Source organism: Dromiciops gliroides, chromosome 6, assembly GCF_019393635.1.
Source record: "Dromiciops gliroides isolate mDroGli1 chromosome 6, mDroGli1.pri, whole genome shotgun sequence".
NCBI lineage: Eukaryota > Metazoa > Chordata > Mammalia > Microbiotheria > Microbiotheriidae > Dromiciops > Dromiciops gliroides.
The window spans coordinates 103,385,148-103,673,505 of record NC_057866.1 but is presented as its reverse complement, the minus strand read 5'-3'; the positions used below and the strand labels follow the sequence as shown (position 1 = coordinate 103,673,505).

The window sequence follows — 288,358 nt, the reverse complement described above, 5'->3', positions numbered from 1 at the left end:
AGGGGATTGGACGAGGTTACTTACAGGTCTAATATTCTGTATTGACAGTCCATGAGATTTGGGCTCTATTTGACTCCACCTCAGCTCATTGTCAATTTTAATAAGTAAACAATTTTGTTTTTGTCAATTTCAATGAGAAGTACATAAAATTTTGTTTTATTAATTCCAATAAGTAAATAAACAGTTTTCAAAGTAATATGTTGAATTTATTGTGTACTTTTTTGAAAAAAAACCCAAGTGGTATGAAATGGAGATTGATAGTTTCATATGTAATTTCTTTTTTATTGTGCTGTGTGTTTAGAAATCTTTTGGGAATGTTCAAATTCAGAAAAATTTTTTCAAAAGGAGTGAGCCTTTTGAAAGGCTTTGGGAAAGTTACTTCCCCTTTGGAGGGTCCTGAGTTTCTTCTTCTGTTACATGGTATTGTGCTACACAATCCATAAGGTCCCTTCCAATGCCAACATTTGGTTTTGCTACTTTGGGGGACTTTAGGAGTAGACTGGCTTTAAGCCCTCTTTCATCCACCTCCTTCCCCCAAAGTGAAAATCTATGTATTGCAAAGATCACCATTTAACCCAACTCACCTCCTTGAAGCATCAGACTTTTTGGATGATAATGATAAATTGTTGATCTTATAGCTCAGTTACCAATAATAGTTCATTCAAACAAGAATTTGTCATGTGGCATCCTTCCTCTCCCCAGGAGCAGGCTCACCAGCATTGACTTCAAGGAGCTGTGGAGCATCTGATTTCCAGATGACACCTACTTCCCCAACATCAAGGCCATCTTTTGTGGCACTTGCCCCAGATATAGTTTACAGATCCTTCCTACCTATGCCTCTGTATGATAAGACTTTATTATCAGTTGAATATGAAAGCTGAGGGAAAAGAGATAATAAGTAAAAGATAACAACAAGGTTTTACACATGGACTGCTGAATGAATCATAGTGCTGCAGAAAGGAATGGTGAGGACATAAGAAGCCATAGCACAATGCCATAGAAAGAATGCTGGATAGTGTGATGAAATAATGGAATTCAGCAGATACTCAAAGACCCACCTGAAGATTAATCTAGACTGATTGAATCAAGTGAGAGTGATTGACTGCTGATTAGCCTACTTCAAGTTAACTGGATTGTAATCACACCTGGCTATCCCTTAAGAAGGTATTGTTCTCAGAAGTTAGACTGTGAACTCAACTTGAGAACACCTTCAAAACCAATAGATTTGGATGATGCCAACCAATAAGCTTGAAGCAGTGTGTAAGGACCGCCTCTGTTCCAGACCTATAAAAAGCTTCCACAATCAGCTTGCTAGAGAGTTCCTGATTAAAAGGTTCATGGAGGAGGACTTGAGGAAGAACCCAACTGTAATGGAATTTATTAAATTTGATCACTGACAATACTAATGCCCAAAGACTGGTGCTGAAGCTTCTAATTTAAGGCAATCACACAATATAGATTTTAAACATCACAATATGGAGTCTGAGGACCTGGGTTTAAATCCTAACTCTGACACATATGACCTGTGTGACCTTGGGGAGTCAATATCTCTGGGTTCCAATTTCCTCGCTTGTAAAATGAGGGTTTTGGACGGTATGCTCTCCAAGTACCTACAAGCACCAAAGAAGTAATCTTAGAGAACAGATTTAAGGAAAAATAAACTAAGCTCAGTTTTGGCCATGTTTTGATAGAGATGCCAGTGGCATATTCAGGTAGTGAGATCTCATAAGTTACATTATCACAGAATCTCAGGATTATAAGGGATCTCACTGAACAACTAGTCTAACCTATACCTAAACAAGAATCTCCCTGGCATCCCTCTAGGGTACATGTGACAAGTAATCATCCACCCTTTCCTTGAAGAACTCCAATGAGGGAGAATTCACTGGCTCCTGAGGGCAGACTACTCCAGTTTTGGATCACTCTAGTTATTCCCAAGAAAGTTTAGGGAGATGGGGGTAGGGGAAGGAAAGTAAGTGGAGGGAGATGTGGGTTAAGGAGCTTTCCCAAGAAAAGAAGAGCTCTCCTGCAGCCTCTGGACCACCAAAGGGGATGAAGAATAGTGTATCTCTCTGTTGCATCATACTCTGTGTGTGGGGCAGGGTGGAGGGGCAGGGGGAATAAGAGGAAATGAACTGCAGTGCTATCCTTTAGGAAAAGTGATGGTATAAAGGAAACCTAGAAATCAGAGCCCTTAGAAGACTATCTTTTAGCTCCACTCCCTACATGGGGTCAGCTCATGCGCTATATAATCTTCCTGTCTGCTGGTCTACCTTCTCCAGGATTCAAAGCAACATGACGCCTTCCAAATCTCCTCCTCAAGAGGTGTCAATTTTGAGTCAAGGTAAAATGTCCTATTAACAATGGAAGGGACACCTTGCACAGTCCAGTTATATCACTTGTGTTGGGGTTCACTTTTTGATGCATATTGTAGCTGGAATTGAGTAAGCCAGATCAAGCTATTAATGGCTTCTATTAGAAAAGTTAGAAGGTAGCTGCATATCCATTATCAAGATATTGCCAAGCATGGCTAAGCAGCCAGGCTTCCAACAAGCTTGAAAAGGAGGGGCGGGGAAGTGTAGAGGTTCAAAAAATATCATGATGAAAAACATATATACACATGCATGAATGCACACACAACATACACACACACACATAATTTGCATAGAAGTAGTGCCTAGGCGCAGCTAGGTGGCACAGTTGATAGAGCACCGGCCCTGGAGTCAGGAGTACCTGAGTTCAAATCCAGCCTCAGACACTTAACACTTACTAGCTGTGTGATCCTGGGCAAGTCACTTAACCCCAATTGCCTCACCAAAAAAAAAACCAAACAAAAGAAGTAGTGCCTAAAGGCATGAAAGTAAATAAGTTTGCCTAGAGAGGAAAGAGAGGAGGACCCAGAATAGAGAGTCAGGAAAAAGAATGAGGAGGCAATAAAGATTTGTTAGAGAGATAGATGGGGAATCAGGAGAGATTGCTAACTCTGAAGTGGAAGACATACAAATAATGAAATCAAGCATATAATCAGTTCTTCTAATTCCTCTTTCCCTGTAAAGCATTAGATTTATTTTTCATTGTATCCATAGTATTTAGCACAGTGCCTTGCACATAATAGGTGCCCAGTAAATGCTTGCTACATCCCCAAACCACTAAGCTCCCTAAGCCCAGATCCCTATGGCTACACGGAAGTATCCCTTACTTCACAGATACGTGTACATAAATGACTGAGGTTACTATAGTACATTTCGTGGTTTATCATGTATACTACACATGTGTATATATATAGTGTCCTCTTAAATTTGCTTTAATTCTTTCTGTCAAGTGATATTTTTCCCAACATTCAGCAAACCATTTAATCTGAAGTGCTCATTTATGCTTTAAGAATCTAAGTTGCAGAGAATTATCCTCATCCCAGAATTCCCTATACCAATAAAATCATGGATCCAGTTCCTCTCCCTAGCCCCACCCCACTCCCTATCCCAATATTTTTCTAAATTCTTCATATCTATCATTGCTTATGATGCCACAATGTTTCATTACATTCATATACCATAATTTGTATAGTTGCCCAATTGTTGGGAATCTATTTTTTACTATCTTTGTCTTCTCGCAAAGAACTAAGAAAATACTCGTGCCATTTTTTCTTGCTGCCAGTAGCTCTCTTAGAATATAATCTTAGGAATAAGATCTCTAAAGCAATGAATATGAATGATTAATTAACTTTCCCTTTTTTGCTTTTTTGAAGCATTCATAGTTCTCATAACCTCAGTCCTGGACTATTACAACAGACTTCTGAAACAGGAAGAGACTTGATGCCAGGAACCCAACCCCTGCTTCATAGCTCTTCCTACTTTAATCTTCCAATCAGCTACCCGAAGTCATTTTCCTTAAGCACAGGTCTGACCATGTCACCTGACACCCCAACTCAAACTCCAGTGCTTACCTATCACCTCTAGGATCAAATATAAAATCCTCTGTTTGGTCTTTAAAGCCCTTCACGACCCTGACCTTTTTGTTTTTCCAGTTTTCTTATACTTTACTCCCCTCTACATATTCAATAATCTAGCAACACCAACCTTCTTGCTGTTCCTCAAAAATAACACTCCATCCCTTGACCCTTGACTACATGGCCAATTGGCATATGATGTCCCATGCCTGGAATATTCTCCCTCATCACCTCCACCTTCCAGCTTTCCTGGCTTCAAGACTCAGATCAAGTCTCAAATTCTGCAGGAGGCCTTTTCTATCCACTTGTCCTTTTCTACCCCTTCAAACTGCTAGTGCCTTCTCTCTGGGACTACATCATATTTATACTATATATACACCTAGTATGTGTATGGTAGTTTACATATTGCCTCCCCATTAGAATATGAGCTCCTAGAATAAAAGAGCTTTTAGCTTTTAGCTTTCTTTTTATCCCAAGAGCTTAGCATAGTAACTGATACATAGTAATTACTTAATAAGTCTCTCACTGTTGGCTTCAATATCATCTTTTCCAGTCTCCTTTTTCCTTCATTTCTGAATGAATCTCCTTTTACTACATTAGGTTTTTTTCCTACTCCAAGATAACCAATAATTCCTGGAATTTTAGATGATTTCCCTGCCAAAAAAAAAATAAAAGAGTATTGATTTACTTGAAATCTTGAGATCTTTCTTTCAAAAAAGTCAATTACAAAAGAGCTGCTCAGGATCAACTATAACCAAAAGCCTATAAGTTGGAAAATCCGTAAGAAGAGAAAGGGGGGAAGTTGTGTTTTTTTCCCCACTGTGGGGGACAATTTGGTGTTTGAAGAACTTTCTTTCCTTGCTTTATATCTTGAAAAAAGATCCCAAACCTGCAGATGTTGTAGAGGACTTGGTAAAATCCCTTCTCTCACTCAAGGTGATATTGGTTATCACTGCCATAATCTGAATGTGGTTTTATTAATGGAAATCACACTAAACCAAATGTATTACCATTTATTTTGCCACTCTACCCTGAAAGCAACTTGCATTAGAAATCTCGTATACATGTTGTCCACCCTTTTGCCCATTAGATTTTGAGTTCTTTGGGATCAAGGACTCTGCTACTTTTCTATTTGTAGTCCAAGCATTTAGCACAATGTTTTGTACACAAGTGCTTAATAAGGTTTTTTTTTTGTTATTCATCAGGCAGGTTTCCATCTTCTGGACCTGCTTCATCTGTTCAATATCCTTTGATAGTATGACTTCAATACTTCAGATGTAGGTTGACCATAGCAGAGTACAGTGGACCTACAGGTAGGCCAAAAGTCACAAAGGGGTCTGATGTTTTAATAACTTTTTGAAAATTACTTTTTCTTTATTTCACATATATATTTCCTATGTATATGGTATAGGATGCTATGGTGTTATATATTAAAAAAATAAAGGAGTTATTAAATACTGAAACCCCTTCATGTCTTTTGGCCCACCCTATATTACCTCCCTTTACTATAGATTCTACGCATCTCAATTCATTCTAAGACTATAGAGGGTTTTGCTTTGGCTGCCATGTCACACTGTTAACTCATAGTACACTAGAGCCCCTAGATGATTTCCAGACAAACTGTTGTATAGGCATTCCTCCTCTATCCTTTACTTGTGAAGCTGATTTTTGTGTCTGTGAAGTTGATTTTTGAGCCCCAGTGAAATATTTTACATTCATCCCTATTGAATTTCATCTTCTTAAATTTAGTCCATAATTCTCCAATGTCTGTATCTTTTTTGATCCTTCCTCTGCCATCATGTGTTCCCTCTCCTACCCTCGCCATACTTGTCACTCATAAATGTCTGTCTATACCAATGACATTAATAAGAATTTTGAAGAGCAGAAAGCAAAGAATAGTTGAAGTTCTATATTAAATGCATCCCTCAAAGTTGGCTTCCATTTTATGACTCATCGTTGGGCCCATTACTCAACTAGCCCTGAATCCATCTAACTGTTCTAATGTCCATCCTTCCTGTCTCCATCTTGTCGGCAAGAAGAGCACGACAAACACTGCTGAGTTCTTTTATGAACTCAAAATGAACTCTAATGAACTTCCCTTCCAGTTGAAAAATTAATTGTAATTAGTCTGCCATGAACTATTCTTCAGGAAGCCATGCTGGCTTTTAGTAATTCCCACTTCTTTTTCTAAAATGATCATAGTCATTATTTCAATTTCTCTCCTCTCCAATTCAGCCAGTCATTCAGGCCTCAAACATTTATTGAGCACTTGCTCTGTGATGGGCAAGGTGCTAAGCACTGAAGATAAAGGGGGCAGATCATCCCCTGCTCTCAAGGATCTCACATTTTAACTGGGGAGACAACACACATAAATGTATACACAAAATAGGTTATAAATCTGTATAGGGATATGTTTGCATGTGTGTATACATATATGGATACATACATATATATTTATCCATACATTGTTTGCATATATACACATACATACATATATAAAATATGAGCTGAGTCTTGACAGAAGCCACAAAAACTAAGAGGTAGAGGTGAGGAAGGTGAGTCTTCCAGTCATAGGTTTTGATCATTGCAAGAGAACAAGTATAGGAGAGGGAACAGCATGTCAAGGAATTGCCAGTAGGCAACATTTATGAATCATAGAGTGCCCTGAATGGAATAAAGAGATAGAAGACTGGAAAGTAGGAAGGGACCCAGTTATGGAGAGCTTTAATTACAAATGCTTCCAACTAATACTCATTCAAACAAACACCATTATCAATCCAATTCCTCCTTTCTCAGACAAAGTAATCTTTTCCTTCACCAACACCAACTGCTCCCCTTTTGCCCTTGATCTCCTCCTCTCCCATCTCTTCTTGAAAATTCACCCTCCTGTTATTTTATTTCTCTCCCAAGTTTTCAACCTCTCCTTATCTACTGGTTCTTTTCCTTCTGGCTACAAACAGATTTCTTCTATCATTAAAAAACTTTCATCTGACCCCATAATTACTTTGTGCTAACAACCCATACATCTCTTCCCTTTCACGGACAGACTCCTGGAATTAAGAGCCCAGCTCTAGTAAGTCGTCTCTTCCACCCTCTGCATAACTATTTCACCCATAAATTTCATAAGTATATATTAAACATCTTTATCCTACTCCTTGATAACAAATTTTACATGATACAAAGTGAAGTTCCCTACTAGAGGCCTTTCCCCATATTGACATACAATTTATGAGTGATCTTTGGGCCTAACCACAACTGGTTCTGAATCTACCCAACAAAAAGTTCAACGAGACTTTACATATCCATCAAGCTGTTTATCTTTGTTGCCTCCACTTTTCAGTCTCCTTTACAGATATGCATTCATGTCCCACTTTGATGCTATACCTATACCATGACACAGGTGAATGGGCATACCTCAGATCTGTATTCTTGACTTTCTCTTGGTGATCTCTGTTCTTATGGATTCACCTATAATTTCTATGCAGATGACTCACAGTTACATATCCAGCCCTTCTTTCTTGAGCAGCTATCTCCGAGCACCTGTAAGACAATTCAGTCTGAACATACCATATTTCATGACCAGATCAACATGTGACAAAATGAACTCATACTCCCCCCACTGGAAAAAATTCATTTCTTTTTATAACTTCCCTCTTTTGCCATCATTCTTTCAGTCACTCGGGTTCACAAACTTAGTAAGCATTGCCACCTCCCTCACTTGCCCCCTGGGAAATCAACTGGGAAATCTCACCAATTCTGCCTCTTTAGCATCTCTCATATTTGTCCTCTTATCTCTAGTCACATCACAACTATTCTAGTTCATACTTTTAACACCTTTCACTTGGACTATTGCAATTCTTTTTGGAGGGCAGAGGGGTAGGGCAATGAGGCTTAAGTGACTCACCCAGGGCCACACAGCTAGTACAGGTCAAGTGTCTGAGGCTGGATTTGAACTCAGGTCCTCCTGAATCCAGGGCCAGTGCTTTATCCACTGTGTCACCTAGCTGCCCTGCAATTCTTTTCTCATTAGTTGCCCAACAACATCTGTCCCCTCTCCAATTCATCCTCCATACAACTCCCAAATTTTTATTCCTAAAATATAGGGCGCTCCCTGTCAAGATGTTTCAATGGCTCCCTATCGCTGCTAGGATAAAATTGAAACTCCTCTTTGGCATTTAAAGTGTTTCACAATCTGCCTCCTGCCTATCTTCTCAGACTAATTAGACATTAGACTCCTTCATTAAATACCCCAGCTAAAATGGACTACTTGTTATTTCCTGCACACAGCATTCTATCTTCTGCCTCAATACTTTTGTAGAGGCTTGTCTCCCATGCTTGTAGTGCTCTCCATCCTTATATCCACTTTGGGGAACCCCAAGATCCCATCACAACTCACCTTAGGTGACACTTGCTTCAAAAGGCAGCTGTTAGTGCCCTCTGTTTCCTTCACAAAAATCACTTTGTCCTTATCTCTAAACATCCCAACAAGAATGTAAGTTCATTGAGGGCAGAGATTGTGTCCATTTGTGGCTCTCCAGTGCCTGGCACAATTCTAGGCACACAGTGGGTGACTAACAACTTCTTACTGATTCAGGACTTACTGCATTATATTCTGGGAGTAAGAATATTAGTAAAGAACTGAACTACAGGGTCATAGGATTATAGACTCAAAGATGGATAGACATGTTTTGACTCTTTAGTAAGTAAAGAAAATTGAACTTTGTCTTCTCTGTATATATTAGTAGTTCATGGGCCAAGAGGAAATGATGAAAGACAAGGTAGTCATATTATGAGAGAACCATTAATAATCAGTTCTCTGAGGGGGAGAATCTTTGAGGTTTCTCCAGCCACCTACTTGACTCCTCAGGCATGCAGCAACAGCTGGGGCTCTGCCCATATGGATGATCTGTGACCCCCTTGAAGCTTGCTTTGACCTCTGCACTTCCATCCCAACAAGCAGAAGAGTAAACACATGGTGCTTTTTATTCCAAACCCTCCCACAGGGTTTGTGTTTACTAAAGCTTTCATTAGTAGCAAATGTTAATTGAAGCAGTGAATTATTAAAGATTCTTATATGAGAAGCTTTCAAGTGGCTCATCTAAAGTCAATGAAATTTGGATGGAGAGAACATCACACAACTGCTGACCTTACTTGGAAATGCTACTGTGTGGTGGAATGGAATGCCTATATTTTCTCTAAGAGAATGCCCAGGAAGCATGGAACAGGAGCATTATCCTTTTGTCTCTCCTAAAGAAGACCTCCTTAGAAAAATGACCTCCTGATGCATGGATTTGGGAACACTCTTTATACTGCGTTAGAAAATCTCAAATATGTTAATGGTATAAAATTTGATTTATAGGTGGTTACTTGTTAACCTAATGAGAAATGGTATGCTATAGTGCTTAGAAAGCTGGACCTAGAGTCAGGGTTGAAGTCTCTTCCCAGAGAATCAATCCTATATCTTCAAATGCCTAAAGGCTATCTCTACCAGGATTTACTAAGCATTTATTATGTTCCAGGCAGTGTGCTTAATTCTGGGGATTCAAATACAGGCAAGCAAAATAGTCCCTACCCTTAAGGAGCTATCTAAAAGTGGGATCAGCTTCCTGGAAAGGTGGTAGATTTCCCATCCTTTGAGGTTTTCAAGCAAAGGTTGGATAACCACTTGTCGATTATGTTATAGTGTGAATTTCTCGTATGTATGGGTTGAACTAAATCAGTGTGTCAAACAAATATAAACAAGGACCACTAAACCATAGAGAAGATTGCATGTTGATTTAGAAAACTACATATTGGGGCAGCTAGGTGGCACAGTGGATAGAGCGCCGGTCCTGGATTCAGGAGGACCTGAGTACAAATTTGACCTCAGCCATTTGATACCTACTGACTGTGTGACCCTGGGCAAATCACTTAACCCCAATTGCCTCAAGAAAAAGAAAGAAAGAAAGAAAGAAAGAAAGAAAGAAAGAAAGAAAGAAAGAAAGAAAGAAAGAAAGAAAGAAAGAAAGAAAGAAAGAAAGAAAGAAAGAAAGAAAGAAAGAAAGAAAGAAAGAAAGAAAGAAAGAAAGAAAGAAAGAAAGAAAGAAAGAAAGAAAGAAAGAAAGAAAGAAAGAAAGAAAGAAAGAGAAAAAGAAAGAGAAAAAGAAAGAGGGAAAGAGGGAAAGAGGGAAGGAAGGAAGGAAGGAAGGAAGGAAGGAAGGAAGGAAGGAAGGAAGGAAGGAAGGAAGGAAGGAAGGAAGGAAGGAAGGAAAGCTTCATATTAACATCATCTATATTCTATTGTATTTTCATTTATTTGTTGAATATTTTGCAATTGCATTTTAATCAGGTTTGGGCTGCACTCGGGAGTTTTGCAGGCTACATATACCATAGAAGGCATCCTTGGTACCTCTGAATTAGATGACTACTGGGGTCTCTTGAAACTCTCAAGTTCTGTGATTCTGAATTCTCCCTACTGTTCCACTGTGATCATGTCACTCCATCATTTAACATCAATGGCTTTCTGTTGCCTTCCAAATTATGCATGAACTTTAGCATTCAAGACTCTCTAAAATCTGGCTCTAATGTACCTGCTTATCTTTATCTCATACTGTTTCCCTGCATATATTCTATATTCCAGCCAAATTATGCTACCTGACATCACACATTGTTATATTGCCCTCCTCCTTCTCTGGGCCCTTCTTCATGTTGTCTCCTGTGCTTGGGATGGGCTTTTGTTCTTCTGCTCCAAATCTGCCTATGGAAGCTCCAATTTCCTTAAAAGCTGAACTCAGATGTTTTCTATTTCACTAAGATTTACCTAACCCACCCCCAGGTGCAGATGATTTCTCTCTCCTCACATTGCCCACAGCACTTGGCCTTAGCCTCTCTTTTGTATCCATTTCACTCTGACTTGAACTGTAGCTATATGAGCTCTTCTCCTCTACCCCTTGATCATGGGAGCAGAGCATCACAGGCAGAGCTGAAAGGCCCCAGTCCAAAGATATCTAGTCTAAGACTACTGTTTTACAGGTAATTTGTGCATTGGATTGTAAGCACTTTGAAAGAAGGGTCTGTATTCTATCTATTCTTGACCCTCCAGCACCTACCTATAACAGTCTTGTACATAGGAGGTGTTTAATAAATTTAGTTGAGTTGTTTTGAAATTTGATTTTCTTATTCCTTCTTGTCTCAGGAACCTTGCCTCCTGGGCACTGAGGAAGCTGTAAAGTTCCAGAAGAACACAATAACCTTAAATAGACTCAAGATACTTAAACAGAGTGGGGCAGCTAGGTGGCAAAATGGATAGAGCACTGGCACTGAATTGGGGAGGAACCGAGTTCAAATCTCACTTCACACACTTATTAGCTGTGTGACCCTGGGGAAGTCACTTAACCCCAATTACCTAAAACATCTGGGGCCATCTCCAGTCCTCCTGGAGATGGCTCTTAAGGAGAGAACGAGGCTGATGACCTTGCACAGCCCTCCCTCCCTTAAATCCAATTTACTACAAGTCATGACATTACCCCAATGTCATGGTCCTTGTTGAGAACAAAGGACTAACAACAAACAGCAGCTAAATTCCACACTATGAATATAATAATAATGATAATGATAACTACCATTAACATAGAACCTACTATGTGCCAGGCACTTTACAAATATCTAAAACTGATACAACAATCCTGGGAGGGAGATGCTACTATTATCTCCATTTTAAAGTTGGTGAAACTGAGGGAGAAAGAAGTTATGTGACTTTCCCAAGGTCACACAGCTAGTAAGTCTGAGATTGAATTTTAATTTAGGTTTTCTTGACTATGGGCTCTGCACTCCATCCACTGTGCCAACTAGTTGTCTAAATAAAGACTATATTTACTATATCATTAATAACATTGAAGAAAGACTGTTCAGAGGCCTCAGCCAGGTATCTGTCACCATAAGAATGAGACCTGAAGCCAGAGGGAAAAACCTAGGGGTCTGGCAGAGAGTGGAATTTGAAGATTTGGTGAAGGTTACAGTGAACTTTTGGTGCATCCAAAAGACAACAGAATCACCCGTTTAACAGTTTCATACTGTCATAGGATATAGTAGGTAGTGTTTCACAGGTAATTATAGAATCATAGGAGTAGATCTGGAAGAGCCCTTAGAAGTAATTTATTCCAACCTCCTCATTTTTCCAAATGAGGTTAAGCCCAGAGAGGTTATCTGACTTTACCAAGGTCACAAAGCTTGTAGATGGCAGAGCTAGAATATAAAAAGTGCATACAATAAGAGAGAGTGCTCTTGCATAAGAGGGGAGAAGCAGAGATGGCTAGCCTATTTTTGAAAAACTGGACCTATTTTATTATCATACTCAGTAACATAAGTGGAATTTCATGTTGTTTTTCACAATGAAGTTCAGTATCTAAGAACTGGATGATAGTACGCAGATAGATTGCTGGGCTTCAATCTCATGGAGTAGAATGATGAAGGGAGGATGTGTATAAATCCACTTTTTTTCCTCTGACAATCAACTATAAGAAGAGTGGAGAGCATTCTTTGTCCACGTTGCAGCATGGTTGTGGAAAAAGCCCTCAATGTAGATTCAAATCCCAGTTCTCATGAATCAGTTACTGCACATCTCTGACCCTCAGTTTCCTCATCTATAAAATTCAGATGTAGAGGCACTCTTGTGTAGTGGAAGAGCTGGGTTCAAATCCTGCCTCTGACATATACTGCTTCTATTTCAGTCATTTTTCCAGTTGTGTTTGACTCTTCATGACCCTATTTGGGGTTTTCTTGACAAAAAGATAGGAGTGGTTTGCCTTTTTTACCTCCAGCTCATTTTACTGAGGAGACTGAGGCAAACAGGGTTAAATGACTTGCCTAGAGTCTAGCATAATCTAGTAAGAGTTTGAAGCCAGATTTTAACTCAAGACGAATCTTCTTGACTCCAGGCCTATCTACTTCACCACCAAGCTACCCTATGCTACTTATATATTCCTGAGCAAATTATGTAACCCCTGAGCATTCCAGCCAGCTCCTATACTATAAATGGTAGAGAAGGTAGCTACTTGCACTGGTGAAGGTGTTTCTCCACCCAGGAATTCCCTATACAAATGAAATCCTAAGTCTAGTCCCCATCCCTATCCTAAAATGGGGATAATAACACTTGCCCCACCAACATCACAAGAATGTGGGTTTTTTTCGAAAAGTGCTTTGTAAACCATAAAGTTCTGTCTATACATGTGAATTCTTATTAAATCGGGTTGCAGGGCAACAACTTGCCAGCCCTCTTGTATTAATCATTAAAGGAGGTTTTCTTTTTCCCTTCTCACCAGAGCCTTCTTTTACATAGGCTTGTGACTAATTCTGTATATTGACAACAGCTTAACATGTTTTTCAAGGTCATAGTATCTATTGAATTCAAAAAATCACTTTTCATCCTGGGCAGTGTGGTAGAGCAGAAAGAAGCCAAACATCGCTATCCAAGGGTCTGGGTCCAACCCCGAGTTATGTTACTTACTCTTTACATCATGTTGGTAAAGCCACCTTCTCACATCATGTGTTTCTGCTGGACTGGATGGCTCCTGAGGTCCTTCCAGCTCTAGACCAGGACTAGAGAACTTCTTGCTTCCCTTCCAGTTCTAAGTGCAAGAATTATAGAGGAGAATTTCAGGTTGTTCCCTTCACAGTAGTTGCCTATAACTACTTAATTACAGAGTGAAACCTCACAGGATGGGCCCATGAGCATGAAATCTGGCTGCTTGTTAATTCACTAAGGAAAGCAGCCTGGGGGGAGGAGAGGAGGGGCATCATTGTCTTTTACCTTGCCTGGCTAGCCTGCCTCCCTCCCACCCACTGAGGTGCAGTGAGGATCAAATGAGATAATGGATATGAAAAAAAATTCTGTAAACTCTTAAGCAGCATATAAATGCAAGGGATCATTATTATTCCACTTTTTCTAATTGTTTTCTGCCCTTTGGCTCAAATGGACTCAATTGATCTTATGGTTGCCACAACCCAGGGCCTTTTAGCCTCTCCTGCAGGGAATCAAAGAGGCTTCCCTTGTTTACCCATTAACAGCCAACTGCTGCAGCCAATTTCATATACTGGAGATAAAGACATAAGACACAAATGAAATCACACATTCAGGGGCTGGTAATAGGATGGGAGGGGGAGGGTCAATTCTCCCCAGGGGATGCAGAATTGAAATTTGGCCCATTGCTGCCAGGGCTCACATTCTCTAATTACAGTATCTAATTACTGTAACTTGTAATTACAGAGCATTGTCATTTCACCCACTTCAGATTTATGGCACATAACGTCAGCTGGGCAAGTCCACTCTGTCTGATGCTACCCATCAGCAATTTCTCCTTCTACAGCCCTTCTAATCTAGATCTGACAACTTCCTGATTCATTTCAGTTGTGGCCATTTTAACCTTTTTCATCTCTCCTTTCACTGCATTATCATAGCTACACTCACGACAGATGCCTTAGCCTCCGATGTCACTATGTCACTGATGACATCGAGGTCATTTAGCATAGCATTTAGCATAAGCTCCACCCCCTCCTCTATTCCTCAAAATTTCTTCTTCTTCTTTCTCCTTCTTCTCTCTCTCTCTCTCTGTCTCTCTCTGTCTCTCTCTCTCTCTCCTCTATCTGTCTGTCTGTCTGTCATTCCTTTATTCACAGGAGACTAGAAAGGCAGACCTTGCATTCAGGGTGATACCATTACCTGCACTCTGCATCCCATTCTCTGCCACCTTCTCTAGAATGGCAGTCCAGCTGTTACCCTCATTCAGTAGTGTGATTTCATCCTCCTCCACATGTGTCCATCTGACTACAAATTCCAGCTTTCCAAAATCCTAAAACAATCTTCCTTGATCCTTCTACCCCATCTAGTCAAAATCCAATCTTTCTATTCCGTCACTGCTAAATTTCTTGAAAACATTAAGTATACCCTATGACTTCAATCCTCACCATGTTTTTTTCTTATAAAATACTTCGAATTCTGATATCTATACACAGAAATCCAAGGAAACTGTTTTCCCAAGGATTGCCAATGATCCACTAACCTCAAAATTCAGTGATTTTCTCTTTCAATGCTCATTCTCCTTGAGCTCTCTACATCATTTGACACCAATGATCACATTCTCCTACTGAGTGTCCATTGGCTTCAGAGGTAACCATACACTGGCTTTCTTATTACTTCTCTCTAAAGTATAAGCTAGGAAACTTGACTGCTTTCCCAAAAACTTCTGTAATATCTTATTAAAGGGAAGGTTTATGAGCATCTAGAAAGGAAAGCAGTGATCATTAAAAGCCAGCATGACTTCATCAAGAACAAGTCATAGAATACTAACTTTATTTCCCTTTTCAACAGGTTTACCACACTGGTAGATCAAGGGAATGCTAGCAACTTGGCAACTGATTGCTAAGTGTGGAAGTAAAGTCCAAACAATAAAGGTTGAGTCTGGGATTGTAAACTTGAGTAGTTATAATATCCAGTGTTCAAGTATTATAAATCTTCAAAAAATTACTCATACCACTTTATCAGATTTCATGTTATCCTCCCCAAAATAAGTTATCCTGGTCCAATAGAGACCTACCTGCTATGTAGTCTTCTGAGGAATTCTACATTTTATAGTGGTTTACCAATACAAAATATAGAATTTTAGTATACTACATTCAATATACGCCAGAGCAAAGGCATGAAATACCAACACTCCCAAATGCTGCCAAGCCAGAATAAAATATAATTGAGAAATAGTTGACAAAAATCAATAAAAATACAATAAAACATAGATAATGCTGATGTGTGTTTTTCTAAGTCAGTTTGCAGTCTTCAGGATTCCTTATGGATAATTTAGTTGCTCTGTTTATTCTATTTGAGTTTATCACCACTGCCCTTTAAATATCTATATGGCCACAACATGGCCCTTTTTTAATCCCATTCTTTGACTTTCTTGTTTGCATGCAAAAGGTGCTAACTGGCTGGTTCTACCACTTTCTTTCCTATCAACTATAAGGTGTGAGGACAGTTCTCTGAGTTCTGAAGGACTATGGGGAAGAGAGTTCTCCCTTTACCATACTGGTCCATGAGTACATGGTTTTCTATGTAAATTGTCTGGGATGTGACACATCTTTTTTTCTTTTCTTTTCCTTTGACCCAAGGCCTTATGAGACTTTGAAGGGTCAGAGGTCCAGTGATCAGAGTCCGTGGCAGAAATTTCTATAATTTCCACAACCAAAGCTGCTATAATCCTACCGTGGTCTGGCAGCAAATCAACCTAACAACCCAGATGTCCTGTCCTTTCCTGCAAGTAAAAAGGAGCAACTCTGTCAACTGATGATGTCACATTTGGAAATGAATTTGGTGGGGTGAATGTTCTGTAGCAACCACTTTTATGTTTGAGTCTCTTCTTCCCAGGGACTGAGGTAGAAAAGAGAAGAGTGTGCCCTTGCTTCAGAATGGTGGGTTTGTACTTCTGTTCTTGCTATACCTTCTCAGTAAATGACATTTTATCAAAATTAATAATAATAATTTCACATCGTGCTTTAAGATGTATGAAGCAATTTACAAATATCATCCAATTTGATTCTCAGAACAATCCTGGGAGACAGGTGCTATTATTATCCACATTTTATAAATGAGGAAACCAAAGCAGACTCACCCAGGGTCATATAACTAGTTGAGAGTCTGAGACTAGATGTGAACTCAGGTCTTCTTGACTTTGTCTCTGGAGCTCTAGCCATTGTACCACCTAGCGCCTCTTAAAGTTTATTCAATATTAATTGCTTACCAATGATTTCAAGAAGGCATTAACTGTATAAATTATATTGAGTTGATAATCATAACTGACTGTTATTAGGAAGAACACACTGCACTAGAATGGGAACATTAGCTGATGTAGCATTGAAAAGATACCTCACCCTCTCAGGGGAACCCCTAGAATACCAAGGGAGAGAAGCAGCCTCTATAAGCTTTGAGGACTTGACCTCCCAGTAGAATTGGGGTTAGGATGAAGGATTTATCAATAGCTAGGTGGTGCAGTGGATAGAGCACCAGCTCTGGAGTCAGAGGTACCTGAGTTCAAATCTGGCCTCAGACACTTACCAGCTGTGATGCTGGGCAAGTCACTTGACCCTGTTTGCCTCAGCTCCTCTTCTGTAAAATGAACTGGGGAAGGAAATGGTAAACCACCCCACTATCTTTGCCAAGAAAACCTCAAATGGGGCCAGGGAGACTTGGACAGGACTGAAACAATACAACGACAACAAATAAAGGATTTACAAAATTTACTCAATAAGTAAATATCAAACAGTCACAGAATCCCTGTACGTGCTCTGAAGTGGTGAACTGGGCCCTTCCATTACAGGCCATCATGGATTTCCAGAAACAGGTTCCTTTAGGCTTGATGTAGGTTGGCAGCAGATCAAGACCCTTATGTATACTCTAAGAGTTCGGCCCTCATTAGCCAGACCCTTCCTTTATATTGTGTATTGATTCTTATGGAACAGTCATACACTATTATATTCAGGTATCATAATTTATTTAGTCAGCAGAGAATATTTAAGGATAATGTCTAATGGAATTAAACATCTATATGAGCTTCCCACCTAGCTAAAATATATTTGATCTGGGGCAGCTAGGTGGCACAGTGGATAGAGCACAGGCCCTGGAGTCAGGAGGACCTGAGTTCAAATCCAGCCTCCGACACTTGACGCGTACTAGCTGTGTGATCCTGGGCAAGTCACTTAACCCCAATTGCCTCACCAAAAATACAATAAAGAAATAAATAAAATACATTTGATCAACAAGCCTGGATTTTTGTTTTGTTTTGGTTTTGGGTTTTTTGGTGAGGCAATTGGGGTTAAGTGACTTGCCCAGGGTCACACAGCTAGTAAGTGTTAGATGTCTGAGGCCAGATTTGAACTCAGGTCCTCCTGAATCCAGGGCCGGTGTTCTATCCACTGCACCACCTAACTGCCCCAAGCCTGGATTTTTAACAACAGAATTCCTCAGAATATCAATTTATATAATAAAAAATTATAAATGGGGGATAATTGTAAATTCAGTATAGTGGAAAGAAGTCTTGATTTAAAATCAGAAGGCCTGGGCTTAAATCCTGGCTCTGTTACTTACTACCTCTTTGACATTGACCAAGTCATTTAACATGTATAGGTCTCAGATTGATTATCCATAAAAGGAGTAGCATGAACTGAAGCATGGTAGAATTAAAAGAGCTTGGACCTCAGATTCAGGAAAACCTTGTTTCAAATCCTACCTCAGACATTTACTAGCTTTGTGACTTTAAGTCAGTCATTTAATCTTTTTGAGCCTCAGTTTCCTCATAGGTAAAATGAGGGGGGTGGACTTGGCCTCTACTGATCTGTACATTTCTAAATCTCTAATCTTATCATTGTTTTTTTTTTTGTTTTTGTTTTTGTTTGTTGTAGTGAGGCAATTGGGGTTAAGTGACTTGCCCAGGGTCACACAGCTAGTAAGTGTTAAGTGTCTGAGGCCAGATTTGAACTCAGGTACTCCTGAATCCAGGGCCGGTGCTCTATCCACTGCACCACCTAGCTGCCCCCTAATCTTATCATTGTTGATGTACTTTTCAACTCTAAAGTCCTATGATTTGGTTTGTGGTAAAAAGTCCAGGATTGTATCTCAACATGGCTAAGAATAAGAGATGACAGACCTCTAGGAAATAGACATATTCACATGTTGAATGATTCTATGTAATATTTCCCTGTCAATTGAACATAGAAAGTAATAGATACACTCCAAAGCATGCTGCCTTTGTTGTCTACTAATCCTCTAGTGGGTTACTGAAGGGGTCTGCCTTTGATCTTGTACTATGTAACAGTTTTATCAATGGTTTTAATGAAGGCACAGGTGACTTGCTCTCCAATTTTGCTGATAACAAAGATTGCATGACAAATTGTCATCTGAAATGAGTTAAAATTACAGGCAAGAGCTTCTAAGGTTAGGTTTAAAAGAAAGCAAAATACAGTACTATGTGTGGGTTCATAAAAACAATCGCACATGCAGAGAATGGGGAGACATGGCTAGATAATAATTCTTGTGAGAAGGGCTTGGAGATTTTAGTGGACAGCCAGACCTGCCATTGTTGGCTAAAGGGATGGGGGATATTTAACCTGCAGACCAGAAATTTGGGCCAAATGAATGATGCTTAATCACTGTCTTCAAATATTAAAAGAGATACAGGGGAGGGGGGGCAGCTAGGTGGCACAGTGGGTAAAGCACTGGCCCTGGATTCAGGAGGATCTGATTTCAAATCTGGCCTCAGACACTTGACACTTACTAGCTGTGTGACCCTGGGCAAGTCACTTAACCCTCATTGCCCCACTCAAAAAAAAAAAAAGAGAGAGAGAGAGAAATACGGGATTAGATTAATTGTTCTTATTGCTAGAGGATGAAACTAGAGGAACATTGGATTTGAAGTCAGGGGACTCAGGTCTATTTCCAGCCCTACCATTTACTCCTTGGATAATTCATCTAATTTGTCTGAGTCTTATTTATTTATCAATATTATTTATATTTATTTATCTATATCATGAGGAACCTGGACTAGAAGATAATATAAGGCCACTTCCCAATCCAAATCTATAATCCTATGAGGAGTTAGATTTTGACTCTATGTATAAAGAAATACCTCCTGTAGTAACCATCAGAGCTGTCCAAGAGTGAAAAGATCTGGCTCTGGAGATAATAGACATCCCCACCACCACCCTCCAAAAGTCTTCAGACAGAAAACAGTGGTTCTCTTGTCAGAAATGCTATAGGATGGATTCCTGCTTGGGTCTGAGCTAAACTAGATTGCCCTTCCAGGTCCAAGCCTAGTTTTCTCATCATCTAAGAAGGATCACAAAATGGGAAGGAACTCAAAGACTTTCAGGATCTAGCCTAATGACTCGGCAGGCACAGCTAGGCTTAGATCGCAAGGGTTGGCAACTTTCATCTGTCCCTGTCCGTTACGTGCCTTCACATCACACTTTTCCCAGGCTGGGCTCCTAATCCTTCAATTCTACCTTCCACCTTAGATTCCTGAAGAACAATTCTCTTTGTTCCCCAGTGGGGGAGAAGAAAGCTAAAAAGGTTCCCGGAATACAAACATTAATCAGCTATGGAGTAGGCAAATTTATTTCCACATAAAAAGGGAAATGCACGGCAATCAAGAATTATGGAATGATTGCAGTCATTTGAGAGGCTAACATCCAAGCCTCACTGGGATGTTTTCAATGGGCTTGTTCATTAGCTATTTTACATTTCCCCTTTGCTGAGTATAGCCCACTTAACACCACCTGTGCTCTCCTCTTCCCAATGGTTTCTCTCTGTGTGTGGACAGCTCTTTCTCTCTGGATCAGGCTGCTGCTGCTGCTGCTGCTGCTGCTGTTGTCCTTGTCGTCTCTACACCTCCTCCAGTAGCTAATAGCTTTGCTCAGGTGCCCAGGAAGGGAGGAAGATGCCAGATGCCTTTTGATATATCACTATATCAAAGGAAAGAAGAAGAGGGCTCCATCCAAAATGCAGGCCATGAACCAAACAGGGTGGCCCAGTGGGGAGTAAAGGCATCCCCTACTTACCCCATTCCTCTGGTGCTCAGAGAGTCAAACTTATACCTTGAGGCCAACAGTAAGGAAAGGCCTAGATACTGCCCCTTTGATAAAACCACTTAGTTCCAGCTCAGCAGCTGATTAAAAGTATATCTCCCTGGCAGACAGAAAGCAGAGAGCATCTGTGCCTACTCTTTTTTTGGGTTGTTTTTTTTTTTTTTTTTTAGTGAGGCAATTGGGGTTAAGTGACTTGCCCAGGGTCACACAGCTAGTAAGTGTTAAGTGTCTGAGGCTGGATTTGAACTCAGGTTCTCCTAACTCCAGGGCCGGTGCTCTATCCACTGTGCCACCTAGCTGTCCCACCCCACTCTTTAATGTAGGGGGAGAGGAAGAGACTTCCCATCACCTATCCCAAGGAGACACTACTATAGGATCATAGAATCACTGGTTTGAAGCTAGAAGGACCCTTAAAGGTCCTCATAACCCTAACCAGTTTGAACCTTCAGTGGAATCATTAGAAGCTGCTAAGGATCCAAGGCTGCTTGCAAATGAAGTTCCCTCATCCCTTTTAGTCTTTGCTTAAGATTTTTATTGGCTCATTTGCTGCTCTTTGACTTTAGTATGGTGAGACTGCAGTTGGTATTTTATTTAAGATAATTCAAAGTCATTGCTTTGGGTTGTTCCAGCTGGTTTTTAGCATTCTAAGAATCAAAGTTGGCTTTTAGCCCACCTTCCCTGGGTCTCTTTTTTCCTTCCTCTGCTCACAGAAGCTCACAGTCATTCCATCTAGTTTTCAGCCCCCTTGTTGCTTTTATTTGCTTTAAGCATTTAGGGTTTTTTAATTTATTCATCATCTTATGATTTGGGGTTTTTTTCTATTGCTTTCTTATTTCTAATGTATGGACACTTTGAAATAACAATATCTTCTTAGAAAATAAGAAGAAAAATAATACCTACTTTGTTTTTTTTATAAGTTGATTTCTATAAATCAAAAGCTAAGTATCTAAAAAGTCTTTCTATCTACACTGCTCCCAAATCTCCACCCTTATCAGTATGTCCTGATTATATGTGTGTGTGTATGCATGCGTGTGCATTTATCTGATCACACCATCAGCGGGACAGAAAAACATGAATAAGAATCCACAAGACCAGTGGTCATTCCCTAATCTTAAACAAACCGAAAGGCTTATATTTCATAGCTCTAAGTCCATTAATCCTCTCCCTAATAGCAAAAAGACTGTCAAAAAGACTGACTGCCTTAATGCAAAAGATAGTAATCCTCAGGGAAATAAAGTCTGATGCTCCATCCAGTACAAATGACTCCCTCAGAGGTCCTGAAGCTAATGCTGATGAACTAGTTTTTGTCCTGGACCCTGGGAAAAGGTGGACCAAACAGGCTCCCTTATGGCAAAGGATATCCCAACAACATAGGGCATGTTAAATACCATTAGCTAAAGATTCAATCACCCTCCTACCTATCAAACATTACCCTAAATAAAGGTTCTTTGACAGGGATAAGAAAAGCTATAAGGGAGTACCTGCTAGCAGTTATATAATATTTTAGGGACCTATCTTATGAAAGAAGGGGTGGATTTTTTCTGTTGAATTTCAGAATGAAAGTAGAAGATGAAAAGAAATAAGGTTAAGCTTAGTGTAAGAAAAACAACTTGATTTCGAGTTATCCAAAAATGGAAGGGGATGCCTAAGGAACTAGTGGGTTCACCTTCATTGAAGGTCTCTAAACAGAAAGGAGATGACCACTTGTCAGGAATGTCACATAGGGTCTCCTACTCAGTGATGGTTTGGTCTCTTTAGTGACTTACAAGTTTACTTCAGGCTCTGAGATTCTGTGACTCAGCTAAAACCAAAGACTAAGCACTATGTATATTGTTGAACTATAGCTCAGGGCAGGTGAACTTTAAAACAAAAGCAATTTAAAATTTTCCATAGTCAGAGATATTTGCTGACCTTTGCAAAAAAAAACCCTTCCCTTTTCACTATCATGTAGGAAAGGTTCCTATTGAAGAAGGTAACAGCAGTTACCCAAAAAAAGGTTAAAAGTGAGATGAGTTCTTCAATCAAGATTATGCCATAGGCAAAAATCAAGTCTTGACCCAGATACTGAGAAGGACAGAGGACTTAGTCTCTGACCTTATTTATTGGGAAAACGCCGAGGCTGAGCAAAAGGAAAAAAATCCACAGGAAGTATTTGAAGATTCTCTTGGGAACCTAATTAACTACATTATGTCTCTTACCACCTTAGAATGACTCACCAGGGACTTGGCATCTATCTAATCCAATCATAAGTGAAAGGAATCCCCACTTTTAACACCTGACAAGGTCATCCAGCCTATGCTTGAACATTCCCAAGGAGGGAGACTCCAGTACTACTTGAGGCAGTGTAATCCACTTTAGGATAGCCCTAATTTTCAGGAAGTTTTTCATTATTTGTGTGTGTGTGTGTGTGTGTGGCAATTAAGGTTAAGTGACTTGCTCAGGGTCACACAGCTAGTAAGTGTCAAGTGTCTGAAGCCCAATTTGAACTCAGGTCCTCTTGAATCTACGGCCAGTGCTTTATCCACTATGCCATCTAGCTGCCCCTTTCGTTATTTTTCTAGCCTAAATTTGCCTCCTTGTGGTTTCCACCGGGGGCAGAAACATGGCACAGTGGATAGATAACTACATCTGAAGTCAGGAAGATCTTCAAATTTGGCCTCAAAGATTTATGAGTTTTATGACCCTGAGAAAGTCACTTAACCCTGTTTGTTTCAATTTCCTCATCTGTAAAATGAGCTGGAGAAGGAAATGACAAACCACTCCAATATCTTTGCCAAGAAAATCCCAATGAGGTCACAAAGTGTAAAACAGGACTGAAACAACTGAACAACAAACACAACAAACACATTTCCACTCACTGCTCCTGTTTCTGTCCTCTGTGGCCAAATGGAACAAATTCCACCTTTCCTGCACATTGCACCCTTTTAAATACTTTAATATATCTATCATGGTGCCATCCTATTCTTTTCTATAAGTCAAACATGTCCAGATCCTTCAATAGATCCCTATACTAGGCAGTGCAGTGGATAGAGCACTGGTCCTAAAGTTGGGAGGACGTGAGTTCAAATCTCACCTCAGATACTAACTAGCTGTGTGACTTTGGGCAAGTCTGTTAATCCCAATTGTTTTAAACATCCAGGATCATCTCCAGTCATCCTAATATATATCTCACCACTAGACCCAGATGGCTCTGGAGAAGAGAGTGAAGCTAATGACCTTGCACAGCCTTCCCTCACTTAAATCCAATTCATTGAGGAAACAACAATAACATATCATGAAGTCAATACCCTTCACCAACATCAGTATACATGTGCTAAACAAAAGGTCAATGAAATGCACTTCTAATTCAATTGAATTCAACCAACATTTAGGAAACAAGTACCCTTTGCAAGATCCTGCCTTGACGATACAAAGATTAAAAATAGCATGGTCCTTTCCAACAGTCCAATTAATAGGGATAAAATATGTACACTAGTAAATGTACAATTGTTGAATTGAAAAGAAGGTAGAATATATTGAGAATAAAATAGAGATAAAAGCAAGTGTTATAAAAAAAATTAGAAGAGTGGGAGATCCTATTCAGCTGAAGGGATCAGGAAAAGTTTAGAAATGAAAGAGGATTACAGCAAGATGATATTGGGATAAGGGTGGAGAGTTGTGATAGGTAATGATATTGAGAATAGCCTGAATGAATTTATAAAAGCAAAAGGCAAGACAAGACAAATAACTGCTAATCATGTCATCCAACTGAAACATAGAGTCATGAGAAGGGTTAAAGTGAAGTAAGACTTGAAAAGTAGGCTGCAAAGAATTAGAAATCGAGGGGATGTGCATCAATTGGGGAATGGCTGAACAAGTTGTGGTATATGAATGTCATGGAATACTATTGTGATGTAAGAAATAATGAGCAAGCAGAGTTCAGAAAAACCTGGAAAGACTTAAATAAACTGATGATGAGTGAAGTAAGCAGAACCAGGAGAACATTGTACACAGTAAAATCAAGATTCTATGATGATCAACTGAGACAGGCTTAGCTCTTCTCAGCAATAAAAGAAAATTTCAAAAGACTCATGAGGGAAAATGCTCTCCACATCGCTGAAAAAAAGAACTATGGAGTCTGGATGCAGATAAAAGCCTACTATTTTCACTTTTTGTTGTTTTTTGTTTCTTCTTTCTTGTGGTTTCCCCTTTTGATCTGATTCTTCTCTCACAACATGACTAATGTGGAAATATGTTTAACATGATTGAATGTATAATATATATTGGATTGCTTGATGGCTTCAGGAGGAAGGAGGGAATGGTGGGAGGAAAAGAGTCTGCCAAGCTATGTGACTATCAGTCCTAGCAGGAATCATCCCATGTAATGATTAAATCAGCAATCAAACATCCCCCTATTTCAGAATATGTCATCATCTCAGTGGAAGTGCCATGTAGACATTCGTTTGTCCATGATAAAAAGAAAGATTTTGTGAGAGATTGCACATGACATACCATAGATCCTATTTAACAGCTATCATAGATCATTAGGCTAGAAGGGATCTTTAAAGATCATCTCCTGTAATCCAACCTCTTCCTATTACAAATTAGGAAATTAGGGGCAGCTAGGTGGCACAGTGGATAAAAGCACTGAGCCTGGATTCAAGGAGGACCTGAGTTCAAATCTGGACTCAGACACTTGACACTTCACTAGCTGTGTGACCCTGGGCAAGTTACTTAACCCTCATTGCCCTGAAAAAAAAAAGAGAAAAAAAAACAAATTGGGAAATTGAGGCACAAAGTAGTCAGGTGACTTGCACAATGTTACACAACTGGTAAGGAGAAGTTGAACAAACAAGAAATTGTTCAGGCTGGAGAAAAATGCCCTAGCAAGAGGAATTCAATAGTTCTCTTTAAATATTTGAAAGTTGCTTTTTGTCCACTAAAATTTGGAGGATTTTTTTCAAATCTAGTGAGAAAACCAGAAATCCCACCCAAATTTGCTGACTTCCCGCATTACTTTTTCCACCACACTTGTATTGCTTCTTCACCGGTAGATAGACTTCATTTCTCTAGATCAAAAATGACAGTTGTCTGCCTTAATTATCTCTCCTCATTCTCTTGCTGGATCTTCATACAAGTCATACCTGCTAGCCATGTGTATCTCCCAAGGCCCTGTCCTGGGTCTTCTTCTCTTCTCCCTCTACATTTTCTCACTTGGTGTTCTCATTACCTTTCATCAGTTCAAGTATCAGGTATATGGAAATGATTCTAAGATCTAACTTTGCTCCTGACCTCTTGTCTCATCTCCAACTCCATATTGGACATGTCAAACTAAAAGGCTCTTAGACATCTTAAATGCAATATTCTAAAACTGAACTCATTATCATTCCCCCCCTAAAAAAACCTACCCTCGACTAAACTTCTTTGTTATGGTGGAGGTTACCTGTATGTTCTCTGTTACTCAGGCTTACAACCTTAATGTCATCCTCAACTCCTCATTATCACCTCCCATACTGAATTTATTGCCAAGTCCTACTGATTCTACCTTTGAAATATCTGTTGTATAAAGTCCCTTTGTGTCCTCTAACACTTCCACTATCCTGATACAGGACCTCATGACCTCATGCATGGATTATTTTAATAAGATTTTAGTCAGGTTCCCTGCCACAAGTCTCTCCTCACTCTAACCCATCCTCTATTCAGCTTACAGAATGATCTTCTTATAGATCTGAATTATAACAAAACTACTTAATCAGCTCCAGTGACTATTACCTCCAAGATGAAATAAAAATTTGTCCATTTTGCTTTTTATACCCTCCATAACTTAGCCTTTTTCCAGCATCTTTCTAGTCTTACATATTACTCCTTCCATGTACTCTAACAGCTGGCTATTACTCGAACAAGGCATTACATATTCTCCAGCATTTTCATTCATCGTTCCCTATGCCTGGAATTCTCTCCCTCATTTACCTGACTTCCTTCAAGTATCAGTTAGAAATCCCACCTTCCAACAGGCTTTCAATGCTAGTGCTTTCACTCTTGAGACTCCCTCTAATTTGACATAGTCTATATGTGTGTATGCATATACATACATGCATATACACATGCATATATATGCATATAGTATATGCACATAATTGTTTGCATGTTGTCTGCCCCATTAGACTCAAGGCCCAGGATGATTTGGGGACTTATTTTTAATCCCCAGAATGCAATACAATACCCAACAGTAAGCACTTAATAAATGCTTATTGATTTGACTTGTTGACATGATCTCATGGAATCTGAAGAGAGAAATACTGATTTCTAACTTTTTTTTGAAAGAATGTGGCTTTCTGCGTTTGCTAGAAACTAGGTCTGTAGTAATAAACACTTATACAATTTAAGAATATTGTTATGGGGGAAACCTAGGCAATGTAAAAACAAAAGATATCAATTATATATATATATATATATATATATAAAGAGAAAGTGCCAGTTGCTTATTTTCAATTCTGCATACAAAACCTCTATGAATAGAGACAGGGTTAGTTACTTTTGGATGTAGAAAACTTTAATGAAACACTGAAAACTCATTCACACAGATCTCAGAAATTTATTCGGTCTCCTATGATTGAAAGATCAGGCAAATAATTGCATCTGTACTTATATTTATAATTGAATTAGTATCTTCAAAAGTTTAATCCCTGGGGATATTGGGGACAATTTCTCTTTCACTTTAGAAAACCTTGAAAACAAGATTCCCAAAATCATTCTGCATTTATATAACATTTTAATGCACTGACTGATCTCATGGAAAATCTAAAAAGTGTAACACTAGACTTAAATGTTTCTGGGGATAATGGATCCCAGCATGACCGAACAAATATGGTCTGTGATTCTTCAAACTTCTATCCCTGAATCCACTTCTCTGTTTTCAAGGAAGACGCCATTGTCTCCGTAATCATCAGTGTCACCTGACCATAGAATTCAGCAATTTTTCTTCCTTAATGCCAGTCAATAATTGCTTTGTAGTCAACAACCAAAGGGAAAACTTTTGTCCATTAATCATAACACTAAGAAACACTGATGATCTTCCACCCTGCCACCAAAGGGAGAAAATTTATTTGCGGAAACCCATCTCAGTGACAAGGGACACTGGTAGTCTTTCATTGCCAGAATTTCAAGTAATAGTACCTTCTCCTCAGTCTGCCCAGAATTGAGCAACACATTTTAGAAAAAAATGATCAGCCCATTGTCTAGTACCTCTGACCACTGTCACTTTCTGCTAAGCCACAAAATGTACAGTGCCTTTTTTTTTTTTGGTGAGGCAATTGGGGTTAAATGACTTGCCCAGGGTCACACAGCTAGTAAGTGTCAGGTCCTCCTGACTCCAGGGCCAGTGCTCTATCCACTGCACCATCTAGCTGCCCCTACAGTACCTTTTTTTGAGGCATCTTGATGAAGAATGTAGATGAACAGCTATACTAATTGTGGTATATGACTGTAATGGACTATTATTGCACTTGAAAAAATGATGTATATGGAGAATTCAGAGAAACTAAAGAATACTTGTTTTAAATTGTATAGAATAAAGGAAATAGAACAAAGAAAGTAATAAACGCAATGCCCATGACAATCTAAAGGAAAACAACACTTTTAAAATAAAACAATTTAGATCAATACAATAATCAATCTAAACTCCAGAGGACTCAGGAGTTACAGGAGAGAGATAATACTCTATAGATATGAAAAGACGCATACATTGTCATGAATGGATAACAAGCTCTATTTCTTTGTCCTTGTGAGGGTGGTACTTATCAGGGAAAATATCAATAACACTTTTTAAAAAGTGTGTGTATATGACAGGTGATACTGAAGATACACAATAATGGGGAAGAAAACTACATTTAGCCACTATTGTCATTATATTAAGCAATCATAGTGCAGTGTAATGAGCACTGGAACTAGGGTCATAATATGTGCATTCAAATTTTGGCCATGTGACCTTAGGAAATTCATTTGGCCTGTTTTTTCAATTTCTTCATCTGGAAAATGGGGACAATAATACCTACACTATCTTGTGGAATGCTATGAGGATGAAATGTGATAGTATATGGAAAGTGTTTTTAGAAATACAAATAAATGAGGGGCAGCTAGGTGGCGCAGTGGATAGAGCACTGGCCCTGGAGTCAGGAGTACCTGGGTTCAAATCCGGCCTCAGACACTTAACACTTACTAGCTGTGTGACCCTGGGCAAGTCACTTAACCCCAATTGCCTCATTAAAAAAAAAAAAAAAAAGAGAAATACAAATAAATGTTAGCTATCACTTTCATTCAGAATGCACCTCTAAAATGGAAAAGGGAGGGTTTTTTCCCCAAAAAATAACAGTAGCAATAATTAACAGGGATTGAAAGAGAGTTTTATTCTGGAATCTTGTATCAAGTAACAAAGGTACACATATGTTTGACACATACCTACTAGAAAAGGTCTAGAACATTCATAGCTCTAATAACTCTGGGAGTTCTTTTTAAGATTACAAAGTGTCCTGATAGAAGTAAATATCTACCTTAATGTGTGATAATTGAAGGAATGAAAGAATAAAGCTATCTCACTATATCCCAGTTGCCACAGGTGAGATTAAAAGTCTTATTGTATCTCTTTCCCCAGACAAGGCATGTAGAGACAATACATAGCCTCCCAAAATATTTAAACAAATGAGATTGAAAGGGTTCTAAAAGAGAACGTACTCATTTTTATCAGCTCATCAAAGAAATTAGAATGGTTGTATACCCAGTATTGTTTTCTCAGGACTTTGAAAAGAGTGATTAATGGGCCCCCTCTTAAAAAAAACTCACAAAAATCTTAGTGACCCCAGAGTTAACTATTCCAAAGGTAAACATACACTTACCAAGCACCTACTGTGTATCAACCATATCTAAATAGAATGCTCTCTCCAGTGTTGTCATCCAGATGCTGAATGAAAAACTATAGGAAAAACAAAAGATCTAGAACATCAAGGGAAATGATGAAAAGCAATTCCAGACTAAAAACTATAGTATAAAGCGGCCATTATCAAAACTATCTGGTATTTGTTTAAAACATAGATATACCAATGGCACAGATTAGACAAGGGAGAGTCAGAAACAAGAGAACTCCATAACCCATTGTATGATAAAATGAAATATGTAAGTTACCTAGGGGAAAATACTTCCCATTCAATAAAAACTGCTAGGAAAACTAGATAAAAGGTCAAAATATATGAACAAACAATAATAAAAAAGAAGAACTTCCAGGTATTTCCAAATACACACAACAAAATGCTCCAAATAACAAATAGTAAGAGAAAGGCAAATCAAAACAGTTATAAAATTTCACCTCAAAAATTGACCAAAATGGCAACAGCCTATGTTGGAAGGCATGTGAGAAGGTGGCACACTAATACTTTGCTGCTGAAGTTGCTAAATGGTACCACTATTTTGGAAGGCAATACAGAATTATGCAAAAAAGTTACTAAAATGTCTATGTCCTTTGAATCAATAACTCTTCTCAAGGAAGGTTTTGATTAGAAGAGAGTCTCCATATACTACAAAATATTTATAGAGCACTTTTTGTGACAGTTAAGAATTGGAAACAAAGTAGATGCTCATCAACTAGAGAATGACTAAACAAATTATGGCATATGAATGTAGTGAAATAACTATTGTGGGGTAAGAAAGAGTGTGTGTAGCTGTGGCATATGATTGTAGTGAAATATTATTGTGCTATAAGAAATGACAAGAAGGATGATTTCAGAAAAACCTGGAAAGACTTACATGAATTGATGTATAGTAAAGTGAACAGAACCAGGAGAACATTGTACACAGTAACAGCAATATCATTCGATGAACTGTGAATGACTTAGCTATTCTCAGCAATACAATGATCCAAGACAATGCCAAAGGACTAATGATGAAACATACTATCCACCTCCAGAAAAAGAACTGATATTTATTGAATAAAGACTGAAGCATGCTATTTCTCACTTTCTTTCTCTTACTTTTTTCTTTTCTTTGAGTCTTCTTATACAAAATGACCAATATGGTAATGTTTTACATAATTGCCCACATATAACTTATATCTGATGGCTTACCATGTCAGGAAGAGAGAAAGGAGGATATGACAGGATTTGGAACTCAAAACTAAATTAAAATATTTATTAAGAAAAAAATGGTGTATGTAAAGAATACAGAGAAGCATGGAAATATCTATATGTACAGATGCACGGTGATCCATATGTATCTTTATATATTCATAGAAAGGAATCAAATTTTTCTGATTGGTCTCAGAGGGAAGGCTATATCTACAGATATAGATAATTAATTTTCAATTATAAATGTGTATATAGTATTTAATTATGTTGAGCTTGAAATTCACCAAAACCCCCAGATCTTTTTCACATGAACTGTCTAGCCATCAGCTTCTCCTCATCCCATTCTTATTCAGTTGCTATTGTAAATCAAAGTGTAGAATATGACATTCATTTCTATTACATTACATTTTTGTTATCTTTGATTTAAAGTTGGGAAGGGTCTTAGATACCATGTAGTTCAAGGACCTCATTTGGCAGAAGTATAACCCAAAGCTAAGAGGGGATAAGTGATTTTCCTAACATCAGAAAAGTAAAAGAACAAGGTAGAGTCAGGAATCAAACTCAGGGCTTATAACTTTAAAATTCAATGTTATTTACATTCCACTACATTATCTTCTGATTAGAATTAATGCCATCATTTTATTTTGATCCAATCTTTTTTAGACTCAGCCAATATATCAGCAATTATTTTGTTTTATGTCCTCTAGAAAATTGATGTCTTCATTCAAGTCATTAAAAGAATAGCGATAGGGGAAGCTAGGTGGCGCAGTGGATGGAGCACCGGCCCTGGATTCAGGAATACCTGAGTTCAAATCCGGCCTCAGACACTTGGCACTTACTAGCTATGTGACCCTGGGCAAGTCACTTAACCCCCATTGCCTTGCAAAACAAAAAACAAACAACAAACAATAACAACAAAAAAGAATAGCGATAGGGGCAGCTAGGTGGTACAGTGGCTAAAGCACCGGCCCTGGATTCAGGAGGACCTGAGTTCAAATCCGGCCTCAGACACTTGACACTTACTAGCTGTGTGACCCTGGGCAAGTTACTTAACCCTCATTGCCCTGCCCCCCCTCCCCCCCCCCCCCGCCAAAAGAAAATGGGCTAATACGTAAAGAAGTTAAGTGACTTGCCCAGAGTCACTCAGGCAATATGTGTCACAGTCAGGATTTGGACCCAGGTCTTCCTGACAATGAGGCCAGCTTTGTATGAACTATGATAAGTAGCTAATATGAATGTCAAATAGCACCGAGCCAAGGACACTCCACTAAGGAGCTCTTTCCAAGTTGACATTAATCCATCAATGACTATTCTTTGAGTGGAATAAATTGAACTCTTCTGCATCTTCCTATTCGTATTGAGCAAACACCACCCATCTTCTCCTTAAGAATATTATGAGGACCTCTAAAAAATGCTTTACTGAAATCCCATGATACGATGACTATATCGTTCCTCTAGTCAGTATGATAACCATGTACAAAAAGAAAATAAGATTAGTTTGTCATAACCTGTCTTTGGTGAAGGCATGCCAACCATAAGCCTCACAGGCTTGGAACTGTTGCCCTATGCAAGTATTTGGAGGAATGTCAGATGAAAATGAATCAGACTTATTCTGATAGGTCCCACAGGGCAGATGTAGTAGCAGTCAGTGAAAGTTGCAGAGAGAAAGACTTTGGTTCCTAATTAGGAAAAATTTTCTTGTGAGCAAAACTAATCCAAAGTACAATAGGCTGATTTCATAGGTAATGAGTTCCCCATCATTGTAGAGCTCCAAGTAAATTGGACAACCCCTTGTACTACATGTTTTAGAGGGATTGTTGTTCACATATGAGTTGTATTTGAATTCAATTTGAATTCTTAACCTATAGCCCATGGACTTTAAAAAATATTTTACTAATGACATTTCAATGTAATTGGGTTCCTTTGGAATTTTATATATTTTATTCATACATTTTTAAAAAAATATATTTAAAGAAGAGGTCCATAACCTTTGCTAGACTGACAAAGGGATCCATAACACAAAATAGGTTAAGAACCCCTGCATTGCGTAATTTCTTTTTGTTTTGTTTTTTTTTGTTTTTGGCAGGGCAATGGGGGTTAAGTGACTTGCCCAGGGTCACACAGCTAGTAATTGTCAAGTGTCTGAGGCCGGATTTGAATTCAGGTACTCCTGAATCCAGGGCCGGTGCTTATCCACTGCGCCACCTAGCCGCCCCCCATTGCGTAATTTCTAATTCAAAGATCTCTAATTTCATCCCCAGGTGACTTTGGCTTTCTATTCATTGATGAAATTGCTGTTCTCTATTACCAATTAATAGATTAAATCATGGCTACAATTGATTTTTCATTAATTGGAATTCATTTTTGTTTCTTGCTCCTTTATTACACATTCCAGACTCATAATTTTTAGGATATAAATATTAACAATTGGAAGTATTTTTAATTATACCTTGTTTGAAAAGGACAAAGAAAATGGGGTGGGGGGCAGCCGGGATGGGGGTGTTTGCAATATAATTGCTATTGTTTTTTTTGCCATTAGCTCAATATTGACTTTTCTGTCCACATATAAAGGTATTTACTTATGGTCATTATTGCAAACAGAGCAACAAAATATTAATTTTCTGTAGCAACAGACATCTATAGTATATTTTAAAATCTACATATCTCCTGGTAAGATTTCAAGTGTCCTATGTAAAGAATTTGAAATTTGTACAATCGACTTTCAACCCCTCAAATCTAACAAGTATGTTTAGCCTGGAGGAGGTGAAAGATAAATATTCCAATATATTGGTACACAGGAAGGCTACAGCATGTGGAGGAAACTGAATTTTGCCTCCAGGAAAACACAATATGTTTATTACCATCTGCCTTGACAAGAGAAATATATAAATCCAATGTCTAAGGAGGAAATAATGTAAACCAAATATTTTCCTATATTTTTTAGGTTTTCACTTTCTTGGTGATGAATACAACTGACTTAAATATTTAGTAACACCTCCTGACTAAATCCAAAAGGCCCGCAGTTGTATAATTCAATCTAAGTACATTCTAACTTAAAAAGGACTCACCAGGTCCAAATAAGTTTAATTCAACAAACACTTATTAAGTAGTAACTATGAATAAGGAAAAATTATTAAGTATTTACTAAGTTAGGAATTAGGGATGGATATATGACAATGAAAGTCAGTTTTAAAAGAACTTGCATTCTAATGGGCAAATGTACCAGGTACATAGGTAAATAATTATGAGTTTATTCAAGGAATATGAAAACACTAACTACTAAGGGAATCAGAAAAGATTTCGTATAGGAGTTGACACCTGAACCTTGAGGGTAACTTGGAATTCATAGAGGTGGATTGAATAAAGTATATTATAGTGACTAGGAATTGCCTGTGCTGAGGGACAAAGACAGTGGATGGAAAGTTGAGTTTGAAGTATATATTGTTTGTCATTTTAGCCAATTGTTCTGAATGCACTGATTCAGACAGAATGTTGAAATCATGAAAGAAGGTATATAATGGGAAATAATTCTAGAAAGGGAGTGGGGGGGCACCTAAGTGGCACAGTGGATAAAGCACTAGCCCTGGATTCAGGAGGACCTAAGTTCAAATCCAGCCTCAGGCACTTGACACAATAGCTGTGTGACCCTGGGCAAGTCACTCAACCCTCATTGCCCCACAAAAAAAAAAAAAAAGAAAGGAAAGAAGGAAGAGAGAGAGAGAAAGAGAGAGAGAGAGAGAGAGAGAGAGAGAGAGAGAGAGAGAGAGAGAGAGAGAGAGAGAGAAGTGAGAGCCAGATTGTAGAGGACTTTGAATTTCAGGCTGAGGATTTTCTATTTTTTACTAGTATAACCCATATAGTGATCACGTTTGGATTCACATGGACTGGAGTTCAACAAGTAGATTATTTTGGATAATCATTCATTTTACGTTATTTATTGGCTACCACTAAGTTTCATGGGAACTTCTAATGTAAATTAAATTCAATTGGTGGGGGGTGGGGGGGTGCAGCTAGGTGGCACAGTGGAAAAAACAACAGACCTGGATTCAGGAGAACCTGAGTTCAAATTGGCCTCAAACGCTTGACACTTACTAGCTGTGTGACCCTGGGCAAGTCACTTAACTCTCATTGCCCCACCAAAATAAAAACAAAAACAAAAATTCAATTTGGCTCCCAATGACAAACAAGTCAAAAATTATATCCTGAAATATTATTTCAAAGCAAAGCAAAAGGGAAAAAATCTTAGAACCCATTCCTGAATGAGTATAACCTGATCCCTGATTCCTATCAGATTAGCTTAGGAAAACAGCTTCCCTATGACTTGTGCCTTCAAAATGGGGAAAACATAGTTAAACCTTTGTTGTTGGCCCAACCAAATATTGTCCTAGTCTACCTGACCCAGTACCTACATCTCTGTTCAAATCATCACCTGGTCCTTGCATTTCTACCATAGCTCTGATATTTTCTCTCCTAGCTCTGTGCAGCCTCAGGAATATTATAGGACTTTTGTTTTCCTGAATTATTTCTGTTTTAATTTCTTAAATTTATTTCCTGAATTATTTCATTGAAGTTTTAGTCAACCCCAGGGACTCTAGTAGCCCCAGATAAATATCTCTTTTCATAGAATTCTTTCAACAATCTTAGTTGTTTCAACAATCATAGTTCATGCCTGATAGCTCCCTTGTGAAAGCAGTTTTACTTTCTTGTAATTGAGCTCATCCCTTTGGGACCTAGGGCCTCATAGGGAATGTAGTCCTGGTCCTTCCCCACAGTTATGGTTCATACTTCTTGCCCCATCCATGTACACAGAGGAAAGACAAGATAGGAAAGTTTCCTAACTTATCTACCACACTGAGTGTAACAAGAAACCAGCCAAGAGTTTTGAGCACAGAAGCAATGTGGTCAGATCTATGCCTCGGGAAAATGTCTTGGCATTTGTGGAGAGAATGGATTGGAGGAGAGAGAAGCTACAAGCGGAAAGATGAAATAGAAGGCTACTTCTATAATACTGGGAAAAGGTGACAAAATAAAGTAGTGGTCATATGAGTGGAGACTAAAAAAAAACAGTTCCAAGGAATGCAGAAGTATTGAAAATACTTGGTAAGTTATTGCAGAGAGATGTGGTGAGGGAAGAGTAAAATATGAAATAAGTTTTTCCTTGCAAAAATCTGCCTCTTTTCAACTCTCATCCATGACTCCTAGTTCTGTTCTTTGGGAAAAAGTATCACAAATCTAATACCTATTGCAAATATCAACCTGTCAAATATATGAAGACAACTGAAACTCGCTGGATTTTTATTTCCTCATCTGTAAGATTAGGGAGTAAATTAAATAACCTCCAAGATTCTATCCACTTCTATAACCTGGAAGCCCTTCACCATCTTGAGTACCGTTCTATGTATACTTTTTATTTGCATCTCTAGCAAAATCCCACAGTGCTTGGCACAAAGTTGGTAAACAAAAACCTTGATTGATTATGTATTTCCTACAATGTGGTGACCCCAAACAAAGCAAAATGCTCAAAAATTAACTAGGAAAAATTTTAAATCTATCACAATGACCCTCTTAGTAATAAACCCTATGCTTCATCATGTAGTATAAAATCTCATTAGATTATTTTACTGTTAAGTTATAGTGTTAATTAATTCTGTAATTTTAGCCCATGTCTTTTTTCCAGTTGAACTGATATCCAGCTATGTTTTACCCATCTTGTACTTCTGAACTTGATTTTTGAACCTGTTTAGGAATTTATATTTATCCTTATTAAATTTCTTCTTGATATATTTAGCCCAATGTCCTATTATAATGAGATCTTTTGGAACCTTATCTCTATAAACCAATGTGATAGTTTTCCCTTTCCATCTCCAAATTTGATGTCTGCCCTCAGAGCCTTTATCTAAGCAATGATAAAAATGCTGACTAGCTCATGACCAAGGATAGCTCCCTAAACCACTCCACTAAAGACTAGACTAAATTGAGGTCAAGTCATTCTTTTTTTTTTTAATAGAATTTTATTTTTCAAAATATATGTAAAAACAAATTTTAACATCAATTAAAAAAAATTGTTCCAACTTCTCTTCCTCCTCCATTCCCACCCCCCACCCACTAGAACTCAAGCATTTCAAAATAAGTTATACATGAATAGTCATGGAAAACATTCCCATATTAGCTAGGTTGTGAGAGAAAACCGTCAAGTCGTTCTTAATCTATCTATATATTTTTTCCAATTAGTTCACAAAGATAACACAACAGACTTTTTCAAATAATTTTATGAAATCTAAGTAAACCATGTCTACAACATTCTCCAGATTGTCAAGTAACCTAGTTCACTTTCTCAGAGACTATCAACAACTTTATTGGCATTTCAACCCACAGAGATAGAATTGATTAGCATTACTTGGTTAAAATGAGGGCAGAAATAAAGAGGGAGGAAGGAAGGAAGGAAGGAAGGAAGGAAGGAAGGAAGGAAGGAAGGAAGGAAGGAAGGAAGGAAGGAAGGAAGGAAGGAAGGAAGGAAGGAAGGAAGGAAGGAAGGAAGGAAGGAAGGGAGGGAGGGAGGGAGGGAGGGAGGGAGGGAGGGAGAAAGCAAGGAAGGAAAAGCAAATTAAAAGAATTCTAACAATATGCTCTGCAGCAAATAGTATATAGTTTTTTCTTTTCATACCATAGACATTATCTGAAGGAAGGATAAAATTGCATTTAAAATTTCATTTGAAGATAGATTTATCTAGCTAGAAGTCATAACAAGAAGCAAACAATCCAACTGGAAAAATAATCAAAACTCTTAGCTAAAGACTATTTCTCTTTGTCCTTCCTTTGACAGGCAGTTGAATTCATGCTACCCCATACCAATAAGAACCTGAATTCAAAAGGGCAAAACTCTTAGGAAAAGTTGATTGTGAGCTCACCACATCCTGGAGTAAACACAGAATTACTAAACAAATGCCAAAATAGCTCTCTTCATTTCCACCCATGTTTGTTATATAAGAGAAAGATTGAGCACTCAGAGATGTGATCTCCCACTTATTTAGGAATTTAACATATTTTTACATAGTTTCCTCTTATGTGCTTTAAATATGTGATTTATAAAAAATATTATGTATTTTAAAGTATAGTTTTACTAAATAATAATTCACTTTACAAACAACTTCTCTAGATTCCTTTAAGGATATATATGTATATGTATGTCTATATAGGCATATAGACATACATATACATATATCTGTATCATATGCGAACCTAAAAATTCAGCATGGCTTATAAAGAACCACAAATCAGTTAATCAATCAGCAAAGCATTTATTAAGCACTTACTGTTTTCCAGACTCTATGCTAAGTACAAAGAAACAAAGACATCATTGATAGAAGTGGGAGAAGATGTGAGGTGGGGCAGGGTGTGGCATAGTGATTAGCATAGTACACAACTGTCATAATTTAAGTGTATACATTTGCTAAGAGCAAGTGTGCAATAGCACACTTGATTTATCACAAGTAAGAACTGGGTCCATTTACAAGGCACCTTTTTTTGGTTTTTATGTGAAGACACTATAAAAGGCTCAGAAATTTGACATTCACATTCTTCTCAGAACATGAAGGGAGGTGCAGGGTGGGATTTATTTCATGGTGATGAAATTTAGAGGGTGCTGATAATACTAGTCAGTCAACAAGCATTCATTAAGCCCCTCATATACACCAGACATTATGTGGGAATACAAAGAAGGCAAAAACAGTACTTATCTCAAGGGGTTCATGTTCTAAGAGAGACAACATGCCAAAAAACTAATACAAGATCAGATAGATACATAGAAATTCACATAGATATAGATGATATAGCTATATAGATATAAATATGAACATAGATATAAGTTTAGATATATTGAGAGGGAGAGCATTCCAAACATGGGAGAGCTAGTCAGGAGAGGATAAGTCTTTTGTGAGGACCAGGAATCTTTTTCAAAAGAAAATTGTTCTAATCACATCTAGCCACCATTTGGTTTGGCAAAAAATAAGAAAACATAAAGTGCCCTATAAACTATAAAGCACTATATGAATGTTAGTTATTGTTAATAACTATTGTGTCCTTTCCAACCTATACTTATGAAATTGAATTTTTTTATTCCAAGTGTAAAATTATATATTTTTTAAATTGATAAGTCTTGAGAGAATTATCAAGATCTTCTTGGATTCTATTCCTCTTTTCTAGTGCGTTAGCTATCCCTTCCAGCTATTGGTCATCTGAAAAATCTTAAAAGTATGCCTTCTAAGCATTTATCTAAGTTGTTGATACAAAATTTTAAACAACACATGGCCAACCAAAGGTTCCTCGGGAATTCTACTAAAGAGTGCCTTCTAGTTTGACATCCAATTATTAATGGATATTCTTTGTGTATAAGCAACTCAACCAGTTCCTAATCTACCCCACTGTAAGATGATATAGACCATGTCAGTCCATCATATCCACAAACATAAAATGACATTTTGTCAAAATATTTTCTAAAATTAAAATAAACTGAAACAGTTTGGTACATTGAAAGAATACTTCATTTAGAATTGATGAAGTTAAGGGTTTGTTTTTTTCTTTTTTGGAGGCAATCGGGGTTAAGTGACTTGCCCAGGATCCCACAGCTAGTAAGTGTCTGAGATTTGCATTCAGGTCATCCTGACTCCAGGAGAGTACTCTATCCACTGTACCACCTAGATGCCCTGCAGAATTTAACTTTCAATTCCAACTCTACCACATTTCTATCTTTATGGCCTTAGGCACATTACTTAATCTCTATGTGCTTCAGTTTCCTCATCTGTAAAATGAGATGACTACAATAAAAACCTGCAAGGTCCCAGTGTAGCACTATTCCTTTTTTTGCCCAAGAATCTAGAAAGCAACTGAGCTGGAACTCTGCAGGACAAGATAGAAATGTTCAGTGTATTCTGGTCCAAGGATCATGGGGAGTTGCAACTGAGTAGAGAATAAACAGTATCTCCTCTGAAAGGTAGTAAGAAAAGAAATCTTGTGAGAAGCAATAAGTGAGTACTATACTGAGGGTGGGATAAGAGTTCTCCCCTACAGAGACAGAAATGAGAGGAATACCCAGGAGAACAGAATTTCAGCTGCTATTGCTACTGCCATGATGAGTAGATTGAACTATGGGAAACCACACAGAATACAGACTACTGTGACATAGAAATACAGTAATACAGAAAACATAAGAACTGTCTCAGTATGCAGAGAACAATTATGGTCATACTTTGCCTCTCTCCTCCCTTTCTCCTCTCCATCTCTTTCATCCATTTTCCAGAGACCAGTGAGTGTCTGTTCCAAAAATTACCCCTTTAGTTTATATTGTGATTTATCTAGCCTTTCTCTATGTGGATAATAAGATCAAAAACTTCAGGTAGTTCAAACGCATTATAATTCTGTGTGTATTTCATTCATGCAAGGGTTGTGTGAAGGAGTCCATTTAGCTGCACCAAACTCATGAAGAAAGCTTTTATTGTACAGATTACTGGGTGATATAGTATATAGTACACTGGTTCTGGAGACAGGAAGAACTGAGTTCATATCCTGTCTTAGTATTTTTATCATGTCATACTTGATTATATGACCCTGGGAGAGTCATTTAACACATCTCTGCCACAGTTTCCTCATATGTAAAATGGTAGAATTAATAATAATTATATCTACCTCACTGAGTTGTGGGGATCAAATCAGATAGCATATATAAAGCATTATGTAAAATTTAAGGTGCTATATAAATGTTGTCATCATTACTTGTTATTAAATTAAAAGAAGGAATCCTCAGCTAGGGGCTTGAAACAAATCAGAGATGTTATCAGTGGTTATAGTGTTCCCCTAAAGTAAAGAAGCCCAAGTAAATCCAGACCTAAGCATGGAATGAGCTAAGTGGAGATGTTCTAAGGAAAAGTCATACCCATGGGAATGCCTGAAGGGTAAAGTTGGAAGAATGTGAACCTGAGAAGGGGAGCAGATCATTTTCTTGGTAAACCAAACTTCAACCCCCAATCACTGTTAGACTATGTTCATCCATCTACAGCATTTCCCTGATCTATGGTCTGGTACCTTATTAAAGAAGGAAAAGAAGTTTGTCTGTTCTGACCTTCTCTTGGAGAAGCCAAGCTAGCTCTCTAGTATCACCAGTTTGTTTTTGTTTTTGTAGATGCTCACGTACTAACTAGTCCCTTTATAATATAGTGTAGAATGTCACCAAGAATCAAAGCCGTCATTGTAGTTTATGGGTATGGTGGAGTGACATATTCAGACCTCTGCTTTAGGAAGAACACTTTGATATCTGAGTCTATCAAGTGGGCCTGCAGTGGGGAGACATTGGGGGCAAGAAGGCTATTGCACTAGGCCAGACAAGAGTTGAAGATGATCTGCATCACAGGTTTAGTAGTGTCAGAAGAGAAAAGTGGACATAGATGAGATGTTAGAAAGGTAAAATCAACAGTACTTGGTAATTGATTGAATATGGGTGAGAGTGAAATGATAATTATGAGCCAAGACTGACACCTACATTATTAGCCCAAGAAGGAGGTTACTGCCCTTAATAACAATGGAAAAGTTAGGAAGGGGTGTGAGGTTTATGGGAAAAGATAAAAAATTCAGTTTTAGAAATGCTAAATTTAAAATATCTTGGGAGGGGGCAGCTAGGTGGCACAGTAGATAAAGCACTGACCCTGGATTCAGGAGAACCTGAGTTCAAATCCGGCCTCAAACACTTGACACTTATTAGCTATGTGACCCTGAGCAAGTCACTTAAACCTCATTGACCTGGAAAAAAATTTTAAATTAAAAAAAAAAGAAATATCTTTGGAACATCTAGTTCAAGATGCAAGAGTAGAGATCAGGAGAAAGGTTAGAGCTGAATAAGTGTGTGAAAATGATTATTAATAACCAATAATTTTTGGAGGGGGAGATTCAGAGTTCTCAGCTTCTTCCAAAGTCCTGACTTAGTCCAGTTTTGGATTGTTGATTTTTTTTTAACCTCAATCACTGATAATGACATTGAATTGACATCATGCAAGGAATTAATCTAGGGGAAGCTCATTGTGTTCTCAAACTTGTATGGAGACAGATCCTTTTGTCTATATAGTCAAAGACTTTTGGTGTGGAGGAGGTCACTGCCCTCCCCCACTGAAAAGGGAATACATTCTTTGCATTGATGGCTCAAGGCTGGGGGTTATCTGAGTGGAGATAATCTCTGTGCAGGAATCAACTCTCATTGACCACCTACTGTTTCAAGGATATAAAAATTATGAGTCCTGCTGTAATGATTGTCTTTGGTCTGAGAGAAACATCCAAATGACCATCCTTTCATTAATAACCTGCTAGCTTTATAAATAAAATTATTAAATTACCCAAAAACTATGTCTTTCCACTTTTTAATCATCGCAAGTATACACTGAGAATCATCAGCAAAGAGATGATAATTGAATCCATGGAAGCTGATGAGATCACTAAGAGATATAATATAGAAGGAGAAGAGAAAGAGTACCCAGGATAGAACTTTTGGGGATATCTCAAGTAAGCAGGCAAGACCTAGACAGTGATCCATCAAGAAGCATGTACCATTAGCCTCATTGTAGAACATTCTATGGATCAAGGAGTCTATACCCAAACATGACCCTGGGATCTATTGTGCAAATTAAGCAAATCAAAGACAGACAAACAAACTCCCAACTACCCATGCAAGCTGGATATAGTTGCTGAGCTGGAAAATGTTTAGTTGTACAAAACAGAGAGAACAATATAGCTTACTATGGAAATATGTTTTACATAATATCACATTTATAACTGATGGCATATTGTTTTCTTTCTCAGTGGGTGGGGGAGAGGTAAGAGGGAGGGAGAGAATCTGGGACTCGGAATTTTAAAAGAAATATTTTTTATTAATTAATTAATTGGAAAATAAAAGGAAACAAAAAGAGAGTTCTTTCGTTGTTTCTCTCCTGTTGTTTTACTTTACATTAAAAAAAAAAACTACCCTGTATCTTTCTACTCCTGTGGGAGTAAGACAGACAATAAGACAGACAGTGATTGTCTGAGGAAAAAATTTCTGGATAATTCTTTTTTAAAAAAAAATAGTTTCTATTCAGCTGGGAGAGGGGCAGCCCAATTGTCTTTTCTGGAGTTCCTAAGAAAAGGACTTTGAACCAATCATTTTCCCATGATTTTGAAGTAAATATAATTTCACTTAATTTTATCATGGCACCAATTGAGCTACAGAACTCAGGTCAATTACCTATACCTAGTCTGTTTTTTACTGGATATAGTACATGTTTAGAGTAGTTTACATGCTGTCAGTGATGGCCAACTCTTGGGTCTAGCCCCATTAACTCCAATTACGTTGCAATACTCTGTATTGATGTATTATCCCAAATCAGAGTGGGGAAATGTAGACATACAAGGGATGGCCCAAAGAGGAATCTAATTAATTGGTAATGGCAAACATTTATATAGTGCTTTAAGAATTACAAAATATTTTACATATGTCATCTCATTTAATCTTCACAAGAACCCTGTGAAGCAGGTAATATCATTAACTCCCTCTTAAAGATGAGGAAACTGATCCTGAGGGAGGTTGAATGCCTTGCCAAGGGTTACACAATGAGTAAAAGTCTAAGGAAAGATTCAAACTCAAATCTTCCTGGCTCTAATTTCAATATTCTATCTATTAGGTCAAACTCCCTCCCAATTGCCAAATGAAGAGGGCAGACACTATATATTGTAAAGATTCAAAGAAGTGAAAGATTATTTTAGATTGGGAATATTAGACTGGTAATAAAAGAAAAGTGATGACAGTCAACTATGTTGGGTAGGATATTTCAATCCAATGGTGAGAAAGCCAACAAAGGTCTTGTTTGAGTTAGTGAACTGAGACCCATAATTGCTGTGGGAAACTCTAAGAAAAGAACACAGAGGAAATAGCATTTCAACACTGATATGAGTCATAGCCAAGGTAGCAAAGGTACCCTGAGATATTTCCAGGGATACCTGGGCCACATATTGAAACAACATCTGTGCCCATGATACTGGCATGACTACATATCAGGTAAATTGGATTGAGAAGGTAAGAGTTGTGGGGACCAATTTTTAATTGGGGAGTGTTAGCTAAGTGGCTTGTGGCAATAATGGGGCAAGGAAGGAGACCTGCAGCCTCCCTCAAAACAGAACAGGATTTATTTTAACAAGAACAAACTTTAAAAAAAAAAAAACCACACAAACAGGATCAGTAGAATCAAGGGAAAGGAAATAAAATGGGGAAAGGGAAATTATACAACCTGAAAAATACCACCACCCAGGAATCAGCTGAGAATACAAGCAGAGCTCCTGTCACCTTCCAGCTTCCAGCCAGAATGCTGGAAAGAAAAAACTTCTTTCCTCCCCACACACTCCACATAGCCCCCAGTCAATTGGATGACCACTCTGACAGTCACATGACTGCCCTCACTAGGCTTCCAATCATTATAATTTTGCCAGGCCCATGTAGGCGTCAGCGAGTGGTGATGACGTGAGGTGCCAGCGCCATGGCAACAGCTACAACCAGTAGGTGGAGCACCGTGTGGTTTGCGGAGCCCCAGGCCAGTGCGCGCTGAGGCATAAAAACCCCAAATAACAATTAATTCTTTACAGAGTAGAGGAAGAATAAGGAAAAAATGAAGGTCATGTCTGGGTTTAGGAGAATTAGAAGCACAGAAAGCTTTTGAGAATAAGCAGCAGCTGGAGCATGTTTGGCTTTTAGTTGGTGAAGTAAACATGTTACCAACAGACAAGCTATCCTCACTGTGGAAAAACCAGCACAATGACTATGTGCCAGGAGCTTTTGGGAGATGCTGGTGACTAAGAAGAAAATGATCAGCTAAACAAATAGTCAGACCTTTGTCACCGTAAAATCAAGCAGATCTCCCTACCAGTGTATAGTCTGGCTGCTGAAAATGTGTTTATCCTCTTCCACCTTCCTGAAGCTGTGATTTTTGGTGGAACTTGCTTCTCAAACTTCTTTTGAGGGCAAGAGGTGGATGAGAAAGTACTCATCCAGACATATGCACCAATGTTGTTTTCCTTTTCTTTGATAATTAATTTTTATCCTGATGAAATGCACCATTCTTTGGATCTATTACTATGGTGAGCCCCTCAATATCTAGAGCTGAGCTGACTTAGAATGTCCTAGTTTCTCCCTGAGTGGGGCAAACTGAGCTGGATGAGGCTAATTGGCTTAAAGTCTCTATTATTTGAACATATCTAAAAGCATCAGGAGTGGGTAGGATCTATAGACTATACTTCAATACTTCTATGGCTCTATGACCACTGATATGTGTACATGCTCCTTACAATGATTCACAAAGCAACCCATTCATTCTTTCTAATCCTTTACCACTTTTGTCATCCCCTGAATTTTTCAGGAGGCCACCCAACATGCGGATAACTTCTTGATCGCATGAAATTACTTCAATGGCAACGTAGCAGAAATAATGTCAGTGGGCAATTCTTCATTTTCATTAAATGTTTGACCTTCCTCCTTCTTTGATATTCTCTTTTATGCTACTTCTAGCATAGCATTCCATGAACGTAGCCTATTTATTCCTACCACGTGTTTTTTCATTGCCCTTGGGATGATCCTCATTTTCCATTCTTCAGAGATTGTGGTATTCCATGATTATAATTTTCTGTCATATAACATCACAGAAAAAAGTTGATGCTTTAAGTTCAGGAAGAAACTTGAGGTCATTGAAAGCACTGTGTAATTTCCCAAACTCAATCCAGCACATTCCTTTCCCCTGTTTAACTCTGAGCACAATTTATGATCCAGCTAAAGCATTTATTCAAGACATACATTTGGCTGTATGGGCAATCCATCCAACTATGTATCTAAGCCTGGACAACAGGTAGGCTTCACCCTCTTGACTTTTCCTGTATAGATAGTTGAACTGTATTCTTTTAAGTGATTATATTATAAAGCTCTATAAGGGGGCAGCTAGGTGGTGCAGTGGATAAAGCACCAGCCCTGGATTCAGGAGTACCTGAGTTCAAATCCGGCCTCAGACACTTGACACTTATTAGCTTTGTGACCCTGGGCAAGTCACTTACCCCCATTGCCTAACAACAAAAAAAAAGGAAGCTCTATAACTACATTATGGAACTTGAATCATTTAGTACAATGTCATCTACAAACAGTGGTACCTCACGTTCTCTCCACTTTTCAATTTGTCTTCTTCACTAGATATTCTCCACAACAGTGGCAAGAACCTTAACTGAATGTTCATTTCCCTGCTTTATGTTTTGCTCGATATTAATGGCTAGGGTATGGACAACTAAGTAATCTCTGATCCTTTATCTATAAAGTAATCTTGTATAATCTTCAAATTTGCTTAGGAGATACTTTATGAGAGGATAGTCTTTAAGCTTGCATTGTGCTTCCCTAAATCAAATGTGTGTGCATTTATAGTGAGCAAATAAGCACAATGGGATCCTATATTTTGTGCACTTTCTTGTTAATTTTGTGTCTGTAAGAATGTGGTCTGCTGGTGAATATTGTTTATGAAAACCTGCCTATTCTTCTCTTATATTTGTACCAAATATGTCATCGATGTGTGTGCATGAGTATATAAATTCTTCTCATAAAAATGTCATAGAGATGATAATATAGCCATATGGATCAATAGTTAATGATTTTTGTTACTTTTTCCCAATAGCAATAATATCCTTGATGCTTCCAATTGTCTAGTATCCTCTCAGACATTGTAAAAATTGATCCCTCAACACCCTCAAAATTGTGTAGCCTCCAGATCAGACTTCCTCTGTGTATACTTGGTCTAATCCAGCTGCTCCTCCTTTCTTTGTTTGCTTCAAAGTCATTGCTACTTCTTCATGTAGCATGTTGGGGATTATAATGTAAGGATCCAAATGTGGCAGCTCCCTCATTATTGATGGAAAGAATAGTTTATTGTAAAAATCTTGACAGATTTTTCCCCATATTGTGACTATTTGTTGTCTTTCTTCAGGTTTCATCTTTAAATGATCTGGCTTAATTGGATCTCATGGCAAGCTTTCTCTAAACTAGTTTTCCCATCTACTACTTTTCAGTTTAATGAGGTGCTACTATAGATAATATTCCCCGACCCTCCTCTGTAAGATTTTGGAGATGAGTTTATATAACCCAAAGTAGTTTTTCCCATGGCAGCCATAGCTCTCCACTCAGCAAGGAGATGTACTGACTAATTGAAGCAGTCCTAGTCTCTTTTGCTCTCATTATTACAGCAAAATTGAGGGGGAAATAACATAAACAAAAATAACCCAGACAAAATTAAAGATCCAGACTGCTCTAGTAGAAAGAATATTGGTCTTGAGTATCCTAGCTATAACAGTAGTCATGTGGCTTTGTACAAAAAATTAGTTATTATCTAGAAAAATTAGTCTGAAAATTTTTATATAATTGTACTTATGAAAAATTATAACTATGTATGAAAAATTATAAGTTTGGGGAAATTATAAGTGGACCGTAAGTCCTGCTGTGGTTGCCATTCAAATATAAAAATATTTTTGATAACTAGGGCTAATTTTGGGGGGACTGATCTATGGAAGGCTAATCTGGGGACTCTTGACTAACTGGCTATCTGACTGCTATTAACTTAGCATAGGTTGTTTATAAAGTTCCACCACACTGCTCCACTCCCAAATTGATAAGCAAAATATTAAGAAGCCTCTTAACTAAATAATCAAAGCAGAGTTTATTTATGAGATGCTATTTAAAATTAAGAATACAGGGAAATAAAATGTACAACCTGACTGCATTGCGGTGAGTCTCTTTCCACTGCATCTCTTTCCCACCTGCACTTCGAACTTTTTTAAATACAATAAGGGCCTTAGCCCCTCTTGCCTCAGGGCACATTATACTTTCCCTGCTCAGCTATTTTCTTCTAACTCCTCTTAATCTTCACTTTCTCCAACCTGTACCCTGTGCTGACTGCTTCTGTGCTCTCCGCTGCCTCCTGTTCAGTCTGTCTTCTGCTGCCTTTGCTCCTAGTCCTGCGTTGCTGTTCATCTCGTCTCCCCGTCTCTCCTTTCTAATCTCATCAGCCGCCCTCTTGACCTCTTCTCAGCCCCCTGTCTCCTTGTCCGAACCTCTTCTCAGCCTCTCTGGTCCATCCTTGTCCAACCAAACTCCCTTGCTGTCTCACTCCCAGGTCTATATATACCTGTTCTTCTCTCTACTCAAATCTCGGGGCTTCCTGCGCCCCCACAGACCAAGCTAATCTGCCAGTCAGGGCTGCAGCTGGGGCTGGGGCTGGGGGGGGGGGCAGGGGATGCCTCAGCATCACGTGCCTCAGCAGAGCCCAGCCTAGACAAGCCCGGCATCTCTCAGATCCCTCCACTCAGGTCAGAGGGAGCTGGGGCTTTTTCCCCCCAGCTGTCTGACCTGGCGTCTTGTACAGCCCACGGGGCTTTTTGGCTCAGCTGAAGCTGAGGAGGAGGGGGAGAGACCCTGAGGGCCTAAGGCTTTCTAATCTCAGCCTAAAGGTAGGGTCCCCAAATCAAAATAAATTTCCACAGCTTTGAGAAATTTCTTCACTGACCTTCACTTTTCATATTTGAAAATGGTTGTGGTGATTCTTCACCACCTACCATCACATAACATCAGTTGCCTCAAATATCCAGAGCCATCTCCAGTTGTGCTAATGTATATCTTTTAGTTGTTGTTGTTCTTAAAAACATTTTATTTTCCAAAATACCTGTAAAAACAAATTTTGCCATCAATTTTTTAAAACTTTGTGTTCCAACTTCTCTTCCTCCCTCCCTTCCCACTCCCCAACCACAAAAACTCAAGCAATTCAAAATAAGTTATACCTGAGTAGTCATGGAAAACATTCCCATATTAGCTAGGTTGTGAGAGAAAACAGTTAATAACAAAACTTCCAATTAAGAAATTGCCAAAGAAAAAAAATTTTAATGTGTTTCCATCTGTTTTCAGATACCATCAGTTCTTTCTCTGTAGATGGGTTGCAATTTTCATAAGTCCTTCAGAGTTATATTGGATCATTGCCTTGCTGAAAATACCCACATGCTTCCCAGCAGATCATCTTACATTATTGTTGTTATTTTGTATACAGTACATTTCAATCTGCTTCAGTTCATGTAGGTCTTTCCAGATTTTTTTATAGTATCCTGTTCATCATAAGCTGTGTATGGTACCTTAAACTTGACAAAGAATTTTCTTCATAATATCCCAGCAAAGAAGGTACCATGCATTTTGCCATTATAATCAATTATCATAACTATTTCCCTCCATGCTATACCCTTCCCATGATATTTTCTCTATTTTCTATCTTCTTTTACCCTATTCCTCCTCAAAAGTGTTTTACTTCTGTCTGTCCCCTCCCCTGCTCTGCACTCCCTTTATTCACCCTTCCCTCCTTATCCTCTTCCACTCCTACTTCCCTGTAGGGTTAAATAGATTACTCCTCCCAATTGGATGTGAATGTTATTACCTCCTTGAGCCCACTCTGATGACATTAAGGTCTTTGAGCTAATTCTGTGTTCTAAATTTTTCTTCTTCCCTCCCTCCTCAACCCTCCCTATGAAATCAAACAATTCAATATGTCATACTTGTGCAGTTATGCAGAACATCATCACCTTCCTCGAAAGTGTTTTGCTTTTTACTGCTCCCTCCTTCAATCTGCCCTTCCCTCCTTCCCTTCTTCTCCCCTCTCCCCTCCTTATCTCCTTCCCCTCCCACTTTCTCTCAGGGCAATAATATATTACCGTACCCACTTAAGTATGTATGTTATTCCCTCTTTGAGCCAATTCTGATGATAGTAAGGTTCACTCACTCCCCCACTCCTTCCCCCTCTTCCCCTCCCCTCCATAAGCTTTTTTCTTATTTCCTTCATGTGAACTACCACTCCCCAGACCATTTCTCCCCTTCCCCTTCCCGCAGTCTACCCCTCCTACTCCTCAACCCTATTTTAAAGATGTGATCATCGGTTAGTTAGGTGGCACAGTGGACAAGGCACCATCCCTGCACCCAGGAGGACCCAAGCCCAAATCTGGCTCCAGACATAAGACACCCCACCCTGTTTGCCCCACAAAGAACAAAACATAAATGCTTTGCAGATATCATCCCTTCATATTCAGTTCACACCTGTGTCTTCTCTGAATTCCTTACTGATAAAGTTCTAATGAGTTCAAAGTATTATCTTCCCATGCAGGAATGTAAACAGTTTGATCTTTTAATATCCCTCATGAAGTATTTTTCCTCTTTACCTTTTTATGCTTCTCCAGGGTCTTGTATTTGAAAGTCAAATTTTCTATTCAGTTCAGGTCTTTTCCTCACAAATGCCTGAAAGTCCTCTTTTTCATTGAAGTCTCATTTTTCCTCTGAAAGATTATACTCAGTTTTGCTGAGTATGTGATTCTTGGCTGTAGTCCCAGTTCCTTTGCCCTCTGGAATATCATATTTCATGCCTTCTGGTACTTTAATGTACATGTTGCTAGATCTTGTTTTATCCTTATTGGGGCCCCACAGTATTTGAATTCCTTTTGTCTATCTGCTTGCAATATTTTCTCCTTGACCTAGGAAATCTGGAATTTGGCTATAATATTCCTGGAGGTTTTCCTTTTGGGATCTCTTTCAGTAGGTGATTGGTAGATTCTTTCAATTTCTATTTTGCCTTCTACTTCTAGAATATCAGGGCAATTTTCCCTGACAATCTCTTGGAAGATGCTGTCTAAGTTCTTATTTTGGTCATGGTTTTCAGGTAGTCCAATGATTTTCAAATTATTTCTCCTGGATCTATTTTCTAGGTCAGTTGTTTTTCCAAGGAGATATTTCATCTTGCGCTCTATTATTTTATTCATTTGGATTTGCTTTACTGTATCTCAGTTTCTCATAAAGCCATTGGCTTCCATTTGTTCAATCCTAGTTCTTATGCAATAATTTTCATCGGACAACCTTTTTATCTCCTTTTCCATTTGACTTTTCAAGCCGTTGACTTTTTTCTCATAGCTCTCCTGCATTACTATCATTTCTTTTTCCATTCTTTCCTCAACCTCTCTAAATCTTCCTTCTATCTCTCCTACTTTCTCTTCAAAGTCCTTTTTACATGCTTCCATGGCCTGAGCCCAATTTATATTTTTCTTGGAAGCTTTGGATGTAGTGGCCCTGAGGTTGTTATCCTCTTCTAAGAGTGCACCTTGATCTTCCTTGTTGCTAAAGAAACTTTCTATTATTCTCAACTTTCTTTGCTTGCTCCTCTTGCTGTTTTTTATTTGACTTTTAGCTCCCTCTTACAGTGGGGCCCTACTTGTAAGCTACACTATGTCAAGCTTTAGAGGGTCCCAGGTGTTTCAGTTTGAGGGAGAGCAGGTTTTTCTCTCACCTGGCCTGTTCTCTGGTCTGAAGGTAACTTCAAGCCAACTTGCTAGTTAACCAGTCAGCAGAGTGCTATGGTGGTTTTTAGCTTTGATGAACCTGTGCCTCTCCCCAACCTGGGCCTCCCACCACTCAAGGTTTCTCTTCCTGGTTCTTTTTTTTTTTTTTAGTGAGGCAATTGGGGTTAAGTGACTTACCCAGGGTCACACAGCTAGTAAGTATTAAGTGTCTGAGGCCGGATTTGAACTCAGGTACTCCTGACTCCAGGGCCGGTGCTCTATCCACTGTGCCACCTAGCTGCCACCCTCTTCCTGGTTCCATGCTGGGGTGGGATATCCAAACTCCTCCTCAGGTCCCTCAGACACCCTTGTGTTTTTTACACACACACACACACACACACACACACACACACACACACACACACACACACACACACACACACACACACACACACCAGGGCCAGCCATTCAGCCCTCTCTCCTGATGGTAAGCTTAGTTCCAGAAGATGCTTGTGCTGCAGCTGATTCAGAGGCTGGGGGTACATTCCCCTTGCACAGCATGTTTGGGGTCTATGTTGGCATGATGGGGGTGGGGGAGTGGATTCTGCTCACACCCCAGTATGGCCCCCTTTAATCTGGAAAATAATCTCAGCATCTTTTTGTGAGTTTTGCCACTTCGGGGTTTGTTTTATTGCTGTTTTGAGGGTAATTGTGTCAGGAGCTCTGTATGTTTAATGTCTTTCCTCCACCATCTTGGCTCTGCCCCCTAATGTATATCTTGCCACTGGACCTAGATGGCTCTGGAGGAGAGAGTGTGGTTGGTGACTGTGCACTGCCCTCCCTCACTTCAATCCAATTCACTGCAAGTCATGAGATCACCTCCCAGTGTCATGATCCTCTTCAAGAATGAAGGACAAACAACAACAACAAACTAATTCCAGAACCTTCTTAGTTCAGGATGGATTTGGGTATGAAATGAGGGACTCATAAATCCTTGGACATTTTAAACAATTTGTACATTACACATTTACCCTTTGCCCTAACACAGAAAGGATATGTAACATATATACAATTCTCAGTTTTTCCAGACAAGACTCATCTCCAAGAATGTAAATTTTGCAACAGATCATTGTCAGTCTCTCTGTGCTTCCTGCTACCTTGATATCCCAAAAGTCTGAATTGCTAGTCTGAGGTAAAAGCCAATTGATAGTTGGCTTCTGCCTAACAAGAATTTTTTAAAGCCCTAAGATTTAGTAAAAATAGCCTTACTTTTCAAAGACTTTCTTACTGCTGAAATTTCACAATTGTTTTCCTCTTTATCTGTCTTACCCCTACAAGTTTTTGCAGATTGCCTAGCTCTCAGTCACTTTCATTAAGATCAGAGGGCCCAGCCTTATTCTGTAATGTATCTGTGCTGAATTTCTTGCTCTTGTTCACCTGTACAGAACTTAACCAGACCTATAATCTGCTCACTCACCAACGCATAGGGTGGCCCTTGCTATTATTTATCTATATACCATCTCTATCTACAAATACAGAGATCTTTACAAACCATTTGTACTCTGCTTTCATGCCTGGTGTTGTGTAATTCCAGAAACAAAACTGGCAAGTGCCAACAACTGGTGAAGGCCTTGGCTACAGATAGAAGATTAAATACTCAAAAGAGCAGGGCAGTCAAACCTCCAGCAGGGGAAAGCATATGTAATCTAAAGGTTGGGGTCAGGGATACAAGCAACTGCTGGACATTGATTGATTAATTCCAAGGGATTAAGTCTGGTGGGTGAGTCAGTTGCCATTTAAAGAATTCAAAGCAGAGAATTTGCCAAAGATTAGGAAATCAAGGTATAAAGGGTTCAAAGGTAGGATTCTGCCTAAACTCAAGCTGTTTCCTAGGACCCTGCGGCTTTCAGTCTGAAATTATGCATACCCAGCCCTGGCTGTTACTGTCATTCTGCATGGTCCCGGATAGAGCTATAGACTTCTGTTGACTCAGGAAACTCCTCCTTGCCCCCATTAATATTTGTAAATTTGCTTGTGACTTTTAATTAAACCTAGAAAATTCAGTCCTCAGCTATAATTAGGGAAAACAAGGGAGAGGAGTGGCTAGAATGGAAATGGGCTCTGAAAAAACCCATGTATTGTAGAAGCAGCCCAAAAAGGGGGACACAAGTAATTAGGGTTAGGGAGTGACCAATTTTGGAATATAAGCCAGATCAAGAGCCAAACTCAGAGATCAGGTAGATCCATGAGGTTCTGGGTCTCAGTCAGGGTTTTAGCGATCACATAAGTTTTTAAAGGAGTAAATGATAGAGCTCCCTGGACTGGCTCTAAGCAGAGAAGTTGGCCCAAGTTGAGCAGCTACTTGGCTCCTCCTTTGCAGACTGCCCTAGACTCTACTTCTTTTGCTTGGATTCCAAGGTCAACTATTCCTCTTCACCTTCACCTTCAATTGGAATACATATTCATTAACTAAGTGCTATATACAGCTCACTGTGCTGAAAAGATACATAAGGCACACTCCTTGCCCTCCCTCATGGAGCTAATAATGCAATAGAAGATGTAATACTCCTTTGCAAACCTCCCCAGTTCTGCTTACCTACTTGGAAAAACAGTGAAAGTGAGGGAGGAAAATTTCCCAAAGAGAAGGTAACAAACTAATGGGTAGAAGAAAATGAATGGAGATGCAAAGGAGGAGAAAAACAAAGTTGCAAACATGACGAAGAAGGGAAAGAATAAGAAGTTCCTCAAAGAAAAATTGTAAATACCTAGAATTTTAGATTTGGAAGAAACCTTTGAGATCATCTATTTAAAGCCCTTTGCTTAACCACAATGTAGAAAGTGAACAAAATAAGAAAGTACAGAATAAGTTGTCTAGGGGTACCAGAAGAGTTCTCTGTGGTCTTAAGGAGGCATAAGCATTGCTTATCTTTTCATTTACTTCCCCTTTTCAAATTTACTCCCCTAATTTCAAATTGTCAGAGTGGCAGCTCACCTTGATGCCATTTTCATCTTTGTTGAAGGCAACTAACAAAATAGTGAAGAACACCATACTAAAAAGTCTAGGAGCAAACACATAGCCCTGACTCACTCTGTTGGTCACTGGCTAAGTGTGAGAGCACTGTCCTTTATCCAGAACCCATATGAGCATGCCATCAGAAAATTGGCATGCAATACTGATAAATTTCTCTAGGCAACCAAATTTCACCATGATTTTCCACAAGCCCTCACCACTGACAGTATCAAAGTCCTTGGTCAGGTTGATGAATATTATATAGAGATCTCTGTTCTGCTCCTGGCATGTCTCCTGAAGTCGTTGGGCAGAAAACACCATGTCAATAATTCCTTGGACCTTTCTGAAGCCATACTGGCTCTCAGGCGAATGACCATCTTCCAGGCAAAGGATCAGCCCACTAAGAAGGACTCTGGCAAGAATCATGCCAGCAATGACTAAGAGAGAGACCCCACCCTATCCCCATGATTTTCACATGTAACCTGCTTCCTTTTCCTTTGTAGAGATGGATAATGGATGCATCCTTGATCTCCTGAAAGATAACCTCTTCTTGCCATATAACCTGGGAGATTTCAATCAGTTTCTGTATTAGCAGTGGAACCCCTGACTTGTATATCTCTACTGGGATGGAATCCATGCTAGCATATTGCCCCCATGAGGGGAGTATTCAATATTTCTTCAGCCAGAAGTTCAGCTAGAGAGGGATTGACTTCAAACTAAGGTATATGGTCAATGGTTTGAAAAGGCTATAATCCAAGACCAAAATAGAGCAAGAGTTGGTATATAACTTTTTGTTCAAAGATGACTGTGCATTCAGTGTAGCTTCTGAGGCTAAGATACAACATAGTATGGATAGATTGTCTGCTATTTGTTCTCATTTTGGCCTGACAATCAACACCAAGAAAACATAGGTTCTCCATCAGTCAGCACTGTACCATCCATATGTGGAAGCATTGGTTGCAAAAAACAGAAATTTTGGATGCTGTGGATAAGTTGACTTATCTTGACAGTGTACTTTCCAGAGATGTCCACATAAATGGTGAGGTTGACACATGCATTTCCAGAGCTAGCTCTGAAAGAAAGTGTGGGAGAAAAGATCTGAAGATCTACAGAGTCATTGTGCTAAGTTCATTGCTGTATTGCCTGTAAACCCTAGGCAGTCTACCAGTGCCATGCCAGAGAATTGAATCACTTACATTGGAATTATCTTAGGAAGACTCTGAAGATCACCTGACAGGATAAGGTACTAGATACTGTGGTTCTCTCTCAAGCTGAACTGCAAACATTCAAATTCTATTATAGAGAGAACTCTGATGGACTGGCCACGTAGTCCAAATGCCGAATGGAGAACTCAAACAAAACAAGTGCTCACACTGAGGTCAGAAGAAAAGGACCCTCTCAAGGTCTTCCTGAAGAACTTTGATGTCAGTTGTGACATAGGGAAGATGCTGGAATAAGACTGCCTAGCATGGCATGCCCACATCAAAGGTGCTGTGCTCTACAAGAAAAGTAGAATTAAAGTAATACAAAGGAAATGTGAGATGCACAAGTCTAGTCTGGTCCCAAATGTTCAAATGGACCATCTGTATCTTGATCCTAACATCATGATATCACTGGTTCTCTTTGAGTATGAAGGACAAACAATAGCATTTGCTTCCCTGTGTCATACAGGAAAGTCAAAAGTCAATGAAACGTGAACCATGAAAGAATAAATTTACTATTACCAATGCAATATCTAACAGAGATGTTACATTAAAATCTTTTTTATGCAGTAGACATTCAATAAATGTTCATCAATTAATAGCTTGATTGTCTTAATGCTACTAAGTACCAAAGTACTCAGAAGTGAAGTCCAGTTCATCAGCTAGACAACATCCTGACAGAGCAAAGGGGAGTAGGTGTTAGAGGGACATATTTTTAAAAGACTATGAGATCAAGACTAGAGACGTTTTTAAAATTATGCTATGTTTGCCTTTTTCAGGGTCACGTTGACTCTGGGTTTATGCAGGTTCAGACTTTGGGATGCATCTGACTAACCTATTGACCAGAGTGAGGAAACATAATAAAAATGAAAATAAGCAAAGAACAGAAGGAGAGCATTGTAACATGAGCAGGCTGCAGAATTTCTGTTGTGAAATCACTCTGGGGAAGGTCCTTGTTTTGATCATGGAAGCCAGATACAGATCTCACTCTGAAATATTTTCTCTCTCAGCCTTTCAATTTCATTCTGTGAGCACTGTGGCTTTCTATTGCATTTCTTGGGCTTTCTAGGGATTTATTTGAAGAATATGAAAAATGTCTTGTGTCCCTTGTAGAAGGCACTCCTCAGATACCCAAAGCTCTGGGTTTGGCTCATGGCCAGTGAATGGAACTCAAAATCCCTGTATATCTGAGTAGGAAGGGGCCCAGATGGCCACCTAGTGAAACCTATACTGAAACAGAGATCCCTTCTACAACAGATTTAGTGAATGCTCATCCAAGTCTTTCTTTGAAGTTCTCTAGTGAGAGAAGACTAGCCCCCCGAGGTAGTCCATTCTGCTTTGAGGCAACTTTAATTGTTAGGAAGGTATTTTTTCTTATATTGAGAAGAAATCTGCTTTTCTGAAGGTGTCATATAAATACGGCATAACTTAGAGGTACCATGCTATCTAGTAGCTGTTTCTTTATTAGCTTATTCTTACCCAACTCAGCCTTCACTGACTTTGATCCTAGTGTACTATCCCCACCTTATAATTGTATACAGTATCAGGAAGTTGTTTGAGGATCATTCCTTATAATAGGAAATCTTAATATTCTGAATTAGATCTCTAATTAACGAACAAAACCTAGGAAACAGCTAAAAGGCCAGAAAAGTGTGACCAAGAGTAGTAAAGAGAGATAACGGAAAGTTGGAAAAGATTACTATAATTGGGATAGAGAAATGTTTAATGAAGGCTTTGCATCTTTGTATCTTCGCTAGCATCCACCACAGTGAGCTGTATATAGCACATAACTAATGAATGTGTATATTCAATCTGATGTAGGTTTTCAGGAAGTAGATGCAAAGCAATGACTCTTCATATCTGGGAGAACTCAACATTCAAGATTCCATTGAAGAAAAATTCCCCATGGGTAGTAAAGTCCTATAGAAGTCCCTGCTTGATGATGACTTTGTGCTGATTGAATCAAGATCCAAAATATTGCAGAAGCTCCTGGAAAAGAGATACAATCACCCAAAGGAATTTGACCTATTCATCCACACCAGAAAGATGGGGTGGATAAAGAAAGTCAGTTTCCCAGATCTCAACATTCATTCAGATACCATGTAATGGTTGCTCAAAAAGTAACCTAGGAACACCAGCCCTGGATTCAGGAGGACCTGAGTTCAAATCCAGCCTCAGACACTTAACACTTACTATCTGTGTGACCTTGGGCAAGTCACTTAACCCCAATTGCCTCACCAAAAAAAAGTAACCTAGGACTGATGGCCTAGAAAGACCAAACAAAGATTTGGACCCAAAGTTGAACTGGAGAAGAATGGTCTGGATTCCTTTTGGAAAATTGAAGTGCTCTTTTGCTGAGACCAAGGCTTCTCTTGAATGTTAAGGCCCATCTTTTCAATGCCAACATCTTATTGGTATTGTTATATGGCAATACCACCTCTGAAAAAACTAAATCTGAGTATCATACAGAGGACAATATAGAGATGGCCAATAAATATGAGCAGGCTGCAATAGATCACCATCAAGGGACTCCAATGAAGAAGAGTAAATGGTGTCATGAAGGAATTATGTGATAGAAATAGATGGTAGGCTGGTTAAGTGACAAAAGCGAGCAATGACAGTAGACAGCAAGAGTAGTACACTGGCTCTCTCTCTCTCTCTCTCTCTCTCTCTCTCTCTCTTTCCCTCTCTCTCTCTCTCTCAATGTTGGGAAAAGACGAGGAAGGCCACCAGTATGTTAGGTAGATTCCCGGCATCAAACTTTTGGGAAGACATGAACAAGAATTACAAAAGATGGGAAGAGTTGGATGGGCAGTGACCTGCAGTGTTGGAGAGAGCCAAGTGATGAAATGACATTGATCCAATTAATGAGATCACAGATCTATTTGAATATTTAAGTTCTAGAAGCATGGTTTTTCAAACCAAAGGCTCATAATTAGACTTGTGCTTACCTAGTGTAACCCCATATACAGAAATTCCCCTACCCACAAATAGCTCTCTACCATTTGAATGATGGTTGGAATTTACCATTAGGCATGTGTTCTCTTGTCTTTAAATATTGTAAAAATGCACATGCCCTTTAGAAATGGTTATATTTTGTCATAAGCAATTTACACCTTATTGTAAACAGATTCATCAGATTCTTTGCCAGGCTCAGATATAATTAAGGTACAATAAGTAGGTGGAAATAAGTAAGTGAATGCATATTGGGGCATTACAAAGTGGAGATAAAGCCAAGTAAAATAAACTTACCCTTCTTTAGTAGCTGTTGTTTTATAGCCATAAAGCTGGTGCTATAACTTCTGAGAGGATATGGGGGGAAAGGAAAGGGAGAGTTGAAGGGTGAATACTGAGGTTGCAGAGTCCAGAATAATTATCTGTTAGTGGATTCTATGGATGGCTGGACCTGTTGCCTCCAGTGCCCTAAGACGTGCTGCCCTCCCTAATATGACTGCACCCTGGAAAACCTCTGAACAGTTGTTCGATTGAAGAAACCCCTTGAAGACTCTAAAGTTTGCTTTCCTTTTCAATGGGCATGGTGGAAGGCATAGAAACTTTTTGGAGGTGTGATGTTTAAAATCTAACTGTGATGACTAAAATCTAATGTGTGGTCACCTTAAATTAGAAGCTTATAGCACCAGTCTTTGGGCATTGTAAACAGTGTATCCAATGGGGAAAAGTAAAACAGGAAAATGTCCATTTAAGTCTTTGGGATGTCCTCTGGATGTAGTTGTGTAATGAAAGTCTTTCAGGTGTGGATGCTGATGATCAAGACTAACAAGTGTCAACTATGGAGTTTCCAGTGTGATTGTAAAGTCCCTCAGGTGTTTCAGGTACTGTTAATCAGCTGGGAAAGTTTCCTACAAAATTGAGCTTAACACAACTTTAAATAGCTTTGCCAATAATCAAATCAAACAATGTGTGAGTTCTCTAAGGAAATTCAGAATCTTTTAGAGATTTTACAATTATTGTCCAGTTGTTACACATGAAACATATAATAAAAACAAAAATTGAAACATTCTCTAAAACTTAATATTACTACAGGGGGTCCGGGATAATAATTAAATGAAACCATTGGCCAACATAATTTCTGTCACCTTTGAAGAGATATGGGTACACTGCTCAGGCACAAGATTGCCTAAAAAGAATTCATTACCTTTTCTCCTAACCCACTTCCTGATGTTCACTTCCTTATTTCCTATCAAGGGCACCACCATTTTTCTACTGACCTGGGTCTGCAATGTAGGAATTGTGCTTGACTCCTCTCTCTCCCTCATTCCACATACAGTCGGTTGTCCCATTTCCTCCATTCTACCCCCACATCATCTTTCACATCTGTTTACTTCTGTTTCCTCACATGACCACTTGCCTAGACTACTGCAACAGCCTCCTTATTGGCTTCCTTGTTTTCTCTTTCCCCTCTCTAATCCATTCTCCACACATATTCTCCTATTATATGCGTAAATTATAGGATGGACCATGTCATTTCCCTGATCAAGGAATTCCAGGGTCTCCTATTGTTTCTAGAATAAAATATAAACTATCAGGACAGGTAGGTGGTACAGTGGCTGAAGTACCAGCCCTGGGTTCAGGAGGACCTGAGTTCAAATCCAGCCTCAGACACTTGACATTTACTAGCTGTGTGATCCTGGGCAAGTCACTTGACCCTCACTGCCCTGCAAAAAAAATAGATGATGATATAGATATAGATATAGATATAGATATAGATATAGATATAGATATAGATATAGATATAGATATCGATATCTATATCTATATCTATATCCCTATCTATATCCCTATCTATATCCCTATCTATATCCCTATATCGATATAGATATCGATATAGATATCGATATCGATATAGATATAGATATAGATATAGATATAGATATATACTCTCCATTTGGGTGTTATAGCATATGCAGACAAGTCCTGATTAGTGCAACCAAGGAATCCCATGAAATAGTCATATGAATTTAAATCTACACTATTCAAAGTTAAAATTCGCTCAAGTCCAGTGAAAATATGCAGCACAAATTTGAATAAGACTACCACTTCATTGGACTCATTATTCATTATTCACCAATCAAGACCTAGCTGTACAAAAAAAAAAAGGTACCAAAAAAATGCATGTACCAATCTGCTTCATCCTCTTCCCATTTTTAAGCCATTTACTCTGATCTCAAAGGCAAAGCACTATGTGTGTGGTGGCTCCAAGAAAACTAGCCAAGCCTAGACCTACATTAGAATGGTCACAGTGGTGAGGAACAGCACTGTGGTATACTCAGTAGGGAAAATAAACTGACCTCGAGCCTTTTTCAAAGCACTAATCTAAGAGAGCAGAGTTCGAGTGCTTTTTAAATACAATGGTCATAAGTAAATTAGATATGGCTGCACAAAGGGATTTTTAGAGCTCCTTTGATGTCAGCAGCTGACATCCACTCCTGGATTCATCGGTTGTTCAAGCTTTTTCTGTCTACTAGTCTCCTCTCCTTCCTCTGGGGTAAATAGCTGTCTGGCTATGAATTACTAAAAAAGAGGTAGTATGGTTTGGGGGCAGCTGGGTGGTGCAGTAGATGGAGCACAAGGCCTAGAGTCAGGAAGACTTATCTTTCTTTCAAATCTGGCCTCAAACACTTGATATCTGTGTGACCCTGGGCAAGCCACTTAACCTTATTTGCCTCAGTTTCCTCATCTGTAAAATGACCTGAAGAAGGACATCACAAACCATTCCAGTATTTTTGCCAAGAAAACCCCAAATGGGGTCACAAAGAGTCAGATATGACTGAAAAATGACTGAACATCATGAATAAGTGCAGTTCAGGGAAAATAAGACTGGCTTTGGTTGAGAGGACCCAGGTTCAAATCCTACCTCTCAGAACTCAACTCTATTGTCCTTGTGCAAATCACTTAACTTTCCTGAATTAAAAAAATGAAGGGATAAGACTGAGTTGGCCTAAGAGGTCCATTCCAGCTCTGGAGCTCTGATCCTATAAACAATGTCTTAAAGTGTTAAAATTTTCAACAATTCATGTGTTATCCTTCTCAGACTGTAAATTCCTTAAGAGAATCTTAGACACATTTCTATCCCTACTACTAACTACCAAAACTTGCCCATGGTATGTACTCAATAAATATTTATGAATGATGTTCAACCCAGCTTGATTACCCTTTTTTGTTTGTTTTAAGGAGATGACTTCTCTGCCATTAGGCAGTGTAGGGAAGTGAAGAGATTACTGGACTTCCTCACTAAACTTGAAGTCCTGGAACCAAAGTTGGAATTCAGACTCTGCCACTCAATACTTGTGTAACTGTGGGTGAGCCATTTAACCTCTCTAGGCCTCCGTTTACTCGTCTGTAAAATGAAGAGATTGGACAAGATGACCTCTTCCTCCCAGCTCTAGAACTAAGGTTCTCTTTCCTTGGACAGCACTAGTGGCATTCTGACGAATTTTCACATTCTAACTCCTGTTTCATATTTCTCATTAGTCACCTAAAGTTTCGGTTATTACAACATGGCCTCCTAAAAACGTTACAATTCCACAGATGACAATTTCTTTTATATTAGACTTGAGGGTGGCTGCTTCCAGGCATAATGCCTTGAAATGGGGAAAGGAGAGAAAGGAGAAGAGGGAAGCATTTCTGGGAAAGACTGCAGGAAGCTAATCTCAGCCATCTGACAGGGTTCCTTGAACAGGGTCCCTATACTCTAGGTTAGAGCTCACTTTTGGAAGCCTGGGTAGTCCTCTACAAACTGACAATTTTCCAGGCACTGAATCCGGTATTCCTTGCTCCATCCTGTTCCATCTGTCTTCTTTAGGTCATTCATCCGTGTAAAGGCCACACTGTGGGAACTGGGGAGGGAATCTGAGTCCGGGCCCGGGTGGAAGCAGGCAAGGGGGCTGCGTTTGGAGCGAGCCCTCAGAACCTGGAGAATCTCGTGAGCAGCGGTCTAAGTCTCTGCCCTGGGAAACATGCTGAGGTGGAGGGGGCCAGGTCCTGAACCCTGAGATGGGGCGAAGGGAGGGGCAGGTCTGATCCCTCCAGACCCTCGGGCAAGATCTCCCCACCTCGCTGAGCCCCGCCCCTTGCTCTTCAGCCGCCGGCACTGAGGGCTCCGGCCGCCAGGGAGAGCTGCGCCCTAGCTGCGCTGAGGCAGAGCCAGCGAGAGGAGAGAAAGAGCGAGAGAGCGCTCACCAGCCGCCGGTCCGCCCGCAGGCTCCGGCTGCGCCTCTCCTCGGTACGGAGAGGGAGAACTGCATGCAACCGGTGGGACCCAACGCCCGAGACCAAGCTCTGGTCGTCCTACCATCCAGCAGCCACCCTCTGGACCCAAGAGAGCGGGAGTGAAGCCTCGCGGACAGACGGTCGGGTCCCCAGTGTGGCTGCGCGCCCCTGCCCTAGTCAGCTGGGGGCGGCCGGTGGCTGCAGGCGGCCGGGGAAGCAGCGGCGGCCGCACAGGCAAAGGCGTGTCTAAGCGGGCGGAGGGCTCTCCGGCGACCTGTCCCGAGGATGCTGGGGGGCGATGCCCGGGGCCAGGGACGAGATCTGTCAGAAGGCACTGCAGCTGCTGGCCGAGCTGTGCTCCAGCGGGGCGGTAGAGCACGACAGCTGCCACGATTTTATCCATTACCTGCGGGACCGCGCCAGACCCCGGCTCACCGACTCAGGTGGGCGCTGCTGGACGGGGTAGCGGGAGGAGGGAGGGAGGAGGATGGGGGAGGACCAGAACAAGGGATCTACTAAGGCCTGAAGTCTCCTTCTGAATGGGAGGGGGCGGCCACACCCGGAGACCATACTGGGCGCTAGGCGCATGGCCCGGAGCTGTTTCCCCCAGCCCTCCGCTCCTCAGAGCTGGTGCCCCGCGCCCGGCTATCCCCATTGCCCACCGTCCACACACAGATCTCGCGTGGCCCCGCCGCCTGGCCAGGGGCTGGGACAACCTCATTAGGGAGCCCAGGGTTTCCACTCGGGGCCGCGAAAGGGCCTGAGCCCCTATGAAACTCTGGGAAGTTGGGTTGGCTCTTCCTGAGCTCTGGACCGGCAGTGAGAGGTGGCCCTGGGGGCTGTCCGGACCCGTCCAAACGACGCTAGGTTTCTGCGGACGTGGCACGGGGCACCAGAGTGACCAGAAATGGTTCAGGTTTGCCTTTTTTTTTTTTTTTGACATCGAGATTGGGAAAGCGTTGTCCAGGGTCTGACGGGAGAAGAGAGACAGGGACTCGCCTCCACCTGAAACATGAGAACCCTTAAGGCCCGGCTTGGCCGGACCACCTTTGGGGCTGGGCTGTGCCGGGTTGGCCCGAGCTGGCACAGCTTCTAGGCTGACCTCTCTGGCTTTGGCTGTCAGATTTCCGTGCTCTGACGCTGTGAAATAGCGGGTCACTGTGCCTTTAGCAGGCTGGGCGGCGTGCGGGAGCCAGGCGCTCGCCTGGTTTCAGGAAGGCAGCCGCTTTCGTATATATTAGAGAGACTCGAAAAGCTTTCATTGTGGACCACTCTGGCTTAAGTCTTTCTACTTCATATTCTTTGGAACACCACAAAAAAGAGCCCCGTTACTGTAAAGGTAGTACATAGTAGGAATCGGGTCTTGGGGTGGTGGAGGCAGCTACACCCGAAGACTAGGCAGCTGTTTCGCTCTTCTCCAGGCCTGCCATTCACACTTTTCAGTAAGGGGGAAAGTTGCAAAAGTATCAGCTTTTAAAAGTCAACAAATCACTTGATGTTGTTTCCCCAAAATACACTTTAGCGAAAAATAAGGGGAAAGGGTCTGTTCGAAGAAAAAGAGCCCTGTTCAAAAGAATAGAAATTACTTTACAATAGGTATTGGTTCCCCAGTCTCTTCAGGAAGTGAGAATAGAAAATGACCAATGAATTTTCCCGTCTAAAATTTAAACTCAGGGACTAAAGGAGCTTTGTTCTCAAACTTGCTCATTAGACAAGAAGTAGCTCTTAGCCCAAGTCTGGTGCAGGCTTGCCTCTTTTCATGTAATACCACTATATGAACATCCAAATTTATTCTAAGATAATAGGGAATTATTTGATTGACAAAGAACTTCACAATAGGGGTCTTTTCAATAAAAAGTTCTCATTTGTGCATTTAAAAATTTTTATTGATAATGTGGGGGGGGCAGGGCAATGGGGGTTAAGTGACTTGCCCAGGGTCACACAGCCAGTAAGCGTCAAGTGTCTGAGGCCAGATTTGAACTCAGGTACTCCTGAATCCAGGGCTGGTGCTTTATCCCACTGCGCCACCTAGCTGCCCCCTTATTGATAATTTTATAACCATTATTTTCTAATATATATCCTCCCAGTTATAAAACCTTCCCTATAACAAAGCAAATTAGTTAAACAAAACCACAGCACCTGGAAGTGTATGTAACATTAATACCCATAGCACCATACATACACCCTCAAATTATCTACTGAAATAAGAAAGTTTGATCATCTTTGGGTCACAGATTGGTTTTTCCAAGTATTCTGTGTCTAGCTGCCTTTTAAGTATTTTTGTTCATGTTAATTTAGTCATTGTGTATGCATTGCTCTTCTGATTCTGATAACTTCCCTTTGTATCACTTTATGCTCATCTTCCCACCCACCAGGTTCTTAAAATGATTTATTTTATATAAAATTTCAGAAACCAGGTATAGATATACAAAATAGAGCACTAGAGCTCTGATACTTACAATTCTGTCCATTGCAAAAGGAACAACCCTTAGACCTGTTGCCTGCAGTTATATTAATCAGGGTTCTCAGATGAACAAAGGCACAGTACTAGGCTTAGAAACAGGAATATTTGGTTTTAAGATCCCAATATTGATATTATTAGTGTAACCTTAAGCAAGGACCTTAACCTCTAAATGCCCACTAGGCTTTAGGTACTTAGTTACAGCCATTTGAGATCAAGATTAATATAAGAATTCCCACATAACAAATTCCCTGTATCAGGTGAGCTCTATTGTAGTAACTTTAAAATGACAATTTTTCTTTTTAAAATGATGCCTACATACCTTGGATATCCCAACATGTTTTGGGCAATGTGCCTTTTATCAATCAAAAGTTACAGAATGAATGGTGTTCTCTTGGGCTGAGAAAGACCTCACCACATTTTCATGAAAACTGAGTACCATAGTGGTGCTCTACATTAATCTTTCCTTAGAGCAGCTTGAACTATTTGAACTACAGAAAAAGCCAGATCTTTAATCTCAGATCATGAGGAATTAGAAGAGACAGAAAGCAGCTGTTACTATGTGAACCTGTTTCCCTTTTTTGGACAAATTTCAAACCCTAAGTTCAGTAACACTCAACAAAAAACTCAAATAAGTGATCTACAAAATAATGTGCAAAGCCATGGATTTGAAATTATTTAAAATTTGCTTTTAAAATGACTATAGCAAATTGAACAAAATAATAACAAAATAAATCTTGGGTTTTTTTTCTGCGTCCTCTGGCCAATTGGGGTAGGCATATATAGCTATCTTCATGTTTTTGAAAATCTGTCATGTGAAAAATGGGATTAGGCTTATACTTCACTCCAGAAGGCAGAATTTGACCCCAAAAGCAGTAAGTAGAAGTTAGAAAGAAAGAAATATGAATTCAACGTAAGGGAAGACTTACTACCAATTAGAGACATCCATCTAAAAGTGGAAAGAGCTGCCTCTGGAACTAGTGTGTTATCTCTCTCTTTGAGTCTTTAAGCAGCTGAATGACATTCAACAGGTACATTGTATACAAGATGTTATTGTTGTTCCAGGAATGGATAGAATTATGTGACCTCTGAGGTCCCTTCTAACTCAGAAATTCTGATTATAATCTTGCTTTCTTTTATGGTGTTTTAACAATTCTTATTGCTTTAAAAAACATAGTCACAGTTTTGTGTATGTATGTCCTTCCTTCACGCTTCATTACTTCATATGTCTTCCCATGTTTCTTTGTATTCTTCATATTTGTCGATTGCACATTGAACTGATCATTTCTAATAGCAAATAATGTATTTCTGTTGATATAATTTATTCAGCCAGTCTCCAATCATTGAACATACAGGTTATTTCTCATCATGAGAACCCAATGTCATAATGAATAACATTTAAGTGAAATAATTTGTTTCATTATTTTATAATTCTAGATTTATCAAATACCAGAGGCAAAGTGAGGTAGTGGATAGTGAACTAGCCTTAGAGCCAAGAAGATTTGGATTCAAGTTAAACCTCTGCTGTATACTATCTATGTGACCTTGAGCAAGCCCTTAACTTTTCAGTGCCCACAGACAAATTTTTAGACTACCTTTACAGAAGAGTTGCCAATCTGCATTCGTGGAGGGAGTTTCCATATTATGAGGTCCTCATTCCAATAAAGTAAAGACTCCAGATAATCCATCCCCCAGTCATCCATCCCTAATCAAACATCAGTACACTTTTCATTTTAACCATAGATTATTTATTCTGTTTCATTGACCTACTTTTTTATTTTTATCTAATACCAATGTAATCCCCCCATTCTCAATTTTTGTTTTCATAATCTCCTATATTTTGTTGTCCCATATAAATTTTGTCATATTAATTCTTCAGTGAGATAGCTCATTAGTATTTTGTTTTCTATCAAATTAAATATAAAATGCACATATTTTCATTTTCACTATATTGGCTCAACCTAGCCATGAACATTGAATATCCCTCCAATCATTTAATTCTCAATTTGTATCTGTTAATATTGTTTAATGGTGGTCATTTTATAAGGCTTGGTGGGGGGGTGGGGCTTATCTTCACAAGATAATAGCCAAATATTCAATATATTTATTTTCATTTCTCCTGGATTTTTCCCCAGATATGTAGATGTTAGTTATGGTTTCTGCAATTATCTTATATCATACTATCTTACTAAAATAATTTTTGTTGTGCCTTTTAGATTTTCTAAAAATATTATATTGGTTATAAATAGAAATATTTTAACACCTTATTTTCTTGTTTCCCAAATTTATTTTTCTTCATCATTTTTATAGTTTTTCTTTGTAAAATGATGCCGACTGTGCTTTCAGTGGATAGCCCCATGTTCTTTTTTTTTTTTTTTTTGCGGGGCAATGAGGGTTAAGTTACCTGCCCAGGGTCACACAGCTAATAAGTGTCAAGTGTCTGAGGCTGGATTTGAACTCAGGTCCTCCTGAATCCAAGGCCAGTGCTTTATCCACTGCACCACCTACCTGCCCCTAGTCCCATGTTCTTAGTGGCATGTTTCTCCATTTTTAGAATGCTTGTTTTTAGTTTCAAATAAATCCTTTATCATGTTAAGGTCAGTATTCTGCTATTTTAATTGTATTTAACATAAATGGATGTTGCATTTTACCGAAAGCCTTTTTATATGTTGCTATAATTATTAGTTTGTGAGTTTCCTTATTAACACAATTTATTAGACTGATTGTTTTTCTCATATAATAACCATTCCCACATTCTCAATATAAACAAAAATGTATTTTGCATGAGTATTCAAGATTGATGTTATTATGTACTGTCTTTCTACTTTGGGGCAGGGGGCAGATTTGCCTAACATAAACATATCTACTTTGTGGAAAGAATTTGATAGAATGCCATTCTTTCCATTTTTGAAAGTAATTTATATAGTAACTTAGAGGATTTTTTTGTTCTTTGAAGTCTTAATAGAATTCACTTCTGGATCTGTTTTATCAAGATGCCTTTTTACATGACATCTCATTGATATCTTGTTTAATTTTACCTTCTAAATATTTTTGTTTATTTTGTTTCAGCATTTTAATTTTTAAATATTTTCCCAGGTGTTTCATATTCTCTGATAACTTTATCTTCCTTTTATCATTTTTAATTTTAATAATTTTGATTTCTTTTTACCTCATTTTCAATGCCAAATTGTTCATTGTTTTTCAACTTAATTGAGCTAAAACATTTTATCAATTTAATTATTTTTTATATTATTTCTCAATAATCTTTCATTTTAACAAGTTCATTCTTTGTACTTTTAGTCTATTAATTTGTTTATTATTTATTTATGCCTTAAAACAATCAATTTTGAAAGTTTTCCATGTGTATTTGGAAAAAAAAGTCACACTCACTAAAGTTTCCATTCAGTTCCCTTCATGTCTGTCAAATTCAATTTCTTCAACAACATAGGTTAGTTCCTGCTTACCCTTTTTATTTGATTTTAAATTTTCTGTTAGTGTAGTATTGAAATCTGCCATTATCATTGATTTTCTATCTAATCTTTTTTGAAAATTCAGTTAAGTTTTGCTTTACAAATTTATCTGGTAATAATTTCCATTTTATAAGGATTTAAATTTTATGTTTTTCCTCAAATAATGATATATTTGAACATTGTATAATTTTCCCTTTTTACTTCTCTTAATACTTTATAATTTGATTTTTAAATGGTTGGATATTTTTACTATAAACTCTAGATTTTCTTGAATTATCAATAGCATTACAAATTTTAGTTCACTATATTGTGGGGGGGTTTTTTACCACTATATATATTGGCATTTGATGTGTTTCTTTTAGGCATTGTGTTTTTTAAGTCATCTATGAGTCTTTTATTCTGTAGGAAAATTCAGTCCCTTTACATTGTAAGTTATAATTAAGTTTGACTTGTCCTCTACTATTCTTTTTCAGTTATTAACTTTGTCAAAAAAGGAATACAGTTTTCCTTATTTCACTAGTGATTTCCAAAATTTAAACAAAATAATACTGAATAAAATTTGTATGTTTTAAATTAAGTCTATAAGTTTTGCAAAAATTAGTTTAAAGTAAAGTTTCTTTCTGGAATTGTTTTCACTGGCCTTCAACTTCATTCCCTTTCCTTTGTCTGTTTCTTTACTATGCTCCCTTTTAATTATTTTCTTGTTTAATTTCTTTGCCCTTCTCCCCTTTATTTACTCAAATAGACTGTCCTTTATTAAATAGCCAAAAGAACCTTACTGCTGCTTTTTATCACCCAGTGGCAATTCCATTGAAACAATAACTAGTCAATCACAGTTGTAAAGTGTCCATTGATTTAAACCACTTAGTAAAATGACATATTCTCTTCCAGAGGCTCTTGGCTTTATTCTCTCCAGTTTGAAAGCCATTCATAGATCTTATTTATGCTTACTGCTTTTCCAAGACAAAAGTGCTGCTTTGAGGATGGATATCTTTATGTTCTTAATGGCTCTTACTATGCAGGGTACATAGGGGCTGTCAATATTTGTAGTTTGAATGAGCTCTTTTGTTTGCTAAGTTGAGTGCCCAGATTTCTGTGATCACACCTTTGAGAAAATCATCTCATAACTGTCCACAGGAAGTACATCTGTCCCTTGCTATCTACAGAGAAGCATATCTGCTTTTAGCTTAGATTTCATAAAATTTCATATTTATATAGTGCTTCATTTACAGAGTACTTTTATCATAACTCTGTGAGGTAGAAAATGCAAATGTTATTATTCATATTTTCTAGTTGTAAAAACTGAAGCTCAAAGAGATGGCACAATTTGCTCAGCCTCTCATTAACTAATATGTGATGAATTTTTAAGGTATGTGTATCAAAGATGAAAGTAAAGGCATATAACTAAAGGTAAACAAAAGTTTATAAATACTCTGAGAATATTTTGGGACTGATAGAGTTAGAATGAGCTGGTAAATATGACTCCTGAATTGCTAGCAGATATCTTTGGAAAATTGTGGAGAATAGTAGAAATGCCAAAAACCTGGAAAAGAACAAGTTTGGTCCCTATATTCAAAAAAGAGAAGATGATAGTAAAGCCTTTAAATTGTGACTTTGACTTCAATTCCTGTCAAAATGTTAGAATGGATTTCTAAGGAATTAATTTCAATTAGAGAGGAAGTTATGATCTTGAAGAACATGGTTCCATTACCAAATAATCATGCCAGATTAACCTCATTTCCTGTTATACAGTGTCGCTAGACTAGGCAGATCAGAGGAATATGTTAAACCTAGTTCATCTGTAATTGAGCAAAATAATTGACAAAGTTATTTATATTATCTTTTTGGACAGGATAGAGAGTTTCAGGCATTGTTATTGTTCAGTCACTTCAGTTGTTTCCAATTCTTTGTAACCCCATTTCAAGTTTTCTTGGCAAAGATACTGGAGTGGTTTTCCATTTCCTTCTCCTGATCATTTTACAGATGAGGAACATAGGCAAACAGGGCTAAATGACTTCCTCAGGGTCACACAGCTAATACATGTCTGAGGCCTGATTTGAAGTCAGGAAGATGAGTCATCCTGAATTCAGGCCCACCACTTGATCCATTGTGCCACAGGTAATATCATAGTTAGTTTTATTTAAATCTGGTTGACTGGACCTAAATATTAGGCATTAATAAATGGATTTATATGATACTGAGAGGTAGTCTTTAGTGAAGTGCTCTAGAGATTTCTTATTGACCATTTCCTTTCAGTTTTTTTAACTAGAGGCTCTTTAATGAAGACATAAATGGCATAATTATAAAATTCATAAATAACACAAAATAGAAGGAAGAGCTAATAGTTGATATGAAAAAATAAGGATATCCAAAGATCTCAGACTAGAATGATGTGCCAAATAGAAGAGAATTGCATTTAACAGGGTTAAATTAAAGCCTTAAATAACAAGAACTCCCATCTTTTAAACATCAGTATTCTACTGATGATTCTATATATTTGTAAAATTGGGTCCTATAATTTCCAAAGACTTAGAGCTGCAGATGATCCAAAAATCAATAGAGATACTCAAGATGGCAGCATATTTTTACCAATGGACCTATGTCCAGGGTTGAAATAAATGTTTAGCACTTGACTCTCTGGAGGGAAATGAATGCATGACACAAATTTAAGTTTAATCTCAATTATTAACATTTTACTCATAATTTCCTTAAGTCCAGGCAGTGAACAAAACAATAAATCAAACCCTGATCTGTATTGTTTACAATTTCTAAGGTATAAATACTCATGCTGAAATTTTAATAATTTGCTTTTATGAACTGGTAAAAGCTGGCTTCAGTATACAGGAATTAATGAAGTATTTATTAAGTAATTATTATGTGCAAAGGAAGTAGTCTAAAGAATATATCATCCTAGAAATGGAGGATCATAGAAAGATCTCCATCTTTTAGGAAGAAGAAAACATAGAAACCCAAATGCTACAACAGTAACCATGAGTTGTAGAAAGCACCTGAAAGAGGCCTCCAACTTATTGAGGAGGCTATCTATGGAAAAGTAATGGTAGAATATGATCAAGAGGGGCAGCTAGATGGTGCAGTGGTTAAAGCACCAGCCGTGGATTCAGGAGTACCTGAGTTCAAATCCAGCCTCAGACACTTTATACTTATTAGCTGCGTGACCCTGGGCAAGTCACTTCACCCCCATTGCCTGCAAACAAACAAAAAAAAAAGAATATGCTCAAGAATCATGCAGAATGACTTAGGCTATTATCTGAAATCCATTAAAGTATATTCATTAATAAAGTATCCCTCCTACATATCGTAGGCCCTTCTTTGTTCGGGGGGGGGGGGGGCATGTTAAGACTGGGTCTCTCTAGCTTGTCTAGACTGGAAGTACAATGGCCACTGATACTGGATACTGATTGGCACAGTCTGGATACTGATTGGCACAGAAGTTTTAAATTGTTCTGTTTTCCTTATCTGGGACAGTTCGATCTTCTTCAAGCAGCTTGGTGACCCTCTGTTCCTGGAGCTTAGTATTTTGGTACCAGACTTAGAATGGTCAGCCAATTGGATTTCTCCTTGCAGTAGCTCAGAACTCTCAAACTCAAGGGATTTATAAGCCTCAGCCACCCCAGCAGCAGGGACTATAGACCTATGCCAAACACAGTACATTCTTATAAAGATTTTTTAAAGATGAAAATGTAGGTATTTGGGTCAATCTTTGCTGATGTCTTCTCAGAGTCTTTTTTAAAATAATACATTCCATGTTCTTTTCTATCATTTTGGATTCTTTCTTCCTCTTTGAGATATTTTGAAAATCAATCCTCAAGCCCTTTTAAATAGTGTGCTGCCTCTGACCTAGCTTTCTTCTTCATGTCTTTGTTCAGGTTCAGCTGTTCTTCATGACTTCATCTTCCCAAGGGCCATTTTCTACCTCCTAACACACTACATGGGGTACTGACATGGACTAGAGTCCAAATGTGCATAAAAATAGACCAACATAAAAACACCAGAATACTTGTTCCATTTCATATCTTCTTATTAACCTTCTTTGGATCTCAGTTACAAATACTCTTGGATAATATGGCCTAGCTTTATCCCACCACCACATGTTCTCTATGGTTTCATGACCTCTTCACCTGTTTTTCCTGCTTTATCCAACAAAACTGTCCCTAACTTTCCATCCTCCTCTTTCTCCTTGAATAAACAGATAACAAAGAAAATATGACAGATCTCAGGGGAAGTTGGGTAGAAATGCAATAAAGTGACATTTTAATCATGCTGCTTTCTGTAAATATTATTTATATGTAATATTACCATCTTTTTAGGATGCATATGGGATATTTCTATCAGTATATTGCTTCATATATAGTACTCATATTTTCATACAAGCTTGGTTAAGAAGCAAGACGGCTAAAGAAGCTCGGTGCAAATACACACAATAAAAGATCTAGATGATGGTTAGTAAAGTTTTAAGATGGTTAATAGACTTTTTCCTTTCTTTTAGTAATCAGAAACTATTGTGACTATCAAAGGTGGACAAGAAAACAAATTGGGAAATTCTCATATAGATAGTGAGTCATGAAAAAGCTAGAATATTAACTCTGCTAAATTCTCATTAAAGCCATACTATGTAGAATGACAGCAGAGTTATTGAATGGAACATGTTCATTTAAAATTATAGTCAAGGGTAATTTTTCTTCAACATCTCTGAAGCAGTCAGTGAGATTGTGTATTGGTCAGGGTTTAATATTTGAAGACACTCAGTGAGACAATTTAAATTCAATCAATCTTTATTCAAAACCCTTCATGTAACAATTCTTCGTGTTAGTTGCTGAAGGAGATATGAAGATGAAAATGACACATTTCCTACTTTCAAGAAGCTTATAGTCTAGGAGAGGAGATAGCATTCAAATAGTAAATAAACAGCATAATATAATAAGCATAGATGGAAGGAACAAAGTTCCACAGGAATTCAGAAATATCACTTCTAGCTTGAATGAACGAAGGCTTTTATGGAGAAAATGGACATCCGCTTGCTGAGAATGTGATAGAAAGGAATCTTACTCAGGTACAGATTGTTCAAGATAACCTCTGAAATAACTTCCAGATCTGTGGTTCTATGAAAAGTAGCCCTAGGAGGAGCAGAAGCCAATCTGGAGAGGACATACAGAAGGGTAGGGAGCTTTAGAGCACCACAAAAACTTATAAGAACTGACAATGGATTTGGCTGTCAGAAAATCATTTTTTTTTTACTTTGGAGAGGGCAGTTTTAGTAGAATCAAGAGGGTGAAAACCAGGTCAAGGTGAGGAAGAAGAAAAACAACAATAGAATGCTTTTTAGAAATTTTGCAATAAATGGATGAAAAGAGATGGGATAATAAATTGAGAAACAATCAAGGTCAAATAAAGGTTTTTCAAGACTAAGGCAGACCTGAGTATTTGGTAAGCAGAGAGATGGGAACCAGCGGAGATGACAAGATAGAAAACTCAGAAGAATATAAGCTCCTTGAAGACAGAGGCTGCTTTTTAATTTTGTCTCTGTGTCTTCAGACCCTAGCATATTGCTTTATACATAGTAGAGACTAATATATCCTTGCTGAAATAAATGGAGAGTGGGGATGACCAATTAAGAAATGACCTAGAAGTGGCAGCTAGGTGGCACAGTGGATAAAGCAACGGCCCTGGATTCAGGAGTACCTGAGTTCAAATCCGGCCTCAGACACTTGACACCTATTAGCTGTATGACCCTGGGCAAGTCACTTAACTCTCATTGCCCCACAAAAAAACAAACAAACAACAAAAAAAAAGAAATGACCCAGAGGGGCAGCTAGATGGCACAGTGGATAAAGCTCCATCACTAGTTTCAGGAGGACCTAAGTTCAAATCTGAGCTCAGACACTTGACACTTACTAGCTGTGTGACCCTGGGCAAGTCACCTAACCTCAATTGCCTCACCAAAAAAAGAAAAATAAATTACCTAGAAACAATTAAGGTTTGGATCAAGAATGAGAATATTGGGATTAATTAATTTCAGTGATCCAAAGGGACACCACACCATCTGATATTTAAGGCAAGGAGTAGAGAAGGTGCATGAAGGTATACAAAGGTTTTCAGAATCACAGAATCACAGAAGCATCCTCAGAGGACATCTAGTCTGACCCCATACCTAAATAGGAACCCCCACTATCATACAGCAAACAAGTGCTCTTCTAGCTTCCACTTGGAGAACTCATTATCTCCAAAAGCAGTTCATTGATACTTTTGTTGCTGTTGTTCAATTGTTTCAGTCATGTATGACTGTGACCCCATTTGGGGTTTTCTTGGCAAAGATACTAGAGTGGTTTGTCATTTCCTTCTCCGGCTTATTTTAAAGATGAGTAAACTGAGGCAAACTGGTTTAAGTTATTTACCCAGGGTCACAAAGCTAGTAAGTTATCTGGTGTCAGATTCAAACTCACTCCAGGTCTGGCACTTTATCCACTGCACCACCTAACTGCCCATAGCTCTAATTGTTAGAATGGTTTTCCTCATACTAAACTAAGTCTGCATCTCTTCATCTTCTATTCATTGCCCTTAGTCCTGGCCCTTTTGGGTAAAGTAGCATAATTTTAATCCCTCTCCCACATGCTAGGCCATCAAATACTTAGTTTTAGAGTATAGACTCATAGATTCATGGAATGTTAAATATATGGGACCTTAGAGATCATCTGGTCCAAGCCCCTCATTTTACAGGTCAAATAACACTGGAGTTGACTAAATCATCCCAATCTAATGGGTTCCTTTTTAAAAATACTCAACAGTTCGAGGAAGAGAAGAGAAGGTTGATGATGAGAGTTACCTAGGTTGTGATAAATAATCTTAAGCATCATGGCTTTAGGAATACATATCTAGTATAATTATGTGCTATAAGGATTTTTTTTCCATTTACCCCTACTCTCCCTACCCACCTACCTCCCTCCATTCTAGTTCATGGGAATTCACTATATTGATACCAGACTAAGTATGTACACCTATGGATACTGACTGCTACAGCTCAGAACTCCTAAGCTCAAGAAATCTACTATCCTTAGCCCTTTTGGTAGCAGGGATTAGATCCATTAACCACTACATATTTGCCACTGTGCCTGGAATAATTTTTCATTAAATTTAATTTAAATCATGCAAAAGATCATTTCTATGCTAAAAGTAGATGAAGTATTGAAGGAATAATAAAATTTACTTTTATTTCATTCTATTAACAAGCATTTGTTTGAAAATATTTTAAATTAATCAAATGTGCCATTATTTTATGTGATTTCTCCAACATGAGTCTATGACTGCTTTAGAAGGTTCTTTTGTTACTTTGGCAGATTCATGATTTTACTAATATGAGATCTTCCCCAGTGACACATGTAATTCTACTCCATGTTTCCCAGTGTCTTTCCTAGAAAATCTAAGTAAAATACCAGAAGCTCTTCTCTTGTTGTTTTAGCATCTCAGAGTTACTAACATAGTACTTCAACTGCCTATTTCTTACTAAAGAAACTAAGTGATCCAGCAAATAGGGTGTTGGGCCTAGAATCAGGAAGACTGAATCCTGCCTCAGTCACTGACTAGCTGTGTGACCCTGGGTAAGTCACTTAACTTCTCAACCTCAGCGTTAACATCCATAAAATGGAGATAAGAGTACCTACCTCATAGGGTTGTTCTGAGGATCAAATGAAATAATATATGTAAAGCAGGTTGCAAACCTTAAAATATTATCTAAATGCTAACTATTACTATTTCTTATCCTATGCGATTGACATCTTTTCCAATCTTTCATAATTTGGGTAGTCTTTTGAGTGACTTATTAAATAGTCATTGTCAGAATCATATACTTTGACACTCATTAATTTCAGTGTGTGAAAGTGGCCACAGGGAAGATAGCAAAAATTATGTTTTAAAATATGGTCAAGAAATGGAAAACATCAAAGACTTATGGACTTTTGAATGCCTCCCTCCTTCCTATCATCAATACTTTTTTTGGAGACTAGATCTCCCTATATTTCCCAGGATGGAAATGCAGCAGGCACTCAGGCCCAACCCCGCTTCTTATTAGCACAGAAGCCAGATGCCCTGCACCCCTCCCCTCAATTCCTGGTCACTAACCATTTTGGTGGCAGAATTAGTGTGGATTCCTTTTTTTTAGACCTACACATAACTCCTAAAGTCAAATGACCCTCCCAGACTGTATCCACAGTAGAGTGGATAAGAGACATGCACCTCCATGCCTGGCCATGAACACTTTTTAGAAGACAATCAAAAAGCACTGGATATGGTCAACACGGAATAATATCATAAACAATGAAATTTACCTTGTATGGTAAGCTACTGATTTCAAGCAGCAATCATTTCAGAATAAAGTTTTCAATACATGGGCAGATTTGGGGTTTTTTCTGATTATAGATAATAGTCACAATCAACAGAAGCACAAAATGCAAAGGACAGAAATATGAGAGGCAAAGAATGCAGCTTTAGGAGGTTGAACTTGACCTATTTAAATAAGCTGTCATTGATACAAAAATGCTAACTAGAAGGAAGTAAAGGCATGGATTCTGATCATTACCATTTCTTAGAAATGCTCAGAGTTTAATCAAATTAAATCATTCCCACAATAAGGACACACCACAGAGAAGGATGTCATAAGGTAGTGAATAGTATTTCATAACAAAACAACAGAGGACAAAACAAGAAACCCACAGAGAGCTTAGTATAAGACATAGATGAACCAAATCATCACATAGGCATTTGTAGAGAAAACAAGAATAAGAACAACAAATAGACTTAAATAGGACACACCTAACACTTTTTATAACAATCTTTTCTCATTTGCAGTAATCATTGTCTTGCCATATTTGATTCTACCACCTTTGTACCTGATGTGAAGAAGTGATGATGATATTTAAGAAGATTAAGTCACAGTTATAGAGTTCTTTAAGAATAGCTTACAAAGATTCCAATGTTATGATAGATATGTTCAAGAACTTGAAGGGCTGTCATGTGGAAGAGAGTGGGAAGGGAAGGGAAAGGGAATAAGTGTTTATATTGTACCTACTATGTATGAGGCACTGTGCTAAGCACTTAATAAATATTATCTGATTTGATCCTCATAATAACCCTGGAAAGTAGGTGCCATTACTATCCCCATTTTGTAGTTCAGCAAACTGAGGCAGACAAGAGTTAAATGACTTTCTCCAACATCACACAGCTAGTAAGTGGCTGAGACTGGATTTGAACTCAGGTCTTCTTAACTTCAGGCCCAGGGCTCTATCCATGGTGCCACCCAGCTATCATCTTGACTAAAGAGAATGCTTAACTTAGAGTCAGGATTATCTGGGATCAGAGTTTTCTTCTCACATTGATTGCATCACGTCAGCTTCTTCATCTGTAAAATGAGGATCATATGGATGATTAGAATGTAGGTCCAATTTCACTGGGTTGTTATGAGAGTCAGGTAGATCATTTATACAAAGTGGTTTTTTTTTTTACTTTAAAGTGTTGAGTATTGTATATTATTTTTATAGTCATTATTGTTAATCTGCTTTGCCCCAGAGGTCAGAACTATAAACAAATGACAGAAGTTACAGAGAGAGAAACATTGGTTTGAAGATAAGAAAAACTTCCTGACAATTAGAGGTATCTAAAAATAGAATGGGCTGCCTTGGGATACAGTAAGCTCCCCTTTGTTGGAGGTCTTTAAGTAAAATCTGGATGGCCTCTTGTAAAGTATGCTATAAAGGACATTTTTTTGTTAAGTTGTGGGTTGGACTTTATGGTCTCTGAAGTTTCTTCTAAATTCAAAATTTTATGAAATACAAAATAAATCTGCATTAGAGGTAATACATACATGCACGCATACATACATTCATGTTTTAAACATACAAAAATTTTATTTTTAAGGTAAGTCCAAAATTCAAAAGAATGGAAAAGATCCTAGACAATATGGTATAAGTGATATCTTAACCCATACCACCTGAAAATTAAGCTTTTATTTTTCTTAAAATATTGAAACCATTCTTAAGATTGAACCTACTCAGACAACTTAAGATTTAGTTGTTGGTGTCCCTTTGTGGTCACCTAAATACAAAACATCCACAAGGAACTCTGGGCACTCTCATATGCTTGCTAGTGAACAACTTTGAGAGAAATAATCATTACTTAATCGAATCTATTTGCAGTGTCCTCAGTGGCTGTCCTTATAGAATAACTTCTCCTCTTCTTCTACTGTTGAATGACCTATATATGTCTCATTGCATTTAATGTCAGACTTAAACTATCAGGGGACTGATCTGATTCAGACCCCGCCCAGAAGTTATTTTACCCTCAAAAATAAGTGATTGCAATGACATTTAGCAGCTACTCATCTATGGTCCTCTTTCTAATGTCTATAATATCTATTTATGATACTTTCCTCATCTTTTTGAATCTTTCTGAGAATGGTCTATCTATCCATGGAGAGTATCCTCGAAAAAATGAAAATGGGACATTTTTATACAGTGCATCATATGATCATAGGACTTAAAGCTGGAAAGGATCTTTAATGATCAGATATACTTCCATTATTTAGAAGAAGAAACTGAGTCTCAGAAAAGTCAAGGTTCTTGCCCATACCCACATAGGCAGTGAGTAGCAAATAATGACTTAAGTCAAGGTCTCCCTAGTCCAAATCCAGATATCTTTCCACTACACCATGTTAACCACTTCTTTGTAGTCATATAACTAAGAGATGTGAAATAGAAGATTCTGCAGTATCTCTTATTTGTTGATTTTCAGCTAATAGGAAAAACAACATTGTGGTAAAGCCAGTGGAAACTACCAATTTCATTCCCAAGCTTTCTACTACAACTTCTACCATTAAATGTAAAGTAAGCTAAGACAGTTTAGAAGCAATGTCACCTTAAACAGTCCCATTTTGCACTTGGTATTAATGTGTCTAGCTTTTGAATGGAACCACTACATGGTAGCTGTAGAGAATTTCTCAATACAGTATTTTGTTCTCTTCATCCATCAACAATAAAATAAACTCCAAGAACCATTTTTATTGTTTCTTTGGTCACTCTTCTTTTAGGTAGAGCATATCTTTCCTTCCTACACATGACCCCTTCTGATTCTTTCTTTTTTCTTCACTCAGCCCCCATTTCTTTCTTTCCTTGTTTCTCCCTTCCTTTTTTGCTTCCTTCCATCTCTATCTTCCCCTTTATTTTCCTCTCCATTACTGTCCCCCTTTCTTCCTCCCCTCTTCTAATAATTTGCTTACAAGCTATAATGATGAGGTTTTATACCCCCAAGACCAATGAACATAAGCTGGTACAGCTGGATTGAATCATTCAGTTGATTAAGGTGACAGACTAGATAGAAATGATTCCATCATTAAATGAAGACAAATGATGCAACACAGGAAATTTCTTTTGATTGACTGAATCAGACATACTTCTGGGCCTATGTAGAACACAGCAAGCCTGTTTGGAATAATACATTCCAGTAGTAGGCTGAATCTAGTGGTGAAGTACTTTGAGAATAATTGCTCTCGGGGACAGAGAATCAAATTTCAATCCTCCACCCCATGCCAACATTGATCTTGTGAACTTTAAAATTTGGAAAAATTTTATATATCACTCAGTGTCCATAAGTTGTCCCTGTAGCATCGGTGGTTGAAGGCACCATCTCCATTAGAAGCTGAGAGGCAGTAGGGGCAGCTAGGTAGCACAGTGGATAGAGCATTGGCCCTGGAGTCAGGAGGACCTGAGTTCAAATCTGACCTCAGGACACTTAATTACTAGCTGTGTGACCCTAGGCAAGTCACTTAACCCCAATTGCTTCACACACAAAAAAAGAAACAAAGGGAAAAAAAGAAGCTGAGAGGCAATCCAAGGACAAACTAAAGATATTAAGGAAAAGCAGCTTCAGTACTTTAACAAAGCTTCAGTATTCCCAAAGACCCCAGATTCTGGGATAGGAATTCAGTATTTGACAAAAATTGCTGGGAAAACTGGAAGATAGTATGGCAGAAATTAGGCATAGACCAACATCTGACACCCTATACTAAAATAAGGTCAAAATGGGTATATGATTTAGACATAAGAGATGATACCATAGGTAAATTAGGAGAAAAGGGAATAGTCTACCTTTCAGATCTTTGGAAAGGAGAGCAGTTTATGACCAAACAAGAGACAGAGAATATTATGAAATGCAAAATGGATGACTTTGATTACATTAAATTAAAAAGGTTTTGTACAAACAGAAGCAATGCATCCAAATTAGAAGGGATGCAGAATGCTGGGAAACAATTTTTATGGCTAGTCCTCTGATAAAGGCCTCATTTCTAAAATATATAGGAAACTAAATCAAATTTATATGAATCCAAGTCATTCCCCAGTTGAGAAATGGTCAAAGGATATGAACAGGCAGTTTTCTGATGAAGAAATCAAAGCTATCTATTGCCATATGAAAAAATGCTCTAAATCACTATTGAATGGAGAAATGCAAATTAACACAACTCTGAAGGACCACCTCATACCTATCAGATTGGTTAACATGACAAAAAAGGAAAATAATAAATGTTGGAGAAGCTGTGGAAAAATTGGAACACTGATGCATTGTTGGTGGAGCTGTGAACTGATCCAACCATTCTGGAGAGCAATTTGGAATTATGCCAAAGGGCTATAAAGCTGTGCATACCCTTTGACCCAGAAATACCACTCTTGGGTTGTTTTCCCAAAGAGATCATAAAAAAGGGAAAAGGACCCACATGTGCAAAATATTTATAGCTTCTCTTATTGTGTTGGCAAGGAATTGGAAATTGAGGGGTTGCCCATCAATTGGGGAATGGCTGAACAAGTTGTGGTATATGAATGTAATGGGATACTATTTTACTTTAAGAAACAATGAGCAGGTGGAGTTCAGAGAAACCTGGAAGGACTTGCATGAACTGATGATGAGTGAGATGAGCAGAACCAGAAGAACATTATACACAGTATCATCAACATTATGTATTGATCGACTGTGATAGACTAGATTCCTTTCACCAATCCAACAGAACAAGAAAGTTCCAAAGGACTCATGATAGAAAAGGCTCTCCAAATCCAGGGGAAAAAAGGAACTGTGAAATATGGATGCTGAGTGGACCATACTATTTCTTTTGTCTTTGGTGCTGTTGGTTTTCTGATTTGAGGTTTTTCCTTTGTGTTCTGATCCTTCTCGTATAACATGACTGATGTAGAAATATGTTTAATGTTATTACATATAAATAACCTATATCAGATTGCCTGCTGTCTAGGGGAGGGGAGGAGGGAAGGGAGGGAGGGAGAAAATTTTGAAATTGGAAATCTTATACAAACAAATGTTGAAAATTTTTAAAAAGCAAAAAAAAAAAAAAAACCCCAACAACAAAGCTTCAGTATTCACCTCAAAGTCCTACAAAGGTCTACAATTAAGGGAAACTTTATAAACTCCATGAAGGGAGAAAGATATTTCCAATAGAGCTATGAGTTTATTCTTTGACCATATGTACTCTTTAAGTTTGAACCCACTCTCCCTAGGAACCTTGTGTTTGCAAAGGGAGAGTGTGCCCCACAATGTGGGATGATGTTTCTGTAACAGCTTTCCTTGGTACATCAGCTTAGTAAAATCCCCTTTCTAAAAGCTAATTAAGTCTGGTTTATAATTCACAAGCATACCCATGGAATCATGAGCAACCACTGTAGAAACCTCAACCCCTCAGAGTTACCCCCTAAGAACCCTGAGAAGAGAAGTAGTCAGCTGCCCTCTGGGGCTTCTACCATATGAGTGGAAATTGGAAAATTGGTGAAATTCTTCAGCAGATTGCTGATTGTGTTATGGAAGGAAAACGGTAAATTTCACATGTGAACTTCTGAGTATTGGGAGAGGGCAGAGGGAGGGAGAGAGGGGTGGGAAGGAGGGAGAGGGAAAGAGAAGCTGCATGTGTGTCTTCCTCCATAACAAAACAATTAAAAAAATACCTAGCACATTTTGGAATAAGAGTACTGTAGTAATCAGCAAATATTTCTTGAATGCCTTATTGTTTGCAAGACCTTATGTCTGGGACTTGGAATGGGGACAGGTGCTATACAAAGCTATGGGATAGTGTCTGCCTTGAACCTGGGTAAAATTTGGACATGATAAAAACTAAGGAAGGCATTCCAGTTGGAAGGATGGTATAAACAAAGGCTCTGAGATATATGTGTACTGGGGATAGTTAGTGGGAGCTGTTGCTACAGTAGGGTTCGTGAAATGGAATTACCACCTGGAATCATGAAGACCTGGATCAAATTCTACCTCTAATACATATAATCTGTGTGACCCTGGGCAAGTCATTTAAGCTCTGAGCTTCAGCATCCCCATCAGCAATATGATGATAATAATACCTCTAGTACCTACCTCATTGATTTTTATGTGGCTCAAATGAAAATAATATAAGCCAAGAATTCTGAAACCTTTAAAGTATGTTATAAATGTCAGTTGGTATGATTAGGATATTTGGTGAAAGGGAGCAGGGTTTTTGTAGATAATTATTATGGAGTTTAGGGTACTAGAATTTTAGTGAGAATAAGCTGCATAACTAGACAACAAAGCTTTACCTACCCCTGATTTGGACTTTTGACAACTGTAATTGACATAGGTTAAGTTCTTTTAAAGTGATTGTTTTTCTTAAGGTTTCAGGGTAGTGGGACAGCTAGGTGGTGCAGTGGATAGAGCACCAGCCCTGGATTCAGGAGGACCCGAGTTCAAATCCGACTTCAGACACTTGACACTAACTAGCTATATAGCCCCTAGGCAAGTCACTTAACCCATCCCTCACTGCCCTGAAAAAAAAGGTTTCAGGGTGGTGCCTTCTGAATGTGTACCATGAAGTACAACAGTCACAAGATCTTTCTGTCTGTGACTTTATAAAACACTTTCCTCTAATTCCAAAGGCATTTACCCTTTTTTGCCTTGTATACCTTGGGCAGTCTTGTGAAGCCTATGGATCCCTTCTCAGAATAATACTTTTAAATTCATACAATTAAATATATAGGATTATAAAGTAAACTAATGGTGTTTAAAATAGAGTTCTCAAAATTAAAAAGAAAAAAAACATGTTCATGGACCCTGAGTTTAAGAACCTCTTCCCGAGGTGAAAGCATTTGAGTGAGGATTAAAGGAGAAAGAAGAAAGAATATTGTTGTAAAACTAAACTACAGATCACCCAACCAGATAGAGGATATCAGTCATGCTTGGTTTTATGCAAATGACAAAACTGGAACAGAGACAAGATAAAATAGTGATGAGGTATTTCAACAACTTAAATATTTCCAATGACCTCATTTCTCTCTCCAAGAAGATTGCCTTCCTGATAGCTTTATTGATGAAATAATGCCCTTTCTCTGCTGACAGAAAATACAGTGGAAGGAAGGACAGGGCTGGACTGAGAAAGCTACAAGTAAATTTTCAAAATGGTTTTGCGGCACTAAAAATGATCTCTCTCTTCCCCAGTTTTTAGTAGGTGAAAAGATTCTTGACAGTCTCCTGTCTAGACATATAAAATACTCTTGCCCATTGCCTGCCCCAGTCCCTCCCCCTCGAGTCTCTTCATAACTGATTTTTCTAAGTGACATAGCTGCCAAAATGACAGAACAGCCAAGTTTTTGATGAAGATTCATTAATTATTACAGAGAGGATGAGAAAGCTCTGAAATCACACCTTGTTTTCATGTGTCCCATTGTGACCGCTTCACAAGGTCTGACATCATCATCTCATCCTGCATTGCTGTAGCATCTATACTTGGGGGCCTTTAAAGCACATGTCCAGCTTTAATTTTGTAGGAGCCCAAATCTTCCATCTGTTATACAGGCCTTTCACAAAGAGAACCAGAAAATGCCACAATCAGGTTTTGGCCTCATGCACAATAAGGACAGCGTATGTTGATTTTTCTAGAAAGCTAGAATCTCAGGGCTGAGAGGGACAGAAGAGATAGGATCATCCAACCCCCAAAACTGGATGGATAAGGCATAAAGGCCCAGTGAGGTAAAATGCTGAATTGGGGGCAAAGCTGGCATTTGAACTCATGTCTCCTAAGCCCTTCCCCAACACCCATTCTCATACAACACACAAATTATCATGTAAGAGTTTATAAGTGAAATGGTGATGGTAGCACATGCTTATAAACCCAGATACCAGGGAGAGTGTGACAGACAGACCTCTTGAGTTCCCAAGTTTTGATTTCCAGTGCAATATGCTGATACAGTATCTGCACCAAGCTCAGCATCAATATGGAAAGCCCCAGGGGAGGGACAAAAGAGCCCATGCTGTAAACAGCATGTTAAAATGCCCTGCTAAACAATAGTGGGTTTGGGCCCATGAATAACTCCTATACTTTAAGCCTGGCAATGTGGAAGAGCCAATCTTTTTTTAAAGAGTTTATAAGTGATTCTCTAGAGTTTTAATACTTCTACCCCAGGTCTCTTTTGATTCCAAAAGAGCACCCTTTTCCATGATATCCCACTGCCTCGGCTTTGTGTCTAGGTTACTGAGACCTCTCACAGGGAACCTAATAATGGGTTCAAGTCTTGCCTTTGTCACTTACCACCTGCAGGACATTGAGCAAGCTGCTAAACCCCTCTGGGCTGCAATTCTCTCATCTATAAAATGAAGGGATTGAACTCAATGGCCTCTAAAGTCCTTTCTAGGTCTAAACTGATGAGCCTCTTAACCATGACCTGTATTTTAGATGGATAGAGAAGCACTGCTACTCCTTTCTCTTTTGATGATATTTGTCTTGAAAATGTTGTTTTTGTTGTTGAGTCGTTCTAGTCATGTCCAAATCTTCATGACCCCATTCGGGGTTTTCCTGGCAAATATACTGGAGTAGTTTGCCATTTCGTTCTCTAGCTCATTTTATAGGAGAGGAACTGAGGCAAACAGAGTGAAGTGATTGCCTGGGGTCACACAGCTAGTAAGTGTTTGAAATCAGATTTGAACTCAGGTCAGAAAAACTCATCTTTATGAGTTCAAATCGGGCTGCAAACACCTAACTAGCTGTGTGACCCTGGCAAGTCACTTCACCCTGCTTGCCTCAGTTTCCTCATCTGTAAAGTGAGTTGCAGAAGGAAATGGCAAACCGCTCCAGTATTTCTGCCAGGAAAACCTGGAAATGGGGTTACATAGAGGCAGATATGACTGAAACAATTGAACAACTTCCTGACTCTAGGTCCAATGCTGTATCCACATTATCACCTATTTACTTTCTTGAAAGTTTAACTTAACCTGATTAGCAGATCATCAGACTTTTCATCTGAGACTCCAGGATTCAAATTCTTGTTCAGGCAGAAAATACTTGCATTATCAAGGCAGCAGCATGGTATAGTAGATTGAGAGCTGGCCTTGGTGTTGAAATATGCTGGCTATGTAACCCCAGGGCAAATCACTTACTTCTCAGTACTCTGAAAGACAACTTTCTATGTTCCATAAAAGATGTAGATTTGCATAAGTGGAGAGAGTTCCTTACACTTTTTAATAAATAGGTCTAGTTCCTAACACCACCTCTCATGGCCAAAAACAGCATGGCACAGTAGACAGAGGAATAGTTATAGAGTCAGGAAGACCTGGGTTCAAGTCTTGCTTCTGAGATATGATACTAATAGGTAATAATGACAACAACTAGTACTTATTTAATACTTTTAGGTTTACAAAGTGCTTTATGAATATAATCTCATTTTATCTTTAAAATAATCCTAAGAGGTAAGCTATTATTATCTCCACCTTATAACTAGGGAAACTGAGGCAGACAGAGGTTAAGTGACTTGCCCATGGTCACAAGCTAATAAGTGCCTGAGGCTATTCAGGTCTTTCTGACTCTAGGTCCACTTGCTCTGTCCACTGTACTAACTTTGTGATGGGGAAGTAGGAATTGGAAGTAGGGAGTCTCTTAACCTCCCACAGCTCCCAGGCAACTCCCCAAGAATTAGTTACACAGTTACACAGACAAATTACCCATCACTGAAAGGAGTTTCCCCTTTGGTAAAATCACAAATCTGGACCAAAAAAAAGCAAAAAAACCAAAAAACAAAACAAAACAAAACAAAACAAAGCCTAATATTCATTTCAAGTCTGTGTAGACCTGACATGAGAATAAAAATGTTTCTTATCACTTTCCCACAAATATGTTCCTAGTTCTTTTCATAAACTAGATATTTTTAAATTGGAGCAATGATTTCACAAAGAAGGAAAGAGACTCCACTTGTCCTTATAAGGTATAATTCTGGGGCCAGAAAACTTATTCCATAGAGGCTGAGCCAATGAATAGGCTAGATCCCAGGAAATTCATGGAGAGTGAGTTGTAAATATTATCCTCATTAATAATGCATCTTAGGACTTAGAGAAATGTCAGAGGAGGATTAGAGATGGCTCTATAGAGCTTTCTTTGGTTTAATATTCAGTAGACTGTTTCTTAAAACAGATGGAAATATCAGGTGCAGAAAAAAATCTATCTAAGGATTTTAATCAATAAACTGTTTTCTTCCTCTCCCAAAAAACCTTTTTGCTTCTAATGTATATTAAGCCATATTTCTTACAAGGAATAAACTCATTTTCATAGAAGTTAGTTAAAGATGAGTGGCAAAAAATAATAGGACAGTTTTGAATGAGTAGTGTGAAAAACAGCAGGAAATACATGAAAGAACTTTAATAATATGACAGTTTCTTTTCTTATCTGTGTGTAACTAGTAGGCTCAAATCTTGAAAGAAACCTGGAGGTCAGCAATCCAAACATGAATCCCCCCAGTAAAGCTTTTGGCAGGTTAGTCATATTGACTACAAATGAAGGCCTGATTTCTTGCTCACTGATTCCCAAAGTAAACTGTTCCATTTTGGATGCTTGTAATGTTAGGAAGTTTCTCCTTATAATGAGCTATAATCTGCCTTCCTATAACTGTTGTTATTCATTGGTCCTAATTCTGTACTCTGGAGGGAAGAAGCAGGGAAAATGATCTTAGATGCTGAATGCAACTTAGAAGTCATCAAGTCCAACTCTTTGATTTTATAGTTAAGGAGACTGAGGTCCAGAGAGATTGTTTTTTATTCATAGTCAAACAGCTAATGTGTCCACTGTAGGATTTGAGTCAGTGCTTCCTGACTCTTTTCATTATGGCTCTGTTTCTTCCATGTACCAACCTTCAGATACTTGAAGACAGCATTTAGGATTTTGTGGCATATTGGACAGAATGCTGGTCTTGGAGTGAGAAAGCCTTGTATTAAACAGTAATATGACCCTGGGCAAATCATTTAACCTTTCTTATCCTTGATGTCCTTTATGTATAAAATGAGGTTGATAATAGCACCTATCTCACAGGGTTGTTTTGAGGACCAAATGAAATGTCTGTAAAATTCTTTGAAAAATGTTAAAGCTATGCAAGTATCAGCTATTTATTATTAAATCAACTTTCTTCAACTGATTCTCTTATGTCATGGTTTTGAATTGTCTCACTCCATTGTGCCACCTTAATTGCAATGCCAAGAACTTAATTTAGTACCATCAATAGAGGTAAATTCAGATGGTCTATCATCTCCTTCCTTCTAGACATGACATCTATTAATACAATTTAAGGTTTCATTAGCATTTTTGTTTGTTTAGCCATTATCGCATTGTTAAATATGCTGGACTTGTAGATAAATAAAATCCACATAAAATAACCATTACTCCCCCTCCCCCACCATCCTGTATATTTTTTGCAATTTTTAAACTCAATTGTTAGACTTTGCAGTAACTTTGATTCCCTGGCAATCAGTGATTTCCTTTTTTGGGTGGTCACCCATCCCAGCCTTGACTTGACCTCTCTTGATCAGGAATCCCTTCCACTATCAAACAGCCCTTTCCACTTTTGGACAGTTCTCACTGGTAGGAAACCTAATTTGCCTCTTGGCAACTTCTACCTACTGCTCTTAGTTCTCCTTCTGGAGCCAAACAAAACAAGTTTAATGTTTCCACATTACAAGTGTTTGAAGAGAGTTTTGATTTGCCTGTGGGGCCCATTCTTCTTCAGGGTAAGCATCTCTAATTCCTTCAACTGATCCTCCTATGGAATAAAATCAAGGCCTTCACTACCTGTTGCATTTTCCTGAACGCTCTCCAGCTTATTAATATTATTATCCTCCTTTTACAGTGAGGAAACTAAGGCAGACCAAGCTTAAGTGACTTACCCAAGATCACACCTATTTGAACTCAGGTTTTCCAGATTCCAAGCTAGTGTTCTATCCACTGTGCCACCTCACTGACATAGCTTGACCTTGGGGTAAAGAACTGTTTGTTTATCTTTTTGTCTCAGAGTCTCTACTGGCTAGCACACTCCCTTGTACACATTAAGTACTAAATAAAATATTTCTTGGGTTGGCTTATTTTATGATATTATTTCATACTAATTTTTCTTAGTTCCTTCTAACTCGCTTCTTGAAGACAGTCTCCATGACATGATATGGAGAATCTACATAGCCCATAAGACTTTGCCTTTTCATATTTGGAGCCTAAGCAATGCTAGTTTTCATCTTCCTCCCTGGTGCCCACTTTCTTGTTAAAGTCACCTTGTATCAAGGTCAGTGTACTCTTAGTTTGGAAGATCTTGCCAAGTTTTTAATAGAATTTCTCTACTTCTTCATCCTCAGCAACAAATGCAGGCACACAAGCTGCAATTATCTTCACAGTAGTCTGTTTATTCATGCTCATCATGAGTCCTGCAAGGTGAGATGAGCATGTGCCCTACAAACAATGGATTTTGGTGTATTTTGGTCAACAGGGGAACCAGTTGCACCATGTGTTTGACTGAGCAAATCCTTAGAGCCATCCTTCCCCTTATTAGTTCAGAGTTCATTTTAGAGCTAGAAGAGATCTTAGAGGTCATCATCTAAGAGGTAAAACTTCCTCATACATACAGATGAAGAAACTCTGAGTCTTATGATCAACTGAATAATTGATAGCTTAAGGTCACATATGTACCAAGTTACTGAGCAGAGATTCAAACTCAAATCATCTGATTCCAGATTCAGTGCTCTTTCCACTTAGAGTAGGAATGTCAATAGAGAATTGATTGTATTCCCTCAGCAGTGTGTCAGCTTGTGGGTTGTTGGGAAAAGATTGACTTTTAAATGTGCCAATGTTAAATTATTATTTCCATGCTGTATAGTTATTATCATTTATCTTCCAAACTAGTAGCACTAACTTTCTAATGCCTACTTAGACAGTAGGAGTTTTCCACAGAACAGTTTGCAATTTCATACTTTCCATCATTCATAAAAAGGCATCAATTAAGCACCTACTATTACATGGTACTCTGCTAAGTGCTGGGGATCCAAAATGAAAAAGTGGCACAATCCTTGGCATCAAGGAGCTTGTTGCCTTTAAAGAAATTTGGGATTCTCATTGAGTATCTTATTTTCCCTTGTTCCTCAAAAACAAACAAAGTGTTGCTATTTAGGCATCCACATTGGTATACTCTGGGATTAATTTAAACTGTTGAGCATTGGAGTTCCATTGAACCCACAGAGATAGATGACTTTAAAGCTCTGCTTCCCACCCTGTCTAGAACCATCTGCTTTCAAATTGATCAGAAAAGTAATAGTCCTAACAGGCCAATTTAATAGCTCATAAAGAAGTGAATTAAGGATAAAAGGAACTGAAAGCCATTTTTAGGAATCATAATTTTCTTATTTCAATACTTCAAATATCTATAATTTCATTGACATGTATTCTCCTACTATTATGCAAATTATAAGCCAATTAACTCATTGAATTATAGAATATAGTAGATAGCAGGCCTGGAAGCCAAGATCTGGGTTCAAGTCCTACCCCTGACACATACTAGCTAGCTGACCTTGGACAAGTACTGTTAGTTTTCTTGATTACCTCTATAAGTGGTAGAGAAAGTGCTGACCTACATTGGTAGACCTACATCTGGGTTTGCCCTATATAAATGACATTAGAGGTCCATTGTCTATCCCTTAGGTCATTGGCTAACAATAATTACATCACCTGATGACTAGTTTCTAACAAAGAACCTCTCCCACCTCTGTTTTGTTGGTTCTCAGACTGAAGACACTGGTTATTACAAAGCCTATTCCTGAAACTCTTTTAGTTTGGTGAAAACTGGCAGAGTTTATGCTCCCTGTCATGCCTCAAAAACCCTATCCTTGACACTATGCTTCAATGAAGGAGTAGGTACTAATTGATTCACACAATGATTACTGAATTAAGTCTCATTTCAGAATACTTGCACTTGAACAAGAGGACATTATAGAAGCAATATCCTGCCTAATGTCATTAATTGAATTTGCAAAAGGCTGCTGAGTGAAATGACATTATGGTGGCTTTCCATAGGAGCAATTTTATAACTAGGCAGTGAGCCAAGGAATATCTCTGAATACTTTTCTTTCTTTTTAGTAGGATTTGGTCATACATAATGATTTTGCTTAGGCAAGTAGAATGTGAAGTAGAATTGTACTGAGATCAGGGCTACAAGAAATGAGTATATAGCTGGGGAGGTAGAATTGGACCCAATTAATTTTATTTTAAAATATTATTCACAGCAGCTGGAAATTTCAATTATATTTTGACTCAGCAAGTCTGTTGTTTTGAAGTTGGTTTAGATCACTTGGTGACACCATGTGGATTGATATTGGCATCAGTTAATTACTTTTTCTTCTGAAAAGATTCCATGGATGCTTTGAAATTTACAGCAACAAAAGGCTGGTGATTTTCTTTTGAAATGCCACTAAACACAGTCATGAAAACTATTTGGTACTGGCTAACAAATAGAGTGGTGGATCAATAGAGTAAGTTAGGCACAGGAGATACAGTAATAAATGACTATAGTAATGTACTGTTTGACAAACTCAAAGACTCCAGCTTCTGGGATAGGAACTCAGTATTGACAAAAAGTTCTGGGAAAACTAGAAGATAGGGTGGCAGAAACTAGGCATAGACCAACATCTTACACCTTATACTAAAATAAGGTCAAAATGCGTACATGGTTTAGACATAAAAGGTGATACCATAGGTAAATTAGGAGAAAAAGTAATAGTTTACCTCTCAGATTTATGGAAAGAAGAACAGTTTATGATCAAACAAGAGACAGAGAATATTATGAAATGCAAAATGGATGATTTTGATTACATTAAATTAAAAAGGGTTTGTACAAACAGAAGCAATACATCCAAAATTAGACGGGAGGCAGAAAGCTGGGAAACAATTTTTGTAGCCAGTATTTTTGACAAAGGCTTCATTTCTAAAATATATCAGGAAATAAATCAAATTTATAAGAATACAAGTCATTTCCCAATTGAGAAATGGTCAAAGGATATGAACAGGCAGTTTTCTGATGAAGAAATCAAAGCTATCTATTGCCATATGAAAAAATTCTCTAAATCACTATTGCTTAGAGAAATGCAAATTAAAACAACTCTGAAGGGCCACCTCACACCTATCAGATTGGTTAATATGACAAAAACGGAAAATAATAAATGTTGGAGAAGCTGTGGAAAAATTGGGACACTAATATATTGTTGGTGGAGCTATGAACTGATCCAACCATTCTGGAAAGCAATTTGGAACTATGCCCAAAGGACTATAAAACTGTGCATAACCTCTGACCCAGCAATACCATTATTAGGTCTTTATCCCAAAGAGATCATAAAAAAGGAAAAGGATTCATATATATTAAAAATATTTATAGCTGCTCTTTTTGTGGTGGCAAGGAATTGGAAATTGAGGGGATGCCCATCAACTGGGGAATGGCTGAACAAGTTGTGGTATATAAATGTAATGGAATACTATTTTGCTGTAAGAAATGATGAGCAGAATGATTTCAGAGAAACCTGGAGGACTTACATGAACTGATGCTGAGTGAGATGAGCAGAACCAGGACAACATTGTACACAGTATCAACAACATTGTGTTTGATCAACTGGGATTGATTTGACTCTCCTCAGCAATACAATGGTCCAAGATAATTCAAAGGACTCATGATGTAAAATGCTCTCCAAATCCAGAAAAAAGAACTGTGGAACCTAGATGCAGATTGAACCATATTATTTCTACTTTTTTTCTTTTTTCTTTTGTTCTGATTCTTCTTTCACAACATGACTAATGCAGAAATATGTTTAATGTGATTGTACATATATAACCTATATCAGATTGCTTGCTGCCTTGGGGAGGGGGGGAAGAAGAGGAGGGAGGGAGAAAATTTGAAACTAGAAATCTTATAAAAACAAATTTTGAAAACTATCTCTATATGTAACTATAAAATAATGAAATAGTTTTTATGATAAAAAAACAACAACAAAAAGAAGTGCCACTAACATGAAAAATATCTAGTGGTAAGGGAGACAGTGTGCAGTGGGGATAGGATGTTGGACTTAGAGTAAGGAAGACCTCAGAGAGTTACTATTCTACCTCTAATACTTACCATCTGTGTGACCCTAAATAAGTCACTTAACCAATCTAAGCCTCAATTTTCTAATCTGTAAAAGAAAGTTAGACTAGATAGTATCTAAGGTCCTTCCATCTTTAAGTCTGTGATTGTAATATGTACTTTCAACTGATTCAGGTATTGGGGCCACTACTAATTTACTCTGATCCTGCATAAGTTACATCAACCAATAAGTATTTATTAAACAATATGTTTCAATGCATTGGGCTAAATGCTGGGATTCAAAGGTGGGGGGAAAGGCAAAAATAGTCCCTGTCTTCAAGGAGTTTACATTCTCAACTTCCTAAGCCTCACTTTGCTTACTTGTAAAATGAAAGGTTTTAACTAGGTGATTTATAAGAATAATTCCCGGGGCAGCTAGATGGTGCAGTGGATAAAGCACCGGCCCTGGAGTCAGGAGGACCTGAGTTCAAATCCGGCCTCAGACACTTAACACTTACTAGCTGTGTGACCCTGGGCAAGTCACTTAACCCCAATTGCCTCACTAAAAAAAAAAAAAAAAGAATAATCCCCATTTGGGTTCTATGACTGTGAATTTGGTAGAAGACTACTAACTGAATTCATGGATCTGAACTTAAACTTGCCTGATAGCATCATATTATAACCTGTAACAGTGGCTATGAGATCAATAAAACAGCTGCTTCTAGACTTAAATAAGGATGATGGATTCAAAACCATGGCTAGTGCAGTATAAGTGACATCTGGTGGGTCGAGGGAGTCACTTTTACCCCCAAAACAACTAGATCCCCACCCTTTGTTACCCTCTGCTAGTTTATGCCATAGCTTACAACCATACAAAGTTATTGCTCCCCAGTATCCTATCACTGCATCATCACTTTCAGGGACCCACCTTTCCCACAGCCTTTGTGGAAGCATGGGCTGGAATCTCAAGAAGACATACTACTCCCTTTCCCAATACTACTTCACCTGTGGTCAGATTGTCCTCTGTACCACTGTCTCCCTTTCTCTTTAACTAAATTTTCTCTGAGTAAAAGTATTCTACTTAAAGTTCTAAGTCAGTTAAAATAGCTGTGGGTACTTGCCAGTGCCCAAGAGGTGCCCTGGTGACCCAAGTCTATGGGATTTGGTCTAGAGGAGCCCCTTCCCACTTGCATTCCCTGAGGATACAACAACAAACATTCTGAGCATTCTCCACAAGCCCTTAGAAGAAAATGCATGCAACTAGAAATCAGGATTAGGGCTGTGCCAGCCTCCATGCCTAGCTACTTCCCACCAATATATTTTGGGTAAGTCCTTCTTTTGACATGGAATGAGATCCTTTTGTGTTGAATCACAGTCTGATTTCTGCAAAACTGCTTTTCGGATCTCAACAAACTGCAGTCAAAAATTCCTACTGAATCACAGTTATGTGATGACATTATAGCTTCTCACTTGTCTGCTTTCCTTCTCGTGTGACTGTTATATAAATATGCAGTCAGTTCGTAAGTCAAATCTTATAGCAACATGTCTGTGGCATAAGAGAAGGTGTCAGCATATACTGTGGTCCATATTTGAAAACTTGCAGAAAGCAAAATAGAAATGTCACAGCTATGGTTTTGTTTTTTTATGGTTTGTAGGAACAGAAGGAGGCAGACCTATATTTTCATTGGTATGGGGAACTCTTGGTGATAAAAACTCCCTCCATGAATACAAATTGACAACTTATCTATAACTAGTCTTAGAGAGTTGCCTGGGGGCACTGAGGATTTAAGTCACTTTCCACTGGTCTCTTGGCTGGTATATGTCAGAAGCAGGATTGAAACCCATGTCTTTCTGACTCGAAGGTCAGCATTTTTCACTACACAACACTGTCTCTATTGGAGTTCTCTAGTTAACCTATTTCCTGCCAGAAGCCAAAAGCTATTTATTATTACCAAAGTTATTATGATCTGAAATTGATTCTGTTAGCAAGTTCTTATTAAAAAGAAAAGTATTTTGTTATTTAAGAATTCTAAATGATAATCCAAGTTGCAAGTAATACATTGGATGATATTCTAAGTTTCATAAAGAATTTTAAATTCTGGTTTAATGTTCTGTTAGCACTTCTCTTATCAATACTAATTTCTATTTTAAAATAAAATATTCCAGACAGCCTTAAAACCTCTAGCTCCCACAAATAAAAAGTGTCTTTGAATTTTCACAGTTGTGTTTGAATTGCAAGCAGCAAACATTATTGCTCAACCTATATTCAACTCTATCGATGTCTGTAGTCAAGGCAAAGGCTTTTACTTCACATTGACAAATTATTCATTTGTTCAACTATTTCCCAATCATTAGAAATGATTGTTGAATGACTGATGTGGTTTGCCTCCAGTTTATCATCCTTCCCAATAAAGCAACTCTAAATAGTAGCTTTCTTTAAACAAAGCTCTTAATTAGTTAAGCTAGTCAGCATGGGAGCTGGATTGCTGGGCTTGGAATCTAGCAGAGCTGGGTTAGATCTCACTTCTGATTTTTATTATGTGACCTTACTCAAGTCTCTTAATGTCACTTTGCCTCAGTTTCTCAATTGTACAATGAGGGGATTTGACTATATGCCCTTAATATTCCCTGTAAATCTCATAGGGTTGTTGTGAGGCTCCTGTGAAAAATGAGAACTGAGACTAATGTCCAAACTATGTGACCCTGGGCAATTCACTTAACCCCCCATGTCTTCCTCAATTCCCTAGGATTTATCTACTAAATCACAGAACTAGATTCCCTAAGACAATGGCACCAGCAGTTGAAATACTTTGTGCCAGGATATTTTTGTTATATTTTTTGTTATATTTGTTATATTTTATATTTTTGTTACCCTTACTACCCATTACCAGATTGTCCTCCCAAAAGCCCTCATCAGGTTACTGTCTCACCTTATAACACAGTGCTTGTTCCTTTTCTAAAATCACTACCAATTATTTTTCAGGAATGTTTTGAACTAGATGTCTCTGTGGCCCCTGGAAACTCTGACATTATATTAAGCTAAGCTCTCATAGTCTTTGATTAGCTCTCCTTTAGGAAATGTATATCACTCCTAAGATTTCTACCCATTCCTTATAGATTCTGGATATTGTATTTTCAAATATGTATTTATCATAAATATTTTCTCCTACCTATTTTCTTCTTTTTTTGTTTCAGTAATATTGCTTTTTGACTGATAAAACTTTTCTATTTGTTCATGAAATCAAATCTATCAATTTTGTGCACAATAACTTTTCCATTTCTTTATTATATGAAGTTCCCCCCTCTCCATGGCTGAGATAAATAGTTCTGCAGAATATTTTTCTTTCCAGTTTTTAATTTTTTTAAAAAAATATTTAGATTATTTATTGAAGTAGAGTTTACTGTATAGTGTGGGATAATATATCTAAATCTATTTTTCTTCATACCTCTATCCAATTTCCCCAACATTTTATTCAGTAACAATTCTATCACCCTCCCTATCCTGGCTGCAATGTTTTATGATTATGGGTTTATCAAATTTTGATCTTTTACAGGCATTTGGATATATTTCTGTTTCTCTACTGTTTCATTGATCTATTTATTTTAATCTAGTACCACACTTTTTTATAATTACTACTTGAAGTATATTTTGAAATCTGGTGAGTCCTTATTCTACCTCCCTCCCCAATCCTGCTTGCCTCAATCATAATCCTACCCTGACAGCTTATCATGTTGTGGAAATCACACTTCATTCTAGAAAAAGATACCAGTTGAACACAAACTTTATCAGGGTCCACAAGATTAAAAGGCTTGAGTCTGGTTCCCAAAACAAACACTATCTGCTATAATAGAACCATCCCAGCTAAGTATGGAAAGGTACATCACCAATAGTTTAGCCAAAAAGTCATGGGATCTTGATTATGGTGAGGTTTGAGCTATGAAGTTTTTCTTTTGTTTTGTTTTATTTGATGGCCTTCATGTTGTTGTCTTCTGTTTCTATAGGAGCATAGTAGAAATCAGGGTAGAAAATACTACGAAACACATAGATTTATAAACTATCCACAAACATTAATTTTTCTGTTGATACTCTATATGGGATCTTGTCCAGCTACCTATAAGCTGATATCCAGGTTGTTCCAAGAGTCTTATTGCAATTTTAAGCTTTAAAAGCATAATAACTTAGTCTAAAACTACATGTAAGACTTTTAGACACTATGTACCACTCAAAGAACTGAACCCACAACTATCATGTAGAAAGGTAGCAGCAAATGGAAGGGCAGTTTCCCAGGTTGGCACATAAATTAGTTGACTAGATAGGTTTTATCATGTGCCCAAAGGAAATGAGAGGCATTTATGAAACATTTTAATATCCTCACCTCATGATGAGCATAAGCAAAAAGACCACTGAATATTTACTCAAATTTATGTGCTAATATTTTAGGACTATACAATCATATAATGTGGATTTAGAGAGGGAAGAGATAAACAATTAGAAAATGAAAAAATAGAGAAATTCCATGAGAAATTTTAAAAGATTTTCCAAAACAAGTAAACATATACATTGATATTGAGTTATTTCAATGACCCAGATGAATACAATTAAAAGATAAGAACTAAAGTTCAGGATTAAGCAATGAAGATTACAATCTTATAGATTACTAAAAATCCTTGTGCCAATATATCACGGATATTTTATTTAATAAGAGAGTCAGAAGATTTGGCAAATACCAACCAACATCACCAAAAAAATGAAATCGACTGTCTTAACTAATAAAAATTACTGTTTACTGGTTGGAATCATTCCACAAATCAGCCATCTGTGTGCATCCATAACATCAACTGCTTAGAGCAAAGATAAAAATTAACACTAACTTAGAAGAAAAGATAAACATAACAAAGATGGTATGCATGTCTGTGTAATTATAAAAGTCATGTAGCATGGTTCTGTGGAAAGAGCAAACAATTTGAAGCTGTAGGATCTGGGATAATCCTGTTTGTAGGTGACATTGTGCTCATTCAATTGAGCCCCAGAAGACAACAAAATGAAATTCATGGTCACTCAAAAGATAATAGATTAAGTATCTACAAACATCCAAGTGGATGAAAAGTTCACATTGCCAAAATGATTGACTGCAATTGCATGGGCAGTATAATGAGTTAGTTGATTGATATATCTATCTTGGGCAACAGTTGAACAGATGGATGAGCTGGACTGTCTAGCTTTTCTATTCATATCCATTGTTTGGCAGTGCTTTGCTGTTCATCTAAAATTGAATAATAAGAGATGAGCTAAGTTTAGGAAATATTGCAGTTATTTCTACTGCTCTTTGCTACAGAAGCCCATCTTCATAATACCAATGTCCTGTAACACTATAATTTCATCATTGATGATCATAAAAACACATCAACAGCATTGAGTATGACCAGACAAAAAGGAAGGCCAAGCATATATTGAGCATAAAGAATTAACAAGTTGTCCATGAATACCAATACCAGTATCCATAAAATATTGAAAGAACTATAGGAAGGCCTTCAGCATGTTGGGCAAATCTTCTGTGAAAGAGTTAAGAAATGACATCAATTATAATGGAGGAGAATATGAAGACATAAATGCTCCAGTGGAGAAAATACCCACATTGATGAGCTCCTTAATCTATTGAAGAAAAGAAAAAAGTTCCTTTTGATATTGTTTGCCTATTTGTTTCACACACATATGGCTTTATCTCACTTGGTCATCCATTAGCATTTTCATTGATCGCATATTGAATCTATGAATTAATTTGGGAGATAGCATCAATTTTGCTTAAAATATTCCTTCCAACCATGTGTAAGGAGAGATGATCCCTATTCATCTGATCAATATTTCCTTGATTTCTGTTTTTTAAAACATGCAGTTTGAAAGGTCATTTGCATGTGTTTTAAGTACCTCTATTTGTCTTTAATGCTATTCATTTTTGGTTTGATAGTATATATATAGATATTTTTTTGCCTTTATCTTATACTTCCTAAAGGCATGTATTATCTTAATATTGTTGTTACTGGATCTCTTGGAATTCCTAGATACAAATTCATGTTGTTGCCAGTGCTTAATACTTCCTTTTTTCATGTAAATATTTTATTATTTTCCAGTTATAAAAGAAATGTTGAAAACTATCTCGAAATGTAAGATTTCTAGTTTCAAATTTTTTCCCTCCCTCCTCTCCCTCTCCCCTCCCCAAGACAGTAAGAAATCTGATATAGGTTATATATGTACAATCACATTAAACATATTTCTGTATTAGTCATGTTATGAGAGAAGAATCAGAGCAAAAAGGAAAAACCTCAAAAAAGAAAACAAAAAAAAACAATAGAAATAGGATGGTTTGGTCTGCATCTAGATTCCACAGGTTGTTTTATTTCTGGATTTGAAGAGCATTTTCCATCATGAATCCTTTGGAACTATCCTGGACCATTGTATTGCTGAGAAGAATCAAGTCTATCACAGTTGAACACATAATGTTGATACTGTTTACAATGTTCTCCTGGTTCTGCTCATCTCACTAATCATCAGTTTATGCAAGCCCTTCCAGGTTTCTCTGAAATCTGCCTGCTCGTCATTTCTTTTTTTTTTTTTTTTTTTTTTTTTTGCTCGTCATTTCTTAAAGCACAATAGTATTCCATTACATTCATATACCACAACTTGTTCAGCCATTCTCCAATTGATGGGCCTAATACTTTCTTTTCATGCCTTCTCAGGATTACTAACATTTCAAAGACTAAGTAAAACAGAAGTCAAGACAGCTATTGACCTACTTAATATGTGCTTTTGAGGAGAATTCTTCTAATATTTTTTCCATTATATATACTGATAGTAATTGTTTCCAAAGAAATGCTTTCAAAGTCCCTTCTACTCCATACTTCGTAATGTTTCTTAAACATGCATTAATGTTGTATTTAACAGACAAATGTCTTCTGCATCTATTTATTTAATCACATAGGTTTTATTATTTTCTTGGGGAAGATATGTTACATTGATTATTTTCATTTGATTTGGACTTGAGAATAAACTAGGGATGAGAGCTATAATTTTATTAGTATAGAGAACTCCCTTCTTTGAAACTTTCAGTCTTAGTGAATTGCCAGTGCTGAAACAATAAATGATTTGCCCATGGTCACATAGCCAATGAATGTCAAAACTGGATTTGAAGCCAGCTCTTACTGTATTCAAGATGGGCCTTTATTATTATACCTTCTTCCTCCAGTGTTATAGGATGGATGGATAATTGTTGATGCATTGGTATTGTGATATATCTGCTAAGAGTTATTTTTTTCTTGCCAGTATCCATTAATGATATTGCCATGTAACTTCTTTTTCAGCCATACCTTTTACAAGCTTGGAGATCAAAACAATATTTGACTCATGAAAAGAATTAAATGGAATATCATCTTTCTCTATACTTAGAAATATTCATTGGAAATACTTAAAAGATTTGGGGGAACTATCATTCATAAATCCCAATAGTCCTGGGGCATTTAGGGAAGGAAGAAAGAAGGCAATATGCTGCCGACTGCCTAATTTCTCCTTCTAAGAGAGAATTGGTACATTTAAATTGTCCCATGTCCAGTTTAATGCGTTTCATGGTACATATTCATCTATTTCTTATAAGTTCTCAATTTTAATGGCATAAAGCTTTGTTGTTTTTCATGAGTACTTTGGCCTTAATCATGATCTCTTCTTTTTGTTTCCACTTTTGGTTATGTTTCTTTCGCTAATCTTTTGGCTCAGTAGCTCATTGTTTAGCAGTTTTATTGTTTAAAACAAACATAATTTAATTAATAATTAATTAGAATTGCAATTGTTATTTTATTTTTATGTGATTATTCCTTGACTTGATGGTAATAATTTCTCTTTTCCTCTATTTTATCATTCTGTTCCTTTTCTAAGTTCAATAAATATAGACTGAGCCCACTGATATTTTTCTCTTTTATTAATTTAATCACCCAGCCCTAGGAATTTGCCTCTAAATACTGCTTTAGCTGCACTCGATATTTTCCAATATGAAAATAGCAAATAATACCTAACATTCATATAGCACTTACTTTGTACCAGGCTCTGTGCTAGATACTTTTCAATAATTATCTCATTAGGTATTCACAACAAACCTGGGAGGCAGATACTATTATTATTCCCACTTTACAGAAGAAGAAATTGAGGCAAACAATGCTTAAATTACTTGCCCAGAATTACATAGCTAAGTATTTGAGGCTAGGATTAAACTCATATTTTCCTAACTCCAAGCCCAGCATTCTATCCACTGCACCACCTAGCTGCATTTAGTATCTGTGCTGTAATTATCATGAATGAAATCTATTCTTGGTTTTATGGTGTCTTTATTCTAGACATTTTTTGCTTGCGTTATCATTATGAACTTCTAGTTTTATTGATTATAGTTTTTAAATGTCACATATAAAATTTCTGTCTTTCAAATTTATGTTTGGGTTCTCTGTGAATAAAAATTGAGTAATTATGTACATTACATATTTAATTGGGAAGAAATTATGTGTTCCTTGTTTAAGCAACTAGGTAGAATTATAGGTAGAATGCTGGACTCAGGAGGCCTGAGCTTGAATCCTGTCTCAGATACTTAAAAACTTTGTAGCCTGGGCAAGTCATTTCAACTTTCTGAAACTCTCTTCATAAATAAAATGAATGATGATGATGGTGTGATGATATTGACCTCCCAGGATCTTTGTGAAGATAACATGAGATAAAATATGTAAAACATGTTACAAAACCTTAAAGCACTTTGTATACATATATGCATGTGTTGTTATTATTAAGTCTATCAAAGACAATTTGTCCAATAGCGTTCCAAGATTATGACTTCTTATTTTTATGTGTTATTTCTTATCCTGAAATATGGAAAGTTCTTATTATTCTTCATTATCAGTTATTTTTCTTCTGCAAAGACTGAGCTTTTCCTTTATAAGTTTGACTGCTATATAATTTATTACATGCATATTTTAAATTGATAGGCTTCACTTTGAATGATGCCTTAAGCATATTATAACTGCGCTGTTTATCATAAATGCTTTCAGGAATAAATTAAATTTTCTCAGAAATTATCACTGTTACTAACAATGTTCTTGAGGTAGATACAGGATGATGCCTTTTGGTCCAATCTTTCCATTTATATTTTTTTTGTTTTTTTTTTTTTTTGACAGGGCAATGGGGGTTAAGTGACTTGCCCAGGGTCACACAGCTAGTAATTGTCAAGTGTCTGAGGCCGGATTTGAACTCAGGTACTCCTGAATCCCAGGGCCGGTGCTTATCCACTGCGCTACCTAGCCGCCACCCATTTATATTTTGATAGATCTTTTTCTATGAAATGTTTTTTATACAAAATATGCTGTCTAATTCTATTTTTTTAATTCATTGCTACCCTTTTTCTTTTTTTGTATGGTTTGATCTGTTTATATTTTTCATTAAGATAATTATATTTGACTTACCATTCTTTGATAGTTTTTTCTCTCTGCATAAGAGAATATAAACTTTATTGTTTACCATTTCCATTATTAAACCAACTTAACAAAAGAACAGAGCTATATTTATATTTTGCATTCAATTCGGTAAATTTCTAAATCTGGATCTTACTCTGGGACCCCAGGTGTCCCATCCCAGACAATAAAGAATTTTTCTCAGGGCTCGTGGTATCAGTCTTTCCCTATTCATGTTATTTTGTTTTATTTATCTGAATAACTTATGTTACTTTAAGTAATTTAATTAATACAATATTATGAAGGCCTTTTACACTTATATCTTCAAAAGAGCTGTGATTTCTTCAGTGTGGGTAAATCTTGAAATATACTTCTCCCATCACTTCTTCATCTTAAAATATTATTTCACAAGTCGTTCTGACTGACATTTTTAATCACACGATGGCCAAATTTTTGTTATGAGTTTTCCTCAACTTAGATGAGCTAATCCATAGCTGGACACCTTTCTAACATAGTTAGACCCACTGAGGTTTCAGTCTGCTTACAGAAATATTCAGAATCTAAGGGACACCTCCACAAGAACATGAGGCATGTATAAGAACTTTAATGAATGACAAAAGATACCAACCTCAATGTTTAATAGTAATAATAATAATAATAATAATAATAATAATGGATTTATGTTAACACTTTAAGGTATACAAGGCATTGTAAACAAATTATTTCTTCACAACAGTCCCAGGAGATAGGTACTGTTAATGTCTCTACTTATACAGATGTAGAAGCTGAGGCTGAAACTAAGTGACTTGCCCAGGTTTTCACAGCTAATAATTATAGGGGGCAGCACCTGAACTCAGATTTTCTCAATTCTTTTTTTTTTTTTTAGTGAGGCAACTGGGGTTAAGTGACTTGCCCAGGGTCACACAGCTAGTAAGTGTTGAGTGTCTGAGGCCGGATTTGAACTCAAGTACTCCTGGACTCCAGGGCCTGTGCTCTATCCACTGTGCCACCTAGCTGCCCCAGATTTTCTCAATGCTTATTCAACATGCTTATCCACTGCACCCACCTAGGTGCTTGTATTATACTAAATGCTTATTGCTTCAGTTCAAAAAGTTCTTACTCTCTTTTGAAATTTTATTTTTTCCTCTGAATCCTTTGAAATCTTTAGATTCTTAATTATATGTATTAGAAAACATCACCTCCCAATGTCATGGTCCTCTTTAAGAACAAAGGAATAACAACAATAACCTATATGAGCTCAGACAATTTACTTAACCTCCTTTGTCTTCTGTTTCCTGAATTGTAAAATGAGGTTGTTGACTTCTGTTTTCCCTTCCAATTCAAGATCTATGAACTTTTCTGATCATTCTTGGTTTTGTATGAATCTTTAATAAGGCTACAATATCTTCTAATGGAGTAAAGTTCTGGGTGATAGAGTCAGGGACCTGGACTGAGTCCAGGCTTATGTGACAATGAGCAAATCACTTATTTTCTGTAACTTACAGTTTCTCCACATATTAAATTGGAAATCATAATCATTGCATTACCCCATCATTCTGTATGGTGCTTTTAACAATGTCACTTTGCGGGGCAGCTAGATGGCGCAGTGGATAGAGCACCGGCCCTGGAGTCAGGAGTACCTGAGTTCAAATCCGGCCTCAGACACTTAACACTTACTAGCTGTGTGACCCTGGGCCAGTCACTTAATCCCAATTGCCTCACTAAAAACAAAACAAAACAAAACAAAAAAACAATGTCACTTTGCTTCTTGCATGTTTCTCTGAGATATAATAATCATACTTTTGTCTTCCGTGGTATTTTCCTAAAGCCCAGTCATTCAGAGGTCACCTCTTTCTGATCTGTTGCACAAATCTATCACTTTCAAAAGCATTGTTTCCAAACATCTTCCCAGTTAGGATACCATGTGTATGCAGCAAGAAGTAACATGGTTAGCAAAGGATTAGACATTGAGAGCTATAAATAAATCACAGATCTTTCAGCAGCCAGTGCACATCCTCAAGCAAATCACTTTTCTCAGCTGTTTGTATCCACTGGGCAGGTGGGTAACTATTGTCACAATATGGTTTATAGAATCCCTTTCCTAAAAAGATGTTGTTTTAGGCACTCTCAAATGCTGATTTTAAGCCAAGTAAATAACAGCTAGACTTAGATTCCTATGACTACTCTGGGCAACATACTGGCAAAAGGATCTGTGGGCTGCCTTCCTTTATTCCTTTAAAAAAAGCAATCAATACTCATCATCAGATTCTGCAGCCACAAGACCATGGCCTTGTGAGTGGTATTAGGAAACAGATATTTAGACCAAGCCCAGCAGAGTGCTGTGTTTACATCAGTATTAAAGCATTGAGTCAGGTAAACACTGTAGGTTCATAGTAATGCAAGATAATCCTTGGTACTTAAATGCCTTTTAATTCTAATAAAACCTGATGATTATTTCAGTAGTTCCCTCATGGGTTGTTGTGAAGGGACAAAGAAATGATCTATGTAAAGGCACAATATCTCTGTGAAGCTGTATATAAATATGACGTGTTATTAGGATTATTCAAATCAGGAGATCCAATGCTTAGAGGTCAATAGGAGCCATCTATTGCCATGCCAACAGGAACCTGTCTCTGATGACTAATGGAAATTCATAGCTGGCCATCAGATGGTCCCTTACTTGACAGTCCCATCTTCTGCCCTCTGTGCTTTTGCATGGTGTCCCCACCACCCACTTCATGCCTGAAATACATTTCCTTCTCATTTCCACCCTTCTTCCTAGAAAGCATAGTTGAGGTGCCACCTCCTACGGGAGGCCCTTCCTGATTTCCCTATACACATATATTGCAGTTTGATGGTACACTCTTCCTCCTATGAGTTGTTCCCTTTTCGTTTCTTAACAAACCTTGTGTCTATTTAGTTTTATTGTATTTCCACCCTAATCCCTACAAATATTTGTTCCTTGAAGGCAGGGATATTTGCTTTTGTTTTTCCTTGGTATCCTTGCTACTGTGAACATGACGGGTCATTAGAGTTTGTCAAAATGTAATAATTGATCTCATTTCCAATCCTACTTACATATAACTCTAACTCCTCTCTTAGCTATAGCTATAGATGTAGATGGTAGATATAGATGTATGTAGTATACACACACATAAAGTGTACATGTACATATATTATAACCACATATGTATATAGTGTGTATAAATAATATGTAATTTAATTACATATATGTAATTTAATATATCATTAATTTATCATTGCATATAAAATTAGGATATAATAGGATACTTTCATTAAATTATATGTATAATTATATGAATATCATGTATTATGTATATAATTATATATATTAATATTTTATACTCTTATATAGTAATTTAATTTTATATAGGGGCATGTTGGTATATATGTGTGTGTATACACACACACACACACACACTTTTAGGTGTGGCATTACACACATATATCTCAAGGGTCATCTGGCAAGTTGAGAAGAAATCATTGAAACTTAGGTTTTGAGAGCATGGTGAGGTGCTTCCTTTTCGCCCAAAGTTCATTGTTCTCACCAAAGATTCAGGCCTAAACTACTCACCTTTTCCCCCTAGATCTGAGAAATAAGAAGAAAATGAGAGCAAGATCAGGAGACTCTTGCCTCTAATGCACTTTTGGGAGAAGAGAGTGGTGATTAGTTCCTAGATGTTCCTTCCCAATATCTGTAAATCTCATGACATTTGGAGCAGCCCTGTCTAGCAATACTCAGAAACCTAGCTTGTATCCACTGAACCAAGAGACTATTTCTAAGCAATTTGGAGTCCAAGTAGCTACGTGGCTGCTAAATACAGTAAACCTCATCCATATGGTACCAATAGGGATAGGTTGGTTCACATAAAGGAATTTTCCAGGTAATTAGAGCTTACCTTTTTATTAGTAACTTTTTAAAATTGGGCTATTTTTGATAAATATCTTTCTAAAAACAGATCTCCTAATCCTTAACTTGTTAAACAAAATCTAATGATAGTGATTCTGTATCCTTATTATGAGCATCAGTTACAGTACAGGAATGCCCATGAATATATGAGGTATTAGCCCTACACAAAAATAATGCTAGATGACTGCATTTTTGTGTCATTTCTATGTTTCCCCCTAACATCCTTCCTGCTGTTTATCAGCTTTTACTTCTTGTAGTTGGTGTCTCTGCTAAGTGATTCTCTCACTTCCATCCTTATTTCTAACTTAGTGCTTTGTATAAGCTATGGACAGGGAAATCAATAAACCCATCCTATTAGAATTGTTTTGTAAACTAAGGGGCCAACTGGCATTAAGATCTAAAGGACTCTCATAGTTAAAGTGCATGGGTTTTGTTTGCATGATTTTAAGATATCTATTGTGGCTGCTCGGGTATTTTCTTTGGTTCCTATGTGGTTTTGAGGAGCTCAGATTGATGGATAAGAAAACTCTCAGTGAATGAGGGGTTGAGGTGCACATGCGTATGCACTCATGCAAACACACACACACACACACAACACACACATACACACACCATAGCAATTTAGAGAAATAAGTTAAGGATTACAAGAGAGAAGATGGAGACAAGTATCTTCCCAGTTTGGTTGGCCATAACTTCTCTACACTGTCCTTAGGCTAAGCTTCCTGAGAAAGTTAATTAGGAAATACAGGCTGAGAACCTTCTAGCTTCCAGTGATTAGACAGTAAATTGGACACTTCCTGAATAGAAGGAGCAGGACCTCTAATCCAGGGTCCTCCTGGTGTAATTCACAAAGGGCTGGCAGCAGCCCCCCTCTGCTTTGTGCCTCTGTAGAAAAGACAAAAGCGTGAGGTAAAGTAAGGACATGATTAGTGCTGAACCACCTGAGCTGTGAATCCAAAGTCCCAGCTACGTTGCTGGATTCATACAAGGCCTAGGATGAACTGAGCCTGCAGGGCCCAGCTGGATGCAAGCAAAGGATAAGACCTGTCATCCTATACATGGGTTTCCCAGGCATGGAATTTCAATCACTCGCTCTTGCTCTTTGTCTCTCTGTTTCTGTCTCTCTGTCTCTCTCTCTCTCTCTGTGGTCTCTGTCTCTGTCTCTCTTCTCTCTCCTTTTCTCCCTCCCCCTCTCTTTTCACATGCCAGCATCAGGTTAGAGGGAACTATCAAGAAAAGATTTTTCTCAGCTGTGGTGACCAGTAATGATTATTCTGGAAGGCTTTTTGAAGAGGGAAGTGGGTGAAGAGAAGAGTATATCTTCAGATTCATCAGAGGTTTGGAGAGGAGGATGGAATCCGCCTGAAGAGAAGGACCTAAAATAGGGAAGCTGGAGGGGAGAACAATGGCTGGTTATGAAGGAATAAGGAATCAAAAACATGTGCTTACTACTGGTCAGTCCTGGAATTTAAGAACAGCTTAAAGAAATGAGGTTAGACAAACAAAGCAAGCAGAGCTATAAGTGAGACAATTATATTGCTGAGATCACAGATTTAGACCTGAATGGGACCCTAAGGTAACCTTATCTAACCACTGCATTTTACAAATGAAGCACAGAGCAGTTAAACCACTTAGCTAAGATCACACAGCTAGTAAAAGAATAATTCTGGTTCTCAAACTCAGGTCATCAGATCTCAGATCCAGTGTACATTCCACCAGCCCATGTGTCTAGTAGGCACATTGCCAATAAATTACATACAAACTAGTCCCTTTATCAGCCAGCTCCCTTCTCAGGATGCCATAGAAACAGAGTTTGGAAAGGACTTGGAATTATATAGCCAAACTGAATGGAACATTTAAGAAATAAACCCACACATATAAGCTGAATTTCACAAGGTTTTTAGCCAGAGATCTAAAGCAAGATCCTCTTATAGGACCAGGTTAGATGAGAAAGAAAAAAATAATAATAATGGAAAGGAGAACATGCTTTGATCCCTATGAGTAGGTGAAGGGAAAGGAACTAGGAGTATCCCCAGGGCAGTCTATATCCAAAAACTAGACACACTACTTCTTCAGCCTACCCAGGTCTGCTGTGAACACTGATGACTTAACCATTGTAGGTCTCATTCAGGCCACAGACATCCTAGAGATTTGAACTTAATTCTCTGCTCTTATAAGCAGAGGAAAGACAAGGAAATTACCCCAGGCTCTGTTGCCTTTTTCCCTAATTCCTCCCTAAGCATAGCTTCACCATATCATGCAAAGGGCAGCAGGGGTGACAAAACTAGTTAGATAAATTGATCTGAGCAAAAAGATTGACTCATTGTTTTTCAGTGGGATCAATTCATCTTTTCATCTTAGAGGCAGTGGTGATCAGAAATGTTAGCTTCTGAATTAAGTGAATCAGGAAAATCTGCCAACCTTCTCTAGTACAATAGACCAGTACTATGCCACATTCCTCCCATAAGCCTTCACTCTACTAAGCCAATGGTTTCATTGCTGCCTACAATGAAGGAAACAAAGAGGAAAGTGGCCCAGACCTCTAGATCCAGCCACCAGCTGAGAGAAGAAAAAGGCCCTACATCTTGTTGTGCCTATATCTCCTGCAGTGTGAGTCTCAAATCCTCATGTGTTTTCCCATCTTCCAGAAATGAGGGAAATTGAATGTGGGACATAATATCTTGTAATTGGGTAACACATGCCACCATGGATTTCCCTGATTCTTCTATTGAGGGTCTTCTGGGAACAATAGTTATAAGTCTTCAACAACATCTTTCATTGAATACCTTATCTACAGAATAAACTCAAATCAATGTCACTTCCTTTAAAAGACCCCCCCAATTTGCTAGTCTGCACCCCCACTCCCCAAGAAATTACTCTGCATTTCTTTGTATATATTTTGTTTACTTATATAGGTAGATTTCATTTCTCCAAAATAATGTAAGTTTCTTGAGGACAAGGCTTATTTTGTTGTTTCATTGTTGTTTTTATCTCTATCCTCAGCCACTAGTCGAGAGGCTGGGACATAGTTGGTACATAGGAAATGCTTATTGAAACAACAAACGCATGAAGTAGATATGCCATTAATGCTGGTCTTGCGGTTTTCCTCCTTTAAGACATCTCAGTGAGTTTGCTGTCTCTAGTTGTCACAGCCTGCGGGTTGGCCCTCTTCAGTGTATCTCTATTTGTGTCCTGGAAGCTGTGCTGGATCCCTTGGAGAGAACGAGGCTGTTCTCAGGAAGCAAAGACAACCAGGAGCCACCTGAATTACACAGAAACAGTAGAACCAATGACCCAGAGTTCAGGAGGACTACCAGGATGCAGCCCTCGCCCCTATCCAGATGCCGCCATGAAGATCAGCCACACCTCTCCTGACATCCCCTTAGCTTCTCAAGCAGAAGAACAAGGAGAATTGTGTGCATGGGGCCCGCATGCCAACGGCAAGTGACGGAGCCTACACCATCTGCCCGGTCAGTAGTGCTGTCTGTTTGTCTTCCTAAGGGGGTCACAGGGATCCTCTGGGGAGGAATGGATGTGAGATCTCAGAAAGGGTGATCCAAGGGAACAGGAGAGGCAATGATGCAGTGGAAAGAGCATTCAGTTTGTAGTCGGAGGGGCTATTTAGCCCTGAGGAATGCTTTCCTTAGAAATCATAACATTCAGAATCAAAATCTTCACTTTTTGTCCCATTTCATTTTTTTTCCCAATTGACGCTTCCTTTAAATCGATTTCCCTAGAGCAACTGAAATCATATGCAGTGTCTTCTTTATCTTTTCTTCTAATTGGATATTTATAGTGACCTTTGCTTTCTCTACTTGGGATATGATTGCATATACCTAATTTTGAAAGGGCCATATAACTCTAACTAGTCATCCCTTGTCCTAAGAAATAGAAAATTCATTTCATTGGGGTCCAATGCTTTTTACATTCAGTTTTCTGACTTTTATGGAAGAATGTGTTTGTGATGTACAAGTTTAAGATATTAGAGCTTTGGCTTGTTTCTTATTTCCCAACATTGTTCTCACTATATTCTCCTGTGCCCCAGTTTGTATAGTGAAGTAATTAAATAACAAATCATATGTTAACTTTGGTTTGGAGAATTTTGTCAAGGTCTTAGAATCTCTCTTTTTTTTTGGTGAAGCAATTGGGGTTAAGTGACTTGCCCAGGGTCACACAGCTAGTAAGTGTCAAATGTCTGAAGCTGGAATTTGAACTCAAGTCCTCCTGATCAAGGGCCGGTGCTCTATCTGCTCTGCCACCTAGCTGCCCAGAATCTGTCTTTATCCTTAAAAAATGTATTGTTGGTATATAAGATGTAATTATCATCATGGATATACATATTATGAGCACCACAAGGAACCGTGGCAAGGGTCTTCTGAAGGACTATGTCTGTATTTGGGTCATGAGGGCTACAGTGTGCTAAACGATATACACATACTTATGATGAGGTCCACCAAGGTCAGCTACCTAGGGCATTTCTGAATGCATCCTGATGATAGAGAATGAGAAGCAGAAAAAGAACAAAATGATCCCAGCTGTATAAAAAACTCAAAGCACGGGATGGGAGCCATTTGTTTTCCCAAGGACTACCCTTTCTTTGTCCAGAAAGGGAGATTTTGGTTAAGATTCTGCTACATCATCACAAGATGTCAGCTCCAGGTAATATAATGGAGATCACATGATTTATTGACCTTGACTATTAAAAAAAATCAGCTCTGAGCCCAGAAATGCTGTATTCTCACTTGTGATTCTGCACGGCATTCAGAAGCCTTTGGATCCCAAGAACTCTCAAAAAAGGACTCCAAAGATTTTCTAAGCAATAAGTTTCTAACTTAACCATTTTCACTAAAACATTGGCATCCTAGCTATGAGAGAGCATGTGAAGGAATATATCTGCCTGTTATGGTCGAATGTCTAGAAGAGGTGTGACAGCATAAGTTAACACCTACGTAATTATGCTTTGTTGTGCAGCTGAAACAAACTGTTAGTGATCAGCAGGGAGAATGGTTTAAAAAAAATAGTCACCATTTTACTACCAAAAAAATATGCAATTAAAAGCTTCAGTAATGGCTCAAACATTTTTCCTGCTTTACAAATACAGGCCATTTCTCCTTACTGTCTTTAGATTCCCCCCCCCAAAAAAAAAAGTGATTTAAGAATAGGAAAATCTTATCCTATTAGAGGGGTGCCTGGAATTAATCCTATAGCTATAGGTAGGTTACAGTCCCCAAGGGCAGTATCCCTAACTCCTCCCTACAGACCAGATGTGTCAATCTTGGAAACAAAAGGGCATAGTTCAACAAATCTAGCCCTCCACATACCTGACCTTCTACAGCCTGGGCCTCACCTCACACTAAACCTTTCCAAATGCATTGGTTTCCTGGCCAGATTTGCTGTTTCTTATACATACGTTGCATTTCTCATTTAGGTGACTGTTTTGGGGCTTCACCTATACATGAAAAATGTTGCTCCTCACCCAAATCCTCCCCATCTTATTTTTCACTATTAACTATTTATTCATCTTCAAGACTCAGGTTAAGTGCTAAGTCTTCCAGGAAGGTTTCTCTCATTTCTCCAAGTGTAGAAATACTCTTTTCTTTCTCCTACAGACATCACATGGTACTTGTTACCTCTCATATGTTCTTATATTCTCTTCAATACAACAGTTGTAGCATGATAGGATATGTATTAGAATATTAGCTTATATTGCTGTATTGCATTTCCTCCACTGTTTTAAGGTAAAAATAATAATAGCTAGAATGTACATAGTGCTTTAAGTTTTGCAAAGCACTTTGTAAACAATACCTAATTTTATCTTCACAACAACCCCAGGAGTTAGGTGCTATTGTTTTTTTTTTAGTTAGGTGCTATATTAACCTCATTTGGACAGATGAAGAAATTGAGGCAGACAGAGGTTAAGTGACTTGCCCAGAGTCACACAGCTATGAAGGGTCTACAGATGGATTTGAAATAAGGTCTTTCTCTCTCCCAAGTCCAGCACTCATAGCTGCCTATTGTCTATAAGGTCATGGACTATGTTTGAATTTTCTTTGCATTTTCCCCTACCAGAGTATTTTGCATAGAGTTGATATTTAATATATGGTTGTTCAACATTGAACACATTAAAATTTTCATAGCTCCATTCTTGACATTTAAATACTTCTCTATTCTCATCAATGTGGGGCTCCTTCCACTGGTACACATTGCAATGCCTTCATGCCCTTCTCATCACCACATAGATTCTTATCTAAAACTACACATATATTTTCCAAAGAGGATTCACCCACCATATTGGAAGCCTTCTCCTTGTTGTTTCATTTTTGAAAACAGTTTTATTGATATGTTTTATTTTTCCATTGCATATATTTACTGATTGCCCCCCCACTTCATGAGATATCTCTTATAACAAAATAAAACAGTTAAGTAAAAACTGATCATACAACAATTTGATCTGCAGCACATAAAACATTTCACATTTCTATCACCACCATCACCTCTCTGTTTTGTTACATGCTGTGATGTTTTGTCCTTTGGGAATCTCTCCCTCTCTGGAATATCTTGAAAATCAACTCTCAAGTAACTTTAAAACTGTCGCTTGAAACAGACATTTTCTCTGTTTGTATTTTGTCAGGTCAGGTCTACCTCCCTGAAATCATCTTCTTACATACCATTACCAGTTCCTCAAATACTATATCAGCTACTGAGGTAATGGAATTAAAATGTGGAAGTGCCATTATTTTACTGCCAGTGGACTATAGATCACTTTAGAAATGTCAACCAATCTATTCCTTTTTTCCATTTATTTATAGTACTTCTTTATGGTTAATGTGTGTGTGTGTGTGTGTGAAAGAAACAGACACACAGAGAGGTAGAGATCATTAAACTAGTCACCATTTCAGTGTAAATGAGCACATATAGCCACTTCCCTGAATTTGGGTTTATCTCTGTACAAGTACTTAACAACTAGTACTCTGCACTTAACAAAAACTTTTCATAATTTGAAAAACCAATGTCCTTATTGCTGACAATAAAAGTTATAAGATGTCATAGAACCTGTATCTAAGAACTACATATTCTGTCTTTACAATTCGTTGGTATTTAACTTTGGTATATCCTGTACATATTAACAACTGTAATACAGCATAATTTCCCTTGATTTTCCCCTTTTTATTTTGTTCTTTATATAGTGGTAAGAAAGGGCTTGTAATCAGACCCTGTGAGTCATTTGGCCTTTCCCTGCCATTACTTATAACAAAAGAGAGCATTTTATTGACTTGTACCTTAACTTTGAGCTATGAGGGTTTTCCCCCATGACAGAAAGATCTCATGCCAAGCTCTCTGTAGACTCATTTTCCCCCTCCCCTTCTCTGAGTTATTTTGTGAGATGGAAACTACTTGTAATCTTTCATCATTCTCCTCAATAATGTTTTGCATATGAGAATGATGTACTCTAAAACAGTATTTTTCCTTGATCATGGCATCTTTATGCTTGACAAAGAAATAGAGGCTCTGCAAGTTGTGGTGGTTTATGAACCCTTTCTGCCTTCTTGGTCAACTTTGCATCAGTTCAACTTCTCTAAGAAATTGCAATGGAGTCTAATGTCTTGCTTTTATTCATACCTCCCCCTTTTCTTTGGTTGGCAGTTGCTTAAACAAGTTCAATTGATTCTGCTGTAATCACACATGTTTATGTGTGTGTGTGTTCTCAATTTTTCCTCTCTTCTAATTTGTTATTGATTACCTTTGCTCTAACCAGTCAATGATATGACTGCTCAAAATCAGTTGATTCTGAAGTGATGTACAAAGAAATAAAATTTCTTTTCCTTTCTATTAAGATAAGGGTTAGTTTTCATATCTGATGTGTATCCCATGCTCCGCCACATCCAGCACTATACAACTCTCATTTAAAACAGTATTCCAGATGCAAAGGCTTGAGGGCTCTAAGTATCCCATGTACCCTCTGGCCTTTTTCACTTCTTGTTCCTCTAGTTTTCCTCATTCTACCCACATCTACTTTCATATGTACTTTACTGAGCATAAGGGTGTAGTTTGCCCTAGCTTTGAGCGACTCTTGAAGTATTTTTTTATGTAATGAGGCTTTGCTATGTGCATGTCCAGATCACCTAATGTGGAGGCACCATGTAGGAGATGCCAAGAACCTGTTTCTGAGACAAGATATTCTCTGTTCCCTTCTCCATGGGTGGGATTGCTCTCTACTATGGCCTGCAGCCAGAACACACTGTAGCCTAAAAAACTACCAGATTAGGACATTTTCTCTCACTCTTTCTGATGTCATGATGGGAGGGGGCGGTGAGTAGGGAGTGTGGTTGGTTGTCCTTTTCATTTTTTTTTTTTTTTTTGCTGGGCAATTGGGGTTAAGTGACTTGCCCTGGGTCACACAGCTAGTAAATGTTAAGTGTCTGAGGCCACATTTAAACTCAGGTACTCCTGACTCCAGGGCCAGTGCTCTATCCACTGTGCCACCTAGCTGCCCCTTGTCCTTTTCATTTTGAGGCCCGGGCAATAGAGTCTCTGGCAGACCGGAGCCATGGCAAACTTGGAGGCAGGAATCTAAGTTGAATACAGCAAGCAGGGGACAGCTAGGTGGCTCAGAGGATAAAGCACTAGCCCTGGACTCAGGAGGACAAACAAAACAAACTCCAAGCCTGCTTCACGGGACCTAAAAGGAGATTCCATCCTCTACCCAACTCAATTAATGGTGCCTGTGCTGTGGGTAAATTGGACCTTCAACCCCCTGATGTCATCAGAAAGTGTGAGACTGTCCCAGTCGGAGTTTGAAAATGCAGCCTATTCCAACTATTCTGCCAAGGGAAAGAGGCAGTGTTTTCCTCCCAGAATCAGGTCCCTGTCATGTCCCACTTGGGTGCCTCCATGCTAGCTCATTTGGGCATATGCAGAGCAAGCCCTGTTGCATTTAGAATTCCAATACTTCTTCTCTAGTGATAAATTTCACAAGAGTTTCAATTATTTTTCAAGTGGTCTATTTTATTATGCTCATTTTTAGAGCTATAAGGTGACTTTTTTTAGCAACCCGTACAAGGCTCAGAGCTCAAAAAAATAAAATGTGTTTTGTTTTCCCTGAGGGGAATATGAGGATAAAGCCTTTTTGCTGCCTAAGTCTCAGTGATAACTTCTTGGTAAGAGAGGAGAACCATGGGATATGAAGCAGCCTGGACCAGAAATTGCAGGAAAATATCAAAATCAAAAGTCCAAGCTAAGAAGCCAAAGAATAGAGTTCATTAGCAAATATTTAATTTGTAAATATCACTAAACAGTCTGTCTACCTAAATCCCTAGATGCATTCCAATAGCTCACCTTCCTGGCTAATGTCCTTTCTGTTTATCTCAGAAAGGGAATGAAAGCACTTAGGCTGATTTTCTGAGGTAGTGACTCGAAGTAGGTCAGTAACAATTCACTTTCTCAACCATGGGACTTAGAGAACATTTCCTATGATTCAGCATGAGCAGATGCCTTACATGGGATAACTTCAGCAGGCAGAATGAGACCTAGGCTGATGATTAGCAGCAATATAGTATGTTCAGATATGGACCTGGCCAGGAGTCAGGAGTTAAGTTTTGTTTGTTTGTTTTTTTCCCCCAATTTTTTTTTTGGTGAGGCAATTGGGGTTAAGTGACTTGCCCAGGGTCACACAGCTAGTAAGTGTTAAGTGTTTGAGGCCAAATTTGAACTCAGGTCCTCTTGAATTCAGGGCCGGTAATCTAACCACTGTGCCACCTAGCTGCCCCTGGAGTTAAGTTTTAATCCTCATTCTGGGTGGAAACATATTATATATACCTCCCTTTGGGTTTCTCTAGAAATATTCATTTCTAATCTTAAATACATATTTCTAAAAACCATTTCCTAGGTTTGTTCCCTTTGGAAAATGGGATAGTTTTGAGGATGAAAGACTGCTTCTTAAGGTCTACAAGGATTAAGGGTAGTGAAAAAAATTAGCACAAAAGAGTAGCACCTCCAGGTTGAGGTGTGTGGAGTTAAAATGACTTGCCCAGGGTCACATAGCTAGTATGTGTCTGAGGCTGGATTTGAACTCAGGTCCTCCTGACTCCAGGGCTGGTACTCTATCTACTGTGCACTTGCTACCCCCTTCCCCCTTGTCTGTATAAGATCCTTGACTTACTCACCCCTTGAAGTGACTGGGCTATTGGCTTATCTAAAAGTACTTTCCTTCTTTCCCATTCCCAGAAGCCATTTAGTGGGACCCATCCTTCTCCATTAAGAAAGGACTGAAATATTGATGAGAAGACCCTTGCAATTCTCTGAAGGAAGTGGTCAAGGAAGGAAATGAGTGATAGACTATTGTTCTGGAATATTAACTCCAAGCATATGTTTAACATTTCCTTCCTCAAGATTCCTAAAAATGTTTATGTCAAATTATCTTGGATAGAGATATGTTGAGGCATTGGAGGGGGATGGCTGGAGAGCAAGGTCAGCACTGTGATAGCTCTCTTTCTCCTCTCCCCTACTCTCAGAAATGTATGACTATTAGAAGAATGTTAAGTAAAATTGGTCTTGGCCAGATTTGCGCCTAAAATGAAGAGCATACAATTAATATTTTTCCCTTTGGCAGGTACTACTTATTGCTCTGTGACTTTACACATTTCATTTCCCTTCTGAGCCTTCAGTGTAATTCAATTCAACAAGAAGCAATAATATGAGGGGATCAAACCAGAGTCTCTACAAAATTTAGTTCATATATTTCACCACAATCCTAAAGGAGACTGGGTTAGGATTAGAGGCACAAGAAATTAGGGTTGTTGGTTTTGGGGGGAGTTAACTATTTAAAAGCTTTTAATATAATATCATACTGTTGTCTTCTTTTCTCCCTTCTCCCCATATCCTAGAAATAGCTTTCTCATATTGCAGAATATATTTGTCCTTGGTAGGTTTAGGTCAAGAAAATCCAGCTGCTCCCAGTCCTTGGCAGAATATGCCATGGCAAGAGACCAACACCTCGATGTATGTTTGCAAAGAGACTTTCCCTAACCAGGTCATAATTTTGTTCTCTCTTGCTTTTCACTTAAGGCATAATTCAATCCGAAGGCACTCAACCTCTCAAACCCAGACTTCAATGTCCAGCAGCTTCAGAAGCAGGAACAGCTGACAGGGATTGGACGCATTAAACCTGAGTTATATAAGCAGAGGTCTGTGGACACTGATGACGGAAGAAAGAGCAACAGCAAAGCCTGTGGGAAACTGAACTTCATTGTGAAATAGACTGTGACTTAGAGCAGCTGATCGTGAAGATCCATAAAGCTGTCAACCTGCCAGCAAAAGACTTTTCTGGGACATCAGACCCTTATGTCAAGATCTACTTGCTCCTGATCGGAAAACTAAACACCAAGACTAAAGTTCACAGAAAACGCTAAAACCCAGTCTTTGATGAGGTTTTTTTATTCCCAGTTCCCTACAATGACCTTGCCATGAGGAAGCTTCACTTCTCTGTCTATGACTTTGACCGCTTCTCCCGCCATGATTTAATTGGTCAAGTGGTTGTGGATCACTTCTTAGATTTGGCAGACTTCCCTCGAGAGTGTATCCTTTGGAAGGATATCGAATATGTCACCAATGTGAGTCCAAAATTTCTTCACTTGGGGGTTGGGGGAAGGACTTCTTGGTCATTGCTGAAACTGGATTGGTGCTTTGCACAAGCCATCATTGGTCACATGCAACAGTCTCCTTCTCCCATGATGTGTCTCTCCATTGCCTTTTGGGTTAAGTGTTCTACAATGTTCTATAAAAGTTTAAGCTGTTACTATCTACTCCCTAGCAGTTGTTTTGTTTTTTGTTTTTTGTTTTTGATGGGAGGGGATCACAAGAAGGTATATGTCAAAGGTGAGTCCTGAGCCCATGTTCCTGACTCTGAGTCTAATTCATGGCTATTTGATCTTCTGCCTAGAAGGTGCTTAATAAATGTTTGTTGAATTTTCAGGGAGAGGGAAATGAGAAACTAGACTGGTAACAAAGCTCTAGACATACCCATACCTGTTCACATTGGATTCAACAAGTACTTACTAAACAACTGTTATGCGCCAAGCATCTGTATTAGTGAATAAAGTTTTCTACAACAAAGGTTCCTTAGACAGATGAAATCATAAGTACAAGCTCCCTTCCCTAAAAGCAGGGGGAAGAGGTGGAAGGGGGAGAAAGCTCTGTGGTACATGCTTGTGATATAGAGACAAAAATGAAGTAGTTTCTCCTACCCACAAGGTTGTTGAGTTCTACGTGGACATTATTTCTGAATCTTCCTTTGATTTTTCCTGAGGTGGGAATTTTAAATCTATTCCAAAAAGTGAATTATTAGCAGTTATTTGGAGATGTATGGATACTATCTAAGATAACCTATCTTCTCCCTATCTGATCCACATTACCTACAACCTTTGCAGATAGAGAGTAGGTTTTTTGCCTTTCCTACTTCCTGCCACTGTTCTGTAGCTGTCATTTTTGCTAAATGGATCCTGGCACTACCTATGAGAGACCCTTGAATGGCTCTCATTCCAGGAGCAATGAAATCCCTGAGGCTGTTCTCATAGTCAGGTCAGCAGCCATATTCAGATTTATACCCTTAGGTACATAGGTGGGAGTAGTTAAACCCTTAGCTGGTAGGAATAATGAAGAGCTAGAGCTTTAGAAACAAAAGCTACAAGGCAAGCAATCTTTATAAAGATATCATTGGAGGCAGCTAGGTGGCGCAGTGGATAAAGCACTGGCCCTGGATTCAGGAGGACCTGAGTTCAAATCCATCCTCAGACACTTGACACTTACTAACTGTGTGACCCTGGGCAAGTCACTTAGCCCTCATTGCCCCACAAAAACCAAAAAACCAAAACAAAACAAAAAAGATATCATTGGTACTAGAGAAATTTATTTATGAAAAGCAGTTTCAAGATGTGACTAAAGAAACAAATAAAATGTTCTGTACAAATGGGCGTATTTCCAAATACTGCTTAACCTGGGAACAGGAGGGAAGTACTGCAAGCAGACACTAAAATGCAAAAACTGGTGAAGAGCAACCAGTGAGATCCCTCCTTCCCTCCTTTTCCCTCTTCTCAAGGGACACAAAAATTATGAAAGGGTCAATACTGAGGACCAAGGTCAAGTACCAGTTAACAACTACAGAAGATAATATCAATGATTGATATATATGTGTGTGTATCTTTCTATAGGCAGTGAGGTAGACTAGTGGATAGAGTGCCAACCCTGGAATCAAGAGGACCTGAGTTCTAATCAGGCTTGTATTTATTAGCTTGTGACCCTGGGCAAGTCATTTGACCCTTTTGCCTCAGTTCCTCATCTGTAAAATGGGCTGGAGAAGGAAATGGCAACTCACTTCAGTATCTTTGCCAAGAGAACCCCAAATGGGGTCATGGAGAGTGTAGACATGACTGAAATGAATCAACAACAACAATCTATATCTGTATATATGCACATATGCGTGTATGTATATGTGTGTGTGTTCTGGTTCTCCTATCTTTCTTACCAGTTTTCCTCAGTCTCCTTTACTGTTCATTTCTATTGTACCCACTAACCATGGGTGTCCCTCCACCCCCAAAATCCCCTATCCTGAGCACTTTTTTCTAACCATTCTATCTGATTTGGTGATCTCATTAGTTCCCCTGGATTCAATCATCATCTCTCTGTTAATAATTTCTAGTCCTGTATATCCAGGCCTAGTCTCTCTGCTGAGCTATTCCCCTCCAGCTAACTCCATAAGCCAGCTGCTCAGCAGCCTCTTCTTATCCCAGTTTTGTCCAATCTGTCATTTCTCCCACTACAACATCTCTACTATATCTTCATTTCTCTCTACTCACACAGCCACCACCCTGGTTTAAATATTCATCACCTATCATTCTGGACGATTATCATAGCCTCCTAATTGATCTCTCTCTCTTCCTCAAGTATTTCTCCACATCAATCCAAATTCCACACAGCTACCAAAGTGATTTTCCTAAAGCCCGGATTGGACCACATCCCAGAACTAGTATATGAGGGAGTTCTTGAAGCCGATATTAAATAAACTCCAGTGGCTCTCTCTTAAGGTTTGCAAAGAAGTTTACATCCAGTATCTCATTTGTGCCCACAACAGACCAGTGAGATAGATATATGGCTATAATTTACCTCTTTTTACTTCAGAGAGGTTAAATGAGTTGCGCATGGTTATAAAACATATAAATTAAACCTAAGTCTTCCTGACTCCAGTACTAACACTCAACTCATTTTGCCACATTGCTTCTCGAGCTGATATTGGGCAGGGGGGTTCTGAGATGGAGTTAAGGGGAGAGCAGGCTGGGTTAGCAGAGATTCAATTCAATTAAAGGAACATTTATTAAATAACTATATAAAGTATAAGTAAAATGTGGTCATGATTACCTTCATAGAGTTCACAGTCTGGTAAAGAATATCATATATACACAAATAGTAGTGGTGGGGGCAGAAGCCAAGGTGGTGGTGCTGGTGGTAGTGGTGGTTCTGGTGGCAGGAGCAATGACAGTGGTGGTAGTGATGCTAGTATTAACAAATTTTGTACTAGAGAGATGCAAGAAAAGTTTTGTTTAGGAGTCCACAGGGGGAAAGGGATCAAAGAAGACTTCACGGAGGAGTCAGCATTTACATTGGACTTTAAGAGACACTTGGGAATCCAAGAAGCCAAGTTGAGGGAATGAGAATGGAGAAGAATAATGCAAGTACCCAAAATTGCATTGTTTCCGGACTTAGACTAGTCCTCAGATAACTGACAGTTTTCTTTCCAGATCTATTCTTGAAATCTTTCCACCTTGGTAAGATTAGTCAATCAATCAGTGAATAAACATTCATTTATTAAATATTAGCTATGAGCCAGGTACTATACTAGATACTCTTGATAAAAAGTTAAAAATGAGGTAATCCCTTCCTTCAAAAGACATATATTCTAGGGCAGCTAGGTGGTGCAGTGGATAGAGCACCGGCCCTGGAGTCAGGAGGACCTGAGTTCAAATCCGCCTCAGACACTTGACACCTTACTGGCTGTGTGACCCTGGGCAAGTCACTTAACCCCAATTGCCTCAAAAAATAAAAAAATTTAAAAAAAACAAAAGACATATATTCTAATATGGGGATGCAACACATATAGGAAAATGATGGCCAGAGAATTTGGTCCAGGCAATCACAATCACAAGGTTTATTAGTGGAGACATAGAACAATAGTCTGTTAAGAGATAAGAAAGGTCCAAAAATGTGTCTGGGTATCAGGAAATAATTCAATCTGAATGATAATGGGGAAACTATGAAATAAGCCTGGAAAGATAGGGTTGTGTCACATTGTCGAAGGCGTGAATGCCAAGGAAAGAATTTAAACTTTTTTAGGAAATACATGACCTTTGATGTTTAGGAGATGAGGTGGAGAGGAGGATCATAAATAAGATGTCAAAATGATGGTGAATGTTGGGAGGGTGACCTGGAGATTAATAAATGATACTGAAAAAGATAAAGAGTAGATGTTGACAAGGAAAAGAGAGGTTCACATAATCTTCAAAAGAGTAAAAATTATGGAGGGATGTAGATAAAAGATTGTTTAGGAAGTAGCAATGGGGCAAAAAAAGGTATCCAGGGGCAGCTAGGTGGTGCAGTGGATAGAGCACCAGCTCTGCATTCAGAAGGACCTGAGTTCAAATCCGACCTCAGACACTTAACACTTACTAGCTGTGTGACCCTGGGCAAGTCACTTAACCCCAATTGCCTCACAAAAAAGAAGAGGTATAATAGATTCCTGGGCCCTTAGAATTGGGGGAAATGTAAATCTCCAATGGAGATCATTGCAAGAAATGTGGTGTCTTTGGTAAAAAGCCAAACTTCAGTTGAAGCAAAGAGAGGGAAGGAATTATGGCTGAAAAATTGAGAGGCCAACGTTTTTAAGGATGTGGCAAGATTTCCAAAGGACACATTAGAATAGGCTAGAAAATGGGGTGAACCAGTCTAGGTAAGCCTGGGGAAGTGCAAGACTGGTCAGAAACAGGGTTGATGGACATGTAGCTTACATACAAAATAGCAACAATTAATGCCCAAGATCAAGAATTCAATATAGAAAGAGGATTGGAATTGTATGTGAGACTATAGGAAGCAAATGGTTCAGTGGGGCAGAATTTAAAACAATAGAGGAACTTGAAGATGGGGCCAACTTCAAGTTCTAAATGGAATGTGGGGGGGGCAGCTAGGTGGTACAGTGGATAGAGCACTGGCCCTAGATTCAGGAGGACCTGAGTTCAAATCCAGCCTTAGACACTTGACACTTACTAGCTGTGTGGCCCTGGACAAGTCACTTAACCCTCATTGCCCTCCCCCAAAAAACTAATAAAACAAAATAAAAATTAATTAATTAATTAATTAATGGATAGATAGATAGATAGATAGATAGATAGATAGATGAATGAATGAATGAATGAATGAATGAATGAATGAATGAATGAATGAATGGAACGTGGAATGCCAGTGTCCTGAACATTCATGCCTGCCTGGATAGAAAGTTAAAATCACTTATAGTGTTACCGTTTCCTACTTTGATAATGGCTATGGGGCTTCTGGTCCACAAGAGTCGATGACAAAGTTTGCATGAGATCTCTGCTGTTTCTGACAGTGGCTGTGGGACTTCTCCAAATTCCCCAAGAGAAACAGCTGCCCTGAGGTTTGAATGAAATCTTATCCCCCAGTGTTTTCTGCTCCTGTTGATAACCAAGTACTCACACATATAAAGGAGAAAGTCTGAGATAATTCAGGAATCAACAGTTAGCTTTGTTTGTTTTAGGGAGAAGGAAATAAAAATTAGAATCTGGAATAACCAGATATTCTCTCAAAGACAAGTCAAATCCTATATATAGGTATGACGGGATTTAGGACAACACGGACAGGACAGTCCACAGTATTATTTTGCCAAGAGTGCCCCCTTTGAAACCTTAGTCAGTAATCAATAAACATTTATTAAGCACCAAAGTATGCAAAGTATCCTGCTGAGCACTGAGGATACAAATAAGAAAAAGAAAGTCCCTCCCCTCAAGAAGCTTACAGTCAAATAGGGATAAAACTATATACAAGAGGAAGTGTGGGAAGGAGGGGTGGGGGTTGCTCCTGTGGAGTGCTCCAGCACAGAAGAAGAGGTTTTTGAAGTCAAAACCAAGTAGAGCAACTGGTGAAAAAAGGAAGAGCTGGCTGGGCGGGTGAAGCATGAAAAAATGAAGGATTGGCCAAATGGTGCTTACCAACCAAGATTTTAAAGGCCCTTCATTTGGGTATCTATGTGAAAGCTGATGAAGAGTATAGCATCTCTATATTTTAGAAGTGATTTTTTTACCATTTTTACCAGTTCTCACCAAGCAAATACACAGTTACCCTGTGGAATATAAAATAAAGTGTCCTTTTTTAGCCAGATTCTTTCTAGCCTGAAATCCTTCATTTTTTAGCTGCTTATCTCTATTTAAAAGGACAAATTCAGAATCAGATTCACCAGATTTTAGCATTAGAAGGGAGCTAAGGGGGGGCGGCTAGGTGGCGCAGTGGATAAGCACCCAGCCCTGGATTCAGGAGTTCCTGAGTTCAAATCCGGCCTCAGACACTTGACACTTACTAGCTGTGTGACCTTGGGCAAGTCACTAACCCCCACTGCCCTGAAAAAAAAAAAAAAAAAAAAAGAAGGGAGCTAAGAAGTCATCATAGTTCACCTTCACCAAGAATCACCTCTGGCATTATTCATGTTATTATTCAGGCTGTAAAAGAGCATTAGGTCCACTAGCTCTGGATTCAGTGTATCTGGGTTCAAATCCCACCTCTGACATTGACTATATGACTTTGAGAAAGTTGTTTAGCCTTGCTGGACTTCAGTTACATTATCTTTGGAATGATTTGGACTAGACAATCCCTAAAATTGCTTCCAGTTTTAGATCCATGATCTTGTGACCTACAGGAGGAAGCCATAAGCTCCCAAGTCATCTCTTTCCCACTTTGGAATTGTCATAAAGTCCTTCCTTACATCAAGCCTAGAACAAACTAGAAAATTATCTTTGCTTACTAGCCACTCCAAACCACAGATTTCCTCTTTGCTCTCTCTTTTTCTACATATGTTTGCTGACCTAAAGTAGTTAAAAATTTTGTTATAAAGCACAAAGTTGGGGGCAGCTAGGTGGCACAATGGATAAAGCACCAGCCCTGGATTCAGGAGGACCTGAGTTCAAATCTGGCCTCAGACACTTGACACTTACTAACTGTGTGACCCTGGGCAAGTCACTTAACCCTCATTGCCCTACAAAAAGACAAAAACACAAAGTTGATGCATGTAAAACAATTAAAGGACAATTAAACTGCTATACTATGTGGTGCTAAGTATAATTGAATTCCAAGAAGGAGGAGATCTCTTTAGGCAAGAGTAGTAAGGATAGACCCCATGGGGGAAAAAACAGCCTTAAAAAAAATGGTTACATTTCAGGGAAGGAGAAGTATAGGGGAAAGAAATGACCTTCCAGACGAAGGCTACAAATTTTTAAAAATCACAAAATCACAGATGATAGGAATTAGCATACTTTTTTTGAGGGACTAAAGAAAGTTGCCTGACTAGAGCAATCAATAACAAACATTTGTTAAGCACCTCCCTGCATGCCAGACACTGTGCTAAGCTTCCTCCTGAAGGTCATAGGATCATGGATCTAAAGCTAGAAGCAATTTCCAATATTGTCTAATCCAACCATTCCAAAGCCAAAAATAAAACAGGCCCCTACCCTCGAGGAACTTATATTTTATCAGAGCAGAAACTATTGGGTAGTAATAAGATATATTTGTCTACAAACCATAGAGAGGAGAGGGCAGCTAGGTGGCATAGTGGATAGAGCACTGGCCTTGGATTCATGAGAACCTGAGTTCAAATCCAGCCTTAGACACTTGACACTTACTAGCTGTGTGACCCTGGGCAAGTCACTTAACCCACATTGCCCTGCAAAAACAACAACAACAATAACACAAAAACAAACCATAGAGAGCATACAGTCCCACTCGGTTTTCATTTCACTTCTGTCCCCTTTGCCAAAAAAGAATGATATTTGGCCCAGAAATAAAAGAACCAAAGTGGAACCTAATATAAATTGAAATTGAAACCTAATATAAGGAGAAAGATAATAAGAAGGTATCAATTTTCCCTTGTGTTTAAGTCACCAGGCCCAAACCAACTGCATCTCAGGCTTCTGAAAGAGATGGTAAGTGCGTTTGTCGACCACTGTCAGTGACCTTTGGAAGATCATGAAGAATAGAGAGCGGGACCAAATAATAATACTACTAATAATAACCGTAATGATGAGAAGAAGGATCATAGCTAACATTTATATAGCACTTACTATGTGCCAGGTACTATATTAAGTGATTTACAAAAATTATATCATTTGATTCTCACAACAACCCTGAGAAGTAAGTGCTATTATTATCCTCATTTTATAGATGAAGAAAACTGAGGCAAATGTATGTTAAATGACCTGCCTAGGATCATGTTCCTAGAACAGGAGAAGGGAAAATGTCTCCCAATTTCCAAAAGAAAGAATGGAATCTGCAACTATATCCAAATGAACTTGATTTTAATTCCTAGCAAAATTTTAAAGTATCTTATTAAAGAGATAGTACCAAAAAAAAAAAGAAAGAAAGAAAAGAAAAGAAACCATTGTCTCTCATAAAAATCTTACATTCCAACAAAGGTTCACATGTATGTGTGCATGCACATATGTATGTATGTAATATATATATACACACAGAAACATATACATGTGTGTATGTGTGCATATGCATATGCAGAATAAATATAAAGACAGTAAATACAAAGTAATTAAATACTTGTTTGGGAAAGAGGACAGTAGCAGATGGGGATATAAGAAAAAGCTTCATGTAGAGAGTTGTGCATAAATTGCATCTTGGAGAGACGGGTTTCATAAGGCAGAAGTACAGAGGGTATGTATCGTAACTATGGGCAATACCCAATGTAAAGGCCAGGAGACAGGAACTGGAATGTCACAGCTTATCATGCCACAAAAGTGAAAAGACTGAATTGTACACACCTTTTGACCCAGAGATCTCACTTTTAGGCAAACAATCCAGGGTGGGTAGAGGTAAAAGAAAAGTTCCATATCTAGCCAAATATTTATAGCAGCACTTTTTGCCGTAGGGGGAAAAAATGAAAACAAAGTACATTTTCATCAATTAAGGAATAACTAAACAGATTGCCATATATTTTAAAGATGAGGACAGTGAGGACCAGTGAGGGAAAGTTAGTCATCCAAGGTCACACAGCTGGTTAGTAATAGAGCTAGGACTAAAAAATCATGTTTCTCTGATTTCTAGTTTGGTGTTCTTATTCCCCTTTACTGAAATGTGTTTAGTTCATTCTAATGATTGATAATAACAGGTAATGAGAAAAATGGTGGGTAAAGATGACTAATGCCCTCCAGAGGAAGAAAAATCCTGTTTGTTCTTTATGCCCTTGAAACAAATTGGTTTGCCTTTTCTGACACCATCACCCTAAATCCCTGCCAAATTTGGAGTCTATTTTGGGCAACATGAAATGATGCGGTCCGATTTTTGGTAAAACAGCTTTTTGGGTTTTTAATGTTCAGTGCCTATTCTTTCCCAGCTCACCTCTCCAAATTCTCCCTTCTCCAGGGACCTTCTTTAGGGCATCTATTCTCAGCCCAGGGTTCACTGAGTTACTATAAGTAGGCATGAGATGACTTGTAATACCAGAGAGAATGAATTTCGTAAGGGGTTATCCAGAATTCACTTTACTTAAAAAAATGCCAGGTTTAAATTCCTTGTAAATCTTCATACAACCCATTCCATTACACAAATTGTCATATAACATTATGCCTGGCACATAGTAGGCAATTTGTAGTCATAGTAGGCAATATACATACATGTGAATTGACTTGAATCATCATAGATTTAAAGTTTGAAGAGGCCTTTGGAGCCATACGATCTTTGGAGTATAGGTTAGATCTGGAAGGTTCAGTGAGCAAGCACGAGACCTTCTCCAGCCAGGTGAGCTTCAGGATGTTGGCCTGATGGTCATTCAGCTTGAAGGGGACAATTTTAGAGTTTCTAGCAGAGCACCTGAACCAAGTCGTGCCTTAATGTCCACCTGGGCTAAAAATCCAAAGCTTGAGAATTCCATTTATTTTTTCCTTTGACTACTTCCCATATCTTATCACCAAGTATTTCTTGTAGCTAGTGCAGATCTCTTCCAAAGTGATACCAATGGAATGTATGGTCAGTGTATTGCCATTAAAACCATATCATAGGGAAAAGAATATTGTGACCCCAGAGAAGAACCTTGCTTTTAGAGCATGGACCTTCCATACAAGTCAAGTGACTGAGCTCTTGTGAGCCTAGGTAGAGGAACATGGGGAATACTCCACATTAAATGTCACATGATCCCCTATGTTTACAGCAGTCCTTGAGACTACATGATTAGTTTAATACAACCCAGGAATGTCTTGGGATGCCAGGACCTTTAGATTCTGTTCTGTCTACTGCCAACAGAATTGTATAGAAGGTGGTAGAGTGCATGTCGAGCTGCAAATCTGCAACCAGAGATAGTACTACTACCCCAGAACTAGAAGTCTCAGTAGTACTCCCCCAGTGGTGCTTGCGGTGAGCACAGAATGGAGCTAGAGTGAAATCCCTAATTTGCATGAATGGGGATGTCCAAAGGGGAGGAGTAGATAGCATTGTTACTGCAGAACTCAACAGTGAGGAGAAGGGCTAATTGAGTGGCTTGACTGTAGGAGGCATTCTAATGGCCAATTGGTCATCTCCAGCTAGCCACTGGATTAGGAATAACAAGCAGTGGAGAAAATTAACCTGAAACCTAAGAGGCAGTGAAAGAGATTGACTGGGGGCAGCTAGGTGGTGCAGTGGATAGAGCACCGGCCCTGGAGTCAGGAGGACCTGAGTTCAAATCCGGCCTCAGACACTTAACACTTACTAGCTGTGTGACCCTGGGCAAGTCACTTAATCCCAATTGCCTATCTAAAAAAAAAAAAAACAAAAAACAAACAAACAACAAACAAAGAGATGGACTGAAGCCATAACACAAATTGGGGGCTCAATCTTATGTGAGGTGAAACAGAAGATCACAGAAGTGGAAGATTTCATTAAGCAATAACAGCATTTTGGGTGCAATGCAGGATCTAGTATAAGAGATAAAGTGATTAATTGTCATGACAGTATTGATCCCCACCAATGTGAAGTTATTCCTATCCTGCAAGAAAAGCAATTTGATGATGAAGTCTCATCTCTGCTATACAGGGGTTCTTCCAAGGGCAGCCAAGGAAGTTGACAACAATTAGGTGGATACCATAAATACAAGGAATGGGGAGCCTTTGACCAAGAGAGGACCTTGGGGAGGTTATGGAGATGAAAAAAGGATATCTGTGAATTCCATAAAGTATGATAAGGGGAATATGAGGATGAGTGGCAACAAGAGTCCTACCACTGAAATGAGTGGTGATGAACATGTTTCATATATTCTGTGAAGGCTAGGAGATCAGCAAAGGCACAAGAAGTGCACTCATTGAGAGGGTTTGGGTGAATTAGGAGGGGAAGTGATAGGTACATTTGAGCACAGTTTAGTGGAATGGATTACTTCTTTGCATTTGTCCAGATTCATATTTCATCACTATATTTGCAGATAAATACTGGATACATACAAATAAAAAATCTCTTGAGTAACCATAGCAGTCAATGAGAATCCCTTATCATGTTCCAGACCTCAATACAGACAACACCTTGCCATCCACAATCAGGAGCATCGGGAGGAGCTCACTAATCTCTGGGGAATCTCTCTTCCATTGAATTTTGGAGAGGACATCTCCCATACCTTTGGGGGACATATGCATTAATGTTTTATGCCTTCCTTGTTGTTGGGACTCAGAGGATTGGTGACCAAGTTATCTCTATGACTGCATCTATCAAAGAGACAGCATAGTACAGTGAAAATAACAGTCCATGTTTGCAATAGACTCCTTGCGAGTAGAGGTTGTTTCAGGCATTGTATTTGTATCTGTAGTACCTAGGGATACTTAATAAATGCTTATTGATTGAGTGCTTTAAGGTTGTGAGATTCTTTACATACATATCTCCTTTGATTCTTTTTTTTACTATTTTATTTTTTCCCCAATTACATGATAAAACTACTTTTAATACTAGAGGTGTTTTTTTATTTGAGGTTCTAAATTCTTCCTCCCCTAGATGGTAAGCAATCCAATACCAACCCTGAGCTATTATTATCCCATTTTAACAGCTGAAGAAACTGAGACCTAAAGAGGTTAAGTGATTTGCCCCGGGTCACTCAGCTAATAATTGAAAAGAGGGATTAGACTTGAGGTCATGTCAGAAGACATGATTTCAAACCCCATCTTTGTCACTTACTTATTAGCTATGTGACCTTGGGGAGGACATTTAATATTCCCCACTGGTAAAATTAAAGTTGTACCAAAATATTGCTCAGATGCCTTCCAGCTCCAAAATCCTATGATTTTGAGGAATTTTGCATGATCTTAACATATACATGGCAAACACTTTGTTGGCAAATTGTTTGTTCTTACTAGTTAAATTTTTGGTTTTTTAATAAATAATAAACCTAGCAGGATTTGCATTCTCTGACCTTCTCTGGCAATGGTTGAATTCTAAGGATGGGATCTGGTATAGAAAATTGCCTGCAAAATCTTGCCTGTTCCCTGTTTCGGTTCATTAATTTTTATTTAGATTTCTGATATTGAAAGTAATGAGCAGACTCGCCTTTGAATCCCCAAAACATTTATTAGGGAACCCAAAAGAACTATGTATCTATAGGCTTACAGGAATGTGAATACACTGGCCCAGTAGTTTTGAGGATTTAATAGATGAGTATTATAAAGAGTATCATGACTGAAACAAGTACAAAGCCTTTGAGAGGCTGGTGATGTTGAGAAGCTGTTGTCAAGGCCAAAAAGTGGGTCACAGTAAAACAATTCATGGCCTAAGTAGTATTAGAAGACCACTCAGCATTATAAAGTGAGGAGGATGTTCTCCCATCCAGGGTTCAGATCTCTCACTCTCTCTCAGCAGATCCTCAGCTGAAGAATTCCTTCACGGCCATCTCAAGCTCTATCTTGCCTGTCTCTAGAGATGCATTCAGATTTGGCTCTGTTGAACTTCAAGAGCAGGCATTGTATGGGTCACTGATCACAGGCTTAATAGCTGTACCAAGCTGTTCCAGTACTGAGTTTTAGTTTTCCCCAGAACTTTTAGTGTTTTCCCCAAACACTAGTTTACCCTTTTGTTGCTACAATTTAATCTCCCCATGTAGATTATCATTATTAGGGCAATGTCAATCAATGAGCTGACTGAACTACCATAGATAGTCAGATAGGCCCTGAGGAAAGGCAGTAAGCCAAAGGTAGGCCCTGACCAATCAAGGGTAAAGATAGAGGGGAGGGCAGAGGCTAGGTTAGAATTCTTCCAGTGGCCAAATTGAAGAGCTCAATGTTATAAGTGCATCAAAAATGGAATAGATGTGAAAGCATTAAATATACCTCATATCTAATTAGTTTCATACTCGATACATATTCTCATGTTATGATCAAAGGTACCTTTGATGTATGCATAAGCACTTCTCATAAAGATTTTATAGATCCAATAAATAGGCTTAGGTGGTAGTAATTGTGGATGTTAGTAATTGTTGTGTCTTCTCACACACACACTCTCTCTCTCTCTCTCTCTCTGTGTATGTGTGTGTGTGTGTGTGTGTGTGTAATAGTGTGTGAGTTGTCATAATACCAACAGTGATATTTTCCATTGTTTTTGAATCCATATCTCTAGGTGATAGCTTTAAAGCTAATCCTTTAAAACTGTGTTTGACTTCAATAAGGATTTCTGTTTTGTATTTGCTAAGATTGTCATTCATTCTGACTATTTTCTTAAGAAGCACTTCTTGTCACATTGCCTCTCAGGTCCTTAGTTGTTAGATTCCTAGTATTATGGTTCCACCATCACTGATGATAACAACAGATCACTATAGAAACACTGACAAATCTGTTACATTTCATGTATACTTGTTGTCCTGTTCCCAATTTGATCTATAATAGCCCTCACACCAAGGTTTTGCTAGGTGACTTTTCCCTTTCGTTGCTTTTTAATGTTTTGTTAGGTGGTAGGGGATAAATGGTGGCAGCTGGATAGCAAAGTAGATAGAGTACCAGACCTGGAGTCAGGGAGACTCCTTTTCCTGAGTTCAAATTTGGCCTCAGACACAACTAGCTGTGTGACCCCTGGGCAAGTCACTTAACCCTGTTTGCTTCAGTTTCCTCATCTGTAAAATGAGCAGGAGAAGGAATGGCAATGCACTCCAATATCTTGCCAAGAAAACCCCAAATGAGGTCACAAAAAGACATGACTAAGTGACTGAAGAGCAAAAGGGGATAGATATTAGACCTTTGATTTCATAGATGAGGGAGCTTCTTCTACCAATACAAGTTGGCACTCCTCTGGGATTTATAGCCTTAGCAAGTGGTTGTCTGGAACACTTAGCACTTAAGTGACTTGTCTCGGATCACTTAGTCTTTATGTGCTAGAGGCAGGACTTGAATTCATCATCCTGCCTTTAAGGCTGACTATTTGTCCATCAACCCAAGCCACTTCTCTGATGAGGTGATATTTCTGGAAATCATCTTTGATCATCATCTGTTATATATTGTGAATGAACTTTTATTCTAAACTTTTCTGTTTATAACAACTATTTAAAAAAAAGAACTACTATTGCCCTTTGCCATGATATTCTGCTATTTGGCAAGGAAATCAGGCAAGTGGCTGCTGCCTGAAGGGGTCACTTACCTCCTCATGTTGGTGAATGTTTTATAGGTTCAAATTCACTCAGAAATGGTGATGATCTGAATCAACATGATTATTTTCATCAGTTTACCATCTTTCAAAGACAATAGCCTGATTAAATAGGTTCTGTTGGTGCTACTGCATTTGCATGTTGGGTTTTCTTATTTTTATTCTAATTTGGTCTTAATTTTAATCTTTGTTCTTTTCAGCCAAGGATGAATCTCCACAGTTATAGTGCTTTCAGTGATCCCAAGATAATCCCTGCTTCAAAAACTCAACTTTTTAAACTCTTGTCTTTTTTAACTCTTTTTTAAACTCAACTTTTTAAACTCTTTTTAAACTCAATAATCTCTCAGAGGTACTATATGACTACAAATGTGGCACATCCCAATCTCTGAAGAATCAAAATTGTACCTGACCCAACAGGCAATTGAAATTAACAATTGAATTAACAAATTAACTTAAATATGAATGAGTTGGGTACATTATCCATATGACTGTGCTTTTTTGCATCCTTATGCCTCCTGAATTTTGGTGTTTCTTCCCTCATTATCAGTTTAGTAGCTTTTACTTTTTGCTTATTTCAGTGTGTTTGCCTCATATAACTCTTCATCCACACTTTAATTTGCTGCAATGCTCTGCTGTTGAGTGAGAAACCAGATAACAAAGTCAGTTATAATTTTGTCTAAAATAAGAGTAAATAGGTTCTGAGGAAGATAATTCTCCTCCTACTTCAAACTATTCTGAATGGTCAGGGTCATGAGGCAGGGAGCATAGAAAGGCTATATCAAGGACCTTGTGATGTTCACAAGAATATTCAAGGTTCAGTGAATTTGGCCATGTACAGGCAACAAATTTGGTTGTATAAAACAGATTAAGCCACATTCAAGTCTTTCCAAAGGTGCATTCAGGATGACAACAATGGTCAAGATTCAATGTAATCATGACACAAGACAGAAATGTTAGAAATAAACCCAAGATCTGACATCAGAAATGGTGATATTGCAGGTCAAAACCCTGGACAGCTCTGCAGAAGTCACATTTATATTTCCTATTTTGATACTTTGATCAGTGATTTATACCTGTATTTTCACTTCTGTCTAAGCCACATCTGGAGCTATAATTCTCTGGCATTTAACAGGCCTTGGTTTACAAGGGGATCATTTTCTTCCTCTGCCCAAGACCCTTTGGTATCTGCATCAAATGGTAAGATCATATCTTCTGATCTGTCAAGGAGGTTGTCAGAAGTCAGTTTCCTGGGCCTGCTGGAAAATCAGATGAAGAGAGGTGGTACAAATTTCAAGAGGGAGTATCTTATCTCCCCTTAAAGTTCTCTTCCTCTACCAAGATTGAGAGTTAGGGATAGAGACTATATTTGTGATTTCACTTGTATAAAGAAATCCATGGTGAAGAAACTCTTTAATAATGCAAGTCTACACATTCTCTACAACTCATAGTCTTCATTGTGTTGTGACTTGACTAGGGTCATATAGCCTAATTGGAAAAGAAATGGGACTTAAACACCTTTCTTCATCTGGACTTTTAAAAAGGAGCCCAACATCTCCCTTCTCTCTGACTCCATTCTCATTATTGACTTGCTATTTGTCAAAAGAATGATCATTACTGTGTCATCCTCAAAAAATAGGTAAAACTGCTGAATACTATGGTGTGTAAAAGACTATGGGGCATCAGAGAGAACTAGCACCCCTGGCATGAGGACTTGTTGAGCCCTTTTCAGGGCTGCTCATCTACCTTTGGTGTCCACCTTCACCCAACTCTCCCCTGTGTCTCCAAGAAGCACTCTCTCCAATGGTCACATACCAATAAATTATCTTGGCAGATTGGCTAAACTAAGTTGAGGGTAACCTATTGATGAGTTAGGGGGATGTCTACCACAAATATGTGAAGATTTTCTTCAGTAGAATGGGCAAACGAGGGGGCAGGTAGGTGGTGCAGTGGATAAAGCACCAGCCCTGGAGTCAGAAGGACCTGAGTTCAAATCTGGCCTCAGACACTTGACACTAGCTGTGTGACCCTGAGCAAGTCACTTAACCCTCACTGCCCTGCAAAACAAAACGAAACAAAAACAACAAAAATCAACAAAAAAACCCAAACAAAAATGGGCAAACTAGAACAATTTTTCCAATGAACATGAAGGTGACTGAAACAGCTATTATGGAGCATTTTAGAGGTTGGTCAGGCAATGAAGACACCAAGGTCATATACTACATCCCAGACCAACCCCAGTCATCTTCACACTAGGATTCCCATGCATCCTGCCACTAGATTTCAATGACTCAGGAAGAGAGTGAGGCTGGTGACTTTGCACAACTCTGCCTCACTTAAATCCAATTCACGTGCAAGTCAAGGCATTACCCATGATGTCGCTGGACCTCTTTGAAAACGAAGGATAAACAACAACAGCCATGTACTAGGTGTGCTCTTTCACCCATACATTTAAGAGATATTTGTTAGGCACCTACTAAAAAGGAACTAGGGACTTTATTGGAGCTAAGAGGATCTTAGCTCAATTCTGGCCTCAGACATTTCCTAGCTGTGTGACAAGTCACTTAACCTCCCTCAGCCTCGGTTTCCTCATCTATAAATAATAATGATAATAATAATAGTTAACACTTATATAGTGCATACTATGTATCAAGCATTGTGCTAGGCACTTTTACAATTATTATCTCAAATGATCCTCACAACAACCCTGGGAAGTACTATATTATTCTTCCCATTTTACAGATAAGGAAAGTGAGGCAAACAGAGGTTTAAGTTACTTACCTAGGATCAGACAGTTAGTAAGTGTCTGAGGCCAGATTTTACCTCAGATCATCCTGACTCTGGGTCCAAAGCTAAATCTACTGTGCCACCCAGCTCTGAGGATTGTTTTGAGGATAAGATTAAATAATACCAGTAAGGTACTTTAGAAACCTTAAAGATCTATAAAATGCTATTGTTGTTGCTATTATTCCTCTCTCAGTTAAATAGGAGTCGACAGTGTGATACAATAATTAAAAAGTTAATGCAGTCTTGGGTTAAATTAAGAAATACAGAGTTTCCAGGACTGGAAAGATCTGGTTATACTCTGCTCTAGTCAGGTCACATCTGGATTATTTGGATAAGGTCTTAACATTATAATTTAGGAAAGAAACTGCTAAACTGGTGAATATCCAGAAGAAGAGGACAAGGAAGGTAAAAGACCTTGAAATTGTGCCATATGTATCCTTGGTTGAATGAAGTGTGGGATATTTGGTCTATAAAGAAGAGAACTTGGGAAAATCTGATGGCTATGTTGAGTTTGTGAAGGAAGGATTGGCCATGTCCTGCTTGACCGCCTACCCATCCACACAGAAGTCAGAACTAAGAGCAATGAATAGAAATTACACAGTGGTCAATTTAGGCCTGAAGGTATGGAGGAGATATCCTTACATGGATGGGATAATACCAAAGAAATAGTAGATTACTTACTTCCCCTTTGGAGATCTTCAAGAGGAGACTGGATACCCACCAGTCAAAGATATTGAAGGAAAAGGGATTTTTTTTCTCATGTGTGGATTGGACTGGATGGCTTCTGAGGTACCTACCAATTCTGGGGTCCTGTGATTAGAATAATGTACTAAGTGCTAGATGCAAAGTCTATATTGTATAGTCCCTGACCTTGTGCAACTTACAGACTAATAGAGAAATAAGAAAGTTAACTAGAGCATCGACTATATGTAGGAGAGTAATATAAGGCTGGAAAGAGAGGGTGTCACCAGATTGTGGATGCCAGGTAGGGAAGTCTGACCTTACCTCAGTAAGCAATAGTTAGCTTCTTCATTAATCCTGAGACATGTCATGTATAATTGAGAACAATAAATGTGTATTGTCGAAAATTCTTGTGCTTTATTGATGTGAAAGCACTACTGGGAAGGCTCTGGGAAGCTTATTAATATCCATTTCAAAGAAAACATGGAGTCAATATAAATAATTGTTGAGGGTGGCCCTAAGCCAGTGGAGCACAAATGAAAGGAAAATACAGAGGTATGCCCTTGCAAACTGAGAGCCTGAATGATCTAGCTTTGCACACTTCTTAGGCACCCCTAATTTTAAGCTTTGATTATGCAAAACTGTTCCATTTTTATAACGAAGAAAATTTGGTACGATTAATAAGTTAGAGCGATTATTTTCTGCAGCTCCTAAAATGTGGCATCTATTGCAAGTGTTTGTTAAGATTACACCCAAACACCTTTCAAAGCTCCATTGACAAGCATGAATTGCTGTGGTTAAAGCTATAATTTCAGTATGAAAAGCTTTAGAGAAATTGACAGAAACAAGTGATAATTTGTAATATAAGAAACATGGTGCCATGTAAAACATAATGGGAAGCAAAGGGAAGAAACTAAGGAAAAACCATGATCAAGAAAGCACACACACAAAATGGAAGAGTGGTCATAACCCAAATAAGCAAGAAGAAATTTTGGTCAGAACTCCTTAGGCATCCATAGAAGAGGTAGAGGGGTCCTGGTCTCTTACCAGCCATTGGTCTTACTCCCAGGGACTACCTTAAATATCATCTAGCCTCACCAGTCTAATGGATACCTTTTATCACATGTTTCTCTGTGGACTGCTTGGTTCCTTTAAGAACACACATGGATTGTTCCTCATGGATCTACCTTTCTATCTGTATCTCTTACTATTCTCCTGTTGTTTTTCAGTGTTTCAGTCATGTCCAACTATTCATGACTTCATTTGGAGTTTTCTTGGTAAAGATACTGGAATGATTTGCCATTTCCTTCTCTAGCTCATTTTACAGATGAGGAAACTGAGGCAAAAAGTATTAAATGACTTGCCCACTGTCATATAGCAAATAAGTGTCTGAGGCCAGATTTGAACATGCAAAGATGAGTCTTCCTGACTCCAGTCCTTCCACTCCATCCACTTTGCCACCTAGCTGCCCTATTACACTCCTACATAAACCCAAATTATTCTATTCATTGTTCCCCAGATTGCGGTGTCCATTTCCACCTATAAGCCTTTGTTCAAACTTTTCCTCTTCCGTGTTATACTCACTCTACTTCTCAAAATGCCACCTTTCCTTTAATTCAATTCAAGAAATATCAATAAGAACCTATGATGTGCAAACCTCTTTTACCATCTCTTCCATTTGAAGACATGTTTTTCTTTCAAGGCACATTTCAGGTGCCACTGTATCCTGAATACACACACTCTCACCCTCCCAAATATAAGAGATTACTTCCTCTTCAATTTTTCATTGCTCTTTTGGACTTCTCGTTTGTACTTTTTCTTTGAATTGTACTATTCTTTGAATCATAGGCAACAGTCTCTTCCATTAGATTACAAACTCTCTAAGAGTAGGATTTGGGTCATATTTGTTTCATCAATGTCTTACACATGCCACATCCTTAATAACTGTGGAATTGAATATATCCCATCTCCCAAACTAGATTTTAAAACTCTCAAAAGCAGGAACTATGATATCTATTCAGATTATAACTGTTGTAAGAGGATTTAGTATGGTCCCCATTTTGCCTTGGGCAGCTGATAATGTGCTAAGCTGAAGCTTTCTGGAATTTAGCTGAGACCTCCAAAAGTTTAACTTGGGTGATTAACTGGTTAAGGATAAAAGAATTTCTGGTTCCACTTTATAAACTTTTTTTACTCATGATGAATATTTTCTGGCTAGTTGTGATTTCTAGAAGACATTTCCTAATGTTTACTAATCAGTGTACAAATTGACCTGATGTACATTTTTGTATCTTTGATGTGAAAACCTCTTTCCTCTCTATTTGTCTGCTATAAAATTTACAAATTGGCCTTTGAAATGTAAACCTTTACTTTCCTTTTTTTAACTTTTTCCCCAAAACATGTATTTATGTAAAGCTATAGTGATTATCATTCTAATTAGCCCAAATTACCTATAAATCAATCAGGAGCCTGAGCCATACCTGACACTTCTTTGTGAGTTCTTTGACAAGCACAGTATGTGATTACAGTGAGAACACAATAAATATTTGCTGCTGATGCCATCAATATACAAGAGTCATACAGCTGGTACATAGGTAGTCTCTGCTTTTATGTTCTCAAATACTGCTTTTAAAGTTTGCCTGTTTTACAGGGAATTTGGTGCTACTTTTTGGTTCCAGATAAGGTTAGCATACAAATTGAGGTTTGGAAGGGAATTTAGAGTTCCACTAGTCCAAATTCCACTTCCTACAAAGAAGGAAACTGAGACCCTAAAAGATAAAGTGATTGCCCAAGGTCCCACAACTAATAAGAAAGATTTGTTGGCAGGACTCCAATGTGGATGTCTGGGAATTCTGTGTGATTAGTGAGGCTAGAGTAGTAACTGGAATAGGATAGGTTATTGGCTTTAAATAATTGTGAGGTCATAGGTGGGGAGCCCAGGGGATACTGAGGCTGAGAAGGAAATGCAGAATTCCATCTTACTTTATATTTGACTTGCTTATAATGGTCTGAGATTGGGAAGATGAATAAGAGAATGATTTGGGAAGTCATTGGGCCTGAGGACAAGGGCTCCTCAGTCATACTTCCTCCATAAGTGTAGGACAGCTTTTAAAGTGTGCAAGGATGCAGAGGGTGCTGCCTAAAATATAAATCCATAAAGTAGAAGGAGACAAAACACAGGGACTCTGAGAACCTCTCAACCACAGAGAGCTAGACACAGAAACAGTGACTAGAGTCCCTTCCCAAGTGTTGATAAGCACACTTTCATATATGTCTCCACCATGTTTCTCTGAATTTTTTATATTCATCATTCCTCAGGGCACAATAATATTCACCAATCTCTAGGCATATATTGTTTCCAACTTTTTGTTATCATAAATAATCTCATTCTCATTTACATTCAAGCTTTCCTTTAATGATAAAATCAGAAGGTCTTAATTCTAGAACTTGAAAGGACTTCAGAGGCCTCTTCCCCTGGTCTTCATTTTGTTGTTGAGAAAACGGAAGCCCTTGGAGATTAGTGAATTGGCCAAAGTTATACAGGTTAGTAAGTGTCAGAAGCAAGATTTGAACCCTGATATTCTGCTTCCAAAGGCAATGCTCTTTCTACCACACTGCCTCCTCAGGTCACTTGGCCTGCCATTTTTTTTTCTATACTGATTGGCTTTTACAAAATCTTTCTTCATTAATAATAAGGCTCTACTGTTTCACTTGCATAGGTTTCAAAAAATTGCTGTCCAAATCTGGCTCTTATGAAGGATAGTTAAATACTAATTATTGAGAAACTAAGGTGGGATTTTTTTTTGAAGGAGGGAAGCCCAGCAACTTTGGATAACCACAGTATTTTGATGACTACAATATTTACTGCACAGCAGTACTTGATGTTTAAAAATCTGGGTAGTTACCTTAATGAAACACTTTCCTAGAAGTCACAAAACAAGTTAGTAAGATCACTGAAACATCAGAGCCTTGTTGAAATCCTGCCACATAAAGAGTGGCCTCAATTCCATCCAGCACTAAAACTCTTGCATATTAAAGCAGTGGCCCAAATTCTTTACAAAGATAGGCTGCGCAGCTGGGATGATAGCTGGAATCCTTACAAATCTGGAAACCTTTACAAAACAGTTCCCTGACCCATGCTTGGAACACTTCCTTAAGGAAAAGGAAAAGAATGAGACTACCAAGATTCCATTTATTTAGAGACCCCAAATGAAATTGTGTTGGCCCCAGGCTTCAACCTTAATGGGAAGGTCAGTTAGGGTTTTTGTACAGGACTCCCATACTGCCTCTGATGGACATCATTCTGCCAAGGCTCATTAATTCTGACCAAGCCTCCAAGACATACATACAGTCTAGTATAGACATCTGAAAGAGAAATGTCTCCAGGTAACCCCCAAAGTGTTAGCAGGCAATTTCATAATGGGATATTGGCGGGGGGGGGGGGGGATAATGGAACCAAGTTACCTAGATTCAAATCCTGCCTTTGATACTTTTTAGCTGTGTGACCAGACAAATCATTTGACCTCTGCCAGCCTCAGTTTTGTCAACTCTGAAATGGGGATAATAATACTTATGTCACCTACTTCCTAGGGTTGTGAGGAAAGGACTTTGGAAGTTGTTTAAGTGCTATAAATATGTGAGTTATTATTGCTCCCAAAGACATGGAGGTTTTAAGGCATCTGAACTCTTGGTTTTCCTGCTCTTTGCCCTGTGAACAGTGTTCTTTGCCAACACAGGCGTACAATATGTAGCAGATGCACAAAAGCACATACCCAGAGATTGAAGATTATTGATTTTGTTCCAGTGACTTGGCAGGTTCTGAAAGTTCCATCAGAACTACCGTCTTGTCAACATTTAGTACCAGAGTTTATTATCTTTGGCTTAGTGAATTACACAGCATAGGAAACACCTTGGTCTATTTTTAGCCCTAAGTCTCTTCAAGATATCAGAACCATCATTCCCATTTCTTCTTTGAAAGGAATTGTTCATGATCTGGGGGATTGCATGTTTACTGTGTTTAGAATTTGACCTGGACCTTTAAACGTGAAAGAGAGGGGTATTAGCAGATTTCATACCTTATGAAAGACATTGGACCCTTTTCCTTTTATTTAAAAAGGCATTTATGTTATGTTGAACACTGTGCTAGGGGCTAAAAATACAAAGACAGAAATAAAAAATGGAAATTCCAGAAATTCACATGCTAGTGGGGAATTCAAAGAAGTCAACAGGTAAATAAATTACATGATCATTTGAGAATCCTAATGATTAGAGGGATAACAAACTGTTTCTTTGGGAAGTAGTCCTTGAACTGACTCTTGAAGGAAGCTAGAACAAGAGAGTCTATGCAAAAGACATGAAGGTGAGAGATGGAATGTTGAGTTGAGGGAACAGCAAGCAAGCTATATAGAATGTGTGAAGGAGGATGGGGAAAATGCAAAATGAGTCTAGATAGGTAGATTGCAGTCAAAAGGTTAAGTGCTTTAAATGCTAAGTCAAGGCAATTGTATGTTCTTTTAAAAGCAATAGTCAATGAAGATCCTTCACGATGGTGACACAACCAGACCTGTACTTTATTTTTTTAAATAATAAACATTTTGGGGGCAGCTAGGTGGCACAGTGGATAAAGCACTGGCCCTGGATTCAGGAGGACCTGCTATCAAATCTGGCCTCAGGCACTTGACACTTACTAGCTGTGTGACCCTGGGCAAGTCACTTAACCCCAATTGCCTCACCAAAATAATAATAATGATAATATAATAATAATAATAATAATAAACTTTTGATAGTTTTGAGTACCGATTTTTATCCCTTCTTCCCTCCCTTCCCCCCCTCCCCAAGGTGACAAGCAATCAGATATGAATTATACCTGTGTGATTATGTAAAACATTACCATATTAGTCATTTTGTATAAGAAGACTTGAATAAAATAAAAATGAAAAAAAGTGAAAAATAGCATGCTTCAATCTGTGTTCAATCAATATCAGTTCTTTCTTTGGAGGTGAATAGTATATTTTATGAATAGTCCTTTGGGATTGTCTTCGATCATTGCATTGCTGAGAATAGTTAAGTCATTCACAGTTCTTCATCAAACAATATTTCTGTCTCTGTGCACAATATTCTCTTGGTTCTGCTCACTTCACTGTATATCAGTCCATACAAGCCTTTCAGGCCTTTCTGAAATCATCCAGCTTGTCATTTCTTATAGCACAATAATATTCCATTGCCATCATATACCACAGCTTGTTTAGCCATTCACCAATTGATGGGCATTCCTTGGATTCCCAATTCATAGCCACCACAAAAAAAGCTGCTATATTTTTATACAAATAGATCTTTTTCTCTATTTTGGGGATGTCTTTGGGATATAAACCAAGCAGTGGTATTGCTGGATCAAAGGGTATGCACAGTTCTATAGCCCTTTGGGCATAGTTCCAAATTGCTCTCCAGAATGTAAACCTGTACTTTAGAAAAGTAGTTTAGTACCTGGCACACAGTAAGAGATTAACAAATGTTCAGTGAATGACTGATTGAGTTGGGTATAGGATGGATTTAATAGGAGAGACTGAAAGCCAGGAGTCCAATTAGGAGGCAATTGTAGTAGTCCAGGAGATGTATGGCCAGTAGTTGTTGACAGAAGCAACCTGGACATGATGAATTAAGTCATAAAAAAGGGACATCATGACCAGTTGGGTAACAGACTGATGGGTTCCAATACAGGAGAATCACACAACTTATGGGGTTCCATGATTCTCACTACAAAAATAGAATATACAAGAGTAAGAAATGTCCATTTTGTTTTCCAGGATATTAGGAGTGGAAGAGTTGAAAAGTGGGTTTAGAATATGCCTCATGAAATGAATGAGTCTCATCCAGCTTAAGACAGTGCCATTATGGACCCAGATGTGACCGTCACATCTGGGTCCATAATGGCACTGTCTTAAGCTGGATGAGACTCATTTATATATATATATATATATGTGTGTGTGTGTGTACATACATTTATATATTTATTTAATATCTATTTATACACATATGTGGGTATATCATATACATACATATATATGTGTGTGCATATATACACACCTATTATATACTACATATATGTAGTACATCCATATATACATGCGTGTGTGTTTATAAGTGTATGTGCATATATATATATATATATATATATATATATCTCTTACCATATATTCCAAGTGACTACTTTGTAACAGCCTCCAGAAACTTAGTATTTCAAAAGGAGATTGTCACAAGAATCTATCTGGATTTATTGACCAGCAGGACAGAGAAATCTTGAATGAACAGAATAAAACCAAATACAAGTGTAGGAAATGTCACTGTTTTCTAAGAGCTGTCACAAGAAAACACTTTCCCCAGAGTTGTCGCTGGTTTCTAACAGAGGTTTTTCAGCCCATTTGGTTAAGAGAGCCAAACATAGAGGATTAATGTAGGAGCAAGGTTCTATGAACTTACTCTTAACTCTCCTAAGGCCTACCTCTAAGACCTGATTACAAAATTAGGAGGCAACAGCATTAGTAACTGACATCAGCCCCTTTGATTCTACTCCTTCCCCATAATCCTCTCCTCCTTAATCCTTTTTTATGGCAATATTTTACCCATCCACCACAAAATCAACTTCAAATAGAAAATGTTTTTCTTCTGGCTTAATGATCCTGTGGCCTGAAGCAACCGAAGAGGAGAATGTTTTAACCCTTTAAAATCTGAACCAAACTGTGAGTCAGATTCCCCCCTTGGCCTCTTCCCCTCTGTTAGCTATATTGTAATTTAATTATAATAATAATACCTAACATTTTTGTTGCTTTTTGGTTTACAAAGTACTTCCATATCCACTGTCTCCCTTGCTTTTCACCAAAACCCTGTAAGATAAGCAGTGTAGGCATTAATCTTCTGTTACAAATGAGAAAACTGACTTTCAAGGGGTTAAGTGCTAGCCCAAGGTTATGTGTCTAATAAGTGGTGAGCCAAGATTGAAATCCAGGCTCTTCTAATTCCCAGCCCAGAGTTTTTCCTACTACAGCACACTGCCTCTGGGAAGATGTCTGTTAGAATAGGAAAACAGAGTTTTAGGAATCACATAGATCATATTTTTTTCATCAGTTGCAGGACAGAAAGAGGCATTGTACAATGGAAAAAGGACTGGCTTTGGAATCAGAGGATCCTGGTTCAAATCCTAGATCTGACACTTACCTGTGCGACCTCAGGCCAGTCTTTTGAATTTCCTAGGTTTCAGTGTCCTCACCTGTAAAATGGAGGTTTTAGAATAATTAACTTCTGAAGTCCTTTCCAGTTATAAGTATATGGTATTATGATATTTACAAATGGCCTTGTACTCACTTCTTTTTTTTCTTGTACTCACTTCTACCACTCTTGTGAGACCAATCAATATCCCTCAGGTCTATTTTTTATCAAATGCCATGGCTACAGAGCTTGATGATCCTGGAAGGAAGAGCCAGTACCCCTTATCACTTACCTTAGCTATCAGGATGCTATTGCATTGGGTCTTCCCTACCCAACCTTTGTCCTTTGGCTCTATGGTCTTTCATAATCCACTAAGCCACCAAAGCCCAACTTCTATTTGCAAGACTTCCTCCCCAGTGGATACTGGGGTGTTTAGCACACCTAAGTAAATCTGGCCTTCCTTTCTCCTTAGAGCCTGGAAAAGTCTGTTTGGATCAGACCACTGACTGGAAGGGCTACTGAGTGACAAATTTATCTGACTGCAGGCAGACGTTGCTGCTTCTCTATAGACATCTCTTAAACATACGAGTTACTTCCTGATTTGGCCATGCAAGTGATAGGGATTGAGTTCAAGATGGGATTCGAGGCTGGACTGGGACTCAGGCAGGCAGGGCTTGGAGCCACACACCAATGAGCATGGAATCAAAACAGGACTCTAGAGAAGATGAGCTCATGCATTTCCATTATTTCACTCATGACTCCCAAAAAAGAAGCAGTGTGATAAATGGGAAAATCAATGAATTTTAAGTCAGAGGACATGGGTTCAAATATTATCTCTGCTATATACTGCATGTGTGACCTTAGGCAAGCCATTTCACCTCTCTGGGCTTCAGTTTCCTTGAGGGAAGAGATTCATTACCTTCTAAAATCCATTATAGATATACATCTCCGTTCCAATAACTCCCCAAATGACATCAGTAGCTCTGATCTCTCTTCCCAGTTCCATTCTCAAATCTCTGATTACCTACAGCACACCTTACCTGTCATGTCAAAGTCAACATGCTCAAAACCATCTCCTCTCCAGGTGAATTCCCCATTCCCATCAGGATTACCCTTCATTCAGCCAGTCTCCTGTGTTCAGTACATTGGTAATATCATGGAGTCTTTCTGCTTACTCATCCCTTACATCCAGCCTGTTAATCGGTCCTCACTTGTCTGCCTCCTCAATCGCTTCCACCCGTCCATGTCTTCCTCTCAAGGCCCATTTTCCCCACCCTGGGACAGATCCTTGCCACTCCTTTCCTAGCATGTTGCAGTACTAGCCTATAAAACTCTCTACTACCACCTCCTCCTCCAATTCACCCTTCATATCAATACCAACCTAAGCACTTCTCTGGAGAGATCATGCCACTCCCTTCTCCTGAACCCTTCTATGCCTCCCTATTACCTAATGAATAATAATAGATAACAATAAAAATCATGACTAGCATTCCCATAGTGATTTTAGGTTTGCAGATTACTTTGTATGTTATCTCTTTTGGTTCTCAGGACAGCCTTGTGAGGTAGGCCCTATTCTTAGTTTGGTTTGACAGATGAGGAAACTAAGGCTTGGAGGTTAAGTGATTTGTCCAGGGGTCACACAACTAATAAGTGTCTGAGGCAGGATCTGCACTCTATTCTTCCTAAATCGAAGTCCTGGGATCTATCTACTATAGTAAAATTTAGGCTCCTTAAATTGGCATTCAATACCCTTCCAAATTTGGAACTATGATACCTTTCCACCCTTATCTCCTACCATTCTTTTTCCTCCAGGTACTGGAAGATCCACTACAGGGAAAAACTTGTTATTCCCTGTACATATCTTTCATTTGCCCACCCCTGTGCCTTTGTCTATGCCATTTAATTAGCCTGAAATATTTTTTCTTCTCTTCTTTATGTGTGGCATTGCTACCTGAATTTTAAGTCCAATTCAAATACTACTTCCTCAATTAAGTTTTCCCTATTCCTATACCACTCTGACCTCCAAGGGGTCCCCCACCCGAAAGCCTGAAATAGCCCTTTTTTTGTTTGTCTGTTTTTTTGTTTAGGCAATTGAGGTTAAGTGACTTGCCCAGGGTCACACAGCTAGTTAGTGTCAAGTGTCTGAGACCAGATTTGAACTCAGGCCCTCCTGAGTCCAGGTCAGGTGCTCTATCCACTGAGCCACCTAGCTGCCCCAGAAATAGCTCTTTTTTTAAAAAATTTTGAATTTATTATTTTTATTTAGAATATTATTTTTCTGAAATTATATATAAAAGCAATTTTAACATCAATTTTTAGAACATTGTGTTCCATATTCTTTTCCTCCCTCCCTCCCCCCCCTCTTAAGAACAAAAGCAATTCAATATAAGTTATACATGTGTGGTCATGCAAAACATTACCACATTAGTCAGGTTGTGAAAGAAAACAGACAAAAAAAACTTAAGAAAGGAAATTTCAAAAATATGCTTCAATCTGTATTCAGAAACCATCAGTTCTTTCTCTAGAGATGGATTGCATTTTTCATAAATCCTTCAGAGTTGTCTTGGATCATTGTATTGCTGAAAACAGCGAAGTCATTCACAATATTGCTGTTATTTATATGCAGTACATTTTACTTTGCATCAGCTCATATAAGTCTTTCCAATTTTTTGATAGCTCATCATTTCTTATAGCACAATAGTGTTCCATCATAATCTCATCCCACAATTTGTTTAGCCATTCCCCAATTGATGAGCATCTCCTCAATTTTGAATTCAACTTTTTGGTTTTTATCTCTTTTTTGGATCCTGACCTAGTAGTGGTATTACTAGGTCAAGGAACATGCGTGGTTTCATAGCCCTTTGACCATAGCTCCAAATTGCTCCTCAGAATGTCTGAATCACTTTACAACTTCACCAAGAGTACATTCATGTCTCATTTCCCCCTATCCCCTACAACATTTGTCATTTTCCTCTGCCGTCCTTTTATCTAATCCAATAGGTATGAGGTAGTACCCCAGAAATGTTTTGACCTGCATCTCTCCAATCAATAGTGAGTTAGAGCACTTTTTCATATAGCGATAGGTAGTTTTGATTATTTCATCTGAAAACTTCATATCTTTTGATTATCAATTCAGTGAAATAGCTTTTGGGGGTACCTCTTTTGTACACTAATATTTTCTATGGATTCCTAAAATTCTCTCTCTTATTTTTCTTGATACTTTTTGTTTTTCAATGCTGTTTTGTCTGACCCCTTCCCAGTTAGCCACCCCATGTAGCAAAGATTTAAAATAAATAAATCCAATGAGCAAAACTAACCAACACACCAGCTGGGCCTGACAGTATATGCAATAGTTGACATCCATCGTGTGTGTGTGTGTGTGTGTGTGTGTGTGTCCTATCCCCCCAACTGTAAGATGTATGAATGCAAATATCATATCTTTGCAACATTTTGTATGTCCCCAATTGTTCTGCATACAGTAGGTGCTTACATATTTGTTGAATTAAATTTACTGACAAGTATGCTAGCTGAATTATCATGGCAGACAGATGAAAAGGTGGTTGGCTTAGGGCTGTGGTTAGGTGAGTCCTAACTACAAGAGAAAGAATTGGTATAGACAGTTTGTTACTTCTTCTTGATACCAGGCAATGGTAGGCCATTGCCTAACTAGGGTGACTGAAGTTAAATCCTAATAAAACCCCCAATGTAAAGTGTTGATTAACAATAGTGAAGGAGGAGAAGGAGGAGGAGAGGAAGAAGAAGAAGGAGGAGGAGAAGGAGAAAAAGGAGAAGAAGAAGAAGAAGAAGAAGAAGAAGAAGAAGAAGAAGAAGAAGACAAGAAAGGGTTTAATACAATAATTAATTGTTATCAATCTGTAAGAATTATTATATTCTCTAAGTGGGATATTACAAGGCAGTATATGACAAAATCCATGGAAAGAAGGAAACAAACATACATTAAGTGCCTGCTTTGTGCCAACCATTGTACTGAGCACTTCAAAAATATTACCTCAATAACCTGCTAGGCATTATCCCTATTTTACAATTGAGGTAACTGAGGCAATTAAGAGTTTAAGTAACTTAAACTTAAATGAGTAGAGGCTAAGTGACTTTCCCAGGGTCACTGGGAAAGGTCAGTCAATATCTGAGGGCAGGTCTGAACTCAGATCTTTCTGTCCCCGGTACTCTATCTCCATGACTTCATAGAGCTTGAAGTCTTCCTGATGAAACAAGATAGGAAGCAATGAATGAATGAATGAAAGAAATAGGACACAGAATAAAGTGCCAAACTGTACAATACAGCACTGTGGCCTTAGAACAAAAGTGTAGGGGGAAGCTTGGTGGCACAGTGGATAAAACACTGGCCCTGGATTCAGGAGGACTTGAATTCAAATCCTGTATCAGACACTTGACACTTACTAGTTTTAGGACCCTGGACAAGTCACTTAACCCTCATTACCCCACCCCAAAAACAAAAAAGCAAAAAGTGTAGAAAAAGATAAAGATTGTGCAGTGATGTTGGCTATAGAAGACAGCTAAGTTACCGAGGAAGGCTTCTTGGAATAGATAATATAGTAAGAACAAAACTAGATTTAGGGTTAGGAGATCTATGTTTAAATTTGGGGTATCATTAACTTGTTATGAACCTTGTCAAAATACTTCTCTCTGTGACTCAATTTACTCAAAGTATGTTAGGTGTAGAGCTAAAAAGGGACTGTAGTGATTTCATATGTAGTCTAATCCCATATTTTTTTGTGGGGTAATGAGGTTTAAGTGACTTGCCCAGGGTCACGCAGCTAGTAAGTGTCAAGTGTCTAAAGCCAGATTTGGACTCAGGTCCTCCTGAATCCAGGGCTGGTGCTTTATCTACTGTGCCACCTAGCTGCCCCCCCATCCCATCTTTTTAAAGATGAGAAAATGAAAGTGAGGGAAAAATGCATAACCAAGGTTATAGGGTAGACTAGATGATTTTATAATAATAATAACAATAATAATAATACATGTGTATGGTACCTTAAGGTTTTACATGTGTCTCATTCTACACTAACAATCCTATATGGAAGGTACTATTATTATCCCCATTTTGCAGAAGAAGAAACTGAGGGTGAGTGGTTAAATGACTTGTCCAAGGTAACACAATTGGTATGTGTCTCAGGCAGAATTCCCATTGAAGTCTTCCTGATCGTAAATCTAACATTCAATGCACTACAAGAGCCATCTAGCTACCTCTGGTCCCTGGTAGCTTTGACATTCTTTGATTATGTAGAATCTGAAACAGTCTTTGAAGGATGCTCTGGGTAGTTGGAAACTTTAAGAAACTCACTGATGGCTAGGGGGGGTAGAGAAATGTCCAAGGAAGAATGACATGTATGTAGCCAATCTTCTGCAATAGAAATCTATTCAACTCTGAACAAGAAAGAAATGTCGCAGTGCCTCACAGTTACCCTTTCTTTGCTTTGTCCTGTAAATCAGACCCACCATCAATTCTTGCTCATACAATCTCAGTGGATTACTGCCTCTCCAACTGGATTTCATTTTAAGACTCTGAACACAGAAAAGTTAACTGGCATGTATTTGTGGTAGAAATTCCCACAGGGTTGGGTAGGACCCTGCCAGCAGGGCCTCATGCTTTGCCTGGTCACTCTCCAGCTTGTCAAGGAGCATCGAGCTTGTGTTTCAGGCCATTGCTGCTGTATTTTCCCAGTTGGGCACACCTTTTTTCACTGCAGTGCTACATAGTGAAAAGAAGGAAGTAACCTGGGCTCTTCATAAGATTTGCTTAATAGCCAGAAACATCTATTCTTAATATATTCATTAAATACAAACTGTAAGTGAGGAGACAGACCAAGAGTCATTCTGGACAGAAGAATGAAAAAAAAAAGAATATGGTAACATATCTGCAAGTTTCTTTTTTAACTAGGGGCACATTTTTTTTAAAGTCCAGACACTGCATTTTATATTAGAAATGATAGGATGGAGCAAATCAGAAAGAGCACTGAATTTGACATCAGAAGACTTGGGTTCAAATCTCAACACTTCCACTTACTCCTGTGTATTAATACCTTGGGCAAGGAACTTAATCTGAATCTGTTTCCTCTTCAATGATATTAGGAAGCTAGAGGAAATGGACATTAAGGTCTCTTTGAGCTCTAAATCAGTGAGGCTATGAAACTGTGAATTGGCCAATGAGTTCACTGCTGGCATCCGACTTCAGTGATCAAAAGATGGCAGCAGGGGGCAGCCAGGTGGCGCAGTGGATAAAGCACTGGCCCTGGATTCAGGAATACCTGAGTTCAAATCCAGCCTCAGACACTTGACACTTACTAGCTGTGAGACCCTGGGCAAGTCACTTAACCCCCATTGCCCTGCAAAAAAAAAAAAAAAGTGGGCAGCAAGTGAACTGATCCAACCATTCTGGAGAGCAATTTGGAATTATGCACAAAGGGCTATAAAGCTGTGCATACTGTTTGACCTAGCAAAGGGAAAAGGATCCCCATGTACAAAAATATTTATAGCTTCTCTTTTTGTGTTGGCAAGGAATTGGAAATTTAGGGGTTGCCCATCAATTGGGGAATGGCTGAACAAGTTGTGGTATATGAATGTAATGGAATACTATTTTGCTGTAAGAAATGATGAGCAGGCAGATTTCAGAGAAGCCTGAGAGGACTTACATGAACTGATGCTGAGTGAGATGATGAGCAGAACCAGGACAACATTGTACACAGTATCAATAACATTGTGTGTTGATCAACTGTGATAGACTTGATTCTTCACAGCAATACAATGACACAAGATAGTTCCAAAAGACTCATGATGGAAAATGCTCTCCAAATCCAGAAAAAAAAAGAACTGTGGAATATGGATGCAGATGGAACCATACTATTTCTTTTGTTTTTGGTGCTTTTGTTTTTCTTTTTTGAGGTTTTTCCTTTTTGCTTTGATTCTTCTTTCACAGCATGACTAATGCAGAAATATGTTTAATGTGATTGTACATATATAACCTATATCAGATTACTTGCTGTCTTGGGGAGGGGGGAGAATGGGAGGGAGAAAAATTTGAAACTAGAAATCTTATAAAAACAAATGTTGAAAACTATCTCTGCATGTAACTGGAAAATAAAAAAATACTTTCATAATTAAAAAAAAACAAAAGAGGGCAGCAAGTCTGGTTTAGATATGGCAGATAGAAAGTTACATTAAGGGCGCTGACCCTCCTCTGAGGCAAACCAGTGTCTGTGGGTCCCATTCTATAGAGGAGCTTAGATTGAGAGTTAGAAGATACCTTAATGGCCATTTGGCTGACCATTGAATCCAAACATCATTTTACAAATGAGGAACTAAGTCTTGAGGTTAAGTAACTTCCCCAGGGTTACACAGCTAGTAAGCATCAAGGGCTGGATTTGGATTCAGATCTTCCTGACTCTAAGTCCAGTATTCTTTCTATTGGCTCACTAAGCCATCTCCCATCAACCTTCTTTCAAGTACTTTGTAACCTCATGAGGGAGGAAACACATGCATCGATAATTGTTTTCTAGGGGCAGCTAGGTGGTGCAGTGGATAAAGCACCCACCCTGGATTCAGGAGGACCTGTGTTCAAATCCAGCCTCAGACACTTGACACTAGCTGTGTGACCCTGGGCAAGTCACTTAACCCTCATTGCCCCACAAAAAAAATGTTTTCTAAGTCAAAATGTGATAACTGCAAAGTTCTAAGCAATATGAAACTTAAGGATCATGAGTTTGCTTTCATAATGGGGCATTGTAGCAGGGGGTGAGGTCGGGGGGAGATTATCAAGGAAGATTTCATGGAAGAGACAGCAACTGAGTTGATCCCTGAAGAAAAGAAGGAACCTCTGCAGACAAAGACAGAGGATAGAAAAGTCTATTGCAGGCACAGGAGATGGTAAAAATAAAGACAGAGACAGAAGAGGTCATAAAAAGAAGAGATATTTGAAGAGTGCTATATAAATTATTATTATTATTAGTCTGACTGAAACTAGAAGAATCCATGAAGGGAAGTGAGTAGGATGGAAGTTGGAATCAGATTGTGAATATCTAGCTCAGTAGCTCATTTTTTATTTGGTAAGCAATGGGGAGCAATAGAATTATTTTGCCTTTTTTTTTAATATAAAGAAATTATGTACTAGCTGTGTGACCCTGGACAAGTCACTTAACCCTCATTGTCCTGCAAAAAATTTTTAAAAAGAAATTATGTGATCAGAGATTTATACTGGGAATATTACTCTGACAGTGGCATGAAGGATAAATCAGAAAGGGGAAGAAGCTAGAGGCAGGAAGGCCAGTTAAACTAGGTATTATGGTAGTTTAGGAAAGAAGAGATGGATGGGCCTGAGCTAGAGAACTGGCAGTGTGATTGAGGATAGATGTGAGAAAGAACGAAAAGTTGCTGAACAAAATAGGATCACATAGAGCTCCAGGGATCATAATATTGGGAGTTGGAAGGGATCTTGGAAGTTAACCAATCTAATCCTTAGACTAGTGGGGGTGGGGGTACTGAGTTGAGTCAGTCATAGGTAGTAACTGATCCACACAAACTTTCTCTTTGTCTCTCCATTAGAATGTGAGCTCCCCGAGAGCAGAGACTTTTCTATCTGTATCCCTGGTGCTTAGCATAGTGCTTTGCTTCCGGTAAACACTTAATAAATTCACTTCTTCAATTTCATTCATCCATTCATTAAGAGTCAGATCCCCAAATATAACCCAGGACTATAATGCCCCCATCTTCCCCACTGTACTAAGCTTCCTTGCCAGCTTATCTGCATCAAGATGATCAATGAAAGCAAGGGATTCACATTTTCTCTGCATCCCCTAATGAGAAAGAAGCTAGTGCTCAGGCAATATCTGTTTAATGGGGAAAGAAGAAATTCTCTTTCAAACACAAGCACATACAAACACACAAATACATCCCCATTCATACACAAAAACACAAATACATACACATTCATACACAAACACACAAATACAAATACACAGACACACACCTGCCAGCAGCTCCAGGCAGATGACATCACAGGATTAACAATGCCCTTTACAAGACATCCTCATCCATTCCTGTGACTAAAATGGAAATCAGAGCTCAGGCTGAGCCACATCTTCACAGCGTTTAGTTTCTCCAGGCAGCACACTTCTCTGTGGGCAGACAGCAGGTCCACCCGAGAGAATGGCTCCTGACACATCCATTAGGAAAAGTGAAGATCCATCCACATCTCAGACAGCCCCAGAGAACAACTACCCTCACGTCCCCATGATGGGAGCTAGGGAATTAAGGGAAGTACGGGAGCAAATGAACAGCCTGAGTTTCTTAGTACTCTAGGTTGCTTAGCACCAAGTAAGTGCTTTGTGCTTTAGCTCAGACATCTGAGGTTGGGGCTCCCAAGCAGGAAACGTGGCCTGATGCAAGAGCTATAGTGTGTAACCTAATGAGCAGGAACCTTGAGGATTACTGACTTAATGGATCAACCCTAGTTTGTAGGAAGTCTTTCATTCACTCAGAATGAAGAACTGTGCTCCAATCAGACCTAATTTTTTTCCATGGGCCAGGGAGCATCCTAGGGGTGTGAGGACGATGCATTGATGTTTGTGAAATGTTTTTGAAAGCAACGTAATAGTTTGAGGAGAGGCCAAGTGTCATCCAAAGATGATATGTAATCCTTTTGGACATAGAAAAATATTAACTGTGACTGTAGTTGTGAGTTTGCAAGTCTAATATCTAAGAATATTAAAATATTATGCCTGTAATTACCTGACTATGAGAAAATAGCTAACCTAGCTTGTCCTAGGTGTGAATTACAGAGACAGAGACAGAGAAGTTAGAGAGAGGCAGACACAGAAGTATACTACCATTATTTTTTCTACAAAAAAATAAGAGTTTCTGGGGCAGCTAGGTGGCAGAGTGGATAAAGCACCAGCCCGGGATTCAGGACAACCTGAGTTCAAATTTGGCCTCAGACACTTGACACTTACTAGCTGTGTGACCCTGGGCAACTCACTTAACTCTCATTGCCCCACAAAAAATAAATAAATAAGAGTTTCTTATAGAATCTTTATTAAAATAAAGCAGTATTATTAGCTAAAGAAGCAGCAGGACCTTAGAGATTGAGATCAAGACAGAGAAGCAAGAAAACCTCCATTCAAGACCTGCTTCTGCCACGTATTGGCTCTGTGTCCTTTGACAAATCATGTCACGTCAATTGTCTAAAACTGGAAGGTGCCAACCTACAATGGTAGAGGGAGTGTCCTCATCCTAGAAATTCCTTACCAATGAAATCATGAGCCAAGTCCCTATCCTTACTACTAACTAGCCATTCAAATCAAATGAGATAATTTTGGTCAAATTCTTATCACAGTGTCTGACAAAGAGTAGGTACTCAATAAATTGTCATTTCCTTCCTTGCATTCATTTCAAGGCACGATCTCTTGCCTGTTGATTTGCTCTCACTGAGGTGGCAGGTTCTAATTTAGTTTATAGAGTCTATGAGGTCATGGTGTCAATTGCTCTCCCACACAATCAACCATTATTTTAGAGTAGGATATATCTTTTTTTTTTCAATTAACAGACATGTTTTTCCTTTCTTTCCCACCTCCACTGGAAAAGAAAAAGAAAAACAAAGCCTTTCTATCAAATATATGTAGTCAACATTATAGTGAGAGATTTAATAAAGAACAGAGAGAACACAGTCCTATCCTTCTGTGTGAGATGTGGTAGTTGAGACTTCAGCTTGAAATACTGTCCTGCTATGAGCCCTGATGGGGAATGTGATTCCCTAATGCTATCTTGCCTTTGGGCCAATCATGACTAAGGAGCAGTGGCCTAATGAGAAGCAAATTGACAGAGTTTAGCTCAAAGGGCCTGGATTTGAATTCTGGCTCTAATATTTACTAACTGTGTCTCCTCAGATAAATCTCTTCATCTCTCATAGCCTAAATTACCCCTTTTAGAAAATCGAGGAGTTGGTAACCCCAAGGAGTTAGGTGAGCAGCTAGGTGGCAAAGTGAATAGAATGCCAGGTCTGGAGTCAGGATTTCTTGAGTTCTAATCTGATCTCAGACACTAGCAGTGTGACCCTGGGCAAATCACTTAATCCAGTTTGCCTCAGTTTCCTTACCTGTAAAATGACCTTGCAAAGGAAATGACAAATCATTCCAGTATCCTTGACAAGAAAACCCCAAATAGGAACATGAAGAATTGTACACAACTAAAAAACTGAACAAACTCCCTTCCAGCTCTAAATCTTAGGAGTACTTTCTCTTGGATAATAGTCTCAGGGATTTCTGTTTTATTATCAGTTTTTGTTCTGGGGGCTAGCGGGGGGGTTGAGTTTGGGGTTGGTTTGGGGTTTCTTTTGTTTTGTGTGTGTGTTTTTTTAAAGTCTGGACATTGATATAAGGACTTCTGGAGACATTGCCTGAAGTATAGAGAGATTAAATGACTTGACCAGAGTCACTCTGTCAGTATGTGACAGATTTAGGACTTGAATCCAGATCTTCTTGACTCAAAGACTGACTCTCTCTACCTACTATACCATACTGCTCTAGTTCTAGACAATAAATGACAAATTATTTTAATGAATCCACATCCCCTCTTTTTTTTTACTCCCATTGTCAGAACCTGGGAACATACTTGCCCCAGGCATGGGCAGTTGAGTGTCTCAGTATTGGAATTTCCAGACCAGCCAGTGGAATTACAAGACATCTGCCCCTCTACCATAGTGATAGTGATAGTTTAATATGGGAGGCAGCTAGGTGGCACAGCAGCCTGTGTACTGGACTTGGAGTTGGGAGGACTTGAATTCAAATCCTGCCTCAGACACTTGTAACTGTGTTGCCTTGGACAAATTACTTAACCCCTCTCGACCTTCGGTAACTCTTAAAGACTATAAGTTGAAAATCAGTTGCTGATCCGCATTAGTAGAGAACATTTCATCTCAAGTTTCTCCATTCAGCCTCAGTTTCCTCATCTACACATTGGGGATAATAACACCTACTTTCCCAGGGTGGTTGTTTTTGTTATTGTTGTTAAGATGAAATAACATAATATATGTAAAGCACTTTTCAAACCTTAAAGCTCTTTATAAAGGCTAGTTATCATCACGGTTGTTACTACACTCTCAATATCATTGTAAGCATACTTCAGACAGAATCACCTATAGCAGTGATGGACCCCTCCTCCCGAAGAAAGGTATTCCTCTTGTTCTAAAGAATGTTTAAACATCTCTTCATATTCATGCTAAGAATAAATTCTCCAGACTGTTGTGGGTGGAGTATGCCACAAGCTTCTTGGCCAGAAGATCAACAAGAGAAAAACACCAGGAGAGCATCATAGTCCCCAACTAGGGCAGCAGCTGTCACCACCAAAACAGGATGGGGAAAGACAGGGAAGGGATACAGCCAGGGATGTCATAAGGGTCTGAAGTGTAGCTCAGAGACAGATTTTAGAAGGCCTTCAATACCAGCATCAGAAGTTTAAATTTTATTTTTGAGGCTGTGGACAGCCTATTGAGGGTTTCTAAGTAGAGAAGTGATTAAGCAGGATTGGTTCCTGTCTCCCAGAGCTCTCCAAGTAAACAGCCTGGCCCTAATCCTTGGCTCCATTCTTCAGACTCACCTGATTAAGAGTTTCACTCTCAGACAGGATGTCTCTTGCCTACCTAGAAAGGTGTATTTTTCATATGCGTTTTTGAATAATTAGTTACTATCTCAAGGCCCTTCCCCCAGATTTGGGAAAAGGAGGAAAAATGTGAAAGAGATAGGATTCCTATCACCTCAAAGGTCAAAATAATTCAACCCAACACACAAGTCAGCCCCGAAGTTCACAAGAAAGAACTCAAGATAGAGAGAGAGAGAGAGAGAGAGAGAGAGAGAGAGAGAGAGATGATTTGTAACTATTTAAGGAAGAAGTGATTATGAGAAGCCAATAAGGGTTCATTAAGAACAAGTCATTCCAAACTAACTTTGCTTCCATTTTTGACAGCTACTGGATTAGGGAAATACCATAGACATATTTTGAATTTAATTCATTGGAATTCACCTTACCAGATTCAACCAGGCATTTAACAAAGGTTCTGCAGACAAGATGGAAAGACATGGATTGGATAGTGGTACAATTAGGTGTAACCAGGAATAGTATTTAATGGATGTCAGTATCAACCTAGAGGGGAGTCTCTACTGGAGTGATTTCTTTTAAAATTCTACCTAAATCCCACCTGCTGCTAGTGTCTTCCCACTGAGATTATCATCTATTTAAATTGTATATATCTTGTATGTACAATTACTTGCATGGTGCCTCCTATTTAAATAGGAAGGAAGGACAATGTTTTTTGCCTTTCTCTGTATCTCCCTCCAGCGATTAACAAAATACCTAGCACATGTTCTTGTTGTCATTTAGTCATTTTTCAGCTGCATCTAACTCTTCATGACTCCATTTGGGGTTTTCTTGGCAAAGATACTGGAGTGGCTTGCCATTTCCTCCTCCAGCTTCTTTTCCTGATGAGGAAACTGAGGCTAACAGAGTTAAATGACTTCCTTTGATAAGTGTTTGTTCACTGACTGGATAAAGTTCCAAAGGATTCTTTCCTTGACCCTCTGTTTAACATTGATAATGACTTGGATGAATGGATATATAGAATGCTTATCAAACTGGCATGTTACATAAAGCTGGTAATGATAACTAACATACCGGATAGCAGAATAAGGATCCAAAAAAATCTTAGGCTGGAACAATGAGTCATAGCTAATAAGTAAAGATCAAATGGTGATAAATATAAAGTTATAGGAGTACAGATAATAGTGCTGAAAGGGAGCTAAGAATACATGTAGTCCACTCATTTAATAGATGAGGAAACTGAGGCATAGGGAAATAAAGTGATTCATCCAAAATTATGCAGGTAATCATCATCAGAGAAGTGCATTTCAACTGAGGATTGAAAAAGTCTAGGCACCAGTGAGCTCTCGAACTCATGACATGATCACTCCAAAATAAACATCCAATTAATGCCATAGGACAGTGCCTGGAGCAGCAAAACCCACAGGAGAATGTGCTGAAATCATCTTCTAACCAAGAACGGCTTGGAAGGTCAGAAGGAGGGAGCTGCTGTGCTGAGACAGGAGTGGAGCCCAACCCCACAGTCACCCTGACGCAGATGCAGTCCCAGGAAAGCCTCACCAGAAAAGCAGACCCCTAGAGCCTCTGAATCAGCTGAAGCACCAGTGTCGTCTGGAACTAAGCTCATAGTCTTGTGAGAGGACTGAGCCCTGGGCAGGGGGGAGACTACAGGGGTCTATGCTGGTGCTGAGGCAGAACTTGGGTTTTTCACCCCTGCTGGGAACCAAGAGGTAGGCTTGAGTAGCAGTGGCCCAAGTTGGGGAGGGGCACAGGCTCGTGGAAGCTGACAACCACAACACATACAGCTGGTTGATTAGCAAGTAGGTCTGGGGTCATCTATGGACCAGGGAACAGGCCAGGGGAGTGAAGAACCTGATCCTCCTTAAATCATACCACCTGGAACTTCTGAAGCTTGGGATACTGCAGCCTGGAAACAGTGCCCCACTTTAAGGAGCTAAAAGTCAAGTAAAAGAAAGGCAAGATGAGCAGAAATAGAAAGTTGAGGACCATAGAAAGTTTCTTCAGTGACAAGGAAGATCTAGGCGCACCCTCAGAGGAAGATATCAACCTCAGGGCTCCTATATCTAAAGCTTCCAAGAAAAATATGAATTGGTCTCAGGCCATAGAGGTGCTCAAAAAGGACTTTGAAGATAAAGTTAGAGAGGTAGAGGGGAAAATGGAAAGAGTCAAATGAGGGTGATGCAGGAAGGACATGAGAAAAAAGTCAACAGCTTGAAAAGTCAAACTGGTCAAATGGAAAAGGAGGTACAAAAGTTCTCTGATGAAAATAATTGCCTAAGAATGATTGAACAAATGGAAGCCAGTGACTTTATGAGAAACCAAGACACAATAAAGCAAATGCAAATGAATTTTTTAAAATAGAGGGCAATGTGAAATATCTTCTGGTAAAAACTTCTGACCTGGAAAATAGGTCCAGGAGAGATAATCTGAAAATTATTGGTCTACCTGAAAACCACGATCAAGGAAAGAGTTTAGACATCATATTCCAAGATATTCTCAGGGAAAATTTCCCTGATATTCTAGAAGCAGAAGATAAAATAGAAAGTGAAAGAATCCACCAATCACCTCCTGAAAGAGATCCCAAAAGGAAAACTCCTAGGAATATTATAGCCAAATTCCAGAGCTCTCAGGTCAAGGAGAAAATATTGGAAGCTGCCAAAAAGAAAGAATTCAAGTACTGTGGAGCCCCAGTCAGGATAGCACAAGATCTAGCAGCTTCTACATTAAAAGACCGGAGGGCGTGGAATATGATATTCCAGAGGGCAAAGGAATTGGGATTACAACCAAGAATTATGTATCCAGCAAAACTGATCATAATCTTTCAGAGGAAAAAATGGGACTTTAATGAAAAAGAGGACTTTCAGATATTTATGATGAAAAGACCTGAACTGAATGGAAAATTTGACTTTCAATACAAGACCTTAGAGAACCATTAAAAAATTGGAGTTGGGGGACATACCCGGGATCATGCAGTGGGTGACTGTCTTGTGTCTGAGGATGGGTTCTGGCTGGGATCCCCCTGGGTCCAGGGTGGATGCTTTGTCCACTGTGTCACCTAGCTGCCCCATGATGACATCTTTAGGGTTAAATTGAGGGGTGAGGGGAATGCACTGGGGGAGGGGAAAGGGCAGAGGTAGCATGAGGTGAAATCCTACATGAAAGAAACAAGGAAAGGGCTTATGGAGAGGGGGAAGAGATGGGGGAGGAGAAGGGCAGTAAAGGAATTTTACACTCATTAGAAAAGGCTCAAAGACCTTAAACTCATCAGAGTTGCCTCAAGGAGGTATTCACACACACACACACACACACACACACACACACACACACACACACACACACACACACACACACACACACACAACTGGGTAGAGTAATCTATTTAATCTGGGCAGTAAATGAGCCTAACACTCATCAAAATTGGCTCAAAGACCTCAATCTCATTAGAATTGGCTCAAGGAGGGAATAATGTACATACTCAATTGGGTGGAGTAATCTCTCTATCCCTGCAGGAAAATAGGAGGGGAAGGGGATAAAGAGAGAGGGGCAAAAGAAGGAAGGGCAGAGTGGGGGAGGGGACAGACAGAAGCAAATCCCTTTTGAAGAGGGATAGGATGAAAAAAGATGGATAATAGAATAAATATTATGGGAAAGGGAATAGGATGGAATGGAAACAGTTAATAGTAATCATGAAAAAGAGAAAATGGGGGGGGAATTGTACAAAAATATTTATAGCAACTCTTTGTGGTGGCTAAGAATTGAGAATCAAGGGAATGTCCATTAATTGAGGCATAATGGAAGAAGCTATGGTATATGATTGTGGTGGAATGGTCTTGTGCTATAACAAATGACAAACAAGATGATCCCAGAAAAACCTGGAAAGACTCATGAACTGATATATAGTGAAGTGAGCAGAGTTGGGAGGACATTGTGCATAGTGACAGCAGTATTGTTCAATGAGCAATTGTGAATGACTTAACTAATCTCAGCAATGCAATGATCCAAGACAATCCCAAGGGACTAATGATGAAGCTTGCTATCTACCCCCATAGAAAGAACTGATAAAAAGAGCACTTGTGGAGTATATATGTATAACTGTCTTGTGGAGGGGGAGGAAAGGGAGGAAGGGAAGGAGAAAAATTTGGAACTCTAAATCTTATGAAAATGAATGTTGAAAACTACTCCTACATGTAACTGGAAAAAATAAAATAAATGTTTGTTGCTGAAAAAGTCTAGGCATATAAGCACATGATTAAAAAACATGTGGCTGCACTAGAAACCAAATTCATACACAGAAATTCTAGTGGAATTGTAAGCTTCATATAATTCAATATTATGATACAGCAGCCCAAAAAAGTAATGCAATTTTAAGGTACATTGATAGAACTATACCATTCTGAATTAGGAAAGTGATACATTCCCACTGTCCTCTGCTCTGGTCAAATCTAATCTGGGCTATTGAATTCAGTCCTAAATGCCACACTGACATTGACAAGATGGATTAGCTTGAACAAGAAGAGTTAAGATAATGGGAGAACTCAAAACCTTCCCTTAAGAAGATCAATCAAAGCAAAGGAAGTCATTTACCATGGAGAAAAGAAGACATAGGCAGAATGTGAAGATAGTATTCAGATATTTGAAAGGTTGTCAAGCAAGAGAGGTCATCTAGTCTTAAGCCTTCATTTTATAGATGAGGAAACTGAAGACCAAAAAAGGTGAAGGGCTTGCCCCAAACCATGGACCTAGCCAGGTCCTCTGACTCTAGTTAATAAATAGTAACTATTATAGTGGGTCTGCCTGCTTCATCTCTCTCCCATTCCAATCCATCCTTCATTCAGTCACCAAAATGATTTTCCTAAAGTGTAGGTCTAACCATTTCACCACCCGCTACTCAATAAACCCCAATGGCTCCCTATTGCCTCCGGAATCAAATACAAAATCCCCTGTTTGGCATTCAAAACCCTTCATAACCTGGTTCCCTCCTACTTCTTCCAGTCTTTACATACCTTACTCCCCAGTATGTACTCTCTGACCCAGTAACACTTGGCCTCATTGCTATTCCACAAAGAGTACACTCCATCTCTCAGTTCCAAGCTTTTTCTAAGGCAGTCTCCCATGCAAGAAAGGATATACCTCCTCATCTCCACCTGCTGGCTTCCTTTAAGTACCAACTTAAAGGAAGTATCGCATCTACAAGAAGTCTTTCCCAACCCCTCTTAATTCCATTTATTTTCTTCCTTCTAATTTATTTCCTACTTATCCTGTATATAGCTTGTTTGGGCATATTCATTTTATTATTATCCCTCCTCCCATTAGAGTGTGAACTCCTTGAGGACAGGGACTGTCTTTTGCCTCTTTTTGTATCCCCAGCACTTAGCACAGTGATTGTGACATACTATATGCTTGATAAATCTTTACTGACTGATTTATAGAGAGCTTTAAGGTTTGAAAAACATTTTACACACAAAAACCCTAAGAGGTTGGTGCTCTTATTATCCCATTTTACAGATGAGTAAACTGAGGCAGAAATTAATTTATTTGCTCAAGATCACACAGCTACTGTTTCTGAGGTCATATTTAGCCTTTGTTATTCCTTACTCTGGACCCAATATGCTGTTCACTGGAGTGAACAGCCATTGGAGCTTTTTTAAACCCTGCTTTCCCAATGCCTCTCCTTCTCTCCACCCACTCCCAAAAGCAATCAGGATTGAGACACTTGCCCAGGATCACTCAGCTAGTAAGTGTCTGAGGTCAAATTTGAACTCAGGTCCTCCTGAGTGCCGCCTTATCTGCCCTCAAAGCCTGTTCTATTTAATCCCAAAGGGTAAAGCTAGAGCCAATGGGAAGAAATTACCAAGGGACAAAATTTAACTGAGTATAAGGAAAGACTTCATCACAGAACTGACCAAAAATAAAATGGGTTTCTTCCTTTTTTAATAATAAACATTTTTATTTATAGTTTTAAGTTCCAAATTTTATCCCTTCTCTCCTCCCTCCCCTCCCCCTTCCCTGAGGCAGTAAGCAATCAGATGTGGGTTACACATGTGAAATTATGTAAAACATTACCATATTAGTCATTTTGTATAAGAAAACTTGAATAAAAGAAAAAATGAAAGAAAGTGAAAAATAGCATGCTTTAGTCTGTATTCAATCAATATCAGTTCTTTCTTTGGAGGTAGATAGGATGTTTCATCAATAATCCTTTGAAGTTGTCTTGGATCATTGTATTGCTGAAAATAGTTGTCATTCACAGTTCTTCACCAAATAATAATGCTGTCTCTGCACAACATTCTTTTGTTTCTGCTCACTTCACTATATATCAGTTCAAACAAGCCTTTCCAGGCCTTTCTGAAATCATCCTGCTTGTCATTTCTTATAGCACAATAATATTCCATTGCCATCATATACCACAGCTTGTTTAGCCATTCCCCAATTGATGGGCATTCCTTTGATTTCCAATTTTTAGCCACCACAAAAAGAACTGCTAGAAATATTTTTGTACAAATAGGTATTTTTCTCTTTTGGGGGATGTCTTTGGGATATAAACTTAGCAGTGGTATTGCTGGATCAAAGTGTATGCACGGTTCTATAGCCCTTTGAGCATAGTTACAAATTGCTCTCCAGAATGGTTGGATTTTTCACAACTCCACCAACAGTGGATTATCATAATGGGTTGCTTCTAAAAGGGTTGAATTCCTCATCACTGATGATCTTCAGTTGAAGGCCGGATGGCCATTTGTCAGAGAAGTCATAGGGTTATTCATGTTTCAGGTGTGAATTTTACTAAGTAACCTACCTATAAGTTCCCTTTTTTGTGGGTTCAGACCTATGATTGAATCACTGGGGGTGGGGGGGATTCCTGCTTTGGAAACCCCTTTCCTTATATCCATTAGCAACTCAACTAAAACTTGAGACCATGAAATGTTAAATAAACTAATTTTCTGTTCTTTCCCAGGTATTATTTGTTAGGGTCAGTACTTGAACTCAGATTTCCAGGCTCCAAGATCAATCCTCAATCTTCTCCATCACACTGGTCCCTTCTAACTCTAGTATTTTCTGAGTCCTTTCAACAAACCTGGATTCTTAGCCAAACAGAGGAAATCTGCCTCTTCTGCCCCCATCTCTTGAGCACAGTGTAAAAACCTCAGTGTCATTTCTGGTCAGAAGCTGAAACATTTCTCCTCAGCCTCCCCGTTCTTTAGGGACATTGACCCCAAATACCCATCAAAGCTCCTTTTGCTTTCAGCTGCCACTTGTGGCTTCAGGGGTTACCCAGCCCTTTTCTAAGGCAAGTTTCCAGAATGCAGCATTGCTGGAGAGTGGCAGTGAGCCTGAGCCTGGGCCTGGGGCTGGGAGAGAGGAGCTGTGATGTGGGCAGCAGGCCACAGATCAATGGAACAAACCTACAATGCCTGTGAGACACAGGATCAGGTTTCTCCATACACTGGCTCAGGAATAATGACTGTCTAGGGCTTAGGAACAATAGGCTTGTGAGAGGCATGATTTTAAATCCAGACCTGTCTAGAGGGGCCCAAGGCAAGAGCATGTCTGGGTACCATAGCAACAGGACCTCTATTAGGTCAGCAAGGATCTGCACTCCAGAGAGGACAAAGTTGAAACAAGTTCGGGGCCAAAATAATTCATTAACCAAGTAATAAGGAAACTATGTATAGATAACACTTCCCAAACGTCTCTAAACATGTCATCACTCAATTCAACTTGGGTCATCATCTCCATTCTTTCTCCAGCAGAAAATTAGATTCTACTCCTGGATCCTCTTTGGGCATTGATAAACCAGATTTACATTTATTTTCCTGAATACCAGACCTCCACAGTACTTTCTGAATGTCTCCGGCCATGCTGTCCTGCCATCCTTGCCCTCCCCTTTCCAGCTCTCCTTTATATGTTATCTTTCCCCATGAAAATGTAAGCTTCTTGAGGGCAGGCACTTTCCAGCAAACATTTACTTATATATACCAAGTGCTTAGGCTACCATAAGCATTTGATAATTTTTTCTTTATCTATCTATCCATCAATCTATGCAACAGCAACAGTTGATTTGAAAAGGTTTGTGGGTTCTTTTGCTATATAGAGATTTTAAGCTCAATGTAGATTAATAATGTGATGGGGCAGAAAAAAAACTACAGAAATGCAATTTTACTCAAATATTCTAATGGTTCTTGGAATATCATCAATATGGATATTCCTTTCGGTGATGCAGATCACAGTTCATTAAAGCTAGCCTTTCCCAAGTGACACAGGATAGGTAGGTGCTGCAGTGGAAGGAGCACCTGGCCTGGAGTCTGGAAGACCTGAATTCAAATCCAACCTCAGACCAGCTGGGCAAGTCACTTAACCTTGTTTGCCTGAGTTCCTTATCTGTCAAATGAACTAGAGAAGGAAACAGCAAAGCACTCCACTATCTTTGCCAAAACAACAACAACAACAGCAGCAGCAACCCATGTTTGGGATCATGAAGAATTAGACAACACTGAAACAACAGAACAACAATGAATGACCCTTGTCCATGTCTTCCCAAGAATTACTGAAAGAATCAAAAGGGTGTCCATGGGAGTACTCAAGATATCCACTGGTTACCCCCTCACTCTCATCATAGGACTGTCCCATTCTCCTCTTGCTATATATTTCTTTGTTACCATACTTTATGGATCTTCTTTTTAATTCTTGTCTTTGTTTTAATGTGTTATAATTCTGCTCCTGCCTACTCCACATTTCTCTTTTGCTTTTTTGGTGAAACAGTTTCAATTCTTCAGACTATACTGTTCCACAGCTCAGCCATATAGAAACACTAGGAGGGAAAACCCTGGCATTAAAAAGATGGGATTTTCTTTCAGGGATAAACTTCATATCATTCAAAGAACTTTATAATTTTATAAAGGCAATCCTTCCTGCTCTCCTCCCCTGTTCACTTTGGGACTCAACTCACAAGCCATTTTCAGTGTTTCCCCAAGGTATCAATATATATTGATTGGCAAATTCCATCAGCATGCATTCAAGTGTGTGTGTGTGTGTGTGTGTGTGTGTGTGTGTGTGTGTGTGTGTGTGTGTGTGAGAGAGAGAGAGAGAGAGAGAGAGAGAGAGAGAGAGAGAGAGAGAGAGAGAAAACGAACACTTTTATTAAGCACTTACCATGTACCACATACTGTGCTAGGCATTCTTCAGTCAGTTGGTTTTTCTTTTGGGGATATTTGGACCAAACTCTTTTGAGTGGTTATAAATCTTATGGAAGTGATTTGATTTTTTTCTGTTAAGAATTTTATTTTCCAAATTACATATAAAAACAAATTTTGACATCAATTTTTTAAAACTTTGTGTTCCAACCTCTCCCCCTCCCTTCCTTTCTACTCCCCCCCTCACTCCCAAGAACTCAAGCAATTCAATATAAGCTATACATGAGCAGTCATGAAAAACGTCTCCACATTAGCTAGGTTGTTAGAGAAAACAGACAAAAACAAAACTTCAGATTAAGGAACTGTAAAAAATATGCTTCAATCTGTTTTCAGACACTATCAGTTCTTTCTCTGTAGATGGATTGTCATAAGTCCTTCAGAGCTATATTGGAGAAGTGATCTTATTTTTAATGGGTTTTGGTTTTCTTGCTTTTTCTATGGATGAGGGAAGGAGGTGTGGGAGAAAATTTGGAACTGAAAATAAGCACAATCATAAAAAAGAATACTAGGTGTATCAGAAATAGGATGCTAAGTCCAGTTGAAGCAAAGCTGAATGAGAGAGGCCAGGGGCCTTATCTGAGACAGCTAGGTGGTATAGAAGATAGTGATGAATGTGGAGGCAGACAAACGTGAGTACATATCTTTCCTCAGACATTCCCATCTGTGTGACCCTAAGCAAATCTCTTCATCTCTCTAAGACTCAGTTTCTTCATCTGAAAAGTGGAGATCATAATAACATCTACCTTATAGTGTTGCTTTGAGAATCAACTTAGATAACATTGGTAAGGTGTTTTGCAAATCTTAAAGTGCTTTATAAGCACTATATCGTTATTATGAAAAAAGAACAGATAAACATGTGAGGCTAGTGAACTGAATCCAAAAAGCAGGGGCAAACTGAAGGACAAGGACAGATTGTCAGCAGCAGGATGCTTAAATTCAGGGTTCCAAAGCAGCATCGATTAGCATTCAATTCAATGAGTGTTTCTTGAGTATCTACTATTGCAAGGCACTGGGGAACCAAAGACAAAAGTTAGACACAATGTTCAAAGGGCCAAGTTGGCTGTGGCTCCTCAGATGGGGGATCTTATTCTGCCTCCCTACCCTCCTTGATGTGCTGCTGCTGCTGCTTGTGGTGCAGATTTACCTCATTACTCATCTTTCTGGATGAAAGGCAGCTGTGCTCCAGCCCCCAGGGACCTGGGAGTCTTTCTGCTGCTGCTGCAGAGATCTGACCCTACAGGGCTAAGGAGCTGAGGGCCTGATAGCTGTGAAACTGAAGGGCTGAGGCACTGAGTTAAGGGATGAAGGACTAAGGGGCTGAGGATCTGAGAGCTGAGGGACTTAAGGGCTGAGGGGCTAAAACATTGAGGGGATGAGGGATGAGGGACTGAAGGACTCAGAGGCTAAGAGCTGAGGGACAGAAGGACTAAGGGGCTGAAAAGCTGAGGGAATAAGGAGCCAAGGAAGGCAATCACTAAAGGTGGTTTTTCTGGAAGTATCAGACCTGCTTTTCTGAGGGTTTTAATTGGCCATACCTTTGTGGTCACCTTGTCTTAAGGAGAAGGGCAGAAAGAAAGGACCGTTGGGAAATCTCACACATTTCCATATTGACCAGAGAAAGAAGCACTGAGACTAAAATCTCAATGACATCTGAAAGGTCTTCTTAGGTTGGTGTCCAACCTCATATGTAGCCCACATCCTCTTCTCCACTGCCTATCCCTTTCTAGAAAAGGAGGAATGTTGGGAAGAACACAAAGAAGACATTCTAGACCAGGGGTTCTTAGCCTGGGGTCTGTGAGCTTGTTTTTTAAAATATTTTGAGGAGGGCAGCTAGGTGGCACAGTAGATAAAGCACTGGCCCTGGATTCAGGAGGACCCGAGTTCAGATCTGACCTCAGACACTTGACACTTACTGGCTGTGTGACCCTGGGCAAGTCACTTAACTCTCATTACCCCCACCAAAAAAAAACATTTTCATAACTGTATTTCAGTACAAATTGGCTTCCTTTGTAATCTAATGTATTTTAGTTTGTTCACTGAAAATCATAATTCTGAGAAAGGGTCCATTGGCTTCACCAGACTGTCAGAGGGGTCCATGTGCTTTAGAGGCTAAACTTTTCTTCTAGCTCAGTGGCCCAAGAGATAAGGGGGTGGAGGTGGGGGTGGGTAAATGCTTTGCTTTCTCTGGATCTCAGGCTTCATGCAGACATTTAAGTCACTGGCACCTGTCCCTGCTTCCCTGAAACCTGTGTAGCACATGCTTTCTCCCTATTGGGGTGAGCTCCATCAGGTCAGGGATTGTTTTGTTGTTATATTTGCCTAGTTCAGTGTTTGCATGCAGTAGGCACCTCATAAATGTTTGTCTAGTTATTTAAGAAGCACCAGGGCTTGGCCCCCTAAGATAACATATCAAGCCCTCCATTTGGCTAACTGCCACTTCCCAATCTGGCTTGAGCCTGCCTTGTTAACATTATTGCACATTACTCACCCTCCCATTCTCTATTAAAGCCAAAATGGTTCAGTTGATGTTTCTTGTATAATCCCTACTGTCTCACATCTCTCTGCTTTTTCCCAAGCTTTCTCCAAGCCTGGAATACATTCCTTCCCCTCTCCCAGTCCTCGTTTCCTTTAAGGTCCACCTCAAGAGCAAACCTTCTACATGTGTCTTTTCATCATTCCCTGGGCTGCTAGTAATTTTTTTCAAATCACCTTGTGGCTGTTTTCTTTTACATATATATATATATATATATATATATATATATATATATATATATATATATATATATTATACATATACCTATATATGTCCATATTGTCTTCCCCAACTAGACTGTAAGCTCTGTGAAGGCACAGACCATTTCCACTACTTGTCTTTGTATTCCCAGTGATTATCACAGTTCCTTTTTATAGTAGGCAATGTGACCCTGGGCAAGTCACTTAACCCAATTTGCCTCAATTTCCTCACCTGTAAAAGGAGCTAGAGAAAGAAATCCCAAACAACTCTAGTACTTTTGTCAAGAAAACCCCAAAATGGAGTCACAGAGAGTCAGACACACAAATTAAACAACTCAACAATAACAGCACCACTTAATAAATGCTAGTTCATTGATTATTCAAATTCCTTAACTCTACCCATGACTTTCTTTTGGAGTGCCAGTCTCAGATTCCCAGTTGCTTGCAATATCATGGCACTGTGGAAACAATACTCCACTTGGATGAAAGGGAAACAGGTGTCTATCTCAGTTCTGTTATTTACTATCTGTGTGATGTTGAGTCACTTCATTTCTCTCGGTCTTAGCTTCCTCATGTGCAAAAAGAAGTGTTTGGACTAAAAGATCTCTTAAATTCTCTTCCAACTTTAAACCTGTAAATCCGTGACCTGGGATAGATTCTCCATTATGCCATTGAGTGACCTTGGGCAAGTGGCTCAAGTTCTCTGGGGAGGGAGAGGTTAACCCCCCTGCAAAGGTTTTGCAAACTTTAAAAGCCTCTGTTTCCTGAGCTATAAAATGAGGGAGGTGAGCTAAATAAACTTCAAGATCTCTTCCAGCTCTAGGTTAATGAGCTTGTGACCCATGGTTCCATGTCCAGCATATTGTCTCCTACACCCCTCTGTCCAACCTGTAGATGTAGTCCAGGGCCATAAATGAGAGTGAAGGTGGTTTTTGTGGTTGTTCAGTCATTTCTGTTGTGTCTGACTCTTCATGGCCCCATTTGGAGTTTTCTTGGCAAAGATACTGAAGTGGTTTGCCATTTCCTTCTCCAATGTGTCCCCATTTTGTTGTTGTTCAGTCTTCTATTAGTCATGTACAACTCTTCATGACCCCATTTGGGGTTTTCTTGGCAAAGATACTGGGGTGATTTTCCATTTCCTTCTCCATCTCATTTTACATATGAGGAAACTGAGGTAAACCAGGTTAAATGACTTGCCCAGGGTCACATAGTTAGTAGTGTCTGAGACTAGATTTGAACTCACCAAGATGAGTCTTTCTGACTCCAGGCCCAGAGTTCTATCCACCGCAGCACCTGGTTGCCCCAAGAGTGAAGTTTGATGGAATTCATTAAACATTGGGCATAGAGCCAGAAGCCTCCATCCAGTTCTATCCAGGTCCACCACTTACTAGCTATGTGATTCTTAGCCAGTCAACCTTATTGAGCCTCAGTTTCCCCATATATAAATCATACCACAATGATATATTTAGATGACAGTAATCTAATAGTGATATAAATATCTGCACCATCTACCTCACAAAGATGCAATGAGTTAATCGCTTTGTAAACTGTCAGTCGCTTCAGAATGTGAGTTCCTGTCATTTTTAATGAGCCCAGGAGCCAAGACCTGTTACACTCTGCTGCTACTGCTTCTGCCCAGTGTGAATTAGTGAATCAGAGCCAAGAGATGTAAGGTGGATGAAGGACAGAGAGAAGGAGAGGAGGAAGTCTGCTGGGATCTCACCCTCCTTTATGGCACAGGAGGCAAAACCATGTGAGAATATTCTGTGATTCTGTCATTCACATTTTCAAGAGTGAGACTTTCTTTTGCTAATGATATTTAAATTTAATTCATTCCTTTCACCTTCAGCATTTCTGATCAAGAAAGTCTCCTTGCACCTCTATACTGTTACACTTTAGAGGAATGCAGGATTTCTGCCCCTTGCTTCCTTCCAGAGCCATAACTAGGGGAGGGCAACTAGTGCTATGCTCCAGGGTGCTAGATTTAGAGGGTGGTGACAACACTTCCAGTCCTTCGGGAGCATAGAAACAGATTTGTACCTAGATAGCAAGAACAATTCATTAAAATGAGATACTATTAGATGACAGTCCAGGGTGAGCTGCCATCCAACCCCACATATACACAGCTTCCCTGGCACTAATCTCAAGCCAATATTCCTGAGTCTCTTCCCCAGGATCTCTAGTCAACAGAGAATATACTTCCTGACACTTTCATGCCCTTTATGATACCTGCCCCAGGCACAAAATTTCTTATTTACTTGTGACCTTGGACAAGTCACTTGGGCTTTGAGAGTTTCAGTTCTTCATCTGCAATATCAGAAGACTGGACGAAAAATCTCTGAGGTCCCTTCCAGCCCTAAATCTACCATCCCATGATGCTATAATTTGTGCTTACTTTGTATATACTTTGTAAAAATTAAGTGTGTACATATTATCTCCCTTAGTAGAATATAAGCTTCTTGGGGCAAGGACTATTTCTTTCTTTATATGTCCAACACATAACAAAGTGTCTGGCACGTAGTAGGTGCTTATCAAATACTGAATGCTTAACCGATTAACTCCTAGGTGGTGAAGTGGATAGAACACTAGACTTGGAGTCAGGAAAACCCGAGTTAAATCTTACTCCAGACACTTAGAACCATGAGACTTTGTGAACAAGTCATTCCATTTTTGTTAGTCACTTTCCTCACATGTACAACAGGGATAATAATACCACCTCCCTCACAGAGTTGTTGTGTCAAATGAGAATCTGAAATACTCTACAAACTTTAGAAGACTATCTAAATATAAACTGTTATTATTAATATTTGGAGCTGGGCATTATGGGAGATAAGAAAAGTCTTTGATATTGTTCCTTCAGTTGAATAACTTACACTGACCTACAACAGACCAGCTACAGAACAATACAAGATGGAATATAATAATTAAGTGCCAAAAATGGGATAAAAATCCTAAATGTTCCTGGAGTTCAGAGAAGGTAATGTTCAGTGAAACCTGTTCTTAGGTGGTAGCTCCCTGGAATACATGGAATTTGAACTGGGTCTTGAAAAATGTGTAGGATTTTGATAATTTCAATGCCCAGTGTCCCTAGAAGCATCTTGGAGTAATGGATAGGGAGCTGACCTCAGAGCCAGGAATCCCTGGGTCCACATCCTGCCTCGGACACGTTCTGGCTGCATAACCCTGAGCAAGTCTGCAAAATGGGGATAATAATAGCACATCTCTCCCAGGGTTGTTTGAGGACCAATTGAGATAACATATGTGATCTCAAAATAGAATTCAGGGTCAGAGATGACTCCATGGCTCTGGAACAATGCACTTGTGGCAGATTGATTGCAATAGAAGGAGAATGCAAGAGAAAGCACTTTGCAAACATTGAAATGCTATATAAGGATGGTCTGTCACTTCTTAAACCCAGATAGTTGGGACAACAGCTAGGAAATCTCTGTCTATAGGGGGTAACTAGCCCTTCAGCTTTCTCAAGCCATCAATATTGAGAGTTTTTAATTCAATTCAATTAACCAGAGCCTTCCCCAGTGTTACCCACACTCTGACATGGACAGTTCCTTTTCTACTTCTTATTGTTCCAACATTCTAGTTGTGTCCGACTCTTCCTGACCCAATCTGGGTTTTCCTGGCAAAAAATACCAAAATGGTTTGCCATTTCCTTTTCCATCCTTTTATACTAGAGCCACCTAAACTTATTCATTAGATATTGTTGGTGAAAAACATTTTTGAACTTTAAAAAATGGGTCAGTTTCATTGTCATATGTCACTGATTAAACAAGTGTTTCTGAATGTGCTCCTACTTGTTGGCAGATAGAAACGCCCCTGCAGGACCCTCACCCAGGATTGTTAGACCGGCCCAATTTTTCCTCCACTGCCTCTTTTAAGCTTGGCTACTTGGGCATGGATTTATGATTGTTCCAGCTATTGCTTTGCTACCCAGATGCCATAAAATCTTGACATGTGAGCAAACAGAGTTAGAAGTCATTAGTGACCATGTTTGCTGCTGATAAATATGCAACACAGCTCTAACAAAAATAGAATTCAGGGTCAGAGATTATGTTATGGCTCTGGAACAATGCAGCTGTGGCAGATTCATTGCAAAGAATGCAATGGAGTTAAGAACAGGGAGAGAAAAATGCCCTGACCCTAATCAGCTTCTTTCCAGGATTCTACAACCCCTGCAGTGGTCTCCATTTAGAGATGCATTGGGGGATCATGAATTGTTCTGTTTCCTCTTGGACCTGACAGAGCACCCCATCTCAGTTTGGGTGCATACTCATGACTTGGGTCTGTGGGTCTAAGGCACTTGCCTCCTTTTAGACACCTTTCCTTGGTAACTCCATGCACTGCTACCTTACATATCAAAACTTCTATTAACCAGAATGCTTAGGAAATGCAATTTTCTAAATTAAAAGAAGATAAGTCCTTGATGTGTCTATTGTTGCAAAAAGGTGACATGGCAAAAATGGTCTTTAGTAGCAACACAGTAGAAATCCACAAAATGGGAATGCTTCTCTTTGAAAGTAGGCTCTTTGAAATGCAAAATCAGGGTCCACAACCATTCCCCTTTCTAGAACTGGAGGTCTCCTCAATTGAAAAAAGAAAAGACAGGATTTTATTCATGATTATGCTTACAAACCCTGGTGGGCAGCTAGGTGGCGCAATGGATAAAGCACCAGCCCAGGATTCAGGTAGACCTGAGTTCAAGTCCGGGCCTCAGACGCTTGACACTTACTAGCTGTGTAACCCTGGGCAAGTCACTTAACCCTCATTGCCCTGCACAAAAAAACAAAAACAAACAAGAAAGAAAAAAGAAAAGACAGGATTTTATTCATGATTATGCTTACAAACCCTGGTGGGCAGCTAGGTGGCACAATGGATAGAGTACTGGACCTGGACTCAGGAAGATTCATCTTTGTGAGTTCAAATCTGGCCTCGGATACTTACTAGCTGTGGTACCCTAAGCAAGTCACTTAGCCCTGTTTGCCTCACTTTCCTCATCTGTAAAATGACCTGGAGAAGGAAATGGCAAACCATTCCAGTATTTTTGCCAAGAAAATCTCAAATGAGGTCATGAAGAGTCATATACTACTGAAGAACAACAAATGTTTACAACCCATAATGGAATTAACAGCATTATATATCTATTTATTTATTTACATTGATAAATTTTGTTATGGTATATAAGACCTCAGCAAATTCACAATTAAATTCCTCCATAATATATAATCCCTCAAAATAGTAAAGTAAAATGGCATAATAATCATTATACCTGAGTATATACAACTTTATGCTTTTATAGTTTTGCACATGTTAAGAGAAAGAATAGAGGTATGCTTTATAAGTTATTACCAACATTGCTCGAGGGCTTTTTTTTCAACTTGCATGTTGTGTCCCTTTAAAGTTGACTTTATTTAGAATGCTACAACTATGTGTACTGTTATTATGGTATACTTTGTTCCCTCTATCATCTTATATGGATCTTCCCATATTTCTTTGAATTGTTCATTCCTGTTTTTACCTGTCTGTCGATTCCATAATTATTTGGCACATAGTTTGTTTCTAACTTTTTGCTATTACAAATAGTGCAGCTATGAATATTTTCTGGAAAGTGGTCTTTTATGTTGACAATAAACTCTTTAGGGTACAATCCCAAAATGGAATCCCTCAGTCAAAATACATGAATGATTCTTTTACATAATTCCAAATTAATAACACTTTATATTTCTGAAATCATGGCTCTGCATCTTTTTTAAAACTACAGGGCTATGTTGTCATAGAAAACAGCTAAGTAAAGACCTAAATGATATTGATGTCCTCTCCTATGTTGTTGAGATATTATATTTGTTGACTCAGGAGACAGCTGACTTAAAAGGCAGACGGCTGTCTGGCAAAAGAGATTTACAGCTACCTGTAACTGTTAATTATTCCCTAGGCTCTATATAGGTATCAAGACATTCTTTGATGCTATTAACTGTCATTTAACCTGGCAATAGGTGGTAGTGCCCCTGAGTGTGGAGTACTGATTATGCAGAATAAATGAAAATCATTAATTTAATGTTTACTGTGTGCCAGAGACCATGCTAAGTGCCAATGATATAAAAAAATTCCTGCTTTCATGGAACTTCCATTCTAATGAGAGAAACAACACATATAGGTAAGGGATGGCCAGGGAAGGGAGTTATGGTTTGAAGAATCATGAAGATGGTGAGTGCCACAATCGTACAGTCCATTAACACGCCCTTTCCAGAAGAATTGGTAATAGTGCTTTGATTACAATTCTCATAGAGAGAGGTAGGGAAGAGGGAGTGAGGGAAGGAAGTTACATGAACTGAAGCAGTGAAAATGAGGAAAACATGGTCTCAAGAAATACAGAGCTCCTTCCAGGCATGGCTTCTGGTGGTCCTGTTTAGAGAGTAGAGAAACAAAAATGGCAGAACTCAAAATAGCAAGGGTATAATGAACAGAGTGTTAGGGTAATGGTTAGTGAGCTGGTGCAGAGATCAGAAAGGGAGAGAATAATAGTAGTAAATTAATTATTTGTATAAGGGAGGTTGTGTCCAGATGAGGATCCCTAAAGACTGAGCATATGTCCAGGAAGGGAATGCCACTATCCTTATGTTGAAATCCCATGGCTTATACATGAGCTATGAGTTGTGGAAATGGTTTGCTATTTGATTTCATCCATGTGGGGACTTTATGAAAATTTTCACAAAAGTCAGACCAGTCATGTATAAAGCAATCACACAAAGAAAAGCCAGAGGGGATATCTCTAAAACAGAGAAACTATCACATATGCATTCCAAGAGGTCCTCTAAACCTGACAAATGTTTTGGACCCTCATATAGGATAAGGCAAAATGTGGGATACCCCATTGATTATATGAACTGTGAGATTATTTGTATCTCAGAGTGCAATGTCTTCTCAAAGAGAAACAATAGTATTTAGGGAGCAATGAGAAGAGAGCTCTATCATATTCTTTATCTGTGTGTCACACACCTGAGCCCCACATACTCTGCACTTAGGAAAAGAGAGCTCCCATAAAGCATAAGAGCCTGGACACTGATAAAGTGGAGCCAAGTGTATGCATCGGAAGGAGGTTCGTAGCACCATGACAGCAATATTAGAAAGGCAGTTCCTCTTTCTTGCTCCCTTGGACAGTTTTTCCAGGATTGTGGGAAGGTTAGCAGAAGATTTAAGATAATTCCAAGTGCTGATTTCTCAAGTATTAGAACAATAGATGAACCAGGGCATATATCACTTGTTTCCATAGTTCCCACTCTTCTAACTGAGCTGGTCCTGATTTTTCCACCTGTATTTCAAGGGAAGACAGTTGTCATCTCTGATATTTCTAGGACAATGCCATCTGGTGGTAAGGATGTAACCGCTTATGTTTGCAAATGGGCAGACCCAAGTGGCTTATCATAGAAAAGCTGAGGATGATGAATTGGATAGGAGGATGCTTTTTACTGAAGGAACACAGTCCATTGCTAGAAAAATTACCAGTGGCTTGAAAGGAATTTCAAAGAAATGTTTGAGTTTCCATATTCCACAGGATACTATTAAAGCCATGCCAAATATCATTCAAGCAAAGGGTTAAGACCACAGCTAAAGGAGTTCAGGGACTTTGGAACCCTTTGGAATGGGAAGGAAGAGGTTTCCTTTGACATATTGAATCAAAAGTTGAGTTTAACTTGAAGATTGTTTCACAAGGAACTAATTAGGAAGGTTAAGACCATGAGACAATGATCTGCCAGCTGTGCCAATTCATCTCAGGCAATAGGGGAATCATAGGTTTAAAATCAGAGGGGACTTTTAAAGCCATCAAGCTCTTTCATTTTGGAGATGAAGAAAGTGAGACCAATGCAAGGTTACCCTCTCCCCCACCCCCACTACTACTGCCATTCCTCACCCCACCCCATCAACTTAATAGTTTTTAAAGTTGCCTAGAGCAGTGGTTCACAAAGTGTGGTCTGAAGACCCCTGGAAGCCCCCTGAGACCTTTTCTGTAAGGTTAAAAATATTTTCATAAGAATATTAAGATATCATTTGCCTATTTAAAAACTCCTTTTTCCAACTGCATACCTGCATGAAGTTAGATTTTCTTCATATTCTTCAACCAAAAGAAGATAGCCTAATAGATTAAATATAGAAACCAATATGAGAATCTATTTATCTTGTATTAAGCAAGACATACAAGAGATTTGCAAAAATATGCAAAACAATTTCACTCTTCTCACTTTTTTCCCTTTGGTAAAATATAATCATTTTTTCACTTAAAATGTTGTTTATATTTATATGTGATGAGTTTATTATTGTTTTAAATGAATAAGTATTTTGATGTATCAATTTTAATTTCTAATATGGTCAATATTATAAATATAATCCACATAAATAAAAGTTCTCTGGGGTTCTCAATAATTTTTAGGAGTATAAAAGGGGACTGAGACTAAAAACATTGACAGACTATGGCCTAGATGGCTCAGGGTCATGTAGCTAATATATGTCAGTGGGTAATCTTCTATTTGGGCTGCTAAGTGGCACAGCGGATAGAGCAGAACCTGGAATCAGGAAGACCTGAGTTCAAATTTTACCTCCAATGCTTACTAGCTGTGTGTCTCTGGGCAAGTCACTTGCTTTTTCCTCACTTGTGTCATGGGGTGCAGAGCACCCCAGAAGTTCTCTGGGGCACACCAAGGAATCTTCTCCTTGAGAAACTAAACCAGAGGACAGAAAACGCCTAGAGAGATAAGCTGAACCAAATTGGACTGAGCTAGCTTCGGATTCCTACCCTTCATTCTGGTCTCCCTTACCCTGGGGAGATAAATTTGGGTGTGGCTTCGGCCTTTGGGTTCTGAAGAGGGATCTGCAGCCACCCCTCACCCAATTCCTTTAGTCACTACCAGTGGGGGATGGTCCTCCACTCCTCACCCAATTCCCCTAGCTACCACCAGTGGGGGATGGTCTTCTCTCACTAAAGGAACTTTTCACTGGCAGATGGGCCACCCCCATCAGTCCCCTATAAAAGTACCTTCCAGTCTCCTGTTGGAAGAGATTTGGTACCTCTGAGCCATGTGCTTTATGCCAAATCTCCCCATGAAAAGTCCAAGGATTTCTTTCATGGTTTCCCTCCCCTCACCCTTCCCTTCCCTTGCTCCTAAATAAACTATCACCTTATTCTAACTACGGTTTGTGTGCAAGAGGGTGTAATTCTTTAAAGAGGAATTCCCAAGAACCCCAACCCCAACCTGTACCCCATTTTCCCACCATATCACTTGTAAAATGAACTGGAGAAAGAAATGACAAGCCACTCTAGTATCTTTGCCACTTAAACTCCAAATGGGATCCCAAAGAGTAAGATATGACATGACTAAAGAGCAACAACAAGATCTTCTATTCATGGGACCATACTGCTTCCCTTTTGCTTTCCCTATAAATATTGTAGTCTCCCCCAAGCCTTTCCTTTGCTGTTAAAATCATCCGTCTCATATTCGAAAGAAATCTCAGAGATCATGGAGTTAAGCATGTCCCCAAAGAAGAATCACGTCTATAGCATTCCCAACACTTGCTCATGTATCAGGCTCTCCTATCACGAGGAAACTATCTTTAAGCAGCTCATTTTCTTTTGGAGCAGCTCTGTTTGTTCGGAAATCTTTCCTTATATGGAGTCAAATTTTACCTTTCTGCACATTAGCCTCTGGGTCAAAAGAATAAGTTTAATTCCTCTTTTACAGGAAGCTTTGTGATGGACAAGCCAGTCTTTTTACCCTGCTGGTGTATTGTATTCTATTTTTCAAGTGGTGGAAACAATTAATTTATTGGTAGTTCGTTTCCTTTGCTTTGCTCATTGAAGTTGACATGCAAATCACTAAATAGGTTGCCATACAATGCAGAGCTTTCCATTTTGGCTTAAAGTGAACCAAGGAATTATAGAAATATTGTTTAATTGACTAGCCTAATTTGGGGGGGGGCTAAAGCTGACTGGAGGACTAATCTGGGGACTGTTGACTATTTGGCTATCTGACTACGTTAATTTAATGTTGGGCCGTTTATAAAGTTCCACCACACTGCTCCCAAACTGATAGACTAAAGATTAAGAAGCCTCTTAACCAAATAATCAAAGCAGAGTTTATGAGATACTATTTAAAATTGGGAATACAGGAAAATAAAGTGTACAACCTGACTGCTTTCCTGTGGTCTCTTTCGTCTCTCTTTCGCACCTGCTGAGCTTCGAACTTCTTGAATACAATAAGGGCCTTAGCCGCCTCCGGCCTCAGGGCACGTTACACTTTCCCTGGTTTGTATTAAGGCCTGTAACCTGGTCAGACCCAGCTCTCCTTTTCTGAGCCGAACTCTCCTCTGTCCTTGTCCGGGCTCCCCTCTAGTCAGCTTCTCTCCTAGTCCGTCCCCCTCCTTTTTTTTAGTCCGTCTCCTTCCAGTCTCCTTCCTCCTCTAGTCAGCCGAACTCGTCAACCCCGTCCGTCCGTCCGTCCCCCAGGTCTATATATACCAGGTCTATATATACCTTTTCTTCTCTCCACTCAAATCTCGGGGCTTCCTTCGCCCCCACAGACCAAGCTAATCTGCCAGCCAGAGCTGCAGCTGGTGTGGGGGGGGGGGTGCTCTCGAGCCTTATGCCTCAGCACAGGCCATCCGGGATCCTTCAGATAGCTCTGCTCAGGTCGGAGGGAGCTGGGGGCTTTTTTTCCCCCAGCTGTCTGACCCGGTGTCTTGTATAGCCCACAGGGCTTTTTCGCTCAGTTGAAGCTGAGGAGGAGGGGGAGAGACCCTGAGGGCCTAAGGCTTTCTAATCTCAGCCTAAAGGTAGGGTCCCCAAATCAAAATAAATTTCCACAGAATTATAGAATGAACCAATAAACTCAATCCAACACCTCCAATTAGTACAATCCCAGAATCATCATAGTGGTCTTCTGAAGTAGAAAATGTCTTCTCTGGTGAGAAAATGAATAAATCTGTTGATACCTGACTAGAAAAAATCTTTATATCCATGCTAAGCCTAGGAAATTTGTAGACCTTTCAGGATTAAAAGGGACTTGAGACATCCTCTAGTCCAAATGAGAAGAATATTACTAGCTGTGTGACCCTGGGCAAGTCATTTAACCCAAATTGCTTCACCAAAAAAAAAAAAAAAAACAAATGAGAAGAATAACTTTTATAATATCCCTCAGAAATAGTCATTGGACTTCTACTGGAATACCTCCAGAGAGGAGAATTTTTCTACTTCCTAAAGCAGCCCATTCAACTTTGGGATAGTTGTAATTGTCAAGGATACTTTCCATACATGCAGGCCACATTTGCCTTTCTGTATCCTCCCACCAAATACTCTGAGTAAGTATGACCTCTGGAGCCAAAAAAACAAGAATAAACCTTCTCACTCTTGTTCCTCCTTGTGACTTCACCATTTCTATCTGTGGCACCACCATTTAGAGGGCATCCAGCATCCCAACCATAAGGTTGCTCCGACTCTTCCCTCTCTCCTCTTGATCTTTCATATCTCATCAGTAATAGGGTTCCTTTAGTTCTATTTCTGAGTATCTCTCCCTATCTGGCTATGCTCCCAGCCACCATCTTGGTTCATGGACCTTATTAGCACCTACCTGAACAATTATTGAAATAGTGTCTTTATCAATACATCTTTTGTGCTTCTTCACATTAAGTTTTCTTATGCATATAAATTCTCTGCTCAAAAATCTTCAGTGAAGGGGCAGCTAGGTGGCGCAGTGGATAGAGCACTGGCCCTGGAGCCAGGAGGACCTGAGTTCAAATCCAGCCTCAGACACTTAACACTTACTAGCTGTGTGACCCTGGGCAAGTCACTTAACCCCAATTGCCTCACTAAAAAAAAAAAAAACAACTTCAGTGATTTCCTATTCATTCCTAAGTAAAGTTCATACTACTTTGTGGGGCATTCAAGGTTCTCTTCAACCTGATAACACTTTACCTATCCAGCATTGCCCTTTTTCACATGCTCTCAGGTCTAGTCAAACAGTACAACTCTCTGTCTCTTGAGTATATTTATACTTTCACACTTCTCTTCCTATGTTCAGGCTATTCCTTTTGCCTAAAATGCTTCCTATCCTCCCCTCCCTCCCTTTCTTCACCTACTGAATCCCTTCCCATCCTATCAAAGCCCAACTCAAACATTCTCTCCTCTATTCATTTTCCCTGCTGTCCCTGGTTGGTAATGGCCTTTACGCTGAGAATTCACACCTCATTTTTATTTTGTTCCTATCTTATCTTATCCCATCTTATCTCCTATCCTACACTTATCATGGAATATTATATATTAGCTTCTGTATTTGTCTCATCTACCATTTAAACTAAAAGTTCCTTATGGTAGAACTATATCTTATATAAATATGGTATCACCTTGGAGTCTAGTGCAATGGTCTGCATACAACAGGTGCTTCATAAATGCTTGTTGTCTTTTATTTTAATTCAAATGCCATCTTGTCTGGAAAGACTTTACTGATTGCCCAATCAATAATAAACTTCCCCTCAGACCATATACGGGACTTTTCTATACTTCTTTTATGTACTTATACATTATTTTGTTTTCCCTTCTGTATGCCATATGCTCATATTAGACTTATAAGTGTACACTCTGGTACCTTACCCAGTACCCAGCCCAGTGAACAAAGTAGGTACTTAATGAATATTAAGTGAATCAAAGGGAATCATCATAGTTAGTCCAGCTTGGCACTTAAGGTTTAATTCATTTTGTATTATATTTCTTCCTGGATTGCATCCTGCCAACTAAGCCCATGAATCTTTAACTCCATTAAAGATTGTTGAGATGAAAAGGATGTTAGAATGTAGAGTGTATTTAAAATGATGTCTGACCAATCTAATACATCACTGCTTTTCCTCAAAAAGCTAAAAGATATTGACACTGCATAAATACATAAGATGATAATATCTTAGCACGATAGGGTTTAGAGCTGAAATGGACCTCAGAGATATTTTAGTTCACGGCTTTTGTTTTACAAATGAGAAAACTGAGGCTGTTTGTCCAAGGTCACAGAGTTATAAAGGGACATAACCAGGATCTGAAATCAAATCTGTTGACTCTTTAGTTAATTCTCTTTCCTTTACATCATCATGTTCTAAGGTGATTTTTATATCCTCACCCCATTTTAGAACAAAGCAGTTTTCATTCCAATTATTTTGTTCTTTCTAATAATTGCATGAGAGTTGCAAGTTTTGTGAAATATTTCTTTCTGATAGATCACTTTATATTCCCAAGTGAACTATCCTTTTTTCCATTGCCTGTCAAGGTGTTAGACTAGTTGCTGCCAAAGATAATATTACAATGACTATCTGGGAAAAGTTGTAGCATTTTGAAATCTTCTATGCAATTTCAAGATATTTCCATCTAATCATAGAATCTCACAGTAGAATGGGGCCTGAGATGCTATCTTGTCCATGTACTTGAACAGAAACTGCATACTGAAACTTAGTTGGTGTATGACCTTATACAAGTCACTTCACCAATGTCTGCCTCAGTTTCCTCAACTACAAAATGGGGACACTCCTATAACCTTCTTCCCAAGATTGCTGTGAGAGTCGAATATTTGCAAACTATTTCGCACAATGCCTGGCACACAGTAGACACTTAATAAGTGCTTGTTCCTTTCCCTTGCCCAATGACTGAAGATCTTTTGTGATAGAGAACTCACTAGTTGGCAACCTATTCCACTTTGGCGTAGATTTTTCTCCCCTAAACAGAGCTGAAATCTGCCTCTCTATAGCTACCACTCATTGTTCCTAGTCTAGCTTCTGGCATCAAGCAGGGCACCACTTACTCATGACAGCCTTTTAAATAAAAACAGCTATTACAGCTCCTCTTAGTCTTCCATTTTCCATCTTAAACTTCCCCAACTTCCTTACAACATCATTGCCTGCCTTAGCCTTCAATTCCTTCTAGGTCATAGTCACCCTTCTCTGCAAATACTTAAGTCTCTCAATATCCTTGACAAAACATGGCACACAAAACCAAATGCAATGCTCAGATTGGGCCTGACAAGGACATTGCAGCAGGATTCCCACTTACCCTGTTTTTGGACACCATGCCTCCATTAATAAAACCTTAGGTTTCAATGTGTGGCTTTGTATTGTATCAAGTCATGCCATAGGCACATATTGACCTCGCAGTCCATTAAAACCTGCAGATATTCCTCACGGGAATTGTTGTCTAGCCACACCTCTCTGATGGTGCACTTGTAAAGGTTTTGGAACCCAACAATGAGACTTTAAACTTATCCCAAGTTCAATTGCATTTTATTAGCTGGGAGTAACCTTTCTAAACTGTTTTGAATCTTTACATCCTGATTTTCTCTTCCAAGTTGGGTCAATTTTATCCTTTTATCATTTGCAAATATGATATGTATGCTCTATGCCTTCATCCAACTGATAAAAATATCAAGTACTACAAAACCATGGTCAGATCTCTTTTTTGTTTGTTTGTTTGGTTGGTTGGGGAGTTTTTGGGTTGTTGTTCTTGTTTTTGTTTGTTTGGGTGAGGCAATTGGGGTTAAGTGACTTGCCCAGGGTCACACAGCTAGTATGTGTTAAGTGTCTGAGGCTGGATTTGAATTCAGGTCTTCCTGAATCCAGGGCAGGTGCTCTGCCCACTGCACCACCTACCTGCCCCCATCTTTCCAAGTCTACCAGATCTCTTTGATATTCCACCGGATACTCCCCTATTAATGACCTCTACTTGAGAAAGGCAGTATAGCCTAATACAAAGCACCAGCTCTGAAATCAGGTCAGGATCTCAAATCCTGGATCTGCTTATCCAAAATGGACAGGTCACTCTCTGAGTCTTAGTTATTTTCTTAGCAAAATATGGGATTTTAAGTATATGTGCTCTAAGTTTCCTTCCAGTCCTAAATCCCGTGGCATGTTATTTTTTTTTGGGGGGGGGGGGCAATGAGGGTTAAGTAACTTGCCCAAGGTCACACAGCTAGTAAGTGTCAAGTGTCTGAGGCCAGATTTGAACTCAGGTCCTCCTGAATTCAGGGCTGGTGTTTTATCCACTGAGCCACCTAGCTGCCCCCGTGGCATGTTATTTTAAGAGTTGAAAAGCCCATATCAAAGCTCAACTAAAAAGTAAACAGGAGTGCTCTCTTAAGCTTTCCTCCAAAAACCAGTGGCTTCATCTATAAAATTCTTCTCCATTCATCACAATTGAACTAGCTCATTACAGTATGTTTAGACTATTGACAGGAGTAATTGGGTAATCACTGGAAGATCTCCAGCCAATTTGAAATTTATGCCAGGAGCGCCATCCAAAAAATGAATGATTTGGCATGTGTTAGCCACACTAATGAAGAAAAGTAGAAGACAATACATCTCCATGAGAGTTTCAGCTTCAGGAGGGCCAACAATTAGATTTGTTTTCTGCTAATCGATACTGAAGTAGAGAGAGGAAGAGAAGATATATTTCAACATTCAGGAGGGATCTTAGGGGGGGACAGAAAAGGACTACCACTGACAGATAGAGTTGTACTTCCTCTGTGATCTGCGAAGCTATGAAAAAGGAGGCAAAGACAACACAGTGAACAAAACACTGGCTCTGTATTCAGAGGGCACGAGTTCAAATCTCTCCTCTGATACCATCTTTGTTACCTTAGCCAAGTGACAACGTCCCTGGGCCCCAGTGTGCTCAGCTCTAAAATAAGTGGTCCCTTGCAGACCTAGATTTATGATCCTATGATAACTGGCTTGATCTGTAGCTAAAAGCAAAAAGGAGGAACTAGGGTGTATAACAAAGATGACTATAAAAAATCAAGCCAAGCAAAACTGGGTAAAGAAATAAGACTTGTGCTTATTTCTTAATGATGACGATGATGATGATGACAGCTACTACTTTCAGATTTGCAAATATTTATAAGCATTTCAACTGATATCTCATTTGATTTTCTCAATAAACCCCTGAAGTAGGCACTATTTTTATCACCCATTTAACAGATGAGGAAACTGAGTGGTAAAGTGAATTGGTGTCTGATGCAAGATTTGAACTCAGGACTTCCTCTTTCCAAGTCTACCATTATGGCATCTACTTCCCTCTTCTGAATACAGTTTAGAACCAGAAGTTTCCATCCACTTCAACAGAATAGTTTTTTTACTTTAATCAGAGATAGTGAAGGAAAATATTGGGGAAGGGATGCTAAAGGAAAATGCCAGGAATCCGAGTCTTTTGATATAGTCTTTTGAGGGGATGCCACTCAGATTTCCTATTCCTTTGGGTGATACCTACAGGATATTATACAGTGAGACAAGGAAGCCTTTTCTGTTGATGAGGCTGTTTTGATCCTATTGCATTATTGTCCAATAAGATGTAGGAATTTGAAATTTCAGTCATTTCACTCACATCCAACTCTTTGTGACTCCATTTGGGGGTTTTCTTGGCAAAGATACTGAAGTGGTTTGCCATTTCCTTCTCCCGTTCATTTTTACAGATGAGGAAACTGAGGCAAGCAGAGTTAAGTGACTTATCCCACTAGTAAGTATCTGAGGCTGGATTTGAACTCATGAAGATGAATCTTCCTAATTCCAAGACCAAGGCTGTTAAGACCTAACACCTAGCACTCTACCCACCTGCCAGGAATCAGAAAGCTCAATGAAGTATCTTTGTGATTTCTCACTACCTCAACTTCATGCCCACCACCATATTACCTCATTGTGAACATCCTTGGCTGGACAGCCCAGAAATCCAAAGTAGATACTCCTTAAATTTGGGCCCTGTTCTGTGTAGAATTGGGCACTCTAGCATCTCAGGCAAAGACACAACAGAGATTCAGACACAGTCGGGGATCAGTGGGCTCTGATGAGCCAAATGACATGATCCCAGGCCTCTACAGAGTCTCACCTCTCACTATTTATATGCTGAGCTCTCCATCACCCTATCACCCTCTTAAACATCAGCAACAGAGTACTCTCAGGAGATACATCTCTCAGGTGAATCTTTGAGACTTAGTCATTTTAGTGTCTATAAATAAAAAGCGTTATAAGCAGTTAAATTAGCAATGCATACTTAGTGTCTGGGGCCTCTGTCATTGAAAGGAGATGTTTTTGCTAAGGTTGGCATGGAGGGGAAGAGGAAAATTAAGAAAAGAGTTTGAATTTTTTGGATAAATGAGAACCATCTAGCCTTCATATTCTAGTTGACAGGGAAAACTGTTCTGATCTTAAATATACTTATCACATATTAGAATGTGTGCATGTGTGTATGTGTTGTTGGGCAGGGGCAAGAGACAGAGATCCTACAGCTACTGAGTACCTTGTTTTCCTTTAAACAAATGGGTTCTCACTCCTGTCTGACAGCTAGCAGGAGCCTCTGTTTTAGTGAGAGCCAACATATCCACAAAGACTCCACATGAGCCCATGACCTGCCAAGCAGTTCCACAGAGGAAAATATTTTCTGCTACTGTAATCTAGGCCCTCCCTATCTCTGAAGAACATGGGAGCCCCCAGAAAGCTAAGTAACTGATATATTAACATGTCCATACATTATTGCCCTGCCTAGAGTTGACAGGCTTACTGCCGTACCAATGCCTGATAGGAAGGGGGTCTCGAAAAATTATGTGGCCATTCCTGTTCTAATTGATTGATCATTCCAGTGGTTTCTGACTCTTTGTGACTCCATATGGAGTTTTCTTGGCAAAGATACTGGAGAGGTTTGCCATTTCCTTCTTAGCTCGTTTTACAGATGAGGAACTGAGGCAAATAGGATTGAGTGACTTGTCCAGAGTCATGCAGCTAGTATGTGTCTGAGGCCAGATTTGAACTCATGAAGATGACTCCAGGCCCAGCGCTGGACCCACTGAGGCACCTAGCTACCATCTGGCAATTTTAGGGTGATACTAAATAGCAAAATGACAAATCGAAAGCAAACCAGTTGTTGAGTACAGGATGGGGGATGTCCACACACCCAAGGCTACAGGCCTTGCTCACTCTACCAATTACCTGGAGATTCATCTTCACAGAACTGATTTAAAGGACTCTTGCCCTTATCTTAGGGGCTTTCTCTTTTTCCCCCTCCTTTATTCTAACCTTTTCTGATGGCTAACTTCTAACATGAAATATTGACACAATGACTGACACATGGGAACCACTTAATAAATGCTTGTTAACTTGACTTAAATTATGGTGTCCATCTTCGATCCTGCTTGGGTTTTTAGTTTTAGATACCTCCCATCATATCTTATGAGACTGTGCTACTGCCACCATACCTTAGTGGTAATGATGATGATAATGGGTAGATAGATAGATACATACATACATAACATTTACACAGCACTTTAAGGTTTGCAAAGTATTTTACAAATATTATTTCATTGTATCCTCACAATATCCTAGGAAGGTAGGTTCTATTGTTATCTTTATTTTACAGATGAAGAAACTGAGGCAGATAGATGTAAGTGACTTGTCCAGGGTCACACAGCTTATAAGTGTCTTAGGCTAGGGTCTTTCTGACTCTAGATATCATCTTCAAGCCACCACATCACCTAGCTGCAAGGTTCCAGGTATCACCTCTTCTGACTTTTCTTGTCCATACTGCCACACACTCTAAACTACTAGAATATATTTTCTTAGGGCTCATTAATAAGGAAAAAGAATGGTGTAAAAAAAATCAAGGAGGGGCAGCTAGGTGGCACAGTGGATAGAGTACCGACCCTGGAGTCAGGAGGACCTGAGTTCAAATCCAGCCTCAGACACTTAACACTTACTAGCTGTGTGACCCTGGGCAAGTCACTTAACCCCAATTGCCTCACCTAAAAAAAAAAATCAAGGATAGGGGGCAGCTAGGTGGCGCAGTGGATAAAGCACTGGCCCTGGATTCAGGAGGACCTGAGTTCAAATCCAGCCTCAGACACCTGACACTTACTAGCTGTGTGACCCTGGGCAAGTCACTTAACCCCAATTGCCTCACCAAAAATCAACAATAATCCATTCCAGTCCATCCTTCACTCAGGTATCAAACTGATGATTAACCACAAGTGTGACCATGTCACTCCCCTACTCAATAAATTCTAATAGCTCTCTATTACCTCCAAGATTAAAAGTAAAATCTTCTGTTTATCTTTCAAAGCTCTTCATAACTTACACACTTCCTACCTTTCCAGTTTTCTTAAACCTTACTCCCCTCCATGTATTCTGGAATCCAGTGACACTGATCTCCTTGCTATTCCTTAAACATTACACCCCATTTCTTTACTCCAGGCATGCTCCCGATGTCCACTTTCTGGTTTCCCTGACTTCCATCAAATCTCAACTAAAGTCCCATCTTCTAAAAGAAGTCAGTCTCAGAACTTCATAATCTTCCGGCCTTTCCTCTGAGATTGTTCCTGATTTGTCCTATATGTAGCTTATCTGTGTATCATTGTTTGCATATTGTCTACCTTATTAGACTGTGAGCTCCTACTAAGCACAGTTCCTGGTACATAGTAGGTACTTAATAAATGCTTGTTGACCAACTGCCTAGTTATGGTCTACATGTCAAAACTGTGGGTTTACATTTACATTTTGTGACTGAGATAAGCCATCTCACTGAAGAGATGCTACTTTGGAAGAGAGCTAAGCTGATCTAATCTCTTTAGGATCTCAGAAGAGACCTCTGCTGCTTGGAAAAGCAAATCAGAGGAAGAAAGGCTTTGTGCTAACACCGTTCTTAGAGGAGGGGACTAAAAGAAGAAAAATGTTGCTTTTGTTTTACCCTGCACTCCTGCCTACTGCCTGAGAGGTGGAAATCCGTCAGAACCTAGTCAAAGGACCTGACTCAGGAAGTTCCGTTGCTCACAGGGACTTTTGCTGAAAGAGCTTAACACTCCATCTGCAACCTAGAAGAGCATCAGCCTTGGATCAGTAGGTCTGCAACAAGAGATACAAAGAACCAGCAGAGAAGTATCCCTGCCTATCTGGATTGCTGGACAATTGTTCCTGGGGGAGATAAGATCACCAAAGCTAGTAGTCTGGTACTAAGCATTCATGAAGCACCCATTATGTTCCCAGGCACCATGCTAAGAGCTGGGGATACAGAGAGAGGCAAAAAGACAGTCCTTGGCTTTGAAGAGCTCACGGTCTAAAGAAATGGATAGCACAGAGTTGTGGGTTGCCCTGGGCCCATGTATCCCCTATGCACACTCTTCTCCCATGGCCATGTATCAGAAGGAGAATGTGTCCCAAGAATGTTATGTTGTCGTTATCATTATTAATGCTATTTTTGGTTTGCCTTCTGTTTAGTCAATGTTGCTGATTGAGTCAATGAAGGTTGGGGCAGCTAAGTGGTGCAGTGGATAAAGCACCAGCCCTGGAGTCAGGACGACCTGAGTTCAAATCCAGCCTCAGACACTTGACACTTACTAGCTGTGTAACCCTGGGCAAGTCATTTAACCCTCATTGCCCCACCAAAAAAAAAGAGTCAGTGAAGGTCAGTTCGGTGAGTTGTTAAATGAGATGGGTACACACAGGAGCTATGGCAGAGGGTAGGTGTGTGTTCCAGCAACAAAGATTTCCCCGAGGCAGCAAAGTGAATAGAGCACTAGACCTGGGGTCTGGAAGACCTGAGTTCAAATCCAGCTCCAGACACTTACTAGCTGTGTAACCCTGGGCGTGTTGCTTAACCTCTGTTTGCCTCAATTTTCTCAATGGGGAGGGATAACAACAGCATGTACTTTGCAGGGTTGCTGCAAAGATCAAATGAGATAATAGTTGTAAAGTGTTTAGCACAGTGCATGGCACATAGTAGGTGCCAATGTCATTCTCTCTCCCCATGACCCTTGAGAGAATGAGTTATAGTTGTGTAGTCGCCCCCTCAGGAAATCCCAACTCCTGCCCCTGTCTGAATTCAGGCTGAGGGGAACAAACCAACTCAGAGAAATTCAAGGGGGCGGGTGCCATGTCCTCACTACACTCACATCAAGCATAAATTTTCTTCTCTGAAACTTCTATCCAAACTTCTACCCATGGTTCCTAGTTCTGACTTCTGGGGCCAGGTAGCATAAGGCTAATTCCTTTCCAATTCAATCTAATTCAACAATCATTTGTTAATTTGCTTGATACCATTCAAAGTGCAGGAGAGAAAAAGACAACGATAAAACAGAGTCAAGGAGCATTTATTCCATCATGGAGAAACATTATGTAAACAAACCAACAAACAAATAAATAAAGGAAAAATGAAGTCATTTCATGAAAACATTGAGCACTGAAAACTTGCGGGGTTGGGGGGGGTGGGGAATGCAAAAGGTTCTAATAAAGGAGCCACTTGAATTAGACCTTGAAGAGAACTAGGGATTCCTGGTATTTGAAAACTATCAAATCCTCACTAAGTCTCTTTTCCAAATTAAACATCCCCAGCTATTCCAATCAAGCCCTCTATGGCTTGGTCTCCAGTACCATTGGAGGGGGTGATTAGATGGTTTCCAGAATGTTTATTCTTTCATGTGATTTTGGATGTTTTTGTTTTAAATATGATTCACTATGTTAATTGGCTTTCCTAATGTCAAGCCATCCTTGCTGCATCCTTGATATAAATCCAATTTGATCATCATGAATATTTTTATATTGTTCTAGTCATTTTGCCAGGACATGATTTAAAATTTTTGAGTTGGTACTTATTAATGATAATATAGGTTACAGTTCTCTAATTTATCCTTCCTATTAAGGAGTAGAATACTACTTGGCTCATAAAAGGAGTTTGGTAGAGTGTTTCCCCCCTTCAGTTTTGGGGGATATATGTAATATCATTATTAATTGTTCTTTAAAAGTTTAATAAAATCATCCTGCAAATTTAGCTGGACCTGGATTTTTCCCCTTTGTTATGTATGTTTTTATAGCTAATTCAATTTTCTGTTCATTTGAGTATGTCGTATTTTTGTAGACAATCTTTATTTCATTTGCATATTCCATTTTGTTAGCTTATAATTGTAAAATATTTTCTAGTAATACCTTTATTTCATCTCTATTGTGATTTTGCCTACAATTTTAATTTTAATTTTTTTCTCCCTCTCCTTTTTAATCAGGTTAGCTAAAGTTTATTAATAGTCTGTTTTCAAAGAAACAACTGATAGTTTTATAAGTTCTATATTTTTTGTTTTCCAATTTAACAAATTCTATAATTTTCAAACTTCTTTGTGATTTTGGTTTCATTGATTTGTCTAATTACTTATATTACATTTTTAGTTCAGTGAGCCTCTTTTTTTCTATTTTGATAATGTACATTCTCAGGGATATCTGTTTTCTCCTGAGAACCACTTTAGATGCATCTCAAATAATTGAATTTGTTGTCTAATAATCATCATTCACTTCCACATAGTTAGTAATTGTTTCTATGACTCGTTCTTTGACATACTTATTCATGATATCATCACTAAATCTCCATTTAAATGCATAGTTTGCATATAATTAATACATTTATCATGGTCTTATGGCCTATAATGGATATATTTTATATTTCTACTATTTTACTTTTTTATCATTTCTTTGTGGCTTAGCACATGGCCTATTTTTGTAAAGGTAGTATATGGTGCTGAGAAATATGTATACTCTAATGTTCTCATTTAGAAGATGCCATACATCTTTCAGTTCTAAATTCTATAGCAGTTTATTTAGTCCTACATTGTTCCTTTCATTTATCTTCCTGTTAAATTTATCAATCTCTGAGAGGAAAACATTAAAAACTCCCATTATTATATTACATTGAGAGAAATTATTAATCCTCTCTCATTTTAATAGCCAATTATGTTCAGTCTCTCAAGGACAGGACTAATGGAAGATAGGATTAACATTCTCCTCATTCTGGGAATTGCCACTACATCCAACTACATCAGACTTCTAATCAGACTCAGGCTTAGGTAGGGGATCTCAGTTCTTTGGTTAGATTGACCAAGGCTGGGGTTAACTTAGAAGTAAATGACACAAAGTTCATTAAAATAGGTCCAGTCTGGGGGCAGCTAGGTGGAGCAGTGGATAAAGCACTGGCCCTGGATTCAGGAGGACCTGAGTTCAAATCCTGCCTTAGACACTTGACACTTACTAGCTGTGTGACCTTGGGCACATTACTTAACCTTCATTGCCCCACTAAAAAAGAAGAATAGGTCCAGTCCCTCATTGTAATATTCATTCTCTCATTACTTATTAACCAATCAGAGTTGATTGCCATCCTCTGGAACACCCACTTTTCCAAGGCAATATAAGCCTTGAGCCCACCACCATAAGGGTCTTTGACATTCAAGAGTGCCACTGACCTCTTTTATTAAAATGCTAACATTATTAATAAAATTACTAATTACCTAGAAATTATGTCTCTCAAACTTTTTAAATTTCAAAATTATGGTGACCAAATTAAAGAATCAGAGCCTTGTACCCTAGATTCCTAACAAAAAAACTTCCCCATACCTTGGACCCACATGGAGATTTCTCTACATCAGGAGTTCTCTATTAGGTCTCTTTTAAAATGTCACATGTTTATCTTTTTGCAATTCACTTAATTTTTATTTTATGAATTTGGACACTATACCATGTGTTACATATGTGCTCAATATTGATATTGGTTCATTATCCATGATTCCTTTAAACATAATATAATTTCCTTATTTATCCATATTGAAATTCTGAATTTTTGTTTTTGTTTTTGTCTCACAGCATGACTAACAGTACAGATTTATTATGTTTATTCACCTGACATAGAGTAAATGGTGATCTGGAATACATATTTTAATTCCATGCGTCTAGTTTTTTTAATATTTTTCTCATATACTGAATTATTAAGTTTTGTTTTCTCATATATTTTATTATTCTTTTTCACAGGATCTTGAATCCTACAATCACAGATTTCTAGCTGGAATAACCCTTAGAGGTCACCTAATCCAATTTCCTTATTTTACAGATGAAGAAATTGAGGGCCAGAAAGATTAAATGATTTGGTCAAATTAATATCAGCAATAAGGATAAGAGTTTAATTTATTCACATATAAAGTTATAATAATTAGGTTTATATTTTTCTCCATTTGTTTCATTAGTATTGTTTTCCCGTTTTAAGTCAATACTTTGATTTGTTTTGCTAAACTACTTTGAAACTTATTTATGCCCATATATTTTCTTCTCTCCTCTCTATTTGTTTATCTTTTCCCCATCTCCTGATCTTTACATAAATTAGTATTTATTTTTCTTTTACTTGGTTATCTAATTCTCTTTTTCTCCCTTTTTTTCCCTCATTTGGTTAAATAATTAAAAATCTTCCCTCCCCTCATCTTATTTTAATTAATTTTCATTCACTGTACCCTTTGTTAAGAAGCTTTTCTTTGCTTTTCCCCTCTTCATTAATTTATCTTCCCATCTTTACTATTTATTTCTATGTTCCTCATGGGGTTGAAGTTGCTGAAGCAACATCAGTTTTGAGCTCCCTCTTATAACTAGTTTCTAAGTTATTGCTTTTATTGATTGTGTCTTATCTTCCATTTTTTTCTCCTGTGCTTCATTCTTAGAAATATATGAAGGAAGCAATGTTGGAGAGATGAAGTGACATATGGTAAAAATATCATGTGTCACAAAGCTTAGCCATGCTTCCTGCTCTCACTTTGCTCAGTCTCTTTGTCAAAGTATATACTATTTCATCTCTAACTGTGTCTCCCAAGCTATTCAGCATGCCACTTGTACCTAGGAACGTACACATACCTTTCACAATGGATGGGGTGCTAACCATGGAGGCACAACACTCTTTTAGAGAAGGTGGCCTCTGAATACACAAACTTCCCCCAGACTAAACCTAAACTAAAAAAGAGTTAGTTTCCCATCTTCCACAAGAGGCACATGATTCCTCCCCCAAGGAAGTTAGCTAAAGCTGAACTGTCCCACTACTAGGATGAGTCTCCTTCTAGTTCCCCCAGGCTCAATCCTTTCCCTTCCCTCTGCCCTCTTTTCCCTCCTTCATATTGTCAGGGTTTTTGCTTCTCTTCTGTCAAATTTTCCTCCACTTCAGTAATTTTGTCTTCAAAGAGAGAATATCCCACATGGATTCAACTTTTTCTTTTCTGCTAATGGAACTTTTTTATCCTGTATGGAGAGTTCCAATTTCTGACATATAGTTATTACTAATACCTTCTTTTATGAATTTTATTTATTTTTAACCATTCTGTAATTTTTTGATGCGACATACTTTCTGTATCAACAGAAATGGTGTCAACAGTGTGTTATTTTTTACTAGAAACTATTAGCTTACTTTTCTTCATATTACAATATTTGATGAAAGTTTGGTATTAGGGGCAGGTAGGTGGCACAGTGGATAGAGCACTGACCCTGGATCCAGGAGGACCTGAGTTCAAATCTAGCCTCAGACACTTAACACTTACTAGCTTTGTGACCCTAAGCAAGTCACTTAACCCCAATTGCCTTACAAAAACAAAACAAAAACAAAAAAAGTTTTGTATTATCTTTGAGTTCTTATTCATTCTTCCTTCTGATTTTAAGATCTTCTCCACTGATTTATCTGCTTTGTTTTAGAATGTTACTGAAGGCCTTTCTCTTGATAGCTTTACTCTTTCACCCTCTATAAAAATTCCCCCACCACTCACTTTCTGGTCTCTTCCTTTTTTCTAGTAAACAAACTTGTGGCTAGGCTTAGGCTAACCCTTACTCTCTTTGCATTGTGGGATACAGGGTTTGCTGGCCAAGGACTTCACCCTGAAAAACCTCTGGTGGGACACTTCTATTTCCTTCAGGCCTGGCAAAAAACATCCATACTATTGCCCTTTCCTTATTTATCCCTCTACCTACTTCTTTTTTTCTATATGACTAAGCACAATCAGTATCCCAGATATGGGAGAGTGAGGGTATGCAAATAGTCAGTCACTGGATCAAGGATCTCTATCCTAGAATTGGCCTCTGAAGAACCTTGTGAGTTTGCTTGTGTGTCTATTACAGATGATGGTAGCTGGTAGGGGAGGGGTACTGAGTGGGTTCTCCAATATTCCCACAAGGGATGTTAGCTTATCATGAATTCTGACTTCTGTGGATTTCATTGTAATAATTCTACTCCTGGAGCATAATTCCTCTGGGGAAAGGTTGTTGGGGTTATGGGGAAAGCTTATAAAGAGATCTGGAGAAAGTGACTAACCTACCACCTTGCTGGTCACATGGGACCTTTCTCCAAGATGTTTCAAAGAACATTAACAGTGACTGAATAATCACATTTGCCAGTTCTTTCAGTCCTTATGGAAGTAGTTTATCTGGACCATGACACTCTAACTCTTCAAGGAGAGATAGGTAATTCCTTACTATCTCTCCACATAGGTGCATCTAAGCTCTATGCACAATGCAAAACACTACATGTCAGGATATTTATTACAGAGGAAATTTAAGCAGGAAAAAGGTAAGAAAAGAGCAGGGAATGGAACTAGAAAATGGAAATGTCAAATTTTGCTTCAGGGACTTTCACTGAACTTAACAATCAAATCTTACGTGGAGTCAATATTTTGATTCTGTACATCTTGTACCGGGTGTGTTTGCTTATAGCTAGCATCACAACAGCTAGAATTTATGTAAGGTTAGCAAACACTTTACATGTGTTATCTCACCAGATCCTTACAACAACCTTGTCCAGTAGGTGCTATTGTCTTCATTTTACATATGAGGAATCTAAGGCTTATAAAGTTAAGGGAATTCTCTACTGTCATATCCAGAAAGTGTTTGGGGTAGAAATTTGCAGTTGGGTATTCCCAACTCTAAATCTAACACTATATGCTGTACCACCTCACAGCAAGAAAAATGAGACTTACCTCTCCCATGAACTTGGAAGCCATTGTGGTTAGCAATATGGCAAACAAGAACCATCACAGCTAACACAACATAGGAAGGAGTAGAAAAGAGCAAAGAACTTGACAGTTGAGGCAGTTCCATGTTGAGGAGGCACTAAGTTCCCATGTTGGCTGCTCTACAAAACTCAAAGCAGGGAGCTTCTAGTGATTCTGCAAACTGATTTACTCTCATTCTCTCTTAGCAAAACCTACCATGCAATGTCTGGACTCTATCTTTTCTTATGGTTTCCTTTACATGGAATACCCTCTTTCCTCCTCTTTGCAAATGAATTCTTCCTATCCTTTAAAGCCATACAATAAGGCAATATAACACAATACATCATTAAGTGACTATATACAGAGAACCACAGAAGCAAGGAAGGGAGGGAGGGAGGGAGGAAGGAAGGAAGGAAAGAAGGAAGGCAACCTTCCCCCCTTCTGGTTAAAAAAAAAAAACAAAACGTGATTGTTGCCCCTGGCCTCAACATGGCTTCTAACTCACTACCTTCTCAACTTTTCCAATGCCCACAACTGCCTATCACCTATTCATCTGCCAGTCCTACTATGTCTTCATTACCAAGACTTTGTAACTTAATAAAGGTTCTCTGACTGCTCCCACTAGTCTATCCTTGCCTGATTCTTGGCTTGGATTTAAATTTCTCAGTACTGACCTTACTCCACCTTCATCCTTTAGCACCTTCATATCTCTCCAAATTTCTGACTTTATTCCAAGATAATAACAAAACAGTTTCTACCTCAAATCACCCACCTTCCCAGAAAATGCCACCTATTAATATAGATGGTCCCATGTTCCAATCAAATAACTGTGACAAATTAACTATGCTGCTGGGTTGCAGGAGAGTGCCCTAATAACAGTCCAAACTATAAGATGTATCCTTGGCTTGAGAACAATGGCGGCTCCTTTCTGAAGCTAGATTTATAACTACACACTTGCCACTTTTTAATTTATCAGCTCATACCTGCTTTGTGAACCTTAGCAATACTTAAATTCCTTTCTAAAACTAAAATTGGCAGAAAATATACTTACCTGCAATGCTAGAAAGACTTTCTTTATCCAAGAATTCCCTATACCAATGAAATCACAGGTCTTGTTCTTATCCTATTAAGAGTTAATAATGGGGGGCAGCTAGGTGGCACAGTGGATAGAGTACCGGCCTTGGATTCAGGAGTACCTGAGTTCAAATCCAACCTCAGACACTTAACACTTACTAGCTGTGTGACCCTGGGCAAGTCACTTAACCCCAATTGCCTCACTTTAAAAAAAAAATTTTAATTAATTAATTAATTAATTTTTAAAAAAAGTTAATCATGGGGGCAGCTAGGTGGCGCAGTGGATAGAGCACCGGCCCTGGAGTCAGGAGTACCTGAGTTCAAATCTGCCCTCAGACACTTAACACTTACTAGCTGTGTGACCCTGGGCAAGTCACTTAACCCCAATTGCCTCACTAAAAAAAAAGAGTTAATCATAAATTAATTGTCAAAATAATAAAGCTAAGTCAGCTTCAGATGTGAAATGAATAAATCTCCCAAGTAGAGGTAGTGCCAAAAGATGAGAAAGAGCTGGGAAAAGTTTTCAGGAGCATACACATATTGGTTGGGAGACTGAGGAGTAAGCAAAGGAGAGAGAAGTTGGACAGTTAGGAGGAGAACCGGAAGAAGGCAATAGCGCAGATGCCAACTAAGAAGAGAAAATCCATAAGGAAAGACTAATTGAAAGAATCACCAATGACAGAGAAGTCGAGGAAGATGAGAAGTAAAAAAATTTGTCTTGCTTGATGAGGATGATACTAATAATAATAACAACTATCAATTGATATAGCACTTTAAGGTTTGCAAAATGATTTACAAATATTATCTCACTTTATCTTCATGAAAAACCTGAGAAGTAGGTACTATTATTATCCCCATTTTATAGAGATGGATACTAAAACAGAGACTGTGACTTGCCTAGGGTCACATAGTAAGTGTCTAAGTTAGAACTTGAACTTGGGTCTTCCTGACAGTCAGTCAATAAACATTTATTAAGCACCTACTATGTGCAAGGCACTCTAAGTGTTGGGGATGCAAAGAAAGGTTAAAAGCAGTCCCTGTTCTCAAGGAGCTCACAATGTAATAGGTTTTTTTGTTTGTTTTTCAGCGGGGCAATGAGGGTTAAGTGACTTGCCCAGGGTCACACAGCTAATAAGTGTTAAGTGTCTGAGGCCGGATTTGAACTCAGGTCCTCCTGAATCCAGAGCCAGTACTTTATCCACTGCACCACCTAGCTGCCCCGTCACAATGTAATAGGGAAGACAATATGCAAACAACTGACTTGCCCAGGGTCACACAGCTAGTAAGTGTTAAATGTCTGAGGTCGGATTTGAACTCAGGTACTCCTGAATCCAAGGCCAGTACTCTATCCACTGTGCCACCTTGCTGCCCCCCATTATTAACTCTTAATAGGATAAGATGCTATATATACAGGATAAGTTGAAATGATTAACAGAGGAAAGACACTAGAATTAAGCATGGCTGGAAAAAATTTCCAATAGAAGGGAGATATTAGCTGGGACTTGAAGCCAGAAAAGCCAGGAGGTGGAGATGAGGAAGAACCTTCCAGACCAGTGAAAATGCCTATGAGCAGCTAGGTGGCGCAGCAGATAAAGCACTGGCCCTGGATTCAGGAGGACCTGATTTCAAATCTGGCCTCAGACACTTGAAACTTACTAGCTGTGTGACCCTGGGCAAGTCACTTAACCCCCATTGCCCCACAAAAAAAAAAGAAAAGAAAAGAAAAGAAAAGAAAAGAAAAGAAAAGAAAAGAAAAGAAAAGAAAAGAAAATGCCTACAAGCAGCTAGGTGGCGCAGCAGATAAAGCACCGACCCTGGATTCAGGAGGACCTGAGTTCAAACTCGACATCAGACACTTGACAATTACTAGCTGTGTGACCCTGGGCAAGTCACTTAACCCTCATTGCCCCCCCCAAAAAAATTCCCAGACTTGTGAGATGAGCTAGGAGGCCAGAATTAAAAGTACACCCCCCCAAAAAAAAAAAGAAAGAAAGATAAAAGAAAGTACCCAGAGAGGGGCCGTAAAGTGTAAGGGTCAGCAGTCTATCCACTGCTCCACCCAGCTGCTTCCTGGTGACCTTGGAGAAGTTGATATCAATTGAGTACCCTTTATCTCTGGAATGAGCTTCTCTTCATCTCCTACTACTGCCTTTCCCTGCCTTCAAGTCCCAACTAAAATTTCATCTTCTATAGGAAGCTTTTCACAATCCTTCTTAATTCTAATGCAGCACTTTATTGATTATTTCCTATTTATCCTGTACATAGCCTGTTTGTATATATTTGTTTATTTGTTGTCTGCCCCATTAGAGTGTGAACTCCTTGAGAGCAGGGACTGACTTTTGCCTCTTTTTATTTTTTGTATCCTCAGTGTTGAGCACAGCACCTGACACATAGTAGGTGCTTAATAAATGTTTGCTGATTGTGTCAGATTTCCATGAAATAAGAACTGTGTTCTTCAGGGCCTCCATTGGAATTTGGACAACTAAATTCTTATGGCCTATCTACCATAAGGGCCTGGGTAAAAAAAGCCTAGCCAGAAGGTTCATATATTTCCTTCTTCAGACGCTGGACAGCGACACCGGTGTTTGTGAATGTATTTGGAATCCCACCTTGTTGTTCAAGGTGGCATCAACCTTGACAATTGTGTCTGTGATGATGGACATGGACATAACTGACAAGTGTTCTTGTCCAGGGAATCTTCAAATACAGAGACCACCACTGAGTTCAATAAAGACTGCCTCAAATCAGATCCTTTCTGCCAGCTTAATGAGCTCTGTATCAGAAGGCAGTATTTTATTTCATTTTCATATATAGGGACAATCAGCTGTTGCCACTGAGAAAACTCAGCAAGGTGGGTTCTGTACAAATTGCTGAAAGGAATCAATGATCAGATGACACCTTAAGGCTCTATGGGACCACAACCAGTATTTAATAGGGATGGTTCTCCAGTCACAATGAATTCAGAAAACCTAAGGATGGACCCACATTCTGTCAGGAGAATGGATGAAGACACCTCTGATCCAGCTGAAAGCCTCATTACATCTCTGCCTAGCAGCTGAGCCAGCTTCTTCCAGGTGTGATTGAATCAAAAGTGACATTCTGCTCTTCAGAAACAACTCCAGAATCCCCAAGAGGCTGGACTGGTATTTCTACTCTTACCCAAGATGTCTTGTGAGACCTTCCCAGGCTTGGTCTGGGGAATCAAGAGAAAGAAGTGCTTCACCTACCCACCAGAGTCATATCCTCACCTCATGCCCTGCACCAGAAAAAGAAGTCTGAACGGAGCTTTCTCCAATACAGTCCCAGCTTACAAATTTAGAATAAGGCAGAGACATCTGCTGGGATAGTGGAGGTGATGTCTAAACTATGAAAAAGTTCAAATTGTAAAATATTTTTAAAGAAATGAAGCTTTGTTACTTTAAATTATGTCTAATAGCACAATGAACCCCACCAAAATTAAATTAAATTAAAATACAAACTGTTCCATACATGCTTATTCTAATGAATGGAATAAAATCATTAGGAATTATCACACTGATTTGTTGAAACAGGATGTTGTGAAAATGTTTTTTTTAAGTCCTTGAAAAGTAGGCTAAACATTCGCCCTTTAGCTAATTTATTTGTTTTTTCATGATGCGCAGGTGCAAGGTTTTCTGTCTAACAGACATCTAAATTCTGAATGGGTGGGGTCTGATTCAATATGTCGGTGAATTTCTTAAATGAACAAAGTATATAGCTAGCAAATGTGAACATATTGTTGTAAGATAAAAGTTAAAATAAAATTATGACACATTCTAAAAGATCTCTACATTTTGGTGGGGTATAATGGAGTGAGGGTCAATGTGTGCCAGAGACTGGTGGTATTAATAGGCACTGAGGGGAAAAAAGGCATTGTGAAAGTGAAGGATAGTATGGTAAGTATAGAGACAATTGATAGATATATAGATGTGGGAAAAAAAGATTTGGATACTGATATAGCAATAGAGACATAGAAATGGAGACAGATATGGAGATACAGAAAGAAAAGGATAGGGAAATAGAGATAGAGACAGATATATAAATACAGATACATGTGCAGATAAAAAGAAATAGATACAAATATAGATAGATATTGATATATCCCCAGTTGAATATACAGAAAGCTAGACCAGGTCAATATCACATCCACTGATGAGCAGGTTTCAAACCAAACCAAGCAGACATAATCTCCTATTCCTAAATTAACTTAATCTCTATACGAATTTATTAAACATTGATCCAATTTAACATTTAAGATATCTTTGGTAACCTTGAAAAAAGTAGTTTGAATCAAATAATAGGATCAGACACTACATTGCAAGGGCTAAAAAGCCAGAGGCTGGAAACTAGATGCAATGAATATAAACAACTTTCTTTGGGAGTTTGTCTTCTGAAGGCTTCCAGAAGTTGACTTCCCCTTTATGTGCAGCTTTTTTTTTTTGGCAGAGCAGTGAGGGTTAACTGATTTGCCCAGGGTCACACAACTAGTTAAGTGTCACATGTCTGAGGCTGGATTTGAACTCAGGGTCTCCTGAATCCAGGACCAGTGCTTTATCCATTGCACCACCTAGCTGCCCTCTATGTGCAGCTTTAGTTGGCTATAGAGTGCATTCCAAAGCCAATCAGGGTAATCTACAACTCCCCTGGGTAATCATCAATAGCAGGAACTGCTGTGGCACAGGGTATCAAGGTGGTACCAGGGTTTGTGAACAGGACATGTTTTGATTAGATAAGCGAATTTCATTTGTAATAGTACTCTACTATGGGGAATAGCGTCACCTACTCATAGGCTCATAGATTTAGTGGAAAGTGACCTTAGAGACGATCTAGTCCAACCCCTTAATTTAACAGATGAGGAAACTGAGCCTAGAGAAGGGAAATGATTTGCTGAAGGTCACATAAGGAGCAGAGCTGAGATTTGAACCTACTTTTTTCTTATTTCCAATTGATCATTCTTTCTACTACACCATTTAACCTCTAGTTATCTTCATGGCATGAGACATATTCCTTGGGATATTTTCCAGTTTTAATTTGGGCACTCTATCTATTGGACTGGAGGAAGGAGGTGGTGGTTCTATGTCCAAGAAAAGTGATTCTTTTAAGAGACAGCAAGTTATGCTGGAAATAACATTGATTTTGGAGTCATAAGACCTAGGTTCAAGTCTCATCTCTGACAACAATAACTCTATAACCTTAGAAAAGTCACTTAAGCTTTCTACATCTTAGTTTCCTGATCTGTAAAGTGAAGAATATTCAAACTATGTGCCTGTCAGCAGTACTCTGAGGACACCAATTTGTGAGCCTTCAAATGCAATGTAAGTGTGAACAACTTTTGCCTGGAGTGATATAAAATTTTTAGTTCAAAAATAAGATAAAATAGGGATTTCAATCAGAGGTGGTAGAACTAAGGAGCAACTAAAGGACTAGATGTCTTCCTTGATGAGTGAGAGCAATTTTTATGGTAATAGATGGTCCAGCATAGAAGGAGAAAATAATCTTTTTCATGGTGCCCTCTTGGACAAGAATGCTACTATATCCCTCTGAGTGGGGTAGGTTTGTGATTAATCCAAAGGTGCCCTTTCCAAGGAAGGAAGAGGTCAGCAAAGGTTATAATATACTTTCTGGTTTCTCCACATTTTCTTTGGCCTCAAAACATACCTTGTAGAACTGGATATACTGGCAGATACCTTGTACTGTGAATGGTCACCCAAATTCCCAGGATACCTGAATAGTTTCGAACAGGCAATTGTTAAGTTGGCATGGCAGAGTCAAGCTGAGTATTGCTCATCAATCCTCTTACTCGTCTTCTAAAGAAATGTATAAGTACAGATTAGGTACAAGAGCCAATCAAAAGAAGAAAGGAAAGGAAAGGAAAGGAAAGGAAAGGAAAGGAAAGGAAAGGAAAGGAAAGGAAAGGAAAGGAAAGGAAAGGAAAGGAAAGGAAAGGAAAGGAAAGGAAAGGAAAGGAAAGGAAAGGAAAGGAAAGGAAAGGAAAGGAAAGGAAAGGAAAGGAAAGGAAAGGAAAGGAAAGGAAAGGAAAGGAAAGGAAAGGAAAGGAAAGGAAAGGAAAGGAAAGGAAAGGAAAGGAAAGGAAAGATCCAAGGAAAGGAAAGGAAAGATCCAAGGAAAGGAAAGGAAAGATCCAAGGAAAGGAAAGGAAAGATCCAAGGAAAGGAAAGGAAAGATCCAAGGAAAGGAAAGGAAAGATCCAAGGAAAGGAAAGGAAAGATCCAAGGAAAGGAAAGGAAAGATCCAAGGAAAGGAAAGGAAAGATCCAAGGAAAGGAAAGGAAAGATCCAAGGAAAGGAAAGGAAAGATCCAAACAAAGAATAATTTTCCTTGGTCTGCCAAATTTCAGTGAGGCCAGCTGAAACTGGTTGCAAATATTCTTTACCTGCTAACAGCAGATAAGACCCAGTGGAGCAAGTTTGAAGAATAGTTAAGACTGTGATCTGCAGGTGAGCCTCCTTAAATGTCTGTTCTACCAGATTTGCAAATGACCATCTTCACAATGGTACATCTTCCCTGATTGTTGTAGTGCCCTAGAATGCCCATGTTAATATTAGAACTACTGAAAATATCACCCAGTTAGATATAATGTTAGTTGAATGGATAGATCATCTTAAAGTGCTCCAGGTTCACATGGTTGGTATAGATCAAAGCTTCTTAGACTGTGGGTCATGACCCTATATGGGGTCATATAACTGAATATGAAGATCACAAAAAATTTGGCATTAAATATTTGATTTGTGTAGATTTTATACACCTATATACCCAGAATCACAAAAAAATTTCTCAGGAGAAAAGGGATTGTGAGTGGAAAAAGTTTAAGAAGCCCTGGTACAGATGAGGAGGAAAAGGAGAAACCAGGCTCCCCCAATGTAGATGGTATCGTTTTCCCTTGGGTATGGCCTTTAATATGAGTTCTTTTTTCCATATAGCATAGCTCTTCTTAGCCAAGGTCAGTTTGGGAGAGGAATATGCATAGTGTAAAATACCCTTCTATCATATTTGATGCATTGATTTATATGATGTAAGGATCAAAATAAAGACAGATATGAAACATCACTTAAGCTTTTTGAACACACATTCACACAATCAGGGAGTGTGTGTGTGTGTGTGTGTGTGTGTGTGTGTGTGTGTAAAATCTCATCAGATCCTCACAAAAAATAAACAAAACAACCTAACAAGTAGTTATTACCATCATGCCCTTTCTGCAGATGAGGAAACTGAAACTGAGAGAGGTTAAGTGATTTGTCCAGGGTCACATAGCTAGTAAGTGTCCAAGATGGGATCTGAACTCAGGTCTTCCTGACTATAGGTCCAGCAGTATACCCAATATGCCACCATGATAAGAAACTAGTGATAAATGAGAAAATTGTTGAGATCACCATCATGATTCAAAAGATCCTTTCAAAAATTCTATGACTCGGGGCAGCTAGGTGGCACAGTGGATAGAGCACTGGCCCTGGAGTCAGGAGTACCTGAGTTCAAATCCGACCTCAGACACTTAACACTTACTAGCTGTGTGACCCTGGGCAAGTCACTTAACCCCAATTGCCTCACTAAAAAAAAAAATAAAAATTCTATGACTCACTATTGCCTTCAGGATCAAATATAAAGCCTTTTGTATGGCTTTTAAAGCTTTTCATGATCTTTACAGTCTTTTTATACTTTCCATCCCTCCATGCATACTAACATCCAGCCATATTGACCTCCTTGCTGTTCCTCAAACACAACACTCTTTGCCATCTTTATGCCTTTACACTGGCTATTCCCAATCCCTAGGATGCCCTCCCCCTCCCCCATCTCTCCCTCCTCCTCCCCCTCCCCCCATATTTCCCTCCCCCTCTCCCTCTCTCTCTCTCTCTCCAGTTCTACTTCTTAGAATCCTTGGCTTCCTTTGGGACTCAGATCAAATGCCATCTTCTGTACACGGCCTCTCCTGGTCCTCCCAGCTTCTAGAGTGTATCTTGAATATACCTATTGATTTCTAAAATTTTGTCATTCCCCATCAGAATGGAAGCTCCTTGAGAGCAGAGGTTGACCTTACCTTTTTTTTGTTTCCTTAACACTTCCTACAATGCCTTGCACATAGGAAGTACTTTATAGATGCTCATTTGATTGACTAAGTCCATGAATCATGAAAAACCACAGGAGGATTGTATATGCCTAATAGCATAACCCTGTCCATGATCTGGAAGGCCATTTTTTTTAGTGAGGCAAATGGTATTAAGTGACTTGCCCAGGATCACACCACTAGTAACTGTCAAGTGTCTGAGGCTGGATTTGAACTCAGGTCCTCCTGAATCCATGGTTGCTGCTTTATCCACTGCACCACCTAGCTGCCCCCTGGAAGGCTATTTTTACTACTCATTTTCCTATATCTGAATCACATGCCCCTTGGAGGTACAGTTTGATGAAGGATCACTCTCTCAGCCAGCTGGTCAAACAGATCTTGCTGGGCTGCATGGTAATTAAATATATCAGTTACAAGACTGATTGAACAGGAGGGTTCCATAAATGGAGCATGCCCACATTTTAACAGAGTATTTGACAAAATGCACTCAGCACAGTGCCGAACATATAGCAAGTGTTCAATTAAACGCTTGTTGACTGATTCATGAAATCCTTTTTTTTTAATAAGATGGAAAAACATAGACCATTCACCAATGCTTGAACATCCCTATCTTAGGAAGGCGCGGTGAAGGATGAGTCGATATCAGCATGAAAGGAGGTCCCTAGTGGTCGGATTTGGGACTCTGTTGTGTTTAACTTTTTTTTTTATCAGTGATTTCTATGAAGGCATACTTGATATGCCTGTGAAGTGTGTAGATTACATTCAGCTTGATAAGACAGCTAATATAGTCAATGTCAGAACTGAAATCCAAAAAGCCAAAATCTTAATATGTGGGAATTATGGACTAAATAAGGCAAGATAGGATTTCATAAGAATAAATATGAAGCCAATCAAAAAAAATTGCTAGCACAAGCATAGGGTGGAGAAAGCCTAACTAGACAGAAGTTCATGATAAAAAGCTATTGGAATATGAATAGACTATAGCCAGTACTGTATTATGGCTGCCTAAGAAAGTTAATATAACTTTAGATTATGTATATGTGTGTGCATGTGCATGCACATATATACACACACATATATATGTACATGTATACATGCCTATATCTGTATAAATACATGTGTATGTGTACATACATACATACATACATACATACATACTCACATCTATGACAAGGGAGGACCTAGCCCACCAAGCTCTACAACAGCTGTAACTGTGTTCAATTTAGGGAACCACACTTTTAAAGGGACCTAGATAGACTATAGCAAGCCTGGAAGAGAATAACCAGTATAGGAAGGGGAGATGTCCTATGAGAAATGGATAAAGGGAAATAGGATGATAATGATAATAATAATAATATGTGAGATTTCTATAGCCACTTAAATCTACAAAGCATTTTACCATCATTACTTCTTTTGATCGTCACAATTACTTAGCTAATAGCTCCCGAAGAAAATCTGAATGAAGGGAGGATGCGGAACTAGGAGAAAATTGTGGAGCACATCCTGATCTAGTTGTAGAAGGGAGCTGGGTCCCTGAAGAACTGGGAAGGATATCACTAGGAGGGAGGAGACAGCGGACTGAAGACAAAGAGAAGTCAGGCTTTAACCCAGTCTTAACCTGCCTCTAACTTACCCCAAGGAAGCTTCCATGGGATCATAAATAATAGGTCTGGAGAGGTAAAGGGAACCTCAGGGGTCATTCAGTCTAACTCCATTTTACAGATGAGGAAACTGAGTCCCAGAGAGGTTAAGTGACTTGCCCAAGCAGATAGTAAATAAAAGACCTGGAGTTTGAACTCAGGATCTTTTGTTTCAAATCCAGTACTCTTTCCACTGTGGCACAGAACCTCCAATATTTAGCCCATGCTCAGTTTGTATCTACCTCCTATGTTTTGTGAGTCTAAAAGACTCAGGGAACAAGAGAATGAAAGTAGGGCCTATTGACTATGATGACTAAAATTAATGTGTATAGAAATCGGTGTAGGTATATGATATCTGTTTTTTTTTTAAATTATGTTTACTGTTGTCTTTTTCAAAAGATCATAAGTATTTTATAAGTGCCACCCTCAGTTGAATCCTCCCTTGCAACAAAGAGAAACAATTTCAAAAAAAAGAGAACAATTAAATAAAATAAATGACAAAATGATCTGTTGTTATATGCAACATTCCATACCCATAGTCTCCCCCTAACCAGAATAATATTTATTATCTTATTCCCAGTAAGCAAAATTGTTAACTACAATTTTAAGTTCTGTTTCTTTTTTGTGTCATTTTAATGGACAATAGTGTAGTCATTGTTCATGCAGCCCCTTATAAGAAATGGGATTAAAGTATATAGTTTTCCCAACTGGGAGGAAGGACTAAAAGATAATGAGAAGCAAAAGCCAGGAAGGATCTGGGAATCCTGGAAACTTTTGCTCTCTCCCACCATCTGTTGTTGCTACAACTGCTGTGGCAGTCCATTACTCAGGTACACAGGAAGAGACCAGTTACCTTTTTTTTTTTTTTTTTTTTTGCGGGGCAATGGGGGTTAAGTGACTTGCCCAGGGTCACACAGCTAGTAAGTGTCAAGTGTCTGAGGCTGGATTTGAACTCAGGTTCTCCTGAATTCAGGGCCGGTGCTTTATCCACTGCGCCACCTAGCCACCCCCCCCTTTTTTTTTTGACCAGTTACCTTTTGAGATCTCCTAAGACCCTGTACCCAAAGAAAGAAGATACAAACAGGAATTCTACATTCCAGACACTCACTTACCTAAGAGACTTATGGTTTGGTAGCTTGGAAAGGCATGGCATCCTCTCACAGACCCAAAGTCAGAGTTACACCTCAAAGCTAACAAAAAGCCCAAAGGACAAGGATCCCTCATTTAGTATATCCCTGAAGTTTCAGTGCAGGAGCTAACTAAAAGAGACATCGAAGCCTATAGGAACCCATCAGATGATATCTGTGCCTGCTGTGAAGTGGTTTTTTTGAGGGAAAGGGTGAGGAGGGAAGCAAAGCTGTGCTGTCACCAACTCAAACTGGCTTGGGAGAGCCAATTGTTAAATTTTCAATGTGAGCATTTTCCCTTAGATATCAGTAAGCTACAGATTAAAGTTTGACTTATTGGTTTGTTGAAGTAATGGTGAAAATGTTAATAATGAAGATTAAACTTAAAAGTATGTCATATGGGGGCAGCTAGGTGGCTCAGTGGATAAAGCACCAAAAAAAAAAAAATATGCCATACGTACTTCTTTTCCAAAGAATCAATTATTAAACATTTATCAGGGCACCATCCACCACAGTATACAAATGCTATATGTATATTTTTTTTCTTTGTTCTGCTTTCTTCTCTACATTCTCTGCATCCCTTAACATGTCTTCCCATGTTTCATGTAATTCCTCATTTTGTTCAAACAATGTAATAACATTCTGTTCCATCTGTATATCACAATTTCCTTAAGCATTTCCCAGCTAATGAGTACACACTTTGTTTCCTGTGTTTTTCCTACTATAGAGTGATGCGATGAATATTTGTGTATAGGTTCTTTCTTTCTGCTGCATATTCTGGTAGAGAAATTGGTGGGTTCGAGGCTATGAACAGTTTAGTGATTCTTCTCAAGTAATTCCAAATTGTTTTCCCTAACAGTTGGACCAATTGAAAGCTCCACTAGAGGTAGATGAGTGTCTGACATACAACACCTCCCACAGTGCAGAAGAAGCTATGTCATTAGTCTATAAGAATAGCATGTAGTAAGCCAGTGGGTAATGGTAAAGGAGCTTGTAGACCTGTAGGCTTGTGGGAGATGACTTCAAAGGAATTGGATTAGCAAACCTCTGTCTAGCTGAGAATGAGTCCTGTTCTTTCTGCTTTTCAAACTCACCAAGCCATATTCTCAAAGTATGAATGTCTCCCAAGGATGTCTAGTGGGTTTAATTATTTTGGTTATTATACTCTTCACAAGGTCAGGGAACTGAGAGAGAAAGAATCGTGAAATGTCAGAGTTCAAAGGGACATTACAACATGAAGTCTTAGCATTAGAAAAGATCCTACAAAATCCAGTTCAACTCCACATTGTATGGACAAGGAAACTGAAGCCCAGAGATATTTCCTTTCCTTTAAAATGAGAGATTTGAACTGGATAGTCTCAATGGTTCCTTTATTTCTAATATGCTGACATTAAGCCCCAAGTAATTACTACCCTTCCAATCATTTTGTGCATACTCTAAATCTACTTATTTGTGAACGTGTTGCAACATCACCTCCACTCCAGCTATGTGAGCTCATTCAGGGACTGTCTTACCTTTCCATGTAAATCTCCAGCACCTACTGAGGTGCCTGGCATTTCACAGGAGTATAATAAATGATCGATCATTGATTGATTAAGTCACATAATAAAATAGTCTCAAGCTAGGATTCGAACCTGACTTCTAGTCTGGGATTCTTTCCCCTGTGTGGAGCTGCCTTTCAAATTACAGTTTTTCTTCCAAAATTCATTGACATTTCAGCTTCTCTTGAAGAGTTCTTTGCACTTTCCACATTTAAGCTAGACAGATGGGCTCATTCGCATATCACAGGTTGTAAAATGCAGACAGGAACTTGATTTCAAACCTCCAGGGCCTCCATTAGGGACTGAGAGAGTCATGTTTAGAAGGTAAATCACCTATCAAGAGCAAGAATGGAGAACAGTGGGGGAAAGTAAGGAGATCATAGTACAGACCCAAACTCAGAAGAATCTAGTCCACCAAACAATAGCCCAACAGAATAAAATTGCTGTTGCTTGACCTTTGAGTAAAATAAGCTGAGAAAGAAGGAATGTATCTGTAATTTCCTTGAAAAATGGTTAAGAGAAAGAGGGCCAGTGGATAATTAAGAAAAATATAACTCGGGAGCAACTAGTTGACACAGTGGATAAAGCACAGACCCTGGATTCTGGAGTACGTGAGTTCAAATCTGACCTCAGACACTTGAAACTTACTAGCTGTTTGACCCTAGGTAAGTCACTTAACCCCCATTGCTCTGCAAAAAAAGAAAAGAAAAGAAAGAAGAAAAAAGAAAAAAAAAAGAAAAGCATAACTCTCAAAAGCCTTGTCACTAGGAGTTTGTATTCATTATCCACAATAGGGCAATGAGGTATATCCAGTTATCTTTAGTAAATGAAAATTACTTTGCTTCCTAATTAAATTATATTTTCCTTTTTCTTTCTGGTTATACTGCTTGTAGATTAGAAGAATTGTTTTTCCCCTGACCTTGAATACCTAGAAAATTTAAGGAATATTTCCTTCCCTCAGAAAAACGCCACAGGCAGGCTTCTCAGTAAATGGTTTTTCTTTTTAAGTTAGAGAGGAATATTTGGTGTTAGAAGCATTAGCATTTATACTGATTTTGTATTAGTACCAGGGTACAATTCGCAATCATATTTGTATCCTCTCAGTGGTCCTTCTGGAATTGATGTTTGCCTAGACTGAGACAGGAGGGAGAGGCCCTATTCCAGCAAAACTAATGTATACTAAGTATGTACAGGAGAGTTCTGTGCTGGTGGGCTTCTTTCTCTGAGGGAAGTGGGGGATAGAACTTATACAGCTTATAACAGCCCTCTCTTTCAAAGAGGAAAGAGTCAGGGGCTACAGAAGCAACAGATACCATGACAATGAAACTACTTACCATGTGACCATATTTTCTGATCATTGGAATTTCTGGAGGGTATTGTGGTATAATGGAAAGAGAACTGTATTTACCAAAAGAACATTCCCAATGGTTACATAAAGGGAAATGTTAAGATCACTATCAAGAAGCCAAATTCTGAGTCACTGAAAATGCAAAAATGATCCCCGAGAAGTGGAGAACTTCTCAGGCAGAATGTTGTATCCTTTATTAATCACTACATGAATGTGAGCTATCATTTCCTAAAGCTTGAGCTTGTGGTTTTCTCAACAGGAAAATGTGGATCTTGGAGATTTGATGTTTTCCCTTTGCTATCTTCCAACGGCTGGAAGGCTGACCATCACCATAATCAAAGCCAGGAACTTAAAAGCAATGGATATAACTGGAGCATCAGGTAGAGAATTCAGCTTGATCTTTCTACTTCTACCTTTTGTGGCACCTTTTCATTGGTCTTCCCTCAAGTGACTAGGAAGATAGCCAATGCTTATGCTCATTTGTGCTGATTGATTCAAAATGGGAGCCCAGTTTGTTCTTCAGATACACATCACTGACTTTCAGAAGAACAAGGTATAATAAAATCTGATTGGTAAATACAAGGCCAGTCCTTGTGAACTAGGCAAGGTTGGGATTTCTCCACAGAAACAGAGATGGAGGGCTATGAGTAAAGAACACTGCATATAATAGGAGATATTTTCAATATGTGGTTAGTTTTGTTGAACTTTTCGCCTCTTTTTTTATTTTTTGTTATGAAGGATGGCTCTCTGAGAGGTAGACCACGATACATTAGGAAGCATGAGTAATATAAAAACAAAATATACCAATTGTTTTTGAAAGAACCAAGACCACAAGTTAAACATTCAAAACAGCAAGAAAACTGCATCCCACTGGTCCCAAAACATTCTTCCCTGAACTCTGGGGTCTCCTTTCCTTCCCCAGCTCCCCAAGCCTACAGGAATTACTTTGATGGTAGTGCTACATGTGCATGGACTACACTGACTAGCTACCAGGAAGTTGTATCCCCAAAAAGTAGAGCAATAAGAGATCCTTTACAGTCCAGAGGATACTTAGAAGACTATGGGGAGAGGAGAACAGGAAAGAGGAATAATACTGGGTTTTGTGGAATGATGAGGCCTGAAGTCTATCCTAGCTTCCTGGTGGGAAGTTTGGAACTCCAGGAAGGTGGGTTAGGAGGGAAAAGATGACACAAAACAAATAGCAACTCCTCATTAAAGAGAAAGCCAGGAACGTCACAGACTAGAATAGGAACATCAGCCCTTTACCATGAAGCAGAAGTTCAGCAAAGACAAGCAGAGCTTCTCTCTTAGAAGTGTATACCTTGGGGCAGCTAGGTGGCACAGTGGATAGAGCATCAGCCCTGGAGTCAGGAGGACCTGAGTTCAAATCTGACCTCAGACACTTGACTCTTACTAGCTGTGTGACCCTGGGCAAGTCACTTAACCCCAATTGCCTCACCAAAAAAAAAAAGAAGAAGCATATACCTTATTCTTCCCTCACAGCCTAAACTTTCTATTTCCAGTTACTAATGAAAAGATCAACCCTAGGGGAAAACCCCACCCATATCTTGTTTCTTCTAGAAAGGCATCTCCTTTTTCCACAGTGATCAGGGAGGAGATTTTTATTTTAGACCCAGATCAGCCATTGATAGCTAATGAGCTATGTATCACTGAGCAGTCAATCTATCAGCATTTCTAAGTGCCTACCATGTACCAAGCACTGTGCTAGGTGCTAGGAATTCAAAGACAAGTTTTCTCTCCATTCTCAAGGAGATTAAACTCTATCAAGGCACACAATCTATACATATATAAATTCATCCAGAATGAATATAAGGTAGTTTGAGGGAGAGCACTACCAGTTGGGGATGGATGGATCAAGAGAGACTTCTTGTAGAAGGTCAAGAAAGAAACTTCATCTCTCTGTGCCTCAATTTCCCTCTCTATAAAAGGAATGCTTTGGACTAGAGCAGGAATTCTTAACATAGGACCCATGATCTTGTGGGGTTTCTTTTAGCATTTTAATAACTGTATTTCAATATAATCTCCTTTGTAATCCTATATGTTTCATTTTATGCATTTAAAAGTTTGATTCCATGAAGGGATCCATAAATTTTGCCAGAATGCCAAAAAGGTCTAGGACAAAAAAAAATAGTTAAAGTTTGCTGGATTAGATAAACCTTAATGTCTCTCCTAGCCCTAAGGTTATATAATCTATGTTCTTTTCCACTAAACTTAACTAGATCAAGGAAGAAGATTATTCTTAGTCCTGGCTGTGTCGATTGTTGCAGGCAGTACAGAGCCCTGTGATGATGATTTAAATACAGGAGTGTATAGTAAGACACTCCTATAAACAGAGGGCCCTGATAGGTTCAAAATAAGTCTTCATGCCATTTAAAGTGACATCATTCCTTGAGGAAGTTACATCCAAAATCTTCCCTAAATGGATCCCTTAATTGTGTGTTATAACCACTCAAGAAGGAAAGTCTTTTAGTTCTAAGAGCTTCTTAAGTATTTTAATATGTCTTGAATTTGGCTCTAGATGCATGAGTTCTACCCACAGAGAAACATATGCACATGAATGCATCACAATATACACATGTAACAGATATTTTCTGTGTCTTAATTAATGTCCGTTCTTATCCAGAGATGTTCCTTATGTCTTCACACAGATCCTTATGTGAAAGTCTCACTGATGTGTGAAGGCAAACGCCTGAAGAAAAGAAAAACATCCACCAAGAGGAACACACTCAACCCTGTTTACAATGAAGCCATAGTCTTTGATGTCCCCCCAGAAAACATTGACCAAATTCACTTGTTGATAGCTGTCATGGACTATGACCGGTGAGATGCCTGTAACTTGTACTTGGTGGAAATCTTCTGTGGGGTGTTTTTAAATCAGTGGGATCTAGAATGACAGGCAGGGAGAAATGGTTCTGACAGACCAGAGATGGGTATGAATGTATATTTTATAACAGATCAAAGAAAGGGTGGGTTTAATGGAAAGTTTCAACATTCTAGCAATTATGTTGAGACCACTCTCTCCCTTTCCTTCTCATCCCTCAATCCCTGATTGTCCAATCTTATTTTCCTCTGCATCACTTTCTCTCACCTCTATCTTCTCTATCTACCCCAGGATATCATTAGTGAACATCTCCTAGACCCTCAGTTCTAGGACCTAATATCCTACTTGCCTTTCTCTTTCTTTCTCTGCCCAGTCCACATTGCCCTCAAAAGATTTGACATCCTCAGGTTTGAACTTTAGGCTTGAAATGTCCATTTCCTATTTCCCTGTCTCTTGAAGTTTTTAATGTAAATCATTGCTGAGCACTTAAATGTGAAGTAAATCACCCAAAAGGTCCAATGATCAAACTATAGATGTCAGCATATATTAATACATATAAAGTGCTGTCTTTTAAGATTAATACAGGGGCAGCTAGGTGGCGCAGTGGATAAAGCACAGGCCCTGGATTCAGGAGGACCTGAGTTCAAATCTGGCCTTAGACACCTGACATTAACTATGTGAGCCTGGACAAGTCACTTAACCCTTATTGCCCTGCGCAAAGAAAGAAAGAAAGAAAGAAAGAAAGAAAGAAAGAAAGAAAGAAAGAAAGAAAAGAAAAGAAAAGAAAAAAGACTAATGCAGCCCAGAAGATCTATTTATAGCCCAAACTGTCATAAATTTTTCATTTAAACCATAATTTTTTTAAAAAAAAGCAAAGGAATCATCAAGTAATATATACACAAGTCAATCTTTTTTTTAAAAAAAGTTTTAATTAAAGTTCTTCCAAGTAGTTTTTAAATTTCTTACTCTTGATTTTTCATTACAAATACTCTTGCTAACAAATCTTGACCAAAACTGCACCTGAAATGCTGACAAAATTGTGACCCTGATATCTGAGAATGTCCTTGATTGACCCAAAGTATAATCTTTTGCCATGATACAAAACCAAGTGAAGCAGGTCATTTAAATGATTATTCCAGACCAAGCATATGGTTCTGTCTTGTGTCTCCTCCATGTTGTAAGAAATGCTTAAGATATCCTGGTCAGTTACAATTCCACCAAAAAGCAACATGCAATTCTACTAGCATTTTAATACCTTTTCCCAAGAATCAAAAGTATCAAACAACTCACCTAGGGGGGAGAGAGAGGGAGGGGGGAGAAGAGGGAAGGGGAGATGGGAAGAGGAGAGGGAGAGGGGGAGAGAGAGAGAGAGAGAGAGAGAGAGAGAGAGAGAGAGAGAGAGAGAGAGAGAGAGAGAGAAAATTGACTTCCCAAAAATTACAACCATACTGGAACGACTAATGCTTTACCCCAAGGTGCCAAATTTAGAAGGTGCAAAGAGTATGGACAGTCTTTTGATAGCCTAGGATGAGTTTTCCCCACCCCCAGTCTGTAGTAACTTGATAGCATCATACCTTGGAAGGTCTGTGGTGCTTTTCCTAGAGAGGGGAAGGGGAGTTCCAAATTCTATCTCTGGTTCTGGTTCTAAGTTATGTTCCTTAAAGTGCTTGTTGTCTAGATCAGTGGTGGTAAACTCAAATAGAAAAAGGAGCCACCAAACCATACATAAAAATTCCTGTGACTGCACATTAACATCAATATTTTATTGTATTTGTATATATTTTGTTCAATATTTCCCAATGACATTTTGTTCTGGTTCAGGCCCTACTCAGCCCTTAGGTCTCAGGTTCGACACTTCTGGTCTGGATTATATACAGCTAGGAATGAGGGCACTGGGTAAAAATTAACTTTAAAGGGAGAGTCCCTGCCTAAATCTGAGGGCAAGGACCATGGAGAGAAGAGCCAATGAGAAAAATAAGGCACTTGCCTTAGCTTAGAAAGAGGTAGAATATATTGGCATCATTGGGTTAACTAAAGATCATTTCACTAAAAAGAAAAAGCTGTCAAGGAAATAAGATGGTTAAAATACAGAGAAAGCTTAAAAACAAGTTCTAAAGCAAAGCTTTTCTGTCAAATTCTAAATGAAAGGGAGTTAACCAAGCACTGGACAGGACATCCTTTATAAAGAGGATGTAGAAGTGAAAATAAGAACCCTAGTTTCTCTTCCCTCCAGTATCAAAGCCTAGGAGGCCTTTTGCTATCATACCTTTGGTAGGGCCTCTATGTTCCCACCAGACACAGACCCTGCCCTCATTAACCCTCTCTGCCTCTTTCAGGAACCCAGAGACTGTCTGGAATTAATGTGGTAGACAAGTACAATGGGGCTGTGCAGTGTGATTAATTAGCATTTATGAAGCATTGTGGAGAAGAGGGAACCTATGAAAGAGAAAGACAGGGATAAACCTACAGAGACCAAGGAAATTGAAGGTCTAGCCCTAGTCCTCTTCATATATACACCTCACTCTTCCTCCTCTCATTCCAGCTCAGTACACCCTTATTCCTAATGGCCTGGGATCCAACTGAGAACAGTACTGAGTGGGGCTGACAAGCAGACAGCTATCAATGTTCTGTCTAACTGAATGTAAATAATGGTTGTCATTGAATGTCAACATTTTAAGAAAAAAACATTGTGGGCCATTTTCACAGTGTAGGTCACAATGAGATCATTGGGGTGTGCCAAGTAGGCAACGAAGCAGAGCGCCTTGGACGAGATCACTGGAGTGAAATGCTGTCGTACCCTCGAAAACCCATCGCTCATTGGCACCCACTAGTTGAGGTAAGCCCTACCTTTCTCCTCACTGCTCAGTTTCTGTAATGGAGTAAATGCTATGGTCAAAAGTGGTGAATTCTAGGGCAATGATCCAAGTTCCCAGAGTATCTCTCCTCAGGTAAGGTTTAGAAGATGAAGAAAAAAAGGAAGGAAGGAAGTAGGAGGAAGGAAGTGAAAGGAAGGAAGTGGAAGGAAGGAAGGAAGGAAGGAAGGAAGGAAGGAAGGAAGGAAGGAAGGAAGGAAGGAAGGATGGATGGAAGAGAAAGGGAAAAAAGAAAGAAAGAGAGAAAGAAAGAAAGAAAGAAAGAAAGAAAGAAAGAAAGAAAGAAAGAGAGAGAGAGAGAGAGAGAGAGAGAGAAAGAAAGAAAGAAAGAAAGAAAGAAAGAAAGAAAGAAAGAAAGAAAGAAAGAAAGAAAGAAAGAAAGAAAGAAAGAAAGGAAGGAAGGAAGGAAGGAAGGAAGGAAGGAAGGAAGGAAGAAAGAAAGAAAGAAAGAAAGAAAGAAAGAAGAAAGAAAGAAAGAAAGAAAGAAAGAAAGAAAGAAAGAAAGAAAGAAAGAAAGAAAGAAAGACAACAGGAAGGAAGGAAAAGAAAGAAAATAGGAAGGAATATAAAGCATTTCACATATGTATTATCTCATCTGATAAAGGTTTATTGATGCCTTTTGTTTTTTATGCCACAGTATTTCCCAAGATACTAAACAGCCCCCCACCCTTCCTTGTAACAAAGAGATAGCCTTAAGCAAAATTGATAGTGAAATAGCCCAACCCAACTGGGTTGGGTTACCAACCCAAGTGGACAACAATCCACTTCTCTAGTCCAGTCCCACCCCACAAATCAGGGTGGTTTCTAAAGAATTGCTTTATTTGATTTAAAGCCAGGGTTTATTAACCTCAATTGTTTTTTCCATGCCTTATTAAATTTGAAGGAAGTTGAATCTGTTCTCATATCTAACAAGTTAAATTATGTAACGTTAGACAATAGGTCATCCCAACACTGTGCTTTTTAAACTTCAGTTCTATATAAATACCTCAAAATTAATATTTTAGGGCTTTCTCTTATATCTATCACTCCAGTAAAACAGTAAGAGTTACAGTTTCACTTTTTCTTTGCATCCCCAAGCTTTATTTAGCTCTATGCTTTGTACATAGTAGATGCTTTTAAAATACTGGTTGTTGAATTGCTTTGAAATGAACTATGGTATAACACAGACATAAGTTTCAATAGCAGGACTGTACTGTGGGGAGAAAACAGAATTGGAGATTCTTAAGCGTGGAGGGTAGTTCAGTGGTCAATTAGTCCATCTTATACCTAAAGCATGAATTCCCTCTTGCCTACACCAGATACTGTACTTGCTTTAATATATACCATAATGTGAAGCTGACTACTTCCCAGGATTGTTCATCCCACTGACGATTTTCCATTCTGATGGTGTTTTTTTTCTTCTTTTAACAAACAAGGGAGTGCCAATATAATATAATGGGAAAGGTAATGGGAATCACAAGATCTACTTCTGAATTCTATCCCTGATACCTATTAGCCATGTGGCTTTGAGCAAGTTATTTAACTTGTCTGGGCATCACTTTCTTAATCTATAAAATGGGAATTATAGCACTCATTCCGAATACTTCGTGGTCACCATCTGAATGGTTGCTGTCTGTAATGTGGCTAAAATTCTAGCTAGTCTGTCTAAAAATCTAATGAGTGGTCACCAATAAATTAGAAGCTTTAGCAAGAGTTTAGACTTTTAAGCATTTATTAGGGAGCATACGAATTTGGTGAGGAGAGAGAAAGAGGCCTATCTATCTATCTCAGGGAGCCAGCATTTTTGCTCCACTCCCCACGAGGTCCTGGTGAAAGAGAGCCTCGCCCCTTCTTCATCCCACAAGCCTCCTGTCTAAACAGGAAACATCAAATTTCACTTCCTGACACCAAGGAAGGAAGGAAGAAAGAAAGAAAGAGAGAGCCACATGGCTTGCCCTCAGACGCCTTCTCCTCATGGCAAGGCTTTCCTACAGTATCTCTCCAGCAGGGGGCATCACTCCAATTGTCAAAATACTACCTACTCACTGAATTATTGAAAGCACAACAGAAATATGGGGAGTTATTAAATGTGAGATAAGAATAATAATAACCAGGATTTATATAGTGCTTTACAATTGGTAATTTTGCATGTGTTATCTCACTGGATCATCACAACACCTCTGTGAGAAAAGTGCCATTTTCCCCATTTTACAGATGAGGAAACTGAGGCAGACAGAGATACAGTGACTAGCCCAGGGTCACACAGCTAGAAAGTATCTGAGTTAAGATTTGAACTCAGGTCTTCCCAACTCAAAGTCCAGTACTCTATCCATTATCTCATCTACCTCAATGTTGCAATTGTTGATTTGAGAAGCAATAAGGACCTGTATGGCATTGGGTAAAGCACTTCTCTCTAGACCTCACATTCTTCACCTATAAAATGAGGGATTTGAGACAGATGTTTTCTTAGATCCTTCAAGGTCTGCAGTCCTATGAGAAATTTAGCTTAATGGGAAGGAAAATTAGCTTCTAAGAATTTGGAAATGCAGGCAGGTCCCTAACCCAGGTGTATTCAGCGTGTTTTAATTCCATCAAACAGAACTAATTATTATTGGTTTTCTCTCATGAGGTTTTTAACATATAACAATTTCAAAATCTGCCTGGTGTCAAAACACTGAGGTGTGAATCAGGGGAAATGGGTGTTGGCCACTGGGAGATTTCTGGAGAATAATTTCAAATCCTTGGGGGTCTCCTAACAGAATCCTTCTCAAGGCAACTAGGAGATGATATTACATGCCCAACAGAGTTATATTACCTTCCTTTCTTCATAGAATGTGGACTTGATCTGTTGTGATTCATAACAACTAATATTTGTCTTTAGTTTTGGTTCTTCCATTGAGGTTTGCATCTCCACATGTGTGGCAAACATTGACAGCACCTCCTAAGCCCTGGATTCCTTTCCTTGCCTGGTGGTCTGTTTACTATCAGCCAAAGGTAGTGGATAAAGGACAAAATCAGGTGGCAGAAAAGGGTGCAAAGAACATCAGTTCTGAGATACTAAGAGTCCCCTCTAATGGCACTGAAACAGGAAGAGTCAAGACACTAAGCTAGTGTTCATTTGTCTTCCCCATCTAGCTAAGAGTTTTGAGATTTACCCTGTAAATAAGGAGTCACTGAAGGTCTTTAAATGTGAATAATCATAGGAAAATCATACTTTAGCCACATGTATTGGATATATCGTCAGAAAAGAAGTAGGGATAGGAAAAATTGATAGATTTTCACTTATGCAGGTGAGAAGTAATGCAGGTCTGAATTGGTGCAGTAGCATCAAGAATGAAAACAAAGTGGTGAATTAGAAAATGGTCAGAAAAAAACTGATGGTCCTTAGTAATTGATTAAATTGGGGGGAGGGGAAAGAAAAGGCTCAAAAATGGCTCCTCCCTTGTACAGAACAAATCCAATCCACCCAAAAACCCTTCGCTTATCTCAGAGAATGATCATATCCCTCATCTTTCCCTAAGCCAACATTTCTCCAACATTTGAGCTTGGATACCTTGGAGAGCAGTAGTGCCACTGACAGAGGCAGGGAAGACTGGAAGTTTATTTGAAGGTAGACTGGGGAGAAAGGGAAGAGATGAGTTCCATTTTAGGCACATCTAAGACAGTCATGAGATTCCTCAAAAATACACAACAGGCAGCTGGAGATATGGGACTGGGACTCCAGGAATCTTTTACATTTAGCAGGAAGAAATGAAAACTTCCTTTCCTCCTGGTTCCCATGAACTTCTGCCTAATGGCAATAAATTTCTGTTTTGAACACTCACAAAGAAAAACGTTCAAATGAACCCTCAATTAAGAAACCTTCCTAAATTCTGGAATCATAGAAACATAGCCTCCCAAACTCAGGCCAGATCTCAAAGGTTATCTAGTATAACCTATACAGCAATCTCTTCGATAACGTTCCCAATAGCCTCTCCTGAGATTGCCCGTTCCATTTTTTGACAACTCCAAAAGCTCATTTTCAGCAGAATTATTTCCTTAATTGTTCTAGACACCGTACTCCTAGACACCCTACTCCAGTCTAAGATTCTGCTGGGTTTTGGGTTTTTTAGCTATGTAACTCTGATATTGACATTACAGAACTCAACTCTCCAGGTCTTTGTCATATAAACTGTTCTCTATTTAGACCTTCTCCATCTTGTGTTTGACTTTTGATTATTTTTAGCCTACATTTGGATTTAGCATTTGTCCCTATCAAGTTTCATCTTATTGCATGTAGTCCATCATTCTAGCCTCTCAAGCTTTCTTTGTATCCCAAGTCTGTCATCCAACATATTAATTATCCCTCCCAGCTTTTGGTCATCTGCAGATTTGGTAAACATTCTTTCTCTGACTTCATCCACATGATTAATAAAATTGCTGAAAAGGACAGAGTCAAAGACAGATGCTCAGGGACACTACACAAGAAACATCCCTCTACGTGGATAACAATCTATTAATCAGGGCCCTTTGGGTCCAATCATTCAAATTCCTATGTGCACCAAACTGTACTGTTATCTAGCCCACCTCTCTCCATATTGTCCAAAAGGATATCATGAGAAGCCCAGCACATTTCTCAATAAAATATAGGTATACAGTGTCTATAGCATTCTGCTGATCTAGCATCATAGATACCCCACCAAGAAAGGAAAGGAGGTTAATATGGTTCTGTTCTTGATGAACCTATGCTAGCTCTTAGAGATCATCACTTTTCTAAGTGATCACAAAGCATCCTTTTAATAACAGATTCTGGGATTTTGTCATGAACCTATATCTTGAAGAATATATCTTCTCCTTCTAAAGATTTTCTATACTGAAAGCACTGCTATGCTCATCTAAAGTCTTTCCCCACTTAGTTGTGGAATGGCAGGGAGAAAAAAAAGGATTTAAATGGTATCAGGGCTTCTGTGGCAGAAAAAAAATGCCTTAAAGCCTAGATGAATATTGATCAGATGGTGAGAAGGATCTCATTCAACACTCTCTAATTCCTTGCTAGATACACATTATAGCAACAATTTTGCGAAAGCATAATAATCATAGTTTCCTGGCTTGAGGGGACAAAGAGAAGAGTAGATGCTTATAAATGAATGTACTTGGTTTGGGGGCATATGTCATGAAAGGGACGTATTTGATTTTGAGAAATGAATGTTTGTTTATATTCAGGGGGAAACAGCCTGTTCAGGAACTCTCTGATACCTTCAAATATTATTATACATTCATGTAGTGCTAGCTGTTTGCAAAAAAATTTTTTTAATTTATTGAAAGTTGTTAAGTTTCAGCAGCTTAAAGAAAATCTCTTTTTTAAAAGGGTGTATTTCATATAACTGTTTAAAATGAAGTTTAGAGTAGGCACTGCAATTAATAACCATTGTTACAATATATTGTTTTGCTGCTTGCTACTTATGGAGGATATGATAACCAAAATTAAAAATTTCCTAGAAAAACATTTTTTCTTTGTATTTTCAATTTCATAGACATATTCAAAATAACATCATTAATGGTTTTATGACAACATATTAGGCAAAACAATCTTACAGATAGAACAATTTCATGAATTAAATTCTAATCAGCATAATAATTAGACTAATTTTCAGGGGAGTTAATGTTAATTCAAAAATCCAATACAAAGAACATTTAAGCACCTACTTGTGCAGGGCACTGTACTAGGTGCTGAGGATACAAAAACAAAACTTTTTAATTCCCTTGTTTCAGGGAACTTATGTCCTATTAGAGGGTTATGACATATAATTAGATGGGGTACATATGATTATTTGAAGACAAGGAGACTATCAACAACATGAATGAGGAAAGGCTCCCTGTGGGAGATATCACATAATATTGGCTTTGAAGGAAGTCAAGGATTCTAAGATGCAGAAGCAAAAAGGGAGTATATTCCAGGTTCAAGTAACAGCCTGTGCAAAAGCACCAAAGTGGGAAGTAGACTGATGAGTTCAGGGAGCACAAACTGGCCAGTTTGATTGGAATGCTGCCGGGGAATACCGGCACAAAATCTGCTACCTCTGAGGATCCTCCCAAATCACCTCTTTTTTTGAGCTTACTCTGCCCCCCAGATGAATGACAACATAATGTAAAAAAAAAGTTGAAGAATTTGCACCATTTCTTGGACTTTCCTCTTCTTCCTCCCACCTCTGAGGTAAAGTTTCATGGCACAAAAATTAGCCCAATTCATTGCTGACTATCTGATGTATTTCTCAAATGATTCACTAAATGACATTACAGTGAAATGTTGTTAGTAATGGTATCAAAGTCCCATAACTCCTAAGCAGGCATGCCTGAGAGTTAGCCAAAGGCATCACAAAGGGCATAATTTTGGCTGATCTTACAATATAGAGTCATAACTACAAGACCTTAAGAGTCCTTTGTGCCTGCAACATGGAGCAGTTTGCAACACAGCCTGGCACACAAGACCTTCCCAGATAGAAACATAGCATGGAGGAACAAAAGTATGGACACATAAGGAAAGCTATCTATGAACACCAAGACCCCAGAGCCACACTGCTCTGATATGAGTCCCCACTCAACTCTCTTACTCTTTCTCCTTTCAACTCACATAGTTCTGCAACTCTCTAGTATAAAGGATCAACCATAGATCTGAGTCAGAAGATCTGGTTCTCTCTGGTTTTATCTGTTACCTATAAGCATCCTCAACAAGGGGCTGCCACTAGTACCCTGATTAGAGCTACTAGAAGTAGCGTCTGCCTTCCTGTGCCCATAGATAGATCAACTGCTCTTCCTCTCTGAGGATAGTAACAAACAGGAATATTTAGTTATAATTTAGTAATATTTTGTGAAGCAATATATGGGCCAGCATTATATAAGATATCCTTGTTTTTTAATAATAAAAGTCAGTTGGGAGTGTGATGCTTTGATTTATTCAATTTTTTGTAGGGAAACTACAACATGGCAGCATTTAGAAATGACAGTTGTATTGTAGGAGAGAAAGTATATGTCTAAACATAAAGCCTGATTTCTATGAGTGTTTCTCTAAAGAACAGAAGGCTTTCATACACAGTGACTGTTACAGAGCATTCATTTTTATGACATCTGAATAAAGTGTTTGACTGAGATTTATGAAAAATATTGACATGTGTTGCCAATCCATGTCTTCAGAAATTATATTAAAGAGTACTCTCTCACACAGTGGGTTGAGAATGCTCTTTCAGTTGGGAGCAGTTATAATCCATGTTCTCTGAAAGGACCAAAGTATCCCTGTAGACTGATAGCCTGAGAGGACAATGGCAACAAAGAGGCCCTGATGGAACACTCTGAAAGGAGCACCTCAGAAAAGCACATGGCAGCTACTCAGGATTCTTCTTATGGAGGGAAAGAACAGGAAGGAGAACAAATAAGTGGTCCCCAAATGTGTTCTCACACAGGCAGACTTGCCCTTGCAATTCCCCTATGAAGAAAGAGCATCACTGCAAGAGCTAGCAGGTTTTATTGAGTGCATGCTTGGTACATTTTGTTTTGTCATACATATATTCATTGCCAAAAGACATATAGGAAAAACTGCATCATTTTTAAATAATTTCAGATTTAATGATATTTAAACGTAATAATCTTGCTCTTTATTATTTTTAATTTGGCAAACAATGCTGCATTATCTATTTTTCTCTTGGGTCTATTTCTAAGTCTGATCCTTGGTGTGGTGTGAGGGACTTCTCTCATAAATGGTTCCATTATTAGTATAAATTAAGATATGATTGGCAATGTTGATGACAGAGGTTGATATTTTAAATTTCTTCCTTTCAGTATGTTCTATAAAAGTCCTATTCCAATGCCTTATTGTGATATGGAAGGAACTTTAGATTCTTGAAAGTTGTACCAGCAGATAGCAAGATGTGTCAAGTTCTGCCAAACTTAAAAGCTTCCAGTATGGTCTAGGCCACATATTGTGTCCAATGCCCAAGGACCAATAGAGAGTCTTGCTTCCATGCAGTTGGATACTATGTGATTAGCTCTTTGTCCATAGGGATCCATGAAACAGATAAAAATCTCAGATGGCCCTAAGCACTTTTTTGATACATTGTACTTTCACAGTGATGTCAGCAGATGAGTAATAAAGGGGAAAAGAGTTTTTTGTCTTACTTTTTTCTCCTTCCTACTCCCTTTTTCCAATTGGAAAAAAAGAATAAAAAACAAAACCTTTGAGGAAAGAAATTTTATAGTCAAGCCAAACAAATTCCTACACATGTCAAAAAATGTATGTCTAATTCTGCATCTTAAGTCTATCTCTCCTCTATCAATGGAGATGGGTAGAATACTTCATCATTGGTCCTCTGGAATTATGATCAGTCATCATGTTAATCAGAGTCCTTAAGTCTTTCAAAGTCAGCATTGTTATATAAATGTTTTCCTGGTTCCTCTCCATTCACTCTGAATCAATTCATTGAAGTCTTCCCAGGATTCTCTGAAACCATCCCTTTCATCATTTCTTTTTTTTTCTTTCATCATTTCTTGATAACAATCGATTATATTCATATAGCATAATTTGCTCAGATGTTCCCACCTTAAGGGCACCCCTTTAATTTCTAGTACATTGCCACAAGAAAAAACTGCTATAAAAATTTTGAGACAAAGGATATTAAGAATTATACAATCTTTACAAAATCTAAATACATAAATTTAACTCTCAGTGTTCTAAATGTGAAACCTAGAAGACACTGGTACAGTAAAAAGATTACTGACTCTGGAATTAGAGGATCTCTTGAAGGTAAATATCATCCCTGATACAGACTAACGGCTTGACTTTGGACAAGTCAATTGTGCTCCCCAGGACCTAGTTTCCTCATCTGTAAAATAAGAAGGTTGGTATAGATAACTTCTGAGGTCCCTTCCAGACTTAGATCTATGATCTTTGTCCAATAATCAATGACTAATATGCTACTAGAAGGAACCACATCTATACTGACATGTAACCTTATAAATGAAGACAGAAAACCTATAGAAATTGTAACTGTATTGTGATTGATGTCCAGTCATTTCAGTCATGTTCAAATATTCATGACCCCATTTGGGGCATCCTTGACAAAAAGACCGGAGTGGCTTGCCATTCATAGCTGAGAAAACTAAGGCAAACAGGGTTAAATGAATTGCCCAGGGTCACACAGGTGGTAAGTTACTGGGGCCAGATTTGAACTCAGGAAGATGAGCCTTCCTGACTTCAGGCCCAGCATTCTATCCACTGTAGAAGCTAGATGGTACAGACTCTCACTGAACCTTTTCCAGTTGAGTAGGATATGGCAGGACTTTCACTCTACCATCTTAGCTTTTGGAAATGCAGGACCAGGTCCACAGTCCAATGAGGAATGAGCGCATTCCTCTAATACCCACACAGTAATCTAGGATTGATTAACTTTGAATCATTGAAGTTTGTTGTTTTGTAAAGTGAACCTCTATAAACAAATGGACAAAGGATTTTTTTTCCTTTTTTTCTTTTATTTTTTTTATTTCTCATTTATTTTATTTTTCCAGTTACATGGTAGTTTTCAACATTCATTTTCATAAGATTTAGAGTTCCAAATTTTTCTCCCTCCCTCCCTTTCCTTCCCCCTCCACAAGACAGCAACCAATCTGATATAGGTTATATATGTACAATCCACAAGTGCTCTTTTTTTTTAAGTCTGTGTTCAATCAATATCAGTTCTTTCTCTGGGAGTGGATAGTATGCTTCATCATTAGCCCTTTGGGATTGTCTTGGATCATTGCAGATGAAGGATGTTTTTTGCCCAAACTATGATAAGCAATTTCATGAGTATCCATTGAGTTAATCCATTGGTATATATAATGTGCACAGGTGTTGTTCAAGGATAATAAACTGTGCACAGAATTAAACAGGAGGAAGAGAGTAGTGTGTTGTCTAAAAATCTAAAGGTAGGTTCTAATCTGTCCCCCCCCCCCAGTTTTGGGGGGAAACTGGCTAAAATCACTGATAAATTCACCAAGAATTTAGACTTTTAAGGGTTCATTAAAAGATTTAAGATAGTGAAGAGAGAGAAAGATTGAGAACAGATTCCTTATAGCATGGAAATCCTAGCTTTCCTAACAGCCCATGTGAAGTCCTGCCACCAAGTCAATGTCTCGAACCAAAAGAGAAAGATCCTGTCCACCAGCCTCTGCTTCCTACTTTCTGTCCTCCTCCCAGAAATGGGAGGTTCTTCAAGTTGATTGGCTGAGAGCAGTCTCCTGTTGATGTTGCAGTCCATAGCCTCTGAGAACACACTCTCCTCAGGGCTGGCTAAATTGAAACTAGGTGGCTAACAGGGCAGGCCAGATGTGGCTAAAATCTAATCACTTTAAGTGGGTACTTAGTAGTTCTTCATTCACACCCAATTCAAACACTAAGTCAATCAAGTCAGAGCCATGAGCATCTGCAAAATTCCATTATTTTACCATAGTAGGTTGAATTGCATTTGGGAAATTGTTCAGCACTTTCAAGGATCCCAAGTTGTTCATTCATGCATAACAATAGAATATTCTTAACAGCATCATTCTATCCATGTAGCCAGAGACAAGGACTTTTTTGCTTTTGTCTTCATATATCTAGCACCTAGCATAGTACCTGGCTCATGAATAAAATGAATTTAATTGAATTTTGTTAAATTAAATTAAATAGATTGAACTGGAAACATGGAACAATGCAACCCCCAAAGAATCAAAATTGTGAGTGATTCAAAATGCAGTTGAGAGATGCACAGTAAATGTAAGCAGAATGCAATGTATTACCAATAAGAGATTCTGTATAAGAAATGGCATAGGGGGCAGTTAGATGGCACAGTGGATAAAGCACCGGCCCTGGGTTCAGGAGGACCTGAGTTCAAATGAGGTATCAGACATTTGACACTTACTAGCTGTGTGACCCTGGGCAAGTCACTTAACCCTCATTGCCCCACCCCACCCCAAAAAAAGAAATGGCATAAAATAAAACATCTGGGAAATGGATAAGAGTCTTCAGAAAAGCAAGGTCAGTCATGTAGCAAGCACAGAAAATAACAAATGGAAAACTTGAAGGTTACACTGGTACTCATGGATGTTATAAAAAAAAAAAGACAAAAATAAATCAGTTCCCACCTCCAAATGTTAAAAAAAAAAGACTAGAGAAAACCTCCAATGAATTGGACAGGTATTCTATGAGGAATTTATGAAAGGCATAGACAAGAATCAGATGAGAAAAGGAGGAATTATGAGCTGCCCACATCAGTAAGATCATAGACTAACTGAAGTACAGAAGCATAAACCACTGAGTTATTGTAATCCAGATTTGTGTATGTGTGCACATGCACGCATATGTGTATATGTATGTTTAAAGAGATTGTGGTTAATGGCTGTGTGAAGAGTGGTTCTTGTCAACATGGTTGTATAAGGGATTCTTGCACAAGTACATGTATTAGAAAAGATAATCATAGCTATCATTTATATAGCATTTTAAAGTTTGTAAAGTACTTTACAAATATTGTCTCCTTTGATCAACCCTGAAAGGTAGGTGCTATTATTATTCTCACTTTACATATGAGGAAACTGAAGCAAACAGATTAAGTGATTTGTCTAGGGTCACACAAGTATTAAGTGTCTGAGGCTAGATTTTAACTCAGATCTTCCCAACTCCATATCTAGAGCTCTATCCTCTGGGCCACCAGCTTCCATGATAGCCTCCGAGGACCCTGAGGAAGCATATTGATACTAAAACTGGAAGGGTATTTAGGACTTAAATTAAAGTGTTTGGGTTTTGGTGAAACTTGGCATCACTTACAGATCATTCATCAATTACTTGGAATCAGCCTGACCTTCTTATACTCAACGTACTGTGCAGTATATTCAGATGTGTTTGGAATTGAGAGGAAATTGTCATAAATAATAGCAATGGGGAGAAAAAACACCAAGATTTAAAGGAGAGGAAGGAGAACTATAAAATTATTTCTTGCAATCACTGCAAAAATGATGTTTTGTTTTTATATGTGTAATAAGTACATACATATATATATATGTGTGTGTGTGTATATATATACATATATATATATATATACACACACATATACACACACACACACATATATTGTTTCTTGCAGTTACAGTAACACTGGGAAAATGTCTCAAAGGTCACCTAAGAAAGGAACTAGTATTTTTCAAAAGGCAAACATTTCAGTTGAAATCCTAAAAAAAAATAATTTTCCATGGTTATTTATCTTTGTGGTGTGGACATAAAAAGCCAATAAATCAGGAAGCCTCATAGAAGAATGTCTGAAATCTGAACAGGAGAGGTAGATTATGAGAGAGGGGATGTCTAGTTTGATCTAAGTCATATTGATTAGCCCCTCATTTGGAAAGATGCTTGATCAGTATAAGTAGGCTTTATGATCAGCATTGACATACATGCAAGAAGTCTCATAAAAAACATAAACTGGAACAAAACACATAAACTAAAATGTATATGCAAAGAAAAACAGGTAAAACCAGTTGTCCAGCCAGAGTAAGGGATCACATATGGATACCCTGAGTGGAGACAGGGTGGCATATTCAATAGTGTTATAGGCTTAGACTTAAAAATTCCTGGATTCAGATTTTAACTTGCTACTTACATGACTACATATATGACTTTGGATATGTCACTTTAATCTCTCTGGGCCCTAATTTTCCCACGAGTAAAATGTTTTTTGGATTAAACTCTATGCTTCCATGACAAGAATATACAAGATACTATGCTAGGCATAGGAAATAAAAACAGGGGAAAGCATGTGAAGATGGAACTTTACTCTTGCTTTCAAGAAGCTTACATCCAGGCACAGCTAGGTGGCACAGTGGATAGAGCACCAGCCCTGGAGTCAGGAGGACTTGAGTTCAAATCAGACCTCAGACACTTGACACTTACTAGCTGTGTGACCCTGAGCAAGTCACTTAACTCTCATTGCCCTGCAAAAAGAAGCAGCTTACATCCAAATAGAAGGGATGAGACTGTACACAAATAATTATAATACAAATAAGAATGTTATAAATACTAAGAAATTATCTAGAAATTTAGACTGGCTCCAGCTGAGTAAATCAAAGAGAGTTTTATGGAGGCAGTGATAACTGAGTTAGGTCTTAAAGGATGGTTGGAATGTCGATGTGACTATGGGAAGGGCTAACAAAATGAGTGATTTCCTTTGAATCCACTGAGATAAGTGATATGAGACAGGAATAGCCAGGAAATGGACCCAGGCATTTATAAAGGTCCAGAAAAAATTGAAATGTCATACAGAATAGGAGATCCAGTTACTGAAACTATAAGCACAAAATATAATACAAACAGGGGTTTAAGGCAAGAGGCATGAATTATGTCTATTTTTGAGCAACAGAGAGAGCAGAAGGAAGTCATTAGGGAGATCCAACAGACAATAAGGTTTATAAAGCACTTTTAAAATATTAAACAACAACCATTTGAAGTAGCTGCTATTATCATCCCCATTTTACAGATGAAGCTGGGAGAGATGACATGTCTATCACAAGGTCACCCAACTAGTGTCTGAGACCAGAATTAAATGCAGGTTTTCTTACTCAAAGCACTCTACCTACTCTACCACCTAGTTGCATAAATACAGTCCAAGATCAGACTGGAGTTAAAAGAATCAAAGTATTTGAAGGATTGTCATATAGAAAAATAATTAGACTTGTTCTTTTGAGCCCAAGAAGGCAGAACTAGGGGCAATGGGTGGAAATTTGCAGGAAGGCAGATTTCAGCTCAATATAAAGAAATGCTTACTAATAATTAGAACTGTACAAAAGTAGAATGAACTGTCTCAAGAAGTAGCAGGTTCTCCATCACTGAGAGTCTTTAGGCTCAATGTTCACTTGTTAGTGATTTTGTTAAAAGAGATTCTTGTTCAGATACTAATTAGAATACATAACCTCTAAGGTGCTTTCTGGCTCTTAGATTCTGTGATTTAGTAACCTCTCAGGTCCCTTCCAATTGTGATATTCTATTGTGTTTTCTATGTTCCAAGAAGGGGTATAGTATAAATTAAATCTGGAGAAGGTTTATCACTTAACACAGTGTTGACCCTTAATAAATGTTGATTGATTGATTGATTGATTGATTGATTGATTGAAAAAGTTTCAAGTCTGTTTGGTGACTGGTGGGACAGAAGCTACAGCTTTTCCAACATGGGAGTCTTGGATAATGCTGACATTTTACTTAAAAGGATAGTTTTGCTGGAGGCCAAGTCATACCAAGAAGTCCCATCCAAAAGAAAGTCAGTAGACTGAAAGAATAGTTTTGTTCGAGGTCAAGTCATACCAAAAAGTCCCATCCGAAAGAAAGTCAGTAGACTGAATGTAATATTTTCCAATCAGTAAGCCCCAAGAAGTATTTCAGGAAAGTAGGAACCAAGAATTCAGGCACAGAAGGTAAAAAGTATATATCAGCACCTTGGACAGAGTAACTAGCAAACCTGAGGGTGATGAGTTGAGTCAACACTATAGCAAGAGACAGTGCTAAGCCTCTCAAATAGCTGCATTATCTTTTGTGGAGTCATGTGGAAAATGTGGTAACCTACAGAGATTGACTCTGACCCAAAAAACGTTCTATCATTCACAAAGGGCATGGTTGCTTTGTTGAGATTCAAAAACTATCAATCAACAAGCATTTATTAAGTACTTACTTACACACTTATTATGTACCAAGCAGTGTGCTAAGGACTAGGGATATAAAGACAAGAGTTTAAAAGTCCCTATCCTCAAGGAGTTTACATTCTAATTTGAGAAATAGCATGTACATAATATAAATGTCTGTGTATATGTAAAAGGAATGCAAGTGAGTTTGGTAAGGGAGTGCAATAGCTGCCAAAGAATCATGAAAGACTTCAAGTAGGAGGCCCTTGAGCTGACGCATAAAAACACATGGATTCCAAGAGGCAGAAGTGAAGAAGACATGCATTCCAGGTATGGGAGACAGGCAGTGTGAAGGCATGTATTTAAAACAGCAATTAGACCAGTGTTGTTGGATTGTAGAGGGGAATAATATGTAAGAAGATTGTAAGTGTAAGAAATGACTAGGTTGTAAAGAGATTTCAATGGCAAGCAAAAGATTTTACATTTTAGCCTAAATTTAAAAAGGAAAAATAAGAAGCTACTAGAGTTTATTTAGTAGGGGAATAATGTGGTCTCTGCGCTTTAAGAAAATCACTTTGGCAATTATATAAAGTATGAAGTTGAGGAGTGAGAGGCTTGAGAGACTAATTATAAAGCTATTGCATTTTTCCAATAAAGAGGTGATGAAAGTCTACACAAATATGAAAGTTATGTGAGTAGAGAAGAAAGGACATTAGCACAAGACACTGTGGAAACATAAATAACAAGATTTGACAAGTAAGTAAAAAAACCCACTTATTAAAAGCTTACTATGGGCATAGGACTCTGATAGGTTGTAAGGTTACAAAGACTTAAACTAAACAATTCCTGAATTTAAGGAGCTTACACTTAACATTCCTAAGGATCCTCTCATTTCTTCCTGTGTCTCTCAGTATGCCCACTCTTGAGAAGGTGGTTAGAGCGGTCATCAGTCTGTGCTTATCCTCTTCTTGACCATTTTTCATGCTTAATCTATTCTTTCTATCTCATTATTGGCTCTGGATTAGTTTTCCTATAGGGATGTCTATGATAATTAAATCTTAAGACAGCATGGACTTCCTCTCTGATTTAGCAACTCTCTGAAATGTGATCCCCATCAATGTAAAGCTCAACTTGAGAGCTCTACATACAAAACTACAAAGAAAATCACATGAATAGCATAGGGGAAAGTGTTGGATTTTGAGTTAGAAAACCTGGATTCATATCCCATTTCTGTCACTTACTAGAACCCTAGGCAGATGAGTTAGCCTTCCTAGGCCCTAGATATTTATTGATAAAATGAAGGGGCTAGGATAAATTATTTCTAATGTACCTACCAGTTATCAATACAATATCATATTCTAGGGGCGGCTAGGTGGCGCAGGGGATAGAACACCGGCCCTGGAGTCAAGAGTACCTGAGTTCAAATCCGGCCTCAGACACTTAACACTTACTAGCTGTGTGACCCTGAGCAAGTCACTTAACCCCAATTGCCTCACTAAAAATATATATATATATATATATATATATATATATATATATATATATATATATATATCATATTCTATTACACTGACTGGCCACAGATAATGGGCAGGATTGATGTGCTCAACCTCCTATGGCCCATTATCCAGATCTGTAGCCCCATATCAGTTCTCCTTCAGCTGAGCTGGTAGTAAGTCCTGGTCATTGCCTCCCATTTCTAGGGGACTTTCCCAGGTGAGGTTTGTGCAGATGCTAGAGGAATAAGGTATGTATTCATTTGTAAGTGTGAAGGTTCTTGGTGGCCTTCCTTGAAGTGCTTCTTACATTCCTGTTATTTGCAGCTGTGTTTGGTCTCTGGAAATTCTTGTAAATTTTCAGAATTTGGATAAAGGAGGAAGTCAGTGATGCAAAGTCCACAATAAATTGACAAGAAAACCCAATGGATCCCTGGAACTGCTATAGATTTTTCATGGTTGTGGGGGCTTCCCATAGGAAAGGATCTCTATTTGATAGAATTTTCCTTTCAACCCTGGTGACTTACATATACTGAGAATTCCACTTTTTTTAGATAAAATAACTTTTTTTCCCATTTTAGAAGCAGTATCCATGGAATCATATGACCATGACCTCTGCCAACTGGGTTTGATTCATTCAACAACCACATAAATAATAATAACATTTATATAGTGCCTACTATGTACCAGGCATTATGCTAAGCACTTTGAAAATATCTCATTTGATGCTCACAACAACCCTGAGACGTAGATACTATTATTATCTTGATGTTATAGTTGAAGAAACTGAGGCAAGCATAGGATAAATGACTTAACTAGGGTCACACAGCTAGTAAGTGTATGAGGCTAGATTTGTACCCAGGTCTTCTTGACCCCAAGCCCAGTGCTCTATCCACTGTGTCACAAAGCTGTATTCAACATGGACTATGTGCAAGGACACTCTCAAGGTCTGTCTGAAGAATTTTGGTACCAACTATGAGACAAAGAAAGGAGACACTGGCACAGGATCAGTCAGCATAGCATCCCCTCATCAAAGAAGGTGCTATGCTCTATGAGCAAAGAAGAATTGCAGTAGCTCAAAAGAACTGTGAGATGTGCAGATTTAGAGACATCTCCTTCCCAAATGGGTATATGGACTATTTGTACCCAATCAGTGGTAGAGTCTTCCAAGTTTGTATTGGTATGATCGGACACACTGTACATGGCCATTGTGATGTCATTTTGGTTCTCTTCAAACATGGAATACAAAGAACAACAATACTAAGTGTCTGAGACACAAAGAAAACAACAAAATAGTCACTGCCCCCAAGGGCAAGGGGATACAGTCTATACAATGTTATAAGAAACAAGATAAATCAAAAGAAAATGTTCGGGCAGCTAGGTGGTGCAGTGGATAAAGCACTGGCTTTGGATACGGGAAGACCTGGATTCAAATCCAGCCTCAGACATTTGACACTTATTAGCTGTGTGACCTTGGGAAAGTCACTTAACCCTCATTGCCCTTCCAGAGAGAGAGAGAGAGAGAGAGAGAGAGAGAGAGAGAGAGAGAGAGAGAGAGAGAGAGAAAGAAAGAAAGAAAGAAAGAAAGAAAGAAAGAAAGAAAGAAAGAAAGAAAGAAAGAAAGAAAGAAAATGTTAACAGGTGGGTTCAAGAAAAGATCCCACCTTGTAGAAAGTAGCATCTGAGCAAACTCTTTCTTTGGGGGGGGGGTGGGCAATGAGGGTGCCCAGGGTCACACAGCTAGTAAGTGTCAAGTGTCTGAGGCCAGATTTTAACTCAGGTCCTCCTGAATACCTAGCTACCCCCATTTGAGCGGACTCTTTTTTTTCTTTCTTTCTTTTTTTTTTTTTTAGTGAGGCAATTGGGGTTAAATGACTTGCCCAGGGTCACACAACTAATAAGTGTTAAGTGTCTGAGGCCGGATTTGAACTCAGGTACTCCTGATTCCAGGGTCAGTGCTCTATCCACTGTGCCACCTAGCTGCCCCAAGCAGACTCTTAAAGGAAACCAAGAGGGGAAAGAAGGTGAGAAGGGAGGATATTCCAGGTAAGAAGAGAGAAGGGGGAATTCCAAGTTCAGGCATAGACTTGTTAGGTCAGTTAGTCAATAAACATCTATTAAGCACCTACTATGTTCCAGGCCTTGTTCAAAGCTCTAGAAATCTAAATACAAAAACAGAGACATAGTCCGTGCCCTCAGCAAGTTTACAATCCAGTGAGGGAAGACAACATACAGCATACGAAGAGAAGTTCAAAAACAGGGGGCAACATAAGTAGCCTGCATCGGGGAATGATAGAGAAGTCCAAAGGACTGCAGCTTAGGGAAGTGAAGAAATGGTTATCCTGGGTGGGGGAGGAGCTCTTTGTTCTACCCTCCGATCTGAGGGGCAGAGGGTGCCCATGAGGTGTGAACACGAAAACGGAAGTGATCTTGCAGGATGATGACGTTTCTGATGAGGTTCCTGGACCCTTGGCAGCAATGGTGGACTTCAGCATTGTTGTAGTGACTTGTAGCAGAGCTAGTTATAGCCTCCGGGTGATGCAATAGGTTCCGAGGCAGTGGGACCTTGGGGGAGGATGCCCGGGACCACCACCCTTACCAGGTGAGAAATGGTACCAATTATAAAATTAGATGAATATAAGATTCAGCTGGAAAAGCAGAAAGGAATGAGATTATGGAGGGCCTTAAGTCCCAGACCAAGAGGTTTATATTTTATCCTAAAGGAAAGATTCTTAACCTGTGAACATTTTTAATATTTTATAACTGTATTTCAATATAATTGGTTTCCTTTGTAACCCCGTGTGTTTTACTTATGCATTTGATTCTGAGAAGGGGGTCATAGGCTTCACCAGACTGCCAAAGGGGCCCACACACAAAAAAAGTTTGAGAACATCTGTTGCAATAGGAATTCACCAAAGATTCTTAAGAAGGACATATCGTGATAAGTCTTTTGTTTTAGGAAGATTGTTTTGACAGCTATGTGGAGGATGGATTGGAAAGAGGAGAGACTGGGAGCAGGGAGACCAATTAAAAACCTATTGCAATAATCCGGGAAAGCAGTGATCATGGCCCGAAACAGGGGAATAGGCACACAAATAGGCAAGAATGATGTGAATGTGAGATATGTTACAGAGGTAGAGGCTCAATAGGACTTGGATGTGGAGCATGAGGATGAGGAAAGAATCAGTAATGACCCTAGGTTTTCAATACCCAATAAATAGGAGAGGAAGCTCTCACCAGAAATAGAGAAACATAGAGGAAAGGTGGGTTTAGAGGGAGAAAGATAATGAGTTATGTTTCTGACACTGAGTTTGAGATGTTAACAAAACTCAAAATAGGTCGAATGGAACAAGACACATCCCCTGCATAGGCTCCTCTGGGTCAAACCTGGGGTAGGAGGGGGGAAGTCCCTAAAATGAGGGGGAATGTTCAGCCACAGGTCTAGGCTCTAATGGGGCACATCTGAAGCCTGCCTTTGATACAAAGATTCTATCCGGGGAAGTAGTTGTTTTCCCCTCCATCCCTAATGCCCCTCAAGAAATTCATGACCTCTTGTCTGATATTTGATTGTGCTAAAGCAGAGAATTGTCTTCTATCACACACATATACATGTATGTATGTATGTGTGTATTGTGTATGTGTATAGGTATACTGTACATGCACATGTATATGTGTGTAGATGATAAGTTTATCTATGTACATACTGTTTCTACTGGAAGTCACAACCCAGGCAAAAAGAGTCAATTGACAGGCAAAAAAGACCCTTGGACAAAGGAAAGACTTAGCTGTCAACTTTGTTGACAAGTAGAAACTGTTTTCCCTTTGCCTTTGTGTCCTCAGTGCCTAATGCGGTGCCTGGCTTGTCATATGTTTCTTCTATCAAAGGGGTAACCCATCACTGCATGGTACCCAATTAGCAAAGAATCATCAAGCCAGCTTTGCCTCATTCAGGAATGTGTGGAGCTTTGGCTCAAGGAATGTTTGGATTTAAACCACAGACCCAGATAACATCACTTGACAAGAAAAATTGTCCAGCAGTCAAGTCCAGCTGGCCAGAGTTTATTGTTGCCAAACCTATTCCTTTGCCTAGCCTATGACCGACAGAGCCTGGGGATCTGTAGTTTGATTGGAAGTTTCTGCCTTTAACCGGCCCCATCTGGGTCCCTGTTGGAGGAAAGCAGGGAGAACTCCTTCAGCCTCAATTAGCATCTGTGAGATTAGGCTGGGAAATATGTATGTGTGTGTACATACACACAAAGTTAATATGAAATTGTTTGGAGAAGAGAAGCAATGACAATTAGTGGGATTCAGAAAACTCTTATTTAGGCAGTGGCTCTTAAGCTATGTCTTGACAAGAGTTAGATTGGTGAGCAGGGACACCCAACCTGTTTGTAGTGGTAACTAAAGCAGTACAGAAATTGAGTGTATGATACATAGAATCTATCTTGATCAACTCAGGCTCTTTTTTACAGGCACTTGATTCTCTACTGCCCTATCTTAGTCGGTGTCAAAGATTTTTTTAAATGGCAATCTGATAAAAAACTTAAATTTTAAAAGGTGGAGGAAACATCCAGATGGTCTGAAAAACTGTATCTAATGGCAGTTAGGTGGTAGAGTAGATTAAAGCACTGGGTCTGGAATCATGAAGACCCGAGTTCAAATTTGGCCTCAGACACTTACTAGCTATGACCCTAGGCAAGTCATTTAACCCCTAGCTGTCTCAGTTTCCTCATTTATAAAATGAGAAAAATTAATAGTACCTACCTCCCAGAGTTGTTGTGAGGATCAAATGAGGTAATACTTACAAATCACTTAGGACAATGCCTGGCACATAGTAGTCACTTAAAAGTTTGTTTTGTTCTCTTCCTTTCTAAGGGAGGAAAATAGGCAAGAAGACATGAAAAGATGAGTTGAGGAACTACCCCAGAGTGAACAACCTAACCATAAAGTAGTTTGTTCTTCACTCAAAAAAATCTGCTCCATTCCAGTGGGGTACCAACATGACACCAAAGACATCAACATGAATGTACCTTTGACTTCATCCTCTCTTGGCATTGTATCACCTCTAAGATTTGGAATTTTCAAATTCCATTCTCTCCACCCTGACTTCTGCTGCCACTCCATTCTCCCAACTGGAACTCCAGAGAGCATCCAACCAGGAGGAATCTAAGCCACTGTGCTTGGCTCTCCTTGGGATCATGCAGGTTCTTCTTTACCCTACCCTTGCTGCCACTCGCCTCTTGCTTTGAGAATTTTAATCCAATTGAAAATTAATTTGCATGCTCATTGCCTATCTTTATAATTTTCCAGACCATAACTTCTTTCCTTGGCTATAACTCTTCTATATGTGTTGCTTTCTCTATTAGAACATAAACTCATTGAAAAGAAGGACTAGCTTGCTTTTGTATTTATGTCTCAAGCACTTAGCACAGTGCTTGGCACATAGTAAGCACTCAAATAAATGCTTTTCATTTACTCATTCATTCACTCTGGCTACAAGATTCTATAATTAAACCTGCTTCGCTCACACTAAGCCTTTTAACTACTGCCCTAGAATCTATATATCACTCCCCACCTACCACAGCCCCCACCTTCAGTTATTGCAGACCTCTGAATGCTCATCTCTGGATTGTCTCCTTGTGGAACAACCAAGATTAAGAGGCTGCTTTAGTTAACTGCTGTGTTTTTTTTCATACTGGATTTAGTAATCAACATTCCAGAGGTCTTATGATCCAGTATACATGGCCTTGCTCCAGTTTCAGGACAACATTAGACAAAGTCATGAAACTGATCAAAAATCAGCTAATGAAAATTCCTGACCTCAGCTAGGAATTCCCTAATGCTTGACAATTCTATTCTGTCCATATCAACTCCCTGTCTTATTCCCATTAGAGACTGTTCCAAGGACATTTTTCCCCTCTCTCAACTTCAACTGAACCTTTATTCCCCACTCACACCACCACCTAGCTTCCTATTTCACTGAAATGCCTGAGACCATAAGATGTGAATTTCCTCAACCCATCTCATCTATTCTTAGTCTTCTTAGAATTATTGCCCGCTTTTTCCTTCTTCCCTCCACTAACAGGAGATATGTCCAATACTCATTATGTCTAATGCCTCTGCCAGTAATTTTTATTCCATTACTCCTTATCTCCATTAGATCCTTGTTCTAGGAGTTATCTGCTCTATTGTCTATCTTCAATCTCTCCTTCCCTTTTTTCCATAAACATTTCAAGTGACATTTTTTCCCAGGAGAGAGGTGAGACCAGAGACAGAGACCGTCTCTCTATTCCTCCCAATAAGTAGAAGAAATGTCATAGGAATCTCCCATGAACGCATAAAGTGACCCCTAGGACAGATCAAATATTTTCATATCAGTAGCTGGGGAGACCTACCATGACTCAGTTGACAATTCACCACTAATGCTTAGGACCTCCCCCTCCAAGGAGGAGAGGTGGCAGTATGAGGAAAGACATACTCCAGGTGAGGACAAAGGCAATGGGACCATGGTGGTAAAGGGAGTAGAGTTCTCATGCCATGCAGTGTGAAACTCCAAGGCTGGAGAATCACAACAGAAGGAAGGTTAGTGGGGTAAGAGGGTCTGGAGCAGTATCTATTGCAGTCTTAAAGTGATAGACAATGGAGTCAGGATGGGGTGGAGATAAAAGTAAGGTAACTGAGACTACAAAAATAGAAAAAGATTATAGGACCCAAGGCCCTTTTGAGGGCAAAGAGAAAAGTTAGTGTGAATGAATGTGATAGCTCAAAGGTCCAACCCCGGCAATTATTTTGTGATGGGCTACCTATTGCTTTGGAAGCATTAGATCATTTTATGTTCCCTGACTTTCCTCTATTTTTTTCTCCCTCCTGCTGTGATCTTTCAAAAATCTGTTTAAGATGTCATTCCCTCCTTCTGTTGGATCACTCCCATTGTGTTGATTGTGCTGAGTCATTGTGTCTCTTCTTTAAAAGCCCATATCCACAGACTAGCAGGATAATCTGCCATAGAAAGTACCCATTTCCTAATTGGGAAATGATCCAACGATGGCAGTTTCACCATGGATCTTAGATTTGGAGATCCAGGAGGAAACTACACTGCAAGAAGTGGCCCTGGTTCCACTTCCTTTTTTCTCTCCAGGAAAGCTGTTGATTTGGTTTGAAGTGTCTGGGTAATATTCCTTGGCTCAACTACAACACCTAGTGGCCTGACTCATGTATCTGAACAGCCAGATTGCTATGGGGAGAAAGTGGGAGAAGTAGAAGGGCAGAAGGTTACTGTCAGATGAGACCTGGATCTCAAATGTGGTATAAGGTATGGCTATGCTGGCATTTGGGTGAATTAGGTTCAAGAAGGTCATTGGCCTAAAGGAAGTTGAAATACATCAGGTTGATACAGAAGTTATCAGCATGATTATTGAAGCCCTGAGGAACGATGTGTAATAATAAGCTCAAGAGGAAGACAGTGAACCAAATAAGGACAGTTATTTGGAACTTTTAAAAAATGGGAGATGACCTGGCATTTAGTAGATAATGACAATAAAGATGGGGCAGCAATGTTACAAGCAAACTGCATGGATTCCAGGTAACAGAGGATGAATGGAAGCGTATTGTACAGTCCTCCATAAATAACGGCAGGAATGGTGATATTCACAACAATCTGACTCTGGCAAGGTAAGCTAAGGAAAACAAAAGATTTCGGGTTGTTTTTAACTGTATTGGAAGAAAAAAAAAAGGAGGATCCAAGAAGGGATGGAATCTTTGCTTGGGATGGATGGGATGATAAAAACTACAGAGAAAAGAGAAAACAGCTCCATCCTCCTTTTCTGTTTTCTTTGCAAAGGAAAATGACCTTTACATCATAAATGACAGAACTAAAATGACTAACAAGGAGTTGATACCGAAGATATGTTAGGAGAGAGCAAGAGAGCACCAAGCCACCCCTTGATGAATTCAAGTCATCTGGCCTAGATGATCTTCTTTGTGCTCTGAAAGAATTGGCAGATCTGATTCCTGAGCCACTGTCAAATAGATGAAACATCAAGGAAAAGGGAAGAGGTGAAACAGAATAGCAGAAAGACAAATGTCTCATTTTCACGAAAAGAAAAGAATGCTTTTCCAAGTATAGTCCAGAGAGCTTGACTGTTTTTTCCTAGGACAATTCTAGAACAGATCATTAAAGAAATGGCTAGGGGGCAGCTAGGTGCCTCAGTGGACAGAGCACCAGCCCTGCATTCAGAAGGACCTGAGTTCAAATCTGGCCTCAGACACTTGACACTTACTAGCTGTGTGACCCTAGGCAAGTCACTTAACCCCCATTGCCCCACCAAAAAAAAAAGAAAAAAGAAATGACTAGGGAACATATAGAAAAGAAAATGATCATTACAAAGAGCCAACATGGCTTCATCAAGAACAGGTCATGCCAAACTAATCTCGTTTCCCTTGATTTTGTTGACAAGAACACTTAATTAGTAGGTAAAGAGAATATTGTGATATCATTTGCCTAGATTTTAGCAAAGATTTTGGTTAAAGAATTTCATATAAGGGGGCAGCTAGGTGGTACAGTGGATAAAGCACCAGCCCTGGATTCAGGAAGACCTGAGTTCAAATCTAGCCTCAGACACTTGACACTTACTAGCTGTGTGACCCTGGACAAGTCACTTAACCCTCATTGCCCTGCAAAAAAAAAGTTTCAGAAGAATTTCATATAAGCTGCAACACTAATCCATTGCTGACAGAGTTGTGAAAAGATCCAACCATTCTGGAAAGCAATTTGTAACTATGCCCAAAGGTCTACAGAACTGTGCATACCCTTTGATCCAACAATACTACTGCTAGGTTTATATCCCAAAGACATCCCCAAAAAGAGAAAAAGAATTATTTGTACAAAAATATTTGTAGTAGTTCTTTATGTGGTGGCTAAGAATTAGAAATCAAAGGAATGCCCATTATTTGAGGAATGGCTAAAAAAGTTGTGGTATATGCTGGTGATGGAATATTATTGTGCTATAAGAAATGACAAGCAGGATGATTTCAGAAAGGCCTGAAAAGACTTGTATGAAATGATGTATAGTGAAGAGAGCAGAACCAAGAGAACATTGTGCACAGAGACAGCAATATTGTTTAATGAAAAATTGTGAATGCCAACTATTCTCAACAACACAATGATCCAAGGAGTGCCTCACTCTTCACAGCTGTGAGACAGGCAAAGCCAAGGTAACGGGGGGGCTACCACCTGGCCACCAAGTATGTCATCCATACCATGGGGCACATCACTCAGGGAGACCCCAGCCCCAGCCAGGTCCAGGAGCTGCATAACTGTTACCCTAACAACCAGCATCTGGCACTTGAGAACCACCTGAGATCAGTGGCCTTCCCTTGCATCTCCATGGAGGCCTTTGGATACCCCAGTGAGGCCGCAGCTGAGGTCGTTCTGGGCACCCTGCAACAATGGCTAGAAGAACACAAGGACAAGGTGGATCGATTGATCATCTGTGTGTTCCTGAAAAAGGATGAAGAGATCTACCACAAGAGGCTGCCTCACTTCTTTCCCGTGGCCTGATACTGTCCCTCCCTACTCCCCAAGACAGATCCTCCCACGGGGCTGCAGTCACAGCACTAAGAACATGAAGCTGTTCACTCCCTCCAAACTACTTTAAAACCCAGGACCCCTTTTCCCCATGACCATCCCACAGGAATGAGGGTCTCCCAGTATTCAATAAAGGGTTCTGTTAATACACACACACACACACACACACACACACACACAATGATCCAAGACAATGCCAAAGAAATTATGATGAAGCATACTATCCACCTCCCAAAAGATAACTGATATTTATGGAACACTGACTGAAGCATGCTATTTTTTATTTTCTTTCATTGTTTTTTCTTTTATTCAGATTTTCTTATACAAAATGACTAATATGGTAATGTTTTACATAATAGTACATGTATAACCTATATCTGATTGCTTATTGCCTCAAGGAGGGGCGAGGGGAGGGAGGGGAGGGGGTATAAAAATTGGAACCCAAAACTAAAAATAAAAATATTTATTACTTTAAAGAGAAGAATTTCATATTATTTAGGTGAATATGGAAAGATATAGATTAGAAAATAATACAAAGAGATTCCAAATTGGCTCAAAGAGTAGTTATTCCTGAGTTCAAATTCAGCCTCAGACACTTAACATTTACTAGCTGTGTGACCCTGGGCAAGTCACTTAACCCCCAATTGCCTCACCAAAAAAAAAAAAAGTAAGAGTAGTTATTAATGGCTCAAGATCAGCATGGCAAGAAGTATCTAGCAGAGGGCCCCAGTGTTCTGAACCTGGCCATGTGCTGGAATAACAATTTTATCAATGACTTAAAGGCATAGTTCATGTGCTTATCAAATTTGCAGGTGATACAAAGTCATGAGGAGTAGCTAATACAGTGAATGATAGAATTGAATACAAAAGTATCTTAATAGGCCAGAGTAGCAGTAGTAGAGGGGTCTCAGGACCCCTCTATACTTTTAAAACTTATTAAGAACCCTAATAGTTTCTGTTTATATGTTTTACAGCTATTAATATTTAAAATTCTAGAAATTTAAATGCTTTGGCATTATCAAGAAAAAAAGTTTTAATTCATGGATCCACCAAAGAGGTCTGATCACAATTTGACAACCACAAGGCTGGATTATTGAGCTGAATCTAATAAGATGAAACTCAAAAGGGATAAATGTAAAGTCTTGCACTTGGATACAAAAAAATAATAATTTCACCGATATAAAAGGGGAGAGACATGGGATAGAAAGCAGTGGATCTGAGGGGGCAACTAGGTGGTGCAGTAGATTAAGCATGGGCCCTGGATTCAGGAGAACCTGAGTTCAAATCCAGCTTCAGACACTTGACACTTACTATCTGTGTGACCCTGGACAAGTCACTTAACCCTCATTGCCCCACAAAAAGAGAGAAGAAGAAGAAGAAGAAGAAGAAGAAGAAGAAGAAGAAGAAGAAGAAGAAGAAGAAGAGAGAAAGAAAAGAAAGAGAGAGAGAAAGAGAAAACAGAAAGCAGTGGATCTGAAAAAGATCTGGGGTGTTTAGTGGACTGCAAGCTCAATATGAGTCAGCAGTATGATGTCAGTCAAAAAAAAAAGCTAATGTGATCTTGGGCCCCAGTAAGAAGGTACAACTTTCAGGAATAGGAGCTATAAGTCCCACCATACCCTGCTCTCATCAGACAGACCTCAGGTGGACTGGGTATGGGGGAAGAAATAAGTATGCATATATTACTTGCTATGTGCCAAGCATTTTGCTAAGTGCTCACAACCATCCTGTTAGGTAAGTGCTACTATTATCTTCATTTTATAGTTGAGAAAACTGAGGCAGGCATTAAGCAACTTGCCCAGGGTAACATAGCTTGTAAGTATCCAAGGCCACCTTTGAACTCAGGTTGTCCTGATTCCAGGCCTACTTTATCCACTGAGCCACCAGATGCCTCTAAGTATTTTGTTTGGTTCTGGGCACCACCATTTAAGAAGGATGTTAAGTTGGACTGTCTGGATGAGGAAAACCAGGATGCTGAAGGGCCTTGAATCTGTGACTTGAGAGGATCAGTGAAAGAACTGGGTTGTCTAGCCTGGAGAAGAGAAGACTCAAGCGGGGCAGGATGGCTCTCTTCAAGAATGTGAAGGGCTGTCACGGGGAAGAGGGGCCAGAAGTGTCCTGTTTGGCCCTAGAGCACAGAAACAAAAGCAATGGGCAGAAGCAGAGTTGTGGGCACATTGGGCTTGATGTCAAGACAAACTTCCTAACAAGTAGAGCTGTCTAAATGTGGAACGGGCTACCCTGAGACCTCTGCTCCTTGAAAATCTTCCCACAGAGACTGGACACGCACTTGTCAAGTATGTTCTAGTGGGGATTCCTTCCACGGATGGGTTGGATCATGATCATGGATGGAGGCTAATAAAATCCCTCTGAAATCTCTAATTCTGTGATACTATGAAGTCAAAGGGGGAAGGCCATTGAAGGATAGTAGTAGAGCAATGGTCTAAGAGTGGAAAAGGCAAATAAGGCATATGCCCACCCCTCTTCTTGAAAACTGAGTCTGGGGAAGTAGAAGAAGATAAGAATAAACCTTTATTCCCTTAAGAATACATTCAGTGGGGGGGCAGCTAAGTGGCGCAGTGGATAGAGCACCGGCCCTGGATTCAGGAGGACCTGGGTTCGGATCCGGCCTCAGACCTTTGACACTTACTAGCTGTGTGACCCTCAGCAAGTCACTTAACCCCAATTGCCTCACAAAAAAAAAAAAAGAATACATTCAGTGGGGCAGTTAGGTGGCACAGTGGATAAAGCACCGGACCTGGATTCAGGAGGACCTGAGTTCAAATCTGGGTTCAGCCATTTGACACTGACTAGCTGTGTGACCCGGGTCAAGTCACTTAACCCTCACTGCCCTGCCCCCCCCCACAAAAAAGAATACATTCAATGGATCTGTGATAAATAAATAGGGGTACTCCAACAATGCAAATGGCAACCTATCCATGCCTTCTATTCCTATGGAACTCTCAGCCAAATCCTATAAATTCTCCAAAGGAAGGCCACCCACCATTCATTTCCATATACACAAAAGGACAGGAAAAATATTATGCAGGAAACTGTGAATCTTTGTTACATATACCTTTGCGTTTCTAAAAGAATAGAATAAATCATCATTTTTGCTTCAAAGTCATCTTGTTTTTCAGTACTTTTTTAGTCTCTGGAACCTCCTTCTATTGTTTTGGCAATTTTTAATGCAAAAAACAACCCTTTTTGTTCCCTCTTTTGTTTTTGTCTCCCTGTGCCTAGTCTTCACCTCTCTCCCAAATCCCCCCATATTTAGGGAAAGAATTTTTTTCTCATAACAAACAGGCATTGTCAAGCAAGATCCATATATTGGCCAAGTCTGAAAAAGTATCCTAATCTGTCCTTCAAGTCCTCCCCCATTTTCAGTTAGTGGGTAACATATGTCATCACTGGTCCTCTAGAGTAGTCACAATATTGATCAGAGTCTGTAAGTCTTTCAAAGTTCTTTTTCTTTACAATATTGCAATTATTGTACAAATTGTTTTCCTGGTTCTGCTCATTTCACTGTATCAATTCATTTACATTTTCCCATGGTTATCTGAAATAGTCCCTTTCATCATCTCTTACCCTGAAATCAAATACCATACATCCATATGCCATAATTTGTTCAGCCATTCTCCAAATTGATCAGCACCAATTTAATTTTCAGCTCTGTGCCATAACAAAAAGTGCTGCTATAAATATTTTGTACATATAAGCTCTTTCCTTTTTCCTTTGATTTCTTTGATATATGTACCTACTCGTGGTATTGTTGGGTCAAAGGATAGGTATAATTTAGTGACTTTAGAATTATAGTTCCGGGGGCAGCTAGGTGGCGCAGTGGATAGAGCACTGGCCCTGGATTCAGGAGGACCTGAGTTCAAATCCAGCCTCAGACACTTGACACTCACTAGCTGTGTGACCCTGGGCAACTCATTTAACCCCAATTGCCTCACCAAAAAATAAAATTAAATTTAAAAAAATAATTCTATTTCCACATTTTTTCTAGGTTTGAGCTTCATTAGATGGTCTGTAGTTGACCCAATTCACAGCTATGTTAGCAGTACATTAGTGTAGCTGTCATTTCCTTTTTTTTGTAATCTTCCCCAACCTGATGGATGTGGCATAACCCAGAGAGTTATTTTCATTTATATATCTCTCATCATTAGAAATTCAGAATGGGTGTTTTGTTTGGGTTTTTTATATATTGCTATTGACAGTTTGGATTTCTTCCTTTCAAAATCATTTGTTCATAGAATTTGATTGTTTCTTTATTGGGGAGTGACTCTCATTCTTATATATGTGTTGTTTAAAATCTAAATTGTGGGTTCTAATCACCCCCCCAGTCTTGGGGGGAAGCTGGCTAAAATCAATGATAAATTCAACAAGAGTTTAGGCTTTTAAAGATTTATTAAAATATATATTATAAGTTAGTGAAGAGAGAGAGATTGAGAACAGATTCCTTATAGCATGGAAATCCTAGTTCAGATCTAATTCAGTATAGCCAGAGAGAAAGAACGCAATTTCCTTTCCTAGCAGCCCACAAGAAATATCTCACCACCAAGCCAGTGTCCGAATGACTAAGAGGGCCCCGCCCCTGCCCCAGTTCTCCATCTGCCTCCATGCTCATTTGCCAGACGAAAAGAGGCCAATCCTCAATGGTTTCTCCCAGAAGCCATCTGTGAAACAGGAAGCAGGGCTGTCTACACACACAGCTCCAAGCTAATTGGCTGATAGCTTTGATTGACAAGTCCCACAGGTGGTTCTATAGATGTAACTTCTAGACACTAAAGTCACATGGTCTCTAAATCATGTGCTTTCTCCTCAGGGTGGAGCTTCCCTACAGAATCTCTCCAGCAGGGGTGCCATTCCAATTCTCACATATATTTGAATTATTTCTGTATATATTTTAGATATCAGATTTTTATCAGAGAAACTTTTGCAAAGATGTTTTCCTCAGTTAACTTTGCCTTCTAATTTTAACTACATCAATTTTGTTTGGGTAAAAGTTTTATGTAATGAAAATTATCTCTCTTGTCATCTGTAATCTTCTCCATCCCTTTTTTGGTTATATACTCTTTCCTGTTCATAACTGTGAAACACATCTCCTTCCTTACTCCTCTAATTTGTTCATGATATGACTCTATCGAGGCCATATATCCATTTAGATCTTATTGATGAAAGATTTGAGATGTTGGTCTAAACCTAATTTCCACCAGAATGCTTTCCAGTTCTCTCAATCATTTCATATACTTCTTTTTTTTGTTTGTTTTGTTTTGGTTTTTTTGGTGAGGCAATTGGGGTTAAGTGACTTGCCCAGGGTCACACAGCTAGTAAGTGTTAAGTGTCTGAGACCGGATTTGAACTCAGGTCCTCCTGAATCCAGGGCCGGTGCTCTATCCACTGTGCCATCTAGCTGCCCCCATTTCATATACTTCTTAAATGATATCTATAAGTAATGCATTTAGTGGGGCAGCTAGGTGGTGCAGTGGATAAAGCACCAGCCCTGGATTCAAGAAGACCTGAGTTCAAATCAGACCTTAGACACTTGACACTTACTAGCTGTGTGACCCTGGGCAAGTCACTGAACCCTCATTGCCCTACCAAAACAAAAATGTCCATTTAAAAGTAATGTATTTATTAACCCTTTATTAAACTGGAGCCACTGTGCATATCATTAATGCCAAGTTTTTGTATATAACAGATACCTGACTCAAATCCAGAATTATGTTACTTGGGTTTGATGTGTAGGGTCAGGAAATTTATAGCTTAAGCCCCTCTCCAATGCTGACAGTACTAACAGACTGCTCAGGAACTAAAAGCATTTAATTGGAACATATTATCAAAGAAAATGACAGGGGAGAAAAACATGCAATGCCCTGCTTGAGTTCTCATGGTCCTGTGTCTCAGCCAACCATCTGAGACTCACTATAGGTATCGGTTCCGTTTCCCACAGCTCCTTGCCATGATCCTATGACTCCCCTGCTCTGCCGCTACCATCCACTGAAGCTCCACCCTCTAGCAATGCGATCCACTGCTCTTTCATCACATACTGCTACTGTCAGAATTCTTAGCTGTCATCCACTGAAGCTTTGTGCCACTGCTACTGTCCTCTGGCTTTGGAGCTGTGATCTGCTGGAGTTCCAGCCTCTTGTTACTTCCTGCTACCATTTGCCTCATTGACAAATCAGAGGAGTGTCATTTCTCTCTTCAAGTGAGGCCACCTAAGTCACATACCTCAGAACTAGTCAACATATTCTCAGCTCTACCTTGAAGCTACTTCACAGGTTCAGCTAGATGAAGCATGAGTTTTTTAGGGATAACTTTCCTTCACCACCAGTACAAATCTGGGAGATAACACTCATTTCTTTAAAAAAAAAAAAAGGTTATAACTGCCCAACTAGGGGCAGCTAGGTGGCACAGTGGATAGAGCACCAGCCCTGGAGTCAGGAGGACCTGAGTTCAAATCGGACCTCAGACACTTAACACTTACTGGCTGTGTGGTCACTTAACCTCCATTGCCTCACCAAAAAGAAAAAGAAAAGAAAAGAAAAAAAACTGCCCAACTTTATAATTTACCTTGCTAGGGCGGCTAGGTGGTGCAGTGGATAAAGCACCGGCCCTGGATTCAGGAGTACCTGAGTTCAAATCTGGCCTCAGACACTTGACACTTACTAGCTGTGTGACCCTGGGCAAGTCACTTAACCCCCATTGCCCGCAAAAAAAAAAAAATTTACCTTGCCATTCTCTTCCAATTAAATACTTTGCTATTCTTCCTCAAGCTGTTTATGCATCTTGCTGGTGCACAAAAGTACTGTCAGGCAGCTGTGAGACTTCCCTCCACCCCCCACACTCCTCCTTGATCCTTTCATTTTTTCTTCACTTCAGGAAGTAGACAGTGTGCTTCTTGTAGTACCTTCCACTGTGTCTCAAGCCAGGAATAAATGCACATAGTTCCCCTCATGCCTCTTGTTAACTTGTACCTGGCTATGCCGACTGACTCAAAGTCTTGTTAAGTCTTAAGAAGCCTTAGAACACTAGAGGGAACAGGCATAAGCCAGAGTCATCTTCTAGTATTCCTGCTGCCATGGGAAAACTCTCCTCCCTTGTACACAAATAATTCATCACCAGTAGTATCCCCTACCCTCATTATATTCACTATGTCTCTCCCTCGCCCTATGAGTGAATCACACTCTTGATTCTTCAGAGATTGTAGGTATGGCATGATTCACAGTCTTAGAGCATCTCTGGAAAAATATGTATTAAAAGGATGGACCTTTGTTTCAGGGAGAAACTTCAGGTTCATCAAAACCATCACATAATTTCCCAAGTGCAATCAAGCTTACTCTTTTTGTTCTGTTCAATTCTGGGCCCAGTTCACTGTCCACCTCCAGATTCTAAGACTCGTGTACCACTAGATAAGCTCTAGAAGCTGTCCATCTATGTCATTATTCTGCTAAGGGGTCCATAGGTTTTACCAGACTCACAAAGGAGTCCATTCAACCAAAAAAGGGGTTTTAAAACCAACCCCAAAATGCAGCCACATTCTTAAAACAAAAATCCATAGAACATGCCAGTGTAAAATAGAACAGGTTCTAGCCTCTTTTTATGCATGTATGTACACACACACACACATCTACACTCAAGTACACACACTCTAGTACACATTTATGCATTCTCTCCTGTATGCCATCACTATTCATGCACGAACAGGCAGGCAAACACACACACACACACACATCTACACTCAAGTACACACACTCTAGTACACATTTATGCATTCTCTCCTGTATGCCATCACTATTCATGCACGAACAGGCAGGCAAACACACACACACACACACATCTACACTCAAGTACACACACTCTAGTACACATTTATGCATTCTCTCCTGTATGCCATCACTATTCATGCATGAACAGGCAGACAAACACACACACACATCTACACTCAAGTACACACACTCTAGTACACATTTATGCATTCTCTCCTGTATTCCATCATTATTCATGCATGAACAGGCAGGCAAACACACACACACACACACACACTCTTTTTTTTTTCCTTTTTTTGCTGTCAGTCAGTCAGAGGAGTGATGTTTGATAGGCTCACCTCTGGGTCCAAGGCCATATGAATGTTGGCAGATCAGCTCAACCTTTTTCAATTAAGTCCACCTAATCTCTTGACAAAAAGCCAATTAGTCTGAATTTGAGGCCCCAAATCTTTGGGGGGAAGAAAATGTCAGGTCTCCCTGAGCCTGCCAAGCAGTATTCCCATTTATCAAAGCTCTCACAGGGCTATAGGCAGGCTGCAGTCACTTTCAAGTAATCAGCTCACTTATTATCTCCCTCCAGTCTCAGCCCCGACTGTGATTCTAATAGGAAGGGACTAGGGCCTCTAATTCGGGGAAGTGGGTTCTTTGCATTACAGTGCTTTGGCCCTGCTGAGCCCTGCCATGGGCACTAGCAGGGCCCTAGATTTAAATTGAAAACAAACATACATGTAACAGAACCAACGGAACTGATCAGTTCTTCCCCACCCCCAACACACACATGAACTTTCAGATACAAAAACGGTCCGACGCGGAGAAATCTGTGGCTCAGAGAGTTCACTATTCAAATTGAGTGAGAATTAAACATAAAAACATTAAAGGATCATCATAAACCTGATTGAATGGATACCAGGAAGACACTCTAGTCCCAGCTGTCCCTCCAGCCTGAACTGACTGTGCATAAAGGCCCCTCTTAAGGGTCAGACTCCAGGCCACACACTTCATCAATTTGGAATTAGTCAGGCAAAGCCCAGGAAGTCTAGGGGAGGTTTTTATTCTTTCCTGGTAACTACAATTGGATAAATGAAGAGGACAGAGATCATTCTGAGCTCTAGAGCTTGAGAAGAGCAGAGGAAATCTGATTTTCTGCTTTCTGAAAGCAGCATCAAATTACCTTGTCTGGTTACAAATTAAATACTATCACATATTGTAACAAAGACACCTCCCCCTCTGGCTGTGGTGGGGTCATTTCCTTCTCAAAGACCCAGTCACATATGCTGCCTTTCATTTGTTTCACAAACATTTATTGTGTGCTAGGCACTGTGCTATGTGCTGAAGACATCAAAATAATGAATGGTGGTAATAATATTAACGGTCTTTCTAAGGTATTTTATTTTATTTTATCCACACAACCACCTTTGGGAGGTATGTGGTATTATTATGTCTATTTTACAAATGTAGAAACTGAGACAGAGATTAAATGACTTACCAAGGGTAAGAAGTTATAGCTACTAAGTGTCCGAAGCTAGATTTGAACTCATGTCTTTCTGACTCAAAGTCCCATGCTCTATCCGCTGTCCTTTTTTTGCGGGGGGGAGGGATTAGGGTTAAGTGATTTGCCCAGGGTCACACAGTTTGTGTCAAGTGTCTGAGGTCAAATTTGAACTCAGGTCTTCCTGAATCCAGGACCAGTGCTTTATCCACTGCGCCACCTAGCTGCCCCCTCTATCCACTGTTCTTAAAGAATTTTCATTCCACCAGGGAAAGCAACATGTACAAGACAAATCAATACAAGATTGAAGCATAGGGATTACATCTGCGTTCTATTAGTATAGGTAACTCCCAGGTGAGGAAACTTCATCTACAAAGGTAGATTGGCACCACCTCTACAACTTATAGTTTTAGAGAGTATGGTATTTAAAGGGTAAGTAACTTGCCAGAGGTCACACACCTGCTATGTGTCAGTCAGGCCTTGAACCCAGGTCTTCCTGTTCCCAGAGTCAGCATACTATCTAGTATAGCACCCTACTTCTCTGAAATACAAAATTTGTTCAAATTAATTTCAAGGGAGAAGCAATTAAAATGTTGTTAATTAGTCCTATATTTCCAACCCAACTGTAAGTTTCCTAAGGAACAAGACCATATCATTCACATTATCAAGCCTGCAATCAATTATTTTTTTACTTGACCTGACTTGATGGTACCAACTATAACACAAATATAGATAGAATGCTTGCTTAGTGTGACTGCGGGCCAAAAGAATGATCCAATCAGTAACTCGTCTTATAAAACTTGCCAAGGACCTTGAAGGTTCCTGATTTCATAGATGTGAAAACTGAGGGAAGAGACTTGACCAATGTAATACACCTGGCAAACAGCATAAGTAGGATCCCAACCCAAGTCCTCTGGGTCAAAATGTAACAAACTTTCCATTACACCATGCTAAGATTGGTATGCTAAGAGAGAGATGTATGTGTTGGAAAGGATCTATGAAGATCTCAAAAAAGCAAGGATTTGATCTAGAATTTGAAGGGGAAAAAAAGAAATATGTACTGTCTAATTTGCTTGCACAGTGCTTGCAAAATCCTGATTTAAAGTGACTGGAAGGAATCACTGGGTAGGTCAATGTTGTTTTAAAGTGATTTTCTATTTTTTAAAAAAACATGGGGGAGGGGAGTAAAAGTTATTAGGGCTCTGGCTCCAAACTACAAAGCATAAAGAATATTATAATTCTTTCTTTCTATCCCTCCAAATTCTAATTCTGAGAAAGCCCAAATCAGTCTCTCTTTGTGTGATAGAGATAAGAGCACAAAACTAAATTGGCATGAATTGTATGTATATTGTATGCCCTGAAATATCAGTACCTTGTTTCAAACTTACTGTAACCTTATGAAAAGAGAAATGTTTATCAGAAACAGCTGGAAAGAAATACAAACTTCATTTTTGCATCAACTGATTTAATAAGTATTTCCTAAGCACCTACTATGTGCTGAGCCATCCATCTTAAGCTTTAGCTTAATGCAATTTTAGATGCACTCAGGAATTGATTTTCAAGATCTTTCGAGGAAGAAAAGATTTACCAAAATAGGATTAAACTAGGAGCTCTTCATGGGCAGGAACTGTCTTTGGTCTTTCTTTGTATCCTCGGCACTTAGCATAGTGTCTGGCACATAGTAGGTGTCCTTTTTGACTGAGTGACTGGAACAAATCACAGAGAGTATTCTTACCAAAAAAAAAAAAGAAAAATATGATACAGAACATGGCAGCACTACAGCACCAACCCATGTACATAGTTTTCTTGCACTTCAATGAATCTGTGATTTCATCTATATTCCCTGATTAGTGAAGATGACAACCCATCCTCTGTGATTCCTGTCCATGTACTCCCATAGGTTCTTCAAAGTGTCCTGGAAACCTTCCTCTTTTTATGTTTGAATAAATATACTCAGGCAAGCCATTTATCATCTCTGGCTCTTTCTGCTCAGCCATCCTACCTCCTCTTTTGATCATACATATTTTTATCTCTTCACCTGCAACTTTAATTCTTCAGAGATTATGATGTTCCAAGATTCATAACAAGAGTCACACAGAGGGGCAGCTAGGTGGCGTAGTGGATAAAGCACCGGCCCTGGATTCAGGAGTACCTGAGTTCAAATCCAGCCTCAGACACTTGACACTTACTAGCTGTGTGACCCTGGGCAAGTCACTTAACCCCCATTGGCCCGCAAAAACAAAACAAAACAAAACAAAAACCAAGAGTCACACAGCATCACTGGGGATCATGGGGCGGGGGGCGGGAATTGTATTTTCAAAAAAAAGTTGGGTATTTGTACCTATGTTTTTCATCTCTATCTTTATAAGAGTCATCTGCTTAGGTGTTATCTTTAATGCAAAGCCATCCTTGAAGAAAATACATAAACAATTTTCCAGAGCAAAGCACATCTTAACAGTAACAGGATTGACTGAGAGGTATGGAGAAGTACAGTCCCGCTGTGTTTACTGTTTATTGATCAATTACAAAAACTATTTAACTCAACAGAAAAATAGAATATTAAGGACTTCATTTTGTCCAGATATTTTCCATTGTCTTATGTTCCTATAAAATCCCATGACATGTGAGTATAGACACATATGATTATGCAGGAAGCCAAATATATTGAAATGAAGCTATCTAGATATTTCCCTATCAAAGTTCATGAACCTCATGAAATCTATCCATAGACCTCCTTAAGAGTCTGTGGGCAACAGGTAAGGAATCCTTACTTAAAATATTAAAATAGGGGCAGCTAGGTGGTGCAGTGGATAAAGCACAGGCCTTGGATTCAGGAGGACCTGAGTTCAAATCCGGCCTCAGACACTTGACACTTACTAGCTGTGTGACCCTGGGCAAGTCACTTAACCCCCATTGCCCCACAAAATATATATATATATATATATACACATACAAGTCTCCCAATTCTCCACCCTCCAGTGCATATGGGAGTGTTGTTACAACAAACAGGAAAGTAAGGCAATTGCATTCTACGGGGCAGGGAGGCAATAGCTCTTGGTGACAGCCCTAATGAAGGGACCAGCCTGTCTCCAACTGTAAGGATTCCTATTGGCAGAAAGTAAAAGCAGGGAGATCCCAGAATTGTATGTTGTGTGTCTGACACTCTATATCTAATTGTAGAGATGGTTGGTTGGTTTGTTGTGGAAGAAGGCCAAAAACCTGATGGGACCACTTTCTGGCAAAGCAGAACAACTCTGAAAAATATGATTACTTGGGTGCTTTTCTCTACATGTGTTTGTGTTTCTCTGTGGGGTGCGTGCGTGCGTGCGTGCATGTGTGTGTGTGTGTGTGTGTGTGTGTGTGTGTGTGTGTGTGTGTGTGAATCAATCAACAAACATTTACTAAGCTTCTACTGTGGGTTAGGCTCTGGATATATAAATACAAAGAAGGAAATAATCCCTACTTACAAGAAATTTATGTTTTAATCGGGGAGACAATACACACATATATGTATGTATATGTTTATACAGCATAAATATAAAGTGAATAACTACAAAATAATTAAATAAATAATTGAGTGAAATCAAATAACAAATAACAGGCATTTTGGGTGCTACCAGTTGCAAGGACAACAAAAGGTTTCATGTGGAAAGAAAGACAGAGACTCTATAAGGCAGAAGCATGAAAATAGTGTATTCCAAGTATGTGAGATGATGAATACAATAGCATAAACACTGGAGATGATGGATCCATGAAGAACAGAGAAGACTGTTTGGTTAAAACATAGAGTGGGGCAGCTAGATGGCGCAGTGGATAGAGCACCGGCCCGGATTCGGGAGTACCTGAGTTCAAATCCGACCTCAGACACTTAACACTTACTAGCTGTGTGACCCTGGGCAAGTCACTTAACCCCAATTGCCTCACTAAAAAAAAAAAAAAAACATAGAGTGAAGGAGGAATAATGTCCAATGACATTGGAAAGACAGGTTAGTATTTAAAGTCCTATACAACCTGGTCCTAAGTAGAGGAATTTATATTTTATCCTAGAGGGAATAGGAAGCCAGGGGAGTAGACTGAGTAAGGGATGTTGGTCAGATCTGCACTTAAAGAAAATACCTTTGTCAGCTGTGGGTGGTATGGACTATAGTGATGAGAGATTTAAGACAGGAGACCAATTAGGAAGCTATTGCAATCATTTTGATGAGTGGTGACAAGGGTGTGAACTAGCAGCTGTGGAAGCAAAAGTAAGGGGTCAGATGTGAGAGATGTCGCAAAGGTAGAAATGGCAAGGTTTGGCAATGGATTGGACACGTGGCATGAGGGACAGTGAGAAATCGAGGTTAGAGTTAGAGTCAGAAGAAGAGTGAGGAGTGAGAACAATGCCCAGGTCACAAACATGGTGGGCTGCAAAAATGGTAGTGATGCCTTTGACAGAAACTGAGAAGTTCGGGAAAGGGAGCGGGCTTAGGGGGAAAGATAATGCATTCTATTTCAAACATGCTTAGTTTGAGATGTCTCTGGGACACCCAAATGTCAAATAGGGAATGGTTGATCAGGGATCAAACTGGGGAGAAACTGGACCTAGATATTGTAAGGGGCTAAAATTCTAGCTATACTGTCTAAAATATCTAATGAGTGGTCGCCAATAAATTATAAACTTTAGCAAGAGTTAGACTTTTAAGGGGGCAGCTAGGTTGGTGCAGTGGATAAAGCACCAGCCCTGGATTCAGGAGGACCTGAGTTCAAATCCGGCCTCAGGCACTTGACTCAAATCAGTCCTCAGACACTTGACACTTACTAGCTGTGTGACCCTGGGCAAGTCACTTAACTCCCATTGCCCTGCCCCCCCCCAAAAAAAAGAGTTAGACTTTTAAGCATTTATTAAGGAGAATAAGAATTTGGTAAAGGGGCAGCTAGGTGGCGCAGTGGATAGAGCACCGGCCCTGGATTCAGGAATACCTGAGTTCAAATCTGGCCTCAGACACTTAACACTTACTAGCTGTGTGACCCTGGGCATGTCACTTAACCCCAACTGCCTCACTAAAAAAAAAAAAAAAGAATATGGTAAAGAGAGAAAGGCCTAGATTCATCTATCTATTAAAGGGAAAGAGCATTCCTAGCTCCACTCTCAGAGTCCTGAAGAAAGAGAGCAAGAGCGCTAGCCTCGCCCCCTCTTCCTCCCACAAGCAAACGTCACTTCCTGACACCAAAGAGCCACATGTCTTACCCTCAGATGCCTTCTCCTCATGGCAGAGCTTTGCTACAGTAAGTCTCCAGCAGGTGGCGTCATTCCAATCGTTACAATATATAGATAGATACAGATGCATGTATAGATATATATAGATCTAAGTAAAGAAAGTCACCTAGAGTCATTCTCTCAGTCTTGCTCTCCATTATTTACATTCATATATGAAATAAAAGTCCCACGTACAATTTATCTATCCTGATGAGGTTTATTCAAAGATATGGTGCAGCAGTTGATTCAAAGATAAATTCAACAGCATACATGTTTTAAAATACCTAGTGTGTGCTTATTCTGTCTTCAGAAGGGGCATGACTCATTTGGCCCTAAGCAATTTTCCCTCTGTCAACATCATTTCTAAATACCTACTTCCCAACTTGTGCTTTGGACTTTCCGATGTTTTATTTTATTTTTAATTTATGGAATAAAACAAACATTTCCATAACATAATATAATTAAAAAGATGATTGCACATGAAAGTGCAAATCTATTATGTATGACTTGCTATTCCTTTATGCTTTGGAAGAAGCATAAGGTCCCAGGGTTAGAGGAGTTTACAATTTAAATGGGAGACCAGCTTGTCACATATGAAAGGTTAGCTAACAAAGATGGTATATAAAGACTGGTATATAAAGAATCAGAAAGCCCAGCTCACTAAGATGCAATATTCACAAACAGAGGGCTGCAACTTGCTTCTACCTTCCTTTACTTTCACATGGAGGGGAGCAATGTATAATAAGGCTGGAAAGATGGAATGGAGTCAGGTTGTGAAGGACTTCAAAAGCCAAACAGAGGAGTTTTTATTTCATTCTAGAGGTGATAGAAACATGAGAGTTTACTAGGAGAGGAGAGACATGGTCAGACCTGTGTTTCAGGAAAATCACTGGCAGCAAGGGGAGGGATAGATTGACATGAGGAGAGCCTTGTGGCAGGAAAACCATGTAGGAAGTTATTTGAATAGTGAAGGCAAGATGTGAGAAGGTCCTGACCCAGACTGGTGATCATGGAAGTGGTGAGAAAGGGTCAGGTGTAAGAGATAGTGTGGAGGCAGAAAAGACAACGTTTAATGATGGATGACAGTGAGCAGTTGAGGATGCTAGTGACCTTGCAAAGCTGAATCACTAAAACAATGATTGTGTCCATAGGGAAGGCTAGGTGGCCCAATGGATAAAGCACCGGCCCTGGATTCAGGAGTACCTGAGTTCAAATCTGGCCTCAGACACTTGACACTTACCAGCTGTGTGACCCCGGGCAAGTCATTTAACCCCATTGCCCCGCAAAAAAAAAAAAAAAAAAAAGATTGTGTCCATGGTAGAAACAGAATTCAGAAGAGGAGTGGGTCTCTTCTTCCCTTCCTCTTGAGAAGGATGAAAAGCCAGAGAGACAGAGTTTCTACATAATTAATAATCAATTTAATAATTAAGCTAGCTGATAATCAATAAATTGGTGGTCAGTGCTTCCTCTCAGTAACCAAAGATAAAACCATAGAGATCCCTGAATGCTTTAAGTACCTTTGTAAAAGGAGGTGCCCCTGATAGGTGAAAACCAACCCTGATTGGTGAACAAATAATGAGGAGGTGAGTTAAAAGTCTTTAGCTCTTCCTCCTGAGAATGTGGCTTGATTATGAGACTCAGGTATCTCCAGCAATCTGGACAAAGAGATTCGTCTCTGCCGAAACCACTCTGGTTGATTTTCTCCTCCATGAGGCAAGTTCCCTTAGACTGTAACTGAGGAGTAAGAGGGCATGGGCTTAATGCTTTAGGACTAGAATGCACCTAGATTAGATTCTGTAGATCACTCTGAACAGAAGTAAGGTCCCCTAGTTGAGTGGGGTCTGCCCAAGATCATGAAAGATATACCCCAAGGATTAGGCTAATCTCATCTATCAGCCTCATCCTTCAAAGACCGGCTGAATGACTTACAAGTGCTAGTCTCTGAATGAGGTAATAGAAAGGGAAAACCTTAATCCTAATCTAATAATTTGTTATTAATATAATGAAAAATAATCATTTCTCTTACTGTCAATTCTTTGCCTGTTTTAACAAGAATATACATATGTCTTTCTCTATTTGTCATTCTCTCTTCTTTCCTTCATTCAATTACATGTATCAGCCATAATCATTACTCCTATCTATTAGAGCACTGCTAATAGTGATTCATTCTTCTTGAACCAAACTATCAGTTTCTTATGGCCTTGAAAATTCCAAAGAGTCTCCTTTAGAACCTCTTCTTAACCTTTGACCTCCTCCAATTAAACCTGACTTTACACAAGTACCATACTGGAAATAAACAAAAGATTTTCTCAGTTTCTTCATTTTTTTTTCCATTACTAACATTGTAATAGTTTTGTTTGCTAGTATTTTTCATTACAAAGGGATAAGATTTCATTTTTCTAGTATTTGCCATATTAAACATTTTTTGTTTATTCATCTATCCTTCCCACTATTCATCCTCCTTCTTGTTGAGCAATTTTTTTAAAGAAAGAAAAGAAGAGCCCTAAATACATAGCAGCATTTTCTGGAAAAACAAAATCTCATATTGGACATGTCCAAAATATATGTCTGCATTTTATCTGTCAAAAGGTAGATAGCATATTTCATCTTCATTTTTTGGACTTGTGATTTATCATTTGTATTGATCAAATTTCTAGAGTCTCAAAGTTGGTTTTCTCTATAATGTTATCATTATAAAGGCATGGTATTTCCACTGAACTATGAATTAATTAGACTTCTGTGGGCTAACATGAAGTCTATTTACCATGAAGAACATCAGTTGTATGTGAAAATGTCCAAACATCCAAATTACAGGAAAAAAAAATGTTTTAAATACGACTCATTTGTAAGTTCTCCTTTATGAGGTGAGTAACCAAAAAGGGCTGCCAAAAGACAATTATGTGATCATGATCTTCAAATATCTAAAAGATTATCTTTGAAGAATCAGGGCTATGTTGCTTCTGTATGGCTCCCAGGAACAGATCTTAGACCAAGCTTAATGTAGAAAAGAATGCCCTAAAAATTTAAGTTGTTTAGTCTTGGAATAGACTGTCTTAGAAATGGGTGAGTTGGGGCAGCTAGATGGCACAGTGGATAAGCACCAGCCCTGGATTCAGGAGTACCTGAGTTCAAATTTGGCCTCAGACACTTACTCGCTGTGTGACCCTGGGCAAGTCACTTAACCCCAATTGCCTCACCAAAAAAAAAAAAAAAGAAATGGGTGAGTTACTCATCCAATAGAGGTATTTAAACAGAGTTTGTTATTAAGGGGTTAACTGCATGAGCTGTGGATTGAACAAGATTATTTTTTATGTTCTATGGGAAGTATTATGCAAGAGTAAAAAAAATGTTACAAGAATTAAAGGAATGAGATATTAGTGTGGGCTGCGGTGATCAGGTAAGTCTTCATGGAGTTGAGATTTGATGTATGTCTTGCAGAAGGGGTTGTATTTTGATAAGAGGAAAAACATTCTAGGCCAAAGGAATCCTATGAGGTATGAGCAATGAGCAAAGACACTGAAGCAGCAATGCCCAGGAACAAATGCAGGGACCAAACAACACCATGATAGTATTTCTGACTCAGTTTCTTGAATTCTTTCTTATGTTTATCATTTGTGTGTGTATGTGAGAGACAGACAGAGACAAAGACAGGGGGTGGGGGAGAGGGAGGGAGGGACAGACAGATAAACAGATGGACAGATGCATACTGAGAGACAGAGACCAAGAGACAAAAACAGAGAACAGAGACAGAGAAAAGGGAGGGGGGAAGATGTAGGGAGTTTAAATAAGCTGAGATTCTCTACTGTTTTGGGCTCCTTTGCACTCAGAGATGAGCAGCTAGAGGCTGCCATACACTTTGCTTGAAACTATAGCTGGCTTATAATTTAGGGCTTAGACAGTAATTAGAGCAGCCTGGAGCCCCTTGAAAAGATGTAATTACTGGGGGGGAAATGGTACATTCATTTTATCTACACATTCAACCATCAATTAAATCATTACCATCTCATCCTGATCTTTCTGTGAATCTGTGATTCTTGAAGTCACTAAAACTTGTTTTCAGATGTTTTTAACTGAAAAATTGCTCCATTTACATAGCAAGTTAAGGCCCACATGTCTCATTTTCTGAGGGAAATGAGACTCAAAGAGGATGTTATCTCTTTTGTTTGCCCTGTTCAGAATCCCAGAAAGTTAGGATCTGAGGACCAACCAGCCTAGAGACAAGACACTCAGGAGTTTCCTCGACCATCTTTCCTATAGGGTTTATAATGTTCAAAAAATAGATTAAGGGGCAGCTAGATGGTGCAGTGGATAGAACACCGGCCCTGGAGTCAGGAGTACCTGAGTTCAAATCCGGCCTCAGACACTTAACACTTACTAGCTGTGTGACCCTGGGCAAGTCACTTAACCCCAATTGCCTCACTAAAAAAAACCAAACAAACAAACAAAAAAACAAAAAAAATAGATTAGAAAAAATGGGACCTCCCCCAATGGACATAAAAGGCTATTTCCGGCTATATGAAGATAAGCCACCAGGTCAACCCATCAGAGTTTCTGTCCCACCTTTACAACCAGTTCATAAGAGATTAGAGTCATAGAGCTGGCTGGAACCTCAATGACCATCTGGTTCAAACCTGTCATTTTATAAATGAAGCAGCTACAGCCCAGGGAAGTTAAGTGACCTGCCTAAAGTCACACAAATCAGCATCAGTGAGGTGTAGAGTCAGGGATGTGGGTCACTGACCCACAAAGAGGAATCAGCTAAAGACCACACATAAAACGACTTAACTTTTTGTTTGTTTTTGTTGTTGTTTCTGTTTGATAGGACAAAGTAAATATATAATATAAACAATAAAGTGACACAGTAAAAATAGCACTGGGTGTGGAATCAAGAAGACTCATCTTCCTGAGTTCAAATCTAGCCTCAGGCATTTACTAGCTATGTGACCCTGGGTGAGTCACAAAACCCTGTTTGCCTCAGTTTCCTTATCTGTAAAATGAACTGAAGAAGAAAATGGAAAACCACCCCAGTATCTCTGCCAAGAAAACCCCAAATGGGGTCACAATGAGTCGGACACAACAGAATAACAGAAATATAATATCAATCATTACTTTACAATTTTAGGAAATTACTTTCTGTTAAGTGCTTCAAAACCTCCATTGTTTCATTAGTGTGAGCACACTTGCCACATGAGCCTAGATTCCAACTTCTCTGTGCTTTGAGAGGCAAGCTTCATGAGATATAGCAGTAATTACCTGATGGCCAACTTCCTGGTATGGAGTTGCTTTAAAAGGCCAGGTTCTCAGATAAAGGACACATAGGCCATATCTAGGCCCCATAATTGAAGCTTTTCTAACTTACTGCTGCTCTAGCCTTTTGCTCTCTCATCTATAAGATTAGGGGTTTTGGATTAGTTGATTTCTGAGGTCTAAATCCTATGGGAATTAGAGAGATATTAATAGAAACAGAGACAGAAACCCAAGAGAGGTGTTTGCAGAGAACCAGCCCCACCTTCTGGCCTTAGAATATTGAGGCTAATGGCTTAAAGCTTGTTTTTTATTTTGTTTGGAAGTATCAGTAGGAATATCATTACTTGGTTGCTGTTGCTGTTCAGTCATTTCAATCATGTCTGACTCTTCATGACCCTAGTTGGGGTTTTCTTGAAAAAGATATTCTTTCACAAGATGACTAATGCAGAAATATGTTTAATGTGATTATACATATATAACCTATATCAGACTGCTTTCCATCTTGGGGAGGAGGGAGGGAAGGGAGGGTGGGAAGAAAATTTAGAACTAAAAATTCTACAAAAACAAATGTTGAAAACTATCCTCATATGTAACTGGAAAATAATAAAATACTTTTAAAAAAGAAAAGAAAAAGATACTGGAGTGGTTTGCCATTTCCTTCTCCATCTCATTTTATAGATGAGGAAACTGAGGCAAACAGGGTTAAGTGACTCACTCAGGGTCACACAGCTAGTCAGTGTCTGAGGCCAGATTTGAACTCAGGAAGATGAATCTTCCTGACTCCAAGTCCAGTGGCACCTAACTACCTCTTAAACTGATGTAGTGAAAACCAAAAACAGTTTGTGGCTAGGGGACCTATGGATCTCTAGCTTAGATTCATAGTTTCCCCTAGTTGCAAGCTTCTTTTTCAGAGATAGAAAGTCTCCAACACCCTGAGCAAGAAGAGAGATTGGCACCAAGGCTTGTTTGTGAACCAGCTTCTCTGCTGTTAACGTCAGATGTCTTCAAGTCCCTGTGATCATGAGTCAGTCCCTAAATTAAATAGAAATCTTCACCTTCAGCCTTAGTGATGTTACATTAGACCAAAGAAGCCCCAAGCTAGCCATGCCCCCCATATGGATGGATTCTTTTTTTTTTTTTTGGACAGGGCAATGAGAGTTAAGTGACTTGCCCAGGGTGACACAGCTAGCAAGTGTCAAGTGTCTGAGGCCACAATTGAACTCAGGTCCTCCTGCATCCAGGGCCACTGCACCACCTAGCTGCCCCTATGGATAGATTCTGTAGGTGACTTCCTGACCTCCTCCTTTGAATTCAGCAGAGCTATCTCATTTGTCTGAGGAGATACAGGAGTCCCAATCTTTTTCCCCATTTCTGTCTTCATATCTGTATCAGGTAGATTTCTTAAAGAAATTATTAAAAGTTATTCAAAACAATGAAGTCCCTTCACTTTCCCTCCACAATCCCACCATGTTAGTCATCTTCTCCCATGTTACTGTTTCTGGGACCCTCATTCACATTCTGAAGAAAAAAAATTGGAAAAGCAAAAGGCCCCTGAATGGAGTAGAAAAGGACTGGTAGAATAGAAAAAAAGATCCTGGGAGCCCAAAAGTGCTATTCAGGCAGGTAACACAGAACATTTCATAAGCTGAAATAACCTTGCCTATGTGTTGAGTTTTTGCTTCTCATTGCCACCTTTGTAAACACTCTCAGATGGGGTTTTTCTTGTGACACCAGTAGAACTATAACTAGAGTTGGACACCTGGGACTTTGAACCAGGATATAGAAATTCAGAGGGTACTAATAGCACTTTTATACTACCTTAATGGCATGGAAACCATTAAGTTTAGCACCAGGTTGGCAAAATGAATTTAAATAGAACCTTAAAAATAGAATCACTTCCTTCCCCTGGATGCCAGTTTACTTCTCTCCTCCTCTCCCCCCATCCCCCCCAAACAAAGTATATTCAAAAGTCCTTGTCTTTCTCCCCCAATTTAATTTGAGGGCACTTTGCTTTCCCAATCACATTTCATGTAGCACACCCCAGGTACCAAAAAAAAAAAATCTTGCAGATTTGAGTATCAGCTTTCCAAGCCAGTGCTGAGATATAACCCCTATCCTGAATTCCCAAAGTTTACTCCAGTTTTTTCTTATTATAGCTCACATTTATATAACACTTAATGCTTCATAAAGTATTTCACTCACAACACTTCTAAGGTAGTTCAAGTATTATGATCCTCATGTTATATTTAAAGAAACAGAAGTTCAGCTAAGTTATATATTTTTCCCACAGCCACACAGTAAGTAATAATAGAACTGGGTCTTTAACCTAAGATTTCTGGTGCTGAGTCCCATCCTCTTTCCCTTGTGTAATGCTACCTCTCACCTTTGGCCCAGTTTTGCCCCAGGGTTCATCCTATCATTGCCCTGGCTTTGGCCAACCTTTTCCACAATTTTCCCCCTAGACTTGCCCTTGAGTTTTCTCTGGATCTTCCCCAGATTTGCCATACAAAAAGCACTGAAGGAACTACAGACACCCATCCTTGAGAAAAGAAGACCTAGGGGGCAGCTAGGTGGTGCAGTGGATAAGGCACCAGCCCTGGATTCAAAAGGACCTGAGTTCAAATTTGGCCTCAGACACTTGACACTAGCTGTGTGACCCTGGGCAAGTCACTTAACCTTCATTGCCCCTCAGAGAGAGACAGACAGACAGAGACTTAAGAGAGGCAAGGTCTCTTTCTTTGAAGGACTTTTATGTGGAAGAGCCCCAGAGGTTAGAATCAGAAGCAGTAATGGTAGCAGGGAAATCTTCCTAACAATTAGAGCTATCCCAAAGAGAAATGAGTTGCCACAGTAGAGAATGAATATGGAGGTCTGCAGGGAGAGCTTGATGACCATTTGTGGAGGATGTTGTGGAAGGGATTCTTGTCCTGAGGTCCCTTCCAAACCTGAGAGCCCATTATTTTGTAAAAGAATTAATTCAGGAAAGAAATCCAGAAGGTGTGGGTAAGGAGCTAGAGATAATGCACAAATTAGCCCGGAGCTGTCTCCTACCCATCACCAGCAGACATGACTGAGATCTGTTTGGGCTCAGGGCACTCACCGCCTTGGAAGCAAGAGCTCTGAGAGAGTTTGAACAGGGCACATCAGTGCTGTCTGCAGTTCACTCATGTGGTTCATGCAACTCTATGACACTTCTTCAAATAGCAGAATGTTAAAAAAAAAAAAAGGAAAAAAAGAAAAAAGAAACAGCCTCTTTTGGGATAATTTGCAACACTTTCAATTTGCTTCACACCTCTCCATATAAAAAGATTCACACATATTGTTCCCAAGAAAACTAGTTTTCCCCAGCAATTAAGGAGCTTCCTGACAGATTGAGAGTGAGCCTGGCATTGTGAGATGGGCAAATGAGCCGAATGCTGCTCACCCAAGCTAGGGAAATCCCAAAATTGTCGTGGGATTGAAGATGACACTTGGTTTAGCGTTAGACCCTCCCTCTGTTCATCAATACAGAATAACCTTTCCAACATGGAGGTTCATTCAAGCATGTCAGATTTGGAGTCAGAAGATTTGGGTTTATGCCCTGGCTCTGACATTTATCATCATTGTGGCCTTAGGCAAGACACTTAATCTTTCTGAGCCTCAGTTTCCTCATCTGAAAAATAAAGGGATTGGGCTATATGTCCTCTAAGGTCTCTTCTGCCTAAAAATCTATGACCTTGTGAGCTGTGAGAAAATGACATGCCCATGAGCCAAACTAGGATTGTCTAGAATGACCCTGCCCCACGCCAGCCAGTCCATTGGAACCAGAGGCTAGCCTGATTGAGCCAAGATTCTTCAGAGAATCACAGAATTTCTAGTTGGAAAGAATCTCAATGGCCATCTAGCCTAATCTATACAACCCCCCCAAAATAAATAAATATGGATAGAAATAGATATAGATATAGATATAGATATAGATATAGATATAGATATAGATATAGATATAGATATAGATATAGATATAGATATAGATATAGATATAGATATAGATATAGATATAGATATAGATATAGATATAGATATAGATATAGATATAGATATAGATATAGATATAGATATAGATATAGATATAGATATAGATATAGATATAGATAGGTATAGGTATAGATATAGGTATGGGTATAGGTATAGGTATATATAGCTATACATATAGATATAGATATATTCAAATATAAATCATGCCCATCCCAAATATATTTTTGATTCTAATTTCTTAAGTCAACAGGCATTTATTAAGCATCCATTGTGAGCCAGGCACAAGGGATACAAAGAAAGGTTAAAAAAAAAACACCTAGTTTTAAAGAGCTCACAGTCTAATGCAGGAGTTTGTTGTTCAGTCATTTTTTAGTCATGTCCTAGTCTTTGTGACCCCATTTGGGGTTTTCTTGGCAGAGATACTGGAATAATAAGGAATTTCCTTCTCCAGCTCATTTTACAATTGGGGAAACCGAGGCAAACAGGATTAAATTACTTACCCAGGGTCATATAGCTAAGAAGTGTATGAGGCCAGATTTGAACTCAGGAAGATGAGTCTTCCTGACTCCAGGCCCACTACTCTATCCATTGTACAACCTAACTGTTCCTAACATGGGAGACAACATGCAAAAAAACTATAGTTATCCCTTCTACATCGCAAGGTTTACAGGCGTTGTGCCTCCACAATCTGGAAAGTCTGTGTAAAATGTTTTGGCCCGCCCTTCCTACCAGAGAAGTCTGAATTTTTTATTTTTCTTTTATGGGGTGTTACTTTGGGTTACATATTTGTCTAGTATGTTATTGTAAACTTTGGGTCAAGTATTTGGTCATAGGCTCTGTGTCATCTGCTGGCCTTCAAGTGTTGTCTGCTGCTTCTGCAAAACTCCAAAAAAAATTCCCTTTAATTTCTTTGGGGTTTTTTTGTTGTTTTTGCAGGGGAATGAGGGTTAAGTGACTTGCCCAGGGTCACATAGCTAGTAAGTGTTAAGTGTCTGAGGCCAGATTTGAACTCAGGCCTCCTGAATCCAGGGTTGGTGCTTTATCCACTGCACCACCTAGCTGCCCCCTTCCCTTTAATTTCTTAAGCCAACTTGCAATATATATATATATATATATATATATGTGATGGAGAATGTTGCTATGTGGAAGGAATAACTGTATGTACAAATAAGGTGTAGACAGGATTAAAGAGAGGAAGCAGTAACATTAAGGGGGACCAGGAAAGGATTCTTATAGAAGATGAGGTTTTAACTGGGATTTTAATTAAGTCTGAGAAGCCAGATGAGGAAGGAGACAATTCTAAGCATGGAGGACATTCAGTAGAAATGTGAAGAGTTGGGAAATTGAATGTCATATCTGAGGAATAGCAAGGAGACCAGTGACACTGGATCACAAAGTATATGGAAATGCATCGAAAATAGATTGGAAAGGGGGCGGCTAACCCCAACTGCCTCACTAAAAAAAAAAAAAAAATAGATTAGAGGGGCAGCTAGGTGGCGCAGTGGATAAAGCACTGGCCTTGGAGTCAGGAGGACCTGAGTTCAAATTCGGCCTCAGACACTTGACACTTACTAGCTGTGTGACCCTGGGCAAGTCACTTAACCCCCATTGCCCCGCAAAAAAAAAAAAAGAAAGAAAGAAAATAGATTGGAAAAAGTGGGAGGGGTCCAGACTATGAAGAGCTTTAAAAACCAAACAAGATTTTACAATTGATCCTAGAAGTAAAGTGCCTGGGTGGGGTGGTCAGACTATGCAATCTGGCATTGTTTGGTGCATGATTCATTCTTGCTGCTCAATACCTAGTTTTCTCATGGATCACAGAGTTTTAGCAGGAAGGGACCTTAGAGGTCATTTAGTCCTCCCACCTTTTTTTTTTTGGTGGGGCAATAAGGGTTAAGTGACTTTCCCAGGGTCACACAGCTAGTAAGTGTCAAGTGTCTGAGGCCGGATTTGAACTCAGGTCCTCCTGAATCCAGGACCAGTGCTTTATCCACTGTGCCACCTAGCTGTCCTCCCTCCCACCTTATTTTATAGATGAGGAAACTATATAGCATAGATATGTTCTAATAGATAGAATCTAATTATGGAGCTGTCATCATTGCTTGCTCCACATTGGCATGTGCTTCGTGGGAGTACTAGAGCAACAAGGCCACAATTCCAAGACAATTGCCTGAGCGTACCATGATGATACATACCATGATGGTACATACCATGATGCTACATACCATGATGCTACATACCATGATGCTACATACCATGATGCTACATACCATGATGACTACACAATGGAAGATCCAAGCCAAAAACCACAAGCATGCCTCCCAGTCATCCTGGCAACAACTTAGCAAGTCATTTCATATACAATAATGCACAGAATCTTCTGCCATGCTTTATTAATAACAACTAGCATATGAAATGGTGCTTTAAGTTCTTCCAAACCTTTTTCTCAACAACGATCCTCAGAGATCGATAGGGCAAGGATTCCACGCACTCTACACAAAGACGTGTCATAAGAGACAGGTACAATGAAAAGTGTGATGGATTCAGAGTCAGAGGACAGGAGTTCAAATCTCACTTCTATCATCTACTACTTGTGTTACCTTGGGCAAGTCATTTAACTTCCCTGGGTCTCAGTTTCCTTCCATATAAAATGAGGAAAGATGACCTCTCAGGTCCCTTTCAATTTTAAATCTACGATCCTGCCACCTTTTGCCATACCTTTTGGCTATATCCTGGTACTCTCCAAATTATCATATACACATGTATTTACATATAGACATAGACATACATATACTCTCCTTACACACACACACACACACACACACACACACACACACACACACACACATACTTCCCCTGAAATTACAATGAATCACTCCCTTCCATAGCTGCTTTCATGAGGATGAGAGCTTTGGAAATGATCTCTTCATGAAAATGGAAATGCAGATTCCTTTCTCTCTTCGTCCCAGACCTACAGCTTCTCAATCTGTTGATAATACTGCTCTCCAGTGCCTTGTGACATCCTTCTCCCCATTGGAAAGAGAAATAAGCATTTTCTTTTTAAACATCAGATATGACACTCCGACATGAGCCATCTCCAGATTTCTCCCTACCTACTTAGGCTCCTCCAACCCTAGCCCACTCGGTCTCCCCCAAATTACCTATTTACAAAGTATTTATTTTTGTATCTACTTAGGTGTGTATTTGTTGTTTATCTTGATAGAATGAAAACCCCTTAAAGTCAGATAGTGTTTCATTTTTTTAATCTAAAAATTCTCAGAGCCTAGCACAAAGATTGGAGCATAGTGGGTCTATGACAAATACTTGTTAATTGATTGACTAGTTGATCCTAAAGATAAGTGGGCCCTAACCTGGAAAGAAACATGGGTTTTCCTCAGCTTCCCCTAATGTTAGGAAGACATTTGGTCCCCAATGGAGCAGCCTAGATAAGAGGAGCAGTCAGCAATGCCTGTCCTAGATGGGCCACAATTCTGTTAGACTGTCCAAGCCCTCAGGTTCATCCCTCTACCCAGAGGCTCCTTCCAGAACATGAAGCTAAGTCCCTTGTCTGTCACCCATCATTTAAGTCATACTAGATAAAATCCAATCCAATGACAATCTGCTCTATAGTTTATAGGACAATATTTGAGGGGTCAAGCCACAACCCTGAACAAGATAACAACCATGCCTGCGTAGCACAATGACTGGACAGTGGAAGGATATACAAATCAAAGTACAGCCATGCTCTACCCCACCTTGGTCTTCCCTTCTCCTTCCTGGCTCTCCCTCCATCCTCTCCCATGAGGTAACACACAGCTCACCCCAACCACATCCTTGCTGATTTCACATCCACCACCTTTTCACAAATACCTGTGGTCTGTCCTGACCCCTATGGATCTGCAAAACAGTGGCACTTTTCCCCATCAACTCCCAGAAATAGGGACATCTGTTGAGATATCCTTCTCAGGGAAACAGCAGCACTGAAGCCACTCTCAGCTCCCAGCATCCTGATCTCCTTCAAGATAGTCTTAGGAGGGGCAGCTAGATGGCATAGTGGAGGAGGACCTGAATTCAAATCTGGCCTCAGACACTTAATATTTACTAGCTGTGTGACCCTGGGCAAGTCACTTAACCCCAATTTTGCCTCACCAAAAAAAAAAAAAAAAAGATAGTCTTAGGAAACTAGAACTAGAGAGAGTACTCTGACAGCCAATGACCATCCAGTCTGAGATTGGGTCATTTTCTTCCATCTTCACTTCTAATTAACTTACTCTGGCATATTATTTTTAAAAATTAAAATTTGTGGGCATTCTTTTCCCTTGCAAACAAATTGTAGAAATACTATTCTTGGCATATGGAATGCATGGAGGCCAAGGATGTACAAATGCCAGAGATAGACATCTACCTGCAGTAGTGGCAAAAGAAAGAGGGGCAACAGATAATTAGAGATGAGGTGTGGGGCAGCTAGGTGGTGCAGTAGATAAAGCACTGGCCTTGGAGTCAGGAGGACCTGAGTTCAAATTCGGCCTCAGACACTTGACACTGGACCCTGGGCAAGTCACTTAACCCCAATTGCCACACACACACACACACACATGAATTAGAGATGAGGTGCAACAGATCTTAACCCAGAGCGTCAAGGCAGTTTAGGAAGCAAGGAAGTGCTTCAGCTCCTGGGGTTAGGATTCAGTCCTTCAAGCTGGAATTAACTGATCCATAAAAATAGAAATGAGAAGTGAAAGCTATGAGAGCGAAGTCAAGGTCTCCTGGTTTGGTTCTATGAGGAACTGTTCCCTGCCCTTCCCCCACCCCACCCAGAATATGACCATGATCAACAAGGTCTAAGGCACGGGGCTATATACTTCATATCCCTAAATTGTGTGACCTCCACTTCATCCCCAGAATTTCAGTTCTGTACATCATTGTGCTCAGTTCTGTGAAGTAGACTTCCAGACCAAAGATGCTGGGGAAACCAGCAAATGTCTTACAGCTACTCTTGATCACCTTTCTTTCACCCCTGAGTAGCGGTAACACTGGACGTTATCATGGACCAGTTTTCACCCAGAGGTTCAACATCATCCTACTAGCTATGACCAAAATGACTCATTTCCTCCCCTATGCTATCAAGCTGCAACTCTGTTTAGTAAAGAAAATGTTGTGCTCCATGGTCTCTCTTCCTATTTTACTTCTAAGAATTAAGGTCTCATACTTTAAAAAAAAAAATGGGGAGTTAATTGGGGTTAAGTGACTTGCCCTGGGTTACATAGCTAGTAAATGTCCAAGGGTGGATTTGAACTCAAGTCCTCCTAACTCCAGGGCTAGTGCCCTATATACTGCACCAGCATACTTTGAAGGATAGCCAGCAAAAACTTTTCTCTCCATGGCATAGCACATGCAGTCTAGTGAATTAATGGGGCACATTAAATGATTCCTCAGAGAATACACATCATATGTGTCACATGATTGATTGACCCAACTGCTCACAGAAAAATGATGACCTTTTAAATATGCAATGGTTTGTAATCGAGGATGTGGTGTCTAAAGTCTATCAGTGAGAATAGGAGAGAAAAAGGTAGGAAGAAGTACAAAGTAGCTGATAACTAAATTCTGCCTGAGATCCTTTGGCAGACAAGAGGTATGGCCATTTCTGTTTGCACTGGGGCCTTTTGCTGGAACTTGCAAATTTCCAAGGAAGGGTATCTGATCCAGCTAGTATAATTTCACAAGAGAGGCAGCTAGGTGGCACAACTGATAGAGCACTGGCCCTGAAATTGGGAGGACCTGAGTTCAAATCTCACTTCAGACACCTACTAGCTTAATCCTAATTGCCTTAAACATCCAGGGCCATCTCCAGTCGCCCTGATATATATCTTGCCACTGGACCCAAATGCCTCTGGAGGACAAAGTGTGGATGGTAACTTTGCACAGCCCTCCCTCACTGAAATTCAATTCACTGCAAGTCATAACATCACCTCCTAAAGCCATTATCCTCTTTGAGAACGAAGGACAAATAACAACAACAACAATTTCCTAAGAAAAAGTAGGAAGCCCCATTATAAGTAAAGCCTTCCTTGGAGATGAGTGGGAACAGAAAGTAATGTGGCTAGAGACAAGAGTCCATCACTGGGAAAATATAGAAGTGGACAAACTGCCATATCTAAAGAAAAATTATAAACCTATTAAAAATAAGGGGCAGGTAGGTGGCACAGGGAATAGAATGCTGGACCTGGAGCAGTAAAACTCATCTTCCTGAATTCAAATCTTGCTTTAAACACATTAGCTCTGTGAACCTGGGCAAGTCACTTCACCCTGTTTGCCTCAGTTTCCTCATCTGTAAAATGAGCTGGAGAAGGAAATGGCAAATCATTCTAGTATCTTTGCCAACAAAACCCTAAATGGGGTCACTGCGTCAGACATGACTGGAACAATTGAACAACAACTATAAATGAAGTATACTCCCTTACCCCCTGCCCTGCAGCTGACTGAGCTCATAGTTGATAATGTTGGAAACAGCACTGTAGATGAGAAATATGTCTCTTTTAAATAGAAGCTCCTACTTATCATCTACAAGAAATTGTCAACAAAAGTCCCAGAGTATTCTCTGATCTTACAGTGGGGAGTGAATGTCATTTCAGACATCCAACCATTTTACCAATTCACTTGAAAGGTAGAAATCTGTTGCTATGGGAGGAAGGGAGAGTGGAACAAATGAAGAGCATAACGAGGTATCCTTCAACTAGCTACATATGCCCAGCAGGCCAAATCCGTTGTGCCAATAATAAAGCCTAATGTGAAAGCAAAATTTTGGGGAAATGTCAAGTGTCTTGTTAGTGAGGAATTTCAACAACACTTGTACTCTGTGTTCATATTCCTTACTCTTCTTGAAGAGTGGGGAGAAGACAGAGAGCAAAAAGGCAGGAACAGACTTTGTAAAACTGACCCAAGTTTAACAATTGATCTGTAGTGATACCACTTCAGACAAGAAACTGTCACCCCTTATCAAGAGAATCAAGAGATTGTTTTTAAAGTATATATTCAGTTTTACATGGCAGTTACAAAATTGCCCTGTTTGCTTGTCTCCTGTATTCCTTTTTCATGAATAATTTTTATTGAAGATTTTGATCGTCTTTGAACATGAAAAACAACCCTGATATACACTGCCTCTCAGTGGGGTTTTCCTTTGGCTTATCACAAAGGCAGTCTCTCCTGCTTTGGATCTGGATTTTTTCCTTTTCCTACTTGTACATAATTTGAAAATCAGCCTTGTAATTTAAAAGACATATTCTTCTGCTTATCTTCTGCTTGAGGTCACAAGTATAAGTCCCAGGTTTTAGAATTTGTATGTTGCATACATTTAATGGGCAAAAGGAAATACACTACATCAGTTCCTGAAAATCTGGGATATTTCCCTCCTCCCCAAAATTTCCCTGAGACACTACATTATCTTCCACTAGCAATTAAGGGGGTGATGGGACTAGAATATGTATGATGAACTTTGCTAGTTCTCCTTTGCTAAAAGGAGAAAATAGCCTACTTGAATACTAATGAGAAGTATATCTTTGCGTGAGAGAGCCAAAAAAAGATATCAGTAGAACAACTAAAACACAATAGGTCTTATTTTAAATATATTCATGACTTAAACACAAAACAAAATAAAGCCCACAGAGATTTACAAGTCTGAGGCTAGTATCTGATTTTTATGGTAATTTTAAGAACTTCCAAGAGAAGCTGCTAACTGATACTGCCATTTTTTTCTATTCTACAGCCTCCTCTGTGTGTGTGGCTCTATTATTTCCACACACACAAAAAGTAATTTTTTTAATTAATTTTAAATTAGAACCCCATTCCTGCTATGTTTTGACTTTCATCTAAGAAGTTCCTAAGATCATGATTAGGAATGAGCTTTGGGGGTTGCCATCTTCCTATCTAGTAGCAAGACACTGTCACTGACAAATTCAAGGACATATAAACTCATGTTGTAAGATTAGGAACCCAAATCTTTGGGTGTTTAAGAAAAGTTATTGCAAAAACTCTATAGTCTTGATACTTCCAATCTCTGACTAGGCTTGAGTAGAGGAGAAAAGAGTCATCGTCTAGTTTGTGCTCAGTCTGGGCTTTGCTCACAATTCATACAGAGAACCTATTTCTTGGATTAAAAAACTTCACATGAGTCTTGAGACATAATAATCTGGAATATTTCCTTAGCTTTTCTTGGGTTTGAAGTCCATGATTTTGTAGGGGAGTCAGGGCCTTTGAACAAGTGAATTGTTCTTTGATGTGGGATCTGATAATGCAATTCCTGGCTGTGCATTTATCTATACATTGTTTAATCAGTTTTAAATCTGTAATGTTTTTCTTTTTCTGAAAAAGCATTCTGGCTTCACTGATGATGTAGTGCTTTTCTCTGATGGCAACCTCCATTTGCCTTGATGCTGCATACCACCTCCTCGAAAGCCTGAAAATCCTGTAGTACAGGTTGAGAACTTCTTGTCTTGTTGCCGTTGTCCATCATGTCCACCCTCGCCCATAATGCCAGGGGTGAGAGGAAGGAGCATTAGCAGCCCCATGGAGTGAATATGGACAGACCAGGATCTGGCCCTGTAAACCAGGTCAGACCAAACTCCCTGTATTTTGGGGGTGCATTTTTCTTTCTCTTTCCTCCTTTCCCTCTCTCTTTTTTCTTTATCCTTTCTCTTCCTTTCCTTTTCTTCTCTCCTCTCTTCTTTCTTTCCTTTCTTCCTTCCTTCCTTCCTTTCTTTATCTCTATCATTACCCATCAACTCCACCCCTCCTCCACACACAAAGGCCTTGTCTTATAACAAACTAGGATACTTAAGCAAAATGAACTAATACATTGGTCATGTCAGAAAATTCCCATCTCATTCTGAACCTTGTGTTTATTGCTTCTTTGCCAAGAGGCAGGTGGCATGCTTCATCTTCAGTCTTCTGAAGTCATCATTTGTCACTATATCGATCCCAGTTCTAAAGTCTTTCTGTACTATTTTCTTCTATATTATTGTGATCCCTTAGAATCTTCCAGTGCTCTGTTGACACAAGGCTTCTATAGATAGCATACATGGAACCCTATTTTGAGTCCTTATCATGGTATCACTAGACCAGAAAATCCTGGAGAGGCTTCAGGAAATCCTACTTCATTCTGATATAATTCTATTGTTTTTACTTTCATCCAGACCTTTGATTTCAATGGTATAGGGAAGTCTTATTGTACAAAATCCTTCCACTGATTTAAGCAGTCACTACATTTTTATTAAGTACCTACTATGTGCCAGATAATGTAGCAAACATGGGAGATAGAAAGAAAATTTAAAACCAGTCCCTGCTCTCAAGAAATTCACAATCTAATCCGGAAAACAACAGGCAAAAAAAATGCAAAAGTAAGCTACAGAGAGGTTAGATTGGAGTTAATAATAAGAGAGAGGGCACTACAATTAAGGAGGATCAGGAAAGGCTTCCTGTTGTTCTGTTATTTTCCAGATATATCCAAGTCCCATTTTTGGGATTTCTTGGTAAAGATACTGAAGTAGTTGGCCATTTCCTTCTCCAGCTCTTTTTTTAGATGAAGAAACAGGCAAACAGGGTGAAGTGACTTGTCCTGGGTCACACCAGTTTCAGGCCAGATTTGAACTCAGAGAGATGAGTCTATCTGATTCCAGGCTTGGCACTCTATCTACTATGCCACCTAATTGCCCAGACTTCCTATAGAAGGAGAGATTTTAGCTGGGATGGGAAACTGGGAGGCAGAAATAACAAGCAAGAACATTCTACATATGGGAGGACTACCAGTGAAAATGCCTAGTCAGACAGACTAGGAACAACAAGAAGGCCAGTGTCCCTGGATCACAGAATATGGAGGAAAGGAGGTGTTAAGGTGTAAAGGTCTAAGAAGACTGGAAAGGGGGGCAGGTTATAAAAGGCTTTGAATGCCAGACAATTTTATATCTGATCCAGGAGGTGATAATGAAGCTATTAGAATTTAGTGAGATGGGGAAGGAGGATGATGCTCTTAGACTTATGCTTTATAAAGATCACTTTGACAATTGATTAGATGGGTTGGAGAGGGGAGAGACTTGAGATGGGCAGAACTATCAGCAGGCTATTGTAATAATCCAAGCACAAGGATGGGTACCAGAGTGATGGCAATGTCAGAGGAGAAGAGGAGGCTGTTGAGAGGAGGGAGCATTAGCAGTCCCATGAAGCCAATATGGACATACCAGGGTCTGCAAAGGTGTTATGAAGGTGAAATTAACAGACCTCGGCAACAGATTGGCTATGGAGGAATGAAAGGAATAAGTCAAAGATGGCATTGAAATTGTTAGCCAGGGTGATTGGAAGGGTGGTAGTACTCTTGATGGTAATAGGGAAGTTTGGAAGGGATAATAGGGTTTGAGAAAAGATAATGAGTTCTGTTTTAGACATGTTGAGTTTAAGATATCTAGTGGTTCAGATTATCAATGTTGTTTGTAGTATTGAGAGATTAAGTAATAGTTAACAATAATAATAATAATAACTAGCATTTATATAACACTTTAAGTTTTCTTTTAAGTACTTTAGAAATATTATCCCACAACAGCCTTAGGAAACAGTTGTCGTCGTTGTCATCATCATCATCATTTTCACAGATGATGAAACTGAGTCAAATAAAGATTAAGTGACTTGCCCTGGGTCACATAGCTGGTAAGTATCTAAGGCTGGATTTGAACTCAGATCTTCCTGACTCCAGAGCCAGCACTCTACCTGTTATGCCACCTAGCTGCATTTTCACAAATGAGGAACCTGAGACAAACAGAGGTGAAGTGATTTGCCCGTGATTGCACAGCTAGTATGTTTTCCTGACTCTAAGGCAGACCCTTTGTTCACTATACCATGATGTCTCCCTTACATAGTAGATTTCCAAAAACATAAACCAGGAACGATCTCTGCTCCCTTATTGGATGATACTTTCAGTTCTACAGATCTTCACCTTGCCCAAGAGGCAGGACACACTGTGCACAATGAATACCCTCCCCAAAACAGACCAAGTATATCAGGGGTCCCTGATGCTTCTCAATATCCATAATGTTTTCTTTTCACAAAAAAGCACTCAATGCTGAGACACTTCACTGCTCACTTGATGAAGACATCCCACTGGGACAGTTCCCTGGGGACCATGAACAGCAACCATATGCACTGGCTACAAAAAATCATGCCTTTTGACCTAGCTTATCTTTTAAAATGAGGGAGTAGATTGTACTCATGAAAGAGAAGAGGAACGAGACTAAGATTGCAGGAAAGAATAAGGACAGTGGCGGGGGAGGAAATATGGAAAACTTTCATAATTTTTTACTTTCGCCTCAGACCTGTTTTGGAAATCATCATTTCATTTGCCAGGACCTTGGGTACCACATGGGGAGCACAGAGAGCAGGTCAGCAACACTCATGGATGCAGAGGCTGATCAGGGGGAACTGAGGAGCAGTGAGGGAGCATTCTTAACAGCCTGTCAGGCTGCTGGTGGGTAACCAGAGGTGATCCACATTGTCTCATCTGTATCTCACTATTCAGCTGGTACATGCTGAGTTCCTGCCTCAGAGGCGCACCACAGCAGGGGATGGTAGACAGCTTATGACAAGAGACAAATGGATAAAGTGCCCGGGGGAGGCAGCATTCATGGACCGGCAACTTTGCTTACCAGCTACAGTGATGATACCTGGGTAATTATCAGGGAATTGTCCTGTTATAATTATCCCACCAGAATCAGTAATACACATTACAGTGATATGAGCTACTTTGAAAATCCCAGCTGTTGTGTACCTATAGCCAATTCTGCTGGTTCTGATTCTGTGGCTTGGGGACACTGGGGTGACTGCTTCTTGGCAAATCAAAGACTCTCCAAGAAGCACTCAGCTCTTAAAGACCCCCAAACTTTCATCTTAGTGAGTCTCGCTGTAGTATTGCTACTGTATCAGCATCACCAGAAAAAGTATGTGGTGGGCACCACACCCATCCTAAACCATTTGCATTTCTGAGCCTAGCTGAGGTTTTGGAAGGGGGTGGGGGGCAATAAGGCCTTCTCCAATATGCTCAGAACTTTGTAGGAGGGCAGGGGGAAAGCAAACAAAGAAACAGAGAAATGCTCCAATCGCTAACCTCACACACATGTACACTGGCCAGGGTTTATAATCTAGCTGGAGAGAGAATCAACACAAATGTAACAGATAAAAGTGAAACTGGTCATGTCACAAATCATAGACAACTTGAGTGAGGGACAATTAAGTTGTCCCTGGGCATAGTAATCTTCTAAGACCCTGGTTCCCACCTGAACCTGAACCTTGGGAGAACTAAGACATCCAAAATACCTAGGGTCCCTGGGGTATGATCCTAAAAGATTTCCTGTAGCCACTAATCTCTTGACTCTCTGCCTAGGTACCCGACCTTTGGGGATGTGCTTGCCCGATTTGGAGTGCCAGTGGTAGTTGGTAACCTAGACCAAAGCTTCTTAAACTGTGGGCCACAATCCCATATGGGGTCATATGACTGAATGTGAGGGGGTCATGAAAAATTTGGCAACAATAAGAGGTTATGTAGACCTATTTTATATACCTATAGACCCCAGGGTGAAAAGGGGTCACAAGTGGAAAAAGTTTAAGAAGCCCTGGTTTAGAGTACCTGTCTTTGTTTCATGCTGACCTGGCTACCTGGTATTATTCCCACTGAGCTCAGTGTGCCTAATTCCAGATATAATCTGGCCCTCCATTTTCATCCCCAAACCACTCTGCCTCAGGACCTCCAACCCCCTGGGGACTCAGCCTCTTTCTGAATCATGTCCTTTGTCCATTCCCCAGAAAGGGACTACCTCCCTCCATTTTCTAACAAGTAGGCACTAGGCACTTCTCCGTTTGAATGAAGTGGCTCAGGAACATTGTCCTACCCCCTCCTCTATCCAGGAATCAATCAATCTCTTGAGCATGCACGCACCGACCCACTTTCTGGTTTCTCAAACCACTTTGTTTAAGCAGTCAGCTGGTTTTGAAGAGCACACATCTGTTATTCAAGGCCCGTTCCTGTTCCTAGGATACAGAGGCAGTTCATGGACATGAATGCACTGATTAATGCAGATGCATACCCTTCTGTGCCAAGAATAATACAGCCCTTTGGGGCGCTATGGTACCCGAGAGAGACAAATCAGAGTCACCTTGTGAAGAAACCAGTACCTCCCGGGAACTTGGGCAAAGCTCTTTCCCAGTCCCCCTGCTGAAGTCAGTTCACTGTCTTCTGGGGCTTTAAACCCCTGGGTTCTTGATTCCTTAGAATCTTCAGTTATTTCCTTTGAGTCAATTTGCTCATGCTGCTTCTTTCTCTTTAGTCTAAAACTTCATGATTAGCAGCATTTTCAAAACCAGGATGATACCAAGTGGGAAATAAGCAGCAAGGTGACAATAATAATGATTAATTCCTATCCTGTTTTATGCAGAATGTCCATAGGTTTCTGTGAAGAAAGGACTTTATTTCTCTTTTCAAAACCCTGGGAATAATTCTGTTCTAATGCTTTGCGTTGTCAAAGATGGCCTCAGAGGTCAAACTCTGTGGATATGCTTCTATGATTCAGGGAGCTCATGTTCTCTAACTGATGTAAAGAATTAATTGTTATTTGAGGTTTTTATGCCTCGGCTCGCACTGGCCTGGGGCTCCGCAAACTGCACAGTGCTCCACCCACTGGTTGTAGCTGTTGCCATGGCGCTAGCAACTGACGTCATCACCACTCACCTACGCCTACATGGGCCTGGCAAAATTATAATGATTGGAAGCCTAGTGAGGGCAGTCATGTGACTGTCAGAGCAGCCAGACAATTGGTTGGGGGCTGTGTGGGATTTCAGGGAATGGGGAGAAGTCACCATTCTAGCTGGAAGCTGGAAGGCCACAGGAGCTCTGCTGTGTATTCTCAGCTGATTCCTGGTCGGTGGTATTTTTTCAGGTTGTATAATTTCCCTTTCCCCATTTTATTTCCTTTCCCTTGATCCTACTGATCCTGTTTGTGTGTGTGTGGTTTTTTTTAAGTTCGTTCTTGTTAAAATAAATCCTGTTCTGTTTTGAGAGAGGCTGTCAGTCTCCTTCCTTGCCCCAATATTGCGGCGAGGCACTTAGCTAACACTCCCTAATTAAAAATTGGTCCCCACACTGGAGAAAGGAATATTGCCTCTATGAGATCACAGAGTATGTAAGGATCATGCAATCATAACTTCACAACTGGAAGGAACTTGAAAGATCATTTAATTCAACCCTCTCTTTTTACAGGTGAAAAAAATGAGGCCAAATTACTGGTCCATAGTTACCCTGGTAGCAAATATCAGAATCTGAACCTGATTCCAGAGCCAATGCTCTATCAACTGTAACACACTGCCAGAAACACCAGTGGGACAAAATGTGCAGGTTACTTTTAGGGTATCATTCCTTTTTTTTTTTTTTTTTGGCAGGGCAATGAGGGTTAAGTGACTTGCCCAGGGTCACACAGCCAGTAAGTGTTAAGTGTCTGAGGCCAGATTTGAACTCAGGTCCTCCTGAATCCAGGGCCGGTACTTTATACACTGAGCCACCTATCTGCCCCTTAGGGTTTCATTCCTAATAGCTTATACCCTCCATTCGGAATCCTGTAAACCTAGCCAGCTACTGGCCAACTTACTGGACTGTTTCTCACAGTACCACCCCTGGATGGAACCAAGGCAAGGGACTACCAACTGTCCATGTCATGGACAAAGGTTTCCCACACACAGAACTGAGAAAGGCTACCCCATTAGAAGGGCGCTGATAAGTCCAAAACAGAGCAAGAAATCAGTAAGAAGGAGAAGGTGGGGGTTCAAGTTAGAAGCATGAATCAGAAGCAAACATAGTTCAAGGAACAAGAGAAGAAAGGAAGTCTGGGAATCAGAAGGGTCAGCTTCAGGAAGAGCAGAGAGGTTTGGGACTCAGTGCAGATTCAGCATCATTCATAGCACAAAAAGCATAGGCACTTTGTGAGTTAATGCCCATTTGTGTGTCTAGCCCCACGAGTGGTTCTGGCCTCATTGTCCTTGTCCCCTGTCCTCCAGGGACACTTCCTCACTCACCTTCTTGTTGCCTCTAGATTAGTTGCTGCTGAACAACTCCACGTTGCTATTAAGAGCATGTTCATGGTCCCTTAAATGACAGTAATTAGAGGGGCAGCTAGGTGGTGCAGTGGATAGAGCACCGGCCTTGGAGTCAGGAGGACCTGAGTTCAAATCCAGCCTCAGACACTTGACACTTACTGTGTGACCCTGGGCAAGTCACTTAACCCCAATTGCCTCACCAAAAAAAAAAAAAAATGATAGTAATTACTCCTTCTCTCCTGAAGAAAGCTACTCAAGTCTTTGGAGGCTGGGCTTGATGAGATACTATCTGGCGATGGAAGGTGTCCACTAATTCAGGAACATGAAGGTAGTTTGCCAATTCCAGGCTTATCTCTGCTGGCCTGTAGCTTTCTTGCCCCATTAAGTAGCAGGAGGAGGATCCACAATGCTGTCCTCTGCTGAGGAACTCACATAAGATATTCTTCCTTCCAATAATAATAATAGCTAATATCTATTAAGGGACCTAAGGTTTCCAATCTATTTTACATTATTTTTTGATCCTAATAGCAACCATGTGAGGTTCGTGCTTTCATTGTCCCCATTTTGCAGATAGGAAAAGCAGCATGGCAGAGCGTATCTATAAAACCAGCCTCAAAGGCAGGGAGACCTGGGTTTGCTCTGACACATACTTGCCGTGTGACCCTAGGCAAATCTCTCAGAAGATGTATCAGAGAAGGTTCCAGCCTGCATTATTAGAGTAATAGCAGTGTAAATCTGTGACAGGCCCACGGTGAGCCCATCCAAGGAGGAAAAACATGGATTAAAGTGAGCTTAGTAGGCATAAAGGCTTTGGTAGATGTAGCTGTTCCCCACCTGGACTGTCTCTCATTTCTATGGCTCCATCCTTTGACCTGTCACCCGTACCATGAGCTCCATATTGTTAGCCCTCCAACTTCATGAAGAGAAGGTTCCTATTCAGGTGCTATCCTACCAGCCTCCAGTCTCTCCGATCATGAGAACTGAGTTAACAAATCATTGGAAAATGGTGGGAATATTACAGAACTCTTAAAGAATAGCACATTCTCCAGTACAGCACAAAATAAGGAAGATCAAATGATGTCCAGAATGAGATATTTGCCACACTCACCCATCACGACCCGATATGGTTTAGGCATCTTTATTGCTAATGGTTTTAGTCTCATTATGAGTTCAACAGGGAAGGGAACATCAATACAGGAGCCCAGGAGTTAATGAGCCTTTTATATGTGTTGGCAAAGCCTGGCTAGGCACTATCTCCATTTTAATTTAAAGTGAATTGCAGGCTAACAGCAGCTCATAATCTTGGTCATCAGACAAGACTCATGGAGATGGCAAGAAAGCTGCTGTCTCCAAAAGGCCCAAATACTTGGGGAGATATTTATTCTGTTTTTATTTCTGGCACATGAGTTGGCAAGGGCTAGATTCCATGATTAGCCGAGAAATAGCCAAATGTGTATTTTGTGCCTATTCAGATGCCTCTTTGCATGTATTTTCTTTTTTTTGGGGGGGGGGTGAGGCAATTGGGGTTAAGTGACTTTCCCAGGGTCACACAGCTAGTAAGTGTGTCAAGTATCTGAGGCCAGATTTGAACTCAGGTCTTCCTGAATCCAGGGCTGGTGCTTTATCCACTGCACCACCTAGCTGCCCCTGCATGTATTTTCAAAGTGTGCCTTCGAGCAGGGTAAATTTCAACTTAAGCCTCTTCAGCAGAATTTGAGGCTGAAGGAGGTCCTCTCCACCCAACCATCCCCCATAACACCTCTGTGGATTAGGTCTGTCTTTGTTGAGGCGGGGGAGTAATAATAGTAAATGCTTCATAGCCAAGAATCATATTTCCTCTTATTTTTCTATTCACCAAAAAAGCCTAATCCAGTCCTGAGCACACAGTGGAGATGGGTGGCCTAGTACAGATAGTCTCAGCAATGATGTGGAAGATCCCTAAGGGGAAGAACTGTTTCAGGCTGGTCTTTGTATGCCTAGAGTCCACACAATGCCAAGGCACACAGAAAGCACTTAATAAATGTTTGTTGACTGACTGATCCACTCCTCCATTCAATTAAACAAACATTATTAGTTAAGCACCTACCAAATGGAAGATACCTTGGTAAGAGGTAGGGATTCAAAGGCAAAAATGAAAAGTTCTTGCCCTCAAGGGACTTATATTCTATTGGGGAAATGTAATGTGTGGAACTAAATGCAAAGTACTTTTAATTAGGGAGAGAACACTACAACACCTTGTGTAGGAGGTGACCCCTGAGCTTTATTTTAAAAAGCTCCGGATGCACCAGCTCCCTCCCTTTTGCTTTTGCTATGTGCATGCACATTGGCTTTTCTAACACCGGAATACTTCATACTGGAAGCTGCTCAGTACAAGTATCTATAGCAACACATATCTATGGGTATCTGTTATTTGTCACAACAGAGTCATAAGGCTTGCTGGTGAAATCAATTCCTAGCCAAAGCATGAGGAAGACAGGTTTCAAAGGGAATAAAAGAAGCTTAATTAAACCTAGAGACTTGCCTTGAGAAAATAGCCAAAAGAAAGTTGGAAGTCCCAACCCCCCACATTTCCATCTTTTTGTAAGAAGATTTGCAAACAGTTTTCATTCAAGCAGTCCACTGATCAGCAAATATGTCATGAATACCTACCATGGTCAAGGTTATGCTAGGGGGTATAGAGCATACAAAGCCATATAGGACATCCTCATTTCTTCCCCAGACCACAAAGCTTGCAGTCTAGACAAGGGGGGCCAGTACTGAAACATACCTAAAAGTGCACAGGAGACTGATGTGGACATCAGAGGATCCATTTCAGTAAAGGTTGCATATGCCGAGCCAATAAGTGGCACAAACTACAGTAAGTGCCTGAGGGTTTCAGAGGAAAATGTGAGTACTGCCTGGAACAGCTGGTGAAAGCTTGCTGGAAGAGGCGGGACTGGAGAATTCACAACTATTTTTTTCTTTTAAATGTAAAGGAATAGAGTCGAGTCTATTTACTGTGCTAATGGAAAGGCAAGGGGGAGCTAACAACTGAGAAAAACTTTATATTTGCCTTCTGCAGTCACAGAAATATGCCCTGACTGGTCTTGATTCCACCTGTGCTAATGAAAAATTGTCAGGGTAGATGGAAAGGCTAGGAGTACCCCCCTGCCAAGCCTCTTTCTTTTTTGTGCCTCTGTCTCTCCACCAGGAGATGGGTATATTGAGGAAACTAGGGTGAAGACATTTAAAAGTGCTTCTAGAACCTTAGTTTAGTAATACTAGGTTTAACAGCTATACTGGATATGACTATCCTTGAAACATATACCCAAGTTGACCTAAGAGTCCATCTGCATCTGAGGATGAGATCCTCTACAAAGACTGCCAGGCAAATCCTCATGATGCCAACTTACTAAGGCATAGTTCTTAAGAGTTGGAGGCCACTGCTCCTCCCTCCTCCCCTATAGAGAAATAATGGTTTCCTCATAGGCTGCCAAGCAAATGCTCTCTGTGAGAACAGGATAGTAGAAAGACTGGCCTAAGCTTAAATCCCAGTTCTGTCATTTGCTGTGTAACCTTGGACAAATCACTTAACCTCTAGGGGGTATCAGTTTTCTCATCTCTAAAGTAAGGGAGTTGGGCTAATTGACCTGTAAAACCCTGTCCAGCTATAGATTATTCATCTCCATTTCATTTTTAACGCAGTGCCCCCTCTAAGCTACTTACAGGTCTAGAGTATCCTGTGGGTCTCTAAAGGGCAGCTAGGGGGCACAGTAGATAGAGCTCCAGGCCTAGAATCAGAAAAATTCATCTTCCTGAGTTCAAATCTGGCCTTCTTAGCTGTATGACCCTGGGCAAATCACTTAACCCTTTTTGCCTCAGTTTCCTCATCTGTAAAATGAGCTGGAGAAGGAAAGGACAAATCACTCCAGTATCTTTGCCAAGAAAACCCCAAATGGAGTCACGAAGAGTCAGACAGGACTGAAAATGACTAAACAACATCAAACAAACATGGGTGTTTAAACTCCTAAAACTATAGTCCCACCCACTGCTGTTTCCCATTAGCATTCACCCAGTAGATGGAATTAGCTAAAAGCAACAGAATTTTCTAAAATGGCATAGAACAAAAGCAGCAACCAATTCCTGCCCCCCCCCCGCAAAAAATGCACTCTTCCACAAATACACACATGGAAAAAGTAGTAAAAATGGAGAGTATCAAGGTCATAAGGAAACACATAACTATATTTCAGTGTCCTTTCATTGTAGTGTTGTAGTGTTCTCTTAGCTCTAATCTCATTTGTCAGGTCTAGCTCTCCCTTAAATCCATGGTTGGTTCTCTTCTCTGATACCAGGGTCATGAGCCTTAAAATTGCATCCTCCCTCAAGTCACTTCCTTCATTTGCACCTTGAACTCTCGTGAACTGACCCTTTTACTGCTAGCTAGAGCATCTCCTACTGGGCAAGGAAGTCTACTGATAAACATCACTATGACCAATAGGAGGGGAAAGAAAATTCCCCTCTTCCTTCCCCCTCAACTGCCCTTTGAAAAAGGAACTTGGATCACACACATACACACCCACAAAACTGTTCCAAGCTTAGACTCATTTGAACTGACAAATTTCAATATTTTAAGGGATGATCGGGGGATGGTCAATTGTCATCCAGCCAATGGCATTCCATTTAATCAAAGAGAAGATTATTCAAATACTGGACATTACCCACAACATCACTGGATAAATTACCTTTGAGATAGAAGGGAATGCTGGATTATGATACACCAGGACAAGAATAGCCTGAGATCTAAGTGGACAAGTGTGCCAGGCAGCTCCTAGCTCAGTATACACCACAGATAGGGAATAATCATGATGATGATGATGATGACAACGACGACGATAACGATGACAATAACAGTGACTGGAGAGGCAGCAGGGCATAACTTCCAGGAATAGTAAGGAGAGAGTTGCACTTTACTCTGCCATCATCAGAACTTTGATTCTAAGGAAAACACTGAGAGCATCCAGGGAAAAGTAACCAGTATAACGAAGGGCCTTGAATCCATGGCAGATGAAGGTCAGTTAAAGGAACTGGGCAGATTTAGGCTGGAGAAAAGAAACCTCAGGGGTGACTTGAATGCTATCTTCAACTCTCTGAAGCAGGGACTTGTTCTTTCTTGGCCCCAGAGGGCAGAACCAGGAGCAGTGGGTGGAAGTTGTAAAGAGGCAAACTTCAACTTGAAAGATCAGGGAAAACTTCCTAAAATGAGAGCTGTCCAAGCATGAAATGACCAGGCTAGGGAAATGGTGGGATAAGCCTCCTTGGTTGTCTTTAAGCAGTGACTGAATGACCACCTATTGTGTTATGTTATAGTAGGGATTGCTTTTGTGTGAGTTGGACTAGATGAACTAATGTCTTTTAACTCTCAAATTCTGTGATTCTATGATTTTGGGTGGTAGATATAGGACCATCCTCTGAGTCAGAAAACCTGGGTCCCAAGTCCTGCATTGGACATATTCTGCCTGTGTGATCCTGGACATGTCACAATCTCTCAAAGACCCCAAGCAACTCACTTAAGACCATAATTTGCTTGAGAAGGTGACAATCTGCACTGGTAAAGGGAGTTTGTTTCTCCCCTGAGAGTTCCCAATAAATACCAATGAAGTGATAGATCTAGTCCAAAGGTAATAAAACACCCATCCCATTTTCTTCTCAAAGAAAATTGTAAATGGGACCTGCAAAATCCTTTTGTTTTTTCCCGATTTGTTTCTATGTGGTTCAGTGTCGAAAGGCTAAAGTCATAGGAGTATATAAGACTACATCCATTGTTGGAACCCCTCAGTGTCTATCAATTCCAACCCCATAATTTTACAGATGAGAAAACTGAGATCAGGGAGGTTACGTGTAACCTGCAGTCACACAGGTAGTATGTATTGGGTGGGAGGAGGCTGAACCCACATCCTCTGACTTTAAAGTCAGTGCTCATTCTACCATACCAAGCATATGTCATACACAGTCCATTCGGTTGTGGCTACCATTTTCATCTCTTAATTACAAATGCAGTTCTATTTTGCTCATGTTCTAATTTCAAGGTGTCTGCTGCTTTCTTATATATTAACCATGAATGTGAATAGACCCAGGAGTCTTTTGTCACTTATGCACTCCACACAAGGTATATGACTTTCCTTCTTTGCGACAATTACTGTCTGATACATCTCATTTTCTTGTGACCAGTCCATCAGAGACAGGCAGAATAAATTAAGTTCAAATAAGCACCAGAAGTCTACCAGGTGAGACCCAAAAGCCTTGCAGACAACTGGGTCCTATCCAGAACACCTTGAGAAGTAATGAGCTATGTTATGTGTATGGTACATACTATACAAACTTGTGATGTTTTCTTTTTATTTCCTTTCCTATACAGAAACGATAGTAATGGAGGTAAGGACTGCTCAAGCCAAGTGATGAGCTCAGACCATTGGATTCCAGCTGTCTTAAGCTGCTTTCCCATTCCAACACCATCCCAATAGCCCCACCAACCAAATGCTCAGATGTAACCTTAGCAATAACAAGTCCTCTCCCAAGACCAGGTTTGATGAGCACCAAGGGGCCAGTGAACCTTCCTACCTTCTTGGCACAGCCTAAAGCCAAGTATGCCATGGAGGAGAATTTGCTGTGTGACCAAGAATCAAGATTGAATGAGAGAAGAAAGTGCCAGCACCAGCTACGTTCCACCCCCTGACCAGGCCAGTAAGGTCAGGCTATACTCACTGCCCCCACCCAGGGTTGGTGCTGAGCAGCAGAATAATGACCATCTACAGGGTTTAGCAGCTATCCTGCAAAACCAACTTAAGTACCACTTGGCCAAAGTTCCCACAGAATGAGAGTACATGAGAAATAAATAAAGATGCCAAGCAGGCATTGAGTGTAACTCTCCTCTTAGACTGGGCTTTCCCATGAGTTAGTGACTTCACCCCTGTCAGGAAGGCTCCAGGATATTCCACACCACAGACAGGGCAGAGCTTAGTGAATGTGCAGGGAAGCCAAACACCCATACCCCACTTCAAGGGACAAGCATTTGTCCCCTTGTTGACTTCCCTGCCCGCCAAAACACATTCATTGACAGTGCAGGTTAAAATTGGACTTTGCGGGGCAGGGGAGAGGAAGGACAGATATTGAAAATCCTATAACTTCTCCCCTAAGTCAAGGAAACATGAGTCCAGCCTGCTGTTTTGAGTGCCTTCTGGTCCATTTCCATGTGCAACACCCTAAACTACACCCTCCCCTCTTGGTGTTGCAGCCAAAGACAATATTCCTCATTTTCTTTTTAACACAAGCATCACATCTATAGCACCTAGGTAATAGAAGTACCTAGAAAAGAGTTAAGTCAAGGGCTTTCAACTGCAACATCATCAAATTAGTATTGGATGTTGCTATGCAGCCAGCTACTTAAGTATCACCCAGGCTTCTGACAAAAGCAGATGGACAAAAAGCAGAGCCCTTAACACTGCCAGGGGTCTCAAGTCCCACAGTCCCAGGAAACTTCCCTTTACCCACTGTGGCAACATGACTGGTGCCCTGCCTCTCTAAGGAAAGATGTCTTCAGATGAGCACACCTTCAGAAAGAGGAGAGGAGAGGAGAGGAGAGGAGAGGAGAGGAGAGGAGAGGAGAGGAGAGGAGAGGAGAGGAGAGGAGAGGAGAGGAGAGGAGAGGAGAGGAGAGGAGAGGAGAGGAGAGGAGAGGAGAGGAGAGGAGAGGAGAGGAGAGGAGAGGAGAGGAGAGGAGAGGAGAGGAGAGGAGAGGAAAGATGCTATAAATATTTAAAGAGCTATACTACTGAGTGAAGGTCCCAACATTTGTAATAGATGCCTTAGGCAATCCTTGTAGAGGTCACATTGCATGAGAGAAGTGGTTTCAAAATTGGGCTTCATGCCTCACTTGTCCAATCACAGCTTAAAAATAGCCAGGAGCTAAAATAACAAGGTGTAGAGATATATGGTGTGGTTCCCCCAACCTGCTTCACTGATTTCCATCAGTATCAAACCTCCCTTTTGATTTAATTACCTTTCCTTCACCAG

The 288,358-nt window shown here is 39.3% G+C and overlaps 1 protein-coding gene and 1 pseudogene across 1 annotated transcript; one reads left to right on the top strand and one right to left on the bottom strand.

Moving 5' to 3' along the window:
• The first annotated feature begins 62,130 nt into the window (after positions 1 to 62,130).
• SYT9 (synaptotagmin 9) lies at positions 62,131 to 287,939 on the top strand. The gene is given in 11 exon segments (XM_043969631.1): positions 62,131 to 62,909; positions 109,338 to 109,627; positions 109,629 to 109,655; positions 109,657 to 109,691; positions 117,286 to 117,302; positions 117,305 to 117,472; positions 117,475 to 117,830; positions 210,269 to 210,389; positions 212,679 to 212,850; positions 215,558 to 215,687; positions 286,704 to 287,939. Coding segments are annotated over 11 exon segments (1,470 nt in total). The 5' UTR covers positions 62,131 to 62,764; the 3' UTR covers positions 286,713 to 287,939.
• LOC122730887 lies at positions 273,317 to 273,697 on the bottom strand (annotated as a pseudogene).
• Positions 287,940 to 288,358: the final 419 nt, after the last annotated feature.